The sequence below is a fragment of the Mirounga angustirostris genome, unplaced genomic scaffold (genome assembly GCF_029215605.1).
Source record: "Mirounga angustirostris isolate CCGP_5_RB_7025 unplaced genomic scaffold, mMirAng1.0.hap1 SCAF_5, whole genome shotgun sequence".
In the NCBI taxonomy this organism is placed as follows: domain Eukaryota; kingdom Metazoa; phylum Chordata; class Mammalia; order Carnivora; family Phocidae; genus Mirounga; species Mirounga angustirostris.
This window is the reverse complement of record NW_026991713.1, coordinates 20,009,780-20,261,098: the sequence shown is the minus strand read 5'-3', so window position 1 is coordinate 20,261,098 and position 251,319 is coordinate 20,009,780. Positions and strand designations below refer to the sequence as shown.

Genomic DNA, 251,319 nt, shown 5'->3' with positions numbered 1-251,319 from the left:
TCTCAGATTTTATTTTTTGTGAGCTGGCATTATTTGTATAACATTTTCATGGGGAACTAAAGAAGAAAATAGAAGCTAAATACAAGCAATTCAATCCTTTAAACAAATATGTGGCTTGGAATTAAGTCCCAGCTGTGTAAAATTTACTATCTTTGCACTTATGACTCTCTTGGACAGAGACAGCATTTCCTCCTGTTCTCACTGCCTGGCACTCAAACTCATCAGGAAACAGCATCTCCTAATCCCACCTGCTTTACAACCAGCTGTACTCTCTCACCTACCTTAGTCCTCTTAGCATGTTTATACTCATCTGTTGGCCTTCATGGTGGTACAGTATTGCAGTTGTTTTGATCAAGGCTCTTAATGCAGGAGTTATCTCATGATTTCCATGAGTCCAAAAGCAGCAAATGGAAAGCCATTCTACGTGCCTGCTTCATTTTCCCCCTCTCTTTCTCCAGATGTGTTCTCTGCATTGCCACAGGTGCATGGTAAAAAAATGCCCTTAATTCAGTGGACCACAGAAACCCATTAGCAACTTTAAATTCTAATTCTCAATCACTGGGTGCTCCCTTTGGCAGCACATATACTAAATTTCAATCACTGGGAGAAGAAATCCATTTGGTGCAGCTTTGGTCACATGTCCCCAGACCTCTAATCCAATCATCCCTGGCCAGAAGGGCAGGGTTCTCATTGTGGGCTGCACGGATTCACCCTGAGGGTAGGGAAGGGGGACTAGTTCTCCACGTAAGAGGATGGTAAGCTCTGCAAGGTGTCTCCTCAATTAAATGTCTGTCATTTTATTATCTCCTGTGGGTGGAACATAAGCTCCTTGGGAAAAGGGACTGTGCTTGCCCATCTTTGTAAACCTCCAGAACCTAGCACTGTTTGTTGCCTAAAAAATATGCTAAACCTACTGCATTGATCCTACTTTACAATGCTTGTTGGCATCCAGAATCTCCCCCCAAATTTCTAAAAGTGAAATTTGGAAATCTGAGAGTAAAATCTTATTGGATCCTGAATCTAGATTTACTCATATACTTATCTATGGGTGGTTTCTTCTTGTTTTTGAAAGGAAAAGTAAAGGAAAGTGTACTACCAACATAATTCTCTGCTGTCTGCCTATTTTTTACCTTGAAATCACAATCAGTTACTGGGGGACTCTAAGAATATCCTTCTGAATTGGCAAAGGAAGATAAGAGCACACGAGTCTTCCTCTACATGGTACTTTCTTATCCTCCCACCTAGGAACATTGAGTGAAGTTGGAAATTTCAGGTCAGTACAATTGCCATTTTGTCACATGGCTTGAGTTGGGAAAGATGTATATGAATCAGTACTTAGCATCTATACATTCACACACATCTTTTGTTTCTTTCTTATCTGGGTCTCACTCTAACCAACTCAGTGTTATCAATTCTGAGTTGTAGTACTAGGTACTTTTATTAAGTAATGGGATCAACCAACCCAATAAATTTAGTAGGAGAAGTTTTATCTGATGTTCTGGTATGCTTCCTGCTAAATAATAAGGGCTACGAAACTCATCATATTTCTCCTTCTCGCAAAACTGCCATAGCAGCTTAGTAAGGCCAACTTTTGTACTATCATAGCCCAGACCCTTAGCCTATACAGCCCGGACCCTTAGCCTAGTACAAATATTTCCCTCCTTTTGCTACTTAATTTTTGTTGTTTACCCCAAGTTTCAACCTTTCCTGCATATTTATCTTTTATTGCAAATAATTGCAAATCTTCTTTTGGATACAGAAAGTTATACACAAAGAAGGAAAACCATGTACTAGAATATATTCTTTGTGCATACACCAGTACCTCCTAAATCACCACTAATGTGGCATCAAAGGAGTAAAAAAAAGGTGTCAGCACATAGGACAGAGAGAAGGCAAGATGAGATGATCGCCAATAAAAAGTCTGCCACAGTTTGGGAAGAATGAATGTAGATAGACAAGTGGAAAGTGACATAGGTTTCAGCTTTCCTCACTTGTGAAATACCTTAAGGAAAGGAAGCTGACAAAGCAATTTGTACAATAATACCCCTGAGAAAAGTCAGAAATCAGAGAGGCCATATACTTCTAAAGGTAGAGTAGGAGGTGGAATGAAAAACCAGCAGACTCATATAAGGAGTGCTTTGGGACTGGCAGTCAGGTAAGTGTCTCTCTTTTTTTCTGGTGGAAAACTACAGATACCTTCTGGAGAGGTTAAAGTAAAAAAAAAAACTCTGGCTAAGGATACCTGTCACAGCTAAGCACTAGAGTGAGGCATTTTCCTAGAAGACAGGGATTAGAGAAAGTTTGTCTACTGAATGGCGAGACACCCTCGCTATCCTTTTCCTGCTAGGCTCCCAGCATGAGGACTTCCAAATTTGTATACTTTCTCAGGCAGGACTGGAGAGGATTTCTTTCTGAAGAAACCAAGCAGCCCAAGAGAATGCTGGCATTTAGGGGTTCTATAAAAAAGCAGGGCCCCCACCTGACCATTCTAAAGTGAGGCCCTTCCATTAATGAGACCAGCCTCCACACATACTTTCCTGCTGGCTTCTATTGCCTCTCTCCTTAATATGAATGGATAGTCAGGGATCAGTATCCATTAGAGAAATACCTTTTGCATGAAAGACAGAGACAAAAACAAACTAGAAAAGAAACATTACAGGGCGCCTGGGTGGCTCAGTCAGGTTAAGTGTCTGCCTTCGGCTTACATCATGATCCCAGAGTCCTGGGAGGGAGCCCCGAATCAGGCTCCCTGCTCAGCAGGGAGTCTGCTTCTCTCTCTCCTTCTGCCCCTCTCCCCTGCTCCTGCTCTCTCTCTCTCAAATAAATAAAATCTTTAAAATAAAAAAAGAAACCTTAAAAAAACAGAGTCAATGCACGAAGCAAAGGGAAACCCTAGAAATCTAGAGTTACTATTTTCTGAGAAAACAAGGAAAATTCTGTATGTTGTGAAATGCAAAGAGTTTGCTATTAATTTCACAGAGGATAAGAAGGTGCTCTTGGAAATCAAAAAATATAGAAGCAGAAATTAACAATTAGTGAAAGGTCAGAAAATAAAATTGAAGAAACCTTCTATAAAGCAGGACAAAAGTACAGAGCGACGAAAAATAGCTAAAAGAAAAGAAATTTAGAAGTTCAATCTTGGGAGTCTAAAACATGACTAAAGGAATTCTAGAGAGAGAATAGAGGAAGGGAAATTATCAAAGGAAAATTCAAGAAAATTTCCCCAAATCTTAAGAACATGATTTTTTCTATTTAAATTCAATTAATTAACATATAATGTATTATTGGTTTCAGAGGTAGAGGTCAGTGATTCATCAGTCTTATATAATACCCAGTGCTCATTACATCACATGCCCTCCTTAATGTCCATCACCCAGTTACCCCATCCCCCCACCCCCCTCCCCTCTAGTAACCCTCAGTTTGTTTCCTATGATTAAGAGTCTCTTACTGGTTTGTCTCCCTCTCTGATGTCATCTTGTTTATTTTTTCCTCTCTTCCCCTATGATCCTCTGTTTTATTTCTTAAATTCCACATATGAGTGAGATCATATGATAATTGTCTTTCTCTGATCGAAATATTTCACTTAGCATAATACTTTCTATTTCCATCCATGTTGTTGCAAATGGCAAGATTTCATTTTTTTGATGGCTGAGTAGTATTCCATTGTGTATATATACCACATCTTCTTTATCCATTCATCTGTCGATGGACATCTGGGTTCTTTCCACAGTTTGGCTATTGGGGACATTGCTGCTATAAACATTGGAGTACAGGTGCCCCTTTGGATCACTACATTTGTATTTTTGGTGTAAACACCTAGTAGTGGAATTGCTGGGTCATAGGGTAACTCTATTTTTAACTTCTTGAGGAATCTCCATACTGTTTTCCAGAGTGGCTGCACCAGCTTGCATTCCCACCAACAGTGTAAGAGGGTTCCCCTTTCTCTGCATCCTCACCAACAACTGTCATTTCCTGACTTGTTAATTTTAGCCATTCTGACTGGTGTGAGGTGGTATCTCATTGTGGTTTGGATTTGTATTTCCCTGATGCAGAGTGATGTGTCTGCCAGCCATTTGTAGGTCTTCTTTGGAGAAATGTCTGTTCATGTCTTCTGCCCATTTCTTGACTAGATTATTTGTTTCTTGGGTGTTGAGTTTGATAAGTTCTTGATAGATCTTGGACACTAGCCCTATAACTGATATGTCATTGCAAATACCTTCTCCCATTCTGTCAGTTGTCTTTTGGTTTTGTCAATTGTTTCCTTTGCTGTGCAGAAGCTTTTTATCTTGATAAAGTCCCAATAGTTCATTTTTGCCTTTGTTTCCCTTGCCTTTAGAGACCTGTCTTGCAAGAAGTTACTGTGGCTGAGGTCAAAGAGGTTGCTGCTTGTGTTCTCCTCTAGGATTTTGATGGATTCCTGTCTCACATTTAGATCTTTCCTCCATTTTGAGTTTATCTTTGTGTATGTTGTAAGGAAATGGTCCAGTTTCATTCTTCTGCATGTGGCTGTCCAATTTTCCCAACACCATTTGTTGAAGAGACTGTCTTTTTTCCATTGGATATTCTTTCCTGCTTTGTCAAAACTTAGTTGACCATAGAGTTGGGGGTCCATTTCTGGGTTCTCTGTTCTGTTCTATTGATCTATATGTCTGTTTTTGTGCCAGTACCATACTGTCTTGATGATGACAGCTTTGTAATAGAGCTGGAAGTCCGGAATTGTGTTGCCCCCAGCTTTGCTTTTCTTTTTCAACATTCCTCTGGCTATTCAGGGTCTTTTCTGGTTCCATACAAACTTTAGGATTATTTGTTCCAGTTCTGTGACAAAAGTTGATGGTATTTTGATAGGATTGTACTGAATGTGTAGATTGCTCTAGGTAGCATAGACATTTTAACAACATTTGTTCTTCTAATTCATGAGCATGGATTGTTTTTCCATTTCTTTGTGTCTTCCTCAATTTCTTTCATGAGTGTTCAATGGTAGATTCTTCAGATTGAAAGTGCTCACCAAGTGCATAGAGAGCAAATTTAAAAAGACCCAGATTAAGGAGCTCCTGGGTGGCTAAGTGGGTTAAGCGACCGACTCTTGATTTCGGCTCAGGTCATGATCTCAGGCTCCTGGGATCGAGCCCCAATTGGGCTCCATGCTCGGTGCAGAGTTGGCTTGCAATTCTCTCTCTCCCTCTTCCTCTGTTCCTCTCCCCACTCATATGTGCATGCTCTCTCTAAAATAAATAGATAAAATCTTTTAAAAGAAAAGACCCACATCAAGACTCAAATTCTGAAACGTCAGAACCCCATACATAAACAATCCTAAATGCTTCCAGAAATTAAAAAAAAAAAAAAGGAAGAAATCACATACAAAGATCAGAAATCAGAATGGCATCAGACTTCTCAATAGCAACACTGCAAACCAGAGGACAATAAAGTACCTTCAAAATTCTTTAGAAAATTATTTCCAACCTAAAATTCTAACCCAATAAAACTATCAAGTAAATATGAGAGGTGAAGAAAGATGTTTTCAAATACGCAATGTCCTCAAAATCGTATTCTCTACACACCATTTCTTATAAAGCTTCTGGAGAATGTGCTCTACGAAAACAGGGATAAAATGCAGAAAGAGGAAGACAGGAAGATCCAGGGAGACTAGGAAGCTCCATGTAGAACATATCCTAAAACAAACAAACAAAAAAAAGAACAATGAAATATATAGATTGCCTTGCAGTTTGACCTTTATGAGAGAGGAGTTTTAAAAATTCTTTCAAAAAGTGGGATGATAAAGTGATGCCAGGTACATGGAAAACTAAGCAAAATACAGTTGACTCTCGAAAAATGTAGGAGTTAGGGGCACTGACCTTAACTGCATGGTGGAAATCCACAGATAACTTTTGACTCCCTGAATAATAGCATACTATTGACAGGAAGCCTTACCAATAATATTAACAGCCAATTAACACATATTTTGTATGGTATATGCATTATATGCTGTATTTTTACAATAGAGTAAATTAGAGAAAAGAAAATGTTATTAAGAAAACCATAAGGAAGAGAAAATACATTTACAGTACTGTTTTGTATTTATTGAAAAAATAGCATATAAGTGGACATGCACAATTCAAAGCCATGTTGTTCAAGGGTCAACTGTATTTCCTGCTAAGTATGTTAGGTTGTATAGCTACCAAATTGGTAAAAACTAAAGTCAGATAATACCAAGTGTTGGTGAGAACATGGAGCAGTGGGAGCATGCATATAATGTTGATACAAATACTTTGGAAAATGATTGGTAATATAAGGATGAAGATATTCATGCACTGTGACCCCAAATTTTCACTTCCTGTTCTATACCAAATGAAATTTACATATCTGTGTACCAAGGAGTATGCACAAGAATGTCTACATCTATAAGACTTACTTAAAACTGAAAACAACCCAAAAGTATATCCACAGTAACATGGATTAATAGTTTGTGGTATCCTCACACAATCAAAATGGATGTGTGCAACGATATGGTAGAATTTTATAGAGTTAACTAAAAGAAGTCAGACACAAAAGAACATGCACTGTATGACTCTATTTATATAAAATTCCCAAACAGACCAAACTATACTGTGTTGTTTCACAATGATTGTAAATAGTGGTAAAACCATAAGGAAAAAGAAGGAAGCTGTAATCATAAAAGGTAGAATAGTGTTATCTCTGGGGAAAGGTAGCGAGTTGCCATCAGGAAGAGATACATAGAGAGCTTTCAGGGTGCTAGCAATGTTTTATCTCTTGATTTGAGTATTGGTCAATGATTGTTCACTTTATAATTATTCATTAAACTGTATGCAAATATTTTACAATTTAAAAGAAAACTAGCTTTTAAACAGCATGACAGATTGAACACATATTTACCCTTTGTTCCCTCTCAAACCTCACTGACATGACTGCCATGGAGCAAAAATAGTATTAAACCATAAAAGATAAACAGAGTGAAAGACAAAAGAAGAATAAAATTTTGGAAGCCAAAAAGCAGATGAGTAAGTAGAAACTTACTTAGAAAACCAGAGGAAGCTCAAATTCAAGCCAACAGTGTAGGAAGCCTGGAAGCAAGCTTAGCTGTGCCTCAGAAGCCCCAAAAGATCAGGAATTGGAGGTAGCAATAATTCCTGAAGGGGAGAGGGTGCTGGGGAGGGGCAGCTGAAAATAGAATTGGTTAAAAATCTATATATGAGGAAATTTTATCCCTACCCTGGGCAGCTGGGCAATAGCCCCTCCACCACCCCAGCAGAAGACTTAATTTCACTTCCAGAAGAGATTAAACCAGAGAGACTCTAGACAGAGGACACTGGATACAACTGTAGCCTAGCTGTTATACTGAAAACTGGGGGACTAAGGGAATATCTATATACTCAATAAAAGAAGACCCTCTGCATCCTTCTCCCAGTCATCTCTTTCCCAAACTCTTCCTCAAGAATGTAAATCTCCACTCAATATGTCTCAGTACATCAGGTCATCACTGTGGACTGTTTGCCCTCTAGAGTTGCTACATAGTTGTTGCCCTGGGATCTCAGTTTATCATACTCCAGGGATTTTCCCAGTCTTTTTCCAGTTGATCTCTTATTACCTAATCTCATTTGTCTTCTTTGGTATACTCCTTTGTCTTGGCTGCACACACCATCCAGTAGCTTCCTGAATGACACTTTAGTCAAATATATACATACATATATACATATATATATTTATTAAAATATATTAAAATATATTTTTATTTTTGTTTCCTACCACTATCACTACCTGCCATTATTCTATTCAGTCCTGCTGTCCTGGATAGAACTGTGTTTGCAGTGAGGGTGGAGGGAATGTTACAAGAACTAATACCTTCATTTCAGCTTATGAGTCATTCTTCACATTCAGGAAGATGGATTTGGACTTCCTGGGCTAGGAAGTCACTGGGCACATTTGGCATAGCACCCATGTGTCATCCTTGCAGCCTAGAAAATGATGTGGATTGCTTTAAGTTTCTCCCTTTAAAATAGTTCCAAATATATGGAAATATTCATTTTGTGCATCATTTTCATTCATGTCTTTACTCTTTTTTTTTTTTTTTCCCATCACCGGGCTAAACCATCCCCCCAACCCCCTCCCCTCTAGAAACCTCAGTTTGTTTCTCAGAGTCCATAGTCTCTCATGGTTCATCTCCCCTTCCGATTCCCCCCACCTTCATTTTTTCCTTCCTACTATCTTTATTCTTCCTTTTTTTTTTTTTTAAGATTTTATTTATTTATTTGACAGAGAGAGAGACAGCGAGAGAGGGAACACAAGCAGGGGGAGTGGGAGAGGGAGAAGCAGGCTTCCCACAAAGCAGGGAGCCCGATGTGGGGCTCGATCCCAGGACCCTGGGATCATGACCTGAGCTGAAGGCAGACGCTTAATGACTGAGCCACCCAGGCGCCCCTATCTTTATTCTTTATTGCTCTTTTTTTCTTAAACATTTAATTACATAAACACTGGGTAGCATATAGATGCTTTGTGAGCACAGTCTTATGATAGTTATTTACCTATGATAGAACTGGGTGTATTTTAATGGGGTTGGCTTTGTTTTTAGCATAACTGAGAGTTAATTTAGGGGTTTTTAGAGAAAAATTTTTTTCCAGTTGAATTAATGCTAGTTACAATTTCGGCCTATGAGAAAATGAGCTATATTTCCCCCCACAAGGGCCTTTATTCAGAAACAAATTATCCTCATTAGTTGGAGAATATTGTACATTACTCATTCATTTATGTATTCTATGTCTACCCCACTAGAATGTTAGTTCTGTGGAACAGGGATTGTGTTATTTACAACAGTACACTGATGCATGTACACAGTCAATAATAAACATATGATTTCACTCACATGTGGAATTTAAGAAATGAAACAGATGGACATAGGGGGGGAAAAAAGAGAGAGAGCCAAACCATAAAACAGACTCTTAACTATAGAGAACACACTCAAGATTGCCGGAGGAGAGGTGTGCGGGGGCGGGGGGGGGGAAGATTGTTAAATGGGTTATGGGGATTAAAGACCACACTTGTGATGAGCACTGGGGGTTGTATATAAGTGTTGAATTACTAAACCCTACACCTGAAATTAATATTACACTATATGTTAACTGGAACTTAAATAAAAACTTGAAACAAACACACAAAATATAAACAGGAATGAACATATAAGATTCACTAAAATTTTAAGTGAGAAAAGGCTTATTTTTTGGTTTTGAAAAAGAGAAACATGATTAATTATTATAGTTATGTTAAAGACATGAAAATAATGATGTTAGAAGAACATAAAAGTGACAATAGTTATTGGAAAGTTGTGATTATGGGTAATTTTCTTTTTTGCTAAACTTTCCATTTTCTGAAATGTTACACTGGTTTTTTTTTATTTATTTTTTATTCTTATGTTAATCCCCATACATTACATCATTAGTTTTAGATGAAGTGTTCCATGATTCATTGTTTGTGCATAACACCCAGTGCTCCATGCAGAATGTGCCCTCCTCAATACCCACCACCAGGCTAACCCATTCTCCCACCCCCCTCCCCTCTAGAACCCTCAGTTTGTTTTTCAGAGTCCATCGTCTCTCATGGTTCGTCTACCCCTCCGATTTCCCCCACTTCATTCTTCCCCTCCCGCTACCTTCTTCTTCTTTTTTTTTTTCTTAACATATATTGCATTATTTGTTTCAGAGATACAGATCTGAGATTCAACAGTCTTGCAAATTCACAGCGCTTACCAGAGCATATACCCTCCCCCGTGTCTATCACCCAGTCACCCCATCCCTCCCATCCCACCCCCCACTCCAGCAACCCTCAGTTTGTTTCCTGCAATTAAGAATTCCTCATATCAGTGAGATCATATGATACATGTCTTTCTCTGTTTGACTTATTTCACTCAACATAATACCCTCCAGTTCCATCCACGTCGTTGCAAATGGCAAGATCTCATTCCTTTTGATGGCTGCATAATATTCCATTGTATATATATACCACATCTTCTTTATCCATTCATCTGTCGATGGACATCTTGGCTCTTTCCACAGTTTGGTTATTGTGGACATTGCTGCTATAAACATCGTGGTGCACGTACCCTTTCGGATCCCTACTTTTGTATCTTTGGGGTAAATATCCAGTAGTGCAATTGCTGGGTCGTACAGTAGCTCTATTTTCAACTTACTGAGGATCCTCCATACTGTTTTCCAGAGTGGCTGCACCAGCTTGCATTCCCACCAACAGTGTAGGAGGGTTCCCCTTTCTCTGCATCCCCGCCACCATCTGTCGTTTCCTGACTTGTTAATTTTAGCCATTCTGACTGGTGTGAGGTGGTATCTCATTGTGGTTTTGATTTGGATTTCCGTGATGCCAAGAGATATTGAGCACTTTTTCATGTGTCTGTTGGCCATTTGGATGTCTTCTTTGGAAAAATGTCTGTTCATGTCTTCTGCCCATTTCTTGATTGGATTCTTTGTTCTTTGGGTGTTGAGTTTGATGAGTTCTTTATAGATTTTGGATACTAGCCCTTTATCTGAAATGTCATTTGCAAATATCTTCTCCCATTCTGTCGGTTGTCTTTTTGGTTTTGTAAACTGTTTCCTTTGCTGTGCAAAAGCTTTTTATCTTGATGAAGTCCCAATAGTTCATTTTTGCCCTTGCTTCCCTTGCCTTTGGCAATGTTTCTAGGAAGAAGTTGCTTTGGCTGAGGTCAAAGAGGTTGCTGCCTGTGTTCTCCTTTAGGATTTTGATGGACTCCTGTCTCACATTGAGGTCTTTCAACCATTTGGAGTCTATTTTTGTGTGTGGTGTAAGAAAAGGTCCAGTTTCATTCTTCTGCATGCGGCTATCCATTTTTCCCAACACCATTTGTTGAAGAGACTGTCTTTGTTCCATTGGACATTCTTTCCTGCTTTGTCAAAGATGAGTTGACCATAGAGTTGAGGGTCCATTTCTGGGCTCTCTATTCTGTTCCATTGATCTATGTGTCTGTTTTTGTGCCAGGACCATGCTGTCTTGATGATGACAGCTTTGTAATAGAGCTGGAAGTCCGGAATTGTGATGCCGCCGGCTTTGCTTTTCTTTTTCAACATTCCTCTGGCTATTCGCGGTCTTTTCTGGTTCCATACAAATTTTAGGATTATTTGTTCCATTTTGTTGAAAAAAGTGGATGGTATTTTGATGGGGATTGCACTGAATGTGTAGATTGCTCTAGGTAGCATTGACATCTTCACAATATTTGTTCTTCCAATCCATGAGCATGGAACGTTTTTCCATTTCTTTGTGTCTTCCTCAATTTCTTTCATGAGTATTTTATAGTTTTCTGAGTACAGATCCTTTGTCTCTTTGGTTAGATTTATTCTTAGGTATCTTATGGTTTTGGGTGCAATTGTAAATGGGATCGACTCCTTAATTTCTCTTCTGTCTTGTTGTTGGTGTATAGGAATGCCACTGACTTCTGTGCATTGATTTTATATCCTGCCACTTTACTGAATTCCTGTATGAGTTCTAGCAGTTTTGGGGTGGAGTCTTTGGGGTTTTCCACATAAAGTATCATATCATCTGCAAAGAGTGAGAGTTTGACTTCTTCTTTGCCAATTTGGATGCCTTTTATTTCTTTTTGTTGTCTGATTGCTGTGGCTGGAACTACCAATACTATGTTGAAGAGCAGTGGTGATAGTGGACATCCCTACCGCATTCCTGACCTTAGGGGGAAAGCTCTCAGTTTTTCCCCATTGAGAATGGTATTTGCTGTCAGTTTTTCATAGATGGCTTTTATGATATTGAGGTATGTACCCTCTATGCCTATACTCTGAAGAGTTTTGATCAAGAAAGGATGCTGTACTTTGTCAAATGCTTTTTCTGCATCTATTGAGAGGATCATATGATTATTGTTCTTTCTTTTGTTAATGTATTGTATCACATTGATTGATTTGCGGATATTGAACCAACCTTGCAGCCCAGGGATAAATCCCACTTGGTCGTGGTGAATAATCCTTTTAATGTACTGTTGGATCCTATTGGCTAGTATTTTGGTGAGAATTTTTGCATCCATGTTCATCAGGAATATTGGTCTGTAATTCTCCTTTTTGATGGGGTCTTTGTCTGGTTTTGGGATCAAGGTAATGCTGGCCTCATAAAATGAGTTTGGAAGTTTTCCTTCCATTTCCATTTTTTGGAACAGTTTCAGAAGAATAGGTATTAATTCTTCTTTAAATGTTTGGTAGAATTCCCCTGGGAAGCCATCTGGCCCTGGGCTTTTGTTTTTTGGGAGATTTTTGATGACTGCTTCAATTTCCTTAGTGGTTATAGGTCTGTTCAGGTTTTCTATTTCCTCCTGGTTCAGTTTTGGTAGTTGATATGTCTCTAGGAATGCATCCATTTCTTCCAGGTTATCTAATTTGCTGGCATAGAGTTGCTCATAATATGTTCTTATAATTGTTTGTATTTCTTTGGTGTTGGTTGTGATCTCTCCTCTTTCATTCATGATTTTGTTGATTTGGGTCATTTCTCTTTTCTTTTTGATAAGTCTGGTCAGGGGTTTATCGATCTTGTTAATTCTTTCAAAGAACCAGCTCCTAGTTTCGTTGATCTGTTCTACTGTTCTTTTAGCTTCTATTTCATTGATTTCTGCTCTGATCTTTATTATTTCTCTTCTCCTGCTGGGTTTAGGCTTTATTTGCTGTTCTTTCTCCAGCTCCTTTAGGTGTAGGGTTAGGTTGTGTACTTGAGACCTTTCTTGTTTCTTGATAAAGGCTTGTATTGCTATATACTTTCCTCTTAGGACTGCCTTTGCTGCATCCCAAAGATTTTGAATAGTTGTGTTTTCATTTTCATTGGTTTCCATGTATTTTTTTAGTTCTTCTTTAATTTCCTGGTTGACCCATTCATTCTTTAGTAGGATGCTCTTTAGCCTCCATGTATTTGAGTTCTTTCTGACTTTCCTCTTGTGATTGAGTTCTAGTTTCAAAGCATTGTGGTCTGAAAATATGCAGGGAATGATCCCAATCTTTTGGTACCGGTTGAGACCTGATTTATGACCTAGGATGTGATCTATTCTGGAGAATGTTCCATGGGCACTAGAGAAGAATGTGTATTCCATTGCTTTGGGATGGAATGTTCTGAATATGTCTGTGAAGTCCATTTGGTCCAGTGTGTCATTTAAAGTCTTTATTTCCTTGTTGATCTTTTGCTTAGACGATCTGTCCATCTCAGTGAGGGGGGTGTTAAAGTCCCCCACTATTATTGTATTGTTGTTGATGTGTTTCTTTACTTTTGTTATTAATTGGCTTATATAATTGGCTGCTCCCATGTTAGGGGCATAGATATTTACAATTGTTAGATCTTCTTGTTGGATAGATCCTTTAAGTAGGATATAGTGTCCTTCCTCATCTCTTATTACAGTCTTTGGTTTAAAATCTAATTGGTCTGATATAAGGATTGCCACCCCAGCTTTCTTTTGGTATCCATTAGCATGGTATATGGTTTTCCATCCCCTCACTTTCAATCTGGGGGTGTCTTTGGTTCTAAAGTGAATCTACTGCAGACAGCATGTTGATGGGTCTTGTTTTTTAATCCAGTCTGATAGCCTGTGTCTTTTGATTGGGGCATTTAGCCCATTTACATTCAGGGTAACTATTGAAAGATAGGAATTTAGTGCCACTGTATTGCCTGTAAGGTGACTGTTACCGTATATTGTCTGTGTTCCTTTCTGGTCTATCTTGCTTTTAGGGTCTCTCTTTGCTTAGAGGACCCCTTTCAAGATTTCCTGTAGGGCTGGTTTTGTGTTTGCAAATTCCTTTAGTTTTTGTTTGTCCTGGAAGCTTTTGATCTCTCCTTCTATTTTCAATGACAGCCTAGCTGGATAGAGTATTCTTGGCTGCATATTCTTCTCATTTACTGCTCTGAATATATCCTGCCAGTCCTTTCTGGCCTGCCAGGTCTCTGTGGATAGGTCTGTTGCCAATCTAATGTTTCTACCATTGTAGGTTACATATCTCTTGTCCCGAGCTGCTTTCAGGATTTTCTCTTTGTCTATGAGACTCATAAGTTTTACTATTAGATGTCGGGGTATTGACCTATTTTTATTGATTTTGAGAGGGGTTCTCTGTGCTTCCTGGATTTTGATGCCTGTTTCCTTCCCCAAATTAGGGAAGTTCTCTGCTATAATTTGCTCCATTATACCTTCTGCCCCTCTCTCTCTTTCTTCTTCTTCTGGGATCCCAATTATTCTAATGTTGTTTCGTCTTATGGTATCGCTTATCTCTCGAATTCTGTCCTCGTGATCCAGTAGTTGTTTATCTTTCTTTTTCTCAGCTTCTTTATTTTCCATCATTTGGTCTTCTATATTACTGATTCTCTCTTCTGCCTCATTTATCCTAGCAGTTAGCGCCCCCATTTTTGATTGCACCTCATTAATAGTCTTTTTGATTTCTATTTGGTTAGATTTTAGTTCTTTTACTTCTCCAGAAAGGGTTTCTCTAATAACTTCCATATTTTTTTTCAAGCCCAGCTAGTACCTTTAAAGTGATGATTCTGAACTCTAGATTGACATCATACTAATGTCCATATTGAGTAGGTCCCTGGCAGTTGGTACTACCTCTTGTTCTTTTTGTTGAGGTGATTTTTTCCGTCTTGTCATTTTGTGCAGAGCAGAATAGATTAATGAGAGAACAAAATGCTAGCAGAGTAACAATGTCCCCAGAAAATATACTCTAAACAAATCAGAAAAGACCTGAAGCAGTGGAAAAAGAAATGGAAAGAGAGAAAAAAGAAAAAGATAAAAACAAACAAAACAAAACAAAACAAAACAACAACAAAAAAACCAGAATGTGATCAAATATGATCTGGCTGGTATATAGATCAGTGCCACACATTAGATTTGGGGTATATTTTGGTCTTTTAGAAGAAAGTGCCTCCCAAAATTTTAAAGAAAGAAAAACTTATATATGTACAAAAATAAGGGTTGATATGATGAAGGGATGGGATATGACAGTAAAGATGGAAATTATAAAAAATTTTATAAAAGGAATTGATAAGAAGTTGTTTGAAAAAAGAAAGAAGAGGATTAAAAAAGAAAAAAGAAAAAAAAAGGGAGAGAATGTGATCAGGCAGGGGAATAGAAAACACCATATACTAGAGATTTAGGGTATATTTTAATCTGTTAGAAGAAACTATCTCAATATTTTAAAGAGAGAACAACTTATATATATATGCCAAAAATACAGGTAACTACTATGAAGGGATACAATATGACTCTAAAAATGAAAAATAAAAATGTTTTTTTAAAAAAGGGATTGATAAGATGTTGGTTGAAAAAGGGAAAAAGAAAAATTCAAAAAAAAAAGATAGTTAAAAAAAATTAACTTTGAAAGACTAAAGAATCATGGGGAAAAGCCATGAATTCTAGGTGCATTATTCCCCTAGTGCTGGAGTTCTGCCGTTCTCATTGATCGGTAAACTTGGTCTTGGCTGGCTGTTCTCGCTGATCTTCTGAGGAGGGGCCTGTTGCCGTGGTTCCCAAATGTCTTTGCCGGAGGTGGAATTGCCCCGCCCTTGCCCCCTCCTGGCTAAGTAATCTGCTCGGGTTTGCTCTCCGGAGCTTTTGTTCCCTGCAAGCTTTCCATACAGCTTTGGAGGCAGAGAGTGAAAATGGCGGCCTCCCAATCTCTGCCCCGGAGGAGCCAAGAACTCGGGGCCCCGCTCCTCAGTGAGCCCCCAGAGAAAAGCCGTCAGTCACTCCCATCTCCCCGGTCTCCGGCCGCACTCCGTCTCACCCGGCCTGTGACCGCGCGTTTCTATCTCTGGCACCCGACCCCGGGTGGAGTCTCCAAACCCAGCAGATTCCTGCAGTGCACTCCTGCGCGGCTCCTCCCGGGGGAGGAAGGTGAGTCTCCCCGGATCTGCCACTTGTTGGGTCCCTGCTGGAGGAGCAGTGGCCCGACTGTGCCGCGGATCACGGTTTATGACAACCCCGAGCTGAGAGCCCTACTCCTACTCCTCTGCCATCTTTCTCCGCCCCCGTTACATTGTTTTATTAAAAAAAAAATAATATCGGAAGTAAAACAATGCTGAACTGGAAGTCCAGAAATCTGGATTCCAGTACTGACTGTGCTGTGTGATATTAGGTAAGTCTCTGAATCTCTCTATGCCTCTGTTTCCTCTTTGGGAAATGGAAAGTCTTAGGATTTCCCAGCTTCAAAATTCTGATTGTCCTTTCTGCCAACAATAGCTACTCCTACTTCTTCCCTCTGTAGCGTCTACTCTTGACTCTGGGCCAAAGTGGAGAAATGTTTTAGAATGTCAGTAGGCCAATCTAAATAGGCAGGATTGTTTCTATTGCTAATAGTACTTATGATAGATTCTGTTATACTTGCAGTGACTGCTCCAGTTTCTGACAGTGGTGGTGTGACCTGTTCTCTCAATTCCATTTGCCCAAAGTTCCAGGAACTACCTCAGGAAGCTCTGAGTCCAGCTGGTGGTTGGCAGAAGGAATTAGCACATTCCATGGCATCAAGCGCCTGCTTTTCTGGTTTGGGTGGGGTGATGGGTTGGCCTTGGGTTAGCATCAACTTCTCTGCTTTCATTACATATGATTTGCTTCCCTGGAAACAAAGAGAATCTCAGGTAGCTTCCATTGCATATCAGATGTGGGGATCCTCAGAGCTAGAAGGCGAACCTCAGAAACTCTCTATGTTACAGGCTATATTTCACTTTAAATAGAATTGTTTTAAGTGCACATGTGGTCACTCCATGCTTCTTAAGATGAATTAGTTAAGCAGAGTGATACTCAGAGAATTGTCATCTGGTGAGCAAGTTCTTGTCATGCCATGAGGCAGTGATATAGGACCCAGTAGACTATCAGTTGCAAAATCTCCAATGATTAGAAATAATTTCTTTAGTTCATTTGCATTTATACTTGTGACATATACAAGTCCCAATTTCACGATGGAGTGAAGGCACACCTTTGTGCCAATATATTGACCATTTCCCTAAAGTCTTTCAGATGAATGTACAGGTGTTACTGTATCATGATGACTAGGATTATAAAGTATGTCAGTCTGCTTGCGTAAAATCAGGAAATAACCCAGTTTTAAGCACAGGATTTTTTTTTTTAAAAGATTTTATTTATTTATTTGAGAGAGAGAGACTGACAGAGAGAGCACATGAGAGGGGGGAGGGTCGGGAGGGTCAGAGGGAGAAGCAGACTCCCTGCGGAGCAGGGAGCCCGATGTGGGACTCGATCCAGGGACTCCAGGATCATGACCTGAGCCGAAGGCAGTCGCTTAACCAACTGAGCCACCCAGGCGCCCAAGCACAGGATGTTTCTTAAGACAACGTGAGACATCTGTGATTAGAAGAATCATTTTTAGGATTAAATGAGCTAATACATGTAAAGCACTTAAAGCAGTTCCTGGCATATAATAAGTGCTCAATAAAAGTTAGCTTTGGCTGTTTTTTTTTTAAATGTATATATGTATATATTTAGTTAGTTAATTTTATGTTCAAATACATTTGTGGCCCCTTTTCCCTCTAGGAGGGAAGAAGGTTGTTGAGGGTAGAGATTCTCTCCCACCCCCAATCATTGTATAAAAATTAGAACACACAGATAAGGAAAAAGAAGACCTATTATACTCATAGTCTAACCCACATTTTTATGATGGCTATTCTTCAATATTTTGTATAAACAGAGGAAAGTATTTGTAAATGTCATCATCAACACATAGCATATATTGAGTATCTACACCTTTATCTTTTCTATAAGCTGTGCCAAAACATCTACTTAACTTCTTTCATTTGTACCATTCTTCAAATAAAGTAATTTGGTACCCCCGCCCCCAAAAAGAAACAGATAAAAAAGAAATGCATCACACAATCCTTGACTTCAAGGATCTTATATTCTCAGTGTGGAGATAGGACTTAAGAAGAAAGTAAAGGAGTGCCTGGGTGGCTCAGTCAGTTAAGCGTCTGCCTTTGGCTCAGGTCATGATCCTGGAGTCCTGGGATTGAGCCCCACATCCATCAGGCTCCCTGCTTGGCAGAGAGCCTGCTTCTCCCTCTCCCCCTCTTCCTTGCTCATGCTCTCTTTCTCTCTCAAAATAAATAAAGTCTTTTAAAAAAAAAGAAGTAAAAAAATCTATAATAGCAGAAAATTGTCTATAGGGATCATTGTCTTCTCAGCAACAGAACCAGCACAGAACAATCTACTATAGCAAATGGGCCCAGAGCCTCAGTGATGAGGAGAAGGGCCAATAGCAGAGAACAAACACTCCAAATTTCCTTTCTTGTAAAGGTAGAAGAGAAGGAATGTTTCCCCACATTGTGAGAGTTCTGCTCACTGGCACTGTGAGTATCCCCTCTGTCCTTTCTTCTTCAAAAGGGCAGCCACCTGGACCAGGTGGTGTGCTGGAACTTTCACTGGTCAAGTGTTGTTTTATGCCAAAGGATAATTGGTTCCTGGGGGAAACTTGGCTTAGTACAGTTATATGAAATGCTCCCAGCCCAGCCCTGGCTGCTTTTCAAATTCTAGCAGTTGGAGAACTTTGCTAGCCAAGTGGAAAGCACCTGCACCCCAATCTAAACCCAAGTGTAAACCTAGTAGATGAAGAGCTTTCTCTTGTCTCCCCAAATTTGAATCTTGACTAAAGAATTCTGAAAGTTGTCAAAGTCTCATTAAACTGAATCTATTGTCAATTTTATTTATTTCCCATGGCACCCTATGTGCTTAATCTGGCAAAAGCCTTCCCCCTCAAGTGCCATCACAAGCCCCTTCATCTCCTTGAAAAGAGCAAAGTAAGGAAGGAGGTTTGAATTTCCCAACTCATTCTCAGATCAGAAAAGGGCTCAACAGGCCTCAAAACTTCATTCCCATGCTTATTTCTAGGAAAACTGAGTTGGATGATCCTAGAAACATTAGCTTTGTTAGGCTGGTGCTTTGCAATCCTCCAAAAGGCAATGCTCTTCATCCCCAGTGTGTAACGGGAAAGGATTGAACAAGGGAGCAAGGTGGGGGAAGCCAGGCTGTATCTAGAATCTCCTAAGGCAGATCTCATACCATTATTGAAAGGTAGGAAGTCCCACCCTTATGAACAGGTTATGTTCCTAAAATCTATTTTTTGTATTTTTTTAAATTGAAGTATAGTTGACACACAATGTTACATTAGTTTCAGGTGTACAACATAGTGATTCAACAAGTCAATATATTATGCTATGTTCATAAGTGTTGCTGCCATCTCTCACCATACAACCCTATTATAATACAAAATTGACTATATTCCCCATGATCCACCTTTTATTGCCATGACTTATTCATTCCATAACTGGAAGCTTGTATCTGTCACTCCCCTTCACCCATTTTGCCCATCCCCCTCCCCCTGGCAGCCATCAATTTGTTCTCTATTTATGGGTCTATTTCTGCTTTTTATTGATTTTTTAGATTCCACATATAAATGATAGCTATGGCATTTGTTCTTCTCTGACTTATTTCACTTAGAATAATACCCTCTAGGTCCATCCACCTTGTCACAAATGGTAAGAATTTAGTCTTTTTTATGGCTGAGTAATATTCCTACCTATCTATCTACTCTCTCTATATTTATATATCTCTCTAAATATATTATCTATCCAGATATCAACCTGGATATCTATATCATATCTATCTAATCTAATCTAATCTAATCTAATCTAATCTATTGATGGACCTAAGTCTTATTTATTTACAAAATGTGTTTGGAACTAAGAATATATTTCACGCCCTTCCCTGAAACAGTCCCCTCCTTTTGTTTTATTATTTTTTAAATTTGATATGTTTTGTTGGGGGGGGGGTCCCTGATTTTATTAAAATTTTATGTTAATTAAGCTAATACATGTATATGATAAAAAGTCAAATGGGACTATAAGGCTTATAACCAAAATACCCACCTCCCATTAAGTCCTCATTCCTGAAAAACCACTTTATATTCTTTTAGCTGTTTCTTCTAGTATTGACCCCCAGGTTTCTAAGTAGCTATGTACTATAGCTATTTCTTGATGTTTTAAGGCTTAGGTATTTTCTATTACCTCCCTACGAGAGAAATCAGGTCCCTCTTTTCTTCATCTTCACATACATATACACACACTTTCTGTTGCCAATTTTCCCAGTAGAGATGTATCATAATTTTTTGTTAGAGAAAAATTCAGCATGTATTTTTTATGGCTATATAATTATTCATAGCCAAGTCACATAGTGTATTAAAAAGAAACTGACTTTCTTATGTAACCTTTTGCTTTTCCTAGAATTAATAATTGTTTCTTTTTTTTATTTGCTTATTTTCTTTGAACCTCTTAACAATTCTTTTATCTTTACTGTCCCAATTACTCTCTGTCCTCAGGCAAGATTTAGACTTGCAAGACTCAGATTTGCAAAAGCAGTAACAATCTTCAACTTTTTCCCAACCTTTAGGCATCTCACTTTGTACTCAGTGAGATACAATTTTTGAGAAAAATAATTGGCTAAACAAAGAAAGGCTAAGTTTTTAAAAGATACTTCCTACTGACAGAATGAGAAAAGACTTCTTATTGCCTTTTCTACTTTCTGGCAAAATTCTTCTATTGATTGTTGTCCACAGAAAAGTAAATTTTCACTTTTAAAAATAAAACTATAACTACTAAGAGCACAAAGAAATGTAATCAAAGGAAATTCATGTTGAGTATAGAAGGCATATTGTGTCAGGAAAATACTGACTCTATAAAAGGCATTATTAAAATACTTGAAAGGATAAAAAATTCCTGAAGGCATGCCTCATACATCACAGCCCCAGCCCTCTCATTTCTGTAAGTCCTCTGTGTGTTGATGGTGTTTTACTGCTTGGGTTATGTAATAACAAGCTGCTATTACTAGATAATGGTTAAACAAGGAATGAGGCACTAGGGCACTCCCTTACAGATTCTTGTACCTCTCAACCACTAAGTCAGAGGAAACAAAGTTGAAACCAGGAACTGGTCAAGGTTAAGGCAAATCTTCAATGGGGAATTCCCCATTTCATTTGTTGTCATGGTAATACAATTTTCCTATCTATTTTATTCATTATTCCCTATGATATGTGGATAAAACCAGTTGGTCTACCCAAACTCATTATACATTAAATATGTATGGCTTTTTACATGTCAATCATACCTCCATAAAGTGGTTTAAAAAAAAACCAGTCAATCTGACTCATTAAATAAGCTTAGGTTGACTTTAGAGAGGTTACAAGGAACTGTTTATTAATTTAAGAGACTGGTCATGGTGTAATAACAACATATACTAATGAAATCTACATACTTTTTGTGATTCGTTACCTCCTGATGTGTACTTTTCTTGGCTATAATGTTATAAAGTCTGATAATAAGATAAGGTGATTCCTTTTTATTAAAAAAATCTTATAATTTAGATGCATAATCTAGTTCTGTAATGCCACCATTATACAAAACAGTTTTAAAAATCCTTTTCTTTGAATTATCTTCAACACCTTGGTAGGGATCACAGATAAATTACAAGATGCCCAGTTAAATTTGAATTTAGTATAAGCATGGAACATACTTACATTAAAAAGTATGTGTTATTTATCTGAAATTCAAATTTAAATGGGCATCCTGTATTTTTATTAGCTAACTCTGGCAAGCCTACATCAAGGGCATTTCCATGTAAACAACTTACATGATGACAGTCTTCCATGAAAGGTGATTGTGATTTCAGACACAGTCTAAAGTCTTTCAAAGTAAGCGAAGCCAAGAGGGTTAATGCCAGTTTTGGTTTAAAATAACATTAAAAAGTAAGTAGACAGGTTTTCTGATAGGCCTTGTAAACTGGCCGTCTCTGCTCACAGTGTTCCAAAATGGCTTTAATCAATAGCAGGCTTTGAAAAAGTAGTTAGCCTTCCAAAATAATCAAGAAAGCCAGGCTCTGAGCAGAAACTAACAAAACAGAGCCACAAATTTGTGTAAGGTATCAAATGTTAGTGTCAGATTGAAGATTTTCATTCAACTGCTGAATCTTTTATATATTTGGTTCTATATTTGACTTAGTTTTATTACTTGCATGTAACTCTATAAAGTCTTTTGCTATACTTTGGGAAGAAGTATATAAGAAGATTTCTCTAGAGAAATTCAAATGAGTTTATTCCCTGGTAAATTAACTTTCTCCATGAAAAAAATGTAATCATCTTTTTTCCTGAAAAAGCTCAGGGTTTACTGAAATAAGGAGATATTTGAACAGACCTCAACAGAATAGTGAAGGCTGTTGGCAAGCAAAACAAAACAAAATTACTGACCCCTTCCTCTATATAGCTTTTCCTGCTTCTTTTTTTTCTAACATATTTTTTATTTTGAAGCATAATTTATAATTTTATATTAATTTCAAGTGTGCAATATAATTATTAACAATTCTATACATATGATAATTTGCATTTCCAGAATGATTATTGATGTTGAGCATATGGTTTCACTCATATGTGGAACAGATGTTGAGCATCTTTTTATGTTTCTATTGGTTATCTTTACTTCTTTGGAAAAATGTCTATTCAGGTCTTCTGGCCATTTTTAATCAGATTATTTTGGTGGGGGGGGCACTGACTTGTATAAGTTCTTTACATATTTTGGATATTAACCCCTTACTAGATATATCATTTGAAAATATCTTCTCCCACTCAGTAGGTTGCCTTTTTGTTTTGTTGATGGTTTCCTTCACTGCACAAAAGCTTTTTTATTTTGGTTTAGTCCCAATAGTTTATTTTTGCTTTTGTTTCCCTTGCCTGAAGGGAGACATATCTATAAATATGTTTCCATGGCCAATGTCAAAAAAATACTGCCTATGTTTTCTTCTAGGAATTTTATGGTTTCAGGTCTCATATTTAGGTCCTTAATCCATTTTGATTTTATTTTTGTGTATGGCATAAGAAAATGGTCCAGTTTAATTCCTTTGCATGTAGTTGTCCAGTTTTACCAGCACAATTTGTGGAAGAGACCATCTTTTCCCCATAATTGCAATCATTTTTGATACTTTCCTGTCACTCCTGGTGGGTAGTAAACCTCCAATTCTGTGTCATACTCACTCTTATTTGGCAAACTTCTTGTCAGTGTGTCTTCCCATGGTAGCTACTCCATAAAGAGTTGATGCATTGCAGGCATTTTATCATCTTATTGTTATTGTTATTATTGCTGCTATTATTTTCATAACAACACTGTGATACTGACATGGCGGGAATTATTCCCCAACATTTGCAGAAGAGGTTACTGTGGCTCAGAGAGAGTGAATGATTCACTACCAAAAAGCATCTGACAAAAGCTCATTGTAGTAAATGGGTGCTTTTTTCTTTAGGCCAAGCTGTCATAAAGTTAAGTAAACAACATTTTGAGTTTTCTTTCCAATTTGAGAACTAAAAAAGATAACCTTCCAAAAAATAAGGTGAAAATAATATTTTACTGAAATGTAACATCCCAAAACACATTTGTTGGCTAAATTAGGCTCTACCCTCAAACAAAAAATTCAAGGGCCTTTCAAAAGTAACTGAAATATCAACCTAAACTGATGTCTATTATTAATGAGAAGTCACCTAAATTTGTGGTTCCTAAAATATCACTGAGATATGATAAAACATTGCTGCAATTAAGTGTGAAAAGTTTCTTAAATAGAACATAAAACCCACTAAGCACAAAAGGAAAACATTGATAATTTAGATTGTGTTAAAATTGAGAATTTTGTTCAACAAAAGACCTGGTTAAGAATGAAAAAGCAACCATAAAGTTGGGGAAGATATTTGCAATAACTATATTTGATAAATGACTTATATCCAGAATATATAAAGAACTACAAATTATTAAAGAAGAAGACAATGGGACAATAGCCATAAGACTTACTTAAAAAAAGAAGATATCCAAATAGCTAATAAGCATATTAAAAAGTGTTCATCTTCATTAGTCATCAGGGAATTGGAAATTAAAACCATAATGTGATATTACATCTAACCCACCAGAATGGCTAAAATGAAAAAGATGAAAAATACTAAGACTTGGCAAAGATTTGCAGCAACCAGAATCCACATACACCAATATTGGGCATGTAAATTGATACAACCTCTCAGAAAACTGTTTGGCACTAATGTTAATGTATGCAATTCTACTATTTATATACCTAACAAAAATTCATACATGTGTTCACCAAAAGACATGCACTAGCATGTTTGTAGCAGTACTCTAAATAGTAGCCCCAAAATGGAAATTTCCCAAGTGCCCATCAATAGTAAAATGGATAAATAAATTGTAATATAGTCACACAATGGAATTCTATACAGATATAGGAATAATTTAGAACTATAATAGCAATATGGATGAATCTTAGAAAAAATGTTGGGCAAAGAAGCCAAACACAAAAGAGAGCATATACTATTGTTCCTTTTGTATAAAATATTAAAATAGGCAAAACTAATCAATGTTGTTAGAAGGGGACAGTGGTTCTTTTTTTTTAAGATTTATTTATTTATTTGAGAGACAGAGAGGGTACACATGAGCAGATGGGTTGGGGGGATAGAGAGGGAGGGAGAGGAAGAGGGAAAGAATCCCAAGCAGACTCCAAGTGGAGTGAAGCCTGACATGGGGCTCCATGTGGGGAGCTCCACGTGGGGCTCTATCACATGACCCATGAGATCATGACCTGAGCCAAAACCAGAAGTCGGTTGCTCAACCAACTGGGCCACCCAGGCAGTGGTTATTCTTGACAGGGGAAGGGGAATGTGAATAATGACTGAAAAAGAGCATGCAGCAGGGCTTTTGTGGTGATGGTAATATTTCTAGATGGGGTGTTGGTTATAAGGGTACACTCAGTTTATGAAAATTCACACATCTGTACTCTTATGATATGTGCATGTTATAATGCATGTTATAGTTTAGTAAAAAGTTTTTTTAAAAAATCACTGAAACTATAGAACTCTAATATTCCATATTTATCAGAATTTCTCTTAGAAATGTTTGCATGTATTTGGAAGCAATATTTTCATAACATGCTGGGTTGAAGGTAGTATGGTAAAAATATCTGCTCTTTTGCCTGCCCTATATACCTTCTTGCTCTTCTAGAAATGAAATTTCAATTTTCCTTTGGATAACTATCTATTATTATATGATGAGGCCTTCAGATGCAATGTCTCTTCCCCACACTTCTCCACTACAGGCATACACATGCAACTCAAGCCACCTACTTAGAGTACCCTATCCATCTAGTCACAGTGATTGGTCCAATATTGGCATATATCCCCAAAAGAGTCAATTATAGTCCTCTTTAGTAGGTTTGAGGTTGAGTGTCCTTAGTATACCCTTTGACACTCAGGTATATAAGCCAACAAGTCTCATTTTTACATGGTTTCTGTTGCTGGCAGCCCAAAGAGTTCTGACCAGTACAAGAGGTAATGTCTCTGAAGGATATGTTCAGTTCACAAAGTTGATTGTCAAATTATCCTGTAAGAAGGGTGATTCTAGTTAACACTGGAAGTTTTGGCTAGGTATAGGCAAACTTCCCTGCTCAGTACTTCATTAATCTATTGCTGTGTAACAAATTACCACAAATGTAGTGGCTTAAAACAGCATATGTCTATTATCTCTCTGTTTCTGTGAGTCAGGAATCTAGGCATGACTCTGCTTCATGATTTCACACAAGGCTGCAGTCAAGTGTCAGCCAGGGTTGGGATCTCCTCTGAAAGCTTGACTAGAGAATTGAATACAAATTTAAATAATATCAGTTTGAAGGGGCACCAATATATTAGCTTGCCTGAACCCTCTGTTTGCCCTGGTATGTATTCACAGCTGGCATAAGTATTCATTAAGAATGAATTGATGTAAAATAAGCATTTGACAAAATACAGCATCTTTTCATGATTAAAACTCTCCACAGTGTAGGAATAGAGGGAACATAACTCAGTATCATAAAAGTTATCCACTAAAAGCCCACAGCGAATATCGTTCTCAATGAAGAAAAACTGCAAACCTTTTCCCTAAGGTCAGGAACACAACAGACATGCCCACTCTCACCACTATTGTTCAACACAGTACTAGAAGTCCTAGCCTCAGCAATCAGACAACAAAAAGAAATCAAAGGCATTCAAATTGGCAAAGAAGTAGTCAAACTCGCACTCTTCGCAGATGACATGATACTCTACGTGGAAAACCTGAAAGACTCACCCCAAAATTGCTAGAACTCATATAGGAATTCAACAATGTGGCAGGATACAAAATTAATGCACAGAAATCAGTTGCATTTCTATACACTAACAATGAGACTGAAGAAAGAGAAATTAAGGAATCAATCCCATTTACAATTGCACCAAAAACCGTAAGATACCTAGGAATAAACCTAACCAAAGAGGTAAAGGATCTATACTCTAAAAACTATAGAACACTTATGAAAGAAATTGAGGAAGACACAAGGAGATAGAAAAACATTCCATGCTCATGGATTGGAGGAATAAATATTGTTAAAATGTCTATGCTACTCAGAGCAATCTACACATTCAGTGCAATCCCTATCAAAATACCATCAACTTTTGTCACAGAGCTAGAACAAATAATCCTAAAATTTGTATGGAACCAGAAAAGACCCTAAACAGCCAGAGGAATGTTGAAAAAGAAAAGCAAAGCTGGGGGCATCACAATTCCAGACTTCCAGCTCTATTACAAAGCTGTCATCATCAAGACAGTATGGTACTGGCACAAAAACAGACACATAGATCAATGGAACAGAATAGAGAGCCCAGAAACGGATCCTCAACTCCATGGTCAACTAAGTTTTGACAAAGCAGGAAAGAATATCCAATGGAAAAAAGACAGTCTCTTCAACAAATGGTGTTGGGAAAATTGAACAGCCACATGCAGAAGAATGAAAATAGACCATTTTCTTACAACATACAGAAAGATAAACTCAAAATGGATGAAAGACCTAAATGAGAGACAAGAATACATCAAAATCCTAGAGGAGCACACAAGCAGCAACCTCTTTGACCTTGGCCACAGCAACTTCTTGCTAGACAGGTCTCCAAAGGCAAGGGAAACAAGCAAAAATGAACTACTGGGACTTCATCAAGATAAAAAGCTTCTGCACAGCAAAGGAAACAGTCAACAAAACTAAAAGACAACTGACAGAATGGGAGAAGGTATTTGCAATGACATATCAGTTATAGGGCTAGTGTCCAAGATCTATCAAGAACTTACCAAAATCAACAACCAAGAAACAAATAATCCAGTCAAGAAATGGGCAGAAGACATGAACAGGCATTTCTCCAAAGAAGACATACAAATGGCCAACAGACACATGAGAAAATGCTCCACATCACTCAGCATCAGGGAAATACAAATCAAAACCACCATGAGATACCACCTCACACCAGTCAGAATGGCTAAAATTAACAACAGAGGAAACAACAAATCTTGATGAGGATGTGGAGAAAGGGGAACCCTCTTACACTGTTAGTGGGAATGCAAGCTGGTATAGTCACTCTGGAAAACAGTACAGAGATTCCTCAAGAAGTTAAAAATAGAGCTACCCTATGACTCAGCAACTGCACTACTAGGTATTTACCCCAAAGATACAGAGGTAGTGAAATGAAGGGGCACCTGCACCCCAAATTTCATAGCAGCAATGTCCACAATAGCCAAACTGTGGAAGGAGCTGAGATATCCATTGACAGATGAATGGATAAAGAAGATGTGGTATGTATATATATAGACAATGGAATATTACTCAGCCATCAGAAAGGATGAATACCTATCAATTACATCAACATGGATGGAGGGTATTATGCTAAGTGAAATAGGTCAATCAGAGAAAGACAATTATCATATTGTTTCACTCAGGTGAAATATAAGAAACAATGCAGAGTATCATAAGGGAAGAAAGAGAACACTGAATGGGAAGATATCAGAGAGGGAGATAAACCATGAGAAACTCTTGACTCTGGGAAACAAACTGAGGGTTGCTGAAAGGGAGGTTGGTGGGGGGATGGGGTAACTGGTGATGGGCATTAAGGAGGGCACGTGATGTGATGAGCACTAGGTGTTATATGCAAGTGATGAATTACTGCACACTCTATCTGAAACTAATGATATACTATATTTTGGCTAATTGAATTTAAATTAAAAAAGAATGAATGGCCTAGGGGGTCTAGAAGGTCAAGGAGCTTGGAAATGATGCATAGAAAATTAATTCAAATCTCTAAACCAAAGTGGAAAACTTGGTTTTGATACCTTGTAATTATACATCTGTAATGATACCTCTGTACTTCTGAAACCTTGAGAAATCAAAGACATATAATAAACCGTAGAGCAAAATTTTGCTCTAAGATACTGACAGTCAAGTACTCCCTGAACTTTATTTTTTTCCATTAAGCACTTTAAATTGACTTTACACTTGTCATCTATTTGGATTCCCCTGTAAGTTCTTAAGACATACATCAGAGAAGGCAAGATAAATTGGTTAAAATCACAGATACACCACAAACTTAAAACGTGGAAAGAAAGTTATATACAATGTGTGTGTGATTTTTTATATTTTATACAGTACATTATATACCATATGATAAACAGAACACATAATGTTTCCCTTTAGCTTATAAATTCTACCTTTACCTCCATTTTTTCTCCAGTTCAAATGTTACCCTTTTGAGGTTACGTGAAGGAACAGAGAAAGAAGACTTCTGTATCTACAGTTGAGTGGTTTACAGCAAAGGAATTAATGTCAGTCAAACACAGGGATAAGAAAATAAAACCCTATTGGTTTATGACCAAAATAGCATGTCTAGTCAGGTTAATGCTGACACACATTTCCAAATTCACAGGCAATTCCCAGTTTATAAATAGGCAATGTTCCAAAAACTCATTTGTAAGCATTCATTAAATGACAACTACTATTATCATCAGAGGCACACATGACCTATGATAAATATGAAACAACTCTGAAGATATAGTTAGTAGCAGTTTTCTCTGTCATAGAGAAAGTATGTGTATGTGCTGGAAGGTCTGAATCAACAGCATGAAGACCCTGGCACTAGGTTCTAGGCACTGGACTCTTTAATAGTGTGACTTACCTGAACTCCCAGTACCAGAATCTCTGTGGAAGTCTGTGTTTTGAGTCCTATCTCTCCTCCATCTAATGAAAACCTATTAAGACCAGAAGCTGAAGAAATAGTCATAGCAGGGCGAGAGGAAGAAGAGCAAAGCACTGCAAAAATCCAGGGACCCCATTCGCATCATAGCCCAAGTGAATGCTACCCTTGAGGAAGATGCTGAGTTCTCACACAGTTAGAAATACATGAAAACTGAGTCAAGTCACTCTTTGCAGACCTGTCATGAGCATCTGCTGTCATGCCTGCCCAGCATCACTTTTTCACTGTTTGGGCAACAGCTCAGTTTCCATGGGTATCTACTCTCCCATGCTCTCAATTGATGCAGTGCAGGTAAGCTGACCACAACACCCCAGGGGTGCACAAATGAGTGACTCAGGCCTAACAGATAAGAGTGATTGTTTTGTGATTAAAAACAGTGATTGGTTGATGGACAGGTATGTGGGTAATGACCCAATTTGGATCAGTGAAGAGTCAGCCCTGGGACTTTTGCCAGAACAATTACAAAAGAGACATTTACTTTTGGGCTTGTAAAATTGTGGGATATAGAGCCAGTCTGGGAATTAAGCTCTCCTGGGACAGGGCTATAGCAACATTTGAATAGCAAATGTGTTGTACCAAAACTATTGCTAGTAATCAATGAATGTCCTAGGTACTGCAACTTTCTCCTCACTTGGAGTAGTTTCCAGTGTCTTTTGGATTTCCAAAAGGGTGAGGATGGCCTTCATCTCACCTGTTGTTGAGTTTGATCTTACTGTCCCTATATCTACCCTTTACTACCCAAAGTCCTCTTTAATATTTTCTCCAGATGGCCAGTTATAGTCATACTTTAGAATTCCTGACAACCTGTCTTGATATGCCAGTGTTCAAAGAATGCATATATAGACCAAACTTAATGTAGCAAAATACCATTACGTAAGAAAGAAATTTCCAACAAAACTCCCTAAAATGGAATGGGATACCTCACAAAGTTCCATGTCACTGGAGGTATTCTGTATCACTAAGACTCAGCAAGGTGAACAAATCCAAAGCAAAGCAAGGCAAAGCCAAACAATAACCTAACTGAAAAGGTCATGCTCCTTCCACCATGCCAAGCTACATTATTTCTCCAGTCTCTCTATTATAGATAGATTTGCAATGTGTTTTGGCTTTCCTATGTCTCTCACTGCCCTACAATGATCAGGGGTGTGCATTTTCAAGATGGGTACCTAGTATGTGACCACAGAACAATGTGGAATAAATTACACACAGGCAGACTGATCTAAGGTCATGCCTAGTTCAAAACATAGTATCATAGAATCTCAGTTTCTTCATTGGTAAAACCAGTATAATACAGAATCTGATTCCATTTTTTGAAGTTTGACTACTGAGAGATTTTAAGCCTCACCCTTCTTCCCTACATCTGGGAAGACTGGTAAGAATGCCAAGATGCTCCCTCTTTTGATGTTGATGGGAAGTTCAAAATTCCCTAAACCCTCACCCTAGCCCAATCCCCCAACTATCAAAACAAAACAAAACAAAATGAAACAAAACACCTGAGCCAGTCCCATTTCCATGCTCTCTCTCAAGCCATCTCCTTGGGAGCCACCCTGCTTTCCCCAGAAAGCGTCGTTATGTAATAAACTTTTTCATACCCTCTTGGTATATATGTGCCATTATCAGTCTTGACATGCAAACCCAATTTGGGGTTGGGGTCCCTCTTGTTTCTGAGGAGTGGTCACAACATTGGGAATAATACTAAGTACCTTCAAGGATTATTGTGAGAATAAGAATGCAATAAAGTACAGTGCTTTACAATCACATAGTAGGTGCTCACGTTGTGAAAAAGTTGAAATGAGTTATTATAAAGCAATTTATAACAGTGTCTAGGACATATAAGTGCTTTCTAAGTGTTTGATAAAGAGCTTTTATTATTTCTGCTAGTGTGTAATCAATGCTTTAATTTTTGCACATAAAAGGAAATCCATAATTGGTATCTAAAATTGCATCTAGAAAGTATTTACTTAGAATATGATACACTCCTAATGCACTTATAAGCCCATTTAAGAAAAACAAAATTTCTGATTTCTAGATGTCATTTTTATGAGCTCAGGTATAGATAGATAACATACTGATAAGAATGCGCATTTATGTTCTTTCATAATAATAAACTGGAGAATATGTAGGGTGGCTGGCATTGCCAGCACCAGAAGAGTTTTAGTTCATTCAGGAATGGAGACCTCCCACTGGGATTCTGATGATGGTAAAACAATGGAGTTGGAATAAGATTCAACTCAACCCACCTGGGGAAAAATTCATGACAGAGATTCACACACACACACACCCCCCTAACAGACTGACCACTCTATGAACTTAAGAGGAGAAGGGATCTAATAGTAATTTTTTTTAAAGCCCCCAAGATTTCCAGAGGTAATAGAACTGAGGGCAGCCTCAGAAGAAGCCATGATAGAGACCAACCATGGCAATTTGGGCATGTTTCCAATTTGTATTCTCTCTCAAGCAAGTTAAATGTACATTTAATACACTCCACTATTAGCATATGGTTGCTGCTAATCTGTAGTCCTTCATCGAGTAAATTTCTGCAGCCTCTGACTTGAAGTATCTATGAGCTGCATGGAGAAATGAGATCTGTAATGCATCAAGGAGAACTAGGACCTATTTGGAGAATGCACTGACAGCTATAGATAATAGCCTGGCAGACCTCTAGGAAGAACCTTAAGTCCAGAAACATCATCAGGTCTGACAGCCAATGTTCGGGACAGGTCAATCTAACCATTATGGCCCTCCTCCCAAGTGATGGTAGATGCTTCTTTGAAAGAAGACACCCTCCAGAAACAATAACTGATGCTAGAACTATGATAGGCCATTGGTCCCTTATCCCCATTGACCCTTAAAAAGGTTCTTTCTTTCCTTATAAGAGGTAAAGGGAAGACAAGACATTGCGGTCAGCGTGCTTTTAACTGGAAAATCTCTTATCAGGCACATTAAATTGAAATGCTAAGTAAATGTTAATTCTCTCACCCCACTTTTCCCCTTCCACATGCTCATCCTTAATGCAAAGTGAAAAAGCCCCATGAATTCCTTTTAAATAAAATGAAAAAGAATGCGCTGTAGGAGCCCCTCAGCCCTGCTAATAATGCAAGTGACTTAACAACGTGTACAAAAGATTTAACTAGAATAGAGTCCGAATTTTCAAAGTAAATAATTTGTAGCCTCATTATCTCAGCTTTAGACTAGCTGGAGGAAAATTTTTGGAAAGCAGGACAGAGGCCACCCTAGGAGAGGCTAACAGGGCAAATTCCAGGAACTGTGTGTCCCCACACCAAGCCCCATCTTGATGTCACCACACCCTGCCAATGCTGGCAGTGTGGACTACTGTACAGATGCATATTCAGGAAGAGCTGGCATGGGGGACCTCAATACGCACCCCGTATTATTCATTCTTGCAAAGTGACGGCGTTCTAAGTTACAGAGCATGGTCATACTCCCAGGATTCCTGCTTTATTTTATTTTTTTTTAAGATTTTATTTATTTGACAGAGAGAGAGTTAGCGAGAGCAGGAACACAAGCAGGGGAGTGGGAGAGGGAGAAGCAGGCTTCCCGCTGAGCAGGGAGCCCGATGTGGGACTCGATTCCAGGACCCTGGGATCATGACCTGAGCCAAAGGCAGACGCTTAACGACTGAGCCACCCAGGCGCCCTGAGGATTCCTGCTTTAGATAAAAGAACCTCTACAACCCCAGCCACAAAGTTTTTTTAGATTTGTATGTTTGGGTTGTGCTTTTTTTTTTTTTTTAAAGGAAATGGAAAATGGGTATTGTGTTTTGTTGTTGCTCAAAGGCTAGCATAGTACCTGATATATCTAGGCATCCAGGATATTACATGTTGTTTACTCAAACATGAACTAAACATGTCACTTAGAAAACTGCCAGTCCTATTAGGACTCTAAAAGGATGATAATAGCTAACACTTACATAGTTTCTATTATATGCCAGACCCTGTTCTAAGTGCTTGAAGTTACTACATTTTTTCTTTTTTTACTTTTTTCTTACCCTTGCAATAGCCCTATGAGGTAGGTATAATAATTAATAGGAACAACTATTATTATACTCACTCTACAGATGGGAATATAGAGACTCATAACAATTAACTAACTTGCCCCAGATTGCCAACTTATAGTTGGAGCAGCTGACTGAATTTAGCCCAGACAGTTTGGTTCTGGAGTCAGTGCCCCTAACCACTAAGCAATACTGCCTCACAAGAATAGTAGAAGCAATGTTTCCACTTACACTGGACCCTTCTTACAAAGAGATGCCTGAACCTATGTATAGCCATGTGTGTTTTAATAAATATACATCTACATCCTGTGGAAGAAGCACAATCTGAAATCCCGAACTCTCTTCTATCTAGTGAGGATCCAGAACTTAAATATATACAGCCCCTTTCAATTGGATTAGGAAGAAAAACCTCACAATTCAAACAAAGCAACAGTTTGCAAAAAAACACCTTTATATAACAACCCAGACATAAAAATTAATGAGCCAGGTTTGCTTTGAGATCCTACTATGAAAAAAAAATCATATTTAAGTTATGGAAGACCCAAGACTGCTTTCCTGAGTACAGTCATTAACTCAAACAGGTCAGGTCTGATGCTGGAACACATAGAAAGAAGTCCAGGCCATTATTATTTCTGGAAGTTCCCAACTCTATAAAATAAAGAAATGCAAACACATGGCTACTTGATATGCAGGTCTTCTTAAATATTTACAAGTTAATAATTTAACAAGTTAATTTTTATTGTTTTTTTTTTTTTTTTTTTTTTTTAGAGGGAGAGGGGGAAAGAGAGAAAGCATGAGCAGTGGGGAGGGGCAGAGGGGGAGAGAGAGAGAGAATCCCAAGCAGGCTCCACTCCCAGCACAGAGCCCAATGTGGGGATCTCACAACCCTGAGATCATGACCTGAGCCAAAATCAAGAGTTGGATGCTTAATACAGAAGAATGAAACTTGACCATTCACTTACACCATACACAAAGATAAACTTTAAATGGATGAAAGACCTCAATGTGAGGCAGGAATCCATCAAAGTCCCAAAGAAAACATAGGTAGTAACCTCTTTGATATCGGCTACAGCAACTTCTTTCAAGACACATCTCCAAAGGCAAGGGAAACAAAAGCGAAAATGAACTTTTGGGACTTCATCAAGATAAAAAGCTTCTGCACAGCAAAGGAAACAGTCAACAAAACAAAGAGGCAACCCACGGAATGCAAGAAGATATTTGCAAATGACACTACAGATAAAGGGCTGATATCCAAGATCTATAAAGAACTCAAATTCAATGCCCAAAAAACAGATAATCAAGTCAAAAAATGGGCAGAAGACATGAACAGACACTTCTACAAAGAAGACATACAAATGCTAACAGACACATGAGAAAATGTTCATCATTAGCCATCAGGGAAATTCAAATCAAAACCACAATGAGATACCACATTACACCAGTTAGAATGGCAAAAATTGACAAGGCAAGAAACAACAAATGTTGGAGAGGTTGTGGAGAAAGGGGAACCCTCTTACACTGTTGGTGGGAATGCAAGTTGGTACAGCCACTTTGGAAAACTGTGGAGGTTCCTCAAAAAGTTAAAAATAGAGCTAACCTATGACCCAGCAATTGCACTACTGGGTATTTACCCCAAAGATAGAGATGCAGTGAAATGAAGGGCCATATGCACCCCAATGTTCATAGCAGCAATGTCCACAATAGCCAAACTGTGGAAAGAGCCAAGATGCCCTTCAACAGATGAATGGATAAAGAAGATGTGGTCCATATACACAATGGAATATTACTTGGCCATCAGAAAGGATGAATATCCAACTTTTGCATCAACATGGACGGAACTGGAGGAGATTATGCTAAGTGAAATAAGTCAAGCAGAGAAAGTCAATTATTATATGGTTTCACTTATTTGTGGAACATAAGGAATAGCATGGAGGACATTAGGAGAAGGAAGGGAAAAATGAAGGGGGGATAATCAGAGGGGGAGACAACCATGAGAGACTATGGACTCTGAGAAACAAACTGAGGGTTTTAGAGGGGAGGGGGGTGGGGGGATGAGTTAGCCCAGTGATGGACTACTAAGGAGGGCATGTATTGCATGGAGCACTGCGTATTATATGCAAACAATGAATCATGGAACACTACATCAAAAACTAATGATATAGGGGCGCCTGGGTGGCTCAGTTGGTTAAGCGACTGCCTTCGGCTCAGGTCATGATCCTGGAGTCCCAGGATCGAGTCCCGCATCGGGCTCCCTGCTCGGCAGGGAATCTGCTTCTCCCTCTGACCCTCCTCCCTCTCATGCTCTCTGTCTCTCATTCTCTCTCTCTCAAATAAATAAATAAATAAAATCTTAAAAAAAAAACTAATGATATAATGTATGGTGACTAACATAACATAATAAAATAAAATTTTTAAAAAAGTGAACCACCAATTTATATTTAAAATGCAAAAAAAAAAAAAATCCACTAATGATGTACTGTATGGTAACTAACATAACATAATAAAAAATAACATAATAAAAATAAGAGTTGGATGCTTAACCAACTGAACCACCCAGGCACCCCTAACAAGTTAATTTTTAAACAAAACATAAATGGTGTACAAACTGTGCTATCTAAAGGGCAACTAAAGTATTTATAAAAACATTACTTCAAAATATACCTGATGATGAGACACAAGTTTAAAGTTGCTGATAAGGGGCGCCTGGGTGTCTCAGTAATCAAGCATCTGCCTTTGGCTCAGGTCATGATCCCAGGGTCCTAGGATCAAGTTCCGCATCGGGCTCCCTGCTCAGCAGGGGGCCTGCTTCCAGCTTCTCCCTCTCCAGCTCCTCAGTGCTTGTGCTCCCTCTCTCTCTGTCAAATAAATAAATAAATAAAATCTATAAAGTTGCTGATAAATGTACTCTTGGTGAATGTGGGTAAAATTTCCTTTGGAGATGTGATTTTGAGACCCTTCCTGAATGTCCTGAGCCAAATGGCCTTCCTAGTGCCCTGTGGTAGACCTTGGTGGAATCTAAACATGTCCCTTCCTACCCTCCCTCCCTCCCCTCTTTTTTCCCTCCTTCCTTCCTTCCTTCAGTTTATTTAACATTTCAAATAGATTAATATCATTTTACATTCACCTAAGATTCTAAGAGTCTAAAAACGATTACAGTTAAAATTTTCTGTTCCATCTCTGCCCCCTCATCTTTTTTTTTTTTTTAAGATTTATTTATTTGAAAGAGAGAGAGAGAGAGCACACAGAGGGAGAGGGAGAAGCCGACTCCCCGCTGAGTAGGGAGCTGGACACAGGGACCCTGGGATTATGACCTGAGACAAAGGCAGACGCTTAACCCACTGAACCACCCAGGCACCCCTGCCCTCTCATCTAACTAGTTCCTACCTTCCCCCCATAAATGGCCACTCATATACTAGCTCCTTGTATCGCATTCCAGGGACTGTTTTTCTTTATATACAAGTGAATACCACTACGTATTTCCCCTCCTCCCTCCCCTCCTACATTCATAACATACTATAGATGCCCCTCTGTACCTTTCTTTCTTCACTTAACAACATAACATGTCTTTGAGATTCCTCCATATCAGAACACAGAAGCTTCCTTACTCTTTGCACAGCTGCCAGTATTTCATTGTATGCTTGTTGTAAAATATATTTGGCCAATGCCCTATTGATGAATATTTCGGTTCTATCCCACTATTTTCTTATTTCATACAATGCACAAACATGTCTGTCTATCTTCTTACTTAGTTCATCTACTTCCTAACCATGCCTGTTTTCTTGCTGGATTCTCTCTACTCTTACTTTAAATATTGGTGAAATATTGGTCTTCCACAGGATTTCCTTTTCTTCTAACACTATAATTTCTCTTTAGGAAATCCCAACTACCTTCCTATATCAACTTTCATATTTTAATACATGTTTAAGGTTCTAAATTTATATCTGCAGCCCCTCCATCCTTCCTGAGCATTCCACATCCAACCATCTAAAGGACACCCCAAGCCCAAAATGACTAAGTACAAAGATACCACCTTACTCCACAACCTCATTTCCTCCTGTATTAATACCTCCATTGACTGACTTTATTTGGTAGCCCACTTGATGAAACTGGTCATTCAAACAGGCATCAAATACTTTATTCTGCATCCTAATGGTTCTCAAATCCACCCCTCTCCTCTTCATCTCTGTATTTTTGCCTTAGTTCAGTCACTGGTCATCTTCCACCCAACTTTCATCTTCTAACTGGCTTCTATCTCTAAACTAGGTGTTGCAAACTGAAATGCCAACAGGCAACAGACAGATAACTTAACTGAATAAAACAGGTCAGGTATAAATATTTTGGTGTGATGGCATCCTGGAGAACACATGCTTCACCTAGAACACTTCCAGGTCTTTAAGTGAAGAACGTGGGTTGCTAGATTTAGCAAATACAAATTCAAGTCTCCAATGCAATATTTGGGACATACTTACACTACAAAATTAGCCACTGTTTAGCTGAAATTCAAATTCAGTTGTGTGTCCTGTATTTTATCCAATAACCCTATCCAGACCCTTCTTAAGAGATAAGAGGGAGAGGACAAAAGAGATGACTGATGTATGCTAACAGACAGTGGGGTTGAAAAGTCAGGCTGTTGGCACAAGAAGGTCTAGTTCATCCCAGGAGATAGAAAAGTCAAAGAAGGCAGGAACTAATAAAAGTGAATTTTGTGTAGTGGATACCGATTGGATTGCTCATCTATTGTGTTTTGAATTGTGTTCCCCAAAAAGATATGTTCAAGTCCTAAGCCCCAGTACGTGTGTTTGTGACCTTATTTGCAACTAGGGTCTCTGAGAATATAAGTTAAAATGACATCATACTGGATTAGGGTGGGCCCTAATACAATGACTGGTATCCTTATAAAAAGAGGGAAATTTGAACACAGAGACAGAGAGGGCAACACCACGTAAAAACGTAGGCAGAGATTGGAGTGAGGTAGTTACAAACCAAACAATGCCAAGCTTTGCTAGTCACCACAGAAGCTAGGAAGAGGTAAGGAAGAATTCTTCCCTAAGGCCTTCAGAGAGAGCATGACACCTTGATCTTGGACTTCTAGTCTCTAGGACTGCAAGAGAGTAAATTTCTGTTGTTTTAAGCCACCCAGTTTGTAGTAATTTGCTATAGCAGTCCTAAGAAATTACGCCCTTTCCCTCCATAACCCACTTGCAGCAGCAATGCTGGTATGTGTCTGGTCTGAAGCAGGGACAAGAGGAATAAAACCAGTGACCACAGCTGAGCTAGTGTCCCTTCCTCTGGTTTGGTACTATGAGATTTTGGTCATTCTCTGGTAACTGGACCTCAACTATGTAAACTTGGGAACCTATCTATCTGTCCTGCTATAAGGTCTGGAAACTCAAAGCCAGTCCCTCTGCAGAGATAGAACCAGCCTTGATAATAAGTGAGCCACTGGTTCTAGTCTGTCCCTGTGGCACAGCCCAGATCTTTGCCTTTGGGTTTCTTTTTTTTTTTTATGGAAATATTTTTTTATTATGTTATGTTAATCCCCAAACCAGACAAAGACCCCATCAAAAAGGAGAATTACAGACCAATATCCTTGATGAACATGGATGCAAAAATTCTCACCAAAATACTAGCCAATAGGATACAACAGTACATTAAAAGGATTATTCACCCCAACCAAGTGGGATTTATTCCTGGGCTGCAAGGTTGGTTCAACATCTGCAAATCAATCAATGTGATACAATACATTAATAAAAGAAAGAACAAGAACCATATGATCCTCTCAATAGGTGCAGAAAAAGCATTTGACAAAGTACAGCATCCTTTCTTGATCAAAACTCTTCAGAGTATAGGGATAGAGGGTATGTACCTCAATATCATAAAAGCCATCTATGAAAAACCCACAGCGAATATCATTCTCAATGGGGAAAAACTGAGAGCATTCCCCCTAAGGTCAGGAATGCGGCAGGGATGTCCACTATCACCACTGTTCTTCAACATAGTATTAGAAGTCCTAGCCACAGCAATCAGACAACAAAAAGAAAGAAAAGGCATCCGAATCTGCAAAGAAGTCAAACTCTCACTCTTTGCAGATGATATGATGCCTTTGGGTTTCTAAGACCATCTGCCCTTATAACAAATTCCCACTTTTCACTTAAACTAGCTTGAACTAGATTCACTTATGGTCTCTCTGTTACCTGCTACCAGAAGACCCATCCCATAGTTTATAATTACCTCTGCAACAAATGGAAAAGAGGCATTCAGTACTAGTTTGCTAGTAACAAAATGCCATAAACTGAGTGAGACTAGAAGTCCCAAACCAAGGTGTTGGCAAGGATGGTTTCTTCTGAGGGCCTTGAGGGAAGGAAGGATCTATTCCAGGCCTCTCTCCTTGGCCTGTAGACGGCCACTTTCATGTTCATTTGGCATTCTCTCCATGTGTCTGTCTCCAAATTTCCAAGATTTTTATAAGGACATCAGTCATATTGGATTAGAGTATCCCCAATGACCTCATTTTAGCTTGATCACCTCTGTAAAGACCCTTTCTCCAAATAAGGTCAGGTTCTGAGGTACTGAGGGTTAGGACTTCGACATATACATTTTTTGTGGGAATATAATTCAACCCATAACAGTAGGAAGCCCATCTGAGACTACAAGTCCTGACATTTGCAAAAACTTACTAAGTTACTTTATAAGCACTGGTCAAACAAAGGGCAGGTTATTCTTGGCAGTGGCCCCACCTTGTTTTCAAAATATGGCTCAGATTCAGAGTCAAAGAAAACTGTGCCAACTCTAATTTCACTAAAGACTTAAGCACAGAAACTTGGTTTAATCCTCTTTGCTTCTCTCACCATCCACTGAAACTTCAGTGCTCTCAAACTATCCCCTCAGACCTAAGAGGTTGCATTTCCAAATTCACAAAGTTTTACTTGCTTTGGTCATCTTTGGTTTTTAAACTTTTACATTCAAAGAGCGATGTCAATGAAAGAGATGTTCAGACAGGACTTTGCTAATTACTTTCAGGGACAAGGGTAGAAGGGGGTCCCTAGTCCAGGATCTACTTTGCATGGGTTGAAACAACAAAACTTGTAGTCTCAGGTTTTTTTGTGTGTATTCATTTTAAATTTTCTTGCAGATGAGTATATTTCTAAGAAGTTTCTATTACTCAAGAAATGCCGTATTTATAGAGTGATAGCTAAATGAAGAGGGCTTCCAAATATCTTAGCAGGCTAAGCTTCAAAATCTGGTTCTTAAATTTTAGGTTCAGAACCCTACCTGGGCAAAACTCATGCTCACCAAGCTGATAAAAAACTGATGTATAAACCAGAATGTCAAGGTATTTACCCATGTTTGGGTATAGACCTTTTAAGGAAGAGCATACTCATGTTTGCTATTCAGGAAAGCCCCTTTATTGGAAGCATGTGGACTCAAGCAGCACCAGGTGTGAACTATGATGGACACAGGCATGTGCCATCCCATTTCCCTCCCCTTGCACTCCCTCAGTTGCAGAGGCTATAATGGTTAATAGCTCACACAATCCTTAGCTGAAGACAGCCTCTGCATTCAAGATCATGCTCCTTCTCAGTGCAGTCTGCATGTTTTGACTGAAAAGCCTTGGTGAGAGGGCCTGGTCTCTTGCTCCAATTCATGACAACTCAGGACAATTTCTGCTCCAAAGGGATTAGCCTAGGCCTCTGTTGTGTCAGCCTCATCTCCCAACTTCTTCCTCTGCCACATTCTTGCTTTGTTCATTACTCCAGAGGTATTGATCCTGACAGCTCTCCTCAATAAATTTCCTGCACATAAAACCCCATTTCAGAGTCTGCTTCCCAGGGAATCTGATCTGCAAATACGCATAACTGGAGATGCCTGTGCTATCATTTTTTACCAAAGATACGAAGGGCAATAAATACAATTGTCATACAGCAACTATTTATTTGGCAGGGCCGAGACTAGATAAAAAGGAATAAAAAGATGAATGTGTCTACCAGTAGATACTCTAACATATTTACATAGCCACAGGGTAGAGATGTATTATGGAAACTCCAGTAGGATCAAGGAACGTTTCCTGGAGATGATGCCCGATCTGACTTTGGAGGGATAAGTAAGAGTTCACCAAGGGAAGGAAGATAAGAAAATATTCCAGGTAGAGGGAAGCATTTGCAGCGTGGTCAGGGTGATCATAATTACTAAATTTACCAAAACATGGAGTTGGCCAGAAGGTTTTATACCACCAAATTTAGCTCACTCAGTAAACCAGTCACAATTACAAACAGAAGTGGTTGGTGGCTGGGTGGGTAGAGTGGCACAATAGTATTCTCAGTGCTTAGATCTTAAATTTTAGAGTTTAAAGGAGAACAGAGTGGAGAAAGAGGGTAGTAGTATTACCATCCAATACACGACCTCTTCACTGTGTTCTCTGTTTGAACACTAGAGGGAAGGATGTCTTTCTATCATGCATGCAAAGAGATTTTCCCCTGAGCCACCTCTCAGTCCATACCACATCCTCAGCTATCGGGCAATCCCTTCCCTCTGAATGCCTTCTCTCCTCTTTCCTCCAAGTCCTCATCATTCTTCTTGGCCCTCCGTCCTCCCCTAAGGCCTTGTTTATTCTTTCTAGAGTATGGCTCAGGTGACTAGTTAATTGGGGTCACCAATATTTTCCTTGGTGGAGCCAGTGGCCGTCTTTGGATGCGGGAGAGAAGAGGCTTCAAGTGCTGTGCTTAGGTCAAGGGGATGAAGAAAACAGCTCTTTTATTCCCAACCTCTGAGTGAAACATTCACAAGACAATCCAATCACCTGCTCATATTGGCCATTTCCCATAATATAAATCAAATGCTCTGGTAGGCAAACGGACTGAATTTTTCTTCCTCTTTGTAACAAAGATGCTTTCTCTCTTCCCTTTTTTAAATCTTAGTTTGGTATGGGAAAGAACCCTCAAAGAGGAATAGACAGGCACCTCATCCCAGGAACGGACATCCTGATACATAAAATGACACTCAGAGACCCCAGCAAATAAGTGATGAACCAGCGTTCAAACCCTTGTCTCTTTGGCTCCAAAGCCCATGGATGTTTCACAGTGTTCTGTGGAATGAGGGCAGGATAGGGATCTAACATGTATGGAGCATTTTCTATTTGCCAGTTCAGTCTGAGGTGTTTTATATTGGTCATCTCATCTAATTCTCCCAACAATGCTATGAAGGTGATATAAACTCAAGAGCCATTCTTGTCAAACAATACCACCAAAATGCCCTCAACATGCAGAGGAGAGCCAGCTCTAATCCTGTGTGATCCAGGGGTGTAGCTGTGAGCGGATGCTGCAAATAAGAGGGGGGTGGAAGGGATGGGGTGGCTGGGTGATGGACACTGGGGAGGGTATGTGCTATGGTGAGTGCTGTGAATTGTGTAAGACTGATGAATCACAGACCTGTACCCCTGAAACAAATAATACATTGTTAACTTAAAAAAAAGAAATATTGGTGTGGCCTCATTTCCTATATAATTTCATTAAAAATTTAGGCTTCAACTCCATAAAATGTTTAATTTTAAAAAGCTGTGTCCTTGCTGTACCTTTGAAACAAAAAAAGAAAAAAAAGAAGATAGCAGGAAGGGAAAAATGAAGGGGGGAAAATCGGAGGGGGAGATGAACCATGAGAGACGATGGACTCTGAGAAACAAACTGAGGGTTCTAGAAGGGAGGGGGGTGGGAGGATAGGTTAGCCTGGTGATGGGTATTAAAGAGGGCACGTATTGAATGGAGCACTGGGTGTTATACGCAAACAATGAATCATGGAACACTACATCAAAAACTAATGATGTAATGTATGGTGATTAACATAACATAATAAAAAAAAAGTTATGTCCTTGCCCCTTAAATTCTCAAGTGAAATCGACATTTCATAAAAATCTCCCTGTTCATGTTGTGGCTCCCTTCACCTTGCTTCTAATGCATCGCTAAGTGAAAATCTTCAGCAATAAGTTTATCTTACCATACTTTATGTCAGCAAATAGTAGGATGTAATTTGCATGGGAAAAGAAACTTTGCCTGTCTTGTTTACCACAGTATTCCCAGCACATAAAGCAGTGTGTGGAACATAGTAGGGGCTCACAGCACTTGCTGGAATGACGGTAAGAGGCAATCCCTGGAGTGTAGGCTTTTGTAAATAGTTGGATCATTTTCTTAATCCCTATCTTCATGAGAAACTGAGGAACAATCTATAAAACTGCATAATGTACAAACATTATATGTATGGTAATGGAAGATAGTCAGGATTAGTCTAAAACGTGCCCAAACTAGGGAAATAGCTCCTCTTCTAACAAGACTTATTTTTGATTCTTTTTTCCCTTTCAGTGAGAAGAATATTGTGGACACAAGAGATATCAGAGACAAGTAGTGCCATTCTACCTTGCTCCATTAAGTTATAGACCGATGTTAGTACTGCTTCCATCTCTCAGTCAGGGGTAAGATTCCTCAACCATCCAAGCAGTAGACTGGTTGCCTGTTGGAGTCAATCCAGTAATTTTTTTCTAACAAGATGGATCATAAAGGTATTTTGACCCCTCTTATTATCTTCTCTAGGGCAGAAGTTATGGGTTTATAACAACAACTGTTATGATCTGAATGTTTGTATCCCCCTCCAAATTTATATGTTGAAGCCTTAACCCCCAATATAATGGTATTAGAAGGTGGGCCTCTGGAGGTAATTAGGATGAGGTCATGAGGGTAAAGCCCCCAGTGCGATTAAGTCCTTATAAGAAGAAGAAACCAGAGCTCTCTGTTGCCACCATGTAAGGACACACCTAGAAGGTGGCCATCTGCAAACCAGGAACAGAGTTCTTACCAGGAACCAAATCTGCCGGCATCCCTAGCTCAGATTTCAATTCTCCAGAAGTGTAAGAAAATACGTGTGTGCCGGCATCCCTAGCTCAGATTTCAATTCTCCAGAAGTGTGAGAAAATACGTGTGTGCCGGCATCCCTAGCTCAGATTTCAATTCTCCAGAAGTGTAAGAAAATACGTGTGTGCTGTTTACACTGCCCAGTTTATGGTATTTCGTTACAGCAGCCCAAGCTAAGACAGTATCCAATCATAAGTTTCTTTTTGCCTTGCTTTATTTTTTTTTTAAAGATTTTATTTATTTATTTGAGAGAGAGAGAATGAGAGACAGAGAGCATGAGAGGGGGGAGGGTCAGAGGGAGAAGCAGACTCCCTGCCGAGCAGGGAGCCCGATGCGGGACTCAATCCAGGGACTCCAGGATCATGACCTGAGCTGAAGGCAGTCGCCTAACCAACTGAGCCACCCAGGTGCCCTTGCCTTGCTTTAAATACAAGATAAGTTTCTTACTAGTTAAAAGAAAACAAGCATGACTTCTAAATAAAGGGGCTTTAAGATGGGGTTTGTAGATGTTACTTGTTTCCTTTCCTTATAGTAGCTACACAGCCTTTCTCTGGGAAAGAGGCCCCAAAATTTTGGTGTAACTTTTTTTTTTTTAAAGATTTTATTTATTTATTTGACAGAGAGATAGAGAGCACAAGTAGGCAGAGAAGCAGGCAGAGGGAGAGGGAGAAGCAGACTCCCCACTGAGCAGGGAGCCCAATGCGGGGCTCGATCCCAGGACCCCGGGATCATGACCCAAGCCGAAGGCAGCCGCTTAACCGACTGAGCCACCCAGGCACCCCCTTGGTGTAACTTTCTTAACAACAATAGACAATTGTCATAGTGTGTTAATCTCAACTGCTTCCCCTGATAAGGAAAAACTGTTAACCTGGCCTTGTCATGAGAGAGATTTTCCCAAAGATCTCCCAGAATAATGATCTATTGTATTGAGAAAAGCAGGTTATAAAATTGCATGTATTCTGTAGTTATATCTTTAGTAACATACATATTTATATTATGGGAGGCTAACCCAAGGGTGTTAATAGAAGTTATAGCTATATATTGGAATTGTGTGTAATTTTTAATTTTTTCCTTTTTGCTTAACTATTCTAAATTCTTGTGCCACAAAAATGTACTGTTTTTGCAATACAAAGAAAATGTTTCAGCTACTAAAATAATACAAGATTCAGAAAAGCTACCTAAACAGTTTTTGAGAGGACTAAAATTGCACTTAGATTCTACGGCTTTTGGAAGGAGGTAAAGAAACTAACATTTATGGAGTACTTGTTATGTTTCAGCATTCCTGCAAGATGAGTGGTATCATTCCCATTTTACAGATGAGGAAATGTGAGGTTCAAGAAGGTTACATAAATAATTTAAATCACATACTGGTACAAAGCAAAACCAGAATTAAACCAGATTCATCTAATCCAATGGCCATACCCTCTCCACTTGACCAGACAGTTTCCAGCACTGCATGGTAGAAAGCACCAGAGACCTGGTTTTACTCATCACCACTCACAGCACTTGTATACAACAGGCTGTTGATAATGGCTGCACCCAAGTTGCATCTGAGTCAAGTTCCTTTCTTACAGCTCAGGGCAGGAGTACCATGCGAGGCTCACAGGTATCCACTCACCCCTTCACTCACCCTGAGTAAAGACAAATGGCTGTGAGAACCTTATTACAACTGCAGTGTAAAGTGCTGCATCTTTTAAGACTAAATGTGGCTTTCATTCTCTCTGCTTGTGGTCAAAGGCCATTATTAGGGTGACTTAGAGCCCTTTGATAATTCTGAGATATACATGCTCTTAAGGGAAGTGTCTCTACATCATGCTTGACTGACAATTGGCCTCTTTGTTTAACAACTGGCAAAACATCACAGTGTTGCTTCAACTGCCCTTTGTTCCCCAACCTGTTGGATGTTTTGTTAAGCATTAATATGACTTTGATTTCCCATCACACCAAGAAAATTTGGGCAATTTATTATCTCTCCTTGCCGTCACATCACTTCTGTGAAGAGCATAATTGCTAACCATTGTTTTCCTATCGTCAAAATGAACATAGTAGTACAGTGAACGTTGCACTTCATGGAATAAGTTTAGCAAAGTGGCAAGTGATTGGCAAAAACCAATGTTATAAATGGAAGAAAGGCAAACTATGAACAGAATGTGGTTGAGTGAGGACACTCTTGGAATGGAGGATAATCATGTAGGATGTGTGGTGATGGAGGAAAAGTATCTGTGTTACAAGGAGGACTATTTATGAAGCTCTCATAATGGGCCCGACCCTGGGCTAAGCGCTTTACATGTGTTATGTGATTTACTCCCACTAGCAGGAGCTGATCCAAGTTGTGTGAGGCTCTGAAGTTCATACACTTTGGGCGGGGGGGGGGGGGGGGGGGCTTTTCAATTGTAAAATTAAAAATACAACATGCCTAAAGACTCCCTAGAAGGGTCCCATACAAGTGAGGTACCTTGATGCTTAAACTTTCTTAGCTTCACGGTAAACCCATAAACCCTCTCAAATATGTACTATCCATTCTACGTATGAGGAAGCTCAATGAGGTTAAACATAACCCTGTCTCCCAAGTAGCAGAGCAAGTATTCTAACCAGGCTTCCAAAATCCTTACCCAAAGCCACCAAATCAACAATTCATGAGGACAAACCCCTGAAATGGCAGTACAACACCATGATGTGGTTCTGAGTTTCCTAGCAGGGCCAGCCCCTGTCAGAACCTGTAGGGCTTGGAGTTGCGGAAACTTGCCTTGTCTCTGCAGGGATTTGCATCTATTAGATTCACAGAATCTGTAAAGCCACTGCTGAGGGAGAGGGAAAGACAGGTTTTAATGACTCTGCTCACTGTGTCCACAATCCAAACAGCATGGGAGGAAAAAAAAAATCTTTTTAAGACATACATATTTAGGAACACCTGGGTGGTTCAGTCAGTCAGTTAAGAGCCTGCCTTCAGCTCAGGTCATGATCCCAGGGTCCTGGGATCAAGTTCCCCCATCAGGCTCCTTGCTCAGTGGGGAGGCTGCTTCTCCCTCTGCCTCTCCCCCTTGCTTGTTCTCTCTCTCTCTCAAATAAATAAAATAAAATCTAAAAAAAGAAAGAAAATTCTTAATCCATAGTCCTGGATAAGAAGCTACCAGTGTTCAAAGCTGGATCTAATGATGTGCTGGTGAACCATCTCAAGGGGCCAAGGGAGCCCCAATTTGTATGTAGCGTTTTCCAATTTCCATGGTGTCAACACTCCTATCATGACTGGTTTCAAGTTGCCTGTGGTTGATTGGCTCGCAAAATTCCTGAATATTCAGCAATCAGCTTTTGCAAGCAGGTATAAGCCATTCCAGCACACTGGAATGTGCTGGAGGTTTGACTTGGCTGTGATGATCATGGCCTCCAGGCATTTGGATATTATAAAGATCTTTCTGAACACTTAGAGGCAAGGGGTGCCTGGGTAGCTCTGTCGGTTAAGCATCCAACTCTTGGTTTTGGCTCAGGGCATGATCTCAGGGTCGTGATATGGAGCCCCACGTCTGGCTCCGTGCTCACCATGGAGTCTGCTTGTCCCTCTCCCTCTGCTCCTCCCACCCCCCCCCCGGAATAAATAAAATAATAATTTCAAAATATCTCAGAGGCAAATATTCTTGGCTGAAATCTTGTCTAGTTGGCACTGTGGACAGAGGACTTGAGATTGCTAAAACTCAAGAATGTTAGGGAAATGAGTTAGGAGTTCTTTTTTTTTAAATTTTATTTTATTATGTTATGTTAATCACCATACTTTACATCATTAGTTTTTGATGTAGTGTTCCCTGATTCACTGATTGCGTATAACACCCAGTGCTCCATGCAGAACATGCCTTCTTTAATACCCATCACCAGGCTAACACATTCCCCCACCCCCCTCCCCTCTAGAACCCTCAGTTTGTTTCTCAGAGTCCATCATCTCTCATGGTTCATCTCCGCCTCCGATTCCCCCCTTCATTTTTCCCTTCTTACTATCTTATTTTTTTTTAACATATAATGTATTGTTTCAGAGGTACAGGTTTGTGATTCATCAGTCTTACACAATTCACAGTGCACTCCATAGCACATACCCTCCCCAATGTCTATCACCCAGCCATCCCATCCCTCCAATCCTCTACCACTCCAGCAACCCTGTTTGTTTCCTGAGATTAAAAATTCCTCATATCAGTGAGATCATATGATACATGTCTTTCTCTGACTTATTTCGCTCAGCATAATACCCTCTAGTTCCATCCACATCGTTGCAAATGGCAAGATCTCGTTTTTTTGAGGCTGCATAATATTCCATTGTGTGTGTGTGTGTGTGTGTGTGTATACACCACATCTTCTTTATCCATTCATCTGTTGATGGACATCTTGGCTCTTTCCATAATTTGCCTATTGTAGACATCGCTGCTATAAACATTGGGGTGCATGTACCCCTTCGGATCACTACATTTGTATCTTTGGGGTAAATACCCAGTAGTGCAATTGCTGGGTCATACGGTAGCTCTATTTTCAACTTTTTGAAGAACCTCCATTCTGTTTTCCAGAGTGGCTGCACCAGCTTGCATTCCCACCAACAGTGTAGGAGGGTTCCCCTTTCTCTGCATCCCCGCCAACATCTGTCATTTCCTGACTTGTTAATTTTAGCCATTCTGACTGGTGTGAGGTGGTATCTCATTGAGGTTTTGATTTGGATTTCCCTGATGCCGAGCGATATTGAGCACTTTCTCATGTGTCTGTTGGCCATTTGGATGTCTTCTTTGGAAAAATATCTGTTCATACCTTCTGCCCATTTCTTGATTGGATCATTTGTTCTTTGGGTGTTGAGTTTGATAAGTTCTTTATAGATTTTGGATACTAGCCCTTTATCTAATATGTCATTTGCAAATATCTTCTCCCATTCTGTCGGTTGTCTTTTGGTTTTGTAAACTGTTTCCTTTGCTGTGCAAAAGCTTTTTATCTTGATGAAGTCCCAATAGTTCATTTTTGCCCTTGCTTCCCTTGCCTTTGGTGAGGTTTCTAGGAAGAAGTTGCTGTGGCTGAAGTCGAAGAGGTTGCTGCCTGTGTTCTCCTCTAGGATTTTGATGGACTCCTGTCTCACATTTAGGTCTTTCATCCATTTTGGTATATTTTGTGTGTGGTGTAAGGAAATAGTCCAGTTTCATTCTTCTTCATGTGGCTGTCCAATTTTCCCAATACTATTTGTTGAAGAGACTGTCTTTTGTCCATTGGACATTCTTTCCTGCTTTGTCAAAGATGAGTTTACCATAGAGTTGAGGGTCCATTTCTGGGCCCTCTATTCTGTTCCATTGATCTATGTGTCTGTTTTTGTGCCAGTACCATACTGTCTTGATGACCACAGCTTTGTTATAGAGTTTGAAGTCTGGAATTGTGATGCCACCAGCTTTGCTTTTCTCTTTCAACATTCCTCTGGCTATTCGGGGTCTTTTCTGGTTCCATACAAATTTTAGGATTATTTGTTCTAGCTCTGTGACAAAAGTTGATGGTATTTTGATAGGGATTGCTTTAAATGTGTAGATTGCTCTAGGTAGCATTAACATCTTCACAATATTTGTTTTTCCAATCCATGAGCATGGAATGTTTTTCCATTTCTTTGTGTCTTCCTCAATTTCTTTCATGAGTATTCTTTAGTTTCTGAGTACAGATTCTTTGCCTCTTTGGTTAGATTTATTCCTAGGTATCTTATGGTTTTGGGTGCAGTTGTAAATGGAATTGATTTCTTAATTTCTCTTTCTTCTCTCTTGTTGTTGGTGTATAGGAATGCCACTGATTTCTGTGCATTGATTTTATATCCTGCCACTTTACTGAATTCCTGTATGAGTTCCAGCAGTTTTGGGGTGGAGTCTTTTGGGTTTTCCACATAAAGTATCATATCATCTGCAAACAGTGAGAGTTTGACTTCTTCTTTGCCAATTCGGATGGCTTTTATTTCTTTTTGTTGTCTAATTGTTGTGGCTAGGATTTCTAGTACTATGTTGAATAGCAGTGGTGATAATGGACATCCCTGCCGTGTTCCTGACCTTAGGGGGAAAGCTCTCAGTTTTTCCCCATTGAGAATGATATTTGCTGTTGGTTTTTCATAGATGGCTTTTATGATATTGAGATATATACCCTCTATCCCTACAGTCTGAAGAGTTTTAATCAAGAAAGGATGCTGTACTTTGTCAAATGCTTTTTCTGCATCTGTTGAGAGGATCATATGGTTCTTGTTCTTTCTTTTATTAATGTATTGTATAACATTGATTGATTTGCAGATGTTGAACCAACCCTGCAGCCCAGGAATAAATCCACTTGGTCGTGATGAATAATGCTTTTAATGTACTGTTGTATTCTATTGGCTAGTATTTTGGTGAGAATTTTTGCATCCATGTTCATCAACGATATTGGTCTGTAATTCTCCTTTTTGATGGGGTCTTTGCCTGGTTTTGGGATCAAGGTAATGCTGGCCTCATAAAATGAGCTTGGAAGTTTTCCTTCCATTTCTATTTTTTGGAATGGATTCAGAAGAATAGGTATTAATTCTTCTTTAAGTGTTCAGTAGAATTTCCCTGGGAAGCCATCTGGCCCTGGGCTCTTGTTTGTCTGGAGATTTTTGATTACTGCTTCAATTGCCTTAGTGAGTATGGGTCTGTTCAGATTTTCTATTTCTTCCTGGTTCAGTTTTGGTAGTTGATACATCTCTAGGAATGCATCCATTTCTTCCAGATTATCTAATTTGCTGGCATAGAGTTGCTCATAATATGTTCTTATAATTGTTTGTATTTCCTTGGTGTTGGCTGTGATCTTTCCTTTTTCATTCATGATTTTATTTATTTGGGTCATTTCTCTTTTCTTTTTGATAAGTCTGGCCAGGGGTTTATCAATCTTGTTAATTCTTTCAAAGAACCAGCTCCTTGTTTTGTTGATCTGTTCTACTGTTCTTCTGGTTTCTATTTCATTGATTTCTGTTCTGATCTTTATTATTTCTCTTCTCCTGCTGGGTTTAGGCTTTATTTGCTATTCTTTCTGCAGCTCCTTTAGGTGTAGGATTAGGTTGTGTATTTGAGACCTTTCTTGTTTCTTGAGAAAGGCTTGTATTGCTATATACTTTCCTCTTAGGACTGCCTTTGCTGCATCCCAAAGATTTTGAATAGTTGTGTTTTCCTTTTCATTTGTTTCCATGAATTTTTAAAATTCTTCTTTAATTTCCTGGTTGACCCATTCATTCTTCAGTAGGATGCTCTCTAGCCTCCATGTATCTGAGTTCTTGCCGACTTTCCTCTTATGATTGAGTTCTAGTTTCAAAGCATTGTGGTCCGAAAATATGCAGGGAATGATCCCAATCTTTTGGTACCAGTTGAGACCTGATTTGTGACCTAGGATGTGATTTATTCTGGAGAATGTTCCATGTGCACTAGAGAAGAATGTGTATTCCGTTGCTTTGGGATGGAATGTTCTGAATATATCTGTGAAGTCCATTTGGTCCAATGTGTCATTTAAAGTCTTTATTTCCTTGTTGATCTTTTGCTTAGATGATCTGTCCATTTCACTGAGGGGGGTGTTAAAGTCCCCCACTATTACTGTATTGTTGTTGATGTGTTTCTTTGCTTTTGTTATTAATTGGCTTATAATAATTGGCTGCTCCCATGTTAGGGCATAGATATTTACAATTGTTAGATCTTCTTGTTGAATAGACACTTTAAGTAGGATATAGTGTCCTTCCTCATCTCTTATTATAGTCTTTGGTTTAAAATCTAATTTGTCTGATGTAAGTATTGCCACCCCAGCTTTCTTTTGATATCTTTTAGCATGGTAAATGGTTTCCCACCCCCTCACTTTCAATCTGGAGGTGTCTTTGGGTCTAAAGTGAATCTACTGCAGACAGCATGTTGATGGGTCTTGTTTTTTAATCCAGTCTGATAGCCTGTGTCTTTTGATTGGGGCATTTAGCCCATTTACATTCAGGGTAACTATTGAAAGATAGGAATTTAGTGCCATTGTACTGCCTGTAAGGTGACTGTTACTGTATATTGTCTGTGTTCCTTTCTGGTCTGTTACTTTTAGGCTCTCTCTTTGCTTAGAGGACCCCTTTCCATATATCTTGTAGGGCTGGTTTTGTGTTTGCAAATTCTTTTAGTTTTTGTTTGTCCTGGAAGTTATCTCTCCTTCTATTTTCAATGACAGCCTAGCTGAATATAGTATTACTGGGTGCATATTTTTCTCGTTTAGTGCTCTGAATATATCATGCCAGTCCTTTCTGGCCTGCCAGGTCTCTGTGGGTAGGTCTCTTGCCAATCTAATGTTTCTACCATTGTAGGTTACATATCTCTTCTCCCGAGCTGCTTTCAGGATTTTCTCTTTGTCTCTGAGACTTGTAAGTTTTAATATTAGATGTTGGGGTTTTGACCTATTTTTATTGATTTTGAGGGGGATTCTCTGTGCCTCCTGGATTTTGATGCCTGTTTCCTTCCCTAAATTAGGGAAGATCTCTGCTATAATTTGCTCCAATATACCTTCTGCCCCTCTCTCTCTTTCTTCTTCTTCTTCTGGGATCCCAATTATTCTAATATTGTTTCATCTTACAGTATCACTTATCTCTCGAATCTTGCCCTAGTAATCCAGTAGTTGTTTATCTCTCTTTTTCTCAGCTTCTTTATTTTCCATCATTTGGTCTTCCATATCACTAATTCTTCTGCCTCATTTATCCTAGCAGTTAGCGCCTCCATTTTTTATTGCACCTCATTAATAGTCTTTTTGATTTCTATTTGGTTAGATTTTAGTTCTTTTATTTCTCCAGAAAGGGTTTCTCTAATATCATCCATGCTTTCTTCAAGCCCAGCTAGTATCTTTATAATCGTCATTCTCTTCTTTAGTTCCGACATCTTACTAATGTCCGTATTGATTAGGTTCCTGGCAGTCGGTACTGCCTTTTTTTTTTTTGAGGTGAGTTTTTCCGTCTTGTCATTTTGTCCAGAGGAGAACAGACGAGTGAGAGAACGAAATGCTAACAGGGTAAAAATGACTGCAGAAAAATACATACTAAACAAATCAGAAGAGACCTGAAACTGGGGGGAAAGAAAGAAAAAAGAAAAGAAAAGAAGAGAAAAAGAATATGATCAAATATGGTCAGGCTGGTGAATAGATCAGTGCCACATATTAGATTTGGGGCATATTTTGGTCTGGTAGAAGAAAGTGCCTCCCAAAATTTTAAAGAAAGAAAAGCTTATATATGTACAAAAATAAGGGTAAGTATGAGGAAGGGATGAAATATGACTGTAAAGATCAAAATTATAAAAGATTTTATAAAAGGAATTGATAAGAAGTTGGTTGAAAAAAGAGAGAAGCGAAATTAAAAAAAAAAAAGAGAGAGAATGTGATCAGGCGGGAGACTAGAACAAAGCCGTACACTGGAGATTAAGGGTATATTTTGGTCTGTTAGAAGAAACTGTATCCCAAAATTTTAAAGAGAGAACAACTTTATACATCAAAAATAAGGTTAACTATAATGAACGGATAAAATATGACTCTAAAAATGAAAAATAAAAGAGACTTAAAAAAAAAAAGGATTGATAAGATGTTGGTTGAAAAAGGGAAAAAGAAAAATTCAAAAAAAAAATAGAAAAAGAAAAAAAAGAAAATTAAAAAAAATTAACTTTGAAAGACTAAAGAATCATGGGGGAAAAAAGCCATGAATTCTATGTATTGTATTCCCCTAGTGCAGGCGTTCTGCCATTCTCATTGATAGGTAAACTTAGTCTTGGCTGGCTGTTCTTGCTGATCTTCTGGGGGAGGGGCCTGTTGCCCTGGTTCCCAAATGTCTTTGCTGGAGGCTGAATTACCCCGCCCTTGCCGGCCTGGGGTAAGTAATCTGCTCGGGTTTGCTCTCAGGAGCTTTTGGTCCCTGCAAGCTTTCCGTACAGCTTTGGAGGATGAGAGTGAAAATGGTGGCCTCCCAATCTCCACCCCGGAGGAGCTGAGACTCGGGGCCCCACTCCTCAGTGAGCCCCAGAGAAAAGCAGTCAATCACTCCCGTCTCCCCGGTCTCCGGCCGCACTCTGTGCTCACCCGGCCTGTGACCGAGCGTTTCTGTCTCTGGCTCACGACCCCGTGTGGAGTTTCCAAACCCAGCAGATCCCTGCAGTGAGCTCCCGCGCCGCTCCTCCCCGGGGACGAAGGGGAATCTCCCCGGATCTGCCGCTTGTTGTGTCCCTGATGGAAGAGCAGTGGCCTGATGGTGCCTCAGATCACGGTTTATGGCAACCCCGAGCTGAGAGCCCACTCCTTGGCCCTGTCTCTGCAGCCAGCTTCCCCGCTCCAATACCTGGGAGCTCTGCCACACTCAGGCACCCCCAGTCTTTCTGTGACCCTGAGGGCTCTGAGACCACACTGTCCCAGTGAGGGTTCCACCCCCCGCTTAGCCACTGGAGCGATGTCCCTCAGCAGAGCCGACTTCTAAAAGTTCCAATTTTGTGCTCCGCTGTTCTATCACTTGCTGGTAGTGGCTGATGGAGGCCTCCTCCCCCGCTGTCTATCCTCCCAAATATCGCCTTGGATTCACTTCTCCGCACGTCCTACCTTCCAGAAAGTGGTCACTTTTCTGTTCAGAGAGTTGCTGCTCTTCTTTTCTTCAATCTCCTGTTGAGTTCGTAGGTGTTCAAAATAGTTTGATACCTATGTAACTGAATTCCTGGGACCAGATGAAATTTAGGTCTCCTACTCCTCCACCATCTTGCTCCTCCTCTGAGTTAGGGGTTCTTCACAGTCCACAGGGACCCATTTATAAAATCTTTCTGCCACATGTACTCAACTACTGATATGAGTATGAACCCTCAGCCCCTTTCCCTCCCTAGCCACCAGGCCGGTTGACCTCCCTCAAGCCTCTGCCCTCCCTCCACCCCATGAGTAACTAAAACAGCCAAGGATAGGACCACTGGTAAAGGCAAAAGTGACCAATCCAACCTCCTATTTTACAGATAGGAAACTGAGGCCCAAGGAGAAGAAAAGTGACCAGAGTCATACAGAATTTTAAATACTTTTAATGGGACTAAAAGCCAAGTCTTCTGCCTGTCTGCAGTTCTTTCTAACACCTTGCTGTTGAAGCAATTAAACCTTATAATAAACATTTCATGATAATATCTTTGAACCACAGCATATCTTCTAGATTAATTTTGTGGCAACATCAGGAAAGTGATAATTTGGCTGTTTTGGGGCCCTGACTCATTTCCTCTGCCTCTGCCTTTTTTTAGTTTTCTAGAACTGAAAATGCTCTTCACTGTACAGGTAAGCTCAGGGTTACCCAATTCAGAGGCCAAAAGAAAGCAGAGTCTGAGAAGGGGCTTGCATGGAGGTAGTTTATTTGGGGCTATAATCTGGGGAAGCAGGGAAGTACCATAAAGGTATGTTATTAAGATCTGGGCAACTGGGATTTGACCTCACTGGGACCCTAGGAGGAACCTTAAAGAATGCCTTTCAGAATGGACTTTCAGTGCAAAAAACCCCAGGAAAGTCCTGGGACAACCAGGATGAGTTGGTCACCCTATTAGAATTGTTTGTCCAAGAGCCAGGAGAGGGGAACATTTATTCCCTAGCTCCCATCCTTCACTGGTTAAGATGCCCTGTGACATAGATGCCAACTGCCTTGCACTTGCATGTTTGCATATGTGGAAGCCAAAACACATTTCTGCAGGTGTCCAAAGAGGAGTAAGAACAGCCCCAGGGCAGAATAAGATGCAGTTCCTCTGAGGTTTGGGACTATAGGTTCACACCTCTGGTAGGTGGATGCTACAGCACTGGCTGGAGTAAACCTAGGCCGAGAGGATGTGAGGCAGTGTACAGGGGTGTCCAATGCAAGGCATGAAAGTGATGCAAATAGCCTTAGTCCTGAGCTGGCAGGAGTATCAAGTGACCCTCTGGGACCTGGAATACAGTGACTACTAAAGTTGCTCTGCAGCTTACCAGGCTGACCTTTCATGAATCTACCCATGACAAGATGTTGATCTTTACAGGGCTGGCCTTCCTTCCTTCCTTCCCTCCTTCCCTTTCTCCCTTCCTTCCTTCTTTCCTTACTTTCTCTTTTCCTCCTTCAATAAATACTTAGTAAGTACCTATATCCAGGGACTACCAGGTACTAAAGATACAAAAATAACTAAACAATCCTTGCCCTCAAGAAGCATGTAGAGGAAGAACCACCAATCATAAAACAGGTATTTACAATACAACACAACTCTGGTAGAGAAATGGGCAAGAGATGGGGCACCTGGGTGGCTCAGTTGGTTGAGAATCTGACTCTTGGTTTCGACTCAGGTCATGATCTCAGGGTTGTGGGATGGAGCCCCACGTCAGGCTCCATGGTCAGCGTGGAATCTGCTTGTCCCTTTCCCTCCCCCTCTGCCCCTCTCCCACCCTCACTCCCTCCCTCCCTCTCTCTCTCTAAAATAAATGAATAAATAAAATCTTAAAAAAAAAGAAAAGGGCAAGAGGAAAAAGGGAGAAGAAAAGCTTGACACAGGAAGTAACATCTAAGAATTATAATAATAGCAGATAACTTTGACAGGATGCTGACTCTGTGCCAGACAATGCTCTAAAGTCTTTCCAGTACCAACACATTTCATCCTTACAACTGCCCTAGGAAGGAGGTACAACAATTATCCTCAATTTAGAAATGACAAAGCTGGGGTGCCTGGGTGGCTCAGTTGGTTAAGTGTCTGCCTTTGGCTCAGGTCATGATCCCAGGGTCCTCGGATCGAGCTCCATGTTGGGCTCTCTGCTCAGCGGCAAGCCTGCTTCTCCCTCTCCCTCTGCCTGCCACTCTGCCTACTTGTGCTCTCTATCAAAGAAATAAAATCTTTTAAAAAAATTTTTAAAAATAAAAAAGAAATGATAAAGCTGAACTATTGATAAATTAAGTAAGATTTCCAAGGTTTAAGGCACAATGGCACATAATGATAGCTATTCATCAAAACCCATTTTCTTGTCTTCAAGGGCACTCAGATAGATTACTCTGCCCATCCTCCTTTGCAGTGAGGTGTAGCCATGTAACCGAATTCTAACTAAAAGACGTACCATTTCCAGGCCTGACCCATAAAACCTCCTATCTATATTCTCCACATGCTTTCTCCCTTCTGGATGTCTAGAAAGAGTGACTTTGGAAAGCACATGTTGAAAATGGTCCAGTCTCCATCAGTCTGGATCCCTAAGTAGAGGTGCACTTGCCCCACTGATTATTCACCTGCCCAGCACTGTTATTTGAACAAGAAATGAATTTTATAATTACATAAGAAATTATGTATCTTTGGGTATTTTTATTAACAGCAACAATTCCACCTATTTTATGAGTCTCTTTATTAATGCAGCTAGTCTACTGTAATATTGGCACATATGAGAAAGTGGCAGAAAATTAGGTTGAAAAGGTAAATGAAGGGTGTCATGTACCACATAAAAACATCTTACCCTTTCCCCCGCCCCAGAATTACAGAGTAATTCTTTTAAGATGGAGCAGAAGAAAATAAAAGGGTAGATATAGATCCAACTGGGAAGAGAGGATAGGTGACAGAAGTCATACCTAATGTACTCTTTTCTCCTGAGCAGTAAGAAGCAGAGTCATCTTCCCGAGGGCATGCTGGCTGTGCAGGCATGGGGGTGGGTTGTGAGGGAACAGGCTGGGAGCTTGAGAAAGGTGGCAAGGGTTAATAAGGTGAGACACAGCAGTTAAGAGAGCAGACTTTGGAGAGAGGGAGGCAAGATGGTAGAAGAGTTGGGAACCTCATTTCATCTGGTCCTTTGAATTTAGCTAGATGACTATCAAATCATTCTGAACACCTATGAATTCAACCTGAGATATAAGAAAAGAATTGCTGGAATTCTACAAATAGAAAAGCAACCACTTTTTGCAAGGTAGGAAGTGTACAGAAGTGAATCAGAGGGGATATATTGGAAGATAAATGGTGGGAGGAGGGAGTCTCCATAATGTGGCTACCAGAAAGTCATACAGCCCCAGGGTGCAAAATCAGGACTTTTAGAAACATTTAGAAGTCTGTTCCAATGAGAGACGTCCCTGCCTGAAAGGTGCTTAGATGGTGAAATGGAGCAGAATCCTAGGTGGGAGAATGTGGTCTCAGGATCCCTGGAGTCACAGAAAGAATGGGGGTGCCTGAGCTGGCAGAGTTCCCAAGCATTGGAGCGGGGAAACTGGGTACAGTCAGCGAACCCAGGAATCAGCTCTCAGCTGGGTTTGCCATAAACCATGAACTGGGGCAGGATCTGGTGACGGCTCTCCGTGTGGGGGTCCTGCAAGCATCAGGCCTGTGGTGATCCTCTTCCCTCCCCCAGGAGGATTGGTGCCTGTCTGCACCACAGGAGTCTTCAAAGTATGGTGCACACAAAAGTGAAGACTGCTTTCCCCTGAGGGTTTACTGAAGAGAAGGGGCCTTGATCTATCAGCTCTGTGGCTGGAGATCGGGGCATGGCCATTTTTATTTTCATCCTCTAAACTGGCACAGAAAGCCTTCAGGGAACTAAAGCCACACAGAAAAACCTGAAGCAGCTTACACTGAGCCTGGCCCCCTGGTAAGGGGTGGTGCAACTCCACCCAGGCAGACACCTGAGAATCAGCACAGCAGGCCCCTCCCCCAGAAGGCCAGTTGGAACAACAGGTGATCACCAAGTTCACCAAGCACACAAAACTACAAAACTCCAGTGCTAGAGGAAAACAGTATATAGAATTTGAGTTTTTTTTCTCATGATTCTTTTGTCTTTCAGCTTAAAATTTTCCTTTTCTTTTTTTACTTTTCAACTAGTTTCTTATTTTACCAACTCTTTGTTTTTAAGGCTTTTTTTAGCTTTCATCTTTACATTTACATTTTATAGATACACTCTTCATTTCTGGCTTCCTTTCACTGTATTCAGTTTTATTTTTATATTTATATAAGTTTTGCTTTCTTTACAATTTTGGGATTTAGTGTCTTTTAACAAATAGACCAAAATACACTCAGGACCAAGTGTATCACCCTGTTTTGTCCACCTGGGAAATTATATTCTCTCTTTTTTTCCACTTTTTTTTCTTTTTTGGTTCCTGACCCCTTTGGATTTGTCTAGAGTGTATTTCACTTGGGCTGTGGTTGATAACTTTGATTTTATTCTCTTGTTCATGCATTCTTCTCTGGGAAAAATGACTAGGAGGAGGAATTCACAACAAAGGAAAGAACCAGAGGTAATACTGTCTGCCACAGATCTAACTGATATGGATACAAGTAAAATGTCAGAGCTAGAATTCAGGATAATGATTATAAAGTTACTAGCTCAGCTTGAAAAAAAGCATAAAAGACACTAGAGAATCTCTTAGTGCAGAAATAAAATCTAATCAGGCCAAAATTAAAAATGCTTTAACTGAGATGCAATCTAAATTGGATGTTGTAATAGCTAGGGTAAATGAGGCAGAAGAGTCAGTGACATAGAAGACAAGATGACGGAAAGGAAGGAAGCTGAGGAAAAGAGAGAAAAACAACTAATGGACCATGAAGGGAAGCTTCAAGAAATCAGCGATACCATAAAGCAAAATAATATTAGAATTATTGGGGTCCCAGATGGAGAAGAAAGAGAGAGAGGAACAGAAGGTATATTTGAGCAAATCATAACTGAGACTTCCCTAATCTGGGGAGAAAGTATTCAAGTCCTAGAGGTGGAGAACCCCCCTCAATATCAATAAACATGATCAACACCCCAACATATAATAGTGAAGCTTGCAATTTCAGAGATAAAGAGAAAAATCCTGAAAGCAGCTTGAGGCAAGAGCTCCTTAACCTATAATGGTAGAAACATTAGACTGGCAGCAGACCTATCCACAGAGACCTGTCAGGCCAGAAAGGGCTGACATGATATATTCAGGGTACTAAATGAGAAAAACATGCAGCCAAGAATACTTTATCCACCAAGGCTGTCATTCAGAATAAAAGGAGAGATAAAGAGCTGCCAGGACAAACAGAAACTAAAAGAATATGTGACCACTAAACCAGTCCTGCAAGAAATATTAAAGGGGATCCTTTAAGTGAAGAGAGAGCCAAAAGTAACAGAACAGAAAGAAACAGAGACAATCTACAAAAATAGGGACTTTACAGGTAATACAATGGCAATAAATTCATATCTTCAATAGTTACTCTGAAAGTAAATGGGCTAAATGCTCCAATAAAAAGACAGGGTATCAGATTGGATAAAAAAAAAAGCAAGACCCATTGATATGCTATCTACAAGAGACTCATTTTAGATCTAAAGACACACCAGATTGAAAGTGAGGGGGTGGAGAATCATTTATCATGCTAGTGGATATCAAAAGAAAGCTGGGATAGCAATCATCATATCAGACAAATTAGATTTTTAAACCAAAGACTGTAGTAAGGGATGAAGAGGGAAACTATATACTTAAAGAGTCTATCCAACAAGAAGATCTAATAATTATAAATATCTATGCTCCTAACTTGGAAGCAGCCAATTTTATAAACCAATTAATAACAAAATTAAAGAAACACATTGATAATCATACAATAATAGTAGGGGACTTCAACACCCCACTCACAGCAATGGACAGATTATCTAAGCAGAATATCAACAAGTAAACAAGGTCTTTGACACACTAGACCAGATGGACTTCACAGATATATACAGAGCATTCTATCCTAAAGCAACAGAATACACATTCTTCTCGAGTGCACATGAAACATTCTCCAGAATCAATCACGTCCAAATCATTTCTCGACTGGTACCAAAAGATCGGGATTATTCCCTGATATTTTCAGACCACAATACTTTGAAACTTGAACTTAATCACAGGAGGAAATCTGGAAGGGACTCAAACACTTGAAGGTTAAAGAGCATCCTACTAAAGAATGAATGGATCAACCAGGAAATTAAAGAAGAATTTAAAAAATTCATGGAAACAAATGAAAATAAAAATGAAAACACAACTATTCAAAACCTTTGGGATACAGCAAAGGCAGTCCTAAGAGAGAAGTACATAGCAATACGAGCCTTTCTCAAAAAATTAGAAAAGTCTCAAATACAGAAGCTAACCGTACACCTAAAGGAGCTGGAGAAAGAACAGCAAATAAAGCCTAAACCAAGAAAGTGAAGAGAAATAATAAATATTAGAGCAGAAATCAATGAACTAGAAACCAAAAGAATAGTAGAACAGATCAATGAAACTAGGAGCTGGTTCTCTGAAAGAATTAATAAGATCAATAAACCCCTGGCCAGACTTAGCAAAAAGAAAAGAGAAAGGACCCAAATTAATAAAATCATGAATGAAAGAGGAGAGATCATACCAACACCAAGGAAATACAAACAATTTTAAGAATATATTATGAGTGGGGCACCTGGGTGGCTCAGTCGGTTAAGCATCTGCCTTTGGCTCAGGTCATGATCCCAACGTCCTGGGATTGAGCCCTACATCTGGTTCCCCGCTCAGCGGGGAGCCTACTTCTCCCTCTCCCTCTGCCTGCCACTCCCCCTACTTGTATGCTCTCTCTCTTTCTCTCTCTCTCTGCCAAATAAATAAATAAAATCTTTTTTTAAAAAAAGAACATATTATGAGCAACTCTATGCCAACAAATTAGGCAATCTGGAAGAAATGGATGCATTCCTGGAAATTTATAAACTACCAAAACTGAAACAGGAAGAAATAGAACACCTGAACAGACCCATAACCAGCAAGGAAATTGAGGCAGTAATCAAAAATCTCCCAACAAACAAGAGTCCAGGGCTGGATGGCTTCCCAGGGGAAATCTACCAAACATTTAAAGAAGAAATCATACCTATTCTTCTGAAGCTGTTTCAAAAAATAGAAAAGGAAGGAAAACGTCCAAATTTGTTCTATGAGACCAGCATTACCTTGATCCCAAAACCAGACAAAGACCCCACCAAAAAGGAGAATTACAGACCAATATCCCTGATAAACACGGATGCCAAAATTCTCACCAAGATACTAGACAATAGGATCCAATAATACATTAAAAGGATTATTCACTATGACCAAGTGGGATTTATTCCTGGGCTGCAAGCGTGGTTCAACATTCGTAAATCAATCAACGTGATACATCACATTAATAGAAGAACAAGAACCACGTGATCCTCTCAATTGATGAAGAAAAAAAATTTGACAAAATACAGCATCTCTTCTTGATTAAAACTCTCCACAGAGTAGGGATGCATGGAACATACCTCAAAATCATAAAATCCATCTACAAATCCATAAAAGCCCACAGTGAATATCATTCTCAATGGGGAAAAACTGAGAGCTTTTCCCCTAAGCTCAGGAACATGACAGGTATGCCCACTTTCACCACTGTTGTTCAACATAGTACTAGAAGTCCTAGCCTCAGCAATCAGACAACAAAAAGAAATCAAAGGCATTCAAATTGGCAAAGAAGTAGTGAAACTCTCACTCTTTGCAGATGACATGATATTCTTCTTTTTATGCATTCTGTAATTTTATTTTTTAATTTCTTAAATTTTATTATGTTATGTTAGTCACCATACAATACCTCATTGGTTTTTGATGTGGTGGTCCATGATCCATTGTTTTCACATAACACCCAGTGCTCCATGCAGTATGTGCCCTCCTTAATACCCATCACGGGGCTAACCCATCTCCCCACCCCCCTACCCTCTAAAACCCCGTTTGTTTCTCAGAGTCCATAGTCTCTCCCTCCGATTTCCCTCCCTTCATTTTTCCCTTCCTTCTCCTAATGTCCTCCAAGATCTATAAAGAACTTCTCAAACTCAACACCTAAAAAATAATCAAGTCAAAAAGTGGGCAGAAGATATGAAAAGACACTTCTCTGAAGAAGACATACAAATGGCTAACAGACACATGAAAAAATGTTCATCATCATTAGCCATCAGGGAAATTCAAATGCAGATGACATGATAGTCTAGGTGAAAAACCCAAAAGACTCTACCCCAAAATTGCTAGAACTCATACAGGAATTCAGCAGTGTGGCAGGATACAAAATAAATGCACAGAAATCAGCTGCATTTCTATACACTAACAATGAGACTGAAGAAAGAGAAATTAAGGAATCAATCCCATTTACAATTGCACCAAAAACCGTAAGATTTCTAGGAAAAAACTTAACCAAAGAGGTAAAGGATCTGTACTCTAAAAACTACAGAACACTTATGAAAGAAATTGAGGAAGACACAAAGAAATGGAAAAACAGGGGCGCCTGGGTGGCTCAGTTGGTTAAACGACTGCCTTTGGCTCAGGTCATGATCCTGGAGTCCCGGGATCGAGTCCCGCATCGGGCTCCCTATTCGGCAGGGAGTCTGCTCTTCCCTCTGACCCTCCTCCCTCTCATGCTCTCTGTCTCTCATTCTCTCTCTCTCAATAAATAAATAAAATCTTTAAAAAAAAACAAAAAGAAATGGAAAAACATTCCATGCTCATGAATTGGAAGAACAAATATTGTGAAAATGTCTTTGCTACCCAGAGCAATCTACACATTCAATGCAATCCCTATCAAAATACCATCAACTTTTGTCACAGAGCTAGAACAAATAATCCTAAAATTTGTATGGAACCAGAAAAGACCCCAAATAGCCAGAGGAATGTTGAAAAAGAAAAGCAAAGCTGGTGGCATCACAATTCCGGACTTCAAGCTCTCTTACAAAGCGTAATCATCAAGACAGTATGGTACTGGCACAAAAACAGACACATAGATCACTGGAACAGAATAGAGAGCCCAGAAATGGACCCTTAGCTCTATGATCAACTACGCTTTGACAAAGCAGGAAAGAATATCCAATGGAAAAAGGACAGTCTCTTCAACAAATGGTGTTGGGAAAATTGGACAGCCACACGCAGAAGAATGAAACTACACCATTTTCTTAAATCATACACAAAGATAAACTCAAAATGGATGAAAGACCTAAATGTGAGACAGGAGTCCATCAAAATCCTAGAGGAGAACACAGGCAGTAACCTCTTCGACCTTGGCCACAGCAACTTCTTGCTAGACAGGTCTCCAAAGGCAAGGGAAACAAAAGCAAAAATGAACTATTGGGACTTCATCAAGATAAAAAGCTTCTGGGGGCACCTGGGTGGCTCAGTCATTAAGCGTCTGCCTTCAGCTCAGGTCATGATCCCAGGGTCCTGGGATCGAGCACCGCATCGGGCTCCCTGCTCAGCGGGAAGCCTGCTTCTCCCTCTCCCTTTGCCCCTCCCCTGCTTGTGCTCTCTCTCTTGCTGTGTCTGTCAAATAAATAAATAAAATCTTAAAAAAAAAAACTTCTGCACAGCAAAGGAAACAGTCAATAAAACTAAAAGGCACCTATGGAATAGAAGATATTTGCAAATGACATATCAGATAAAGGGCTAGTATCCAAGATCTTATCAACCTCAACACCCAAGAAACAAATAATCCAGTCAAGAAATGGGCAGAAGACATGAACAGGCATTTCTCCAAAGAAGACATACAAATGGCCAACAGACACATGAGAAAATGCTCCACATCACTCAGCATCAGGGAAATACAAATCAAAACCATCATGAGATACCACCTCACACCAGTCAGAATGGCTAAAATTAAAAACAGAGGAAACAACAAATGTTGGCGAGGATGTAGAGAAAGGGGAACCCTCTTACACTGTTAGTGGGAATGCAAGCTGGTATAGTCACTCTGGAAACAGTATGGAGGTTCCTCAAGAAGTTAAAAATAGAGCTACCCTATGATCCAGCAATTGCACTACTAGGTATTTACCCCAAAGATACAAATATAGTGATCTGAAGGGGCACCTGCACCCCAATGTTCATAGCAGCAATGTTCACAATAGCCAAACTGTGAAAAGAGCTGAGATGTCCATCGACAGATGAATAGATAAAGAAGATGTGGTATACATATATATATATGATGGAATATTACTCAGCTATCAGAAAGGATGAATACTTACCATTTAAATTGACATGGATGGAAATGGAGGGTATTATGCTGAGCATAATAAATCAATCAGAGGACAATTATATTGTTTCACTCATAGGTGGAATATAACAAACAGCCCAGAGGATCATAGGGGAAGGGAGAGAAAACTGAATGGGAAGTCATCAGAGAGGGAGAAAAACCATGAGAGACTCTTAACTCTAGAAAACAAACTGAGGATTGCTTGAGGGGAGGTGGATGGGGGGATGGGGTAACTGGTGATGGGCATTAAGGAGGGCATGTGATGTGATAAGCATTGGGTGTTACATGCAACTGATGAATTATTGAACTCTACATCTGAAACTAATAAGTACTATATGTTGACTAATTGAATTTAATTTTTGAAAAAAGAGAGAGCAGATTTTGGAGCTTGTATCAGTCATGATGCTGTAAGGAAAAGAGATACCACTCTAGGTACCTATTTCAAGTAGAAGGGTACTTAATACAGGAAATAGGTGCTTGCGGAACTGGCAGAAAGGCTTCCAAAGCTAAATTCAGGGAGATCCCCACTAGCTTTCAGCTTTATTGCCTCAGAGCCAGAGAGTTACTGCCACCGAATTCAGAAGCCTGCAGGAAACCATTGACAACTTCAGATACCTTCACAGTCCCAAGGCAGGTGAAATGGCAAGGAAAATATAGTGACTAAAAAAAAAATTCAGATTTGGGAAGTCCATTTGGGTGTTTTTAAAATCTAACTACAAAATCTTGGAAACTTTTTCCCTCAAGACATGTGATATATGTCCCTTCCCCTAGAAATAGAGTAGGCTCATGATGGCTTCAGCCAGCAGAATATAATGGAAATGAAGCCATCTAAGATTAGTGCATGAAAGTGCATAAAAGGCATTGAAGATTCCTGTCTTGCTTATGGAGAAGAGTCATTCTAGGAGCTCTGAGCTGCCATGTAAGAAGTCTGATTACTCCAGGCCACCATGCTGTATACAAGCACAAGCCACAGGGAGAGGTTTATGAGAGGAGACAGGAAGGTAAGAGAAGGCAATGAGACCATGGAAACAGAGGAAGAGAAGGAGATGTGATGATAAAAGTAGAGGTTGGAGTGATATGGGCCATGAGCCAAGGAATGCTAGCAGCCTCAAAAAGCTGGAAAAAACAAAGAAGTAGATTGTCCCCTAGAGCCTCCAGAAAGAACACAGCCTGGCTGACCATTTTATTTTATTTTATTTTTTTAGATTTTTAAAAAATTATTTATTTATTTTTAGAGAGAGAGAGAATGCATGGGCAAGTGAGGAAGGGAGCGGAGGGGAGGGGCAGCAGGAAAGGGAGGGAGAGAATCTTAAGCAGGCTCCACACTCAGTGCAGAGCCTGATGCAGGGCTTGATCTCACGATCCTGAGATCATGACCTGAGCCGGAATCAAGAGTTTGATGCTTAATCGACTGAGCAAGCCAGGCACCCCTGGCTGACCCATTTTAGACTTCAGGCCTCCAGAACATGCATTGCTTTAAGGTATTATGTTTGTGGTAATATGTTGCACCAATAGCAAACTAATACAATGCCCGACTCTGAGGACACCCTCAGTAAATATCTGTTAGTAAAGAAACAGATGAACTAGGCTATAAGCATCTCTTCTCATAAGAAACATGGAACTGTACTCCCACATAATTTTTAAAAAGTTATTTACTGCCTGAAATCCAAATATTAGGAGTTATGATATTTTCAGTTCCCCTAAACTCCTAAAGCCAGACTAAATGTAGGCCTGAACAAGTCAAATAGAAAAGTGCTGTGTTTTAAGAAACAATGATAGGTAAAATTTATTGAACACTTACTATGTGATTTATTTACCTTCTTTCATTTAACCCCCACAACAGCCCTATGAGGTACGTACTACTAACATCATACCCAGAGGCAAATAATTGGTCCAAGGTCTTGTAGCTCATTAAGTGATGAAACAAGGATTAGAACTAGGCTGGCTGACTCCAAAATTCGAGTATGTAGTCTTCACTCTGTACTGCCTTGGTGTGGGAAGAGAACAGCACAAGATGATGGAGAGCCTGCTGTACTGGAAGTCACCGGATAAGGGCCCAGGCTTGTCTCTGTGTGATTCTGGGCGAGAAGGTGATGTGATAACAGAAACGGAAGTCAGAGTGATGGCCCTAATTTGGGGTCAGGTTTCTTCTTCTGAAAAATGTGGAGGTGGGCCAGATGACCTTTAAAGTCTCTTTCAGAATAAGAGGACTTGGAGTTTTCAAAGAGATTTCAGAAGTTAAAGAAAAATCACTCATGATAAATGAGTGAAATAAGGACAGGGTAGCATCATACCCTGCTTGATACACTGAAGGAATCTGTTTCCCTTGGTGAGCATCTGGTTAAGTTGCAGTGTCCATCTGCTTATGTTACCTCCTTATCACCATGGTTTTAAAAGGAAACAAAGATGAGTGTGGCAGACTGATTACAAAAACAGCTCTAATTCTCCACTCCTCCCTGTAGCTATGCCATATACAATGGAAATTTGCAACTCTTCTCATTAAGAGATGGAAACTATTTCCCCACCCCTTGAATATGGGCTGCTTTTGTGACTTGTTTTGCCCAGCAGAATACAGTGGAAATGATGGTGTCAGAGTCCTGAGCCTGGGCCTTGCACTCTTCCAGGCTCACTCAGGCCTCTAGCTGGCCACAAGGAAAGCCCAGGCTAGCCTGCTAGATGATGAGAGACCACAACAAAGCAGAACAAAGTCATCCAAGTCAAAGCCATGCTAGACTAGTCAGCTCCCGACCAAGCTATCAGCAGACCAGAGATGCTTGACAAGCTCAGCCAAGATCAGCCAAGACCAACCCAGAACAGCAGAACACCCAGCCAAATGTAGACTTGTTGCATGCCCCTATGGCTATTTTGTTGTTGTCATTGTTGTTGTTTTCCTGAAGCTTTATGTGGCAATAGACAACTGACATGGTTAACTTTCAGGCAAAGCAGAAAATACGGTAAATGAACTATGCCTGTATTAATCAGAATAATTCATCATGAAAATTAATCTAGGTTGCAAGTGACAGAAATCTGACCCAGACTTGCTTAAGCATACAAGGAATTTTTTGGATTATGTTATGAAAAAGTGCAAGGGTAGACACAGCTAGATCTAGATGCACCAATTTTGTCATTGGGAACTTGATTCCCTCCATCTTTCAGTTCTACCTTTGTCTGTCTTAGTTTCATACTCATGCATGCTTATCCCACATTGGATAAGATGGCCACCCACAGCTTTCAGCTTAAACTCTGTTGTATTCATCATTAAGTAGAAATAGGACTGCTGTTTCCCAATAATTCAAGTAAATGACTAGGATCACATGCCTACCCCTGTTTTTTCAAGGAGATACCCTGGGTCTAGAGCTATAAAGTGTCAGCTATTAATCATCTGGAGGATGCATGTGGCAACCAGTCCTTTGAATGTCGGGTAAGAAAGTGTGGCACAATAAATCAAAGATGTGTCACCTTGGCTGAGTCACTTACTGTTTCTGAGATTATTTTGTTTCTTCATTTACAATAAGATAGAAATTAGATCTACCCTGCTTACCTCATAGGGCTTGCCACAGGATCCGAGATGATGGGTTCTAACTTCTTTGAAAACTCCAAGTCCTTTATTAACACTAATCATCGCTATCCAGATGATCTGATTTGTGTGCTAGCAGGGAAGTTTTCCATTCCACACTCCTTGAGTAAGGAATCATTAGGAAAGAAAATCTGCTGCTGAAATAAAATAATGGATTCCCCAACCAAATCCAGGTCAAAAGTCATCAGGATTATTTTGTGATCTGAAACACCCACCACCACCTTGATACCTAGCACGAAGTTAAGCTGATTGTAATGGAAACTATTACATTTAGGATCAGGACATCTGGATTCTAGTTCCCAGTTCTGCAGTTAACTTACTGTGTCATCTTGGTTGAGTCATTGTATTTCTCTGGGGTGCTCCAGTCTGTAAAATGAGGAATGCTTGCAGTACCGTGACTGCATGGCTCTTCAGACAGAGGGTTCTGATCACTTCTAGGTAGAGTATTACCCATCACTTCAGTTAAATCCCCACAGAATCTCTGGAAAATACATCTTTCCAGATGGCATTTTATCATAAATATAGTATTTGATTAAAAGAATACATCCAAAGGTATGTGTTGACACCACAATGATCACATGTACTTAAGCACAGATCATCTTATAAACCCTCCAGAAGAGGATGGCAGTCTTCCTTTCTTCTAACCTACAAGGCATCTGGCAATGTCCTCTTCCATGGACTCTCTTCCACTGTCCTTGCCTTGAGACTCTCAGGTCTTTCTAAGAGGGTGTTTCAGCAATTTCCTACTATAGTGTATAGGTCCTATGCAATCTGCTCCCCCACACCAACCCTGACTTCCTCTCCTCCTTATTCACTGTATACCAGACAAGCTGGGCTCCTGGCTAGTCCTGGACCAGACCAGAGCTTAATCCTGCCTCAGGGCCTTTGCACTTGCTGTCCTTCTGCCTGGAATTATCATCACCCAAATAGCCCCATGGCTCCCTCCCCCACTCCCTTCCTTCAGATTTCTGCTTCCCTAATCACCTTATATAACATAATGAACCCTCCCCACTTTGCTCTGGTGCTCCCTGAATTAGGTACCAGCTAAGCAGTAATAACCAAGAGATCCAAAAATGAAGTGGCTCATATTAGATATATATTTATTTCCTTCTCATGCAACAGTCAAGAATTGAACAATCTAAAGCTGGGGGCTCTGCCATCTTCCACACTTGGCTTCCAAGGAGGGTTCAGTCCATGCCATTTACCAACCAGTGGGAAGGAGAAAGAAAGATTCAAACGTAAGTGGCTTTAGTCTTCAGCACATGACCTGCAAGTTACATGAAACACCTCCCCTTATAATCCATTGGCCTGACCTTGGACACAATATACCCAGGTATAAAATGGAGGGGAGAAAATGTATGACCATATTACCAGCTAAAACTTGAGACAGGGATTCTTCTTCTAAAAGATGAAAAAGAGAACAAATTCTGTGGAACAATTAAGAGTTTTTGCCACACTCTCTCTCCACCTACTATATCTCCATAGCCCTTATTGCAATCTAATGATATGTAGATTTACATGTTTATTTTTTATCTCCCCACACTAGAATATGAGCCCCATAAGGTTAGAGAATTTTTTTACTGCTGTATCTTCAACCCTTAGATCAGTGCCTAACACACAGTAGGCACTCATAAAGACTTACTGAGTGAGTAAATGAATTTTTTTTCTGGCGTTCGGAGGCACTCATTTCTCTTTCTAATTCACTTTGGATCTCACAGATCCAAATTTTCTTGATTTCTAGTATTGAGATTCTGGTCCAAATTCCTCTCGGCACTCCCAGGATTTAAGAGTAGGGTGTTGTCTTTCTAAACCCCATCTCAGGTAGCCATATTGTTCTCCAAAGGACTTTAGGTTTAGAAGGAGAAGAAGTTAAGAGGAAGTGCGATTTTTAGAAAATTAATTGGCTTTATTCTTGTAGCAGGGTTTTTTTTTTTTTTTTTTTAGGGATGGGGAGGGGCAGAGGGAGAGAGAGAACCCCAAGCAGGCTCCATGCCCATGGATCTCACAACCCTGAGATCATGACCTAAGCTGAAATCAAGAGTCGGACACTTAACTGATTGAGCCACCAGATGCCCTTATTCTTGGAGCAGTTTTAAGTTTAGGAAAAACTGAACACAGAATTCCCATATACACACTTTCCATCTCCATACAACTTCTCCCATTATGAATATCTTACATTAGTATGGTATATTTGTTGCAATGAATGACTCAATATTGATACACCATTATTAAATGAAGTCTAAGTATACCTGAGGGTTCACTGTTTGTGTTGTATAGTTCTATGGGTATGTAGTCACCATTACATTATCATACAGAATAGTTTCATTGCCCTAAAAATCCTGTGTTTCATTGGTTTCGTCTCTCCCTCTCTGTCTTTCCCCAAGTCCTTGGCAACCACTGATTTTTTTACTGTCTTTGTAAATTTTGCATTTTCCAGAACATCACATAGTTGGGAATCATACAGTATGTTGCCTTTTCAAATTGGCTTCTTTCACTTAGCAATACACATTTACATTCCTCCATGTTTTTTCATAACCTGATGGCTCATTTCTTTTTACTGATGAGTAATATCATATTATATGGATGTACCATGGTTTGTTTATCCATTCACCTAATGAAGGACATCTTAATTCTTCCCAGTTTTGGCAATTATGAATAAAGCTGCTATAAACATTCATATGCTGATTTTTGTGCAGACATAAGTTTTCAATTCATTAGCTTACCTAAGCGAGTGATTGCTGGACCATATGATAAGCCTTTGTTTAGCTTTGTAAGATAGATAGATAATAGGTAACACAGAGGGCACCTGGCTGGCTGAGTCAGTAGAGCATGTGACTCTTGATCTTGGGGTTGTGAGTTCGAGCCCCATATTGGGTATAGAGATTACTTTAAATATATACATACATACATACATACATACATATCTCCAAAATGGCTGTCCCATTTTGCATTCCCGCCAGCAATGAATGAGAGTTCCTATTGCTCCAGACCCTCACCAGCACTTGGTGTTGTCACTATTTTGGAATTTAGCCATTCTATAGGTATGTAGGAGTGTCTCACTGTTATTTTATTTTGCAATTCTTTAATGACATATAACATTGAGCATCTTTCATATGTTTATTTGCCATCTGTGTATCTCCTTTAGTGAGGTGTCTGTTCAGTTCTTTTGCCCATTTCTTTTTAAGATTTTATTTATTTATTTGACAGAGAGAGAGAGCAAGAGCAGGAACACAAGCAGGAGTGGGAGAGGGAGAAGCAGGCCCCCCGCCGAGCAGGGAGCCCGATGGGGGGCTCGATCCCAGGACACTGGGATCATGAACTGAGCCGAAGGCAGACACTTAATGACTGAGCCACCCAGGCACCCCTCTTTTGCCCATTTTTTAATTGAGTTTTTTATTGTTGAATTTTAAAAGTTCTTTGCATATTTTGGGGACATGTCTTTATTCAGATATGTGTTTTACAAATATTTTTTCCCATTCTGTGGCTTGTCTTTTCATCCTCTTCAGATGAATGTTTAAGTGTATCTTTTAAAGTATTCTATCATGGATCAAAGAGTGGTATATGAAAAACTAAAAAGTGTCCTTTCCTCTGCCTTCTCTTACTAATATTGAAAACTTACCATTTTGTATATGTAAGAAGTTCTGGAAGCAACTCAATTAATTCTTTGACTTCACATAATGTAACATCTAAGTTATGAAAATGTACACTACTTCTTTTGACACAGGGTTAATTTTACAAAGTCACACAGTGGAGTAAACCTCCCAAGATTAGAACCCAAGTTTTCTGACTCCTGGCCTGATATTCTTTCCAATTCATCAAACTGACTCCTATCATCAAGATTTAATATTTGATTTTTGATTCTTACTCCTTACATAAATATTTGTGTTTAGAGGAAAGTTTAAGTTTCCAGCCTTGTTTATCAGCAACACAAAAATTTTACGTTAGTTGTGTAAATATTATTTTGGTTACAAGTGACAGAACCCAGTTAAAATGGGCGTAGTCATGAAAGGGGAATTAATGAAGTAAGGTAACCAAAAAACCCAAGGACTGGATGGATCCAGTGGCTCAAAGTAGTTAATCCCAATCTCTTGATCTCTCTCCCTTTCCCTTCCCTCCCTATTTTTCTCTCAGCTCTATTTTCCTTTGCATAAACTTCATTTTCAGGCCAACTTCTCCTTGTAGTGATAACAATGGTCACCAATAGCTTCAAGCTCCTATTATCTTGGCACATTAAAAAAAAAAAAAAAAAAGGAAGCATCTCTTTCCCTAAAGCTCTACCCAAAGTTCCAGACAGGGCTCTTAGCCCAGTTTGGGACACATGCTGTTCTCCGAACCAATTAGTTAGCCAAAGAAATACAGTCTCAGACACAGGCCCTCCCTGGTACCTAACCTGAACCTCAGACACCGAGAGTGAGGTATGTGCCAATGTTCTAGATGCTTTAACATACATTAAATCAGTGATTGCCGAATTTAAGCCCGCATCAGAATCATCTGGCAGGCTTGTGAAAACACTCATTACCAGGGGCCCCACCTCCAGAGTTTCTGATTCAGTAGGTTTGCAGTGGGGCCTGAGAACTTGCATTTCTAACAAGTTTCCATATGGTGCTGATGCTGCTGGTAGGGGGACCACACTTGGAAAACTTACTAGGTTACTGATTCTTCATAACAACCCCATGAGGGGCACTTGAATTGCCTCAGTAAACTGAGACCCACACAGTAGTGGCAGAGCAAGGGATCCTGGGAGACCTGGCAGTGGAGTCCAAGGTCACCCCACCTCTCATTCAAAGAAGAAACTATGATGTAAAACAACCAAGACAAAAACCAATTTGATGCAATGGCATAACCCGAGGGGAGAGTAGGAAAATGGAAAAGGAGAAATATATCCAAATTATGAGACTCCTCATCCTTCCTAAAGAAGACATCAGTAATCTAGTTAAGGATAGAAATAAAGAGTAGAAATCATGAAAATAAGTATGTAAAAATATGTAGATGCTTAAATTGTTCAAAACACAGGTTAATTTAGGTTAACCTCTCATATCTTTTTTAAAAGATTTTTATTTATTTATTTGAGAGAGAGAGAGAACAAGTCATGGGGAGGGGAGAAGGGAGAGGGAGAAGCACACTCCCCACTGAGCAGGGAGCCTGACATGGGACCTGATCCCAGGACCCCAGGATAACCACCCGAGCTGAAGGCAGATGCTTAACCAACTGAGCCTCCTCTTATAGCTTTTAAAAGAAAATAAGGAATTTAATATTCATGACAGAAATGCAAGTGGTGAGTGGAAATGAGGAAGAAACAAGCTGAACATAGAAGGCAATGGTGTGTACACATGAGTGTACGCGTGCATCTATATGCACGTGCATGTGTATGTGCACGTGTTTGTGTGTGTGTTTCAGAGGATGGGGGAGGGTATAACAGATATTTTCACACCAACTGAGAACCACACCAACGCCCCTGTAAATAGCTGAGCCACTCACTGTATTCAACAAGAAAAGCAGCAGAAGCTACCTATTTGCAAGAGGTATGTTTAAAACCGAAGATAATAGCCTTCCACTTGGAAGAGTCTAATGCAGAGGCTGCAAACTGAAATGCCTACAGGGCCAGGTGGACACCTTAAACCAGTGTATGGGCCAGGGAAGGACAGCAGGGAGTGGTAGGGACAGGGCAAGGGGGCTGCCACTATTCAATTCCAGCTGACTGTTGCTTTTCCTTTTTTTTTTTTTAGAGAGAGAGAGAGAGCAGAGTGTGGCAGGGGGTAGAGGGGAGGTTGGGTGTGGCAGGGGGAGGTTGGGGCAGAGGGAGAGAGGGAATCTTAAGTAGGCTCCATGCTCAGCGGGGATCCCAATGCAGGGCTCCATCTCAGACCCAGAGATCATGACCTGAGGTGAAATCAAGAGTTGGACACGCTTAAGTGACAGCCACCCAGGTGCCTCGACTGTTGCTTTTCCGAATGTGGGTGAGTTCCGCGGTTTTTTTTTTAAGAGAAGCTGGAAATCTGGATTTCACCCAAAATCCCTAGGTTTTTGACAAATTAAAATATTTTAAGAATATTGTAAACAGGGGCACCTGGGTGGCTCAGTTGGTTAAGCGTCTGCCTTTGGCTCAGGTCATGATCCCAGGGTCCTGGGATTGAGCCCCACATCGAGCTCCCTGCTCAGCAGAGTCTGCTTCTCCCTCTCCCTCTGCCCAACTGCCCCCCCCACCCCCTGCTTGTGCTTTCTTTCTCTCTGAAATAAATAAATAAAATATTTTTTAAAAAAGAATACTGTAAACAAAACATACTACTGGGCTACACTGGGCTTGTGAAACCCATCAATCTGTAATTTCTGGTCTGATGTCTCTGATGCCTATGTTTTAAACAAGAGAAAGAATAGAAGCTCAGTGCTCCCATGCTAAAATGTGGTCACATAACTGAGAAAGATAACTATTAAAATAATAATAACTAATGTCTAAATAGCTCTGTTAGGTTATAGGAGACTTTGACCTGCTTTACAAGAAAGGATCTCCTTACCGACCAGGAAGTAAAAAGGCAGATTGGACTACTATGCTTTTTTTAAAGACAAGGAAATGGAGGCTAAGTGGTTAAGTCACTAGTCAGTTATCAACTAAACACGGAAAATCCCAACTGTTCTTCTGGATCTAACCTCCATGCTCTTGATGCCTCCTGACTTCCACACAACTGTGAATAGTACATAGTTCTCTCAAGAACAGAATGACTTCCGGATCAGCTTGCCCTGCTACTTACAAGTCACTAAAAGATCCTCCTTGGTCCACTCTTTCTTCTCTTTCACTTCACTCGCCTCTGTTCATTTGAGACCTCACCTCCTTAGTCCCTTGTTGGGTTGAGATCATCTCTGATTTGACATATTGCACCCCTTGAGCCCCTTTCTAGACAAGACCATGACACCAGGCAGACCCGCCCCCTCCCAGACCATCACATATAATACCTTAGGTAATCTTTCAGCAGCCTTGTATGACTGTTGTCCCCACTTTATAGATCAGGAAACTGAGGCTCTCCCCACCTCTCAGTTTCACCTTGTCCCTTATGTTTTCCATTAGCCCAAGGATGACAGGGATAATGCCAATGCCCAGTGCTACTTTGACAGGGTGTGGCTTAGACTGAGGAATTAAAAATACCAAATTTAGGGTGCCTGGGTGGCTCAGTTGGTTAAGCGACTGCCTTCGGCTCAGGTCATGATCCTGGAGTCCCTGGATCGAGTCCCGCATCGGGCTCCCTATTCGGCAGGGAGTCTGCTTCTCCCTCTGACCCTCCCCCTTCTCATGTGCTTGCTCTCTCTCATTCTCTCTCTCTCAAATAAATAAATAAAATCTTAAAAAAAAAAAATACCAAATTTACACTCAACCATTTTGAACCTTTTCATATACTGTTCCCTTCATTTTATACTTTTCCCTTTACCTAGATAACATCATTCATGTCTGTGTTCCTCCTTTGCCTGGCTAACTTCTATTCATCTCCTGGGTCTCAGCTTAGATGTCACCTGTACCCAGAAGCCTTCTCTGGACTCCACTTCCATAAATTCATGTAATCATATAGTCCCATGGGCTTGAAATTGCTGTGTGCTAGGCAATAAGGAGACAAAGATGAAAAGGTAAAACTTCCAAGAATTCACGATCAAGCTTAAGAAGGAAGGAAGGAAGGAAGGGAGGAAGGAAGGAACTGTAAGTTTCCTGACTGGAATAAATGGATCAGGCAGAACAACAGTGGGGAAAAACAGAGGATGGCATGAGGTATTCAAGGTCTTGGCACAGAGGAAAAAAGCTGGGGGCAAGGAGATATTCATAAGTAAACAGAGGTGCTTTTCCATGGCTGCTTCAGATATTCCATAGAACCTCAGAAACTTAGCTTTGGGAGAGACCTTAAAAATCACATGGTATAACCCACATCCAATGAGGGAGTTATATTATGCTTGAGGTTTTCCGGGTTAAATAAAGTATTATATGTTTTATTACTTCAACAGACATTCACTAAACAATTCTTAAGTTTAAGAGATACGCTGGTGATGCAGAGTTGAAAAAGTACATGGTTTCTGCCCTGAAAGAACTTGTTACGTAGCTAGAATAAATGTTTACTTATTTATCCATTCAGCAAATATTTATTCTATTTGCTATGTGCCAACACAATAACTTGAAAGATTGGTATTACTATCATCTCCATTTAATAAATCAGAAAGCTAAGTCTCATATAAGTAATTAATCAAAGGTTGCACAGTCATGGTATCTGACACCGTCCTAAGTGCCACTCATCCATTAGCTTATTTATTCTGCACAACAGCCCCCTATGAAATAGTTGCTTTTGTTAGCTCCATTTTACATTTAAGAAAATCATGCTCAGAGAGGGTAAGTAACTTCCCCAAGGTCACACCACTAATAAATGGCAGAGCTAGGACATAAACCCAGGCAATCTTTTTCCAGCATCCATGCTCTTAACCATCATGTTATATAAATAGGTTGTTCAACCAGAGTTGTCAATACAGGCATACCTCAGAGATATTGCAGGTTCGCTTCCAGACCATCACAATAATACAAATATTGCAATAAAGTGATTCAAATGAATGAAAAAAAGATCTTGCCATTTGCAATGACATGAATGGAACTAGAGAGTATGATGCTAAGTGAAACAAGTCAGAGAAAGACGAATACCATGTGAATTCACTCATATGTGGAATTTAAGAAACAAAACAAATGAGCAAAGGGGAAAAAATAGAGAGAGGCCAACCAAGAAACAGACTCTTAACTATAGAGAACAAACTGATGGTTACCAGAGGGGAGGTGGGTGGTGGGATGGGTGAAACAGGTGATGGGGATTAAGGGTGCTGTATGGAAGTGTTGAATCACTATTTTGTGTACCTGAAACTAATATTAGACTGTATGTTAACTAACTGTAATTTAAATAAAAACCTTAAAAAATACTTTACTGAAAAAAGATGCTAACCATCATCTAAGCTTTCAGCAAGTCATAATCTCTGATGACAGATAACTCTAACAAATATAATAGTAATGAAACAGTTTGAAAAATTGCAAGAATTACCAAAATGTGACACAGAGGCAGGAAGTGAGCAAATGCTGTTGAGAAAATGGCACCGATAGACTTGTTTGACACAGAGTTGCCACAAACCTTCAATCTCTAAAAAAGAGTATCTGTGAAGGGCAATAAAGTGAAGCACAATGAAGTGAGGTATGCTTGTATATGAGGATCATATAATGGGTAACCATGCAATACGTAACTTGCAAGTGTCAGTTCTTTTAGTGTCCTTGATTTTCATTTTTCTCTCCATTCCTTATTGTCCCATTAACTCTATTACCAAAAATAAATAACAGAGAAAGGAAAGGACACAATTATCTGGGGGGTGATTTTAGCAATAGTTTGGGAATATTGCTTAGAGTGGGGGCTCTTACCTTCAGATGACTGCAGACTTCTAATTTTCTGAAATCATCTATGCACTTTAGTGTGAACGACTTTATTTGCTCTTTTCTGAGGAGAAGATCTACAGCTTTCACAGAGATCTGTGATGCATTAAGGTGAAGAACCACCTAAAGAAAAAAAAAACAGCTTACTGGAAGCCAGCCAACTATTGGGCACTTCTATATTTTATTATTAAAAAAATCCATGAATGCTATGGAGCCATTAAAAATACTTACAACCCCGTGATGACATAGAAAATACTGATGTCATAATGCCAATAATAATACGAAAGTGTTATACCTACTTCACTTCTTCACCCAATTTCCTCCACAATCCATGCATATTTTGCTTCCTTTCTTCAACACTGGACTGTACTTATCAAGGTCACCAGTGACCTTCACCTTGTCAGATCCAGCAGCTCCTTTCCTAGCCTCAGCTTCCAGTATAGTTGACCACGGGTTCTTCTTCCATGCCAAGACTAGTCTGTATCTACCTCACTGGCTCTCTATCCCATTCTCCTTCCAGTCCACTGCTAAATGTTGGAGCACTCCAAGGTCCAACTGGGTCTTCTCTTCTTCATCCTCCTTTTCATCACTCTCTCCCTAAATGATCTCAACCAGTTCCATGGCTTTAAATACCCAACATGGCTCAGCAGTGAAGAGTATTTAAGGCATTTAAGTCACACCTCCAGCCCTGACCTCTACACTGTGCTCTGGGCAGGAATGTATTCAGTTGTCTACTTAACATCTCTCCTCGTGTAAGATGTAAGAATCACACTAAATACTTCCAAACCCAATTATATTAATATTATTATTGTCTGTCTTGTTCAGCTCACAGAACAGGGCATGGCCCATAGTAGATTCTCAAGAAATACTTGTTGAGTGAGTAAGTGAAAAAAATATACATACAACCGTTTGTACAATTATGTTTCACAACATAAGAGTGGTAGGAAAAACACCGAAATATTAACTGACCGCACATGAAATTATAAGATTTTTTCCCCTAAAATTCCTTTTCTACTTTTCAATTTTATTTGGACAGGGAGTGGTTAAGAGTATCAGACTTTGACGCTCGGAGACTTCTGCTAGACTGCCACTTACCAGCTGCACATCCCTGCTTTCTTCGCACGCCAAAGGGGTTTAAAAACACGCTCCTTAATTATGTTCACGTAGCGTTCGCAATGAGTTTTACTATGAAATTATTGATGTAAAGAGCTTTGCAGGGTGCATAGCTGAAGGGTAATGACTGTTTGCTGACAATGCTGACTGGCATGTTTTCTTTTATAATAAAAAGACACATTCTTCCTAGAAATTTTTCCTGAAACGAGAACAAGAACTCCACGCCCGCGCCTACGGCGGCTCTCCGCTCCCCCGCCGGGTTTCCAGGAGGCTGCGCCTGCTCTGTCGCTTCTTCCGCCCTCGTGATCCGCCCAGTCCCCTCCCCGCCTTCAACATGGCGGCGCCCAGGGGCACAAGCCGCACGTGATGAAGTCCGAGCACCGGGGAATCGGAGAGAGCAAGCAAGTGTGCGAGCCAGTTTCTCTCCGTACCGTCTGTTGCATCCCTTCGACCTCCCAACTAGGTCCTCGCGGCCCCCTGCCTCTCTGCAGCCATGAAGACAAAGCCCGTTTCCCACAAGACCGAAAACACGTACCGGGTGAGCAAAGGAACTTGGGCCCAGAACAGGGGTGTGGGTCCCTGCTGCCTCAGCCTTGCTACTAGGTCTGAGCGGGACTCCCGGGGCTGCAGTGTTCTGGGCCGAGCGTGAGTCCGTTATTTGGCAAAGGAGGGAGATTTTCCGGGTGTAGTAAACATGAGGTGGGGAAAGACGTCTGGATAGCCGACTTCGCCCGTGGTTTGTGGGGCCTGACTTGCCTGGGAGTTCCCTTGACGCAGAGTGAAATTCATGATCATAGATTAACTGCTTAGGAGATGTTCTCCACTGCTCTTTCATCCATAAAGATCAAATTGGGCGAGCCGGCGGGAGGAGGTGAGTGATTTCCAGCTGATGGCTGTGACATCACTTTTTGTTTGTTCCCTGAGAATTCCTTTGTTACTGTACAACCGTTTGTCTGTATGTGTTTAAAACACTATTGTTGCAACGACTTAACCAGATCCCTGTGCTTGTAGCGGGTCATGAAACCTAACACATCTGGCGAGGCCACATCGCCAACTTTGACCTGGTCCACCACAATCTAGCATGGAAATTTTATTTGAAATGACACAACTGAACTTCTGCAAATACGTTCATGGAAGTATTTAATTATTTTCATAAAGTAGTGCAGGGCCTTTAAGACTATGTCTTTGAGTTTGTTTTTACACTTTTGTGATTTATCAGTGATGTCTACTTCTAGTTACAAAACACAATTATATATTTTATGATTGATTGAAAATACAAGTCTGAAATTGCAAGCAAAGCATACCGGTATTTGTAATGATAGTACAGGAGGAAGCTTATTGAAACTTTAAACTTTCTGTTTTCACAAGGAAATTGTCAACATGTGATTATTATACAGCATTCAAAACAGGGATTCAAGATGTGATAAGTATTAAATGGTGATTGTATATTAAATATCCCCCAACAGTTCCTTACATTTGCTGAACGACTGGGGAATGTGAATATTGATATTATTCACCGGATTGATAGAACTGCAAGCTATGATGAGGTAAGAGAACATTATATTAGCCAATCTTCAAGTATTCATAGTTGATTTTTTAGTCTCTCCTCTTAGTAGAAGTGAATTGTTTTTTAGGCCATTCCTTTATGAACATGAAATGCATTAGACCTGTGTGATCTTATACAGTAGCTACACACAACAAATTAAATGTAAATTAAAGCAAAATAAAAATTGAAGGGCTCAATAGCCGTATGTGGCTAGTTGCTACAATATTGGACAAGTGCAGATATGGAACATTTCCATCATTGTAGAAAGTTCTGTTGGGTGATGCTGTGTTAGACAGTTAACGAGACACTTAGGTGGCTTCTGTGATTCTAGCCTCTCTCTTTCCCATGTGCATTCTGAGCTCTGCTGCAGATTCATATGCCTGAAGCTGCAATTTTAAAGAGACTTTGAGCACATCACTTCCCTGGGGCTTAGTTTCCTCCTTTATAAAAAAAAAGGGGGCTAAACCACATAATTTTTTCCAGTTCTAAACATGCTCTAACTCAGTCACACCTCTACTTAAAAATCTCGTTTTGCTACGTGAAGTCATTATTTCTCTGTTAGCCTTTTAAGGTCCTGTATATCATGCCTTTAACTTAGGGATTCAACTTCAGTTCTTACAGTTCTTCACTTGGCTCTAGTCAGACTCTGCTCACTGTCTCTTTGGCTGCCTTATCTCCAGTTTGTGAATGTAGTGTGTTGACTGAGGTGATCTGGATAAGCGCATAAGCCTTTGGCAACTCATACTGAAGGAGCCTAACCTAAATTCCTTGTGGGTATAGGGTGGGGTGTTGAAAAGGTAATGTAGACAAGATGAAAGCTGAATTGAGTCTTGTTATTTATATAGGTTTTAGCATGGCAAAGAAGACAGAAAATGCTGGTTCAGGCTGAGAGAGAAGCCTGTATAAACAGAGGCTAGAAAATGCATGTCACATTCCAGAAACTGCAAAACATCTCACTGTGGTTATAATTGTATAGGTGATGTTTATGTGTGTTGATGATGACTGGGGTAGTGGAGGGACATAGCAGGTGAGAAATAAAGCTGAAGAAATAGTCAAGGAGCATAGAGGACTTCATATGTCAAGCTAGGTTTGCATTTTATCCTGAAGCTATGGGATGTCATTCTAGGATTGTAAGGATTGTAGGGCAGTGAGTGCCTTGATCAGGTCTAAGTTTTAGATCTTTCTGGCTTTAATGTGGAAGAACGAGCAGGATTGGAGTCAGGATAACCAGGTGTGAGGATATGGTAGTCATCTAAGTAGCAGTCAAGAGGGAGAGAAGGAAAGGATTCCAGAGATACTAAAAAAGTAGAATGGATAGGTCTTGTGACCTGCTGGTTATGAAAGGAGGAAGGGGATTAAGGTTTTTGGTTCTAACAACTGGGTGGTTGAGAACGTAACTTACCAAGATAGATTTATAGGAAGAGAAGCACAGGGTTGGTTCCATTTGGGGCTTGTTAAATTTGATATACCTATGGCCATCCAAATGATGGATCTGGAGAAGTACAGGTAACTTTGGAGGTGGAATTACAGATTTAGCATTCAGTATATGGTTTGTGGGCCACAGGAGAGATAGATGGGTAAGAGATAGAATGTTGAGTTAGTAGAGAAGAGAGCTAGGATAGGATCTTGGGCTGGATGGTCCACAGTGGTCTCAATCACATTTGACTGGGGCATGTTAGTCTTGGTTGTCCTCGTCTTCTCTTACTCTCCAATAGGCTTCTTTTCATGATGGCAGGTTCTTTTCGAGAGAGAAGAAAGCAGAAGCTACAAAGCCTCTTAAAGCCTAACTTTGCCGATTGCAAGATCATTTCCGTTACACATTATGGTCAAAGGAAGTCAGAAAGCGAGGCCAGATTCAAGGAGTGAGGAAGTAGACTCCATCCCTTTGTGGTAGGGGCTGTGAATCACAATGCAAAGGGAAAGTGACATATTTTGAGATTGTAGAAGATTTGGCATGCTGTTTGTGTGTATACTAGTTTATATTCTCTCTCCATACATACACACACACACGCAGTAATAATTTATTGATTTTACTTTTCCAAAGTACAAAGTGATATATACTGTGATAATAAAGAACATGATAACATATTGGTGATCTTAGAAAAACCTGTTATCTCACCCCTCCCATTCCTTATTGTCAAAGAAACTAATATTGACAATGTGGTATATATGTATCCTGTACTTTTCTCTCATATAATATGTGCAAATGTGTGTACTTATAAAAAATTGGTTCCTCCTATGTACTTCACTATATTTCTTGCTTTTATCACTGTGGGGGTTTATCATCAACATCCTTCTAATTCAATATGGATGTAACTATTTTTAATAGCCATATAATATACCTTAGTATGTGTGGGCCATAGGTTACATTAAACATTTTCCTGTTGTTGGATATTTAGGGTGTTTGATGTTTTTCCCCCACTACAGTAGAGCTGAATAAACATCTTTATACTGGTATGTTTGTAAGTTTTATAAGAAATATCTCTAAAATGGGAATTGATGGGTCAGAGGACATACCTGGCTTTTTTTTTTTTTCCAATCTTAATAATTGCCAGAGTACTTCCCCACAAGGTTATAATTCATATTTCTAAAAGCAAAATGAAAGAACTGTTAAAAGTCAGCACATTTTTTTCCTGGGCCTAAAATTGTAGAAAACAGAAAAAAAATTTTCTCCTTAGTGTGACTATTACATAGGTTTTAGAGAATTATTTGCTGCAACCAAATCAATAAAATATTGTTTTTGTAAATCATGTGCCTATATTGTACAGCTGATTGCTTTTTAAGTGTGTTAGTTAATGCCCTTTAAAAGAAATGTTTTTAAACTCTTGACTCTTATCATTGTCTCAAGGTATATCATTATTATTTACTTTGATCATAGTTTTTGAATTGCCTAATTAATGGACTGCTTTAATCTTGGCAGGAAGTTGAAACCTACTTTTTTGAGGGTCTGCTGAAATGGAGAGAATTGAACCTTACAGAACACTTTGGTATATTCCATTTTGTTCCTATTTTATTCTCCCATCATTTGCACTTTATGTGTTTAAAACAACTAAATAGTGGTATGGTAGAAAAGCAGAACCTATTCTCGCTCTCTCTTTTTTTTTTTACCCAGGCAAATTTTACAAAGAAGTTATTGACAAATGCCAGTCCTTCAATCAGTTGGTCTATCATCAAAATGAGATAGTTCAGAGTCTGAAGACTCACCTGCAAATCAAGAACAGTTTTGCCTATCAGCCCCTTTTGGAGTAAGTAGTATGTTGAGAGAAAGCTCAATAACGCTTCCCTGAATTTTAAGAAAGGTTGTGTTTTGGGGCGCCTGGGTGGCTCAGTCTGTTAAGCTTCTGCCTTCAGCTCAGGATCCTGGGATCGAGCCCCACGTCAGGCTCCCTGCTCAGCCAGGAGTCTGCTTCTCTCTCTGCTCCTGCCCACACTTGTGCTCTCTCCCTTTCTCTCTCTCAAATAAATAAATAAAATCTTTTAAAAAAAAGAGAAAGGTGGTTTTAAAGGGCACTGGGATGTCTCAATCAGTTAAGCGACTGCCTTTGGTGCAGGTCATGATCCCGGGGTCCTGGGATTGAGCCCTGTGTTGGGCTCCCTGCTCAGTGGGGTGTCTGCTTTTCCCTCTCCCCTGTCCCTCCCCTGCTTGTGCTCGCTCTCTCCCATGCTCTCTTTCTCTTTCTTAAATAAATAAATTATCTTTAAAAAAAAACTAATAAAGGTTGTGTTTTATGGTTACATTTGCCTTGTATCTGGTATTTGAATTTAAAAACAAGAATTTACCTTTTCTGTTAGATCAGAACATTAGTGCTTTGCCAAAAAGCAGAATCTTTGCAGTATCCTTTTTTTGCTTTTGTTTTATACATTTAAGAAAACCCTATTTTTCTTTCACACTACAGGAATGACTGAGCATAACTTGTGATGAAATGCACCTTCTTGCTCCAGCCTGATTTCTTTGCTAAACTCTTAAAATGTGAAAAATGTTATATATCTCTTAAGACTTGATTTGAAAGGTTTAATTAATCCTGTGATCACAGGCAATCTGCTGTCATTTGTGAAATAGATTTGCAGTGTTTGTTTTTTGATATATATGTCTCAATCAGTTACTTCTACTTATTTTTAATCCAGTTTGGTTGTACAGTTGGCACGAGATCTGCAGACGGACTTCTATCCACATTTTCAGGAATTTTTCCTGACTATCACCTCAATCCTGGAGACTCAGGACACAGAGTTACTAGAATGGGCTTTCACCTCACTGTCCTATCTTTACAAGTACCTGTGGAGACTAATGGTGAAGGACATGTCCAATATATACAGGTGACCCTTTTCTCTCTCTAATACGGGTTTGGTTTAGGGGTTTTATCGTTTTTAAATATTATTTTACCTTACTTACAATTCAGTGCTGTTTAGTAAATTTATAAAGTTGTGCAAATTATCACCATAATTAGTTTAAGAACATTTCCATCATCCCCAAAAGATTTCTCAAGTCTGTCTACAGTCAGTCCTGCTGCCCACTTGCATCAGTTTTGAGAGCAAAAGCAATATACACGTGTTAAATATTCAAGATTGCCTCTGTGAAAATAACTGTATGCTTGTGCTTGAGGCTCCTAAATAGGACAGTCCTCCTCAGTAATGAAATTTTTTAGCGTTTAAGTTTCAAGTTTTTGTTTTTTGGTCAAGTGCAGTCTTCATCAATACTGACAGCCAGGATTTCTCACTCCCACCCCGTATTTAGTTAAAATATGCACAATACCCATCATGTATACCTGCTGACATGGCTGCCTAACTTGACATGTTTTTTTGATTGTTTTTTCCTTGGGTTCTGTCTGACTCCACACTGCCTTTCCAACTCAGTCTCTAATTATACGAAATTGGTTCTCCAGCCAAAGTGGTCCATAGTCTAGTCTATTAGTCTGTATTGACCTGATCTTCTCTTATCTCCAGCTCCTAAAATCCTGCCTCTGGCCATCAAAGCCAAGCTTGGTTTTCATAACCTCCACAGGTATTTCTGGGCACCTTAGCCAAAAAGCTTTTTATTCTGAACCCCTCTGGCATTTTATACACTTACATCACACAACTTATGTTATAATTGTTTGTTCACAGTGTAATGATGTGTTTTACAAACCTGTGAACACTTCAAGAATCCAGTCTTAAATGTCTGCATTTACCCAGCCCCTTAATATTAATTAAGCCCAAAGAGATACTCAGGAACATTGTGAGCAAATGTGGACAGGGAAAAAGGATGAATTCCATAGTTCCTTTGTGTTTAAGAGAAAGATTATTTATAATCAATTTCAGTCAGGGACTTGATCAAATTTTCCCCTTGGTTTACTGATTATTTCTACATACTTTAATTGCCACAGGAATATGAAGATTAATGCCCTCCTCCCAAATACAGGTGTGGGTGTGGGATAGAACTGTCGATTTTGTTTTTGTACCACCCCCCTTCACCCTACCCTTCATTGAACCACTCTGCCCTCTACCCTACTTTGAACAAAGAATGAGAAAGAAATATTTTTCCAGTCTTTACTAGTTCTCTGTGAAACTTGGTAAAATGTATTAGAAACCAAGATTACTTCATTCAAAACCAGCAACATCTTAGGGCAATGTACAGTAGTCCCCCCTTATGTGTGGGGTTTATGTTCCAAGACCCCCAGTAAATACCTGAAAGCATAGATAGTATTGAACTCTATATGTGCTATATTTTTTCCTATGCGTACATACCTGTAATAAAGTATCATTCATAAATGCACAGTAAGAGATTAACAGCAATAACTGGTATTAGAACAACCTTTAGTAACAAAAGTTGTGTGAATGTGATCTCTCTTCAAAAATACCTTACTGTACCGTACTCACGCTTTTTCTTGTGATGATGTGAGATGATAAAATGCCTACATGATGAGATGAAGTGAGGGGAACGACAACGTACGTGTTGTCTCATAATGCTGGGCTCCTGTCGATCTTCTGACCGTAGTCAGTAGGAGGAGCATCTGATTCCAGACTGCAGTTGACCATGGCTCATGGAGAGTGAAACCACAGATAAGGGAGGGAGGGACTACTGTATAGCTTATTTGGGATCATGACCTCTGTTGTTACTTTTATATCTCCTAAGTCGGGCTTTCCAGTTCTAAATATATTTGCTCTCAGTGTGACATCTTCAACAGCCTGGCTATTTCCACTTAAGTATTACTGAAATCAGAGTCAATACATTCCCACTCAAAGTAACTCTTCATCCATTCATGTGTTCAGTAAACATGTACTCTCTGCTAGGCCCTGTTTGGTTGCCCATTTTCCAACAGTGATTCCATTTTTCTTCTCATCAGCTGAGGCTTGGTGTCTTAGAGGCATTTTTGACCCAATTGTCTTTAAGGACTCCAAATCCTCTTGATTCTGTTATTCAGGTACTCAATTCAGTGAGTGTTTATTGAGCCCTGCCTATGTGTACGACACTTGAGATACAATTGCAAATAAAACAGATAAAAATCCCTCTCTGTGCAAAGTTTACAGTTTAGCAGGAGAACATCTTAGGTGCATGCCTGGCGTGTGCGAGGAACAGCAAGGAGCCATGGTTGTGGGGCAGTGTGTATAAGCGGAGAGTAATTAGATGGTGCTACATTGTACTAGTAGGGTCCAGATCATATAAGGGCCTTGTGGGCACTGTAAGGTCTTTGCTTCCGCTGCAAGGACTCTTGAAATGCCTCTTGGGTCCATCTTTCAGCATTTCCCTCTACCATAAGCCTCTTTCATGCCCTTGTTTGCCCATGCTCACATGACTTGAGCAGCTTTCTAGTTGGACTGCCAGCTCTTCTTTTATTTCATCCTGTATACTGTTACTAAATTACTCTCTCCGAAATATTCATTTCTCATTCAGCCAATATTTATTAGTACCTGCTGTGGGCAAGAAAGTGCTAGATATCAGGAGGATATGGTAAAAATAGGAGACCATGCTTAAACCATGTCACCCGTTTACACAGTGTGATTGTACAAGTAATTATTTAGTTATAGCTACGTGTCTATGACCTTGAGAAGGTTGCTTGGCCTTTCTGTCTCAGGCTTATTATCTGTGGAACCGGGATAACAGTACCTATACTCCATGGGGTTGTGTTGGTTAGAGGAAGTAACACAGTGAGTGCTTACACAGATGTAAGCTAAAGTCTAAATTCCTCTGTTTGGTGTTCAGAGCTACCTGTTTACCTGGGCAGCTTTATCTGCAGCAGCCATCCCCAACCCCAACACCCTTTTTCTCTCAGATGGACTAGCTTCCTTGTCCTTTGACTGTGATCGTTTCTGCCCACCCTGTGTTTGCTCTTGTTTTTATCTCTAGTCAAATGCACTCCAGTACCCACCTGAATTCTTCTCATCATTCAGGAATCCCTACAAGTTTCAGCTAATCATGGAGTCTTTTCTATAAGACCTGCACCACCAACCCTAGGATTTTTCTTTTCTGTTACCTTCATCTTCTGTCTTGGTAATTGAACAAGATTTAAACCATTTGCTTTATACTTGCCAAGTATTCCTTGCATACCTAGTACAGTGTGGGGCATATAGTTGACTTGGAGTGTATATTTATTAAAATGTGATTAAACATGTCTTGTTTTCTCATTTATAGCATGTATAGTACACTCCTGGCTCATAAAAAACTACATATAAGAAATTTTGCTGCTGAAAGTTTTACTTTTTTGATGAGAAAGGTTAGTCTGATATCTTACATGTTTATTGTTCATTAATCCTCAAGAATCTGATGAACAGAAACATATTTTTTATAATGTGTGTGTGTGTGTATATATGTATATATATGAAGAAACCTTCTACTATTTTGAATTTATCTCATCATTAGGTTGTCTTTGCTCACTAATGTGAAATAATTTGAGTCACTCTTTTATTGTCACTTAGGTTCTCGGTTGCTTTCAGTGTATGTATATCAGAAGTGCCCTCTAATTCAAGTCAGTAAATATATGAATGGTGAGAGTAATAGAAACTTTTATGACAATTTCACAGAAGAAACTGATATCATAATGTTGCTTGTATTTCCATAGTAAATTTTGGAGGGTTTTTTAATGAAACAGAAACGCTGGTATTAATTTCTTTTCTACTCATAAGTATATGATTTACTTTAAAAGATAGAATGTTGCCTTGTGTAGTTTTTCTTGGCACAGACCTTTATGTTATTTCACTGAATCAGTGTTGTGTGTGAAATTAGAAGTGGTATGCTATTATAGTAGTTTGAAATCACTCTAAGTGTCTCTTCCTTTTAGAATTTTATCCTAATTACATTTAACTATGAACCTGTGGAACAGTAAATAACATGTCTTCATTTGGATTTGTTGTGTTGTAAATACAATTTTCCATTTGCACTTTGTGTTTTAGGTTTCTGATAAAAATGCACTTTTCAATATAATGTTTCTTGATCTTGATGAACATCCGGAAAAGGTAGAAGGAGTTGGACAGTTGCTCTTTGAAATGTGCAAAGGAGTTAGAAACATGTTTCATTCCTGTACAGGGAAGGTAAATGACCAGGAGGATATTTTGAGTCTGTGTGAAAGAGATTAAAAGAAAAATAAATTAAGATTTATGTAAATGGGGGCGCCTGGGTGGCTCAGTTGGTTAAGCGACTGCCTTCGGCTCAGGTCATGATCCTGGAGTCCCTGGATCAAGTCCCGCATCGGGCTCCCTGCTCGGCAGGGAGCCTGCTTCTGCCTCTGACCCTCCCCCCTCTCATGTGCTCTCTGTCTCTCATTCTCTCTGTCTCAAATAAATAAATAAAATCTTTAAAAAAAAAAAAAAAGATTTATGTAAATGGTATGGAGAGAGGATAGTCTGGAATAAATAAAAAGCACTAAGGGGGGGAGCATTAGGGCTTTAATAACAATGCTTACCTAGGCTCTAGGTGATTAGGTATGTTTACTTATAAAATCATTGCTATTTTCTTTATCCTGGATCCTAGAAGGTAACATAAATTGATTAATGAGCGAGGAGTGAGCAGTTGGATGGTAAAATTCTCCATCCTAGTTTGGGGAAATTCCTTTTGAGACATGTTAACCATCAAAGCTGCCATATCTTTGATTATTCCAGATCAGATTTTAATATAGCTTAATCAGAGTGGGGAATAATCAGTGGGAAATAACAGTGTAATACTTAAAAATAAGAGTGTACATGTCCATTTTAATGATTATTGGGTTCCCACAGGCAGTGAAGCTAATTTTACAAAAACTAGGACCAGTTACTGAAACAGAAACTCAACTACCATGGATTTTAGTTGGAGAAACAGTCAAAAACATGGTCAAATCCACTGCATCCTACATCTGCAAGGAACATTTTGGTACATTTTTTGAATGTTTGCAAGTGAGTTCTAATTTTTATGGATTTGTGTGTAATAAGGAGCCCAAGAGTTGATTGTTCTTACTCTTAGTTTAGCAGACCACCGCTGGAGACTATTTTATAATTGTTGTCTTTATACTTTTACACACATAATTAGGATTTCCCTCCCCTTTCTTCCCCCTCTCTATCCCCTGTACTTTTTTGATATTTTGAGATGTAGTAGACCATGTGGTTAAGAATACAGCCTTTGGAGCCAGACTGCCTCTCTTCAAATCTTGGCTTTGTCACTGACTTGGGAAAGTTACTTAAATCTCTGTTCCCTGTTTTTTTTTATCTGGTGGGACTATGAGACAGTAATATTCTCTACCTCATGGTTGCTATGAGGATTGTGAGTAAATACTTATAAAGCACTGTATAAACGTGCACTCAAAAATATTAGCTGTTTTTATCCTTAGTGATTCCTGGTAAATGTGTCTTTCTTTCAAAATAAAAGTGTGAAAATTTGAACTGCTTCACCCAATACTTTTCATTATTGGATTAACAGATGAGTTTGATATTTTATAGTTATTCTTTCTGTTAAATTCCCCATTGGCAGGAATCACTCTTAGATCTACATACAAAAGTAACCACAACTAACTGTGGGGAAAGTTCTGAACAGATAAAAAGGTTGTTAGAAACATATCTGATACTTGTGAAACATGGGAACGGATCAAAGATAATCAAACCTGTCGATGTTTGTAAGGTGAGTTCCCAGCTTCACTTGCTTAGAGTCTGTTCATTAAAAGCTATTGCTAAGTGTGCATTGTTTTTTCTTTTATTTTACAGGTGTTATCTCAAACATTACAAATAGCCAGTCTTTCTACAGCTTGCCGGGAGACCCTCTTGGCTGTAATTTCTGCTTTGATCCTGGGTGAAAATGTTTCCTTGCCAGAGACTCTTATCAAAGAAACCATACAAAAGGTAATTTACTTCAACAGATATTAATTGAGTAGTTAATAAGATATTTAGCATTGAGTAAGCCTCCTGGGGAATACAAATGAAGTGTGGCAAAGGCTCAGCCTTCAGGGAATTTATAATCTTGTCAAGGAGATGTGAATTGCATGCTATAATAGAAAGAGGCAAAACAGTGTGATAAAGTAAATGAAAAATACTCAACAAACATGTATAGCTTACCATGTACTGGGTATGGACTAGGTATTCCAGGGTGGACATTCTGATACCTGTGGTTTTTGATTGTTAGGGAGGTGGGGCCCTGGAAGTGAGTTATTATAATCTGTTGAATTAATCTATTGATGTCATATTAAAACATAATGATTCATTCTGCCTGGGGTTGAGGGACAGAGAATGCTTTCCAAAGGACTTATATTTGGGATAGTCCTTGAAGTTTAAGTATCATTTGCCAGTCAGTGAAGGGGTTAAAAATTCCTGGAGAGGGAACAGCAGAAGATGCATCAAAAAGTCCAGAAATGGAAAAAAAAGAAAAGTCCAAAAATGTATGCCACTGGGTACAAGGACACATGAGGAGGTTTGGTGTATATCAGCGACGCTCTGTTTGGCTTTGTGAAGTTAGGTTGGGTTTTATCCTGCAAGTAGTGAAAAGCCCTGGAGAAATTTTAAGCAGGGTAATGATTTGATAGATTTGCATTTTAATAAGTTTAGAAGATGGCTTGTAGGGAAGTGGGATTGAAAATAAAAGACCAATTAGGTTCCTCCTAGACTCATGCAGTGCAGCAGTATATAGTATGGAAAAAGGTATAAAATAGTGCTGCTTTCCCTTTCATAATTCTCTGTCTCTGGGAAAGAACTGGGCAGCTCTTAGGCAGAGCCCTGCATCAGCACTAGAAACCCAGTGCCCCTAACATTTGTAAGTAAGTTCTTTCAGCTGAAGGGCAAGCATTTTACAGAAAACTGGTTGAAGTGTGCCTGCCACTCCCTTACTCCAGCTACTTTCCCAGGGAGAAGGGTTCAGTGCCAGTGTCTCACACCTGGATGTGTCCCTCCGCACAGTGGTCAATTCAGCAGTCGTTATTTTTGCCTCTATTAACTTGTATCAAGCGTCCCACCACTTCTTGCTTACAAGTTAGAGAACTTTGAAGGCTTAAGATGTTTTTTATTTTCAGGAATGGACAAAGTACTCTCTGTATACTTAATGTTTTTTACCTGTGGTCCACAGATTTTTGAGAGCAGATTTGAAAGACGTTTAATTTTGGATTTTTCTGAAGTTATGTTTGTTATGAAGCAGTTTGAGCAGGTGAGCAATTAAAGTTTTGGATTTGTTTTGTTATCAATCTGTCAAGATAAAATAATCAAACTTAAAATCCTATGATTTTTCTTTGAGAGGAATAGAATAAGTATTTGACGTTTTAGTCTATGATTTTTAAAGGAATTACATTTCAGTTTTAGTTTACAAGTAAAACTTTATTCCATATGCTAGGGCATTGAAATGACATTAGATAATCAACTAGTTTTTAAATAATCCTTTAGGAAGTTATAGAACCATGTAGTAAAATTGAAAAAAGACTTTAAGGAACTTTTATGTGAGCTGGAAGCGTAGAAAATAGTTTCTGAAACATTTGGATTGCAGGATGGTTAGTAATGCACTTCATTGCTACTAAGTAAATACCTGATGTAATAAGGTAGAAATCTTTCCCATTAAATCCTGCGTTTATTTTATCCCTATCCCCTCCCTTCTGTCCAACATTTGCCACTCCTTGTAACTGATCTCCCATAGCATACTTCATGGAAGCCTGTCTCTGTGTCTGTTCTCTGATTTCCCCTTTAATCATTAATATATTCTCATTTGCTTCGAGAAAAACCTTTTTCATTCATATCCTAGCCCTTTTCCTTCCTGTCTAATGAGAGCCCTTTACCTTGCTCTGGTTTTCTTAGCAACTGCATCTTTTCCTTCTCCCCTGTTAACCTTTGTGGTCTTTTTATAAACATCTTATTTTTATCAGAGTACTCTTTGTATGTAGTTTTAAAAGTCAAGCAGGACTAGAAGTTAGCCACTTGATTTCCACTCCCATCTTCCTCGCCGAGAACAACCACATCTCTTGGATTTTATCTATTTTTTTCTGTTACTTTATATTTTCTAATCATTCAAATACACTGCTTTTCCTTGATTCGTTAGTTTTAGTACTCTTCTGTAGATTTCCTCCTATGGTGGATGGGTTCTGGTTCTTTTTTACCTCTCATCTTCTCACTGGAGTTACATCATAAATTTTGGTTGGATTCCTGTTCACCATATAATTGATCCTTCTAAACGAGTATTTTATATTTACGTTTCCTTTTTCATATACCTTTTCATTTTTCCTGAAGTTATAGATTGCCTCATTCTTTAAAAACTGGAAATTATTTTCCTTGAATACCTGGTCAGTGAGTCTGTCTGCCAACAGCCTTTCACATGTTAGAAAATTTAGCAGCGCAATTTTTTTTTTTCTTTCCTCCCCTAGAGCAGTGCAAGTCTAAATGAGTTGCTTTCTCAGCCCACCGCACAGATGTTGTAATAGGACTTCCTTTTGCTTTTCTCCTATTTCCTGGGTCCCACACCTTTCCCTTGTTTTAGTTTACTCTCTTATTTTGATGGTACACTTTTTCCAGAGGTGCTAGAGAAAGGACAAATGGAAGTAAAATTTTGAGATTTAGTACCTTGGAAAATGTATTCATATTGCTAGCAAGATAAGTGTAGAACTATAGATTTTGTCATTTTCCCTCAGTTTTTTAGGCATTGCTCCATGGTCTTCTAGTTTTCATTGTCTCTGTGGAGAAGAGGTCTCATGCCTTTATGATTTCTGATCCTGTGTTTATGATCTATTTTTCCCTGTGTGGAAGTGTTAGAATCTTCTCTTCCTTAGGTGTTATGAAATGTATATCTGTTAATAAATGTGATTTCCTTTCTTATTTTTAGCTTTTCCTACCAAGCTTTCTCTTGTATATTGAAAATTGCTTCTTGATTGATGAGGCTGCTGTCAAAGATGAAGCTCTGGCCATTTTGGCCAAGCTCATTCTAAACAAAGCAGCACCTCCCACTGCTGGCTCGATGGCAATTGAGAAGTACCCCCTGGTCTTTTCACAACAGACGGTGGGGTAAGTTCTAAGTTTTTATTCCCTGTAATGTTGGTAAGATTATCCACTTTATAATACATAAGAATGCTGTAAAAAAATGAAGATCTCTGTATATTAACTGGGGAGATGTCCATGATATATTGTTCTGTGAAAAAATGAAGTTGTAGAATAGTTGTTTAGTATGATCCCATTTTGCAACGTTAAAACAGAAAGTGTAAGTAAGCATAGGAAAAGACATGGAAGGATACGTAAACAGGTTAACCTAGTTAATGTCAGGAGGATGGTATGTGAAAGAAAGAGGTGACTGACTTTTTTTTAATCTTTTATTTTAAAATAATTGTACATTCACATGCAGTTGAAAGAAATAGTACAGAGAGGTTCTGTGTACTCTTCACCCAGCTTCCCCTAGTGGTAACATCTTGCATAAGTTAACTGCGATATCACAACCATAAAATTGACATTTTTCAGATTTCATCAGTTTTACATGCACTCATCTCTGGGTGTGTGTGTATCTGGCTGTATGGTTCTATGCAGTTTTATCACATGTGGTAGATTCATAACCACCACCAGAGTCAAGATACAGAGCTGTTCCATCACCACAAAGATCTCTTGTGCTTCCTTTTAATAGCCACAGTCACTGTGATGCTCTGCTCTCCATTCTTAACCCCTGGCAATCATTAATCTGTTCTCTGTTTTTATGATTGTATCATTTTAAGAATATTATATAAATGGAATTAGAGAATACACCTTTTGAGATCAGCTTTCAGTCATGCAGTTCCCTTGAGACGCATCCAAGTTGTGTGTGTCAAGAGTCCATCCCTTTGTTGAACATCTTTTCGTGTGCTTGTTGTGGAGTCGCAGCCCATGGCATGGATGTAGTGTCGTCCATGTAATGATTCACTCGTTGAAAGATGTTTAGGTCACTTCTAGTTTTGAGCTAGTATGATGAATAAAGCTGTTACGAACATTCATGTACATAACTTTTTGTTGCTCTGAGATAAATGCCCGAAAGTGGAATTGTTGAGTTATATCCTAAGTACATCTCTCGTTTGATGAGAAACTGCCAGCAGTTTTCCAGAGTAGTTGTGCCATTTAATATCCCCACCAGCAGTCTGAATGACCAAGTTTCTCCGCATCCTCTCCAGCATTTGGTATCATCACTGATTTTTATTTTTTGTCAAATCTAGTAGGATGTAGTGAGATCTCATTGTGGTTTTAAATTGCATCTCCTTAGTGGCTAATGGTGTTGACCATCTTTTCCTGGGTTTATTTGCTATTTGTATATCCTCTTTAGTGAAATATCTATTTGTTTCCTTGGCCCATTTTGTAACTAGATTGTTTCTTTACTGTTGAGTTTTGAGAACACGTTATCTATTCTAGACAAAGATATTTTTTGTCAGATAAATGGGTCTGCAAATATATTCATTTAGTTGATAGCTTGTCTTTGTTCACTTAAGATTTTTCACAGAGCACTGTTTTAGATTTTGATGAGGTTCAATTGACCAACTTTTCTTTTATGGATAATGCTTTTGATGTCAAGTCTAAGAACTCTTTGCCTAGCTGTAGGTCCTAGATATTTTCTCCTACTTCTCTAAAAGTGTCATAGTTTTATGTTTTACATTTAAGTCCATGGTCCATTTTGAGTTAATTTTTATATAAGGTGTGAGGTTTAGGTCAAGTTTCTTTTTTTGCCTGTGGATGCCCACTGTTCTGGCAACATTTGTTGAAAAGGCTATTCTTCCTCATTGAACTACTTCTGTACCTTTGTCAAATCAGTTGGGCATATATGTGTGGTTCTATTTCTGGGTTCTCTATTCTCTTCCATCGATCCATGTATCTATCCTCCTCTAATAGAGACTGTCTAAAAATAAGTCTTGAAATCTTGAAAAAAAATTTCTCCCATTTTATTGTTCCTTTTTGGATTGTTTCAGCTATTCCTGGTCCTTTGCTGTTCTATATAAATTTTAGAAGAATCTTGTCTATGTTTACAAAAAAACCATGGTAGGATTTTGTTTGGAATTGCCTTTAATCTGTAGATCAATTTGGGGAGAGTTGACATTTCCCTAAGGATACACAAACTTTTAACTTGATGTCAGGAGGATGGGAAGGGGAAGAAAGAAGTGACTGTTAACTTTTAGATTATATACCTTTGCATTGTTTGAATTGTTAAGAGAGCCATGGATTACTTTCTTAATTTCATTAAAAATAATGCATACCCTGGGGCGCCTGGGTGGCTCAGTCAGTTAAGTGTCTGCCTCCAGCTCAGGTCATGATCTCAGGGTCCAAGGATGGAGCCCTGCTTCGGGCTTCCTATTCAGTGGGAGATAGCTTCTCCCTCTCCTTCTGCCTGCCACTCTGCCTATGCTCTCTTTCTATCTCTCTGTCAAATAAATAAATAAAATCTTAAAAAAAAATAATTAATACTCTTTAGAATTGAAAAACAGGGTTTATAGAAATATGTGAGGATTCTGATTATCATTTTTCCAGTAGTTGTGGATGTGTTTTTAGAAATTATTGATTAGGAAACCAGTTCCCTTATCATTCCTATGTGTTTATACTTAAGTTTCTTATTTCTCTGGGATTTGTTAGACTTGCTGCATTTGGGGTTTGCTTTGGGGCAGTAGGAATAGATGGACATTCCTTGAGTTTTTGCTGAGTACTCCGCTTTGAAGCATCACATCATCCCTTGAGATGGGTGTCATTGTCCCCACAGTCACACAGCAGAGTTAGTTTTTGATTCTGGATCAGCTTGAGATTCTGGAGGAGCTCGTCTTCTTCACATGTTGCTCTTCTGCTGACCTTAAAAGTAGCTTTTTCTATCAAAACATGCTAATAGAATCTGTTGGTTTTCCAGTTTACTGAGCTCTGATTCCTGAGGAATGAATAATTAGTAACTCCTGTAGAATTATTCCCTTGGAACTTTCCTCTTGATTGCAACACCAAACCAACTCCCAACAGGTATATTCCTTGTATGTAACTAAAACTGTAGGTTCTAAGCAGTGGGAATGAAGCTGCTTTGTTGGCCTGTGTGAGGCCATCTCAAGCATCTCAAATCCTCCTTGAGATATGTCCTGATAAGAATAAATAAATAAATTGAGGCATATTAGCTTAAGGTAGGTACCACACCTTCTGTGCTCTTTCCCTGAGAAAACATCCCTCTGCAGCTCCCACAGAGATAGGATATATGTGAATGGTCACCTTTGTCTGAATATTCTTAGTAATACTCCATCCACCTGTCTTACAGATTTGTTGTGAGACTAGAAAGAGATAATAGATGTGAAAAGATTCTTTAGAAGATACATTTATTCTATCAGTTGACAAATGCTAATTGTATCAGGCACTGTTCTAGGCATTGGTATATAATAATAAAAACAAGGTTCCTTCTTTTTGGGGAGATGACATTCTTGGAGTGGAGGGATGTGACAGATAACAAATAAACAAGATCATTTTAATGATAAAAAGAAAACTAAAACTAGGGTGTTGAGAGGGAGAATGAATGGAGAGGCAGTGTGACTCCTCTCCGGGGAGGGGACCTTTGGGCTGATTGTAATGATGGGAAGCATCCAGCTTTGCAAAGATCTAGTTGAAAAGCTTTCCATGTGGAGGGAAGACTTAGTATAAAGGCTCTGGGATAGGAATAAGTTCAGTATGTTTGAGGAACCAAAAGAAAGCCTGTGTGTGTACAGAGCAGGGAGCAAGGAAGAAGGTGGAATGAGAGGACATGAGAGGCAGGCCAGCATCAGATCACATGGGGCCTTATAAGGTTAGATAAGGAGTGTGGATTTTATTGGAGGAGCTCATTGGCAGGTGTGATGAAGTAGGCAAGCAATGACCTGCCTTTTTTTTTTTTAAAGCATCTCAGTGTTTTCTTGTAAGATTTTTGTAGATTGTTGAGTCTTTACTACTAGAAAGACTATATATCAAGGTATAGTGTCTTTCAGAAATTGTCAGTGAAATTAACTAAACTATCTGTTATAATTTCCAAACATTCAGTATCTTGATAAGTATGAAACAAAAAAGAATAGAACTTTTTAGTTAATTTTCATGATAATAGGGACACAGGACTAAAAACCTGATCTTCCACTTCTATTATGTAACAAGTTAACCAAACTGGACATGGGGGATAAATTATTAAAACAAATCATTTTACTTACTGTTTCTATGACTTTTCTTTCAATTAGATTTCTGAGGTGTAGTTCATTGGCAAAAGGGAAAAGAGGCAAACAAGAAAAGTGCCAAAGTAACAGATACCTAAAGCCAAATGTCATGTCAGAAAATGTCATCGAGTAAACATTTATGAGATTAAAGAAGCAGAGGCAGTTCTAAAACATAATCACTTTAGTGACATTTGTCAAATTCACCACTATGTGCAACATCATTCTATGTTTGTAAAGTAGTAAAATTTGTGTCAAAAAGGAAAGGGGGAATATAGGAAGGAAGTCCGTTCATTATAATAAATTACCTCTCCAGTTTTTAAAAATATGTCCATCAGCAGAATGGACAGAAAAGAAGGAATCTGAATGAATCAGAAAATTCAGAAATAATGCATAAAACTAGAAGAGACTTGCTTTAAGTTATGAAGCAAATTAAAATAGAAAATAGAAAAAAGTAGAACCAAAGGCATCGAAAAAGCCTCTTACCGAAAATCAGTAAACGACTCACATTTTTTTGTTATTTATATTCAACCACCACCACCAGTTCCCTCCTCCCCACAAATCTACCACGTGTGGAAAGGAACCAGTTTTATTTTAAACTTCAGAGGTCAAGAGGGATTATGTTCTCTCCTCTTTTAAACATTTGTTTTTCTTCTCTTCCTTCAGATCCTATTTAAGGCAGAAGAAGACCAGATCCAAGGAAGGAAAAGAACAGACCCCAGTATTGGACCACCTCTTATCTATAATTCAGTTACCCCCAAATAAAGATGCTACTTACCTTTCACATTCTTGGGCAGCCCTTGTCGTGTTACCTCATATTAGGTGAGAAAATAAACTGGTTAATTGTGAAAGAGATACTTAGCATGCTGATTTAAGCGTTTATTAGCCCTTCCTTGCTATTCCCTGAAAAGGCCACTGAATGCTGGTTTGAACTTTTCCCTTTGTCTCCCGGCTTCTTGGACAGACCTCCTGAGAAAGATAAGGTGATACCACTAGTCACATGCTTCATAGAGTCACTCTTCGTGAATGTTGACAGAGGCAGCTTTGGAAAAGGTCAGTTACAATCCCCATTTGTTTTCTTCTGTCTTCTCTGGCACGGCCAAAGTGACTGTAAACACATGGAATCCTAGAGAATAGTGCTAACATTGTGCTCTGACACCACCCCCTCTATGGTAATTACAGAAAAAATAGGGTAAGATGGACATGTGGCACTTGTGTGTCACAGCGTGGCACCCAGGTGAGGGCAGCTTGAGCACAGGCTGAATCTGAGGACGAAGTGTCAGAGGGGGCCATGGTGTCTGAGACCCCTTGTTTTCAAGTCCAGCTTGCGTCTTGTTCTCCGTCTCCCACGCACACTCTGTATATGCCTTATATCCAGACACTGTCATTGGCTTTACCCTGAGCAAGATACTAGCCTGCCCTGCTCAAAACACCCTTTCCTGTTGTATACTTGAACACCTCCTCTCACTAGCCTGAGAACAGCAGTTTGAAAGTAGGTATTTTGTTTCATTTTAGTACAGTGTTTCCTTTCTAACATTGTGTATAGTAGTTGTTCGTTCATTTAGATATTACTGCGCTAGGTTCCCTGTTAGATACTAAGCAGACACATTAGAGAATAAAGTAGACTCATCACAGTTCAAGTGCTCAGTAGCCGTATGTGGCCGGTGGCTACCATACTGGACTGCAGCTGCATATCAGCCCAAGTACAGAACATTTCTGTCACGGCAGAAAGTTGTATTGGACAGCACTTTTCTAGTACCAAGAGCAGGGGTTGGCAAAATTTTTATGTAAAGCACCAGATAATAAATATTTTAGGTTTTCATATTCAGTCTTTGTGGCATATTCTTTATTGTTTGTTTGTTGTTTCAAACAACCCTTTTAAAATATAAAAAGCATTCTTTGCTTGCAGGCCGTATAAAAAACAGGCTACCTACAAATCTGACTTGTGAACCAAAGTTTGCCAGCCTCTGGTCTAAGATTAAATGAATATCTAATTTATTTTATTTTATTTTTTTAAAGATTTTATTTATTTATTTGACAGAGAGAGACACAGTGAGAGAGGGAACACAAGCAGGGGGAGAGGGAGAGGGAGAAGCAGACTTCCCGCAGAGCAGGGAGCCCGATGTGGGGCTCGATCCCAGAACCCTGGGATCATGACCTGAGCCGAAGGCAGACGCTTAACGACCGAGCCACCCAGGTGCCCCAAATGAATATCTAATTTAAAAAAATAATTGATTAGCTTTTGAAAAGTATAAGTGCATCTCCTTAAAAATTCTAATTTGGATAATGCCAGTGAGTGGGACCACCAGTTTTTCTTCTCATCTTAACTGATGAAACATACATTTTACTCTCTATTTTTTAATATATTTTTCTCTTAAGAGACCTGAAATACAAGACTTGGGAACCTTCTCTTTTCAGTTCCTTCCTGTTACATTCTGACATTTGATAGATGATAAGGATGCACAAATTCACTTTAAGAACTTCTATAAATAGCAAATATTAGATAAAGGAGATGTCTGGTAGTTATTGTGTCAAAGGAATAAGTTATGTAGTTTCTCCTGTTTTTCTGCCCTTAGGAAACTTATTTGTTCTTTGTCAAGCTGTAAATACTCTGCTAAGTTTGGAAGAATCTTCTGAACTTCTTCATTTGGTTCCTGTGGAACGTGTGAAGAATTTAGTATTGTGAGTAAATATACCTCCCATTTATCTTAATCACAAATAAAATATAAAAGCTTTTTTTTTTTGAAATCTTGGGCATAATGAAAGTCCTTGTTTTGATCTACTTTATACCTAAGTTGTATTCGTATTAGAAATGTATTACTGATTTGAATCCTTAACATAAGTACAGTTTTTACACAGTCTTTAAATGCAGATTCTTCATCTTTGTGGAAAGGTATTTTACCATGTGTGTAAACTAGTGTTGTAGGTTGTTTCCAACCCTAACATTGCACTCTGTTGACCTTCTAGAACTTCCTGAGTTGTTCCAACATACATATTTCTACTACATTCATTCTGTCTCAGCTTGACACGATCACCATTTCAGAACACTTTCCTGTGGTCCTTTTACTACATACCAACACAACCCAGTTTTTCCTTTTGTTTTTGTAAGTTGATGTCAGCCAGCTCCCGACTTTGGTATAGCACTGGGCTGTTACCAGAAAGCCGTTTTCTACTCAGCTCAGCCCCTTTCTAAAGGTCACACCTTTTGAAAACCTGGTAAAGTAGTTGATGACTTTTTCTGTAGTCTAATCCATTTTATTTTATTTTAAAGATTTTATTTATTCATTTGAGACAGAGAGATACAGAAAGAGCATGAGCAGGGGGAGAGGCAGAAGGAGAGGGAGAAGCAGACTCCCCGCTGAGCAGGAACCGGAGATCATGACCTGAGCCAAAGGCAAACCCTTAACCACCTGAGCCACCCAGGCGCGCCTAGAGTCTAATCCATTTTAGTCCCATTTCTTTTTAAAACAGATTTATTCATTTCCTTCATTCAGTAAATACTCATTTGCTTTTCTCACATACCAGGCCCTTTTTTAGGCACTGGGAGACACAGTCAGTGAATGAAACACAGAAAAACCCTGCCTTCATGGAGCTACCATTCTAGCAAGAAGAAACGCTGAGCAAAATAAATAAGTAAAATGTATAGCATGTTAGACAGTGGTAAGAACATTAAAGCAGAGTCGGGATAGGGAGAGTCTGGAGGTTGGGGACAACAGTTTCAAATAGGGAAAGCCTTACCAAGAATGAGAGAGACATTTGAGCAGAAGCACAGAAGCAGCAAGGGAGTAAATCATGAGGGATGTGGGATCTGGGGCTCTCTGCGTTCCTGACCTGGGGAGACTTGAGTGTCACTGCTGTAGCGGGTGCCCGGCAAGGAGCTGTTGTGCAACTTTTTTCTTGATCGCAGCACCAAGCCCACCTCCAACAGGCATATTTCTTGCATGGAACCAAAACTGGGGGTTCCAAGCAGTGGGAATGAAGCTGCTTTGTTGGCCTGTGTGAGGCCATCTCGGCCATCTCAGATCCTCCTTGAGATATGTCCTGATAAGAATGAATAAATAAATGGAGACACATTAGCTTAAGGTAGGTGCCATAGCTTCTGTGCTCTTTCCCTGAGAAAAGATCCCTCTGCAGCCCCCACAGAGATAGGATGTATGTGAGTGCTTCCACCTAGCTGTCTGTCGTCCTCGAGCAAATTACTCACTGTTGCAAGGCCTCAGATTCTTTATCTCTAAAATGACGCTAAATGTCCACATAAAACTTTTACCTGGTCCCTCTTACAGTTTCTTCACCAGTTGTGGTTTTCTGTAGTTTCAATTGCAGTCCACATACTCGACTGTGTGGTGCAGGCTGGGTCCAATACATATCTCGTTGCAGAACATTTCCTTTGGAGCCGTCGGTGTTGCTGTTAGCCGATCTCTATTATCAGAGACTATCCTTATGTGGCTGCAAAGGGCCACTTTCTGAGGAAGCTTTAATGGAATTATTTCCCAAGTTACAAGCAAACATTTCAACCGGTGTATCCAAGGTAATGGTGTTTTGTGATGTGTCCTCAGTCTCTCATCTTTTGATTCTGTATGTATTGCCAGTGGTTGTCAGAGCTCCTTCATCAGAAGATGCTTCTGTGGGATGATTTCTGTTTAAAGCAGTGATTCCTAAACACTGACCTACAAATTGACTGCAGCAGGATTAATTGGGGAGCTTAATAAAAATACAAATTCTGGGTTCTCACAGGCTAGAATTCTGACTCAGTAGGGCTGAAACTGAAAAAATCTGCATAGTTTTTTAAAGCCCCCGAGGTGATTCTGCTGTTTGGTCAGGTATACAGAAATATCTAAATACATTACATACGAATAAAAATCACTAATTGCAACAGAATTGTATACTTAAACAGATTCTTTGCACTTATTTACAGAGATGCTTGTAGTGTCATAGTTGAAAGAAAAACATGGTTCTATGGGCAACTTTATCTTCTAGTCTTATCTGGTCATTAAATTATTCCATATACTATTTGAATAAGGTGTTGGTTGGTGTCTAATATGAAATAAGGGATAGAATAACATGTATCTCTCTGATAGTGGTATATTCTTAATTTTATAACACTTAGATCTCACTGGCTGTAAATCAGTTTTGTTTTTTTTTTTAAAGATTTTATTTATTTGACAGAGAGAGAGACGGCAAGAGAGGGAACACAAGCAGGGGGAGTGGGAGAGGGAGAAGCAGGCTTCCAGCCGAGCAGGGAGCCTGATGCGGGGCTTGATCCCAGAACACTGGGATCATGACCTGAGCCGAAGGCAGATGCTTAACGACTGAGCCACCCAGGCGCCCCTGTAAATCAGTTTCTTATGTGTAAACTTTGGAACTTGAAACATGCCTTTTCCTTTTCTAGATTCGGCTTTTGACAATAAGGATCCTAAACCATTTTGAGCTTCGACTTCCAGAATTGATGGAGGTATTTTAACTGTTAATTTGGATAACTTTTTAAAAACATAATTCATTTTTTAATTTCCAAAAAGACACTTTTGCAGAAAATTCAAACACTGTTGTGTAAATATCTATCTTAAAAACTGAAATTTTTGTTGTAATTCTTACTCCTGCCCACACTGAAAATTCACAGGTAATTGGTGAATATTCTTTCAGGTTTTTTGTATCCACATGTATAGTTTGAACAAATGGCATCATGGAGGTTTTGCCACATCAGCACCTCGAGGCTTACCTCATTTCTTCAGAAGTTTAAACAGTATACCACAGTTTAAAATATCTTACATAACCAGTTCTCTGTTGATGGATGCTTAGGTGGGTTGTTCGTAATTTTTCAGCTTTTCCAGTAAAAGGGTAGTGAACATCCTTATGCTGATACCTTTGAATAGGGAAATATTCCCATAATGCAAAGTACTACTTCTAAAAGTAGAATTGTAGAGTGGTATATATACACATTTTTATTTCAACAAATGTGGCCAGTCGATTTCAGTCATTTTGAGAATTCGTTTCCTGTTTTTTACTTGTCATTTCTGTGCTAAACATTAATCTTAAATTATCTACCAAAAAGTAAATACTATGAGGAAAAATGAATCATTTACCCAAAAAAGTGTTGCTTATTTAATTTAAAACATTAACATTAGCCCAGTTTTTCTTTTTTAGATCTTTGGCCACATTTCATGGTCTTTTTGGGAAATTAAAATACTGACCTGCCTCCTTTGTTTTCTCCATTCACTCAGGATGATGGGCTCTCAGAGCGTCAGTCTGCCTTTGCTATATTACGCCAGGCAGAACTTGTCCCAGCAACTGTGAGCGATTACAGAGAGAAGCTTCTTCATTTGAGAAAACTAAGACATGATGTGGTACAGGCTGCAGTCCCTGATGGGCCGTTACAGGAGGTATAAAACAGTGTCCCTGTTTTTTAAACTTAATTTATGCTTTATGATCTGTTTTGCTGGCTTTTGAAAAGAGAAACATATCAAGTAGTTAAAAAAAAATTTTTTTTTTTTTTTAAGATTTTATTTATTTATTTGACAAAGAGAGACACAGTGAGAGAGGGAACACAAGCAGAAGGAGTGGGAGAGGGAGAAGCAGGCCTCCCGTGGAGCAGGGAGCCCGATGTGGGGCTCGATCCCAGGACCCTGGGATCATGACCTGAGCCGAAGGCAGACGCTTAACAACTGAGCCACCCAGGCGCCCCCCCCCAAAATTTTTTTTAAACTAGATAAATCTCCAGTTTTCTTAGATGCTTTGAATTAAATGGCTCTGCCAGCTTTTTCTAAGTGGAAATAATTTACTCTCCTCTGTTCTCCTGAATAGGTGCATGATATGTGAAGGTAGGTAGGAAGTGGCAACAGGAGTACTCAGTGTCAAATTTAAAACTTAATATTCTTCCTCAGTTGTGTTCATGACCTCAGGATGTCAGGCCTCTACCTTTGGTATTGGGGATTTTTCATCCATGACCTTTGAAGATGGATCACAGATCCCTTTGGCAGGAAGGCCGAGTAGAGGCATTCCCTTTAGATCAGAGTGGTTCCACTCTTAACCTGTTTTATATATTACTGTTCTGTATTGTTTCATTTTAGAAAAGGGCTCTGCTGTGAAAATAGTAACAAACACCTCACCTCCAAATATTATTAGAACTACCATTCTATATGATGCCTCCCTAGCACATGGGGATGTGAGTAATAATGATGGTTGTTCTCAAGGCGACCAAGAAAACTTCAGACCCTCTGAACTGAATACTTTTGATGCCTAGTTTTGAAAACTCAGCCACTGCTTGCAAAGCCCCAGCTGCCATTCACAGTGTACTGTCTTGGGTTCCTCGGTATCTGTGCTTTACTGCTTACTCCTCAGGTTTTGTCCTACATGGTAACAGTAAGAGCAGTATTTGGTAGGTGGGAATTTAATCATGAGTCAGGTCTGTTGATTCAAATGCTGTACCCTTTGTGAACATCTAGAGTGAGTTTGAGTACATTTGCTTTAATGATTCTTTTCTGTTAAATAGCGAGTGACGTTTTGGGGAGAGTTGGAAAATTATTATACACTGAATTTTGGATTGGTACCTACAACTTGTTCCTTAAAGCACACGCTTCTTTCCAACCTCTGGTTGTCTGAGTTAGGATATTTGTATTTTTGGGTGTTCTATTGTAGTTTTATTACCAATTTACTAAACTCGCCTCCTATCATCGCAGGTGCCGCTTCGTTATTTATTAGGCATGTTATATGTTAACTTCAGTGCCCTCTGGGATCCTGTCATTGAACTCATAAGGTAAGCATGGGTTAAACGGATGAAGCCGTTATGTTTTTAACTATTACTGCGGAGTGATCAGGCCATTATTCTACTCCTTCTAGGCATGACTTAAATGAATGGGTGTGTATAGTATCTGTAACTCCAGTCCTTTGTGGGACAAAGTAAAGAAAAAGGAAACATCAATTATTTTCTCTAATGCCAAGTTTTTCAACAGTTTGAATGTTCTGTGTATGTTTCTTTGTGCAGTGAAATGACTTTGGAGGACTTTCTCTTTTTACGTATTGTTGTTTTTTTTTACAGTGACAAGATATTATATAATAACTGCAAAATTTTATTTTATATATATTGAGTCAGTGAGCCACACTTTAGTTTAAATTTTTATTTATATTTATATATTTATTAATGTATATTTATATTTGTATTATATATTACATGTTTTTATATACCTAATATATTTTATGTATCTATTTGTATATAGAAAAGAAAATATATATTATAAATATATTCATATTTTTGTATAAATTAATATTTATACTTTATATATTTTATTAATATTTTATGTATGTTGAGTCAGTGAGCCACACTTTAGTTTAAAAATAAGGACTTTTTAAAACCCTAGTTGTCTAAGGCAAAATTCCCTTAGCTCTAAAAAGGACCTTAATAATCATATAGAAAATACATATATTGTGTCTCATATGTAGTCTGTCCTTTTGCAGACATTTGTCTTCAGATGGTCTACTCTGGCTTTTTGTCAGATTAGAAATATATCATGTGTGACTTCTCAGAACCCTAACCATTGGTTTTTATCTGACAGAAGTAGAACAAACAAATCTCTTTCCAATTGGAACCAATTTGTCTGCCTTTTACTGCCCTTTAGAACCATCAAACCATTATGCTGAAAATCAAGGCCTTCCTAACATCAACTTCATAATTTTGTTTATTGCGCTTAAGGAAGAATCTGATATATGTGTTACCAATAGCCCACTATTAAAAATGTTGGTTTCTCAGTTACTGAATGCCTTTAATGGTTCTCCATGGCTGGTAGGCTGTCTCCTGTTGGGTACATTTATCTGTCTGAAAACTGGTTTATTTGTCATGTATAGTCAACAACATATATAGTTCATGTCTTATATAATGGTTATCCACCTTTGCCTAACAATCTGTATTTTGCCCACGGACATTCCTGTGGTCAGAGGCAGTGATGCCTAGGAACTGGAGACTGATCTTTGCTAAGAAGCACTTTAATCTGGGCTGACACAGGCCTCAGAATGCATGAAAAGTAGCCAGGAAAAAGGGAGGCAGGAGTCTAGCCTGTGTCACTATGGAGACTGTCTTCAGGTTGCTGCTCAGTAGAGCTGTTGGCTGAGACCTGCTTAAGAGTCTCTACTGGCCCGTCATCTGTTTAGGAACACAAACACATACTCCACACACACACACTTAATCACAACCAGCTATAGCAATAAAAAGGGTGTTGGGCTGTGGCATTATTAATTAAAGATGATAGATGATATCCAATCTCCAAATGTAAAAAAAAAAAAAAAAAGGCTCTTAGTCCTCACCTGGCCAGGTGCCCTGTGCTGTTCAGGAAAGGCCAGACCTGCTCCTTCAAACTCCATAGTCTGTGACCCCCAAGAGCTAGGGCAAGGCCTTCTCATGCTCCCATCTGGGTGCTGGTGAATGTTGACCCCCTCCTTGGAGTCCATGTGGTCACGCACAGGCCTAGGGGTGATCAGTAAAATATTAGGAACAGAAAAAAAAAATCATATTCTTGGAAAATTAATGACAGAAAGAATATAAACATTTTGAGACTATTGTTGCTAAGATACCAGATTATATAAACATGATTCATCTCTTCAAATTCTGAAAGGTATGTTTCATGTAGTTTTTATTTTGCCTTTTTGTTAACAAGAGTATATTTTAATTTGGTGGAAGAAAAATCAACACTTAACGTTTGCTTTCAACAAACAGTTTTCTCTTAAGTCCTCTCCTTTCTTTACTGTGCCATATTGCCTCATACCTGATGCATGTTCCCATTATTGTGCCTTTAAAAATAGTCTTCTTATAGGCATCTGCTTAGGTTTTTAAAAATATCCTTTAGTATTTTGTGATTATAAAAATAATTCCTCTTCAAAAAGTTAAAAAAAGAATACCATATGGTTCAGTAATTCCACTGCTGGGAATTTACCAAAGAAAACAAAAACGCTAGTTCAAAAAGATATATGTTTATTGCAGCATTATTTACAATAGCCAAGATATGGAAGCAACCTAAGTGTCCATTAGTAAACGAATGGATAAGAAAGATGTGGTGTATGTATACTATGGAATATTACACAGCCATAGAAAAGGGTGAGGTCATGCCATTTGAGATAACGTGGGTGGACCTAGAGAGTATTTGCTATATATGTATATATATACATATATACAGTATTTGTCAAATCACTAAGTTGTACACCTGAAACTAATATTGTATGTCAACTATACTCAAATTAATTAATTAATAATAATAATTCCAGCTCAGTGCAGGCATTTTGAAAAATATAAAGAAGTACAAATGTTGTTTAAGCCCTATATTCAGGGATAACCTAATTAAATTTTAGTTATATCCTTTCACTTTTTTTTTCCTATGTGAGATCTTTTAAAAGGATTATACCACATATTTTGTTTTGTGATCTTTTCTCTTAGTTCTCATGCACACGAAATGGAAAATAAGCAATTTTGGAAAGTCTACTATGAACATCTAGAAAAAGCAGCTGTACACGCTGGTATGTAAGGGAAGTGAAGGGGAGACTGGAAAGAAAAGATGTTGTGTATTTAATTTTTTACTGCTTTAGTGCACATGAATGGGGAAACAAATGAAAAATGAATTATCTTGATAACCTTTGGATATAATTTATTGTTTCCTCATATATTGAGAAAGAAACGCCCTCACTTGAGGAAACACATAGGACAAATGCCAACATTTCTCTAGTGGTTCTGACGACTTTTCACCTTGCAGAGAAAGAGCTGCAAAATGATGTCAGAGACAAGGAGTCCATTGGAGATGAAAGTTGGGAGCAAACTCAGGAAGGAGATGTTGGAGCTCTTTATCATGAACAGTTAGCATTGAAAACTGACTGTCAGGAAAGACTGGACCACACCAACTTTCGTTTTTTGCTCTGGCGAGCTCTGGCAAAATTCCCGGAGAGGGTAGAGCCACGGTCCAGGGAGCTCTCCCCACTTTTCTTGAGATTTATCAAGTAAGTATTCTTTTCTAGGAACGTCCCTGGTGGGGTGTGAAGAAGAGAAGATGCAAAGTTCTTAAGCTCCCAAGTAGCCTGAGTGTTTTTATATGTCAGTATGTCTGTATAGCACTGGCTCTCTCAGAAAACAACTAGTTTTTGTCACCACTTAATTTTACACAAGTCAAAATCTCACCAGCCTATAAATGATGTTAATAAAAATTCCAGGTTAAATTAAAAAAATCTAAAAATAAAAATTCCAGGTTACAAAATAAGAAAGGCCATATTGAATTCAATCAATGTACAAAGCCCTTGTTTCTTGCCCTGTTGTTTGTTGTTTTATTTCCTGCCTGGGGCATTATTTTCCAGTAACGCAAGCCCAGCCACTCTGTTATGAGCCTCCTGATGTTTCCCAGGATGCTGAGGGAATATACTCTCAAAGAATAACAAGAACTTTCTGAAGCATCGTTTTGTTGTGACTAAGTAGGCTGTGTGAGAGTTGGGTTACTTTAAAACTCTGAAGATAAGGGATATGATGTACAGAACAGTACTAATCATTCAATAAAAAGTATGTTTTCCAGTAATACTTCATTATATGGGAAATTGCCATCGGTATAGGTGAAGCAGGCTACAAACCACAACATGCTTGGTTTGTTCACAGAACAGCCAGGAAGTGTCAGTGGCCGGAGCAGTGACCCTAGGAGAAAGTAGTTGGAAATGAGGGCAAAAACTTAACAGGGGACCAAATTGTGTAGGGCCTTTAAGTGATAGTAAAGGACTTTGGTTTTTTTCTCTTAGTGAAATGGAAAGCCATTAGAAGGTTTAAACAGAGGGATGGCATGACTTAAATTTCTTGAGGGTTTTTCTAACTATCATGTTGAGAATAGACTGTAGGTTGGCCAGAACAGAGAGACCAGTTTCAGAGATTATGAAAGTCCAGGCAAGAAATGATGGTGACTTGACCAAGGTACTAGTATTATCTTGTACAGAGTACAACTGATGAAAGGTGGTTGAATTCTGGATATTCTTGGATTTGAATTCAGTAAAAAATATTTTTGAAGGATTACAACCAGATCAGCCTATGGGGTTTGGTCAGCCAACAGATCAGACGTATGGGTGTTTGGGGGGCAGAGGGGCCCAGGAGGGTGAAGGGGAGGAATTGGGGATGTCTCTAAAGTTTTGATCTGAGCGAATGGAAGAAGAGAGTCACCATTTACTGAGATTGGGAGGATTGAAGAGGTTTGCAGATTTGTGGGGAAGATCCGGAGTTCATTTTTAGACGTGTTCAGTTTGGGATACCGAATAGACATCTAAGTAGGAGTGTTAAGTAGGCAATTGAATTTGGAGTTTAAAGCTCAAGGGAAAGGTTTGGCCTAAAGGTTATAAATTTGAGGATCATCAGTATACAGATGATTTTTTTAAATTAAGTGACCAGGAATGAGGCCACACCTAAAGTGCAAATGTAGAGAGAGAACACTTCCAAGGACTGATACTGCTATTTATAGAGGTTGGAGATAAGGAACCAGCAAAGGAAGCCAGGAAAGAGTGACAGAGGAAGAACCAAGACCTCGTAGTATCCCAGGAGCCAAGTGAAGAAAGTATTTCAAAAAGGAAGTAATCAGTTGGCTCAAACGTATCTGAGGCATCAGTCAGATGAAGCATAAGGCTTGACCATTGGCTTTAGAAGTGACCTTAACAAGAGTTGTTTTGGTTAACCTAATAGGGATGAAAGCCTGATTAAAATGAGCTTAAAAGGAAATGAAGAAAAATGAAAACGAGTATGGACAGTTCTTATAAAAAAGAAGCAGACAGGTGGAGGGAGATGTGGGAGCAGAGAGAGCTGCTGTTGCTAGGTAGCTATGAAAGATTTAACAGCATATATTTGTATAACGCTGGTTTGAATGAAGGGGGGGAAGATTTGTAATGCAAGAGCAGGAATAAAATGGCTGGAGTCATGTTTTTGAACAGTTAAGAGAAGATAGGATCCAATGCATAAGTAGAAAAGTTTACGTGAATAATTCATTCTGGCAAAGGTTATAAGCGAAAATTCAGGCAGGTCACTAGATACCATGGTGGAAGAGTAATGATTTTTTCACCTGATTCTTCAGGCTTTAATTTACTTATAGAATGAAAACAGTGATATTTAGCTTCGTTGCTTTGTTTTGAAGATCATATAATGTTTATCACTTGTTTTGTGGAGTGCAAAAAGCTATACACTTGCAAGCTAGGACTAATGGTGTTAATAGGAAATAAATTTCTTACCATGTTAAGTTTCCAAATTTTTCCCTAAAGAAAGAAGTAGATTACAAATGGATTACTAGAGATGGAGAGAGGAACCGGTGAAGAGAAGTGGTTTCTGAATTTAAAAAGACTTAGAGACTAAAGATACACAATTTTTTTAAATATTTAAAATTAGTTGGCAATGATTACCTATAGCAAGTACTTTTATATAGGTGATCCAAACTAATGGAATACTCAAATGTCACCTTTAATTCCAACTTTGAAATATATTATGGGCTTTTTATTTTATTTTATCTTATTTTATTCTTTAGTTTTTGACTAGAAATTTGTATTTCAAAACCTGTTTCAAACCAGTCAGTATTAGAATTAATTTGTGAATCCCTTATAACCATTCTTTTTTTTTTTTTTAATAGATTTTATTTATTTGAGACAGAGAGAATGAGAGACAGAGAGCATGAGAGGGAGGAGGGTCAGAGGGAGAAGCAGACTCCCTGCCGAGCAGGGAGCCCGATGCGGGACTCGATCCCAGGACTCCAGGATCATGACCTGAGCTGAAGGCAGTCGCCCAACCAACTGAGCCACCCAGGCGCCCCCTTATAACCATTTTTTGAGCGAACCAAACCAGAAGCAGGAATCACTAATGATGACAACAGTGTCCCGATAATAGGTGACATCTAATGAGTACTTGCCATGTACTAGGAGCGCTCTTCTAAGCGCTCTGTGTGAGTTCTCTCACTTAACGTATGGAGAAAAGGTTTAAACAAATATGTCCTATATGGCTAACTGAGTGTTGAGAATATACTAGGGTGTCATGAAGTGGATGATGGTATGGTGTATAAGTGACACAGCAGCTTGGCTCATTTTAATCCTCACTCATCCGTTTTTAATGTGTTAAGTGCTAGATCCTGCTGGGTGACAATACAAAGTCGAATATGGTGTATCATCTCAACTCTCCAGGTGTCGTCTAATGTGTATTAACCTGGAGTTTCTTCTGTGTGTTGATTGGGTGCTGTCTTCACACATGTTACTTTATCAGTATATTTTTAAGTGCAGACTTTAAAGTCTGTCTGATCAGTTTCCTTACATCCATAGCCCAGTGCCATGCACAAGACAGACAACAAATGAATAACTGTTGGATGAGTAAATTAAAGTGACACAAAACCAGTGCACTATATGACAGCCTTCAAGATGATATTTGTTACTTAAAACAATGGGCCACAGGGGCGCCTGGGTGGCTCAGTTGTTAAGCGTCCGCCTTCGGCTCAGGTCATGATCCCAGGGTCCTGGGATTGAGCCCCACATCGGGCTCCCTTCTCAGTGGGAAGCCTGCTTCTCCCTCTCCCACTTCCCCTGCTTGTGTTCCCTCTCTTGCTGTCTCTTTCTGTCAAATAAATAAATAAAATCTTCGAAAAAACAAAAACAAAAACAATGGGCCACAATTAAAGGGATGGAATTTAATAAAAATAAATGTGAATACCAATGTGAATACCACAAGCTTAGTTTAAAGAGACAGAAGGGAAAGACTTACTGATTTTCATTGCCTGGACATTCAGTTTGAGTCAGTGTCATGTTGTGACTGCCCCCTAAAGCAACAGAGTTGACCATTCCATCTGTCTTACCAGACCACGTCCAGAGGACTGAATTTCATTGCGGCAACTGTATTTGCAAAAGGACATTGGCAGAGTAGAATGTGTCTGGTGGAAAGTGACCAGCATGCTCTTAATGCTATGCTTTAATTAATTATTTAATATAATCCAACCCTACACTGTCTTCCCCAGTTATGGTTCCAGAAACAGGGTGACTGATTCCAACTCCGTCCAAAAGGGACTTTTCAAATATTTTCAACAGTGCGATTTTAAAAGTGTAACTGCAGTTAGTGGTAGTTTGTCAGATAGGGTACTTAAGCGGGGCTGAATAAAAAAGAATAATGTGAGGAGGCTTGGCTGAGGTGCCGCTGAAGACTGCTCAGTGCGTGACTCTGAACCATGGCCGTGCATCCGTCTGTCATAAACAGAATGAGGACATTTCGGCTTCATCTCTTTCCACTGTAGCAATGAGTATTACCCGGCAGACCTTCAAGTCGCTCCAACCCAGGATCTGCGAAGGAAAGCCAAAGGGGAGGCAGCAGAGGAAGTAGAAGAGGAACCTGCTGCTGGAGATGCCGAAGAGCTGGAGGAAGAAGCGGTGCCCATGGATGAACCCTCACAGAAGAAAAAGACAAGAAGAGCTGCAGCAAAGTAAGTTCAGCGTTGCTGAAAGATCACAGATCCAGGGTTCTAGGAGAAATGGGATGAGACCTCTGATGGCCTGAGTGTGACAGAGCCTTGGACAAGATGAACCACCCAGATGATTACTTACATAAGTGCTGTATATCCCCCGGGGATTTTCTTAACTTCCTGTCTTCAGAGTTTTTTGGTTGCTTGTTATTACTAATTTTTTCTTAGTTAGCCTCAGACTGTTAGAGTTGGAGGGACTTTGGGGTCATCTAATCATGTCTTTTTTACAGATAGAGTATTGGGCCTGGAGTGGTTGAATGCTCTTTGACCTTTCCCCTTCACTTTGATGGCACCGGGTGTTATGTTTCTTTGCTAGGGGACCACGTAATGGAACATCTCTTCTCTTGTAAATAAACTGCGTCAGCACTTTTACTTTGCCTTTTGACTTCTTGCCTGGTTGCCTTTTTTTCCCCATGCTTTTACATTCTCTTTACTGTCCTGTGGGTTGTTCATTTACCTAACTTGTTAAGAAATCTTAGAAAAAGTAGAAGTGATCAGGCTTTCAGAAGTTCCTGCAGCTTACTTGAAGACTGTCTGAATTGGGGCAGCAAGGATCCAGTGTATTGGTGCTTCCATGTTATTTTAAAACTTCAGATCTCAATCTGATACGCCCCTTTGTTGAGTCTTCCCACGAACCATTTATTGGTTCATTCAGCAACTGTATTGATTGCCTTCTAAGTGTTGGGCTGCAGGGGCTCCTGGGTGGCTCAGATGGTTAAGCGTCTGCCTTTGGCTCAGGTCATGATCCCAGGGTCCTGGGATCGAGCCCCACATCGGGCTCCTGGCTCAGCGAGGAGTCTGCTTCTCCCTCTCCCTCTGCCTCTCTCCCTGCTCATGCTTTCTCTCTCTCTCTCTCTCTAGCTCTGTGTCTCAAATGAACGAGTGTTGGGCTGCAAAGATGAAGGGTACTTAGCCTCCACTACGCAGGAAGCAGTCTGATGCCTGGTCAAATTTTTTTATAGAAGTATTTTTAAAGGAGTTCAAGGATAAGACAAATAAACAACAAAAAAAAACCCAACGTGTTACAGGAACATACTAAAAAATGACTTAATTCTACCACAAAGAGAAGACTGCTACAGAGGGCCCCACTGAAGCTGAAAGATGAAAGTCGGCCAGGCAGCTGAGGCAGGGAAGGACTCTGCAGCTGATGGAAATAGTGTGTAAGGCAGAGGGGCAAGAAAGAGCATGGCCGCGCGTCCTGGAACTGTAGTTCTTTCTCTGTTTCTACCTGACAGATCTCTGAGCGTTCTGTCCCCTGCTATCCCTCTCAGACAAAGATCACGGTTTTCTTCTTCATGTACTCAGCAAATAGCTAGCAAAAGATTAGTCCTTGTCTTCGGTGAATAAATGAATAAACTATCCAGTCATGCCTCATCTTTCTCACACCTGGACCTTTTCTGTGTCCTTCCCTCTTTCTGCTGTGCCCTTGCCTCATTTCTGCCAACTGAAATTCTACTCATACTTCCAGGAACAGTTCCTGTACTACTTCTTCACTGAAGCTTTTCCTGTCTTCTAAACTGAAAGTTCTCTTAACTCGGCTTCAGACTTTCAGAAGAGCCATCCATGCTTCTATCATGGTGCCTCTCCTTGCCTTGGATATTAATTTTTTATAGATCTGCTATGTAAATCAGAATGTCTTTAAGGATAAGGTCCACGTCTGTAGCCAAACTTAGAATATTGCTAACATACACCATTGAAAATGTGAGTAAATTGGTAATCACATTCCTAGTGCCACCTCAATACATTCATAATCCCAGATTTATAATCCATCATGGAATATGCTTCTCGCTGGCAATTATTTATTGAAAACATGTAAATTGGCTCCTGTTCTTTTTGGCTCTTTTTTTTTTTTAAATAGGCTCCACGCTGGGCATGGAGCCCAGCTTGGGGCTTGAACTCACAACCCTGAGATCAAGGTCTAAGCTGAGATCATGGGTCAGATGCTTAACCGACTGAACCACCCAGGTGCCCCTCTCTCTGGCTCTTTAAGGCTACCTGGCTCATAAAAATATAATAAATATTGGGGGGGAAGGAATGGATGTTTCAAAAGAAAGTCTTAAAAGTTTATTTGTAAAACTGCAAGGACTCAGTGTTAAGTATGTAGGGACATCCTATCAGTCAGAGCTCTCCAGAGAAGCGGACCAAGAGGATGAAGGAGTGTGTGTATGTGTGTGTGTGTGTATATAAACAGATTTATTTTAAGGAACTGGCTCACGTGATTATGGGAGCCAGCAGGTCCAGAATTTGTAGGACAAGACAGCAGGCCGGAAAGTTAGGCAGGATTTGATGCTGCAGTCTTGAGTCCAGAATTCACAGACTAGGATTTCTATGTCATGGTCCTGTGGCAGAATTCTTTATTCTCTGGGAAACACCAGTTTTTTCTCTTCAGACCTCATGGATGAGGCCGATCCACATTATTGAGGGTAATCCCCTTTATTTAAAGTCAACTGATTGTAAATGTGAATATCTACAAAATACTTTAATTGCAACACATAGATTAGTATTTCATTACATGTAATTTAATGTTATAATTAAATATTGTAATTTAGACAGATTGACACATAAGACTAACCATCACAGGCATTTAAGCTAAATATAAGCAGAAGTGCTACCTTAATTTCTCTATCATATGTAGGAAGGTCATAACTTCCAGATTATTTTCTCTCTATTAACCAGTAAGACTTTTACAGTTTTGCATTTTTTTTGCCCAGGAGCAGAGAGGCATATTGTTTACTAAATTCTTAGGAGCAGAGGCCCCATAACTCTTGTTTTTTCGTTCAATCCTTGCACAAAGTCCAGATCTTGTCTTTGTCAAGATGAGGAAAATCAGACTCGGAAGCGTTCAGTCACTTTCCCCAAAGTCAGTACCACACACGCAGCTTGGTTTCTGTCTCTCTTCACTTGTCCCTGCTTTTGTTCTTGAAATAGGCAAATAAAATCTCTCCAAATTGTAACCACTTATTCATTCAGGGTTTTTTTTTTAAAGCCCTAATACATCTTATGAGTTATACACAGAGAGAAAACAGTTTGTTTGCCAAGTATTTTTAAAGCTCCCTGGAGCCTATGGATTAAGTCAAGCGAGTAATTGTAGTGGAAGCTCTCTTCTTGACCTCTTGCAGTGGATGATGTCATTGGCTTGGAGTCACATCTCCATATTTAACTTCTGACGACAGGGTATTCTTTCTTCTTCCTTCTTGGTAAGCAAGAGCTATGGTTATCCAAATATGGACCTCTCTTTCCTGACATCAGTGTTTATGTTGTATGAAAGTGAGGAAGAGGGCGCCTGGGTGGCTCAGTCGTTAAGCGTCTGCCTTCGGCTCAGGTCATGATCCCAGGGTCCTGGGATCGAGTCCCACATCGGGCTCCCTGCTCGGCGGGAAACCTGCTTCTCCCCCTCCCACTCCCCCTGCTTGTGTTCCTGTTCTCGCTATCTCTCTCTCTGTCAAATAAATAAATAAAATCTTTAAAAAAAAAAAAAAAAGAAAGTGAGGAAGAATGTATTTTACCACCTTTCTGTCTACTGCATAGAAACCAGACAAGGAATCATTCCAAAAATTATCTGTGTTCAGCTTTGCAAATATATCACTGTTCTGATTACTTTCTTTCTGTGTCTGGTTTAATTTAAACCATTCTGTGTACATCCTGAATGATTTTCTGGGGTGGGGAAGCCTGGACTTTAGGGGAAGGCCTGCCTGAGATACAGAATTTCTGGAGAATAATTTCTGAAATGCAAATAACTAAAACTTGTTTGTGTAATTAACAGTGAAGCTATAGTCAAGGTGTTTGACATACTTGTCAGAAAGACTAAAATTGGTGGGTACTGTGATCGTAAGAAAATCTCTGGGGATGGAATGCCTGGGTGGCTAAGTCGGTTAAGTATCTGCCTTCAGTTCAGGTCATGATCTCAGGGTCCTGGGATCGAGCCCTGCATTGAGTTCCCTGCTCAGCAGAGTCTGTTTCTCCCTCCCCCTCTGCCCCTCCTCCCCCGCTCATGCTCTCTCTCTCATGCTCTCTCTCTCTCAAATAAATAAATAAAATTTTCAAAAAAAAGAAAAAACCTCTGGGGGTGCCTGGGTGGCTCAGTTGCTTGAGTGTCCAACTCTTCATTTCAGCTCAGGTCATGATCTCAGGCTTGTGAGATCGAGCCCTGCACTGGGCTCCACACTGGGTGTCACGCCTGCTTGGGATTCTCTCTCTCCCTCTCCCTGTGCCCCCCACCCACCCACATGCATGTGCTCGCTGTCTCTAAAAAGAAAAAAAGAAAATCTCTGTTCTTTAATTCTGTAATACCTTATGGTTTTTGTTTTTTGTTTTTTTTAGGCAGTTAATTGCTCATTTGCAAGTTTTCTCTAAGTTTTCAAATCCACGAGCCTTATATCTAGAATCTAAATTATATGAGCTGTATCTTCAGGTAAGTAAAATAAATTCTTGCCACTGCACTTCTTTGTGAGTTTTCTCTGTTCATCAAAATAACTTTTAGGTTTTTAATAATTGTTGATGAATAGGGCCCATGTCTACATTTTAAGTACAGTTTTAAAAATTTAATAATTACTTTCTGTGTCCTGAGAAATAGATTTAAACTGTACTAATATTGTTAATTTTAAAGACATTTTGAGTGACTAAACATTGATCAGCTGTATTAACAGTGGGGGTTGTGCCAAAAAAAAGGTAACTACTTTTTACTTCTAGGTAAGTTAGCCTTACAGAGTGCTGGGATTTCAGGATCTATTACACTGAGTGAAAGCTGGATAGTTGGAATAAGAATCTCTCAGTCACAATATATGATCTTCAGTTACAGAAAAGATTGCAGAAAAAATTTGATGTCAGAAGCAGAGTAAGCACTGGACGTCATTCTAAGCCATCTGGGGATACAAAATTTCCTTTTTTCATTTGGATGTTTTTTAGGTGGAACTTCTATGATTTCAGCAGAATTTATCCTCATTCTGCCCCGTAATTCAGATACAGTTTGTTTATAAAGCAAGAGCTCAAAACTGCAGGAAGCAAAATTCTTAACTAACTGATCTGAGAGGCTCTGTGCCAGGTCTTCTTTCCTGGAATCTTATGATTGCCATTACTTTCACAGTGTTGGGAGCTTTCGCTCATCATGGGACCAGCCCCGCTGGTATAAACCCAAATTTATGAAGGGATTTGGCCTTGACCAAAAGACTAACAGACCCGAGGGTCTGGCATGTGGGATTCAGGGGTCAGAGTTTTGTTTCCACTTTGTTCATTGCACGTATTCTATTTGTGCTATACCTCCAGGAAGATATAAGGCTGTTGTCAGCAACCAGGTTTAACCCACATCTAAAAATTTAGATTGTAAGAAATCTAATGTAGCAAATTAACACAAGTAAATTACTATCCCATGGTGTGTGTATATGTAACTTCATTAACTTATTTTATAAAATATTATTCTTAGTTGTTGCTACATCAAGATCAAATGGTGCAAAAAATAACCCTGGATTGTATAATGACATATAGACATCCACATATCCTCCCTTACAGGTAAGTTATTTGAAACTAAAGAAATGCGCTTTCTTTGGCTGGTTTTTAACTTTCTACATGAGAGCCTCTTCTAAAATAAATTTATGAAGGCCTGGAAATTTCCCTTTTCTTCTATAATCATAATGCTATTTTCAGGTAAGAAAGGAAAATTGGAAGTATATTTGTGTATTAAGAATACTTCTCCATAGATAATAAGGTAGGAAAGAGACAACTAATTGATAAGTATATGTTGGGAAGGTTATATCATTTCTTGTTGCTTCAGTAATGTCAAAATCTTAGTGGTTACTTAGGGAATCATAATGATCACTCTCTATAAGAACTGAAGAAAGCTTTTATATTAATCTCTTTTAAACAGCTGAATTGTTGACTAAGTCTTAATTCCTCATAATCACTTTTACCTTTTAAAATTTGAAAACCTGTCATTTTGTGAAAATTTTCCTTTATCGATGTCAACCACAATGTAGATATTCTTAGTTCCTAGTTCAGTCATACAAATTACTGTACTATATTGCACTTCTTTAAAGTACCATTGATTTTTAAGTGATGATTTGTGCTATATTCCATTTTTAAAGGGAAAACTTACAAAGATTGCTTGAAGACAGAAGCTTTAAGGAAGAGATAGTGCATTTTAGCATTTCTGAAGATAATACAGTAGTGAAAACAGCCCACCGAGCAGATCTGTTTCCTATTCTGATGAGGTATTTACACTGTTTAAAATTGATTTTTTTAAAAGTTGATCACAAAAACAATTATGAATATACTATTACGATTCTTTCAGTGATTATAATGGAGTATTTCATTTTTTATTTTATTTTGATCTTTTTTCTTAATTGAACCTTTTGGGGAAATCAAATTGTTATAGAGACTTATTTTAAAATATTTTGTCCCTGGGGCACCTGGGTGGCTCAGTTGTTAAGCGTCTGCCTTCGGCTCAAGTCATGATCCCAAGGTCCTGGGATCGAGTCCCGCATCGGGCTCCCTGCTCTGCGGGAAGCCTGCTTCTTCCTCTCCCACTCCCCTTGCTTGAGTTCCTTCTTTCGCTGTGTCTCTCTCTGTCAAATAAATAAATAAAATCTAAAAAAAAAAAAATTTTGTCCCTAACATAAGGAAAGATCTTGCCAGGGAGTTATTTTAATAATAATGTTAAAATTGAATCCTCTATTCCTCTAAGTTTTATTATTGAGAAATAGTACAAATAATTCATTGGGTATATAACTATGAGATATAAAAGCTATTGATTCTTTTTTTTTTTTTAAGATTTTATTTATTTATCAGAGAGAGAGAGAGAGAGAGACAGAGTCAGGCAGAGGGAGAAGCAGGCTCCTTGCTGAGCAAGGAGCCCGCTGTGGGACTCGATCCCAGGACCCTGGGATCATGACCTGAGGCGAAGGCAGAGGCTTAACCGACTGAGCCACCCAGGCGTCCCAAAGCTATTGATTCTTGTTGTTGATTATTTAACCATCCACATTACAAACCTTTCTTATTAGTTTTAATTGTTTTTATTGGATTTTCTTAGTTGAAAAAGTAGTAGTCAATAAGAGTCATCAAAGTGTTAGTCTCCTGGGGCGCCTGGGTGGCTCAGTCGTTAAGCGTCTGCCTTCGGCTCAGGTCATGATCCCAGGGTTCTGGGATCGAGCCCCGCGTCGGGCTCCCTGCTCTGTGGGGAGTCTGCTTCTCCCTCTCCCACTCCCCCTGCTTGTGTTCCCTCTCTCGCTGTCTCTCTCTCTGTCAAATAAATAAATAAAATCTTTAAAAAAAGAAGTGTTAGTCTCCTGTTTTAAAAAAACCCTTTGAGGGAGCGCCTGGGTGGCTCAGTCAGTTAAGCTTCTGCCTTCGGCTCGGGTCATCATCCCAGGATCCTGGGATCGAGTCCCAAGTCGGACTCCCTGCTCAGTGGGGAGCCTGCTTCTCCCTCTCTCTCTGCCCCTCCCCCATGCTCTTTCTCCCTCTCTCTCTCAAGTAAATAAAATCTTTAAAAAAAAAAAAGGAGGGGCGCCTGGGTGGCTGTCGTTAAGCGTCTGCCTTCGGCTCAGGTCATGATCCCAGGGTCCTGGGATCGAGCCCCGCCTCGGGCTCCCTGTTTGGCGGGAAGCCTGCTTCTCCTTCTCCCTCTCCCACTCCCGCTGCTTGTGTTCCCTCTCTCGCTGTGTCTCTCTCTGTCAAATAAATCAATAAAATCTTTAAAAAAAAAAATTAAAAAATAAAAAAAAAAGGAAAGGAAAAAAACCCTTGAGGTTCCATTTTACTGGGAATAAAGTAGAAAGTCCTTATTCCTCCTGCAAGGGCCTGGTATGACCTAGCTGCACACTGCCTGTCCAACCCACCACCCATTCACCGCCCCGCGCAGAGCCCACTTCCATGTCAGTGGACCTGCTCTTCCCTGTGCTTTGAACACATGACCACTAGCTCTTCTTTTTCACTTAGTCTCCTCTCAAATGTCATATTGTCAGGATGCCTTCCTTGATCGCCTTATGTAAAATCACACCTTCCTCTCATCACCTGGTAGTCTCCTACCTTGCTTTATTTTTCCTCACAATCGTCTGACATAGCCTCCTACTTATCACTCTTCTCCCCTGCCAGAAGGTAAACTTCATGGCCTGTAGAAAATGTTAGTCAAATTAATTTTGCGTTCTTTTATGATTAAAAAAAGCCCTCTTTTTTTTCTGTTTTTTAATTTACGTATTACCTACACAGCATAGAAGAATTAACAGTGGTGGTAGTGTTTGTGATTATCCCTGTCTTGCTAGTGGATTTAACAGTAATGCTTGTAGAGCAGCCCTTTTTAAAATTTGGTCTGCTCCTTCTTGGCAGGGGCTGTCACTGAGATGCTTTCGGGGGGTCCCCGAGGTTAGAACTTTTTTAATACTACTACTAAGACATTACCTTTTAGCACCGTGCCCACCGTGTTGACAACACAAAAAACAACGGTGGGTAAAACTGTGGGTGCCTTAGCACTAACCAGGACAGTGGCTCCGAACTGTACGGGGCATTCTTCATTGTCGCACACCTGGAGTTTAAAAAAAGAAAAAAAGCTAGTTTCGTTTAATGTTCTTGGTAAGTCTTAAGCCTCGAGTACTTGTCTTCTTATTGTTTTATATGGTGAAGTGGGAAGTGCGTGTAAAGCACTCCACCTGAATCCAAGTTCTCTCATGGAGTGGCGTGTTTTCCAAATAATGGATGCAAGTTACAGAATCATTCATGGCTAAAGATCCATTCAAAGTGCAAGATAGACAGATGGACTTTAATGTATCAGAGATCACAAAGCCTATTAATAAGGCTTCAGATTCTACATTGCAACTAGCCTTTAACTTGTTGAGGTTTGCTGTCGTATCAAAGTGGGATATCCACAAGGATCTCAAAAGAATTACCTGAAGGCTTACAAAATACTTTTTCCTTTCTCCAGCTCCATATCTGTTTAAGGCTGGATTTTCTTCAACTATAATATACTGCAAATGATTGAATGCAGAAGCAGATGGGAAAATCCAGTTATCTTCTAATAAGCAAAACAATAAATGTGAAAAAAAGAAAGTAAAACATGCCTCTAGACTCACTAATTTTTGGTGGGGGAGAGATTTGGAAAATAAAATTATTTTTCATTAAAATTGTTATTTACATTAACTCATTTTAATTTCTGCCAAGATAAATATCAATAGATAAAACTCACATGCACAAAAGCTCTTTGGGGACCTCAAAAATGTTTAAGAATATAAAGGGGTCCTAATATCGAAAAGTTTAAAAACCACTGTGTTTCAGTTTCGAATGTAAAAGCACTAACATTTATTATAAATTAACATTTGCCATACTAAGAAAGTAAGTCCTATCACTAGATTGTTTAGTATTTTATCAGTAATGGATATTGAATTTTATTAGAATGCCTGTTAAGCATGTATTAAAATGATTATATTAACTTTTCCTATGAGCCGTTGATCTATATCAATCCAATAGGCTTTGCTAGTGATTCTTTCTTGCATTCCTGGGATAAATCCTTATTTGGCTTTAATATTGTTTTAATGCAGCACTGGATACTATATTTAGAAATGGGTTTTATGTTTATAAGCAAGATTGGTATATAATTTTATAATTTTATTTTTGTTCCTCAACCCATCTCAACCTTCATAAATGAGAAAGGACTGTTCCTTCTTTCTCTTAGCTATGAAACTTTATAGCATGGGAATTAGTTTTCCTTGAAATTCATCTGAAGAACTGTATGGGTTCCATGTTTACTCATGATTACTGTTCTATCCAGGTTTTCTTCTTAAGTTCCTTTTGCTTATTTGTTTTGTTCTGTTTCCTTTTCCAGAGAATTACCCATTTAATTGAAGTCTTTCCAGTTTCCTTATTTTAGTTAGAGTTGTATTCACTTACTTGCTTTTAATCTATGTATTCTCATTTTCATTTTCATTTGGCTTGCGTATTTTACTGTTTTCTTCCTCCTACAAAGAGCCACCTTTCGGCTTTTATCGTTATTATTTCTTTGTTCCTGCTTCCCTCAGCCTTGTTTTTTTTGTTTTGTTTTGTTTTGTTGTTGTTATTTTTTGTTTTGTTCTAAATTTTCTATGTTAAATATCTAATTTCTATTTTCATCCTTCCTTGTTTTATAATATAACCTTTTAAGTCTGTTGAATTGCTATTCTAGCCTCTTAGGAAAACAAAATGACTGGTATGTTTTAGGATTAATGTGCAAACAAAATAATATTCTTTTGACTTATTAGAATTTTGTATGGCCGAATGAAGAATAAGACTGGCAGTAAAACTCAGGGGAAAGCCGCTTCAGGCACCCGCATGTCCATTGTCCTGAGGTTCCTCGCTGGGACCCAACCGGAGGAGATCCAGATATTCTTAGACCTGTTGTTTGAACCTGTGAAGCACTTCAAGAACGGTAGCTCTCAACTTCCTGCTACTCTGAATTTGTATTGTCTGCTGTAGACTTCAGATGTCTCAGGCTAGGTTTCCCATGCTCTTAGACATCTTTCTAATGGGATTGTTCCTTCCAATCTCATTGGTGGCCTTTAAGGTTTGATTGAATTAGGTGGAGCTCACAGTTGATCCTGGCGATTATCATCATCCATGGGTCAGTAAGCCCCTGAGTAGAAAATGTGTATTTTGGGGGGTGCCTGGGTGGCTCAGTTGGTGGAGCATATGACTCTTGAGCTTGAGGTTGTAAGTTTGAGGCCCACATTAAGTGTAGAGATTACTTAAAAAAAATAAAATAAGAAAGAAAAGAAAAGTATGTTTTTGCTGTTGTTGTGCATTTAGGCCATTTGAAAAATGGTACTTACCCAGATACAATGAATAGGTTTCTCCTTAGAAACTTAGGGCATGCTGAGAAATTAATTTTAATTGTCTTAGTATTTATTCATTCACTGAGTCATTCATCTATTGAGTAAAGACTTGTTGAATACCTCCTGTGCCCTGGATACTTTTGAAAATAGAAAAGTAAATATTTATGCTCTCAACGTCACCATCTAAACTAAGTGGATATAATAGGTATATCCAGTGAGCTGAAATGCTCTATGGTCTGTTCTCTGGTATGTAATGTTGGTAATTAATAATAATAATAGCTAACATTTACTCCATGCCAGACGTTATGATGGACCCTTTTACATACAGTTCAGTTGATCCTTAAAACAACCACCTGAGGTATCATTACTTGACTATTCCCATTTTACCAATGAGGAAACTGAGGCCTAGAGAGTTTACTATTTTGCTTATGACCACTCAGCTAGAAAATAGTAGATCTTTCTGATGGTAGAATCTCTGCTCTCACCCCATAATCGCTTTGCTTTAGGCAACACAGGTATTTATTTGCATGGTAATGTGTTGTATGAAATTTTGTATTGTTTCTATGATAATGGATTCACCTGTTAAAATGTTTTCATTCAGTGTAATATTGCCCTGCAAAGGAAGTTGGCTCTGATGAAGGAAGACAAAGGCTTTTGTTTAGTGAAACAGCTTCCACTGTAAGAGGATAGCTATAAATGATACTCTTTTTGGATGGACCATTTAGGTGTATGAATTAGCAAGTTCATGATTTCATACCAGTTGGTTTGAAGTAAAGCTCATGCAATAACAATTCAAGTCTTTTAAGTAAATTATGAAATCAATTTGGTGCCTGTTTATAAAAGACTGTTCTTTTATTTATTCACCAGGGGTGGCAAGAGAAAACATTTGATCCTCAGCATTCAAGAAGCTTCTAGTGTAGCAGGCAGGACACTTTCTATGAAACTGCTCAAGTCAACATAGACAGTGAAAGCTGAGAGTGAGAAAAATGTATGGGAAGTTGTTAGGTGGAACAAAAGACTATTGCTATTTCAGGTTTTGGGGAATAGTATAAGTAGGATGAGAATGGGGCTTAGAGACTTAATTCTGGCACAAGTTTCTCCTTTATTCTCAGTTTCCTCATCTATAGTGTCATAATAGTAAAACCTATCATGCCTAGTTCATTGAATATTTGGTAAGAGAATCAGGAGAAAATACATTAGGAAAGTACATTATCATCTGTAAATCATTGGAACAGTAGAAAATATTCTATAATTGAGGGAATTGACAAAAGGAAGCTGTAATTAGAGAGTAATATTTCCTTTTACATGATATCTCTGTTTCACTAGGAGAATGTCATTCTGCAGTCATTCAAGCAGTAGAAGATTTGGATCTGTCTAAAGTTCTTCCTTTAGGTCGTCAGCATGGTATCTTAAATAGCCTTGATATAGTATTGAAGAACATCGGTCATCTGATCAGTGCATACTTACCAAAGATTTTGCAGATATTGCTGTGCATGACAGCAACTGCATCACACATCCTTGACCAGCGAGAAAAGGTGAGAGACATTCACTGTAGTTGCTTTCTTCTTGGGCTAAAGCATTTTACTTGGGAAATTGGTTGGGACCTGAATATCTAACAGTCTTCACTGTCTTAAATATTTATATGTAGTTGGAGGATGCAAATTACAGGTGACCCTTGAATAACATGGGTTTAAACTGTGTGGGTCCACTTACAAATGGGATTTTTTTCTCGATAAATACAGTGTAGCACCATAAAGTACTTTCTCTTCCTAATGATTTTCTTAATAACCTTTTCTCTAGCTGACCTTATTATAAAGTAAGAGTACATTATATAATACATAAAACATACAAAGTACGTGTTATTTGACTGTTTATGGTATCAGTAAGGCTTCCAGTCAACAGTAAGCTATTAGTAGTTAAGATTTTGGGAAGTCAAAAGTTATACAGGGATTTTTGACTGTGCAGGGGATCAATGCCCCTGACCCCTGTGTTGTTCAAGGGTCAGCTGTATGTCACTTGTATATTTTAAAGAGGTTTTAAATAATAGGGTGTGAGTTAGTTCTATATACATCTCAAACTAAAATCAGGGTTAGTTGAGCTGATTTCAAGAGCCTCGAGGTATAGGACATCTTCCAACTCTATCAAGAATGGTTGGAGAATGAAGAGAATACGGTTAGCATCATCCTTGTTATTTTGAGATAAGAGTTGCCCAGAGGTCTTTTACAAGTAAATTCTTGCCTACTATGAGTGCAATGTTTTGAATAAGGATAAGTAGCAAGACCCAGCATTGAGCTAACTGCCAGAGGCTTTACAAGATGGTGCTCAGTAAATATTTTCTGAATTAAAGACTATATATTTATGTTCTGTTGAAACAAGTATGTGGGCGTGAGTACACTCTTTGGAAAGCTTAGGGAAACTTAATGTCTTTATGGACTTAATGTCTTTATGGACTAGAGAACAGTCCCACTAAAGGCTTCTTAGTGGGACTTGAAGTGAAGATCTAGACTCAGATTTTTGCTGTTGATTCTCAGTAAATGATAAATGGCCACAGTTTTAATTGGGCTAAAATCTGTTTCCTTTGATTTGTGGATATGCCTGGTGAACTGCCTCTCAGATATGGTCATGATAACTAAAAATGGACAGCCAGAATTTTATGCTGTTTTTTGGGCTACACATGGATATAAGTCTGCTTTAGTGATAAAATAATATTCTCTGATTACCAAGCTCCAGGGATTTAGAACACGCCTTCTATTTTGTTAGACACCATTTTCTTTATTCTTTCATTCATTCCTTCAACAAATATTAATTGAGCCCCTGCTATGTGACAGGCACTGTTGTAAGCACCAGAGATGGAGCAGTGAACAAGGCAAACAAAAATTGCTGTCCATTTATTGATTCAGTAAATACTTATTTCACATCTACCAGATATCATTCTAGGTAGGGAATGAGACAGATAAGGACTCAGTATCATGGGAGAAAAAGAATAAATAAATAAATACACAAATAGTTAGAATAACGTCAGTTGGTGGTGAGACCTGAGAGGGAAGTAAATGAGAACCTCTGCAGATGTCTGTGTAGCTTTCTCCTCTCCAGTACTCTGCCTGTTCATTCTTCCCAAGCCACACTACTCTGTCTCCTCATCTTGGGAGGATGACTGGCCTGTGCCTGGACTCTTCCTTCTCCCACTAATCCCTGAAACTCCAAGCAGGAATCTGGGGGACGTATAGGACTCACCTCATCTGTTTACCCTCTCAGGGCTTACTGCCCTTTGCTGCCCACTGTCTAGTATCTGAAAATCATTGTCTCACAGATTCTCTTCAGTTTTTTAGTTGCTTGAGAAGGAAGGCCAAATCGAGTCCCTGTTGATCCATCTTGAACAGACGTGGAAGAACCATGAGAAAGGAACAGGCAGAGAACAGTCCTCTGACTAACACAAGGCTAGGAACAGCTCATGCTCCCAAACGCCAGAGCAGAAACTTCATAATACCCAAGGCACCAGGAAGAGTCCTAGGCAGGGGAGTGCCTCAGTAGTAGTGGAACCAGATTAGCTCTGGAATAAAGACTGCCCTAGCAACACCTAACAAAGCTTACAAAGCTCATGCTTTTCCCAAGTAAATTAATTACATCTGAGAACAAGACTCAAAAGCTTTCAAATGATTTAAATGAAAACAAAATTCAGTGTCTGACATCCAGTCAAGTTTTACCAGGCATGCCAAGAAGGATGAAAATTTTACTCATAATAAGGAAAAAAACCAATCAATAGAAGCAGATGCAGCAGTGGCACAGATGATAGAATTAGCCAAAAACTTAAAACAGCTATTAGGAATACACTCCATATATTCACAAAAGTAGAGGAAAACATGAGCATGTTGAGGAGAGACATGAAGACATGAGGAATTTAAAATAAATTGAGGGGACATGATAAGAAGTGACCACACTGTTAGGATGGCCAGTGTCCTAAGGAGGTAATATTTGAACTCCTCTATCTACCCAGCTGTGGGAAGAACATTTCAGGCAGAGAAAATGGCTAGTAGTGCAAAGTCCCTGAGGTAGAGCAGTTTTGACATATTCTAAGAACAGACAGAAGGGCAAGATGGCTAGAGCACAAGGAGGGAGAAGAATCATAAGGTCGAGAGGTAGGTAGGGCCTCATGGGCTCTGAGATGGATGCACTCTGAAGTGTACTGGGAAAACTGGAGAAGTTTGAAGCCAGGGAGTGAGTGATAAGGTCTGTTTGATGTTTTTAAAATTTCACTCTGATTACTTTGTGAAAAAGAGGCTTATGGAGGGCCAACAGTGGAAGCTGAAGACAGGTCTTGGAAAATTCTTTATGTTATATGAGAGCTTCATGGCCATAGGGAGAATTCTGTGAGAATTTTCATTTATGCCTTATAGTGAGTGATAGTGACTTTATCTATACTTGTATATATTAAATCATGAAAGGTTAGAGATTTTATAAACTCTGTAAAAGTTCTGACTTTTTGGTTAACTTAGAAGTTACTCAGTAATGCAGCCTTACTCCTGAGTCAATAATCAGTAACTCAAAAGATCATTTATGCAATTTCATAGATCATTAGTGAGGTGCTAAGCTTTTTGATAGTTTGGAGTTTTTTAAAAAATTCTTGGACAAGTTCAAAGAATTCCTTGAGGTACTATAGTGAATTACTGCACAATAATACTGCTTAAGTAAGTTAAACTTCTACATTTGTGTATTTGAGCTAAGTTATACATTTACAAGGCATTGACTGAAGTGTATATCATGAGGTTTATTTTAGTTTGATTTTATTATTTTGGAACATTTAAACAACAGGGTGACTTTTAAATGTACATGAAATTCAGTCAAATGGACTATTCCTCTAGGAACTAAAGTCTACAATTTTCTTCATGATGTTGTGACCATAAAACTTGATGTTCATTATATTAGAGTTTTGTGTTGTCTTCATAAATTTCAGGGTGGTTTTTGGATTTTGATGTAGGTCACTAAGGTCACATGTAAAAATAAGTTGCTGCTTACATATCCAGAGACCACAGTATATTAATCAAATGGAAAAACAATTAGGGGTTGCACTTTAGCTCATTTGTTTGGTTTTTACAACATTCCTTTAAGATCCACTAGAAATTCTGCCTCTTCCATGAAGCTTTTCCCTTTTCAAATTTATAATTCCTCCCATATTGGATATCTTTGGCATTTTCAGTCTATCATGTAATTTAATACATTTTCCTTCAGTGAGATTTTAAACTGAGGTCAGACCTATGGCTGTCATGCCATTGGACTCATTGGTGGCGGCTCAATAAATTATTCTGCTCTGAACCTGAAGAAACTGGCCACGTATTTGTGATTTTGTAACCCGCAGGGAAGGAGATGCCAGTAGAAGTAGCAGAGTCTGTTATGAAAGAAGTTTGCTGTTAATTCAGACATCCACCCACTCCAGCCTTTATGCTCTAAACAGACAAATTTTTATTTTTTTCCAAATTGCATTTTTCTTTGAGCTATATATTTTGAGATCTTCTCATGCCTTGATTCAGTTGCCTCATTCTCTTATACTATGTGAGGTATTCTACTATATAGAGACACCATAAATTCTTTAACTAGTGTCCTAGACTAATTTTAATAAGAATAATTGAAAACTCGGGCGCCTAGGTGGCTCAGTTGGTTAAGCGACTGCCTTCAGCTCAGTCCCAGGATCGAGTCCCACATCGGGCTCCCTGCTCAGCGGGGAGTCTGCTTCTCCCTCTGACCCTCCCCCCTCTCATGTGCTCTCTCTCTCATTCTCTCTCTCAAATAAATAAATAAAATCTTAAAAAAATATATATTAAAAAAAAGAATAATTGAAAACTCCTGGTTTTAGGAAAAGTAAAAAATAATAGTACAAGTTATGAAAACAAAAGAGAAAGTAACTTTCATTTGAAATAAAGGTTTGATTTTTTCCCCCTAATCTAAGGCATTGTGATGGCAAAGGAAAAAAAAAGTTTGTTTTATTTAGAATGTTCTGTTCATAGGAAGAAATCAGGATTTCATTTGAGACAATTACTTGGATAAAGAAATACAACAATGTAGGACACAAAACAGCTGTTCCACTTGTGATTCCCCCCCCCCATAAGGACACTTCAAAATGAATTTACTGGGCAGTGATAATGGAGCACATCTCACCATTTGATTTTTTAAGTCTTCTGCTTTCCCGTCTTGTTCGATTCGAAAAGCAGTATGATATGATGAGTTGAATTTCCATGTGAATCAGAGCCACAGTCAACAGACTTAATAACAGGATTTCCAGTTTGATTCTTAGCCATCTGAGGAATAGTGCCTCCTTGAGGAATCAAGGATAAAAATGAAATACATTTTTTTTTTAACCGAAGATCTTTGTTTTACAGATACACCTCAGGTTTATTAACCCACTGAAAAATTTAAGACGTCTTGGAATCAAAATGGTAACTGACATCTTTCTGGATTGGGAGTCTTACCAATTCAGAACTGAAGAAATTGATGCTGTATTTCATGGTGCAGTTTGGCCCCAGGTAAACTTCATTACTACATTCTGCTTGGATACCATATGCTACTTCCTTTGTTATTACTTTAACCAGCACAGTCTATGAATCCATGTCCTGGTCTTTTACATCGAGTCTTCCTTTGGTTCTGGAAGTTTAAGAACACTTCTTTGCCTCCACTGTCACCTAAAGCTCAAGAGCTGGTTTCTGTAATACCGTGACATTTATACTTAAGGTTATTTTGAATATGATTGTGTCTCTTAAGCAAATGGAATCTAACTGTTGTAGCACCTCAGTGATGTGTCTCTGGATTTTGACAAGCATAAGAGAAAATACACAGATATTCTCATTACATATTTCCTTGTTTGTAACCATTTTGTAATGACACCTGGTATAACTATAGCTAAAAAGACTATAGAGGAGACTTGATTTTAGGAATTCTAGCTGCTTGAGCTCTGTCGTTTCTAACCAGTTGAAACCTAAAGTACCTCATTCCTTTTAAGTGTCTAGCACTTCCTTTCTCCATCTTTGCCATCTTTCCTGTGTAGATATTATTTAGGATTCCTTTATTTTTTCTTCAGTCTGTCCTTTAAATGTTAATCTCTGTCCCTTGGCTCTTTATCCTCTGGTGTGGTTTCTATACTTGTTCTGCTTTTTAGTTGTCCCTCCCGTACACACACACAATTCTGTATGTGTTTTTATTTTGTATTCTGTTTTTATTTTGTGTCCTAGATCAGAAGGCTTGGATCTGAGAGTCAGTATTCTCCTACTCCTCTGCTGAAACTAATTAGTATCTGGAGCAGAAATGCAAGGTATGACCATTTTTCTCCCATCTTTAAAAAGGACAGTGTTGCCCGGCTAGCTCAGTCGGTAGAGCATGAGACTTTTTTTTTTTTTTTCCAAAGATTTTATTTATTTATTTGAGAGAGACAATGAGATAGAGAGAGCATGAGGGGGGGAGGGTCAGAGGGAGAAGCAGACTCCCTGCCGAGCAGGGAGCCCGATGCGGGACTCGATCCTGGGACTCCAGGATCATGACCTGAGCCGAAGGCAGTCGCTTAACCAACTGAGCCACCCAGGCGCCCGAGCATGAGACTCTTAAAAAGGACAGTGTAACCAGTCTAGTCAAAATGAGTCAAGGTTACTAATAATATAATTTATGGTGAAAGACCACAGGTGCTGTTAAAGAGAATAAGGTAGCTGAATTTCAAAGTCCACAGTTCTAAAGAAAAATACAAGTTGCTGAACAGTGTAATCCAAGAAAAATACCTGTGCATGGATATAAATATAAAATGAAGTAGAAAATGTCTAGAAGGATACATGAGAAACAATGTTACTGTAGCATGTGGCGGTTTGGGTACCCCAGAGCAGGGAAGAGGTACTTTTTATGATATCCTTGGAGTGTTCACTTATAAAAAGTAGGTAAAATAACATTTTGCAATGTAAGTTAAAATTGTAGAGTATGTATTCTAGCAAAACTTAAACATTTTTGCTAGTTCTACAGTTTCATTAATACTTAAAAATCAGAAGTATTGGAATTGATAGGGATGTTCTTCTAATCTGTAGTAATTTTTTCAGTAGTTTGATTTGGCCTGGGAAAGGGAAAAACAGAATGTGAAACATGGCAGATACAGGTTTCCCCTGCTGTCTGAAAGTAGAGGGGGTTCCTGTGAAACCTTTCATAAGCTGAGATGGCATAAAGCAAAGAAGTAATTCCTATTAATTTATATGGAAGAATGTTTTAGTGTTTCTAGATCCAAAAAATAACTTCTCTTAGGCTTTTCCGATACCTTTAGGTCACATCTTGCTAAGGGATGCACAAAATAAATCGAGATAAAGCGCAGATGCTCCCAGACAACGGTTCACAGCTCTGGCGGCTGGATGCTGAGCTGCTGAGTGTAGTTTCCCGGGAAGGAGCCTGACGGGGCCATTGTCGCTGCTCAAGAGGTGCATGCTGCCCCTGTAACGGCTCGCTGCAAAACAAATGGTGAAGGCTCTTTTCGCTTATTACCACCTTCTTTCATAAAAGCAAAGTGAACTTTCGAAAAGCCGGGGATACCTGTAGTTATGCCAACTATAAATATTCCTATTTTTTGCATGCTTGCTTAAAAATAAAAGCTGATTTGTCATTGGCATTCTATGTCTTTTTCCCAGTTACCACTTAAAATCAGGGAAATTTCGTAGGCTTTTTTAGATTTTCTAGATGTCCTCCATTCTTGTAAAACTATCTAAATATACATAGAGTTCTCATGGTCATAAATCAACATGCTTTTGAGGACGTTATGAGCTGTTTATAAGACCTTTATCTACAGATGGTTCAGAGATGCTTGTGTCAAAGACCAAATGCATATTTACTGAGGAGTGTAGAAACCTATGTTGTTTATTTCAGTGATGGAAACAGACTTAAGTTTGCCCTGATCTGTTTTGAAGAATGAAAGGTAGAATTAAAAAAAAAAAAAAAAAAAAATTTATTTTTTTTTTACTACTGATTCAGTAAATGTCAAGATTTTAATATCTTGGCATCAGTTTTTACAAAATTGGTATCATATTGTATAACCAACTTTTGATTTTATTTTTTTTCTTGCACCATTATATCATGAACATTTCCCCGTCATTAAATAGTCATCAAAAACAAACCAAAGGGCGCCTGGGTGGCTCAGTTGGTTAAGCGACTGCCTTCGGCTCAGGTCATGATCCTGGAGTCCCTGGATCGAGTCCCACATTGGGCTCCCTGCTCAGCAGGGAGTCTGCTTCTCCCTCTGACCCTCCTCCCTCTCATGCTCTCTGTCTCTCATTGTCTCTCTCGCAAATAAATAAATAAAAAATCTTAAAAAAAAAAAAATTATAAAAAAAAAAAAAACCAAATAAACCAAAGACCTTGACATTGTCTTCCTCGGGAAAACCTGTTTAAAATATTTTTACTGGCAATAAGGCCTCTTTTCATTTATTTCCCAACTTGAGAAAGCTGTTTCATATCTTGTCTTATAACTGGACATTTATAAGCAGCACTTCATAGGCATACTTGAGAAATGTTTTATAGCTGTATAATTCACATGTCCTATGAAGGACTCTTCATCCAAGAAGACTTGGCAATAGTGACTCCCTGTTATATTAGTTGGGTTCTTACTTAAGGTACAGAACCCCATCATTGGATGCCACTCCATCATATGTTCTGCAGTTTCTTTCTCATTATGGGTTGGAGAAAAATAGAAGCCACAGCGCAGTAGAGGATGTAGGCTGCAGAACTAATTTTCTATGTAACTCTTACCTGAAAGAAATCTTTAGAAGTATTGCCTTCCCTTGAAATCTCCATAACAACAGATATGCATGTATATTGTTGTGTGTGGAAGAATTAAAGAATGCATATTTCAGAACCACTTGATGGGAATGTGTCTCTTCAGTAAAAGAAAATTCTATTTTGAAGTATGGTTACCCTTTATATAGTGTCAGACATTCAAACAGGTTTTCATCTACAGAGAAGTCTAGCATTTTACTTTGTATTTGGACAGATGCAAGTAGAGCTGAACTATAGCCAGTATTTTCAAGCTCACAACTAAGGTTAAATTGTCTCAGAAATTAAGTGAACTCAGGACAACAAAAACTTGCTCACTAACTAGAGTGATCATATCATCCCGACTATATTCCTGAGGGTGAAAAGAGATGCTATAAATAATTAAGCCAGGATAACCAAGATAAACTGGGACTGTCCCTGGCCACTCTTTCTGATAGTTGCTCTGGTTCTGACTGCCATGACCCCCGCGTGGCTCCATTTCTTCTTCCCCTGAGCTTCCCACTCCCGGAAGGGCCTGTGATTACATGCTGCCTTTAGTGCACTCATCTCTTAATAGCTGACCTACCTAAAGCTCCCTGAGGGCAGAGACCATTTCTCAATTATTACTGTACCTTCCTCCACAGGGGGTTTGTATCCCTCTTAATCCATGGTTAGTCAGTATTCATTACGTTTTGAAAGAGTGACTGAAATTTCTGACAGAGCTGTACACTTAAGCATGGAGCATGTCCAGGATACCCTGGCTTCGAGTTCTACTGCTGTTCAAGAAACACAGTTTGGTCACTTGAAGTTGCACTGAATTTGAATGGGTTCTTGCCAGGAGCTTGGCAGCAACTGAAAGCAGTCCTCTCACCTTTTGTGCTTGAAAAAATGTTAAGACAACATACAACATGGTGGTTAAGAGAACAGTCTCCAAAGCCACACAAACCTAGCTTCAAATCCTAGCACTACTGCATGTTCTTTGACAAAGTTGGCCTCTCCTCTCTGAGCCTCCATTTTACCACCTGTAGCATAAAAATAATAGCAGTACCTACCTCATTGATCATAGAGATGGTAATGTGTAATACCATCTGCACTTTCTGTGTATACGCATCCAGTTCCTGGCAAGCTCAAAAGTGTTTCTGTGGGGCGCCTGAGTGGCTCAGTTGGTTAGGCGACTGCCTTTGGCTCAGGTCATGATCCTGGAGTCCCGGCATCGAGTCCCACATCAGGCTCCCTGCTCAGCAGGGGGTCTGCTTCTCCCTCTGACCCTCCCCCGTCTCATGTACTCGCTCTCTCTCATTCTCTCTCTCTCAAATAAATAAATAAAATCTTTAAAAAAAAAAAAGTGTTTCTGTGGGTTCAAAATCTGGAAGGTTAAGAAGGTCATCAGCTTGGTACCTGCCCATGCCATGCCCAATATCTGTTGGACAAAGATGTATGAAAACAACCACTTAGAACTTTTCCTCAGTTTGTTAGTACTAAGTAAATTAAAAGTGCTTGAGCTCTTTTTCAAAGGATGATAAATTAGTAAAACTATCTGAATTTTTTCGGTTTTACCTTCCTGCTGATTGTTAAGAGGACTACATCCCTGACATAAAACAATTGTTGGTTTGCCACTGGCTGGAAAGCCTTTGTGCTCTCTACCCTTCTTGGTGTGTTTCCTCTGGGTGGGATGCTTCTATCATTTGTGTGAGTCTTTCATCTTTCACACTTGGGGATGGATTCACCCACCTCTCCCAAAAAATGATCATGATCTCTGAATGTTGCATATCCTGATACAGCAAATATTTCTTTGGTCTGTACTCCTGATTCCCATGTTGTAGTGCATTGGTTTTTATGTGAGTGTATCATCGTTCACATTCTAGAAGGCTTATAATTGAAAAATAGCCTGTCTTCAATACACTTCTTTTAGAAAAGGCTTAGACTGTGGTTCAGATCTCAGCTTTACTAATTAACTCAGGCTTTAGACACGTCTTAGTTTTTTTTTATCTGTAATGTGGGGACAATGTTACCACATTCTAGAGATGTTATGAGGATTAAATGAGAGATATACATAAAGTGCCTAAATAACATAATCTTTTGAGGTGCCTGGAATTACCCATCAAATTTTAGATTTTAAAGTAATTTCCCTTTTGATGTTCATACACATATATATTTGAACTCAATATGAAAATTCATATGGAGCATGTTTTCAGAAATAAATATATTGAGAAATAAGATGACAATTTCAATGTTTTTCCTTGCAGATATTTTCCTTTCCTGGCTAAACAGAAACCTGGATACCCAGAGTGTGATATTCTGACCAACGTTTTTGCAATTCTCTCAGCAAAGAATCTCTCTGAAGCCACAGCCTCTATTGTGATGGATATAGCCGATGACCTTCTTAACCTTCCAGATTTTGAACCCACAGAAACACTTTTGAGCTTGCCAGTAACTGGATGCGTATACACAGAAAGTGCAGATGGTATGTTTGCTATACAAAGCAAATGATTCTTAGATTTCTGAACTAGCATTTGTGTCCTCAGAAAGGAAGAAGTCAATACAAGTTGATTCTTTTAATTACTTATATTATTAAAAGACTTTCTTTTCTCTATAAATTGAATTTTCTTTCCAGTGGTAGAAATTCATAATTATGCTCCAGAGAGCTCAACTATCCATCAGGAAATTATTAAATGACTTCCACTGCCAGTCTTTGAATTCTTTCTGTCAAATTATCCTAACAGTTCTTTTACTACCAAAAATGGCTTACATAAAGCCCCAGGGGTCTCTGATATAAATTTTTAATTTAGCTAATAATACAGCTATTGTGACTAAGAAAAAAGTGATTTAATCTTTAGAGTTGAAATTTATTAAATTTTTATGAAAATTGAGTGCTCTCCTTGTCTGTCATTATGAAGATAGTGTATGATTATCCTTTAAGAAAATAGTTAATTAAAATAAAAACATTTATCACTTTTTGTTTTTTTCAGAGTCTATCACGATGGGAGGACAATTAATTCTACCTCATGTTCCTGCAATTCTCCAGTATCTCAGCAAAACCACAATAAGTGCAGAAAAGGTGAAAAAGAAGAAGAATAGGGCACAAGTCAGTAAGGAACTTGGCATTCTGTCAAAGTAAGTGATATATTGGTCCTTAAAAGATAACAATACTATCCGTGGTTTTATTTTTTGCTAAATTATATCTAGTTTTTCAATTATTTTAAAGATTTTATTTATTTATTTGAGAGAGAGAGAATGAGAGACAGAGAGCATGAGAGGGAGGAGGGTCAGAGGGAGAAGCAGACTCCCTGCCGAGCAGGGAGCCTGATGCGGGACTCGATGTCGGGACTCCAGGATCATGACCTGAGCCGAAGGCAGTCGCTTAACCAACTGAGCCACCCAGGTGCCCTCAATTATTTTAATGTGGTAATAAGCTGAAAAGATTTTCAGTAGTTTTAAACGCCCTCCATTTTTAAGTTAATGTAGAATTCTGTTTCTCTGCTGGAATATTCATTAGAAAACTTTTATGGCATCTGCCTTCATTTTATTATGAGAGAACAGTCTTCAAAATTCCAAACTTGACTAATAGATTTATATATTTTGTTCAGTTATAATTTTGAGTTACATGAGATCATATATTTTTCGTATTTTTTTAGTTTAATTGATAAAAAAATAATTCATTTAAAAGAGCAGGTGTGTTTGTTTTGTTTATTTGTTTTTTAAGGTGCAGATCTTGCAAGGATTTTTAAAGATTCTTTTTGTCAATAGACCTAGTAATATATAATTGAGATTTCTGTAGCAGGGTTGATAAACCAGAGTGTAAAAAATGTTTCCATTTTAAACTCTTAAATTGTTACAGGACTTAGCTGTACTTTATTCTGTGACCTCAACAACAACAAAAAATGATATATTAGAATCTTTCAGGAACTTCTTTGAAGTGTTTCATTTATACTATTGTATTTCTAAGTTACGCAGAATGGGAAACCACACAAAATACACTCATTAAGTTTTATCACAGGCTGTGTGGTAGTGCAAAGTGGATGAGAGATTAGGCACCAGAAAGACCAGGGTTTGAAAGGTCTGCTCTACCATTTCTTAGCTTTGTGATGTCAGCTTCTCTGAGTCTCAGTTTTCTTTGGGCAAAATGGGGCTAAAAATAATTCCTACATTGCAGGCTATTGTGGGAGTTAAATTGAAATACTGTACATAAAGCCTTAAACAAGTCTTGGCACTAAAAAATGTTATTTTCTTTGTAAAATAAGGAATTACTAATTGTCACAAAAATAATAAAAAAAAAATTTTTTTTAATTACTAATTGTTAGATTATAGGATTGGAGTTTACTATAACCCACCTACAAAATCAGATGTTATAAGAGAAATAGAATAGTAGCCATGAGCCTGAAGTTGGGGAGAAATAAAAGTGGACACTGCTATAAATAAGTCAGTTAAACTTTTCCTACATGAACACATAAAAGCCACCTGTGTCTGTAACATGTTTTTCTACAAAAAGTTTAACTTTTTAGAGTACTCTTGTTTACCTTCCTTACATATCAGTATTTCCCCTTCTCTAGGATCAGCAAGTTCATGAGAGACAAAGAACAAAGTTCTCTACTCATTACACTTCTTCTTCCTTTCCTCCACCGTGGCAATATTGCTCAGGTACAAATTCACAGGACATTGGCTTTGTCTTTGAAGTGGCACTTCATTATTAAGGTTTATCCATGAGCGGTAATTTCATTGGTTTGATTCTGTGATGTATTTGCAAAAAGACTTTATACAGAAATATAAAATTAAAAATAGAGAAGAAACATTGGGACAGAGGTAGGAATGAGGGTGAGCAAGAAGGTAGAAGCACCATCATCAGTCCTAAAAGTCATTTTCCATTCTTTAGCTTCCAGTCCATTTCAGGATTTTTTTTTCCTTTCTCACTTTGATCAATAACAAATCTGGAACCCAAGAAATGTATTGTGTAATCTTAAATATGGATCACAGTTGCAGTCTATATTAATATTACATACAGCTAAGAGTTTCTAAAATGATTTTCAAATCTTAGTTCAGTCTCAAGTCAGAGTCTTCCCATGGCTCAAACTCAACAAGACCTTAGTAGCTATACTGAACATCTCTTACCACATAGTAATTCAGTATAGAAGACCACAGATCTGTAGACAACCAGAAGTGTGTATTTTTCTTCAACAAGCTCATTTTTCTTGGCCCTTTTTGAACTAGACATAGAAGAAATTATGCTCCAAAACCATGTGTCTTTTTCTATTAGAATTAAAGGAAGAAACTGTTAATGGATATTATTGTGGATTTTATGTTAAGTTAAAATGCTGAGAACTTTTAAAGGCCTGTGAAATAACTTTTCTAATTACTACTTCTGCTTCTTATTGATAATTATTTGTTTTTTGTGCTGTAATATTAAAGCCAAGTTGACCAGTTTTCTAAATTACTGAAATGTGATTTCTCTTAATATTTCTTCTTAAGGATACAGAGGTTGATATTTTGGTGACAGTGCAAAACCTGTTGAAACATTGTCTGGAGCCTACAAGCTTCCTCAAGCCTCTAGCAAAACTCTTTTCGGTTATTAAGAATAAGTTGTCAAGACAATTGCTTTGTACAGTTTTCCAGGTCTGTAATACTCATTTCTACCCCCAAACCACCCTTTTTTAAAAAGATAACTATGACATGTAACACATCTTAACAGCTTTCTTGGTGTCAACATGATGTTTCATATAAATTTGAGTGGAAAGGGGGAGTTGAAGGGAGGAGGGCAGAAAAGTTAAGGTTTTATTCAATAATAATATACTGTTTTCATTCCTTCTAGACTCTTTCTGATTTTGAGAGTGGATTAAAATATATTACTGATGTTGTCAAGGTAAGAGAGAAAGTCTTATATTTCTCTTTTGCTTCAAAAGTATTATCATTTTTGTTTATTTAAGATTTATATACCTTCATCTCTGTTTTCAGTGTTTCACAGTGTTTCAATGTTTTCATTTCTTGTAGCTTAACGCCTTTGATCAAAGACATCTTGATGATATCAACTTTGATGTTCGCTTCTCAACATTCCAGACCATCACCTCTTACATTAAAGAGATGCAAACTGTGGATGTTAACTACCTAGTTCCAGTTATGCATAATTGTTTCTATAATATGGAGGTAGGTTTTTATAGCAAAAATTTATGGATTGTTTTTCATTGTTTTGATAATACAACTACATGACCTGATTTCTTAATTTGTATTTTGAGCAAGACAAAGATTTTTGTGTAAAATTTCTTTTAGCTGCAGACTGTTTTTTTTGGTGAAGACCATATTGTTATTGTCCTGATTTAAAAGACAAATATTTTGAATAAAATAATACATGTGGAAGCACTTTGAAAAATCCATAAGCTGTGTATTAGAATAGGAAAATTTATAGAGACAGGAAGTAAATTAGTAGTTAACTAGGGCTGCCAGGTGAGGGAGGAATGGGAACCGGGGGAAGGACTTCTGATTGATACAGGGTTTTATTTTGGGGGTGATGAAAATGTTCTGAAGTTAGATAGTGGTAGTGGTTGCACAACCTTGTGAATATACTAAAAACCATTGAATTGTACACTTTAAAAGGGTGAATTTTATAGTATTTCAATTATATCTTTTTTGTTGAAGTTTTGTCACTATATTTTGTCACTATATTATATATATGTAATATATAATATATATATTATATTACTTTTATTGATACAGAAATATAAAGGGTTTGGACTGTATTAAGTACCATGTTGCTGAACTGAATTAAAACCCAAAACTGGGGAGAATGAAACCCTTGATTTATAGTTAACCATGTAATGGCATCAGTAATCTCTTTGTGGCGTTTTATAATTATTCATCTGATATTAATGATTATGTAATATATGAAAAAGTAATCTCCCCATTTGGGGCTAATTCTTCATATTTTATGTCAAATTCTAGCACAAAGAATCACTGCCTGGTTGGCTGAATTGACAATACTTCTTTCTCCACGTCACTACCTACCTTGTTCAAACCAGGAACTGGAGCACAACTAACCAGAATTATACCATCCAAATCTGTCATTTTCAGTTACACATTACACTGAATATTGAAAACTGGCTTTAGTGAACCTTTCATTCTGTTTGAGAAATAAAACTAATCAAAAAGTCTATTTCACCGTATTTTCCAAATCAGAGTGTCACTTCTCAATAAGCATGGTTTTTCAAAGTTATTTACTACAGGCATACCTCATTTTATCATGCTTTGCAGATACTGTGTTTTTTGGGGTTTGGTTTATTTTTTTTTCTTTTTTTTTTAACAAAGGTTTGTGGCAACCCTGCTTTGAACAAGTCTTATCAGTGCCATTTTTCCAACAGCATTTGCTTATTTTATATCTCTGTGTCACGTTGTGTTGATTCTCACAGTATTTCAAACTTTTTCATTATGATTATATTTGTCACGATGATCTGTGATCAGTGATTATGATGCACTGAAATCACAGATCATGGTAAGTGTTTTTTAATTAAGGTATGTACCTTGTTTTTTTAGACATAATGCTTTTACACACTTAATAGACTACAGTATAGTGTAAACATAACTTTTACATGCACTGGGAGACCAAAAAATTCATTTATTTATTTCACTTTATTATGATTTTCACTTTGCTGTCATGGTCTGGAACCAAACTCACAATATCCCTGAGGTATACCTGCATATTCCTCACAGCCCTACATTTGGTTCTTCTTTAGGTATGATGTACTTGGGGGCCATTTCTTAGGAGGGATCTTCACGTAGAGGAGTGGTAACATTTTGTAAACTCTTCCATTGGGAAATAATATTCCATATTATAGTTATGACACAGAATAATTTGTTTTATTTTGTTTCTTCTCCTGTTTCCAGTTAGGAGACATGTCTTTAAGTGATAATGCCAGCATGTGCCTGATGAGTATCATCAAAAAACTAGCTGCCCTGAACGTCACAGAGAAAGAATATAGGGAAATCATTCATCGTTCACTCCTGGAGAAGTTGAGGAAAGGATTGAAGAGCCAGACAGAGGTATTGGGGTTTGCAGTTGTATCTTTGTCTTTTACGTGCTACTGTTGTGGGTTTTGGTTTTTTTATTTTTCCCTACTTAGGCTGTTGTTGAAAAGCAGTCAGGCTTAGTACATTTAATTAAAATACTTGATTGCATAAATACTCACCAAACTCTTAAAAGGACAGTAGGAATAGAAAGGAGAGTGATCACTTCTGATCTTACAGTTTGTGTTTACAGTAGGAATGTTTTACTTTAAAAAAAAAATTAAAAAATAATTATACAGGCTTTTTTGTGTGTCTCTTTATATTATCTAGAAAGCAGATTCTTAAAAAAATATTTTTTTTTCCTCAACTTGGCATTTGCAGAATATACAACAGGATTATACCACAGTGCTTTCCTGTTTAATTCAAACCTTTCCAGATCAACCAGAATTTAAAGACTTGGTACAGCTTACTGATTGCCATGATCCAGAAATGGACTTCTTTGAGAATATGAAGCACATTCAGGTAGAAGACACATCTGTGTTGTTGTTGGTTTTTTTTCTGCCTATAAAATAAGGATTTCAAACTGTTCTATCTCATTTAAAAAGATATATTAATTTTCCAAAATGTTTTGAGCCTCTCATTCCTTGGTCTTCATGATCATCAGTCAAATTAGCACAGGAAATGATCGTTTTCCTGGGGTCTTTTCATGGTATCATAAACCACAATAATAGTGTCACACTTCTCTGCCATTTCCTAAGAAGTACATAAATGTTTTAGGATCCATTGTTAAACAAATGCTATGGATTATAGCTCTGGAAACAAATCAAGGCACAGGTGTTTGTTCATGTAACACATGGACTGTATTTCACTCCTTTAATCTTTTCGTGGAAAAGGAATATGATACTGAAATGGAGCTGGTTGTAGGTGAGTGTATTCAGTAACTAATTCTTATTTTATCTAACTCATAGATCCACAGAAGAGCAAGAGCCTTGAAGAAACTGGCAAAACAACTAATGGAAGGCAAAGTTGTGCTCTCTTCTAAAGCTCTTCAGAATTACATCATGCCTTATGCCATGACTCCAATTTTTGATGAGAAAATGCTCAAGGTAGGACATTAGATCTTGAAACCATTAAACCTCTACCCATGCCATGACACTTTTCCAAAGTGCCTGTGGGGTTGGTAACATCCATATTGATGTTGTCACAATAATTAGAGACTTAAAATAGTTCTCATGCCCTTAGAATGGTACTTGGCACATAGTAAATGCTCTATAAATGGTAGCTGTAATTTTTATTTTCACTATTATTAGCCCGCAAAGGCCAACCACAAAATATTTCCCCTCTTAGAAATAAATGATCACATTACTAACATATGTATACTTTTATTTTTGTATCATAGGACTTAATTCTGGTAAATGCCATTAATCAGCAGAATCATTGTTTTCCCAAATGGCTCATAAGAAATGAAGTTAAATAATAGCTACCTTTTCATTAGCATTGTACCAGATACAGGAACTATTCTAAGTACTTTATATAATCTTACTTCATCATCACCACAGCTTAACCCTATAGGGACTGTTGTCACTATTTTACAGGAAAGTAAACTGGGAATAAGTGAGGTATTTAACTTTCTTAGAGACATACAGAATGAGAATCAGTATTTGAACTTAGGACTGTCTTCACTATTATACTACATAGTGCCAAAAACAGTGCCTGGCACATTGTAAGGCCTTGATAGATTATTGTTTAGAATAATGAAAGACAGTACCCAGAAATTTAAGTCTAATTGAGGTGATATCAGGAGTTGTGACTTGAATTTATGCTGTGTTGATCACATGGTGTTGTGCAAAGTTAGGTTTCCCCTATTGTTTCAAAATTTTTTGAAGAATTACCTAAGTAAATAAAAGAATACTCCCCAAAATTCCAGTTTAAAGAGTCAGTAAGCACAACCAACTTATACTTTGATGGCAGTAAAATAGGAAAGAGGTATAGATGGAAAAAATAAGTTATATTTAGTTTTGGTTGATGTTAACATGGTATATCCTTTTAGTTTTATTTTTAACCATATTGTGACTTTATATTTACAGTTGGTTTCTGGTAGAGAGCATATAACTGGGTCCTGGCGGTTTTATCAAATCTGACAATCTCTGCCTTTTAATTGGTTTTAGGCCATTTACATTTAATATCATTATTAATATGTTAGGTTTAAATTGTTGATGTTGTTATTTATTTTCCATTTGTCCCTCTTTTTTCTTTCCTTGTATTGGATTACTTGGATTTTTTAAATGATTTTATTTTGTCTCTGTTGGCTTACTAGTTATCATGGAGCTTTTTTTTTTTTTTGTAGATTTTACCTCTGTATCAGTTTTAAACCACACCATACATTGTTGTTATTTTTGCTTTAAACAGTCAATTATTGGGGCACCTAGGAAGCTCAGTCAGTTAAGCGCCTGCCTTCAGCTCAGGTCATGATCCCAGGGTCCTGGGATCGAGTCCCACATCTCCCTCCTTGCTCAGTGGGGAGCCTGCCTCTCCCTCTGCCCTTCCCCCTGCTTGTGCTTTCTCTCTCTTTCTATATCTCAAATAAATAAATAAAAATCTTTAAAAAAAAATAAACAATTATCTTTTAAAGAAATCTTCCAAAGTAAGGAAAGATCTTTTATATTTGCTTACATATTTATAATTTCTGGTCACTTCTAATTAATTACAATTTTCTAGTCATTCCTTTGGGTAGATCCAGACATATTCCTGTATCATTTTACTCCTTATAGGAAGGAAGACCTCCTTCAGATTTTTTGTAGCACAACTGGTGATGAATTCTTTCAGTTCTTATTTGTCTTTTCTCATTTTTGCTTTTATAAGTAATGTTTCTAGGTGTGGAATTCTAGATTAACAGGTTTTTCTTTCTGGTCTTTAAAGATAATTGCTCTTTTGTCTTCTGGTTTATATCATTTCCAAAAAGAAGTCATTCCTATCTTTATTACTCTGAGTGTAATGTATCTTTTTTTTTTTTTTTCTGACTGCCTTGAAGATTTTCTCTATCACTGGTTTTAAGCCATTTGATTACAGTGTGCCTTAGTGTAGTTTCCTTCATGTTTCTTATGTTTGGGGTTTGTTGAGCTTCTTGGATCTATTGAGTTGTAGTGTTTTTCAAATTTGTAAATTTTTGGCCATTATTTCTTCAAGGATACTTTTGGGTCCCCTTCTTGCTTTTGGAGACCCCAGTATATATTAGGCCGCTCAAAGTTGTTTCAAACACACTGAGACTCTCTTTTTTTTTTTTTTCATTACTTTTTTTTTTCTGGGTTTCATTTTGTTTCATTTTTGTATTACTGTGTCTTCAAGTTTACTACTTTTCTTCTTCAGAGTCTCATCTGCTTTTAATCCCATCCAGTGTGTCTTCCCTCCCAGAACTGTCTTTTGCATTTCTAGACGTTCAGTTTGGGCCTTTTTTATATCTCACTTCTCTCTCCTTAACATGTTCTTGCTTTCCTCTCCCTTCTTGACCTTATAGAATGTAATTTTATCATTCGTCTTACTGCCTTTGTCTACTATAAGTCTATCATCTGTGTCATTTTGGGGTCTCTTTCAACTGGTTGATTTTTCTTCTTGTGAGAGGTATTTTTCTGCTTCTTTGTATGCCTGTGCAGCTTACCTCTCTGTATAGCTGTCTCCTGTCTGGTGCTTTGCCCTGTGGACTCTAGCTGCCATAGCCTCAACTCTGTCTCCTTACATCAGGGAGACCACTGGGCCCTTTTTGGGTTTCTCCTCCTGTGCTGTGACACTGTGAATTAGGGCAATTATATGACACACTTCATTTGTTGCCATAGTCTCAGGGAGCACTGAACTGTACTGTTTGATGTCCAAAGTCTGAAAACTGCTATTTCATATATTTTTGTCTACTTGTCTAGTTTAAGGTATGAGGGTAAATCCAATCCCTGTTCTCTATAATGGCATGAAAGAGATGTCTCCAACGCAGTGTACAGTTGAATGCTAAACTGTGTGTTAAAGTTAACTTTAGTGTTTGTCAACTTTTATATATGAATTTACTTCATTCACAGTCTGTAGGCTTGAACCCATCAGAGAGGTCTGAGTGGAAAAAAAGCCCAAAGTGTATTAATACCATTTAATTAAAGTACAGTTTCGTTCCTTTAATTGACAGTGTCTTTTCTTAAAGCTAGGTGGGGGGGGGAATGGAGTATAGCTTGGTCATTCCTTCCTTTCTGTAATTGCTGATCACCTACTGTCTAAGCTTTTTAATGTATGAAATTAGCTCTGTATTTTGTTAGTAAATGTAATTCTATGTTGATGCTCTTGATTTGTTTTACAGCATGAAAATATAACCATTGCTGCCACAGAAGTTATTGGAGCTATTTGCAGACATCTCTCTTGGTCAGCATATATCTATTACTTGAAACATTTCATTCATGTTTTACAGACAGGACAGATCAATCAAAAGTTGGGTGTCAGGTATGTATGGTCAAACTTCTTTGTTCTTAAAATGTCAGTTTTGGATTATTTCTTGAAGTAGTCTCGCTCATCTCAGTTTACTTTTACCTTGTATTGAGGTTATGTTAATGTTTGTTAACATCAAAAATAACTAAAACTAGTAAAAATAATATTAATGTTTGTAAGTCTTTAAATGTTTACTTTTAATCATCAAATGATGTTGTGAATCAAGCAAACATTTCTGTGTACCTTCTTTTTTTAACAGTTTGCTAGTAATAGTGTTAGAAGCATTCCACTTTGACCATAAAACTCTTGAAGAACAAGTGAGAAAAATCCAGAATGATGAAAGTAAGTTTTTGAAACTTTCTTAAACTAAATTTCCATTCCATTCTTGGATAATTGATGATGATGAATTAAAGATGGCAAAATTCAGCTTACCACCCTTTTCTGCTCGTAGAGCAGTGACCAGTGAATAAGTCAGGAGGAAGTTAAAGCAGATGGTTTGAGTATTTGTGTAAAAACTTATTTAACAATAGAGAAGGCCAATCTAAATTATATGGGTAAAAAATCTGAACTGTAGATTATTTATATAGAAATCCAATTTTACCACCTGCATGTATGGAAAGAACATAAAGCAATGAATGCAAAGAAAGTATAAGGAAATAATTAAAAAGTAGAGCAACAATTGATGAAATATAAAGTAGATACAATAAGAAAGGATCATCAAAGGTAAAAATAATTTTATGGGGTGCCTGGGTGGCTCAGTTGTTAAGCATCTGCCTTCGGTTCAGGTCATGTTCCCAAGGTCCTGGGATTGAGCCCCGCATCGGGCTCCTTGCTCTGCGGGGAGCCTGCTTTTCCCTCTCCCACTCCCCCTGCTTGTGTTCTCTCTCTTGCTGTGTCTCTCGCTGTCAAATAAATAAATAAAATCTTTAAAAAAAAAAAAAAAAGGTAAAAATAATTTTAGATATTTGAAAAGATTATAAATTGGCAAAGCTCTGTCAAAATTGGTCAGTAAAAATAGAAGGCATAATAAACATTATGAATTTTAAAAGGTCACAATTAAATGAAAAAGGTAAAATAATGTTATGATCTTTGTTGTTATAAATTTGAATACTTGAGTAAGACATACAAATTCTTAGAAAAATAAAATACAAAAGCTGGCTTTAGAAGAAATAGAAAATCTGGGTGTATCTCTAACCACTAAAGAAATTGACTATAGTTTAAAAACCTTCTCTTGATGAAAATACCAGGTTCACACTGTTTTATAGGCAAGTTCTACAAATATTTAAGGAATTTCAACCTTATGCTTGCCATTTCAGATGATTGATAGAGGGAGCTTCCACTAACTCATGAAGTTGGTATACTTGGTTAATGGAATTTAACATATTAGCATGCAAAAAACATGTGGTCATCTAAAGAGACACAAGGGAAACATTTGATTAGATTCAGTATCTATTGATATCAAATAAGGAATAATTAGAAATTTCCTTAACCTATTAAAAGAAAAGAATGAACACTTAAATGGGCCAATAGGCTAATTGTTTTTGCTAAAGACATTGAAATATTCTGGCCCTCAGTTTGCACTACTCCAACATTCCTTCCTATTCAAAATTTTCTAATTCTTTGATTCACAGTAAAATCACTGTAGAGCCACACTAATAGCAAAGACTGGCTTGAATTTGTAGGAACTATGTATGTTTTAAACTATTAATGTACTACAGCCCCTCAACAGTTTATCTTCAGGCAGTGGAATCTGCATTTTGCAATTTTGCATAAACAGAAACATTAAAAATTAAGATACTTAATTTGCTTAACTGTCTCGTTTCTTCTTAGATATGACTGAAGTTTGAAACATTTATTGAGCACCTTCTATGACCTGGGCCTTTATATAGACATTATCTTATTTGTTCTCATAAGAATCTTACAAGAACCTTAGTTGTTAGTTACCCCATTATTTTTGATATGAGAAATTACAGTTCAGAAGTGTAAAGTAACTTTCCCAAAGCTACATGGCCAGTAAACAAAATAAAGACTACTGGCTACCATTTTTGAAAGTCAGTGAAGTGTCAGAAACATATTTTGGGTGCATTATAGACTTTATCTCATTTAATCCTCACAATAGCCTTGCAAAGTAGGTGCCATCTCCAGCTTACCGATAAAGAATCCAGAGCCTACTCTGGTCACATGGCTTATGAGCAGAGCCAAGCCTGGACTTTCCCCACAGTACTGTACTGCCTGATTTTCTTTTATAAACTGGACCCTATAGTAAGGGACATTTCCACATGACAACTGTTGGCTGCCATTATGATTCATTTCATGCTCATGAGTATAGATTTTTGTTTTTGGAAACCTCCAACCACAGTACTTTAGAAGCTTTCTTTTGGTTAAGACCCTCCTCCCGGCCTAGCCTCCTAGTATATTCCCAAAGTACCCTGTACTTGCTCTCCCACCCTCATAATTGTGAGTTTACTTGTCTCTATTCGTCATTAGGCTCCAAACTGTAAGACAGCAAAAAACCATAACCCTCTCATTTAGTGCTGTTTCCTCAGCACTTACCTTGCCTACCCATAGTGATGACTAGTTTTTATTGGATGTTGGTGGGAAAGACTATGTAATACAACTGTGTTGTTTCCTTATTTGATTTAAGGTGACTTTTGTTGTTTACTAAACATAGACACAACAGAAGTGATTGAGTTGCCAGAGCATGAAACCATGGAATTAGAGCAAATGGATGAGGAAGAGAAGGAAAACAAATGTAAGAGTTTGTCAGACAATAGCCAAGAATTGGGAAATCCTGATCCAGCTGATTGTGAAGGGACATCAGCTAGAGAACCTGAGTGTATCATGGACTCCATCTCTTTCCTTCCTCGGAATAAGGAAGAATTGGAGAGAACAATTAAAAATATCCAAGGAACCATAACTGGGGATATCCTTCCCCGACTACATAAATGCCTGGCATCTACGGTAATCATTCTGTTTGGGGTGCAGGATGTCTGTGTGAACCCGGGTGTTTGTGCGGCCCTGTCAGACTGAGGCTCCTAACTATCATTGATTGACTTCAGCTTTTGGATTTTCTTTTACCTCAACATTTCACAGTTTTACCTCCCTTCATTTGTCTCATCATCTTTAGGTTCATCTGCTGCAGCTAATGTTTCTTCATTATGGTTTTCATATGATAGACATATGCTTTCTATCTCCAAAGCAGTTAATTAGATGACTCTTATTTCCAAAAAAGAAAAAGTTTTAAAAAATTAGAGTATGTTTTCCTTTTCAACATCTTGGCCACTTCTCTGCTGTTCAAAATTCATCTTCTTCCTGGTTAACAGGGATAATATTTAGCAGTGGATTCTCATGAAGTCAGAGCCTTTCCTTCTCAGTGTAAAACATTGATTGGCAAACTGTGGTCCATGGGCGGGATCTAGCCTGCAGCCTGTTGTTGTAAATGAAGTTTTATTGGAACACAGTCACACTCATTGTTTTACATACTGTCTAATTCAGCTTTTATGTTACCACAGCAGAGTTGAGTAGCTTCAAGAGAGATCATAAAGCCAAAAACACTTACTATCTGACCCTCTACAGAAGTTTGCCAGCCCCTGGTGTAAAATATTACTTGATCATTTGGTATATTTGTAAATATAACTTCTTATTTGAGGCACTCTATTTCTTATATACCAACAGTGTCACTCAAAGTCTTGAAAATCCCAATTGATAGAGATTTCTTACGATTTTTATTTATTTCACAGCAGTCTTAATCTACATCAGTGAAAATTTGGCTTTATTTTTTTCTGGTTTCTCCTTTGGAAAAAACCTTATTCCTACTAGTTTTATGATTTTTAGAAGATTATTCTCAAATTGCATAATTATTTTCATTTTAAGACAGTAAATTTGGAAATGGTCATAAGATGTATCAAAAGAGCTTACCTTTCAAATGCAAGGTTGCAATGTTTGTAGGTCCCTGATCCATTTATTTTTGTTTTAATTTAACCTAAATTTTTCTTAACAGACTAAAAGGGAAGAAGAACACAAGCTCATAAAATCCAAGGTTGTGAATGATGAGGAAGTAGTTCGAGTTCCTTTAGCTTTTGCCATGGTTAAACTAATGCAGTCCCTTCCACAAGAAGTTATGGAAGCTAATCTGCCAAGGTATATTGTGTAACAAATTAGAAAAGTTCAGTGAAACTCAAAAATCAGTTCTTTCTTCCTGACTCTTGAATCTCTTTTGTGAGGAAGAGAAGTACTGTCACAATATGCTGTGATTTCGAATCTTAACTGGGAAATTTGGGTTACTGGATAATTAACAGACAAAAGGATGTTTGTATTTTTATTTGCTTCTGTATTTTGATTAGTCCTTTTCAACTTTTCATTTTCTAGTATTTTGTTGAAAGTGTGTGCCCTCCTCAAGAACAGAGCACAGGAAATCAGAGACATTGCACGCAGCACTCTAACAAAAATAATAGAAGATCTAGGTGTGCACTACCTACAGTATATTTTAAAAGAGTTACAGACTACCCTTGTCCGTGGATATCAGGTAAATTGCATTATGTGCCTTATATTCACGGAGGTCAGATTGAAATTCAAATATTTGCAATTTGAACTCTATAAGTGAAGATGCTGTGGGTTTGTCTACAGTAAAGTTGATCCACTGCAGTAGCAATCAAGAATATTCACAGGTCTCTAATCAACATTTTAAAAATCTACTTAAAAAAAAAAAACAAAAAAGCTCTTATATTTGATTTTTATAAAGTCACTTACAGGCCTGGGTTATATAACCTGTCTTTTTTTCCCAAATCATTTGATACCAAGTTTTGTATTTTCTGAGTTTTTAAAAATATTCTTGTTGAATGCATGTTGAATGTATTACCAGAAATGTGAATAATAAAGAACATACACATTTGTTTTAAGAGTTGAACCATATGATAGAAGTAATAAAATAGGAACCCCAGATGGATTACAAAGCTCTTTAAGTAGTGACATGACTGGCTAGCTCCTAACTACTCCACAAGTGTGGATCTTGGATAAGCACCATCAGCAATACTTGGGAGCTTGTTAGAAATGCACAATCAAGGAGGAAAAGATTGAGGAGGAGTAGGGGACCCTACTCCAACCAGTCCCCGGAATTGATCTTGGTATCTACCAGACCACTCTGAACATCCACGAAATCAGCCTGAGATGTAAGAAGATAGATCTGGAACTCTAAAAACAGAATATTGCAGGTGGTTGGTTTCGAGGTATGAAGCAGGGAGCCGTGATTCTGCGGGCAGATATTGGAAGATAAATGGAAGGGAGAGGGAGCTGCCATAAGCGCTGGCGCCAGGAAGGTGAAATAACAAAGGAGTGCAAAAGCCTCCGCACTGGGGACGGGGTACAGACTCACAGACTGGTAGCAATGAGGAAAGGACTTTAGGGCAGTCCCCCAGACAGAAACCCAGAGCGGCAGGGCTGCGCATGTGCAAACTGGTGGCAGCTGGTGGTTGTAGAAGCACAAAGGGCAGACATGGGTCCTGACCTAGAGGTGAGGACTAGGAGGCCTGCTGAAGGGCGCACAACCCAGGATGCTGCAGTTTATAGCAGCACAGACAGAAACGGAGCTAGTGTGGCCTGGAGAGCTCACTGATAAACAGACTGTGATCTCTCCACTCTGAGGCAGAGGGTTGGAAATGATCTCTTCTGCTCTGCCTCTTGGAAGAGATGCAGAAAACCGCCAGGGAAAGCCGTCAGAGAACAAAAGCCCCAAAAAAACGGTTTTCACTGAGCCCATCCCCTCCCCCCCAACAGCGGGCAGGGCAACTCTGCCCAAACAGTGCAGCAGGCCTCTCCCCCAGAAGACAGGCTGGGAGAACAAGAGGCTTGCAACCCTAAGGTCCCTATAAAACAGGTGCATCTTGCTTGGGTTGTGGTCAATAATTTGGACTCTGTACATTCCCTCAACCACCCCTCAACAAAATGACTAGGAGGAGGAACCCCCAAAATAGGAAAGACTCAGAGACTGTGACTTCTGTCACAGATTTACAAATGGATACAGATATAACCAAGGTGTCAGAAATGGAATTCAGGGTAGCATTTGTGAAGACAATAGCTAGAATGGAGAAATTGATTAAAGGCAACAGAGTCTCTAAGGGCAGAAATGAAAGCTGAACTGGCAGAACTTAAAAATGCTATCAATGAGATCCAATCCAATCTAGATGATGTAACAGCTAGGGTACGCGAGGCAGAAGAACGAATTAGTGATCTAGAAGACCAGTTGATAGAAAAGAAGGATAAAGAGGAGGTAAGGGAAAAACAACTCAAAATCCATGAAAAAAGGATCAGAAATAAGTGACACCATGAAACGTTCCAATGTCAGAATTATTGGGATCCCTGAGGGGGTGGAGAGAGAGAGAGGACTAGAAGATATATCTGAGCAAATTGTAGCTGAGAACTTCCCTAATCTGGGGAATGAAACAAACATTTGTGTCCTAGAGGCAGAGAGGACCACTCCTAAGATCAAGGAAAATAGGCCAACGCCCCAGCATGTAATAGTAAAACTCACAAATCTTTAGAACCAAGAAAACACATCTTAAGGGCAGTTAAGGGGAAGAGATTCCTTACATACAGAGGGAGGAACATCAGAATAACATCAGACCTATCCACAGAGACCTGGCAAGCCAGAAAGGCCTGGGAAGACATATTCAGGATACTAAACGAGAACATGCAGCCAAGAATACATTATCCAGCAAGGCTGTCATTTAGAATGGATGGAGAGATGCAGAGCTTCCAAGAACAGCAGAAACTGAAAGAATATGAGACCACTAAGTCAGCCCTGCAAGAAATATTAAGGGGGGTTCTATAAAAGGAGAAAGACCCCAAGAGTAATATAGAACAGAAATTTAGAGACAGTCTATAGAAACAAGGACTTCACAGGCAACATGATGACAATAAATTCATATCTTTCAATAATCACGCTCAATGTGAACGACTTAAATGCTCCCATAAAACAGCAACCCATCCATATGCTGTCTACAAGAGACTCATTTTGAACCTAAGATACATCCAGACTGAAAGTGAAGGGATAGAGATCCATCTTCCATGCCAACAGACCTCAAAAGAAAGCTGGGGTAGCAATTCTTATATCAGACAAATTAGATTTTAAGCTAAAGACTGTAGTTAGAGACACAGGACACTATAACATTCTTAAAGGGTCTATCCAACAAGATCTAACCATTGTAAATATCTATGCCCCCAACATGGGAGCAGCCATCTACATAAGCCAACTGTTAACCAAAATAAAGAGTCATATTGATAATAATATGTTAATTGTAGGAGACCTCAATACTCCACTCTCAGCAATGGACAGATCATCTAAGCAGAAAATCAACAAGGAAACAAGAGCATTGAATGATACATTGGACCAGGTGGACTTCATAGATAATACAGAACATTCCACCCTAAAACAACAGAATACTCATTCTTCTCGAGTGTGCATGGAACTTTCTCCAGAATAGACCACATACTGGGTCACAAATCAGGTCTCAACTGATACCAAAAGATTGAGATTATTCCCTGCATATTCTCAGACCACAATGCTTTAAAATTGGAACTCAATCACAAGAAAAAATTTGGCAGAAATTCAAACACTTGGAAGCTAAAGACCAGTCTGCTCAAGAATGTTTGGGTCAACCAGGAAATCAAAGAACTTAAACAATTCATGGAAACCAATGAGAACAAAAACACATCGGTCCAAAACCTATGGGATACTGCAAAGACGGTCCTAAGGGGGAAATACATAGCCATCCAAGCCCCACTCAAAAAAATAGAAAAATCCCGAATTCACCAACTAACTTTACACCTTAAAGAACTAGAGAAAAAGCAACAAACAATGCCTAAGCCATGCATTAGAAGAGAAATAATTAAGGTTAGAGCAGAGATTAATGAATTACAAACCAGAAACACAGTAGATCAGATCAACGAGACCAGAAGCTGGTTCTTTGAAAGAACTAATAAGATCGATAAACCACTGGCCAGACTTATCCAAAAGAAAAGAGAAAGGACCCAAATTAATAAAATTATGCATGAAAGGGGAGAGATCATGACTAACACCAAGGAAATAGTTATTAGAAATTAGAAAAAAGTTATTAGAAATTATTATCAACAACTATATGCCAATAAATTGAGCAACCTGGAAGAAATGGATGTCTTCCTGGAAACCTATAAACTGCCAAGACTGAAACAGGAAGAAATTGACAACCTGAATAGGCCAATAACCAGTAATGAGATTGAAGCAGTGATCAAAAACCTCTCAAAAAACTAAAGAGTCCATGGCTGATGGATTCCCTGGGGAATTCTACCAAACATTCAAAGAAGAAATAATACCTATTCTCCTGAAGGTGTTTCAAAAAATAAAAACAGAAGGAAAGCTTCCAGACTCATTCTATGAAGCCAGCATTACCTTAATCCCCAAACCAGGCAAAGACCCCATCAAAAAGGAGAATTTCAGTGATATCCCTGATGGATATGGATTCCGAAATTCTCAACAAAATCCTAGCTAATAGGATCCAACAATACATTAAAAGGATCATCCACCACGACCAAGTGGGATTTATCCCCGGGATGCAACATTTGCAAATCAATCAATGTGATAGAACACATTAATAAGAGGAGAGAGAAGAACCATATGGTCCTCTCAATTGATGCAGAAAAAGCATTTGACAAAATACAGCATCCTTTCCTGATTAAAACTCTTCAGAGTATAGGGATAGAGGGAACATTCCTCAAGTTCATAAAATCCATCTATGAAAAACCCACAGCGAATATCATCCTCAATGGGGAAAAGATGAGAGCCTTTCCCTTAAGATCAGGAACATGTCAAGGATGCCCACTCTCGCCACTATTGTTCAACATAGTACTAGAAGTCCTGGCAAGAGCAATCAGGCAACAAAAAGAAATAAAAGGTATTCAGATTGGCAAAGAAGAAGTCAAACTCTCTCTTTGCAGATGACATGATACTTTATGTGGAAAACCCAAAAGACTCCACCCCCAAATTACTAGAACTCATACAGCAATTTCAGTAATGTGGCAGGATACAAAATCAATGCACAGAAATCAGTTGCTTTCTTATACACTAAGAATGCAACTGTAGAAAGAGAAATTAGAGAAACGATTCCATTTATAATAGCACCAAAAACCGTAAGATACCTCGGAATAAACCTAACCAAAGAGGTAAAGGATCTATACTCTAGGAACTACAGAACACTCATGAAAGAAATTGAAGACACAAAAAGATGGAAATATATTCCATGCTCATGGATCAGAAGAATAAACATTGTTAAAATTTCTATGCTACCCAGAGCAATGTATACCTTCAACGCCATCCCGATCAAAGTTCCTATGACATTTTTCAAAGTACTGGAACAAACAATCCTAAAAATTTGTATGGAATCAGAAAAGACCCCAAATCACCAAGGAAATGTTAAAAAAGACAAAGCTGGGGGCATCACGTTGCCCGATTTCAAGCTATATTACAAAGCAGTGATCACCAAGACAGCATGGTATTGGCACAAAAACAGACATATAGACCAATGTCTATATTCTCTGTTAGAGAGAGCCCAGATATGGACCCTCAACTCTATGGTCAAATAATTTTTGACATAGCAGGAAAAAATAAGCAATGGAGTCTCTTCAATAAATGGTGCTGGGAAAATTAGACAGCTATATACAGAAGAATGAAACTCGACCATTCTCTAACACCATACACAAAGATAAACTCAAAATGGTTGAAAGACCTCAATGTGAGACAGGAATCCATCAAAATCCTAGAGAGGAACATAGCAGTAACTTCTTTGACATCGGCCACAGCAACTTCTTTCGAGATACATCTCCAAAGGCTAGTGAAACAAAAGCAAAAATGAACTTTTGGGACTTCATCAAGATAAAAAGCTTCTGCACAGCAAAGGAAACAGTTAACAAAACAAAGAGGCAACCCAAAGAATGGGAGAAGATATTTGCAAATGACACTACAGACGAAGATCTATAAAGAACTTCTCAAACTCAACACCCAAGAAACAAATAATCAAGTCAAAAAATGGGCAGAAGACATGAACAGACACTTCTCTGAAGAAGACATATAAATGGCTAACAGACACATGAAAAAATGTTCATCATCATTAGCCATCAGAGAAATTCAAAACCACATTTGAGATACCACCTTATATCAGTTAGAATGGCAAAAATTGACAAGGCAAGAAACAACAAATGTTGGAGAGGTTGTGGAGAAAGGGGAACCTTTTTATACTGTTGGTGGGAATGCAAGTTGGTACAGCCACTTTGGAAAACAGTGTGGAGGTTCCTCAAAAAATTAAAAATAGAGCTACCCTATGACCCAGCAATTGCACTATTGGGTATTTACCCCAAAGACACGGATGTAGTGAAAAGAAGGGCCATATGCACCCCAATGTTCATAGCACCAATGTCCACAATAGCCAAACTGTGGAAAGAGCCAAGATGCCCTTCAACGGATGAATGGATAAAGATGTGGTCCATATATACAATGGAATATTTACTCAGCCATCAGAAAGGATGAATACCCAAATTTTCACTTAGATTATGTCAAGTGAAATAAGTCAAGCAGAGAAAGTCAATTATCATATGGTTTCACTTATTTGTGGAACATAAGGAAGGACTAAATTAGGAGAAGGAAGGGAAAAATGAAGGGGGGGAATCGGAAGGGGAGACGAACCATGAGAGACTATGGACTCTGAGTAACAAACTGAGGGTTTTAGAGGGGAAGGGGGTGGGGGATGGGTTAGCCGGGTGATGGGTATTAAAGAGGGCATGTACTGCATGGAGCACTGGGTGTTATATGAAAACAATGAATTGTGGATCATTACATCAAGAACCAATGATGTAGGGCGCCTGGGTGGTTCAGTTGGTTGAACGACTGCCTTCGGCTCAGGTCATGATCCTGGAGTCCCGGGATCGAGTCCCACATCGGGCTCCCTGCTCGGCAGGAAGTCTGCTTCTCCCTCTGACCCTCTCCTCTCTCATGTGCTCTCTCTCTCTCTCTCACTCTCTCAAATAAATGAATAAATAAAATCTTAAAAAGAAAAAAACAAAAAGAACCAATGATGTATGGTGACTAACATAACATAATGAAATAAAATTAAATTAAAAAAGAAATGCCCAATTTAGGGCCCTACACCTAACCTATACTATCTGCATTTCAGTAAGATCCCTGAGTGATATCAAGTTTGAGAAAAACTGTAGCTTATTTTTTTCAAGTATCCAGTCAAGACTTCTGGTAGTTAGCTTTACTTTCTGTATCTGAATTTGCTCAAAGGTAAGCTTCCTATTCTATAGGTTATAAATCTAACATATTAAAATATCAGTATTCTGGGGCGCCTGGGTGGCTCAGTTGGTTAAGCAACTGCCTTCGGCTCAGGTCATGATCCCGGAGTCCCAGGATTGAGTCCCGCATCAGGCTCCCTGCTCAGCAGGGAGTCTCCTTCTCCCTCTGACCCTCCTCCGTCTCATGCTCTCTGTCTCTCATTCTCTCTTTCGCAAATAAATAAAATCTTAAAAAAAAAAAAATTAAAATATCAGTATTCATTTTAACTGTCTCTCTTTGAATAGTTTTTTGATGGTTGCTCTAGAAATTACCATATACATACTTACTTTTAATATTCTACTTAGAATCAGTATTTTATGACTTCAAGTGGAATATAGAAACCTTACCCCCATATGGATCCCTTCATCCTTTATTTTATAGTTGTTTGTCTATTATATCTCCATATATTGAAAACTTCATCAGGCAGTGGTACAGTTTTTGCTTGTAAATGTCAAACATATTTTAAAGAACTCAAGAAGAAAAAAATAGTCTGTTAGTTTGCCCAGATATTTATCATTTTTGCTGCCCTTCTTTAATTTCTGAATTTTCAAGTTTCTGGTAATTGTTTCCCTTCAGCCTAAGAACTTCTGTCAGCAATCTTGTAGGGCAAGTATGGTGGCAGCAAATGCTCTTAGTTTTCTGTTATCATTAATAGTACTTTTCTTTCAGCACTTTAAAAATGTTGAATCACTTCCTTCTGGCCTTTCTGATGAATAATCCAGTTATTCAAATCATTTTCCCCCTCTAAGTAATGCATCTTTTTCTCCTCTGGCTGCTTTAGACTTTTTCTTTGCTTTATTTTTCAGTAGTTTGATTATGATGTAATTGAGTTTGCTTTTTGTGGTTGGGGGGGGTTATGGGGGGGTAGCGTATTTGAGATTTGCTCCCCAAATTTGGGGAGTTTTGAGCCATTATTTCTCCAAATAATTTTTCTGCACTGTACTCTGTCCTCTCCTGGAACTCCAGTGAAATGAATATTAGACTTTCTGTTTTTGTCCCACTGGTTCCTGAGGCTCTCTTCATGTTTTTTATTTTTTCAGTTCTTCCTTTCTGTAGTTTGGATGTGAATAGTTTTTATTGATCTGTCTTCGAGTTCACTTACTCCTTCCTTTTTCATCTCCATCCTGCTGCTGGGCTCATCCAATGAATTTCTTACTTTGGTTGTTGGGTTTTTCAGTTCTAAAATTTCCATTTAATTCTTTGTATCTTCAGTTTCTTTGCCAGCACTGTAGTTTTCCGTTTGTTTCAGTCCTCCACGTAGAAAGCTGGGGCTTTATTGCTCCCATTTTGCTGTCACTTCCCACGGCTGTGCCCACAGGAGGGGCCTAGTGGTGGCGAAACAGAAAGAGAAGAGTAGCTAGCATTGGCCTACCCTCTCAGCATGCAGTTCCACTAAAGCAGAGGAAGGTCCCCTCCCACAGAGTTGTGGCTCCTGCCAATTCCCATTTCTAGGCCATTGCTACCACCATCACCACAGGATTGTAGGGGGCTGGGGTGTGGGAGAACAGAAAATAGAAAGAAAGAAAACCAGGGATTTCCTCCTCACTTAGAGCATTATATGTTCCTGTTCCTACTAGGCAAGCCATGGGGCTTCTCCTAGAGTTCCCTTCGTCCTGGCATCCACTTGCATGTTAGCTGGGGGATACTGAACAGAAAACAGTGGTAAACTCCCTGGAAGTTTGGTGGTATTTGCATTCTGGTGTTCTTCCCCAGTAGCTGTTCCGTGCATCCTTTCCAGGTGTTAACAGCTGCTTTCAGTGGGAGAGACAGAGTAGAGTGTGCTTTCTTCATCTTACCTGGGATCAGAGCCCCTGTCAGTATTCATTTTTATTCTGTTCTTCCAACCAGCATTTATTCCATGGCTGCTTTATGTGACGTGCGGTGTTAGGCCTGGGCATAGAAGGATAAATACAGTATATCTCTGTCTTTTGGATTCATCTATATTTTAATGGAGCACCTGAGATACTTAAATGAGTAACCCTTTTTTCTTTAACCACCTGTTCTTTAAGTCCATTCCATGATTTGTTAAAATAATTAAAATAGGGATGAGAGAACAACTAGTTTGGCTTTTAGTGTTAACTGTATAGACACTATTCAAAATTGTACTCCTCAAATGTCATTCTTCATCCCCCCCCAAAAGGGCTTTTAAGTATAAAGCCCACAGCAAACATTTTAAGTATATAAAAGTACATAAAGATCTCCAGCAGATATATATGAAATTATGCCTTTAGAATCCATTCGAGGAGTGCCTGGCCATCTCAGTCAGTAGAGCATGCAACTCTTGATCTTGGGGTTGAGTTTGAGCCCCACACTGGGTGTAGAGATTACTTAAAAAATAAAATCCAATCTATATATTGATAACCAATTATGTTTCCTTAGCCTGTGATCATTATCTGATGTTCACTGTGATAATTTCATAGCATTAGAAGCAGCATAAAGAATGCAAAAAGCTTGAGAGGCAACACAGTATAGTGATACAGAGCAGGGGCTCTGGCACCGCTCCATATGGTTTCAAATCCTGACTCTACCACTGCTACCCATGCAAACTGTGGCAAGTTACTTGATCTCTTTGTGCCTCAGCCTCCTCATCTGAAAAGTGCTGATAATATAGCACCTACGCCATAGATACAGTGGGTGAGGATTAAATGATTTAATACATGTATGTGGTATTAATACTAATAGCCCATAGTAAGCTCTTAGGAATGTTAGCTATGGTTAATATTAAGGGCAAAAATTTGTCTGTTTCCTTCAGAACAGCTTTGATTGCACTCAACATTGGCAAGCCCCTTAATTCACAGGTTGGTTTTTAAAATTCAAGGCTCTTGTGCCTTTCTTTATAAATCTGGCCTGGTTTAGTCATAGTCAGTAATAGATCCCAAGCATGAAAATGTGTTTCTGAGCATCTTGCTCAAAATGATCATTTGGTTAGTCTTTTACACGGTGATATTTGTCAAAGCTTCTCCCTATAGTAATGCCAGATACTACTTTTGAGTGCTCTCTGCAGTACTTCCTAGATCTTATTTTTTTCCTAATGTGGTATTCTTCACCATTCATATTCTTACTGTGCATTTCATTTTAGGTCCATGTGCTGACTTTCACTGTTTACATGTTGCTGCAAGGCCTCACGAACAAGCTACAAGTTGGGGATTTGGACTCTTGTTTAGATATAATGATGGAGGTAAGATTTAGAAAAAGGAAGTTTCACTGTTTTTTTTTAACTGGGCAAAGGACACAGGAAATCAATTCACAAATTAAGGAATAATTATAGCCTATAGAAATGAAAATAATGTACTGTCTTATCTCTTAGATTAGCAGAGATTTAAAAAGCTGATCAAATGACGTGAGATGGGCACCTGCCACTGCCAGTAGGTCGTGAGTTTTGGTGTAACCTTTCTGGAAAGAAAGCTGATGTTGTGTATCAAGAACTTTAAAATAAGCAAAAATTTCAACTACTTCCAAGAATCTGTTTTAAAGGAATAATCAGAGATACATTTAGTCTGCGGTTTATATAAAAGTTATAAAGTGTTACCTAGAACAATGAAAAGTAGAATAATGAAAAATTAATAATCAGTTTTTAAAATTGGATAATGTGATAACTTGGGGGGTGGGATTAAGTGCTACACAGTCCTTGTTTATAAAAAAATGTAGACACTTAAACATTTTGAATTAAACACATCAGTTTTGGTAATTAAGTTGCAAATATCATATCATATGAGTTTTTTAAAGAGAAATTAAGCTGCTCTTTGGTAATATCAAAGAAGTAGTACCTGTCTGTATATTCCGTAATTATATATGTAAATCTATATAGTATTCTTCTTCTGTTTCCCCTTAGAAAAAACCTTTAGGTGTTTCTGTATTTGCTTGTCTTTCAGTAATTGGTCCCTGAACTACCTTGAAAAAGTGAAATCTAATAGGAATTCTTACCATCTAATTTCAGTCCTATCTGACTTGCTTTCCCCTGATCTGGATGTATCAGAGACTACTTACGTTGACGTATCTTGCTGATTGCATATAATTGCCATTTGGCTTTTTTCTCTCAAAGATTTTTAACCATGAGTTGTTTGGTGCCATTGCTGAAGAGAAGGAAGTGAAGCAGATCCTCTCCAAAGTCATGGAGGCACGAAGAAGCAAAAGTTACGATTCTTATGAAATCCTGGGCAAGTTTGTAGGAAAAGATCAGGTTACAAAACTTATCCTTCCATTAAAAGAGGTAAGGACTTGAGTGCAATACAGGAGATCCCCATGTTACGGTATCATGAGTTCTTGAGAGCCATGCGGGATAAGCCTTAATGCTGCACCTGACCACCAGGATTTCCTTTGGAGCTAAGGGCACTGTACTATGTAGCCACCAGCTGGCAGCCCTAGTTGGGCATTCTAAAGCAAGAACCAGTCCTGGATGTAAACCATGTGCTGCAGAAGCAAAAAATTTGAAATGCAGGTGAATTTTATAGCTGGGTCAAGTGAGCAGCTAAGAACGTAGCTTTTGTGGAGTCAGATTGCTACTCCCAGATTGCCAAGCGGGAGAAAAGTGGCATTTATTGAACATGTATTATGTTCTAAGCATTGTGTTTCATTATCACTTCTAATCCGCACAGCCACTCTGAGATCAATGGTACTTCCATCTAACAGATAAGAAAATGCAGGTTCAGAAAAGTCATGGTTAAAGAGGAAAGTAAGGATTTAGCTGTAGATCTTTCTGTTCCAAAGCTCACATTCTCTGCACTGTTTTCACCTTTCTTTTCTTTTTTTTTTATTTTTATGTTATGTTAATCACCATACATTACATCATTAGTTTTTGATGTAGTGTTCCATGATTCATTGTTTGTGTATAACACCCAGTGCTCCATGCAGAACGTGCCCTCCTCAATACCCATCACCAGGCTAACCCATCCTCCCACCCCTCTCTCGTCTAGAACCCTCAGTTTGTTTCTCAGAGTCCATAGCCTCTCATAGTTCATCTCCCCCTCTGATTTCCCCCCTTCATTCTTCCCCTCCTGCTATCTTCTTCTTCTTCTTCTTCTTTTTAACATATAATGTATTATTTGTTTCAGAGGTACAGGTCTGTGATTCAACAGTCTTAGACAATTCACAGTGCTCACCATAGCATATACCCTCCCCAATGTCTATCACCCAGCCACCCCATCCCTCCCACCCCCCACCACTCCAGCAACCCTCAGTTTGTTTCCTGAGATTAAGAATTCCTCATATCAGTGAGATCATATGATACATGTCTTTCTCTGATTGACTTATTTCGCTCACCATAACACCCCCCAGTTCCATCCATGTCGTTGCAAGATTTCATTCCTTTTGATGGCTGCATAATATTCCATTGTATATATATACCGCATCTTCTTTATCCATTCATCTGTCAGTGGACATCTTGGCTCTTTCCACAGTTTGGCTCTTGTGGACATTGCTGCTATAAACATCGGGGTGCATGTACCCCTTCAGATCCCTACATTTGTATCTTTGGGGTTCTGCACTGTTTTCTTTTCTTTTTTTTTTTTTTTTTAAGATTTTATTTACTTATTTGAGACAGAGAGAATGAAAGAGAGAGAGCACATGAGAGGGGGGAGGGGTCAGAGGGAGAAGCAGGCTCCCTGCCGAGCAGGGAGCCCGATGCGGGACTCGATCCAGGGACTCCAGGATCATGACCTGAGCCGAAAGCAGTCACTTAACCAACTAAGCCACCCAGGCGCCCCTCTGCACTGTTTTCATTCTGCCTCCTATTGGGTAGGGACTGTGGTTTACTTACCCTTATAATGTTCTCTGTGCCTACTGCAGGAGTGAACATTCAATAAATGTTAATAATTCCTTTTATTACAATTTTATGTACTAAAACCAGCACTATTTAATGACATGAATTAACCATAATTCCAAATGTTTTGGTGTTAGATTAACTCTGTAATTGTTCCTACCATGCATTAATCTTATCTAAGAATGTTAAGTATGTTTTGATGATGAAAAAAAGTCAACAGAGCATGTGAATTTTCCATGTATATTATCAAGTTCCTCCAAGGTAATGAAAGTTATTAATACCATGTCCTATGCAAGGGAAGGGAATAACTTTATAGTGCTGAGGTTTGTGTTGGGGTTGGTGGTCTTGGATTCCCATTAAGTTCCTCTGATTTGGCCCAATGACTAATATCAAACCCTGAGGCTTGGCCATCACAGCACTTTATTAGCATGGCTTCAGATGAGTAGTGACTGCATTTTGTTGATGTCTGTGTGTGTGTGCTTTCCTCTAATGCGCTTAGAGGGTTGACATCTTCCAAGTGTCACCAACAGAGTGAATTCTCACCAACAGAGAGCACAAGAGGGAGTACAAGATATCCAGAAGTGCACTTCCTGCTGATAGTGGTTGTCTCTGGAATTGAGGTTATGTGTAGATAATACTTCATATGTTCTGTTTGAAATTTTATTAAGAATGTTTCTTTTTTAATTAGAAAACAAAACCAAACATATATTAAAAAGCAAATATATATTTTAAAAACTACCATTACAACAAATGAAAATGCAGTTCTGTGTTACCTCAGCATGATATTTATGTTTGCCTTTAGATCTTACAAAATACCACAAGTTTAAAACTGGCCCGGAAAGTTCATGAAACCTTGCGCCGAATCATAGCAGGATTAATTGTAAATCAGGAAATGACTGCAGAATCCATTCTATTGCTCAGTTATGGTTTGGTCAGTGAAAATCTCCCCCTGTTAACAGAAAAAGAAAAGTAAGTTTGAAAGAAAAAAACAAAAAACAAAAAACCTATCCTTAGGTGCTTGCTTCTGATAAGCCATTCAGTTCTTACTCGTAAGTGGATTAATTTAATAATTTACCTTAGTAGTGTGTATATATATGTATATGTATTTGCCTGAGTTATAAGATGGTACTACTTAGTGGTGTTTGAGCTAACGTCCTTCCAAGTGATAAATTTCACCTTGAGATTATTTTTCCAATAAATGCATGAGTTAGCAGCCAGGTATTTTGGCATTTCTCTGAGACCGTTTTTGTTTTATTTATTGAATCAAAGTTAGGGTAGATTTTAAATATATACTGATTAAACAGATATTTAGACCTTAAAAGGTTTTAAAATACCTTCCTTTGGGATTTTGCTTCTGGGTTCTAAAAGAAACTCCTTGGCATATGTTTTCAAAATTCAGATGGAGTGTCTCCTTACTATTCATCTTAACTGTGTGTTCATCAATCTCATATCTCTTTCTGGGGTTGTGTACAACCTTGATGAACAACCTAAGAATCTCTTGTTTCTCACGGTTAAAGGAGAGAAAATGCCCACAGTGAGCAGCACATTACTTAGCGCTGGGCTCCAGTCACCAGGCAGGGCCACAATAACTGCTTGGAATGCAGCGTACAGTGTTCTCCCTGTTTCTCCTTCGTGATTGACAGAAATCCAGGAGCCCCTGCACTAGATCCACGTCTCCCACCCGAGAGCTGTCTTCTGCTCCCCCCAACTCCAGTTCGAGGTGGGCAGAAAGCTGTTGTGAGCAGGAAAACCAACATGCACATATTTATTGAGTCCGGGCTTCGGGTAAGAATTAACCTTAAAATGCAATTTGCTACCCACAGTGAGTGTGCCTATTTTAATCCTCTGCTAGATTTCCAGTACTGCTCATTTCCACTGTAAATGCCTTACTGTAAGTAAATTATGGGATTTTTTTTTAAAGGTGAATTGGTCCATTTACCATTTCTCTCTTCCAATACTTATTTTGATAATATAACTATCTCAGAATTAATGATTCTGACCTCTAACATTATTATTATGGGTTCACTATTGTTTTGTATGGACTTCTCTAAATTTATTTTGAATTTTTTTAAAAAAGATGTGAGCTTCTAAAAACAAAAATTTGATCATTTATTTCCTTTTAAAACCCTTCATTGGCTCCCTTTTTTCCTGAGAGCCCAGTCCTTCATCTGGGCTATGAGGCCTAGCTTCCTTTTGTACCACTGCAACACACATCCCAGCCCCCAGGCTTCTGTTCTTTAGTCCCCACACTCTTCCCACTCCAGGACCTCACCACATGCTCCTCCCTTTGCCTGGGTCCCCACAGAAGTCTCAAAGCACACTGCATTTACAATTAATTATTTGCTAGTCTGTCTTCCTGGCTAAGATCCATCATGCAGGACCATGTTCATCTTGATCACTGCTGTGTCCTATGTGCAGAGCCAGCACCTGAATCACAGTAAATGCTGAGTAATCACTTGGTAAATGAACTTAGCATCTCACCTCCACCCTGAGCTCCCACTTTCTTCACTTACAAGAGTCTCCCAGGCCCTTTCCCATTCCTTCAAAATTTTGTCACATTAGGACAGAAGCATCTTAACATTTCATGCTTGTCTCTTAAAATCACTTCACCTTTACCTAACTCATTTGGTCTTGTGGGCAACTGGTGTAAAATATCGTTTTGAATCTTTTAGCTGCTACATCTGAGTCTGAAGACTTCCAAGATCAAGTCTTCAAGTGAACCTATTCTGGAAATGTTGGATCCTTTTGTCTCTCTCCTTATAGACTGCCTGGTTTCCATGGATGTGAAGGTGAGTTCTGTTCCTTCACAAGAGCCATGTTGTACAAAATATCCAGAACTTCAAGGCTTGTGCTTCACAAGATGATTGAGTTTTTAAGTGGATTTATGATATTATAAACTACCTCTGTTCCCTGCATTACATTGCTTTCCAATGTAATAATCCCATGTGTTTGGATAGCCTTTAATAGTTTTACAAGCCCTGGGACGTACGTTACTTATTTCATTTGATCCTCACAACAGTGTTATGAGGGTGAGTAGTGGGGTCCCCGTGTCAGCACTAATCCTCTTCATCAACCTTGATACTACTATCCCCCACTGGTATGAATCCTCATAATGACCCATGAGGCACTGTATTATTAATGCTTCTGTTTTATGGATGAGAAAACTAGGCCTTGGGCTAAGTGACTTGGCCCAGATCACAGATCTAGTATATGAGCCTCAGTCTGTCGGACTCCAGAGCCTACACTTCTCCCATTTTCTGATTGCCTTTCTTACAGTGAAAGTGCCAGGAGGTTAAGTAACATCTCTGTAGTCAAATAGGTAACAAACTACAGAGCTGGGATATGATCCCTGGCCTTTGTGACTCCCAAGGCCTTTCCTTTGTCTTCACCTAATTCAGTCCAAAAAGACCATTACAGCAGCCAGAATAGCATGGGTCTGTTAGGTAGAGCTGAACTAGGTGATCTCAACAATCTCTAAGGTTTAGCCCAGAGATTCATAGATTCTCATGTAATTGCTTGGTCCCAGCATATGTTTTTCATATCTTTTGCACAGCACTTAACTATATTAAATTCTATAGTGTATTGTTCCCATGCTTAATTTCTGAGCCAGCTGTCTGTTCCTTAAATAGAGGAAGGGTGTGGGGCGCCTGTCTCAGTTGGTAGAGCATGCAACTCTTGAACTGAGGGTCGTGAGTTCAAGCCCCACACTGGGCATGGAGCCTACTTAATAAAATTAAAAATTAAAAAAAGAATGAAAATAGGGGGACCATGTTCTCTTTATCTTTGTATTTCTAATATATGGAATACCTTATACACATATGCTTAGAATGGATAAAGTACCATTCTAGAAAATAGAAGTCATTTATAATGTATTTTTCCACACACAAAACAAAGGTGCTAAAATTGGCCAACCCATCCAATCATTTATTCATACAGGTTAAGAATACAGTGATCACTTTTTCTTACTTGCTTGCAATATATCTTTACTTGCCATGGAGAAACAGTAAGTTCTACCATAGAGAATAGGAAACCTTCCTATCTTCTTAGGCTTTTGGTATAGTGCTTCCAGACTGGGCTGGGCAGAGTATTTCACTCTTTCAACTTGATTGCTGTTAGAGTCTACCCAGCCTTGGGTGCTGGGTTATTACATTTGGTCACTACACAAGTTGATCGGTTTTATTTTTGTTTTTCAGGTGATCACAGGTGCTTTACAATGCCTGATCTGGGTCTTGAGGTTCCCTCTGCCTTCCATAGAAACAAAAGCAGAACAGCTGACCAAACACCTCTTCCTTTTGCTGAAGGACTATGCAAAACTTGGAGCTGCCAGGGGCCAGAACTTCCACCTGGTGGTAAATTGTTTCAAGGTGAGGTGTTTTCAGTTGTGCTTAAAATAGCCAGGACCAGAATTAACATCAAAAGTATAGTTTTCTCCATCGTCCTTTGTAGTCTTGGCCAGAATTTTTTCCAGATTAATTTGCTAAGGCCAGAGGATTGGTATCCTGTGTAAAAAAAAGCATTAATGTTGTATGAAGTCCATACCATTTCAGTGGATCTTCATTTGTAGGATGTCCTGGTTATTAACCTCACTATTGTAATTTGCAGTGTGTGACCATACTTGTGAAGAAAGTGAAGTCTTACCAGATAACCGAGAAGCAGCTTCAAGTTCTACTAGCATATGCTGAGGAAGACATTTATGATACTTCAAGACAGGCTACTGCATTTGGTCTTCTGAAGGTACAGTGTCACCAGAATGTTGGATTTGAGTCTCGGGTTAGATACTTAGAATAATGTGGAACATAGTGTTTTGACTAGCTGTAGATTTCCAAAATTAATTATAAACATTGTTATGATTTTGGTGGATTAATTGTTAATATATTTACTTACTAAGATGTTTGAATGTGAACTCTCTATTAACACTTCCAGAGACTTCTATAAAAATATAGGAAAATAAATATAGGTTAAAAAATACCATGCCTGTATTTATTGTATTGGACATTGGAGTTTTTTTCCTTTTTTTTAAAAAATTGTAAAATCTATATAAAACCTAAAATTCACCATTTTAAATATTTTTAAGTGTATGTTCTTTTTCTTTTGGAGATTACGTCCATTATTTTTGAAATTGCCTATGACTGCTTTAACATCAGGTCAGCTTACACCCATCTGCAGTAGAACATGAAATTAGATGTCTTTTCCTTTTCTATCTTAGGCCATTTTATCAAGAAAGTTGTTGGTCCCGGAAATTGATGATGTCATGCGGAAAGTATCCAAGTTGGCAATTTCTGCACAAAGCGAACCTGTCAGAGTCCAGTGCAGACAGGTTTGTAGAGAGACCTTATTCCCATAGCAAGGATTGGGTCCTGTCTTCTCAGTTTGGTTTTTAGATAGAGACATGTCAACATTGGCTGAATTCTGAAGATGATTTTGTGTCACATTGTTGTTGCTTTATTTTAATACTCAGGAACCCATTTACTTGCCAAGTCTGAGGAGCAACTCTGCTTTGTCTTAAGGGCATTTTCAGTTAACATAGAGCACTTTGAGTGATAGCCCATAACATGTGGAATGTTTCACATGGGTGAAGACATTTTCCTTCTGCAGCATAGTAACCTGCACCAAAGGTTTCCATCCATTGGTCCAGTCATCGACTGACTGTGCATATCACTGGGTGCCAGATGCTGATGGAAAGGCAGTCAACAAAATTTTTACAGTCCCTATCAATGAAATTTTTACAGTAGACAGGCACAAAGCAAAAATTCCAGTTCTTTAATTACAGACCATCGTAAGTGCCAGGAGGGGGAAAGCGCTGTCCTATTTAATCTTTTACAAGACACACCATTATTTATATACCTCAAAGAAAGAAAAAAAATCTATGACACGGTAAGATGCCATCAATTTTAAGACATAGCCCAATTTCAGAGATGTTAAAATGTGAAAAACTGTGCCTCTTAGAATTGAGAAAATATGGAAAAGCATATGATCAGGTTGAGGACCACCCTGGTGTTAGAATCAGGGAGGACTTTCCTGAGGATTGGCTTATAAGCCAAAATGTGAAGGAAGAATAAGGATTAGCTTTCCAGGTGAAGGAGGTAGCCAAAGCCTGAGGAAGGTAAACCTTGAGGTCGTTAGGGGCCTCGCATTTTGGAGGGGCTAAATGAAGATGGGGAAGGAGCCAGTTCAGGCAAGACCTTATGGTCTTGTTAAAGATTTTAGGGCTTTACTCTAATAGCAGAAAGCTATTGAAATCAAGGGAGGAGAGTGACGTGAGAAGATCTGTATTTATACATTTGTTCATCCGTGATTATATGAGTGCATATCACATCCAGGATAGAAGGGTTTGAACTGGAGATATGAACTTGGGGTTGAAGGAAGCTGTGGGCTGCTGAGGAGGCCCTGTTGAAAAGGGAGGAAGCAGGTCTTTAGAAAAAGTCTCCTTGAGTATTGTTAGGAAGAGGGAGGGGAGGGCCAGCTATTATTTATTAAGCACTAGCTGTGTGCCCAGAACTTTACATACTGATTTCTATTTGAGTTACCCTTCAGAAGAAATACCCCCATTTTATGGCTGGGAAGAAAATAGGCCTTAAGAAGTATAATGATGTGCCTTAGCTTTTGCAGTTTATTAGTAAAAGAGGCTGACTAGTATAATCGCTTGAAAACAGAGCTTTTGGATGCAGATAGACGAGGCATGGAATTCTGGCATTGTCATCTGAGCAAGTTAACTTACCTCTCTGTGCCAATGTCATTCTCTTCATCTGTAAAATGGGGTTAATATCCCCTACCTTCCAAGGGACTGATGAGAGTTAACTGAAAAACACTTAGTACAGTGTTTGGCATATAGAAGATGTTTAATAAATAGTTACTATTATCAGTATTAATATTATCACCATTGTCATTCTTATTCAGGGGGGAAATACAGGGTTGAACCACAGTCCATACTGAGTCCACCACAGCATACCAACTATGGAAGAGAGGTGCTTCCTACATGTGAGCTTAGATTTGGAGCCCAAAACAACCATGCCAGTGGTAGGCCAGGACTTGAGTATTAATCAGGCATATGGGGCAGGACCTGAATAAGTGAGGTCAGAGGAGAAAGGAAAGTGCATTGTTGACTCAGAAGGCAGGCTTCACCTGATTGATTACTCTTTTGAAAGGTCTTTATAACTTACCAGTGTGTGTCAGAAAGCAGGTTAGGAAGCAGGAATCCTGGAGAGACAGGACCCAAATAATCATCTGTATTACTTCTGTTCCTAGGTTTTTCTGAAATATATTCTTGACTATCCCCTGGGTGACAAATTGAGACCAAACTTGGAATTCATGCTTGCTCAACTGAAGTAAGTTTAAGCCATAAACTACACAGGGGTAGAGGGTTAGTATCCTCTCTCATTTTAATGTGGCAGCTGTCTTAAAAATGACAAAACCTAAACCTAATGGCACCTTCTCTAAGGGTCTTATCATATGAATCATTGACTTGGTTATCAAACAATGTGCATGGCTTCGTGTGACGGTTCTGTACGTTGCTTTTCGAATTCAGTCTGGGCATTGATTTTCATTAGAGTCTACTTAAGGAGAATGGTAAAAAAATCTAACAAAATTACATTTAAAGCTATATGGTAGCATGATATATATATATATATATATATATATAAAAGCATTAAAATTGGGAAAATGGAGGTTTTTCCACTTTTTAAGAAATAGACAAACGCCTTTTTTTTTTTTAAGATTTTATTTATTTGACAGAGAAACACAGCGAGAGAGGGAACACAAGCAGGGGGAGTGGGAGAAGGAGAAACAGACTCCCTGCTGAGTGGGGAGCCCAACGCGGGGCTCGATCCCAGGACCCTGGGATCATGACCTGAGCTGAAGACAGACGCTTAATGACTAAGCCACCCAGGCACCCCGAAACAAACACCTTAAAACAATGTTTAAAATTTTTAAAAACAATTATTGGTAAATTTAAAAGATACTAACAAGTCTATCTAATCTTCTTGCCCTAGTTACGAACATGAGACCGGGAGAGAGTCTGCTCTGGAAATGATCTCCTACCTCTTTGACACATTCCCTCAGGTACCTTGAATCACAAACTGTAGCTGTGTTCCCCTTGACCCCTGGGAGCCACAATCCTCCCATATGGGGACCGTGAGAATTCCAATCTGAGTGTGCTCATAACTGCCTGTTTTCTTTTAGGGACTGCTCCATGAGAACTGCGGAATGTTCTTTATTCCTCTTTGTCTAATGATGGTGAATGATGCCTCTGCCATGTGTAAAAAGATGGCATCCATGACAATCAAATCTTTACTCAGTAAAATCAACCTTGAGAAAAAAGATTGGCTCTTTGAAATGGTTACCACCTGGTTTGGAGCAAAAAAGGTTAGGGTTGCTTTTAGTCATATTTCAATGAAAAGTCTTGTTTTTGGTGTTCACTTTAAGTAAGAATACATATGTAGTCCCACTGCATGACTGTCAGCCAATTACACTACTACATGAATGTATCACTTACGTGCTTAACCAGTCCCCATTGAGTATTTTTGTTTTCAGTTTTGCTTATTCAGCTAATGAAATGTAATTTTTGTCAATGATTGTATCTCATTGCTGACTCTACCACCATCATCAGTGGCCCCTGTTTGTGGAATATAAACAACATATGTCATAATACTGGCTTTAAGTATTAAAGTCAGAATGGGGAATGGGGGTACTGTATGAATATTTCAATTTTTTAATTAAAATTTTTTAAGTATAATTGACATACAATGTTACTAGCTTCAAGTATACAACACTGATTTGACAATTCTGTATATTATTTGGTACACACCATGATTTTTTTTTTTAATTTAAAATGGAAAAAGTATTAATCAATGGATAATGATGAGTTCCATTTTTTTTTTAAATGTTATTCTTGGGCATGAAGATTTCTCCATATTTTTCATGTTAGCCACCAGAGGTCCATATTATGTTGACTTCTGGCATCATAAAGAAATATTGAGGATAGAGTAATGCCCACCTTCATTTTATGATTTTGGAAATGGCCTCCCAAAAGTTGTGTTAACACTGTCTTCTGGTGGTTTATTTTTGGTAGAGCTTAAATAGACAACTGGCTGCTCTCATCTGTGGCTTGTTTGTGGAAAGTGAAGGAGTCTCTTTTGAGAGAAGACTTGGAACTATTCTTCCTGTGATTGAAAAGGAAATTGATCCTGAAAACTTTAAAGATGTAAGTAATTTGCCAGAGAGTAAAACTTTTGCTAATTTTTGTAGTTTTACTTAAGGTGGCTTAGCTAATAGATTAAATACTATTCGTGTTCAAAAAAATGTTTATTAATGAAAGGAAGAATTTAGTGTAGTTGGAAAAAAAAAAGAATTGTGTGGTTGGATCTTTTTTTTTTTAATGAGGTTTTAAAGTAAGTTATCTTCCATAGTATATGAAGATCAAAATTTCTCCAGCAGGTGATTTCACCAGCCCACCACCACCTACTCTGGACATTCAGCAACATCTGGAGACATTCTTTTGTTTGTCACAAGTGGAGGGTGGAGGGTGCTGCTAGCACCTAGTGGGCAGAGGCCAGGAATGCTGTAGTTCATTCCACAGTGCACAGGGCAGCTCCCCACAACAGAGAATTAATCTGACCCCAAATGTCAGCTGAGATGAGAAACCCTGGTACAAATTTACATGCTGGAGTAAAAACATCCATCAGAGACTTTGAAATTGTCTTAATTGATTTACATCCATCCTGTTTTTAGATCATGGAAGAGACTGAAGAAAAAGCTGCAGATCGCCTTCTGTTTAGTTTTCTTACACTGATTAGTAAACTCATCAAGGAATGTAATATTATTCAGTTTACCAAGCCCTCTGAGACGTTGAATAAAATCTGGAGTAAGTGTTTCCTTTTTATTTAAATCTAAAAACAAACACATTAGTTGTAATAGAATTACTGAAAACAGATTTGGGAAATTAGAATATGAACACTTAGAAAGTATATAATGTCAGGGAAAAAGTCCATGAAAAAAAGATTTAAAAGGCCCTTTCAAATTGATTACAGTGAAAACATTTCTTTCTAAGAAAAGTACTATATATTTATGATTTCACAAGTAATACATTTCATTATCTTGTTTGTACCTAAATAAGAATATTATTATACCATAACACACTCAGATGATTTTTTAAAATAGCTATAAATAGTCCACCATGCAAATGTGCCATGATTTAGTAAACCATTTAATTTCTATGGGACATTTATTATATATCACTCTTTAAATGAAAAATAAGATCCTAGAATTTTTAATTTAACATACTCAATTTCGATTAGTCTGTAGGAAATAGACATTGAAGTGAAAGCTTTAAGTACAGTTACTAAGTTACTATATGGCCCACTCTGGTATGACTTCACTGAGGCATGGCCAGATTGTTACAAAATAGAATACACAGAGAACAAAAGTAAAACCCTGTTAATAAAATAAAGCATCACAGACTAAAACTCAGATATGACATGGTTCATCCAGAATTTTAATCCTGTTCCCTAAAACCCACAAGGCTTTTCAGAGTGGCCAGGTAACATAGGAGTATAAGCTTTGGGGCCAGATGAAGCTGGGGCCCAGGCCTGGTTTTGCCTATTACAGTTTGGCACTTCAGCTAGCCTGTCTGAAACCTTTCCTCATCTGTAAAATGGAACTGACCATTCTAATGTCACAGAACTCTTGTGAGGTCTAAACAAGATAATACATGGAACACACTTAGCCCTGTGCCTGGCACACAGAAAGCCTCAAGAAATGGTAACTTTCCACTGATTTCAAGAATTATTAGAAATAAATGTGTGCCTGTATATAGTACTTATGTTACTTAATTTAGAAATTGTTAAGTGTTACAGCCACCTTATCTCCCTTGAACCTAAAATTAATTCTAATGGAACCGGTCTGTTTCTAGACTTACTCCTACCTCTTTTGTCATTCACCATGTTAGGAGTTGGTTTTCTAGTTGTTTCCAGTGTTTCACCACCTCACTTCTCCCTAGCTCCTTGAGAGTTTCCAGGAAGCGGGGACTATTTTGTCCCTTTTTGGTTCCTAAATCCAAGCACATAATAGATAATGAATGCATACCCTAATCATATTTACCACCAAAGAGTCAGGAAAGTTGAGACATCTGAAAATGCATTTTGGTTCCCTTAGGTTATGTGCACTGTCACCTGAGACATCCACACAGCTGGGTGTGGCTCACTGCAGCCCAGATTTTTGGATTACTCTTTGCCTCTTGCCAACCAGAGGAACTTATTAGAAGACAGAAGGCCAAAAAAACTAAAAAGAAACTCTCAGTACCTGTAGCAATAAGGTTCCTAACAAATGACCTTGAACAAAAGGTAAGGTTTCCCTAAAACCTTTTTCTTTGTGATCTTCATTCTGCTTCATGTAACTATCTTGGGGTTGGCCCTAGGGAGAAACTCTTAACAGCTGACTTTGTTGCACATGTGATTCTATAGTAGTGGGAACTAGAGAAGGGTCAACCTCAAGGCCAGGGTTTTCCAAAATAATTTATATCAGTCTAGTCAGACTTTTGCTTATTTAGCAAATTCATCCTCTATTATTTGTTCAAATTCTTTTTTTTTTTTTTACCACCCTCAAATTCTTTATCAACATTGGAAAATACTTTTTAAAATGATATCAATACTGTCGGTCCTGCCTCCTAAATGAGATCATGTTCATGAAAATATTAGAGATCATGTTATATCCATCTCTGATTTCCTAGGGCCTAAAACAATGCATGACTCATAGTGGGAACTCCATAAATACCGAATGAGAAGAAGATGGAAGGGAAGGGAAGAAGGAAAATATTGGAATGTTGTCAAGTTTTCTACTAATAATCTGAGGGATTATATCGCCCCAGAGCTTGAAAGTATCCCATTTTTGGGGGCTGAAGTGCTTGGGGCAGGTAGGAGGCATGACAATTTCTGGTCATGAGCCTTCCCTCTCCAGACCTATACAAGTCATTCAGAGCAAAATCTAGCACCTCCGTTGTTCTATTACAGCTAGTTACTTGGAGTTTTTAAAAACAGTGAGAAACATCCTGCATTGTGTCTGCCAATGTCCATTTTCTTTCCACAGATGAAAAGTATCTCCCTAGCCTCTTGCCATCAATTGCATTCCAAATTCTTAGATCAGTCCCTAGGAGAGCAGGTAAGTATTGTCATCCTTCTGGTTTAATAGAAGGGATCTAGTCCGCCAAGTCTAAGAGTAGGCTTACATTTGGTATTTGTGTTTGTTTTCCTATTTTAATGCTTGGGGAATTAAATATAGACCTACACGGAAATATATGTTCAGTTCTAATCAGCTCTGGGATCCATCTTGGGGATGGATCCATTAAAAATTCCAATTTAAAATTCCCAATAAAGATGATGCAGTGGGAGGCTATTTATCTTTTCATGTTTAATTTTAAGATCTATTCCACATTGTGACCAAAGCTTTGAAGGGCATTAGTTGGTTGGCTGGATTGATTGTGATTGTTCTGCAATAAACTGTATTACTGAATTCCCTTCCCTTACTCCTGGAAGCTGAAGAGAAAGTTAATAATGGTCATGTTACAGTGTGGTCTGAGAATTGTCCGTCCTTAACAGAAGGCAGATAAATCACTAAAAAGTTTTATGGATTTCCATATTATAAAATGTAACTATAAGTAAAATGTAAATAGGGAAGCATTTATAAATATGCAGCCAATGTAAATTACTTTAGAATAGGGTCTATTGTTTATTTATCATCTCCTTTGGTAAAGCCGTTGGGTTGGTAGATGATGACACAGATGTCTTATCTGGATATGAGCAAGGCACTGGATCATGACTCTTGTCATTATGGACAAGATAGAGCAGCAATGTAGATTAAGTTATGGGACAACTGGAAACTGAATGCTGTATCCAAAGAGTGATCTCAAGTAGCATGCCATAAACCCTGATACTTCCATCCCTTTTTCATGAAAATATAGCATGCTTCATTATATGGCAGGGCCAGAGAAAGAATGGAAAGCTATTTGGTGGATAGCAAAGTGAGACCAGAGAAATCCTGCCAGGGTAGTAGCAGGTAGGGTCTCACATAATATCAATCTGAACAGAGGTTGACAGATACAACCATAGAAACTTGGGACAGGAAGGGATTTACTAGTACTGACCCAGGATGAAAGAAATTATAGAATTTAGTTCACTGTAATCTTAGGGTGAAGTGGCTGCCACAAGGGGAAAAGGCCTCCAAAACTGGGACTATCTTCAGGAAGGCCAACGTTCTAGAAGAAGGAAATTAGAATCTTGGCATGAATTCTTGATGGCCAGGCTAACCTTGGACAGTGTGTACAGTTCTGAGTCCTTCATTTGGGGGAAACTTTTGGCACACAGCACCTCTAATAGAGCATCCAGGAAGGTAAAGAAACCCAAAACCAACTTAGCGTCCTCCTTCACATAATTAGTGTGAAACATCTATGTCTGAGATTTCATGGATGTCAGAGTTAGGGACTCAATATATGGGTCCATTATTGTAAGTCTAAAATTGGTCCCTGGGCTGTTTAACTGGATGAGATGGGATTTAAGGAGAAAGAGCTCAGTGCTTTAGAACTTAGGCTTGAATTCTAAAGACTTAAATCCTGGCTGACCACTTTCTTTGTCTTTGTGTGAGTCAATAATTCTGAGCCTTGCTTTTCTCTCCTGATAATAGTACCTAACAGTGATATTTTAGAGTTGAATTAGAATTACTGGGTATAAAGTCATTGCTCAATAAATGGAAACTTATTTGTATGAAGAGATTTAATGGAGGAGGAATGAAAGCTCTCTTTAAAACGTAAATGGATAGTCTGGAATGAAATCATTTCCTTAGTATTCTTTGTGACCTTGGAGGGTAGAACTAGGCCAAGTAGATGAGTTACATGAAAATGGGTTTGGATACACTATAAAGTAGAACTGAAGATTATCAAAATATGGAACAGTCATCAGTTTAATAGTACAATACCCAGTGATGGGTTTTTTTTTCTCCTAATTGTAGAATACCTATTTTTCACTAAGCTGTATTTATTTCAAACTCAAAGTCCCAATTCCCCCCTTTCTCTCCCCCCCTCCTTTAAGGTTGTTAAGAATTTGTTATTTGTAGCCAAAGTCTTATATTTACTGGAACCTGAATCTGAGGATAAGCAAGGTAAGATAAAAGAAGACATGGAAGAACAAGAAGCTTTAGGAGATGGTGTGGCCAGAGGGGAAGTAAAAGAACACAAGTCCTGTGCAGATGTGAAGATGGACTCTGACAAAGAAGAGAACGAGGAGGCAAAGGAAGAACACAGCAAGCCAGCCACACTGCTGTGGCTGATCCAGAAGTTGTCCCGGATCGCAAAACTGGAGGCTGCCTATTCACCTAGAAACCCCTTAAAGGTGCGATGAATGTATAGAATGAAAGTAGTCACTTAAAAATATACATGAAAAAAGCATTGTAGTGGTATTAGTAATCCTCCCAAGTCTCTAGAACTTTTTAACCCAAAACTGCAGCAGTAATATCTGCCCCAAAAGAGACCTTGTTTTCTAAGTTAACTGTTTGTAGGGCTGCAAGAGAAACACTTCAAACGAACAATGAATGATCTATACTTTCAGAGATCGTGCATCTTTAAGTTTCTCGGAGCTGTAGCATTGGATCTTGGAATAGACAAGGTGAAGCCGTATCTCCCAGTGATCATAGCTCCTTTGTTCCGAGAAATGAACAGCACCTACTCGGACCAGGGTAACTGCACCTGTCTTCTGAATCTTCACTTCTTTCCTGAATGCTTCCTTCTTCCTTTCTGTCCTCCCTCCCTCCCTGCCAGAGTTTAAGAAAACTTGCTAGGGATCAAAACAATTAGTAGCAAACAAATAAGGCATATTTGTTATACTTGACTGCCTTCTATGTGCTTTCTTGTGTCGAAGAATGAATGTTTCTCTCCTAAAAGATGTTTTACTCCTAAGCATAGGTTAAATATGCAAAGAAATCCATAACTTGAGGTGGTTCTAAACCTCATGGTGCTATGGACAATAATGAATAAAATGTCCTGATACTCTCTTATTGTTAATTATAAGGCTAAAGTTTGAAATATTTTTTTTAAAAGATTTTATTTCTTTGAGAGAGAGCACAAGCAGGGAGGAGGGGCAGAGGGAGAAGCAGACTCCCTGCTGAGCAAGGAGCCCAATTTGGGGCTCCATCCCAGGACCCTGAGATCATGACCTGAGTCGAAAGCAGACACTTAATGCAGAAGCTTAACTGACTGAGCCACTCAGGTGCCCCAAAAGTGTGAAATACTTTTAAAATATTTTTACTTTGCCTATTTTTCATTTTTCTTGCCTGGGCATTTGGTACATTGCCCTCACTGATCTTAAGCAGTCTCTTTTGATAATAGGAAAAGAAGGAATTGGGAGTTGGAAAGAGAGGAGGTAAAGTGGATATTAAGTTTTAAAATAAAATAAAACGAAGTGAATGTCAAAGCAGGAACTATTCTTAGTCTTACAACCTTGAGAAAGTTTCCTTCCTCTCAGAGGAAAAGCAATGGTCAAGGCCAGGTCTGCTTTGGTTCTCATCACCCAGCATTTGTTGAGACCCTAATATTTGCCAGGCACTGGGGGTTCAGTGGTAGAAAAGACACTACTATTCCCCATCTTCAAGAAATTTGAAACCCAGTACAGCTCCTGAAATTGAATACAAAAACCTGTGGGTTATTTGCATTTGGGAGACAGAAGGCAGGGAAGGGTGGGGAAGCAAAGACTTTTGTCAGCTTCTCAGTCTTTATCCCCCCTTGAAAAAAGGTTATGGCCAGAGCTAAACATCTATGACCCATGAACTAGAGAGGGCCTAGAGACACACATACCTTTCTCCTGTCTGCACAGAGTTGAGCAGGTTAATAAAGTAACCCCAGATGTTTGTCGGGTTCTCAAATTAGTGTCTTCTGAGTGGGCTTCTGGCGCCTGGGTGGCTCAGTCGGTTGAGCGACTGCCTTCGGCTCAGGTCATGATCCCAGGGTCCTGGGATCGAGTACCGCATCGGGCTCCCTGCTCTGCGGGGAGCCTGCTTCTCCCTCTCCCACTCACCCTGCTTGTGTTCCCTCTCTCGCTGTGTCTCTCTGTCAAATAAATAAAATCTTTAAAAAAAAAAAAAAAAGAAAGTGGGCTTCTTGGTGCATCCCAGAGGAGTGGTGGCTGGGAGTGTCATGCCCAACACTTCCGTTCCCCCATCTCAGAAACATAAAGGCTGGATTTAGATCACTGTTTAATGTTCAAGTAATAAAAGTGATAATGTTGTAGGAGTTTATATTTTGCATGTTGTTGATTTTATAGATGTTCAAATGTGTCCTTTCCTACATGACTATCTCTGATTATTTCTCTGTGTATGACTAGATCCTATGCTGAAGAATCTATCCCAGGAAATCATGGAATTACTCAAAAAGCTGGTTGGACTTGAGAGCTTCTCCTTAGCCTTTGCCTCAGTACAGAAACAGGCTAATGAGAAAAGGGCACTCCGGAAAAAGAGAAAGGCTTTAGAGGTACGTTTGCTGTTTGAAAATATGGTGTGTTCATTAGACTTAAAATTTTTTTTTTTTTTTAAGATTTTTTTATTTATTTGAGACAGAGAGAATGAGAGAGAGAGAGCACGAGAGGGGGGAGGGTCAGAGGCAGAAGCAGGCTCCCTGCTGAGCAGGGAGCCCGATGCGGGACTCGATCCTGGGACTCCAGGATCATGACCTGAGCCGAAGGCAGTCGCTTAACCAACTGAGCCACCCAGGCACCCTAGACTTAATATTTTTTTTTTTAATATTTTATTTTATTTTATTTTTTTATTATTATTATTTTTTAAAGATTTTATTTATTTATTCATGAGAGACAGAGAGAGAGAGAGAGAGAGAGGCAGAGGGAGAAGCAGGCTCCCCGCAGAGCAGGGAGCCCGATGCGGGACTCGATCCCAGGACGCTGGGATCATGACCTGAGCCGAAGGCAGACGCCCAACCATCTGAGCCACCCAGGCGCCCTAGACTTAATATTTTTAATCAGGGGTGTGTACATGCGTGTGTGTCACACTTACTCAGGGAGGAAAGAGGAACTGGCTGTGTTTGAGAAGTGGCGACTTTACAGCTGGGGCTCCAGATTCTCTTTAATGGGAATGTGTTGCATGTGTGATATTTAAAGGTGAACAGAATGGCCCATTTCTGCATTTGATTTTTATTGGTTTAAGATTTACTTTAAAAGTTATATAAAATTTCTATTTTTTTTTCAAGTTCGTAACTAATCCTGATATTGCTGCCAAGAAAAAGCTGAAGAAACACAAAAATAAAAGTGAAGCGAAGAAGAGAAAGATAGAGTTCCTACGTCCAGGCTATAAGACCAAGAGACAAAAGAGCCACAGCCTGAAAGATTTAGCAATGGTGGAGTAATATGCTCCCTCTGCTGATAAAGTATCTCAATTTACCCCAAAGCATGAACTTCTCAGTGTATCTGCTGGTCTGAAATCACAGCAGGTTTTATTATTTAAGTTAAACTGGCAAAGATTGTATGTTACACAGTTTAATATAATCATGCTCATATTTTTTAAATTAAAACATTTTCATAATACTGTATCTTCACAGTCTAAAAAATGTGACACTAGTGATAATTTTTTTTAAGACACATTTTAAAATAGCAAGACAATGTAGAAGTTAGGAATAAAACAAGTGATGTGCAATACTTTTATGGAGAAAATATAAAACTTTATCAAAAGTCATTAAAAGAAATCTCCACAAATGGAGAAATAACCATGTTCATGAACAGCAAGTTTAGTATCATAAGATACTGAAGTTCTTCCCAAATTGGATTCCATTGGTTAAAGGCATATCTGTGTAAAATCCCAAGAATTCTTCGTATTATCCTAACAAGCTGATTCTAAAATTTATATGGAAGATAAGCTGAAAAGGGTGAGTAGTTTTCCCTGTCAGATACCAAAAGTAAGTCACAAGAAGTGCTATCCATAGTGAACATGTAATAAATTCTACATGAAAATTAAAAATTTCTACTTGTGCAGACACAACCGGGATATGGTATGTAGCATATATGGATAATGAATGTAGTAGTACCCAGGTTACATAATGAATAATTATGAATCAACAAAGACAATCCAATAGAAAAAGTGTCAGAAGGGAGAAACAGTCATTGCAGAGAAGAAAAAGAAATGGCCCTTAAACATGAATACTTACCTGATGTGGCTATACTGGTTCCTAAACATTCAAGTACTTACGTACTAGTTGGTAAGCAGTCACTGCCTTGAGACACACAAGTGCCTTGGCTATGTGAGTCCCTAGAATCCCTATCTCCCCACACCAAAAATTACAGGATTAACACCTGGACGAGTAGGGGTCCTCCTACATCAGCTGTGTCTGGTTATTTAAATACTTTGAATCACTCCTATATTCAACCTCAATAATTACAAAAATGCAAATTAACATCAGAATGAAATTCCATTTTGAACCCTTTAGGTTGATATGGTTGACAATGCCAAGTGTTGGTTGGCAAGCGTGGTGAAGCAAAGGGAACTCTTATAAACCACTTTGGAAAACAATGTGGTGTTACCTTGTTCACCTATACGGTATCTTTGTCTCAATCTATACCTGATGTGGAAGCAACATTCTTTAGTGTTCAATATATTTGGGGGGGGGTGGGGAAGAATCCATCCTATGTGCCAGATACTTTGCTAACATTTTATTTAGTCCTCATAGTATTCCCGAGAGCCGCTAAATTGGTTCTTATTTAACTGATAAAGAAACTGAGACTTGGGCACCTGGGTCGCTCAGTCGTTAAGCATCTGCCTTCGGCTCAGGTCATGATCCCAGGGTCCTGGGATTGAGTCCCACATCAGGCTCCCTGCTCGGCAGGAAGCCTGCTTCTCCCTCTCCCACTCTCCTTGTTTGTGTTCCCTCACTATCTGTCTCTCTGTTAAAAAATAAATAAAATCTTAAAAGAAAAAAGAAATAGACTCAGGTTAGGTAATTTACCTAAGGGTAACACAGGTTGCAGGTGGCATAATCAGGATTCACACCCAGGATTGAAAGCCTATGCTTTTCGTAATTTCTAATTATGGAGTCAGAATATAGCATATGGCATAGAAATCAAATGTTCAAACATTCTTGAACTTCAGCATCTGTGTTTTGATGTAGTTTGTCTCAAACAGGAGTTCTCACACTTCCAAGGGGTTTGTAATGTGCCAAAAGCATAAACATGGGGCATCACAGAAGGCTGACTGCAATTAATTCTAAGTGATTTAAAGTGCATGTACAGCTTTTATAAAAATTCTTAAAATAAAAAATCAGAAGTTAACACTAAGGCAAAAATCAGAAAGAACAAATATCTCAGGGATATTGCACACAATTTAGTCAATACTTATTGAGTGCCTACTGTATGGCAAAGTGCACCACACTAGATGCAGGGAGACTAACAATAAGGTATGGTCCCTACCCTCAAGGAGCTTACATTTCTACAACTTAAAGTGCATCTCAAGTATTCTGGTAACAAAATTCCATCACTCTTTTTAAATGTTAACACATGACACAGCACAATTACCAACCAGAGTTATAAAACAGAGTATTAGAGCTAAAAGAAGCCTTTGATATGATCTGTCCCAAGTTTCTTGTTTTATGGAAAACAAACAAACTGAAGGAATGGCCATTTGTGCCTAGAACTCATGTGTTCAGATTTTAAGTTTGGTGCTTTTCCCATTTTCAGGGTTCTGCAAAATAATATTCAGTAGATTTTTATAAGTAACATTCAAACTCCTATAACTTACCTGTATAGTTGTTTCCTACTAGACAAGGACCTCATAATTTATACCATATTAAAATTAGTGTATGCTCTATTTACCCATTCTAGCCTTTGTGATAAAACAGATCACAATCATTCAAGTGCTAGTGTTTGCTACTAAAGGTGTGTTCAGTATTCAAGATGGCAAGAGTTATGTGCTGCCCAGCATCTGCCTGCCAGGGCCTCTCTCCGCCCACACTTCTCACAGTGTTCCTAAAGTGCTGGGGTGGGGGGTGGGGGGCACCTAGCTACTTAGGTACAAACACTGCCACTGACCAGAAGGAAACCCAAGTAGAAGATGAAGCAGTACTATTTTCCTAGCTGGCAAACATATAACCTATCTATTTCAACCATGCATATAACTCTAAGATGCCATAATGTGCCAGGCACCACACAGGATTCCAAGGATATATATGAAAAAGTCTGTCCATCAGGAGCGATTTGGAAAGTATGAAACAATGTTAATTACATTCTCAGTAATATCAGATGCAGCACTGAGAACACTTGGGCCTGGAAGAAGGTCTCCAAAAAAGACTTCAGAGACCAAATTAAGAATGGTAGTGGGGAATGGGTAAAAAGATTAAAGTCCCCCCCATAAAAAGGGGGTGCCTGGGTGGCACAGTTGTTAAGCGTCTGCCTTCAGCTCAGGTCATGGTCCCAGGGTCCTGGGATTGAGCCCCACATCGGGCTCCCTGCTCAGCGGGAAGCCTGCTTCTCCCTCTCCCACTCCCCCTGCTTGTGCTCCCTCTCTCGCTCTCTGTCAAATAAGTAAATAAAATCTTTAAAAAAAAAAAAAAGATTAAAGTCCCACAGGTAAAAAGAGAAAGCCACATTCATTTGACCTAAATGACCAAAAGTATGAAGGAAAGAGGCTATAGACCTCTGGAAAGGCATTGGCAGGAATAGGGAATGGACCACTAGTGTTCACAAGAACACCAATGGGCATCAAGTTTTTTTTGTTTTGTTTTGTTTAAAGATTTTTATTTATTTATTTGACAGAGAGAGACACAGCGAGAGAGGGAACACAAGCAGGGGGAGCGGGAGAGAGAGAAGCAGGCTTCCTGCGGAGCAGGGAACCTGATGCAGGGCTTGATCCCAGGTCGCTGGGGTCACGACCTGAGACGAAAGGCAGATGCTCAACGACTGAGCCACCCAGGTGCCCCGGGCATCAAGTTTTTTAAATGCTGGCTGTCCAACTTAAAGATTCCCCCAAGTTTAAGTAAATACAAGGGACCATATTCTGTCACCATTATAGACAATCCTGTGGTAGACTGGGTGGGTAGTCTGAAAAGTTCCTCTGAACATAATTGTTTTTGATACCCCAGCAGTAAGTCTACTTTTTAAAACCAAGAATGCTCCATTTCTCCCTGTACAACCAGTAATTGTTTTGACTTTTCACCAAATTTACATGTCCAATTACAGAGAAAAGAAATGAAAGACAGTAAAGACATCTCTTACAATGCTTCTTAATACAGATTTTTTAAAATTTCCTTTAATACATTGTGGATTCCATCAAATATAACCATTTAGGATTGTTTTTACTACCTCTACTAGTATAGACAAATGTATAGAAATTATTTTGAATGTACCGTGTCTACTTCAATTAGCATAATTTTATTTAAGCAATTAAGGTTGTCTGTGTTACCAGTGTTGACATTTTCAGGAATTTATGGTATACTTTATGGGATGAGCTTGACAATGAAATCTCACTTTCAGCCCTGTTCTGACCTCACTAGCAGGTGGCCCTCAGCAAGCCAACTTATCAGAACCTTGGGTCCATGTCCATAAAATAAAGACATTACAACCTGTCCTACCTACATCACAGGGTTCCTGTATATATGAAAAATTTTTTGGCTACTATAAAGTACTATAAAATGACAATTACAGACGTCAGTGAGGTTAACCACCAAAATAATTTTTCAGCTTCATGCCTATACCCAGAAGCTTTTAAACAAAACAGCTTAAATAAAGTGGTCATTAAACAAATGAAGACTGTATTACCCACACTGTGTTCCTACTCTACTAAGTCTAATCTTTGGAAGAACTTAATTCATTTTAGGGGAAAAAAATCTGAGTTAAGATATTTATTAGTGTATACAAACAAGCGGCAACCACTAATTCAAAAATAGGAGGGTTTTTCCTCAGTAAGAGTACATTCTTTAATAGGACTCTATTTGAATAAGAATTCCTTACAAATAGAATATATACTTAAGAAAGCAAGGAAAGATTTTACATTACACAGAACAGACATTCAGTTGGTTCAATCATGGGTGAACTACCCTTCCAACCAAATACTTATTTTTTATATTTATTACAAATATTGCAGTCAGTTCAGTATATGCCAATAATCACACAGTTTTAACATTTAGTAGCATGAAGCACACTTAACTGTTTCCAAAGGGATATGTGATGGAGTCTTCATTGCACAGGGGTAGAAGTGATTGAATTACTGTCTGCTCTTTAACGTTTCAACTAACCTGTGAAGAGAAAATGACAGTTTCATAACATTAACTTCAAACTTTCAGGTATACAGCATGATCATTTATGATAAGTTTTATACGGAAAGTGGATTCCAAAGCACTTTAAATGACGAAGGCTAAGACAGTTACACTGCAGAATGATGTTATGAACCCAATTTCCATGAAAGCCTTTTAGCTTTCACTTTTGTCTATGCTCTGAATGATCAAAAAGACCAAATATCTTCTTTCCGGGCTGTAACTACTGCAGCATGGCTAGATGTGGATAACTCAGAGGTGAAAACTAGTCTCAGTCCTCATGGAGCTTAAAATCTAATGAGTAGATGCACTAATCAATTACAGGATAGTGTAACTACTATATCACTGGTCTGTGACAAGGACATCCAACTATGTGTGTGGTAAGGCAGTGGGCATGGAGACATGCAAGGGAAGGTTCTTGAGAAGAAGAGTGTCTTAACCTAAGTCCTGAAGGATAAGGAATGGAGGATGTGGTGAGGAAGGGAGAAGTTAAAAAAAAGGCAGAAGACTGGGTTATCTAACTATAATCAGGTAGGTGTGATTGAAATAATAACTGATGTATATGGAAGACCAGTGGAAGAAAAGGCTGGAAGAACTTAATATGATAAGCTGCTAAGTAATCTGAATTTCATCCTTAAGACTAAGAGGAAATCACACATGTGTGCAAACAGCTGCACACACGAACAAATGCACAAATGACTTCTGGAAATATACTTAACCATTCCATTGCCTCATCAAGGCCAGTGCCTTTGGTTGCTGAAGTTTTGAATATTTGCCATTTTCGGTCCTTCAACACAGGTAACCCAAGTGAATTTGCCATCTCTGAGGGAGTCATGGCCTGTTCCATGTCCTGCTTATTTGCAAACACCACTAAAATGGCTTTTCTCAGTTCTTCTTCCTAAATAAAATAGAAGGTATTTAATTTTCTCTCATGAATTTGCTTCCTTGAGTTTAGAAAGAAATGCCAACAAATACATTATTTTAAGAGTATATTCCCTAATTATGAATCTATAATGTTCATTATAAATCATTTGAAATTATAGAAAAGTATGTAGAAAAGAAGCTTCGTCCATAATCCTACCTCCCAAACATGATCACTCTTAACATTCTGGGTATTTTCTACTGCTTTGTAATTCAGATACGTATAGTTTATTAATAAATACATTTATACATTTGAGATCACATTTACATACAGTTCTATACCCTGCTCTAAAAAATAAACATTAAATCATGGATATTTTCCCAATCAAAATTTTCAAAAAAAATTTAATGGTTAAATATATCTATACTATGAATGCATACACTATAAACTATATAACTACTGTTCTCCAGTATTAGACTCTTACTAGATTCTTTTTACTTGACTATTACAGAAACTCAAGGGACACAGTCATTACACAGAAATCTTTGTGTGAATCTCTATTTCCTTAATAAATTCTCCAAAAGTAGAATCAAAGTATGAACTTTTTTTGGGTTATTGTTATATATATATTAATAAACCGCTTTCCAGAAAGGTTATAACACTTTAGACCCCATCAACAGTGTATGACAGTACTGTTCTTCAATGCAGCCTTGGAAGAATTAGAAATTACTTATTTTTCCAAACACAGCATCTCATTACTTATTTATTATCAGAGTATTAGAAATGCAAATGCTATCAGCAATACAGTTTTCTCGTGTGCACTGTAAGTTCATGCCTTTTGCTCAGTTTTCTATTTATTTGCAAAGGGTCTTGATATGATTAAGAACACTAATCTTTAGTCACTGGTTGTAAAACTATGTCCTGGTTCCCTGTTTTATGCTAATTTGTATTTGCAGGGTTGTTTGTATTAATATAATTAAATCTATCTTTTCTTTTGTAATTCCTTCCAATCCTTTGATTTAGAAAGACCTTCCCTATCCAGAAATGTTAACCATAGTCACTTACATATTCTTGGATTTGTATTTTTTACATTTTCTATTTTTTACATTTCTATTTTTTACATTTAATTCTTTACTCCAGGAAGAATTTATTTTTGTGTACAAAAATGGGATCACTTACAGTGGTTTTGTCTGTAAGTTTGAATGTAATAGATAACAGACCTGATCATATGCTACATGTACTTTACATCATATATTTATTGACTGGATCAATTAAAAATTACTTCCTAAAGAATGAATACAATTTTTAGTTCTCATACAATTATACAAGTCAAATCCTAATATCAAAAATAACAATCCAGCACAACTCAAGAACTGTAAACTGAAGCTAATAACGCATTTCTTTTACGCAGTACTTTTTATGATAAAAATCCATACCATTTGAATTACATCTAACTAAAGGTTTTATTTTAAAAAACCCATTACACTGATGGGTTAAACAGTACCTTAAAATTCCTTATACTTAAATTTGGTCTAAGAAGCTCTTATGATAAATATGATGCTATATGCTGTGAAAAAAATTAAGCAAAAGTTTAAAACTATTAGGTCTGCAATTTGTAACTCAGAAGCCATTAAGTCAGTAGTCAAGAAATCAGAAGTTCAAAGTATTCCAAAAATGTTTCTACCTAGGTAATCAAATGGCCTAGAAAACTTGTATTTAAGCATTCAGTGATTGGCTAATTCAGAATCATAGTTCTCATAGGAAAAGGGAACGTACTCATCTAATTTTCTCAAGCAAAGGTAATTTCATTATTAAATTAACCATAAGTACATTCGAAAAGCTTATTTAACAACTGGAGATTTTTTAAACTTTTGATTAATGCATCCTCTGAATTTAGTTAGCCAATAAATTATCTTCAGTGACTACAATGTTTTAAGTTGTTGTACACTGTTCCACACATCAGGAATATTAGGGTAAACTCACATTTTAGGGTGGGAGACATATATAAGCAAACAAATATATTTTAAAATAACAAAGAAACAGTAAGTGGTACAAAAAATAAGGTAGAATAAGGTGTTAGAAAATAACTGAGGCTGCTCTCTGAGGCAGAAACAGGAGATAAAACATGCCAAGAAGGTAGCCATGCAAAGATCTGGAGGAAGAGCATTACAAGCAGAAAGATGAGGAGGTGCAAAAAGCCCTAAGCCAAGTGATCAGTGTACAAGCTTAGTGTATCCAAAGAACAGAAAGGTCAGTATGGCTAAAGGACTAAACACAGGGAAGAATAAAGAATGAAAAAGCTGGAAGAGATAAATAAACAAGGGCCAGAGGTGTGCCAGAAACCCAGAAATTCTAAAACAAACAAATAGGCTTTCTTATTATTTATACCCTTATCTGCTTCCATAAACTAACTTATACAACTAGAAACAGATTTTATAAAAAAGCACTTCACAGGAGTAACTTAAAATAGTTTTCAGTTTAGAAATAGTTCAGCTCTGAGCTTCCTAGAAATCAAGAAATCTAGTTTAAAGGAAGTTACATGGCTGGATTTGATTTTTTTTTTTTTTTTGGTCTTTTTGTCTCCTTCTTCTTCCCAACAGAATTTCTGGAAGAGGAAATAATTTGTATAAAAGAAAATTATACTAACGACAAGGGGGGGGGAAAAATCCCTGCTTTCCTTTTAATTATTCCTACATGTGGTAACAATGAAAACTAGCAAGCAAACGTAAAAGATTTCCCCACATTCGAATAAAGTTTTCTTACCTCCAACATGGCAACTAACTCTGATTTGGAAATGCCGATTCGGTCTCGGTCACAACTGTCTACTACATAAATGACTGCATCTGTGTTTGAATAGTAACATCTCCAGTATGGCCTAAAGAAAATTCAGAAAGGGAGAATATATTATTATTTGAAAGAAAAACAACCTGCTATGTTAATTTATATGCTAGGACTTGGCAATGATGGGGAGTGGGGGGTTTACATGCCAATCTTGCCACCCCCCCATGTTAGAATCAATGCCATGATTCACTGTTTCTGATGGTATGTATGTATCATATCCTTCAGATGTGATGGGGGTGGAATGATAAATATTAAATCACAGGATCAAGAAGTTTCAAAATGAGTTCAGACTTTAGGCTAAGAAAGTACTTTATAATCAATCTAAAAAATCACTAACTGTACTGAGATAAAGTTATACACGGACCTTACTATTAACATCTAATAAATCTCTAACTCTAAATCTCCTTAAGGAATGGGTTCTTAAAAAACTTTTAATATGATTTTATATAGCAGACATTAAATTGACTACTGAAGACTTCATGAAGTAGAAATGGCTGAAATTAAAGAGGGACTCAAAAGCAGTTCAAAAAATAAAACAAGTTAAAAGGCAGCAGGATGTTTGGAAGAATGTACTACTTATGTTTTAAGTAGGTACCATAGTGAGCAACACTGACAGTCACCAAACATCCACAGTTGCCATGCCAAGCACAGAATGCTGGGCAGGAGACCTAAGTTCTAGAGGGCATCTATGTTCACATTAGCCCTAAATGGTGGATTGAAAGTTATTTTTATAAATCCAAAACAGTCTGTTTCACAAAGTGGCAAGAACTAAATGGAAGACCCTTTTCAGTTAAAAACTACTGAAGTAGATCTTGAGATTTTCATGAAAAAATTTGTCATTAAGGTGATATCTGAAGAACTGGCTTCCTTAAATTTTATTTTAGTTCAACTGAGCAAATAAGCAGTTTTACCTCATTTTAAATTAAGTGGCTTCCATTTAAATTACAAAAGAAAACATACTTGGTTTATTGCTCTTAACCTTAAAAGGGCCAATAAATGTTCAATACTACAAAGTAATCTGGTCTCTGTACCATACCTGATACTTGTCTGTCCTCCTAAATCCCAGACTTGGAATTTAAGGTTCTTGTATGTTACCGTCTCAACATTAAATCCAATAGCTAGAAGAGAAATCAGAATCAGTAGTATACGTAGACTAATGCGTTCTACCTTCAAAGTATGCAATCCAATTTTAGCAATTAATGAAATTACTACTGAATTACATTATTGGTTAAAATATTATTCCATTTAAACACACACCATCCATTAGCAAGTTCAGCACCACTTTCAGGTTATATAAGAATCCCCAATTACCTCTGCAAATACAGAATTTTTAGCTCAACAGAAATCCTACTATGTTAAACTCCCTGTATAATACAATCCTGGCATACAAGTGTTTAGAAGGTTATGTTTAGAAAGAACAGCCGTAGATATATTACCAAAAATGGAATTTTGATAGGCAGCAAGTAAACAGGGAACAAAACCAAGATAGCCCAAATTCTAAACTTTAGTGGGTAAGGATTCAGTAACAGCTATATACCACTTTATGGAAACTGGGTTCTCTAAGTGTGGCAACCTCACAGACCCTCTGCAGACTTCCTCAAGAGCTTATTTGTAATAAGGTCATGGCTGGATGATCAAAGGGGAGATGTCCCATCTCTTTTCCCTGACATCCTTTTTAGGTGGAGCTCTAGCATCACACAGCTGAGGCAGGATACTATTTTCATTGAAAAGAATCTAAGGAAGGATACAGAGGATGCTGAAAAAACTGATTACTAAGATTTTAGAAGCTTAAAAAAAAGTAAAAAAATGACATAGCTATAACTGGACAATTAATTTTTGTTTTAAATTTAAGTCTATATTGGTAAATGATGCTAATGAATGTATGGTAAGCATTCCCTATCACAACTAAAAAATAGCTATAATAAACCTGAGTGAAAAACTAAAAAGCAAGTTCATGATGTCTCCCTTAGAATTAAGTAGGAGTGTAATCACCATCTTACCTCGATTACAAACACTGTTTATATGCACAGGACAAGAGTATGCTGTAAAGTGTATTCACTGAAATGCAATCCACTGGGCTATGTGCACTGCAGGGGCCAAGACTTAACCATAATAGAGATGGGTGATTTTGAGAAGCAAAAACCAAGGGAACTGAAATTTTTTGAAGGTGGCACAAAGAAATAACAGAAGCCACAGGGTTTAAAAAGTTCTTCTTTCATAAAACCTAGACTTTTTTTTTTTAATCTGGAAATTTAAATACTACTAAATATAGAAATACCTTGCATGACAGTGATTTTAGAGGCATAATTTAATACTCTTGAGCAAACGCTACAAACTCTTAAACTTAGTTTAAATATATTAATCTTCTCTAAGTAAATTCACGTCAACAAATTTAAAAAGTATAAATAACAGTATTCTCATGTAGTCAAACAGGACTGTTTAAGAATATCCTTCTAAAATATCAACAACTTATTTAAAGTTGAGGTATTTCTTCTCTGGATACTTTTAGGTACCAGATTAATTCAAGAGTCAGTCTCTTCCCCTCAGTTCTTTACAAGCAATCAATAGAATTACTTAAGAGAAACAAATCTTAATTAAAATAGTAACAAATACAGGGGAAAAAAGCACATCAGATGCAATAATACCACTTAACACCTATATAATTCTTTAAAAAGGTTTACAAAGTATTTTATGTACTTCATGTATTTCCCCCTTAAAGACAGTGGGTATTATCTTCATTTTATCAATAAAGATACTGGCTCTCAATGAGATTAAGCGGCTTAACTCTAGCCAACTTTAAAAATAGCAAAACCCAGCTATGCACAGGGGTTTACAAACTGCCTCTAAATTTATAAAAAATGTTATCAATATTATGTCCACACTAGAAGTTTACAAACCTTATTATATTAAAATTACATTATATGAATTACTTAATCAGAAATAAAGTTACATTAGATGGAAAACAAAACCCCCTACAATTAGTTTACCATACCAACACTTACTAGGAATAGTAGTAACGACTTCTCCAACCTGTAATCTGTATAAAATTGTAGTTTTTCCTGCTCCATCTAATCCCAAAATTAAAATCCTCATTTCCCGGGTTCCAAACAGACTGGAAAAAATACTTGAGAAAAAGCCACCTGAAAAAATAATAAAAGAAAAAAATTCATTCAATATCATTTTGTGAACTAAGTCCACAAAACATTTAATCTTGCCTTTTGAAAGCTATACCAAATTAAATATTACTGTAATATTCTCCTCAGTTCTTAGGTGCGTAACTTTGCTCCCAATGATATATATTAACCAACATCAAACAAGTAATTACTGAGTGTCACCAAGTCCTAGATACTGTGTCAGGAAGGCACAAGAAGATATATTCCAGAATAAGAGAAACAAGAACCACTGTCCTCATGGAGCTCACTTTTTTTTTAATAAAATTTTTTTTTTAAGATTTTATTTCTTTGAGAGAAAAAGAGAGAGCGAGAGCACAAGCAGGGGGAGCAGCAGAGGGAGAGGGAAAGGAGCCTGATGCAGAGCGATGCAGGGCTCGATCCCAGGAACCTTAGATCATAACCTGAGCCAAAGGCAGCTGCTTAACCTCCTGAGCCACTCAGGCACGCCCTGGAGCTCACTTTCTAATCATGAGAATATAGATACCTTAGTATGATCTCACAACCCCTAAACACCAAGGGACAAATCAGAATGACAGTGGGACAATGAGGTTCTCACATGTGAAAAGCAATTATTATCACTGACAAGAGCACCATCATAACTACCTTCAATCACTGAGATTTCTCTGTAAGCAATATAACTTGCAAAATAAATTGAGACACAGAAGCCCAAAATAACAAAACCTATTTTTGAGAGAAAACTCATTTAAAAAAATAATAAAGCTACATTCACTGTACCATGAAATATTTCCAGAAAGTTTCTTGTACATAAGGTAATGTGTAATATAAAAGCACTTGTGAACAGAGTGGTGATTATCAGAATCACCACTGGTGACTGAATGATAGAATGGTGGTTATCAGATGCTTGGGGAGTGGAGGAAATGGGAGAGATGTCAGTCAAGGGTACTAACTTTCCTTATAAAATGAGTAAGTTCTGGAGACCCAGTGAACAGCATGGTAACTACAGCAAACCAATGTATTGTACACTTGAAATTTGCTAAGAGAGTAGATCTGAAAGTGTTCTTACCAAACACACAAAAAAGCTAATGTAAAGTGACAGAGGTATTATGGGGTCTTTGGTTTTGGGTGACAGGGGTATTAATTAGCTTGATTGTGGTAATCATTTCACAATGTATATCAAAACATCACATTGTACCCCTTAAATATATGCAGTTTTGTCATTCATACCTCAAGAAACCTGGAAAAAAATTAAAATTAAAAAATTATCCTTTGTCTCAGCAGGGCCTCCTGGTAACAGATTAAGGCGTTGATTCATTTGGATTGCATTTAAATAAGAAATCCCTAAGAGTAGGGGAGGTGGTGATTTAGTCTTTATTACTCTTTTTACAACAAAAGAAAGGGTTTTGTTTTTGTTTTTGTTTTAAGAGAGAGAGAGCGTGGCAAAAGCATGGTGGGAGACAGAGGGAGAGGGAGAGAGAATTCCAAGCAGGCTCCACACCCAGCACAGAGCCAACACAGGGCTGGATCTCTCCACCCTGAGATCATGACCTGAGCCGAAATCAAGAGCGGGAGGCTCAACCAACTGAGCTCACCCAGGCACCACAGAAGCTTTTTTAAAATACATTTTTTCTTTAATGATTACCAGAAAAAAACACTTTTTTTCTGTCCCACCAAAAGCCATTAGAGAAGGTTAAAAGAAAGTTACATTAACAATAAAAAAAAAAAACAGTTGACAACTGAAGTGATGTCACATGCAATACATGGTTATCTGACAAAGAAATGGCACAATTAAGAGCCACAAATTTGGAAAAACGAAGACACCATGGGCCAGAGAACCTTGGGAAAGTGTAACAGAAGGTGTGTAACTTGACAAAATCCTTTCTACCTTTTACACCTTAAAAACAACAAAAAAAACCGGGGCACCTGGCTGGCTCAGTCTGTAGAGGATGCTACTCTTAATCTCGCAGCTGTAAATCTGAGCCCCACCTTGAGTGTAGAGATTACTTAAAAATAAAATCTTTAGGTGCGCCTGGGTGGCTCAGATGGTTAAGCGTCTGCCTTCAGCTCAGGTCATGATCCCAGGGTCCTGGGATCCAGCCCCACATCGGGCTCCTGGCTCAGCTGGGAGTCTGCTTCTCCCTCTCTCTCTGCCTCTCCCACTGCTCATGCTCTCTCTCTCTCTCTCTCTCTCTGTATCTCTGTGTCTCAGGTGAATAAATAAAATCTTTGAAAAAAATAAAAAATAAAAATAAATAAAATCTTTAAGAAAAAAAAAAAAACCTAAAGGGAGGTATGGAAAAAGACAGGAAAGCATTTATGATCCAGGGCAAGAAGTAAATCCCCCGGAAAATGGTAGAGGAATTAAAATAATCCAAAGAATTTGCATTATTTGGACAGTTGTAAACCAGTTTAAAAATCTGCACCTTCATTTGGATTCCAGCGGGGAGGGAAGCTAGCTTGTGCTTGTGATGACAACGTAGTGCCCTCAATTAGCACTCCAAATATCGATATTAAAATTTCACTCACTGACCAGTAATGACCAGTACCCTCCCCATTTCCTTCTCCACCTTACTCTATCATCTGCATGAAAAGCTACAGATAAGCAGGCAAATGCCAAGTTGGCTATAAAACACTGTGAGCAACAATTCCTTTTTGGATTTTTTAAATTGACGCAATCCCAGGGGCCAGGAGGAGAGAATCAAGCTTCCACCGTGGGGTCAGATCTCATCTTTCACGCAAGAAACCTCAGCGCACCTGCGACTGACAAATTGCCAAGCTTCTCAAGGCCAACTCTGCCCCCCAAGTCGAGCTGGGTCTGAGGAGGTGAGGGAAAAGTTCATGGTCAGGGGAAAGGGCTCAGGGCCGGGTTCCCAGGCCGCAGCGCTCTCCGGGCCCGCGCTACCCCCACCCCCTGACCCTTCTGGGGTGAAAGGAACAAGAGTGAGGGCAGGAGCAAAAGCTCGAGGCAGGGTCCACCCCCACAGGTGAACAGCCAAGGTAAGTTAAGTCCTCAGCGACCCGCGCCTGAAAAGCTGGCTACTCTGGGCTTCCCAGGCGGGGCCCTCTCCTCCTCCTGACCCAAGCCGTCGGCCGCAGCCCCTCCAGCGCGCCCGGGAGCCCTTCTCGGATCCCTCACCCATGATGAGCCGCCTGTCCGCCCTTATCGGTGGTGAGAGACAGGCCCCCGGCCTTGGCAGCGACTCCTATTCGAGCCTCGGCGCCGCCACCTCTGCTCGCCTTGGCCTATGGCTCCGGCTCCCAGGCGGATCCCTTGGAAGTCCGGTCAGCCACCAACTTCCACGTCGAACTCCCGGCGTGGGCGGGAGCGACGGACCGCGGCGACTATGCGCCAGGAACGGCGACCTGAGCGTCCGCGTCGTCACTTTCGACGAAACTTCCCGGCCCGCTGGGTGGAAGCCAGAGGATAAAAATATTCAAGGACCCCAAATCTCTCTTGCTTCTGTTTTCTTGTACCGAAAGGGTTTCCAAAATAGAGAAATTCGAATTTTCATTTTAAATTCTGACACGCAACAGTGGCGAATCTGCCAACCAAGAATTCGAGTCGGGCCTCGATGCTGTAGCCCAGCTGGACGCCGGCTCAGGGTGCAGCGTCGTGGAAGTTGCAGGTCCTAAAGCGCCGTGCGGGGGCGACGCACCTTTCCCTGGGTGCTTTCTCCCGCACGGAAATAGAACTACGTAATAATAGGAACAGCCCCGCGCGGCCAATGCTAATCAGCCTTACACCTGAGGCCGCTAACTGGAGGTTTTTGGAGTCGCGATAGCCTGTAGGGTCAGCGTTAGAGCCCTTCACCCCTTTCTTCCACCTAACTGACCACCTTTCTGGGATAGGCAGTACGGAGGAACTGGTTCAGCTCACAAGGACTGAGGACCTGTTCCCTCAAGGGGCGTCGAGGGTATTGCCGGTCTTGACAGGAAATTGTATTGGAAGGAAGGAAGAGATACTTGGAGGATGGGAAGAAGGGATTCTCCTAGACTCTCATCTTTCTAAGGTTGAGCGTGCGTGTCTTAAAAATTCGTAAAGGTACATAGACAAGTAAACCTATCCCTAGCCCCCAATCCCACAGTTCTTCATAGAAGTCACCTTTGTAAACTCTTAGGCCTCCTTCCAAATATAATTTTTGCCTATTATGTTTTTATTTAGAGATTTTCATCCGTTCAACAGAGTTTATGGACTGTTCTGTTTTTTCCTTCAATTTTCAGACCTTTCCAGCTGCCTAAGCATTGAACCAGATTTGCCTTTTGCTCTCGCCTCCCTTCCCCACTTCTAAATCATAAATTCACAGGAATTTTCCTCACAAGGAAAAGTTTGGTTTTATTTGTTTTTTATTTTATTTTATTTATCTATTTATTTATTTATTTATGGAGAGAGTTGAGTGACTCTTTAAACACCTGGGCCTTTACGTTGTCCCAGCTGTTGGACTTAAGTGGGCTGAGATTCCACTGACCTTTTTCACCTGTTCTTCACCCACCTGCAGTCCATATCTTCACCAAGATTAGCTGCTGCCACTTGTCATATCTTGACCATTGCCACTTCAAATTTTGTCCATGTCAGATTTATGTTTCCAGTATAATGCACATAGTTGTCTGAAAATACAAATTCCCTTTATGGGAGAACTAAAAGGAGAGATAGCTGTAAAGTTTATATTTGCACCGCATATTCTGAACCAAATAAACAAATGAAACCTATGTGAGGACGCTGTGTAAACTGAAGTGCTATATGCAGATTAAAAAGCATTGTTAATACTGTTAGGTGGCATTTCAGCCTTTCATAATGTGTATTAAGCACCTAGTTACAAGTCACTATGGAAACAGTGTAATAAAAACTCTTTAGGCGATTTGATCAAAAACTTTATTTTTCTTTAAAGATGTATATTCATGGGGGGCAGGGAGCAGAGGAAGAGACTCCTCACACTCGCTAAGGGCAGGGCTGGATCTCAGGGCCCATGAGATCATGACCTGAGCCAAACCGAGTTAGACGCTTAACGACTGAGCCATCCAGGTGCCCTGAAACACTTTATTTTTAAATTTTACCCATTTAACTCTTTGCTTTGTCTGTTAAGATTTGATCTCATTTCCTGGTTGCATCAAAAATTCTTCTCCATTCAGAAACCTTTGATCTAAGGAAAAATCCCCAAATATTAAAATATTACCTTTAAATTTTTTTCTAATGTAGATTTAGGACAACTAAAATAACTTTCCTGACCACTTATTGTGTTCAAGGCCTTATGCTATGCCTATTAAATTGTCTAAAACCCTACTCTCAAGGGTGCACTCATTAACCCAAGGGTGTTTAAGACAGAAAATTTAAATTGTTTCATAAAATGCTGAGACATAAAAGCAAAGCCATAAACTGCTTAGAGAAACTTAGTTAATCTTTATTAGTGGTAACATCGCACCTCTACTTTCTCCTCCCTTCTCTCAATCTCAATTCCTAAGACTAGAGCAGTTCCTACTTTAATGGGAACATAGTTTTCAATGTGTAAAGGAAAATTTAAGGTTGTGAAAAGTAAGATAACAAAAATTCCACTTCCTGTATCTTTTCTGGTATTAAAGACAGTCATTACCTAGGAAAGATACTTATCTTTAATATCATTTTTCAAAATGTAGTCATTCTTATTAATATTGGCCTGGTATTACAGTTCCTGCTTACTAAAAAGAAATACTTGAGGAAACAGAATTATAGTGGCAGGCTAGAATTAAAACTAAATATTTAGATTGTAAGTCTGTGGAATTTTATTATTCAGACAAGCACATAGAATTGACCTCACCTTTCAAGTCTTTGCTCAAATGTCATTCTATTTAAAATTGCAACCTACCCAACATCCTCCTTGTCCTGTTTTTTTTTAGAACTTGCCACTAAACATAATGTGCTTATTTACTATACCTATTATATATTGTCTGTGAATGGCAATATTTTTGTGGGTTTTTTTCACTGTTTTGTTCTTGTACTTGGGCACTAAAATATTTGTTGAGAGAATTTGTTGAATTATAAAATAAGTTGTTAAGGCGAATGCTATAAGCGTTAGTTAACTTAAACATATATTGTGCAATATAATTAAACGTGTTTCCTAAAATAGATACATCCGAACCACCTGTCATAGTTTGATAGAGGCCGAACTATCATTTTCGAGGAGGTTGTCTTATTTGAGGAGAGGCCACCAGGTGGTGGTATTGCTTCAAACTAATTCTCCATAGACTGAGATCAATTGGTCCAATTAAAAGCTGAGTTGATTGGGCGCCTGGGTGGTTCAGATGGTTGAGCATCTGCCTTCGGCTCAGGTCATGATCCTGGAGTCCCTGGATCGAGTCCCGCATCGGGCTCCCTGCTCCTTGGGAGCCTGCTTCTCCCTCTGCCTTTCTCTCTCTCTCTCTCTCTCTCTCTCTCTCTCTCTCTCTCTCTCTCTCTCTGTCTCTCATGAATAAATAAATAAAATCTTTAAAAAAAAAAAAAGCTGAGTGGATAATTTAATCCTTTTCAAATCTCATGGTCCAATAATAATTTACTAAATTTTAAAATGTGAATGTTTTAATTCAGTCCAAGCAAGTAAAAGAAGTTCAAAAGTCCTTTGACTATAAAGTCACAATAAGATCAAATAAGTTCAGAATTTTAAAGCTAAAAGGAACCTCAATTCCTGCCACCTCAATTATAGATGAAGTAGAAACAAGCTAAGAAACAGAGCCAGGACAGCAACCCTGATCATTTAACTTCCAGACCTGGAGTAACTAGGTTATGATGCTTTCTGTAACTGAGCCATAATCTATACATTTGGTAAATTGATTTTCAAACACATGACCATGACTCAAGAATCTGTAGTTTCCAAAGTTGGAAACTTAACATTTCTGTATGTTTCATTACCTCGTGGAAGTTACATTCTTTTGCTCAGATTATATTCCATGAAGCAGAAACCTATGAAATATAATAAATATAAATATATAATAAATATAAGCTTCAGAAGGGCTCATCATACTATGTATAATTGTAAACTAAGGAGCATTTTGAAATCATAACTAGGCATGTGATTTTCACAAAGCAAGATGTCTATTTATATTTCAAATGTTTCCTTTCAATGACATGTATTTTGCCAACAGAGAAGAAGTTCTCTTTAAAGGTTTTTGTGTGTGGTTTTTTTTTTTTTCTTGGAGCGCCTGGGTGGCTTAGCCGGTTAAGCGCCCAACTCTTGATTTCAGCTCAGGTCATGATCTCAGGGTCATGAAATGGAGCCCCATGTTGGGTTCTGTGCTCAGCGGGGAGTCTGCTTGAAGATTCTCTCCTTCACTCTCCCTTGCCCCTCCTGCCCCCACCCCTGTGCTCTCTCAAAATAAATAAATCTTTTTTAAAAAGTAAATAAAAATAAAGGTCTTTTTTTCTTATTGAGTTGTAATTCACATACAATAAAATTCCCAATTTTAAGTGTACAATTAAGTGACTTCTAGTATATTCACAAGGTTTGCAATGATCACCCAAATTTCAGAACATTTTCTTCACCCCAAACAAAAACTCTGTACCCATTAAGCAATAATTCCCCAGCTGATCCCTCCCCTAGTGTCTTGTAACCTCTAATCTATTTTCTATCACTATGAATTTGCCTATTCTAGATATTTCAGATAAGTGGGACCACACAATATTTGTCCAATTTTTGTCTGGCTTATTTTACTTAGCATAATGTTTTCAGGATTCATTCATTTACAGCATTTATCAAACACTTCATTCCTTTCTATGGCTGAATAATATTCTATTAAATGGATATACCATGTTTTGTTTATTAAACAGTTGATGGACATTTGGGTTGTCCTCGCTTTTGTCTATTTGAATAATGATGCTATGAACATTTGTGTACAAGTTTTTGTAGGAATAAGTGTTTTCAGTTTTGTGGGGTATATACCTACAAATGGAATTGCTAAATTATATGGTAACTCTTATGTTTAACTTTTTTTTTCTATGTTTAACTTTTTGAGGAACTACCAAACTGTTTTCCAGCTGCAATGTTTGCTAAAACTATTTCGCACCATTTTACATTTGCCCCAACAAAGTTTGAGGGATCTTATTTTTCACATCCTCACCTACACTTATTTTCCACTTTTTAAAATCTGGCCATCACAGCAGGTGTAGAGTGGTATCTCATTGTGGTTTTCATTTTAATATTCCTGATAAATAATAATTCCTGATAACTAACAACCTTTTCATGTGCTTATTGGCTATATGTATATTTTCTTTGGAGAAATGTCTATTCAAATCTATTGCCTATTTTTTCATTATTTATCTTTTTATTGTTGAGTGTAAAAGTTTTCTATACGTATTCTGGATACCAAATCTATATCAAATATATGATTACAAATACTTTTCCAGGGGCACCTGGGTGGCTCAGTCAGTTAAGCAGCTGCCTTCAACTCAGGTCATGATCCCAGGGTCCTGGGATCGAGCTCACCATCGGGCTCTCTGTTCAGCGGGGAGCCTGCTTCTCCCTCTCTCTCTGCCCCTGCTTGTGTTCCTGCTCTCACTGTCTCTCTCTCCGTCGAATAAATAAATAAAATCTTTTAAAAAAAACAAAACAAAACAAATACTTTTCCAATTCTGTGAGTTGTCTTTCACTTTGTTGATAGAGTCCTTTGATGCACAGCTTTTTTTTTTTTTTAAAGATTTTTATTTTATTTATTTGACAGAGAGAGATACAGCGAGAGAGGGAACACAAGCAGGGGGAGTGGGAGAGGGAGAAGCAGGCTTCCCGCAGAGCAGGGAGCCCAGTGCGGGGCTCCATCCTAGGACCCTGGGATCATGACCTGAGCTGAAGGCAGATGCTTAACAACTGAGCCACCCAGGAGCCTGCACAGCTTTTAATTTTGATGAAGTCCATTTTACCTATTTTTTCTTTTGTAGCATGTGCTTTTGGTGTCATATCTAAGAAATTATTGCCTAATCCAAGCTCATGAAGATTTACACCTATATTTTCTTCTAAAAGTAGAGTAAAACAAACAAAACCCCCCAAATCTGGTTCACTCTCCCAGCTTCCCTATTTCTCTGCTCAGTGATCCAAATGCTATCTTGCCTTACCACCTCTGGTTAATGCAAACTTGCTCCTTTCTCTGGCCCTCCCATCAGCCTCACAGTGACCAAACCCTATTCATTCTTCCTTTACTTCCTACTCTTAGGCAGTAGCCACTTAACTGATTCATCTGTTTCTCCCCACTCTCAAATACCCCTGAACACCACCATTTTGCTTCTAATGAAAGTCTAGCATGTACTAGGTACCAAATAAATGTTAACTGAATAAAGCTCATGTTAATTTCTCTATCATAAGCCTTTAAAACTCATTTTCCAAAGATGTTTATAATTGTTGGTTACTTACTTTTCCAGAAGACTGTGAGGATTTTAAGGGCAGGGCCTTTCTTATTCTTCTCTGCATCCCCACTGCTACTACATTGGAGTTGAGTAAATGGTTGTTAAATACATGAATGGATGAGGCCTGAGCTTCTTAACTTGGCGATCAAATACTTCCACAGTCAGGTCCAACTTACTAGCTACCCCTCTCTAGTTTAGGCAAACATTGTGAATTGGGGGGAAACTCAGTGTTTCCAGGACTCTCTAGATTTTGGTTCTGAAGTGAAGTTTACTGCTATTAACAGGGAAGCCACCCACTGCTCTGTGGTTCAGATTCTTCTGCAAAAGGAAGGATTGGACTAGATTAGAGCTTTTCAGCCTTTAATGTATTTATACAAAGCACCCACAGACCCTGAACATGTAGGATCGGATTCTGATCCTGTGTTTCTTCAAGGTCCCGGGGATGTTAATGCTACTGGTCCACAGACCACCCTTCAAGGAATTATAAAACTGTCCTCTATAACCTTTTTATGTCTTCTGGACATGCCTTCTGTGTGACTGACACTATAACATTTTGTATATTGCTTCTCCTCTCTGGGTGCTTTCTCCATTTATTTCCTCCTGTATGAATCCAACACATCTTTTCAGGCACTTACTCCTGAGCAAAGCTTTCTCTGACTGCTCTAGTGCCCCTACTCCATCTTTTTTCACTCTATTAAAGTATCTATTGTTGGTGCTTGTTGTTCGACCCATCATCTACAGATAATTATTGGTTATTGTGTATATGCAAGTACCCAGTTAGTTTTCTTTACTATAAGGCTTAATACAATGCCTCACATATAGGAAGTACTCAACAAATCATTGTTGAATGAATGAATGAATGAATGAATGAATGGACTCATCTCAGCATTACCACTCCAGAGAGAAATCAGATGTTTTACTGTACTCTATTGTTCTCTAGAATATGAAGGAAAGATCCAATATGGAATTTCCCCAGTCCACTTATATGAGGCAGTTCAATCTAAACAATGTGATCTTTTCAAAAATAAGTGATATCAAAATACCTAAAATGAGTTTATATTAAAATTCAAATTTCTCTCTGCAGTTTCTGAAACAATGAAAATTGCTACCACTGTTTCTGTCCCAATTTCTAAACACCAAATACACATAATATGTTACGTGTGAGAACTTGGCATTATATAGAATAAGAGATTGGTCCTATAGAATAAAAATTAGTATTGTATCATGATTTCAATAGCTTGGTTAAACAAACTGTCTTACACCCAATACCATGTTGCATATCAAACAATGAAGTGAACTCTGGTGAAAAACAAAGTCTTTATTATTGATATAGAGAAGTTGTTTTAAATTTTAAAGTTAAAATAAGGAAGTTCTTTGACTATTGCCTAACTCACTATTGTGGGAAAAAAGTTAGAAGCATTTCAGAACATAGTACCCTATTTTGCATTTCCATTAAAGTTTTTTTTTTAACTTGCAGTATTTGTTTTATAAGATAGACTTTAACTCAAATATCAATTTATTGTTTTTGACAAGAGAAAAGAGCTATATTGTATATTATCAAATTCTTGACCAGATAGATGTTCTGGTTGTAAGTTATCAAACTAAAAATTTCTTGGTAGACTGTGAAGTTCCAGCTCCACAAATGTAAAGCACTTTAATCATGATTATGCATAAAGTATAACATTTCTGCAAAATGCTGAAAAATATGAGCTAAATGAGTACACCTAGTAGAAGTACTGTATCACTTGAATGGAGATATTAATCACAATGAATCTCCTTGTTAGTAGGTTTTAGTGATCTAAATCAGTTTGTTTTATTTAAACTTCAAATGATTTCCATCCTTAATTTAGTTTACCCACCTCTGATGGAAACTTCTCACAAAAAAAATAATGAAGTGAAAAGTCTCAGCAGACTTTTAAAAAAAATTTAATTGTCTTTATTTTATTTACTTCTCTAGCTCTGATAAAATATTTATGGAAAGAGGTTATTTTTAGTTCAGACTTTGCAAAGCTCTGTCACCTCCCGATCTGAGTTCAACAGAATGGAGCAACACAGGATATACAATTGATGGAGACCACTAGGACTAAGAAGGGGCTTTTGTTATTCTTAAAAATTGTCATCTCTCTTGAGGTACCTGGCTGGCTCAGTTGGTAGAGCATGCAACTCTTGATCTCAGGGTTGTGGGTTCGAGCCCCATGTTGGGTGTAGAGATTACTTAAAATGAAATTTTGGGGGGGGAATGTCATCTCTATAGAATCTGGAAGAACACTGGAGATCACTGGGGCCAGTCTCCTCATTTTATAAGTGGGGATATTGCAGCCCCGTGGTTACCCAGCTTGTAGTTAGATTCAGGCTTGAACTCTTCTCCTTCTCTTCAATCCATGGCCCTTTCCACCTTTTTAAATGAGACGTGGAAAAACTATGAATGGTGAAAGCATCAAGAAACACACATAGATGAAAGGTAGCCTAGTCTCTTCTAGGCTGGCTGGGGAGTCCTGCCATTTTACCCACACCCCACTCAGCTCTCAATGGTTGGCCATCCTTGAGAGACTCAAACTTTAACCACTGGCTGGAAATGACTTGATGGCAATTACACAAATGGAACTTCTCTAAATGTGTCTTATTATCTATATTTGTCACTGGATGTCCACATTTTTCAAAAAGGGAAACAAATATTGACTTTCCCCATGAATTTTTCCCATTTTTGTCCTTCATTTTCATCATATGCACTTTCTAATACCATCTATCAAATGCTTACTTTGGGTCAGTCAGTGTCAACTACTTTACTTCATTCCATCTTCATAAACAACCCTATAAAATGCATACTGTTATTCTCCCACATTTTTTAAAAGATTTTATTTATTTATTTGAGAGAGAGAGCATGAGCAGGGCAAGGGGCAGAGGGAGAAGCAGACTCCCCACTGAGCAGGGAGCCAGACGTGGGGCTAGATCCTAGGACCCCGGGATCATGATCTGAGCGGAAGGCAGACACTTAACTGACTGAGCCACCCCCGCATCCCTTCCACATTTTAAAGAAAAAAAACCTGAAGGTTAGATGGGTTAAGTAGTTTACCCAAGGTGCAGAGCTAGTATGTGGTAGCGCTAAGGTTGGATCCAAGTATGAGAACCAGACTTTTTAAGCAGAATTGCTAGGTTCTGCTACTGGGAAAGAAACCAACCTACCCAAAATGAGAAATCTCCTTTTATTTAGAAATAGATATGTATATGAAAATATTTACATATTATTTTCATTTTTAAAGATTTTATTTATTTGAGAGAGAGACAGAGATCATGAGCAGGGGGGGAAGGGTAGAGGGAGAAGAAGACTCCCTGATGAGCAGGGAGCCCAATGTGGGACTCGATCCCAGGACCCTGGGATCATGACCTGAGCCGAAGGCAGATGCTTAACCAACTCAGCCAACCAGACACCCTACATATTATTTTCTAAGTGATGTGTTCTTTTCCTTTTATTTGGGATAGATAGTAATAATCAATATGAGGAAGTTCAGACAAATTTATCAGTCATTTTCAATTTTAATTTTATTTTTTGCAGTGCATAGTTTTTTAAAAGTTACATATGTTTATATATCAAAAATAAAAATAAGTTCAAGCAGTACAAAAGGATAAAGGATGAAAAGTCTCTCTCCTACACTGACTTCCATACCCAGGGTCACCTTCTCAGAATTAATCACTATAAATAGTTTCGTGTATCCTTCAAAATGTATTCTATGCATATATACATACATAGGCAATCTCAGTTTATTGTGCTTCACTTTCCTGCACTTGGCAGATATTTCTGTTTTTTACTAATCAAAGGTGTGTGGCAACCCTGCATAGTGCAACACCATTTTTCCAACAGCATTTGTTCACTTCATGTTTCTGTGTCACATTTTGGTATTTCTCATAATACTTCACACTTTTTCATTATTGTTATATTTGTTTTTTGGGGTTTTTTTTAATTTTTTTTTTTAAGATTTTTTATTTATTTATTTGAGACAGAGAGAATGAGAGAGAGCGAGCACACGAGAGGGGGGAGGGTCAGAGGGAGAAGCAGACTCCCCACTGAGCAGGGAGCCCGATGTGGGACTCGATCCAGGGACTCCAGGGTCATGACCTGAGCAGAAGGCAGTTGCTTAACCAACTGAGCCACCCAGGCGCCCCTATTGTTATATTTGTTATGGTGATCTGTGATCTATGATGTTGCTATTGTAATGTTGGGGGGCCCCATGAACAGCATCCTTACAAGACAGGAAACTTAATTGATAAATGTGTGTGTTCTGGGTGCCTGGGTGGCTCAGTTGGTTAAGCGACTGCCTTCGGCTCAGGTCATGATCCTGGAGTTCCGGGATCGAGTCCCACATCGGGCTCCCTGCTCAGTGGGGGGTCTGCTTCTCCCTCTGACCCTCTTTCCTCTCGTGCTCTCTGTCTCTCATTCTCTCTCTCTCAAATAAATAAATAAAATCTTTAAAAAAAAATAAATGTGGGGCGCCTGGGTGGCTCAGTCGGTTGAGCGACTGCCTTCGGCTCAGGTCATGATCCCAGGGTCCTGGGATCGAGTCCCACATCGGGCTCCCTGCTCTGCAGGAAGCCTGCTTCTCCCTCTCCCACTCCCCCGGCTTGTGTTCCTGCTCTCGCTATGTCTCTCTCTGTCAAATAAATAAATAAAATTTTTAAAAAGTAAATAAATAAAAAATAAAAATAAAAAAAATAAATGTGTGTGTTCTGACGGCTCCATCAACCAGCTGTTCCCACATGTCTCTTCCTCTCCTTGGGCCTTCCTAGTCCCTGAGACAACAATATTGAAATTAAGCCAGTTAATAACCCTACAATGGTCTCTATGTATTCAAGTGAAAGGAAGAGTCGTATGTGTCTCACTTGAAATCAAAAACTAGAAATGATTAAGCTTAATGAGAATGGCATGTCAAAAGCCAAGATAGGCCAAAAGCGAGGCCTCTAGTACCAAATAGTAAGCAAGTTGTGAATACAACAGAAAAGTTCATAAAGGAAATGAAAAGTGCTACTCCAGTGAACACACAAATGATAAGAAAGTGGAACAGCCTTATTGTTAATATGGAGAAAGTTTTAGTGATCTGGATCAATCAAGCCAGCCACAACATTCCCTTAAGCTAAAGCCTACTGCAGAGCAAGGCCCTAACTCTCTCCAATTCTATGAAGGTTCACAGAGGTGAGGAAGCTGTAGAAGAAAATTTGAAGCTAGAAGAGGTTAGTTCATGAGGTTTAAGGAAAGAAGTCATCTCCATAACATAAAATTGCAAGGTGAACAGCATGTGCTGACATAGACGCTGCAGCAAGTTATCCGGAAGATCTAGCTAAGACAATTAATGAAGGTGACTACACTAAACAACAGATTTTCAATGTAGACAAAACAGTTTTCTATTGAAAGAAGATGCCATCTAGGACTTTCATAGCTAGAGAGAAGAAATCAATGCCTGGCTTCAATGTTTCAAACAGGCTGACTCTCTTGGTAGGGGCTAACGCAGCTAACTTTAGGTTGAAGTCAATACTCATTTACTATTCCGAAAATCCAAGAGCCCTTAACAGTTATGCTAGATCTACTATGTCTGTGCTCTATCAATGGAACAACAAAGTCTGGATGATAGCACATCTGTTTACAGCATGGTTTTCTGAGCATGGTTTTCCAAGTTTTTTTTTTTTAAGATTTTATTTATTTATTTGTCAGAGAGAGAGAGCAAGCACAAGCAGGGAGGACAGCAGGCAGAGTGAGAGGAAGAAGTGGACTTCCGGCTGAGCAGGGAGCCTGATGTGGGACTCAATCCTGGGACCCTGGGATCATGACCCAAGCCGAAGGCAGATATTTAACTGATTGAGCCAGCCAGGTGTCCCAGTTTTCTGAATATTTTAAGCCCACTATTGAGACCTACTGCTCAGAAAAAAGGATTCCTTTCAAAATAGTACTGCTCATTGACAATGCACCTGGTCACCCAAGATCACTGATGGAGACAGACAATAAGATTAATGTTTTCATGCCTGTTAACACAACATCCATTCTGCAGCCCATAGATCAGGGAATAATTTAGACTTTCAAGCCTTATTATTTAAGAAATAAATTTTGCAAGGCTATAGTTACCATAGTGATTCCTCTGATGGATCAGGGCAAAGTAAAGAATTCACCATTCTAGATGCCATTAAGAACATTTGGAATTCATGAGAAGAGGTCAGAATATCAGCATTAACTGAAGTTTGGAAGAAATTGATTCCAACCCTCATGGATGACTTTGAGGAGTTCAAGACTTCAGTGGAGGAAGTAACTGCAGATGGAGTAGAAATAACAAGAGAACTAGAATTAGAAGTGGAGCCTAAAGATGTGACTGAATTGCAATCTCATGGTAAAACTTTAATGGATGAGGAGTTGTCTCTTATGGATGAGCAAAGAAAGTGGTTTCTTGAAGTGTAATCTGTTCCTGGTGAAGATGCTGTGAAGATTGTTGACATTACAACAAAGGATTTAGAACATTACATAAACTTAGTTGATAAAGCAATGGCAGGGTTTGAGAGGATTGACTCCAGTTTTGTAAGAAGTTCTACAGTGGGTAAAATGCTATCAAACAGCATCACATGCTACAGAGAAATCATTTGCAAATGAGAGAGTCAATCATTATGACAAATTTCATTGTCATCTTATTTTAAGAAACTGCCACAGCCACCCTGTCTTTCTACAACCACTAGCCTGATCAGTCAGCAGTCATCAATATTAAGGCAAGACCTCCACCAATAAAAAGATTATGACTTGCTGAAACTCAGATGATAGGATTTTTTAGCAATAAAATATTTATTGATAAAGATGTACAGTTGACCCTTGAACAACATGATTTTGAACTACACAGGTCCATTTACATGTGGGTTGTTTCGATAAATACATACAGTACTGTAAACATATTTTCTCTTCCTTGTGATTATTTATTTGTTTATTTATTTATTTTGAGAGAGAGAGAGAGAGAGAAGGGTAGAGGGAGAGGGAGAGAGAAAATCTTAAGCAGGCTCCATGCCCAGCATGTGAGCCTGACGCATGGCTCAATCTCACAACCCTGAGATCATGACCTGAGCCAAAATCAAGAGTTGACACTTAACCAACTGAGCCACCCAGGAACCCCTCCTTGTGGTTTTCTTAATAACGTTTTCTTTTCTCTAGCTCACTTTATCGTAAGAATACAGTATATAATATATATAACATTCAAAATATGTGTTAACTGACTGTTGTTGTCAGTAAATTTTCTGGTCAATAATAGGTTATTAGGAGTTAAATTTTGGAGGAGCCAAGTTATATGTGGATTTTTGACTGTATGGAGGTTGGTGCCCCTAAACCCTGCCTTGTTTGTGGCAACTATACATTATTTTTTAGGACATAATGCTATTGCACACTTAGTTGACTATAGTATAGTTAAACACAACTTTTATATGGACTGGGAAATCAAAAACTTCATTTTACTTGCTTTATTATGATATTTGCTTTATTGTAGTGGCTGGAACTAAATCTGCAATATCTCCGAAGTATTCTTGTATATGTATGCTTCCCTTAATCTAGATGGTAGCATAATATTCACACTGTTCTGTATCTTTTCACACTTAACAATAATGTATCTTGACAAATGTTCTATATCAATACACATAATTTTACCTTATTCTTTTAAAACCAGTGGTAAAATGTTCTATTGGGGAAAAACAGGGGAAGAAAGTGAAATGAAAAGGTAGAAATTCATTAACATTAATAAACAGTGTTTCTTGGGCTCTATCCTGCATATGTGACTGGAAGATTTCTAGCCCCTCGCCCTGAAAATCCCACAGATATGTCCTCTCAGACTCCACATGATGAGAGATATAGGTGAACCCTTTGGTGCCATCACACAGAGAAGTTCATACCATGATACTCTGCACAACAAAGGACAACATGACATCTCTTCTCCTACCAAGCTCCACTAAAACTTTTGGGTCAGAACGACTTGTCCAGTTCTTGGCTTTGACATGATGCACAAGCCCTTCAAATCTGAGTGATAAACAACATGCAACACTCAAAATTGGCTTTCTTCTCCAGTAATTCCCTTGGAATAAGTCTTCCTATGAAGCTCAGGGGTTTTTCATGCAAATAGATCTCTGGTAGACCCTCTTCAGCTAAAGTCCAAATATTCCCAGTTGGGTCTCACTCCATTTAATGAAACTATATTCATTAGCTCAAGATGAGTCACACATACCACCCCACTCCCACTGCTAAACACACACAATGAAGTGCTCCTGTAGAGTCCTCTTTCCTCACATGAGCCTTTTTGGCATGCATGGCAAAATGGGACTTTAATGGACATCAAAATGGACTTGTTTTGTTTTATTTTGTTTTTTAATTTTTATTTATTTATTTACTTAAATAGGCTCCACACTGGGTTTGGAGCCCAGTGTGGGGCTTGAACTCACGACACTGAGATCAAGACCTGAGCTGAGATCAAGAGTCAGATGCTTAACCAACTGAGCCACCCAGGTGCCCCTGTTTTGTTCTGTTTTTAAAGTTTATATTTTAAGGTAATCTCTAAACCCAATATGGGGCTCAAACTCACAACCCTAAGATCAAGAGACACATGCCAGCCAGGCACCCCCAAGTTGACTTTTATTAATGGACTTCAAAACTGATGTTATTGTTGTCATTTACAACTGAGAAAAGTGAGGATAAGTATCAAAGATGGAAGAAAGTGGGTCTGTGGTGTTCAAGCAGGGAGCTGATACTAACTGATTTTAAAGTCTTCTATTTCTCCAGATTGCCTCTCCAGGGTTGGGGAACCCCTCCATTCACAGCCATTTCAAGCACAACCTGAACTCAAACTCCTTTTAAATTCTCTTTCCTTCTTTTTTCTATGTAATCTATACACCCAATGTGGGGCTTGAACTCACGACCTGAGATCAAGAGTCACATGTTCTATTAACTGAGCCAGCCAAGTGCCCCTCCTTTTAAATTCTAAGTTCATCACAGGCAGGTGTGTGCTCTTGGGCACTACACATGTTTATTTATTTATCCATTCATTGAACAAATATAATTGAGCCCTGGTGATAGGCCAACCACTATGCTTAGTCCTGGGGACTTCCCTGCAAAGGAGGACGTGTTGCATTTAGCATGTAAACAAATAAACAAGCTATGTGTAGATTGCAATAAATGCTATGGAGGAAATGGGTAGGGTAATGTGATCAAATGTAATTAACTGGGGAGAAGGGGCTATTTTAGATAGAAGGGTCAGGGAAGGTCTTGAAGAAGGTGACATTTCAGCTGAAGCCTGAAGGGTGAAAGATGAGAAGGAGCCAGTCATACAAGGACTGGGGAACGGTGTCTGGGCAAAGTGGACAGCAGCTGCTTTATCCTTCCAGTTCACTTCAGTACGGCACACTGTTGAACTCAAAATATACTTCTCAAATGAAAATGAATTAACATTGCTTTGCCAAGTACTAAAATGTATTTTAAGGACAACTATTACCTGGCCAATTGCTATTAAAAATAATACACTAAATAATAGTTTCCATTATTAGTTATTTATTTTTATAAATTTTCTAATGTGTATTATAAGGGATAGCCTCTATTTGATATTGACTGAGGCAGCATAATATATTCCTTCAACAAATATATATCAAGGCCCTACTATATGCCAGATCTTCTGCTGGACTCTGGTGATAAAGTAATAAAGCAAAGAAAGTTTATTTGAAATGAGTACTGGATTGAAATTGGGTTGGGGTCTTCAGTCCCCTCTCCCACCAGAGTAGTTTTCATGTGTTTTATATGTTGACCTTCCAGATGAGAGTTTATTATAGAAATCAGTTCCACTGCTAAAAAAAAAAAGAAAGAAAGAAAAAGAAAAAGATTGGAAAATCACTGGGTCCTCAAAGTCCCTTCTGTAAAACTAGACAAGTATATTATTATGGAGAAATTTTTTTCTTTTTCCTTAAATTCCTTACAAGCTACATGTGGACCTTTTGTTTGAGACAACTCAAGAATCATATGAAATAAAGTGAATTACTATGCTTCAATGAATGAAATATGAAAAAAATCATATTTACGTTCAACACAAATACAACATTTTTCCCTAAGGATATAGAACATTAACCAGAGTTCCTTGTCCTCTCAAAACACAAAAACAAAATCAAAACACCCTTAAATTCAATTGTTTCTGATTTTTAAAATTCTCCTTGTCCTACCAGAATTCTTAAAGAACAGTTTACATGCATTTTAATTGAATTCTTTTCTCCTTTCAAATTTTCTAACAATCTTTTAAGCAATAAGGAAGGAAATACCAAACTGGCAAAATGTGGGATGTGAAAATGGTGCTTTGGGCATGAGAAAACTGCTCCTATTATGTTAGCAAGTTTCGAGTCCTTTACAAAAAGAAGAACTGGCTTATTAATACCAGTTTTGCTTAGTCATGTATTTTTTTTTAAGTTATTTTGCAGTTATGTATTGGCTTTTTCGCTGGCATCAACGTGGGAAACAAAGTCACATGAATTGAAGTTAGTGCTAATTTTTTTCTGTCCTTTTCCTCTTTGACACCTTTCTAGGGTATACAGATGTTATGAAATTTATAGCAAAGACCTCCAGTCATTTCAGGGAAAAAAGATCATACGCCTTTCTTCTCTGGCTTAAAGTGCTTAGACTATATTTCTTTCCTTAGACTATGTGAGACCACTATTCCACATTATTGTGGTGCCTGGCATTAGGTAATGAATTTATTTGGTAATGAACATGCCAGGTATTGATTTTCAGCCCCTGGCAACATTGCCAAGTAAAGTTATTGTTCCTTGATCCTTCATTTGGGTTGTCTCTTCTGCCTTGCAGCAAGGGCCCTCCTAGAGCATACTAACTTCTGCACTCAGACCCAAGTCTCTGGCCAAGTCTCTCAAGTTCTAGATCTTTCTGAGCTCTTTCCCTTGTTTATCCCTTAGTGACTTCCAGTTACTACAAGACATTCACACTCAAGTATCAGGAAAAAAGAAATTATTAGTAAGTGTTCTCCCCAGCTAACACTTTCATTGTCATTCAAACATTTTCTGAAGTCATGAATAATATACAGTTTCAGGTAGCTAGCGGGGAAGATATTTCCCCCTCTCGCAGCTTTCTATGGGTACTTTTCAACTTCTACCCCAGAGAGAGTCATCTTTGCTAAATGGATGTAAACCTCCTGCCTTTCTTACTCAATGAAACTTGCTTACTCATAGTTCACAAAGTTCCCCTGAAGATGATTAATAAGCATTATTCCAAAGTTTCAGCAAAAACATTGAGAGAGGCTGCCTAACAGTATTAGATTTAAATTAGTGGTTTGAAAAGAAGTCATGTTGCCTTTTCTGCTAGCCAGTGTTTCTGCTAAATTAGTTTTTTTCTCACTTAAAAAGTGTTCACACAAGGCACCTGTGTGGCTAAGTCAGTTAAGTCAGGTCCTGGGATTGAGTCCCCTGTTGGGATCTGTGCTCAGTGGGGAGTCTGCTTCTTCCTCTCCCTTTGCCCCTCCCCCCACTCATGTGCAGGCGTGCTCTCCTTTCTCTCTCAAATAAATAAATAAAATATTAAAAAAAAATTCTCACACAAACAAGGGAAAAGGGAAGAATTGACAAAGAAATATAAGATAACAGAGCCGGAAGGGATCTTTAAGATAAGCAAGGCCAATGGACTCGTATTATAGAGGAAACTGAGGCTGCCAAGCCAAGTTACCCAAGCAACCCAGCTAGTGATAGACCACATTTCTCAGTTACAGACTCTCATATCCCTCTGGTCCTCTCCCTTCCTCCAAGCAGAACACTTTGCAACTACTTATGTCATTATTCAATGAATGCCTGTCTCTCCCATTAGACTATTCCTATCATGATTACAGGAACTCTGGTTTCACTTGCCACTTACCAGAACAATCAGGCTTATAGTCAGAGCTCAATAAATATTTGTTGAATATCAGTAAACATAGACTCAACTATCAGTAAAGATAAAATTGAAGGTATATTTAGTCTTTTAAATGATTGTCAAGTCATTGTTCACACATTACGTGGACGTTTCTTAAATTAATCAAGGAAATGTTAGATTCTGTATAGTAAAATATAAACTTTGAAATCTCAGTGGCTTAAGGGAAAAAGGTTTACTTCTTATTCATTTAAATTCTATATGTGATAAGTGACCCATCTCCATTTTGTAGCTACTCTACCTAGAACATACAGCCTCCAAGGTCATGACGGCGGGGTGAGAGAGCAAAATGGGGCCAGCACAGTCTTGTGAGGACCTTAGTCCAGAAGTGGCACATGGCACTTCCACTTGTAGTCCTGTGGCCAGAATTGATCACATGGCCCCACCTCCATGACAAAAGAGGTTGAGAAAGTTTTAAGGGCCCGTGTCCTTTGTAGCATTTCTGACCCCCACTTCCAGGACCCAATTCAAGATCACACATTGCACTTTGTGGTTCTCTTAATCCCCTTATGTCCGGAGGAGTTCCTCAGTCTTTCTTTGTCCGTTATAGCACTGGCATTTTTGAAGAGTGCTGGCCAGTTATTTCATAGACTGTCCCTCAATTCGGGTTTCTCTCAATTAGATTCAGATCATGAACTTTGGGCAAAAATGCTACACGTGTTGTGTTCTCAGTGTCTCATCGGGATGCACATGGTCTCAGTTTTCTCCACTACTGGTGACATTAACAATAGACACTTCAACTGAATAGCTAAATTGAGGTTATTTATCATCACACAAATGGATTTTATAATTCTTATTATTAAAAACCAATCAGGGGCGCCTGGGTGGCTCAGTTGGTTAAGCGACTGCCTTCAGCTCAGGTCATGATCCTGTAGTCCCGGGATCGAGTCCCGCATGGGGCTCTCTGCTCGGCGGGGAGTCTGCTTCTCCCTCTGACCCTCCCCCTCTCATGCTCTCTCTCTCTCTCATTCTCTCTCTCAAATAAATAAATAAAATCTTTAAAAAAATAAAAAAATAAAAAATAAAAACCAATCGGTTGTTTTTCAAAGTCTTACTCTGATGAATCATATAGGTGAGATTAAGTCAGAGTGGCTAGGAGCACAGGCTTTAGCACCTGACATATTGGTTCAAATCTCTGATCCCACTTAGCAATTGTGACCTTGAGCAAATTAACGAATCCCTTAGTTTCTTCCTTTGGAAACTGATCATAATGAGAATGTCAGCTGTTCATTTGCCTGTAATGAGGATTAAAGGAAGCAGTGAATGTAATAAAGCACTTCTTAGTTCTTGACCTAGAACAAAGTAAGGCTCAATAAAAATTAGTGATTGTTATTATTATAATTAACCCCTACAATGGCAATCAGAGACAGCTGTTTTAAGGTAATTATACCACGGTTATTGAAAGGAAAAACCTCAGTTTTCCACCTGTGTGTTTCTTCCCTGGGAGTCTCCTTTACTGCTCAGACAAAACACTTCTGGCCACCAGATGTGTGGAGATTTTTCCCCCACACCGAGTAATTCTTTGTGACACCAACTGAGTGTCCTACAATTTAACTCAATTCTGACACTATTTACCTCGAGATAGTGTCAGATCCCACACCTATGGGTTCAGTCCAGATGCCAATCATAAGCTCAGGTTGTCACCTGTGTTTCTGACCAACCAGTTATACATTGGAGGTCCTAGTGACCCCCTCCTTGGATTTGGTTAATGTGCTAGAGAGGTTCACAGAACTCAGGGAAACACTTAACATTTATGAGTTTATTCAAGGATATGATAAAGGATACAGATGAACAGCCAGATGAAGAAATACACAAGGAGAGGTCTGGGAGTATCCTGAGTATGGGAGCTTCTGTCCCCATGGCATTGGGGTTTGTCACCCTCCTGGTGTGGATATGTTCACCAATCTGGAAGCTCACCAAACCCCATACTATTGGGATTTTTATGGAGGCTTCCTCACATGGACATGATCAAATATTAATTCCATTTCTAGCCCCTCTCCCCTCTCTGGAGAATTGGGGATTGGGGCCAAAGATGCCAAGCTTCTAATCAAGGCTAGGTCTTTCTGGTGACTACCCCTATCCAGAGCCATCCAGGAGCCTACCCAGAGTCACTTCAACAGAACAAAAGATGCATCTACTGCTCTTATCACTTAGGAATTTATAAGTTTCAGGAGCTCTGTGTCAGGAACCAGGGGCAGAGACCAATATATTTTTTCTATTATCTCACAGTTATATAAGAGAATGTCCTTGTTTTTAGGACATGTACATTCAGCTATCTAGACATAAAGGGGCATGATGTCTAAAACTTGCTTTCAAAGGATTTGTAAATATATGTATAAATAAAAAATATAAGCAAATATAGCATGTCATTAACAATTGCCAAATCTGTACTATTCTTAAAATTGTTTAAATTTTGACTTATTTCAAAATAGAAAGTTAAAAAAAAAAAAGAAGCATTTATTCGTGGCTGGTTGGCACCAGGCACTACTCTGGTCACAAAAAAGTAAGTTTTTGGCAAGGATATGTACAGAATGCTACATAATTCACTGTAGAGAATTTACTGTAGGTAAGACTGGTAGAATCCAAACTATAATTGCCTTTCTTGATCATAAAGGCTTTTGATTCACTAGGCTTGCTCTTCAAAGTAAAGTTATGGTTTCCCCCTCCTTGGAGGTTTTGAAGGAGGAAAAAAATGAAGTTTCTGAGTAGGGTGGTTGGAAGGGGACATGAATTTTTGTAACCATTAGTTCCATGGCAATATAAAAACTGAGGAGAAATGGAAATCCCCTTTGAAAGCAAAGGCATTCTGGCAACAGAAATCCAAGGCTCTGGTGGAGTGGTTGAGATGTAGAAAAACCACCCCTTCCATTCAAATTCATTCTTGCTCAAAGTACTGATGCACTAAATCAATCACTCAACAAAAAACACAGATACTGGTGGCTTCCCATCCTCCCCTAAAGCATGGGGGCAGATAAACTATCCAAGAAAAACAAGCAAACAAATGGCAAAGTTTCCCAATCTCCTTTCCCCCAGGTCAGAAGAGTTTCTGAATCACCAAGAATAGTTCTATAGAGGACCTTAAACTGGGAGAGTAAAACTGTATTTAAAAGGGATACAAATAGGTTATAAATCAGAATATTGCAAAGCAGAGATAAGCTGTGAGAAATACTTACTGGAGCATTATTTCCCATTTCCCACAGATTTGTCCTATCTAACCAGCCATTTATCCTGAAAGAGGATAAAAAGCTTTTGAATGTCTTTTTTTCTGCATACATGCTTCTGATTAATACAAGTACAGAATAAATGATTTAACATGGGCAAAGTGCTCAGAACAATGCTAGGCACATGCTACATTCCTAATAACTTATATTTAAAAAGAGATAAAAACTATTAGCTGAACAGAGTTGAGATTGACTCCCACTTAAACCATAGTTATATGGGAATAAGTCAGGCCCCATTGCAATGTCCTGGGGACCTAGCACTTCCTCTGAAGACAATTCTGAATAGCACGTTTTAAAGTGCCTTTCCAAGGTCCCTTCTCTCTGTGGCTTCTCCTGATTCATGCAGACCTTCATCTCATATCCATGCATAACTAAGGTTTCAAAATTCTTTTCCTGTGTCTATTTCTCTTGCACAACTACTCCAGCTGTTTCCTCATATAACTCCCTAAAGACTTTCAGGGCCCAAAGGACAGAAGTCTTGTCCTGTTTTTGTACAGGCTCAATCAATGGGTTAAACTGAATTTTGCTGGATTCCAGGTTTTAAATAGGAGGGTGAGGATTAATTTCCCTCTGCATAGTATCACCATAGGTGATACTCATACCAAGGCGAGGCTTTTCCTCAGGTAGATAGTGCTATGTGACCTTGGGCAAGTTATTTAACCCCTCTGCACCCTATCATAAGTAATGTCAGTGATGTCATCATTAGTGTTCCTGATATTAGGCACAGGAAAAATTGAATTTGGAAATGGCAGAGCTGGGATTTCAACCCAAGGAGTCTGTTTCCAACCTTAAGAGTCTGAGCTCTTAACCATTTCTCTTGATTTCTTAAATTGAGAAAAAGATCCTAGATAACTATTGATCTGGTCTGTAACATTATAATTTTACTTGTTCTAGAATTTCATATAAATTGAATCTTACAGTATGGTGTCTTTTGTATCTGAATTCTTTTACTAAGCAAAATGCTTTTGAAATTCATCCATGTTGAGTGGGTGTGTAAAATAGTTTGTTCCTTTTTCTCCTCAGTAAAATTCCATTGTATGGCCATACCGCAATTTGTTTATTCATTCGAGAGTTGATGGAAATTTGGATTATTTCCAGTTTGGGCATATTATGAATAAAGCTGCTATGATCATTTTCATACAAGTCTTTGTGTAGACATGTTTTCATTCCTCTTGAGCAAATACCTAGGAGTGGAATGACTGGGTCAAAAAGTAGGTGCATGTTCAACATTATAAGAAACAAACAGACTATTTCACAAATGCCTATATCATTTCATATTCCCACCAGCAATGTATGAGAGTTCCAATTGCTTCATATCCTTGCTAACACTTAGTAATTATCAATCTTTTTAATTATACCCATTCTAGCATGTGTGTAGATGTAGCTCATTGTGATTTCTATTTGAATTTCCCCAATGATGAATGATGCTGAGCATCTTTTCATGTGTTTATCATTCATATATTTCTCTTTAGTGAAATGTCTGTTCAAATCTTTTGTCCTCTTTTTAAACTTGAGTTTTAGTCTTATTATTGAGTTTTAAAGGTTTTTTTTTTTAATGTTCTGGATACAAGTCCTTTATCAGAAATAAGTTTTGCATATATATTCTCCCAGTTTGTGGCTTGGCTTTTAATTATCTTCTCAGGATCTCTTGAAGAGCCAAGGTATAAATTTATATGAAGTTCAACTTATCAATTCTTCCCGTTTTAGGTTCTGTGCATTTTGTATCTTATTTTAGAAATCTTTCCAAATATAAGGGCATAAAATCTTTTTCTTATTTTTCACATTGAAGTTTTCGAGTTTTATTTCTTTACTTTAAATCTTCGAGTTATTTTGAGTTAATTTTTATATATGTTATAAGGTAAAAGTTGGGTTTTTTAATCTGTATATCAAATTATTCCAGATTCACTTTAAAAAATTAATCAATCATACATGTGTAAGTCTATTTCTGGACTCTCTATTCTTTTCCACTGATCTACATGTCTATCCTTATGCCAGTATCACACTATGATATCGATTACTGTGACTTTATGGTAAGTCTCCAACATTGTTCTTCTTTTATATAATTGTTTGGCTATTTTACATTCTTTGAACTTCTATATAAATTTTATAGTCAGCTTGTCAATTTCTACAAGTCATGTGCTGCATTTGATTGGCATCATCTAGAATCTGTAATTAAATTTGAGAGGATTTGACTTCACAACAATATTGAGCTTTCCAATCCATGAACATTGTATAACTCTCCACTTACTCAGATCTCTTTAATATCTCTCAACAATGCTTTCAGTGTTCATGCCTTACACCTATTTATCCTTAAGTATTTTGTGCTTTTAAAATGCTATTATAAATGATACTGTTTTTGGGTGCCTGGATGGCTCAGTCGGTTAAGTGTCTGCCTTTGGCTCAGGTCATGATCCCAGGGTCCTGGGATGGAGTCCCGCATCAGGCTCCCTGCTCTGCGGGGAGACTGCTTCTCCCTCTCCTCCCCACTTGTGCTCTCTCTCACTATCTCTGTCTCTCTCTCTCAAATAAATAAATAAAATCTAAAAAAAAATTTAAAAAAACAAATGATACTGTTTTCAAATTTCAACGTCCAATTGTTTGTTGCCAATATATAGAAATACAATCGGTTTTTTTATATTAACCTTATATTCTGCCACCTTGTTAAATTCATTTATTAGTAACAGTAGCATTTTTGTGGATTTTTTAGTATTGTATACATAGCTAATCATATCATCTTTACATAAAGACAATTTTACAGCTTCTTTTCCAGTCTGTATGCTTTTTATTCCTTTCTCTTGCCTTATTACACTGGTTAGGACCTCCAGTACAATATTAAATAGAGCAAATTGAACACACTTGAAATGTACACAGTTGAAGTGGGTACATTTTATTGAATGTAAATTGTATCAGTTAAAGCAATTAAACAAAGAGACTATTAGACTGAGGTGACTCTCAAGCCTGATAGCCTACATAAGCAAACCAAAACCTAGGACATAGTCAATTGTAAATGCACTCATATCCAAGAGGATGAAATTTAAGAACAACCGGGACGCCTGGGTGGCTCAGTCGGTTAAGCGTCTGCCTTCGGCTCGGGTCACAATCCCAGGGTCCTGGGATGGAGTCCCACATAGGGCTCCTTGCTCAGTGGGGAGCCTGCTTCTCTCTCTGCCCTAGTGCTCCCCCTGCTTGTGTGCGCTCTCTCTCTGCCAAATAAATAAATAAAATCTTAAAAAGAAAGAAAGAAAGAAAGAAAGAAAGAAAGAAAGAAAGAAAGAAAGAAAGAAATTTAAGAACAACCAATCACAACAGTAAACTAGGCTTTCTCACATAAAACAACTGCTTAAGCTGTAGCCTGTCAAACAATTTCCCTGCTTTGCTTCTATATCTGCTCTATAGGCGCCTAAGAACATATTCCCTAGCTTCTGTCAGGGGAGTGCTTTTAACCACTTTTGGTTTGGTGCTGCCCAATTCAAATCAATATTTTGTATACTATTTTAGAAATCTAAATTCAAATCAATATTTGCTCATATAAACTCTTGTAAACTTTAATGTGCCTCAGTTTATCTTTTAATGAATCCTAATAACACCGATTTTTTTTTAAAAAAGTAGCCTCTGTGTTCAATGTGGAGCTCATGAGTCACATGCTCTACCTACTGAATGAGCCAGGCACCCCAACACTGAATTTTTTCTTAACTGAACTGAATATATCATAAAAGTCAAACGTTAAAGAGGCCTTTTCTTATGTGATGGGTTTTGAATCACAGATGCAGAAGAGTTGAAAATTGCAATTCCTGATCTTGATCAGAAAAAAAATAATAAAAGGAAAACAATGATGGCTAAAATTAAGAAAGAAATTAATGGGACAATTGACTAGGAAATTTTTTCTTACTATGTTAAGTGTGGAAATGATTGAAAAATATGAAGGAAAAAATATTGAAGGTTTTCAAAATATTTGATAATGGTGGTACAGGAAACACAAAGAATTAGGGTAATTTAACTTCTGATAAACTTTAGAAAATGTTTGAAGTGGGGCGCCTGGGTGGCTCAATCGTTAAGTGTCTGCCTTTGGCTTGGGTCATGATCCCAGGGTCCTGGGATGGAGCCCAACATAGGGCTCCCTGCTCCGCAGGAAGCCTGCTTCTCCCTCTCCTACTCCCCCTGCTTATGTTCCTGCTCTCGCTATCTCTCTCTGTCAAATAAATAAATAAAATATTAAAAAAAAATGTTTGTGTTTGAAGAAACTGTCTGTAATGGGGTTAGAGCAATAAATAAGAAGGAATTATTGAGAATGATAAAAAAAAAACCCTATTCTTTATCAATACAGGTAAATTGTTATCTTTTGGGAAAGGTACTAATTTCTTGGGCTTTTTAAAAAAATATTATTTCTATAATTTAATCTCCAAGTGTATACTTCCATAATATTTACCTAAATATATAGATTAAATTCTGACTTTTATGTTTTTCAAAAATTTATTCATTTATTTGAGAGAGAGAGAGAGTGCACGTACATGTGAGTGGGGGAGGGGCAGAAGGAGAGAATCTTCAAGCAGACTCTCCACCAAGCACTGAGTCTGACCTCAGGCTTGATCTCAGGACTCTGACCCCATGAGATCATGACCTGAGCCAAAACCAAGAGTCAGCCGCTTAACCAACTGAGCCACCCAGGCGCCCCTGACTTTTGGTTTCTAAACCACATTGGCACATGATTTTTTTTTTCCTATTAATATACTGTTAGTCTACAGCATGTAGAAGGAAAATTAAAGTTGGCTTCCTTGAATTGTGCACTAAGAACAATAGCAATCCCACTCAGTGCTCATCACGGTAAGTATACTCCTACTCATCCCCTCTTTTATCCCTAATTGTGAAAAATTTCTTCTGAACGAAGAAGGAAGGTATATATTAAACATGTGTTATATGATAAAATGCCAACCTCTCATTTTTGGAAAGGTTTTATATTTTTTTAACTAGGTAATACATATGATAAAAAAGAAATTCAAAGAGTATCAAACAGTATATAGTGAAAAGCAAGTCTTCCATCTCTGGCACCCAACCGCTAGTGTTCCCCAAGACACTCATTTTTTTAACAGTTTCTTATGTATCCTTCCAGGCTATTCTATGTGTATGTAAGCACACATAATATTTAATATAGCCTTATAAATACAATCAAATTCCTCTATATACACTAGTATCGTGCATCTTTTAATTTTATAATATATCTTAGAATTCCACATTGATATAAAAAAGTACTTTATTGCCATAGCTACATAACATTTCATTGAACAATATGCAACAGAAACCATAAATTGTTCCCAAAGCCTAAAATATTTACTACTTGGTTCTTCACAGAAAAAAATTTGCTAGGTTCTGTTTTTGCTACTAATTTTTCTCAACAGTGAGTGATTGGAGAGCATGATCTAATCACTCACTATTGAGTTAGTAGTTAATAACAAAGAAGTTATACTAAAAGACCTTGAGATACTGTATTTAGAAATTAAAAACATACTTATAAGTAACTCCTGGGTCAAGGAAGAAATCATAATGAAAGTTAACAAATAATTAGAACAGCATGATGGTAAACATATTCTGTATCAGAATTTGTGAGATAGAGCAAAAGTGATGTTTTTAGTCTTACATAGGCTCATAGTGGTTAAAAAACAAAAGCACAAACAAATATTAAAGACAAGTATCCCAAATAAGAGATTAGAAAGGAAATACAGAACAAATCCAAAGAGAATAAAGGAAGGATATATTAAATGTGAGAATGAATCAAAGAAGCAAACAATAAAAGCAACAGTCGAAATTTTTTGAAAAGGTCAACAAAATTATTTTGTTTTGTTTTGTAAAATAGAGAAAGCATGAATGGATGTATTGAGTTCTTATTTGTGGTTTTTGCATTTTTCTGTTCTAAAATTTCTATTTGGTCCTTCATATTTGCCATGCCCCCCAACTCTGCCTTTAACAAAAAATAATAATTGCCATTTATCTGCTGAGACTTTCAATCTTCTGTTTTATCTCCTTAAACACTATAAATACAATTATTTTTAAGCCTGGGCTGACAAGCCCAGTGTCAGAAGCCCTTGTGTGGTTATCTCTAATTTTTTTTGTCATGAACTACTGGTTCTCCTTCAATTTGCCTAATCTATGTGCCTGATGATTCTTTATTGTCTGCTGAACATTGTATTTGAAACAACGTAGAAGTAATTTGAGGCTATGATGTAATCTTCTACTGAAAAGTACCTAAGGACATTAACAACAGGGATTGCCTTAATCCAATTTCAGGGATTGAAATGACAGGTACAAAATCAGGCTAAAATTCCTGGTAGGGCAAATCTACCTTTTGTTTTGATGTACTCCTAGTGTAAAGGCTTGAAGGCTCTCAACTCAAATTGCTAGAGGGGGAATTTAAATGCCGCTCCTCCCCAGAGCAAGCCACGGTGAATGTTTAACAGCATCAGAAAAGACGGAAACAAAACAGGCATCCTAGGCAGGCTCCTAATTTGGTGCAGACTCAAATCCATATCCCCAAAATATCTGATATTTGAAGTACCTAGAAGTGAGTTCTGACTGCAGGAAAGGTCAGATAAAGATCACTTTCTTCAGTGCCTCCAAGCAAGCAATATAATCCTGTAATTAAACAGGACGCTCCCTCCTAAGAAGCCCACGGCCCCATTGCTTCTTTCAGCCCTTGACCTGCTATCTCCCTGGTAGCTTCTTCTGCCTGGACTGTCTTCCCACCGATGTCCATGTGTTTCACTTCCCCAAACTGCCCCACAGTTGATCAAACAAAATTTTTCCAATGATTTATTATAGCACTGTCCTCAAGAGGAATTCAGGTAAATGTATTTCCTTTACCGCTATACATTTATGGTGATAGATTAGGGTTAGATATTGTAGATTGTTATTCCTGGAACCTACCAGCCCAGCCCAAACTTATCTGTCTCTCCATCCCACCGTGAGGATGGTCTCCTAAGAGATTCTCGAGTATTCTACCACACCCAGCATCCATCTCCACAATAGAGATGGTTTTCCCCAGAAGCAGTTTACCTCTCCTTCTGGATACTTCTTGGATAGTTCTAGAATAGGCTTCTTTCTCTGAGGATTAGTAGCATTCCCTCCTGAATGACTCATCCTCTTTTTGGATATTCCGGCTCACCCATTTCTTTCAGGAGGTTTTGAGCTTGTTTTTATTCTTCTTGCTGTTTCATCTAATGGGAACAATATTATGTTTCCTCTGTCCAGGTTCCTGAGAGACTCTCACTTTGAACCTATTTGATGGTGATCCTTGCAAATGCCTGAACATTTAGGCACATTAGCACAAATCAGTACCACAAATCTGACGATTGAATCTCTAACTTCTTTTCCACAGAAACCGTGGGAATTGGCACCATGAATGCAAAAGAAAAATAACTGGGCTTTTTGGTTTCTCATTAAACAAAATAAGAAAACATAGATGCCTTACCAAATATATTTAAAATCAGGTGGGTCTGCTTTTATATTTTTCCAAAGTAGCATGCCAAGAAACACGAATCTAAAGTCCATATGTAAAGTGCAGTGTTATCTGATGGGAAAAGTTATTCCCATTTAGTGTAGGTCTTCAAACAAGAAATTGCACTTAGAATTGATTGGAGGCTGAGGTGAGCAGGACAAAATCGGCTTTCTGAGCAGTCATATTTCTAAATTTCTGTCATAAATGTACACAGATTATATTTGAACCATGAAGGACTTTTAATAGAATAAAAAATGTAATTTTGCAACACTGACTAATGAGTATTTTCATATTCAAAGCAAAATAGCTTCCTTAGAATTTTCTTTTTTGGAACTTACTTTGTTAGATGACTTTCTTATATTGCTTGTTCCCTTTGTATATATGCTTTCATTGTAATAAGATGAACATATATGAAGCCATCTCCTTGTCCTGAAACTAAAACATTTTTAAAGATTTATTTATTGGGCACCTGGGTGGCTCAGTTGGTTAAGCGTTTCCCAGGGTCCTGGGATCGAGTCCCGCATTGGGCTCCCTGCTCAGTGGGGAGTCTACTTCTCCTTCTACCCTTCCCCTGCTCGTGATCTCTCTCTCTCTCTCTCTCTCTCTCTCACTCTCTCTCTCTCTCAAATAAACAAAATCTTAAAGAGATATATAAAGATGTATTTATTTATTTTAGAGACAGAGAGAGCACGAGCAGAAGGGGCAGAGGGAGTGGCAGAGAATCTCCATCAGACTTCACACTGAGCACAGAGCCTGATGAGATCATAATCTGAGCCAAAACCAAGAGTTGGACGCTGAACCTACTGCACCACCCAAATGCCCCCTAGCCCAAAACCCTAAAACATTTTTAATAAATTATGTGCTACTTCCTTGAATCTCCCTGCTTTTCCATTCCCAGGAGTATCCACTGCTCTAAACTTTGTGCTTATTACTCCCTTGGTTTACAAACACCCCCCCCCCACACACACACACCATGGAAAGATGATAGGCTAGATAGATGATAGGTAGCTAGCTAGCTAGATGATAGATAAAAGAAAAAAATAGGAAAGAAAGAAAAGCTGATTAAAATATATTGTTTAGTTGTTTTTGAACTCTAAAAATCTTGCTATATTTTAAGTGGTTTTCTAGGTTTTCCTTTAAAAAAAAAAGATTTTATTTATTTATTTGAGAGAGAGAGAGTGAGAACATGAGCAAGGTGAGGGGCAGAGGGAGAAATAGACTACCTGCTAAGTGGGGAACTCAATGCAGGGCTCTATCCCAGGACTCCAGGATCATGAACCGAGCTGAAGGAGGATGCTTAACCAACTGAGCCACCCAGGCGCCCCCAGGTTTTACTTTTTTCACTGAATATTGTAGTCAAGATTCTTCTTTGTCATTGCATTTAGCTGGAGTTTATTCATTTTCACTCTTCTATATGATTCCATTATGCGAACATACCACAATTTATTCATTCTCTCGCCAATGTGTATATACATGTATCTATGTAGATATCTATCTTTGTGTGTGTGTGTGTATATAAATACCTCTTTCTTTCCCTAGAGATATGAGTTGTTTGCAGATCTTTTCTATTATAGACATGGCTGCTAACACCATCTTTGTACAGATATCCTGGCACTCATGTACCAGTGTATATACTTACAGCCATTCATAGAATGAAAAGAAGTTTTCCTGAGACTGTAATAACATATCGAGATGGATATAATTAAAACAGAAGCAGACTGACACCCTGAATGAAATGCAAACCATAAACCAGGATACCTGAGCGTTGTACCTTATATATTTGCTTGAAGAGGGCAGTCAGCCCAATATGCAAATAAAAAGACATTGATGAAAAACATTAAAATAAAGACAAAATAAAAAAATAAAAGACAATGTTGGTATCTGCCAACATTTTCCAGAGATGATATCTGAAAAGCTGAATTGCAAATGAGGAGACCTGAATTCTAAGTAACACTAACTCACTGAGTGATTTCTGACCTATCCGAGCATCAGTTTCCTCACCAGCAATATGGTAAGAAGACTTGCCTTGCCAGTCTCATGGGCTTTTGTGAGTATAGGTGATGTACGGCCCTCATTTATTCATCTGACCTTCACTGAAATCCCATGTTGGGTTATAGTGTTTTGCCACCTGCTTCAGGAAAGCAAAAGCTATATGAGAACTACTTTTTTCCTCTCTGGAGTTGTCAAAGTACTACAGCAGAGATAATGCTGGAAATGACAGAATATTTTTTTTTAAGATTTTTATTTATTTATTTGACAGAGAGAGACACAGCGAGAGAGGGAACACAAGCAGGGGGAGTGGGAGAGGGAGAAGCAGGCTCCCTGCAGAGCAGGGAGCCCGATGCGGGACTCAATCCCAGGACCCTGGAATCATGACCTCAGCTGAAGGCAGTCGCTTAACCAACTGAGCCACCCAGGCGCCCAATCCTTTTTTTTTTTTTAAGATTTTATTTATTTATTTGTCAGAGAGAGAGAGCGCACAAGCAGGGAGAGAGGCAGGCAGAGGGAGAAGCACGCTCCCCACTGAGCAAGGAACCCAATGCGGGACTCAACCCCAGGACCTTGGGACCATGACCTGAGCCGAAGGCAGATGCTTAAGCAACTGAGCCACCCAGGTGTCCCCCTGAAAACGACAGAATCCTATGGAAGTAGAAGGTTATATGATCACGGTGGTGGTGGTGGTTATTATGAAGAATATGTGAAAGTAATAAAAATTATAAAAGTGAAAAACTGGAGCAAAAAGTACTGAGAATCCCCTGAAGAAGATCTTCGAGCGATTTCTCTCTTTCTCTCTCTTTTTTTAAAAGATTTTATTTATTTACTTGAGGGAAAGAGAGAGAGAGAGAGAAACATAGAGGGAGAGGGAGAAGTAGACCCCTGCTGAGCAAGAAGCCTGATGCAGGGCTCAATCTCAGGGCCCTGGGATCATGACCTGAGCTGAAGGCAGATGCTTAACCAACTGAGCCACCCAGGCACCCTGCAATTCCTCTCTTTTCTAACCATACCAAAGGCACTTGATAGATTTTTAAAAATGAGTATTTCCATTGTTAATTTCAGTTACCTGATAAAAGTTCAATATAAAGACACTATATATTTCGTAATGCATGCCAGCTGGTTCTAGAAACTTAGAGCCAGTTATAGACACATACCTTAGCTGTAACTTGGGGTCTCATTAAGTGTCAGTTTCCCAAACTGCTTTGAGCTCAGAGTATCCCACCCCCCACCTCCACCCCACTTTCCCTACCAGTTTCTTACAAGTTAACCAGTTAACTTCTGTAGCAATGGGTTGCTGCTTCTCCATAACCAAGGACACTGTAGCATTGTTAATGGATTTTGTTAAAACATAGGGTTACCACTTATAAACTGCTAGGAAAAAAAAAAAAAATCCTAACCAAAAGGACCTAGAGATGAAGCAGAACCCATTGTAAGCCTGTCTTCCTGGTGAACTAGAAAGTGAAATAGGCATGACAACCCCAGTAAGAGGAGGGAGGGAGGTCATTCCTCTTCCCTTTCCCAGGCCAGTGAGTAGTTTGAGTTCAGAAGCTTCTGAGGCCAGAAGGGCTGAAGGGAAGAGGGATACTTGCTCTCTAGATTGAAGATAAGGATGTATTAAGAATTCAGCTATGGTTTAGCTCACCTCTTCCTGCCTAAAATGCAGTCAGGTATACCAGTAGGTTGTCAGAGAGTGTCCCTGCACAGGATCAGTCATGGTTTAGAACACAGGATAACTACCATTTACATAGGGGGTGCCTGGGTGGATCAGTCAGTTAAGCGTCTGCCTTCGGCTCAGGTCATGATCTCAGGGTCCTGGGATGGAGCCCTGCATCTGGCTCCCTGCTCAGCGGGGAGTCTGCTTCTCCCTCTCTGCCCCTCCTTCTGCTCATGCGAGCTCTCTCTCTCTCAAATAAATAAATAAAATCTTTTTAAAAAATACTATTTACATCGACATGGATGGAACTGTAGGGTATTATGCTAAGTGAAATAAGTCGATCAGAGAAAGACAACTATCATATTGTTTCATTTATGTGGAATATAAGGAATAGCACAGAAAATCATAGGGACAGGGAGGGAAAAATTGAATGGGAAGAAATCAGAGAGGGAGACAAACCATGAGAGACTCTCAAACTGAGGGTTGCAGAAAGGGAGGTGGGGGGGATGGGGTAACTGGGTGATGGGTATTAACAAGGGCACGTGATGTGATGAGCACTGGGTGTTATAAGCAACTAATGAATCACTGAACATTACATCAAAAACTAATGATGTATTCTATGTTGGCTAATTTAATTAAAAAAAAAAAAAACACAGGATAACAAATTGCCAACCTTGCAGCACCCCACAGAGACCATGAGAATAGATCTGTTGTCTCCCCTTCTCTATGGAGCCTTCACTAGTCTTTTTTTTTTTATTTTTAAATTTTATTTATTTACTTGAGAGAGCGAGCGAGCAGGAGTGGTGGAGAGGCAGAGGAAGAAGCAAACTCCCCGCTGAGTGGGGAGCCTGAGGTGGGGCTCTATCCCAGGACTCTGGGATCATGACCCAAGCAGAAGGCAGACACTTAACTGACTGAGCCACCCAGACGCCTGGTTTTTCACTAGTCTTATGTCAAAGGAGTTTCCTCCATTGGTATGAACACTGATAGGAGCTATTAATTACAGTAAATATATAGAGACTATGGAGAATATTTGTGCAACCTGGTTATTGGAAAGAGGCACCAGATATGGCAAGGGAAGATCTGGGTTTGAGTCCTGACTCTGCTGCTTGCCAGCTGGGCTGCAGGTCCCAAATGTGGTAGAAGATGCACAGTTTTGGTGATGGCACAGCTACCACAGTACATGTTTACTACTATTCCGCACTATCTCAATAAAACCTCTCTAGAGCCATTATCAAATTCTTATTCTCATTCTCATTTTGTCTCAGTTTCACTCCAAAGATAAGGAAGCAAAGTCTGGTTGAATGGTTAAAAGTCTTCGATTGGAGTCAGATAGAACTGGTTTGAAAAACCTTCACCTCTACCACTCACTAGCCATGCGACCTTGAGAAAGGCACTTAGCTTCCCGGAACCTCTGTTGCTTCATCAGTGAAGGGGGATAATTATAAAGCAGTACTTAACACTTGTTGAGCATTTATTAAATGTCAGGACAGTCGAAAGTACGTTACATGGATTCCCTCAGATTTTCAAAACTCTATGTGTAAGTAAAATCATTATCCGTATTTTACAGAGAGGAAACAGAAAGTTTAAGTAAGCTGCCCCAGTTTACAAAGATAGGAGATATGGAATCAGAATCAGAACTCACAGAGAGGACGCCTGGGTGGCTAAGTCGTTTAAGCGTCTGCCTTCGGCTTAGGTCATGATCCCAGGGTCCTGGGATCGAGCCCCACATCGGGCTCCCTGCGCAGCGGGAAGCCTGCTTCTCCCTCTCCCAAGCTCTCTGCTTGTGTTCTGTCTCTCGCTGTGTTTCTCTCTGTCAAATAAATAAAATCTTTAAAAAAAGAGAAGAAAATCATAAGGAAGAGAAAATACATTTATAGCACTGTACTGTATTTATAAAAAAAAAATCTGTATATAGGTGGACCTGCACAGTTCAAACCTGTGTTGTTCAAGGGTCAACTGTGTACTGTGATAAGGTTCTTACATGATACATGAAATGGTATAATGGTAACTCAAAAATTACAGAAGTATATCATATCATAACATAATCAAAATATAAAAAGCTAATGGAGGAAATAAAATGAAATAATAGAAATGCTTGTTTTATCCAAAAGAAAGCAAGAAAGAAAAGAACAAAGGAACAAAAATAAGTAGGACAAATGGAAAACAAATAGGAAGATAGCAGACTTAAATTTCTTTTTTTTTTTTAGATTTATTTATTTATTTTAGAGAAAGAGCAAGCCTGGGGACCAGCACACAGATGGGGACGGGGGGGGGGGGGGGAGGGTGAGGAGAGAGCAGCAGACTCCCCACTGAGCAAGGAGCCTGACACCTGGCTTGATCTCATGATCCTGAAATCTCGACCCTGAGATCACAAAAAGCTGAAATCAAGAGTTGGATGTTTAACCCACTGAACCCAAGAGACATACTTTAAATACAAAGACACAGCAGATTGGACATGTCAAAAGTAAAAAGGATAAGAGAGCTAGTGTGGTTAATATCAAAGGAGACTTCAAGGATTACCAGAAAGGATTACCAAAAAGAAATACAGAAATTTTATGATGATAGAAGACTCAATTTATCAAGAACACATAACAATTCCAAATGAGTATGCATCTAATAATAGAGCTTCAAAATACATGAAGCAAAAATGAACAGAACTAAAGACAAAAATAGACAAATCCACAATTGTTGTTGGACATTACTCCTTGTAATCTCTGTAATCTTCTGTAATCTTTATAACTGATAAAATATGCAGGTCAAAAAGAGTCAGTAAGAATATGGAAAATTTGAACAGTATTACCAGTGAACTAGATCTAACTGACATTTATCAGGCACTGTGTACAATAATTGTAAAATATACATTCTTCCAAATACAAATGGAACCTTCATTAATATAGGTCCTATGTTGGGTCATAAAACAGGTCTCAATAAATTTCAAAGAATCATCTAGTGTAAGTAATTATTGAAATGAGAGGGCTAGTTATTTGTCTTATAATCTGTGATTTTATGAATTCTCCTACTCTGATATAAGAAGTTTTCTAGCACCTTTTTCCAAATCTAGCAATATTATTTGCTTGCTAGGTTTTCAGAAACTTACTAAGTTTTCCTTTCTTTTTTTTTTTTTTTGAAGATTTTATTTATTTATTTGACAGAGAGAGAGAAAGCACAAGCAGGGGGAGCAGCAGGCCGAGGAAGAGGGAGAAGCAGGCCTCCTGCTGAAGACCCTGGGATCGTGACCTGAGCTGAAGGCAGACGCTTAACTGACTGAGCGCCCCAAACACCCAAAGATCTTAGTAAGTTTAAGACTCAGTTCTTTAATCCCTTAAACAGTGGAGTTATTTCTTTATTATTTTTGTTATTTTATTATTATTATTATTTTAAACTTCCTGTATAGTTAACATGTAGTGTTATATTGGTTTCAGGTGTACAATATAGTGATTCAACAATTACATATACTACTCAGTGCTCATCATGATAAGTGTACTCTTAATCCCCTTCACCTATTTCACCCCTTACCTTACCTTACCTCTCCTCTGGTAACCATCAGTTTGTTCTCTAGAGTTAAGAGTCTGTTTTTTGGTCTGTCTCTTTTTTCCTTTGTTCATTTGTTTTGTTTCTTAAATTCCACATATCAGTGAAATCATATGGCATTTATCTTTCTCTGATTATTTCACTTAGTTATACCTTTTATATCCATTCATGTTGGTGCAAATGGCAAGATTTCTTTCTTTTTATGGTTGAGTAATATTCCATTGTATATATGCACCACATTTTTTTTTTTTTTTTTTTTTTGGAAAGAGAGAGTGTACATGTGAGCTGGGGGGCTGGTGGTTGGGCTGAAGGAGAGGGAGAGAGATAATCTTAAGCAGGCTCCACGCCCAGCATGGAGCCCAACAGAAGACGTCACTCTCTCTCTCTCTCAAAAAAAAAAAAAAAAAAAAAAAAAAAATATATATATATATATATATATATATATATATATGAAGCTCTCTATTCTCAGAAAATGCAATCTTCCACCTGAAGCTTGGCACCAGATGATATAGAATCCAGAACATCTGTTGCTTAAGATTTTTTAAAATAATCTCAGTTACCACTGAGGACAATGAACTTCTGCAAAAGAGACTTCATCAGGAATCCTCTCTTTAGAGCCCCGGTTACTCCGCTCACTTCTGGTGTTGAGGGAATCGTTGATGTCTACATCGATAAAGATGTTCTGTGTATGTGTTTGTCTATTGGATATAAATGTCTTAAGAAGAAGTACTTAGGGATGCCTGGGTGGCTCAGTCAGTTGAGAGTCTGCCTTCCACTCAAGTCATGATCCCAGGGTCCTGGGATCGAGTCCCACATCGGGCTTCTTGCTTAGTGGGGAGCCTGCTTCTCCCTTTGCCTGCTTCTCCCCCTTTCTGCCACTCTCCCTAATTGTGTTCTCTCTCTCTCTCCCTGACAGATGGATAAATAAAATCTTAAAAAAAAAGAAAAAGGGGCGCCTGGGTGGCTCAGATGGTTAAGCGTCTGCCTTCGGCTCAGGTCATGATCCCAGGGTCCTGGGATCGAGTCCCGCATCGGGCTCCCTGCTCGGCGGGAAGCCTGCTTCTCCCTCTGCCTCTCATGAATAAATAAATAAAAAATCTTAAAAAAAAAAAAAAAAGAAAAAGTACTTAGACCTTAAATAAGAAGGCTTTGAAAATACAATATAGCAGGAGTTCCTAAACTGGAGTCTGTTGGCCCTACTTGGAGGGTCGCCTGATAATGTGTGCTGATAGCATTTTCCTAGGGACAGAACTCAACAGCTTTCAGTAGATTCTCAAGGAATAGAAGCTTTGACCTCTAAAATGCTAAAAGGACTTGCATCATCTTTTCAAGTTGCTGAAAGCGTTTTTACATCTTAGCCCTATAAAGAACACCAAACTATGTTTCTGTTTTCTCATCTATAATATTGGGTTGTGTCAAAAAACATCAGTGTGCTCATTGCTTTGGCTGAAGAAGTTCTTAAAGATTTTTTTTAAGATTTATTTTATTTATTTATTTTAGGCAGAGGGAGATGGAGAATGTCAAGCAGACTCCACACTGAGTGCATGGGGCTCGATCTCACGATCCTGAGATCATGACCTGAGCCGAACTAAGAGCTTAATGGATTGAACTACCCAGGTGCCCAGATTTTTTTAAAGTACAATCTACCCACCAATGTGGGGCTCGAACTCAACTCTAAGATCAAGAGTCACCTACTCTACAAACTGAGCTTGGCTGAAGAAGTTCTACATAGCAACCCTGGCTGCCACTCAAGGGTCCATTTATTAATATCTTGCAGAATAAAACTCTGGAGACATCAGCTGGGAAAATACTGGCTTAGAAAGTTCACTTATTTTTCCATTCATTTCAAATATGTACCAAGCCTGCACTCCTATAAGTATCTGTTGAGTGTTACAGAGGCTACCATGTGGACTGAGAACCTGGTCAAATGGAACCTAACCTGCAGACACAGGGCTCCAGCATGTTGGTTGAGATTATGTTCGTGAAATTACCCAAATCTAGACCCAGTCCAGCCTATCTCCCACATCTAGACCCAAATCTAGATCCAGCCCAGCCTATCTCTCACTTGCAATTGGACCTTAGGAAAAATCATGAAGCCTTTTTGAGCCTAGGTTTGTATTTCTCATCTGTAAAATGGGGCTAAGCAGGCAAATACTATCACATGCAATTTTTTGATTCTTCTGAAATATTTTTTTTGGTTCTTCTGGCTTGATGTATGGGTTGTTCTGGATCCTCCCTCCTACTTTCTAACTTTGCCTCTCAGCCCCTAAGCTCATTTTGCTTGAGCCCCCCATGGCTTTCTTCCTATGCCTTGACTAAACCACACTCATTTCTATTTAAGGTTCTTTACACCTGTTGCTTCCTCTGCCAGGAACTACTTCCCTGGTTCTTTGCATCTCTGCATTTCTTTTGCTCACTCTTTCTTATTGTTAGATTTCAGCTCACACACACATTCCCTCCTCAGAGAATTTTCGTGACCATTCATCATGACTCCATACTCTCTCCCTATCACCTTTCTCTTATCGTTTTCTTAGTACTCATAATCTAACACTTGAGTAGTTTGCTTTAAAAAAAAAAATTATTTCTCCTCATTAGAACTTGTTCAGGGTTATAGTCCCAGGACACTGGACAGTGTCCAGTAGAGAAAAAAGCTCAGAAATACATACTTGTTAAATAAATGAATGAACGGAACAAAGCGGAGGGCGTAGACATGGAAATGGTACAGATTAAAACCTCATCAACATTAGTGATTACAGTTTTATATGGTCATTACTATAACATCTACATTTCAGAAGAGGGGATGTGTGTTTACATTTGCATAACAAATTGGGTCCAAAAAGTAGATGGTCTAGAACAATAGTCCCGTATCAAAGGTCAGCTCAGATTCCAACAATGCAAAACAGAAAATCTCTCTCCCCACCCAAAAGGTTTACAAAAAATTCTTAGGTGGTTTTCCCCCTGGCGAAATGTGGTATCTTTTAAAATGGTAGAAGTTTGCAGTTAGGTAAGGGTGGTTCAGACACGTGTTTCAGAGGGAAAGTTATTTCTGCTTGGTACATGTGGATACTAGATCAGAAAGACAGGTAAAATGGAATGGGTAACGGGGCAGATGGATGGACTGGGAAGGAAGCATTATAGGTGGAGGGTACACCCCATGATTTCCATCAGAGCCACCAAAATCCATCTCCAGTAGAACTTCTAGCTAAATAAGAGAACTGGATCTCTCTGCAGATCAGCAGCTTCAAGTGTATCCCGGATCACCACGCATGAGCCATTCTTGATCGTTTGGGAAGCTCTGCTGGATTTAGGTATGGAGGGAAGACCATAGCAATGGATTCCATTTCCTGCTCCTAAATGAATGGTGGTAAATAAGGCTAAGGTTGGGATGAGGAGCCTCAAATGCCAGGACAAGAGCCTGCGCCTTTAAGATCTCTAAGTAAGGCGATAAGTAGGAGTGAAGTGGTTTGAGAGGAAAGAGGCCAATTTGGGAAGGCCAGAGTGAAGGTTGTTTACAGTCCAGGCAAGAAAGGCAATATAGGGTCTAGAATCAGGGGGGAAAACAGGAACAAAAAAGGGATGAACGAGAGTTGTGCAGGTCAGAGGTTTCCAGTGTGTCTGTGGGGGGCCAGAGGCTCTGCAATTTAGGCTGGGCCGGGGCATGGGGTTTGTTTGGGTGCTTTTGGCCCACGGGATATAAACTTCAACATGTCTCTTCAAAATAATAGCCCCTGTTGTCTATTGGCTGTATCGTGAAATAGAAATCATGAGTACACTATGTCTTTTAAAAAAAATCCCCTTTTGTAGCACTTCCTTAAAAACAGCTATTTAATGCAACTCTGCCAGTGAGTTCTTGACAGTTCTGTCTTAACGATTCTGATATTAATGAAACATCTTTGTAAAGGGTTGAAGTGTCTTCCTGGTAAGTGTTTAGCCTCTGTTTTTCAAAATACCTTGTGATAATTTTCTCCTTTGCCCTAAAGAATGTTTCTCATATTGATTGTTCAGATACAAGAAATATTAAACAATTGAAGTGATCAATAGCGTTTTTGAGCTTTTTTCTTCCCTTTGGGTTTGCTACTTTTAAGAGTTGTGATTGTTGTGATAATTTTGTGGAGTATTTTAGTTAAAGGCATTTAAGTATTCGATTCAAACTACAACACTCATTTGTTTTGGTGCTATGAGTTGAGGCATAGTTAATTGAAAGTCATTGACATGGCTTTTTAAAAATACATATACTGATGATGATCATTAGGGATCATAGCCCAGGCGTGATTTATGGGTTTTCTTTCTTTTTTTCCCTTAAGTTTTTGCTAAAATGTTCAACATCTCTCACATTGGAAAGTTGTCTTCCAGCTTTTTTGAGATACAAGTTTAAGGTGGAAAATGTGATGATTTGACATACGAATATATTATGAAATTATAACCACAATAAGATTAGTTAACACTTGCATCACCTTACATAGTTACCTACCTTTTTTAGGGATTTTTTTGCTCATATTTTCTTTGAACTGACATGGCATAGTGATTTTGAAGAGCAGAATAGAATTTCAGTGTCTGCTGACATATTATATTGATGTAATTATTATATTGATGGATATGTATAGTAATAGTGTGTTAGATTATATCATCTCTTTGTATTCTACAGTGTTAACGAGTAAACTCACTGTTTGCAGGGTAAATGATAATTTGTGTAAACAGTTGCTTGTGCTAAATAAAATGATAAGCAGTGTTGGACCCCCCACATGCTCTTTCATGTTATGTAGATTTGTTTGTTTTTAGTTCTATAGAACTTACATCTTTTAAAAACCATTTAATGTTTGTTTTGTTTTTATCAGTTTATTTAAAACAAAATCTAACTTACATGGATAAGAAAGTAGACCAGGGTTCTTATCCTAGGATTTTAAAAAGTCAATGGATGGGTTTTATAGGGTAAATTTTATTTGTAATGTAGATTCACATTTCAAGAGAGAAAAAGCCTATCTTTCACCAGATTCTCAGTAGGTTGACACCAGAAAGATTGGGGGGAAAAAAAGAAAATCACCAATATAAATGGAGAACTATGCTAAGGTAAAAAGGATTCTGATTTTCAGAATTTTTATTAAGATTTTATTTTTAAGTAATCTTTACACCCAATGTGGGGTTCAAACTCACAACCCCAAGATCAAGAGTCGCATGCTCTACTGACTCAGCCAGCCAGGCACCCCTTAAATACTTTAATTCTTAAAAGAATTTTGAAATACTTAAGTGTTCTCCTGAGTTACTTTTATATTCTCTTATAAGTTAAGCAGTTTAGGTAATTAACTCTATTTAGCTATTTTAACATTTAAAAAGTTTTGTAATAATAGAAAAGCAAAAAAAAAAGTTTGTAGGCAATTTTATAAGAAGAAAAATGTGTACTCATTAAAGAGACTTCAGATGGTACTTTTGGTTCCTACAAGGTATTTTCAGAAAATACTTTGAGTAAGATCTTTTAATTCAGAGGCAAATTAAATACACTATTAATTTTGTTTATTAATCTTTTTCAGAATTGTCAATATATTAATGAAGCATGGTAAGTTGGCATTTTAATCTTCTTTGGAGGATGAGCATCCTCTTTTTTTTTTTTTAAAGATTTTATTTATTTATTTGACAGAGAGAGACACAGCTTGAGAAAGGGAACACAAGCAGGAGGAGTGGGAGAGGGAGAAGCAGGCTTCCCGCGGAGCAGGGAGCCCGATGCGGGGCTCAATCCCAGGACTCTGGGATCATGACCTGAGCTGAAGGCAGACGTTTAACGACTGAGCCACCCAGGCGCCCCTGAGCATCCTCTTTGAAGGATGAATGTCCTCCATTTTGAAAATAAAATATATGGATTAGATTATAAGGGCATGAAATGGTTTGCAAAACAGTTCAATTTGGGGGCGCCTGGGTGGCTCAGTCTGTTAAGGGTCCGACTCCTGGTTTTAGCTTGGGTCATGGTCTCATGGTGGTGGGACCCAGCCCCGCATCAGGCTCCATGCTCAGTATGGAGTCTGCTTCAGATTCTTCCTCCCTCCCCCTTTGTCCCTCCCTGCTCACACACACTTTCTCTGGGTCTCAAATACATTAAAATCTTAAAAAAAAAAAAAAGTTTAATTTTATATCTTGGGGACATGCTTTTGAAATTAAGAGCATTCCATTTTAAGCAGTGATTCAGATTGTTTCATTAAAGGTATTTCCTTGATCCCTCTTTCCAAATCAGTCTCCTGCTGTACAACTCCTTACTAAAATTTTATGAGAATGTTAAATACTATACCATAGAATGAATACTGTTCTCTAAATATTGTATATTATAGAGCAGTGGATCTCACCCAGGGTTGAGAGAGTGCTGCTGGCAACCAGTGAGTGGGTAGAGACCAGGGATGCTGCTAGATTTTCTACAATGCACAGGACAGCCCTCCGCAGCAAAGACTTACCCAACCTTACGTGTCAATAGTGTCGTGGGTGAGAAACCCTCCTTTATATCAGAAAGATTAAGTTCAATTGATAATTTCATAACTTGAGGGTTCTGCCATTGTTGCAGCAGTCCTGTGTTGAACAAGACAAGCTGGGACAAGACTTTGAGGATGCTTTTGAGGTGTTGAGGCAACATTCAACCGGAGATCTTCAGTACTCCCCAGGTAAAGATATCAGTCCCTTCTTTTAGTGGTAATCAAATGGCTTCTTGGGCACACAGACGTATCAGAACAGAGAAGACCATTTTAATGTAGTGCATCTAGGGTTTATTCTAACAAAGGCAAAAAGCTTCCAGGGTTACCTAGGCTACGTAAATTTAAAGTGTCACATATGAAAATGCAAGAATATAGAGAATGACATTCCACATTGGAATACTAGCACATAAAATTATTTGCTGTTAAGCATACTGGTTGATATTTATCTAATAGATAATTTTAATTGTTCAGAGTGGGCTTTTCGGTTATTCTACTTTATCTCATAGACCTTCCATACAAGAGATATTCTACTCAGAAGAACATTCTTTTCTTTTGAGAGTAAATAAGATATTCCTCACCCATTGCCCTATAGACTGTGAAAGATAGTGCAGGTGAAATACAGGTATCTTGCCTATTGAGTTTACACAGGGTGTTTTGGGAAGTTCCAAGAGAAAAGAAATCATGGGATCTCTGCTTGCAAGGAACATGTGCTCCAGTAAGGGAAATGGGATATGTAAAAGATAACCAGTATAATGCAATAAATGTAGGGAAATGCAAAGTGATAGAGAACACATGATGAAGCAACCACATATATAAGCATATATGCATATATAAACATCATACACATTGCACACACACGCATGCAATTGTAAACTTCGACTTTTGGAGTTTCTTTTTCTGTTTTTAAATTAGATTACAAAAATTACCTGGCTTTCATCAACCACTGCTCTCATGTCAGAGGACATTCCAACTGCTATGGTATGCTGCCTACAGAGGAACCTGTCTATAATTGGAGAACAGTGATAGTGAGTACATGTACCAATAGACCAATCTCCCAGTAACAGGCAAATTCCCTATTCACACCTGCCTTCCACTTGGTGTAAGCTTGCTGGAACCCAGCTTAGAGGCAGCGGTGACTGTGAGAATACTCACAGACATCAGTGCTGTGAATTTGACAGTCAACATGGGTGATCCTCAGCAAGGCTGTCAAGAAGGAAACTGCCCTCCATCATTGCTCTCCATCCAGCATCAGAGGGTTTGAATGACTTCTAGAAAGATGTGTTTTTAGGGTTCTCACATTACTGCTTCTTGTCCACCTGGAAAATTGCAAAAAAGTATGGTTCCCCTATAAGCCATAGGGCAGAGTCCAAACTTCCCCTGCACTGGCTTTACCTACAATCTTGTATTAACCTGCTGTTTCCCTTCCCAAGCTCAGAGCTAGCTACACATCTTGGACCAACTCATGGATATTGTTATAGCTCCCTGCAAACAAAGTGTCCCCACCATCTATCTCTCCATTCATGTGTTCTTTTGTATTATTTTCTTTTGCTTTTTTTAAAGATTTATTTCTTTATTTGGGAGAGAGAGAGTGAGTGAGTTGGGCAAGGGGCAGAGGGAGAGGGAGAGAGAAACTCAAGCAGACTCTGCACTCAGCACAGAGCCTGATGCAGGGCTCGATCCCATGATCCTGAGATCATGGCCTGAGCCAAAACCAAGAGTAAGATGCTTAATGGACTGCACCACCCAGGCGCCCTTGTATTGTATTTCTTAATGCCATGTGGTGTGGTGTAAATATGAAATGTTTTTTTTTTTCTTTTTTTTTTTTTTAGTCATTACCTTCAACCATGCTATGTCAAATGTCCTTTCCCTGACCCTCTAAATTGTTCTGTTAAGGCCTCTCCACAGGACATTTCTTTGAACAGGGAATTTGGGTTCCAGCTTAACCTCTTCTACCTTACTTAGGGTTGCCAGGTAAAATACAGCATGTGGATATTTTTATTTGCTAAATTTGGCAACCCTGCTTCCCCTTTCAACTCCTACTCCCCAGTATATATCACAGCCTCTTGTGGCTGGGGGGGACTCCTTGCCTGCTGGGAAGTCTCTTAGGGGGTATGGTAAGGTGGCTCAAGTCCATCTTTGTCGATTAACCCATGGAGACCTACATATCCTTGCCATATGTAATGGTAACAGCTCAGGCTGCTTCCTCCCATCTCTTGGCTCTGCCCTCCCTTGGCTGCCATCTTTCTCTTGCCTCCTCTTGCCCAGATGGGCATCCAACAGAGGAATGGAAGCCCATCTTCTTCCCCTTTTTGCTGGCACTTCAATTTTGTACTCATAATTCTTTAAAATTTTCTTCCTGGCATTTTTAGGGAGAAGGAAGGAAGCAACCCCCTCTTCTTTCTTACAGGGAAGGGATGATATGAAAGTCTTCACAAAGCCAAAGAGTACCTTCCATCCCTTGATCCTCTCTCTATGTGGGTTTGAGGCTAGTTCTGCCCTGGGAGATATCTGGCTACAGTTGAGGATTATGCTTTTTAGAATTTAGGAGATGCTTAGCACTCTTTTTGTCCTCAGCTTTTGACTTTAGCCATCAACTGGGGGCCACATGGAAAGTCCCACTTAACATCCTCCTGCATTATTTATATAGAACAGTGCTGCGGACCTCTATTTTGAAGGAAATACTCATCAATCTCTGCCAAATATCCCTGAAAACCAACTGGTACAACCTGCTGTTCTCCATCAAAAGGGAGGAAAAGGTATGTGGATCCATCACTCTCTTTACAGGTAAAAGAACCAAATCTTCTTCAAATCAACTTTAAAGGGATTTCATATCTGAGTTTAGAACTGCATTTGCAAAATATTATAGTATTGTGATTAAGAATAATTTACCTCTGACAGACTGAACCACTCCAAGTCATTCATCTTGGGTGAGCCTTCCTATTGCTTCATAAAAATGTGAAGCTGCAAAGTGTCAATTCACTCAAATAAATCTGTATTCAAGAATAATGTGTCTATATTTGGGGTATAGAAAGGGGAACTTTTCCATAAGTTGTTTTAGCAGTCTTAACCCTAATCATGAAGGCCTTAGTATAGAAGTTGTCTTCTCCATTAAGTTTCCTGCAAATGAAGTTTCATAATAATTTCAATATTTCGTAAATTTGAAAACTTGATTTCATAAATTGAAGATGGTGGTGATCTCACCTAACAGTGGACAAAGTGATAAAGCAGGATAGTAGCCTCTGATGGCTGTGTTGTGGGCCACACACGGGCACATGTACTGTTGGAGGGAATGTAAATTGGTACAAAGTTTTGTAAGGCAATTTGGCAATAACTACCAAAGACTTAAATTTATCTTTTGACTCTTAGGGACTATATAACTGAGTGTGAACTCTGGATTAATTGTGAGAGCCTGGGAAGATCACTTAACTTTTTGTACCACAGTGTCCTCATTCAAAGAACAAATAATGATAATTGTACAAACATTGTATTGCTGTAAAAATTAAATGAAAAAGTCCATGTAAAGCATTACTCTCATAGCCTGGCACTGGATAATTTCTCAAGAGACCATAGAGGGGTGTGTGTGTGTACTATACACATTAGGATGTTCCTTGCAATGTTGTTTCTTGAAGGAAAAGAATGGAACTTACCTACTGCATCTGTCTGTGTATAAGGTACAGAGATGTGTAAGATGCATCATAATTTTACAATGAAATTTTTTTCATATCATAATTTCTAAATTATTTTCAATGAATATTTTTTTGAAAACTAGCTTTGTTCCTATATCTGCATCCTAGAATACTGTATCCTAGAACAAAATTCTAAATATTCAGCAATAATCTAATCCAGCAAAGAATAGTGCATAAAATCACACACGTAAAATAAATCTGTATCACTGAATATTGGTATTGAATATTGAACTGTTATTAGTAGTAATTTAATATAAGGAGAATAACACTTCTACCTCAGTCCAGTGTTTAGCTTGTCATTATTACTATTATTTTTTTAACTAACTATAAACTCCAGGATGTAAAGTCTATCTTTTCAATGATGTTTTATGTTGTAAAGCTTTGCCAGTATGGGCCATATCACCCACCATTTTCTGTTTTTAAAGTTTCATCTTCCACCTGAAACAGGGATACATTTGAAACAGAATGAAATTTCAAAATTATTTGGGGATTCATTATCCAGAGAAAAATAGTACATGCATAAAACAGAACACATAGCTGTTAAAAGGCAAGAAGGTATATCTTAATGCGTTGATAAAGAAAGAACTCTAGGGTGCCTGCGTGGCTCAGTCAATTAAGTGGCTGCCTTCAGCTCTGATCACAATCCTGGGGTCGTGGGATCGAGTCCCGCATTGGACTCCTGTTTGGCGAGGAGCCTGCTTCCCCCTCTCCCTCTGCCTGCCGCTCCCCCTGCTTGTGCTCTCTCTCTCTGTCAAATAAATAAAAATCTTAAACAAAAAAAAAAACAAAAAAAACCCCCTCTAAAATAAATTGTTTTAATCCTTTTTAATTCCATGATTTAAAAGTAATAATGTACATTATTTAAAGTCGAAGTGTTCCTTCTTCCCAAGTTAGGTCCCGGAAGTAACAGTTGTTACTTCAACAGCTGGGTATTTTACCCATCTATAGCTAATTTCTGTATTGTTCTCTGATTTAAGATATATTACTTACTGAAAAAAACTGCAAAATAATATGATACCACTGGTATTTTTATTTATTTTTATTTTTTTAAAGATTTTATTTATTTGACAGAGAGCACAAGCAGAGGGAGAGAGAGGGAGAAGCAGGCTCCGTGCTAAGCAAGGAGCCTGATGTGGGACTCGATCCCAGGGCCCTGGGATCATTACCTGGACCGAAGGCAGACGCTTAACTGACTGAGCCACCCAGGCATCCCACCACTGGTATTTTTAAAGGATGTGTGTATGTTTATATGCAAATTTTTAAAATTTAAAAAAAATATGTAGTAGAGGGCACCTGGGTGGCTCAGTTGGGTAAGCGACTGCCTTCGGCTCAGGTCATGATCCTGGAGTCCCTGGATCGAGTCCCACATCGGGCTCCCTGCTCGGCGGGGAGCCTGCTTCTCCCTCTGACCCTCCCCCCTCTCATGTGCTTGCTCTCTCTCATTCTCTCTCTCTCAAATAAATAAAATCTTTAAAAAAAAAATATGTAGTAGAATAGACTGGAATTTTACTTTCACTTTATGCTTTTGTTTGAATCTTTTACTCTGAGCACATCATACTTTTTTTTTTTTAAGATTTTATTTATTTATTTGGCAGACAGCGAGAGAAGGAACACAAACAAGGGGAGTGGGAGAGGGAGAAGCAGGCTTCCTGAGGGGCAGGGAGCCCAATGTGTGGCTCGATCCCAGGACCCTGGGATCATGACCTGAGCCGAAGGCAGATGCTTAACAACTAAGCCACCCAGGAGCCCCACATCATATTTTAATAAAAATTGAAATATTTTTTTCAAAACTGAAAACAAATTTTAAAAGGTGAGGATCCATTATCATTGATTTGACCACTGGATAAGAGACAAAGTTTAAGGCTGTGACTTTTAATTGATGATGTGTTTTTTGGTAAGTCCCTTTCATTTCTCAATTTGTAATTTTGAGATAATATAACCACAAAAAGATAATCTTAAAAACTTTTGAGGTTTTAGGATGAATGATGACTGATGCAAGAGTATTACTCCCCAGAGACTGTTCAAAGCAGTTTGGGAAACCACTATTCCACTCTCTCTATGGGAAAAGGGAATTTGGCCATGAATGTGTTAGCTACTGATAGATCTGGTAAGGCATCATATTTACAGGCCAATTCAGAAGTCACAAAATGGGCTGTCCCCTTTGTTCTTTGTTAGGGCCAAAGACATCCAATCAACTTAACAAAAATCACAACAAATCCTCTTGAAGTTTTCTGTCTAGACATTCTGAAATATAGGGCTGTATTCCTAAAGAGATAAACTCTGGTGGTACCATTTTATTTCACAGCAATGAAAAATAACCACAATGCCCATTGTCATTGCTCATAAATGATGTCAAAATGTCATGAAGGTGGCAATGAAGGTGGCATTTCCACTCCAGTTTTTTCTGTTCTTTATTTTTTGCATAACTATGTAGACCATTTTTTTTTACCTAAGTCTTTGTTATTAATTTTACTCATATTTATATTTGAATATTATTTTGCATTTTATAAAATACTTTCACATTCCTTACCTCATTTGACTTGACTATTTGAATAAAGCCCTTTCAAATGATTTGTTTTTTGAAAATGGCTTTTGAGGCTTCTCTTTATTTAAAACCACTAAACTTTGCAGTTCATTTTGCTCAGTTTTGTTGTTCTAACATACGACATAGAACTAGTAGTTCAAGATTTAATGGTGAAGAAAGACCACCTGACAGATGGCAGACTTGGATAAAAAGGCACCAGGCTTTCCTTTCCAGTGAAGGACAGTACAAAAATTTTTACAACATCCCCAACAAAGCAAGGTCCAACTGAAACTTCAGTTAGGCCAAACAGACCTCTGACTTTCAAGTCCCAGTGCAGCTTTGAATTTAGTAGGCACTCAACAAACCCTTCTTGAGGCTGTTTCCTTGTGCATAGCCATGGTGGAGTATGACATTGTTTTTCTCAATTTTAGGCAGGAAGAAGCTCCGACTGTTCGAATACCTTCATGAATCCCTGTGTAATCCTGAGATGGCATCTTGTATTCAGTGGGTAGATAAAACCAAAGGCATCTTTCAGTTTGTGTCAAAAAACAAAGAAAAACTTGCCCAACTTTGGGGGAAAAGAAAAGGCAACCGGAAGACCATGACTTACCAGAAAATGGCCAGAGCACTGAGGAATTATGGAAGAACTGGGGAAATCACCAAAATCCGAAGAAAGCTAACTTACCAATTCAGTGAAGCCATTCTCCAAAGACTCTCTCCATCTTATTTCTTAGAAAAAGAGATCTTCTACTCACCGTATGTTCAACCTGAGCAAGGCTTTCTCAGCTTCAGTAACTGGAATGCAAATTATAATTGTCCATATGCTGATTATCATGAGCTAAGCCACCCTGATTGCTAAATATTCTCTTACATTTCATGATTCCCTGGCATCAGAAATCCCTACCAATTTCAAGATTTTTCTCTTAAAGCAAATGCTGGAGAGGGAAAAACAATTAACTTCATTGTTTCTAATCTTTTATTAAATAGATTATAATCTGTACAGACTTGGTGAAAAAAGCTGCCAGTGAACGACTTGTAAATGATCGAGCCCCATTTGAAAGTACAGACGAAATGTCCTTGCTCTTACTATTGTTTATGCAACACTTTCAGGTAAACAATGCTAGTAGAGATTATTTGACCTATATTGATTAAAAAATTGTTTTCCTGTCATACACTAAGGCAAAAAAAAATACCACTCTAACATATCTGATGGCTTTAGTGACAACAAAATTGCATATGGTAGTCTTCACGCTAAAATACATTCATGATTTTAAAAAAACTATTTTCTTTGCACTTCAGACCTCATGGTCTGTAACCCTGTGGCGCTAAAGAAATGATCTAAGGAAAAAACGACCTACCTTAACGATAAGAGAACTCCAAAGCTTATACTTCACAAAGCATTTCCTGGCGTTTCTCCCCTGGGGTAGATCCAGGAGCTAACGTTTCTTGCTACCTGCTACTCAGCCACAAGAAGGTGCTCTTGCCTTGTTACCACTCTCTGGCCCAACTTCGAAACAAGACTTCCTCTTCCCCTGAACTAGCCCAGCTAAGACCAGGCTGGAACAATTGGAGAAAAAGAAAAGAAAAAGATTTTGATAAAGGATAGAGACTAGCAAATAAATCCAGAGAGGAACCAGGACTTGAAAGCTATGGTTTGTTCTCAACATTCCATCAGGAATGAAGAAGGAAACCCTGTTTCTTAACTTCCTGCTGGCAGGTTCATACATATCCCATCTGTATTATCATGACACAGGAGAGCTTCCTAGACTACATGGGCTATCTTCAGTCCAGGCCAAGAGCTTCCTGGAGCCTACCCTATTTGATACGTACCATTGCCCTTTTTGTGTCCTCCTGGTGTCCTTCATCCCTCAGGGATTCTTAAAAACATGGCAGACTAAGTGAAGGTAATGTTATTGGCCATCTGCAAATGTAGTCTGGCCTTCTGGTATAAACAATGCATCCTCCCCAAAATCAATGTTGAAACTTAATCCCCAGTGTGATGGTATTTGGAGGCAGTTTCTTTGGGAGGAAGAGGTCTCCCAAATGGGCTTCGTGCCTTGTAAAAGAGACCCAGAGAGCTTCCTTACCCCTTCTGCTTGAGGACACAAGACGGCCTCCTATGAACCAGGAAAGCAGGCTCTTACCATTGAATGTGCTGGCGCCTTGATCTTGGACTTCCCAGCTTCCTGAACTGTGAGAAATTTCTGTTTGAGACACCCAGTTTACAGTATTCTGCTACAGCCACCCAAAAGGAGCAAGACAGTTCCAATCAGTGCTCACCTTAAAAGTAGGACCCAGCATTTATGTTCATTTTCCTACAAAGAAATATGTTCTGTAAATGAACAACATAAATTTTACCAGACTTTGCAAAGAGGAAATGAAGAGGTTTTACTACACAGATCATTCAGCCAACAATAAAATTTCATTAACATGTTACTTCTCTCCACAGTCCCTTTTAAACCCAATGGCAGCCTGAGGGGTTCATCTTGACAATTCTCCCAAAAGCCCCCAGTCAGCCCCCAATCTGTTTCGTACTGTTCTACAGAGTAGTTTTGTCTTGGGCAGAAATCTGGGCTCTGAGTTTTACTCAAAGTGGGCTGACCAAAGGCCATTTTCACGAGCATGTCAGTCCTTAAAGACCAAAACCTCCATATATTGTGTGCCATGTGCCCTACTTCAAACAGGGTGTTACTCCTTGCCACCACCAAAGGACAGGGAAGAGAGACTTGTTAGACTCTATCATGGCCCTTCATTTCCTAGTATATGGTATCCCAACCTCTATCTTGTCACTGTCACATGGCTGAATGACTCAAACTCTTCTCCAGTGAGGTGGTGTCCAGTGCTAAGTGAAACAGACATGGTTTCTTCTGTTAGGAAATTTCAATTCTGTCAATATAGATTTGTAAGTTTTATTAGTATTTAACCAAAGTTTACCTAATGCTTTACCGAAGAGCAATTTATTGGTTGATTGGGCACACATATATTGTGAAGTATGTAAAGTGCATCAATGTGGCAGCATTAATTATATCTAACCTGTACAGACTGATACATAACACCCGCTTAACCATCATCTAGATGAGGATACTCAGCATCTCATAAGGTTCTCTCTTTCCCAATGCCCACCTTCTTGAACGTATAAATGGAATCATACAGTTTGTATTCTTTCGCATCTGCTTTTGTTTCCCTCAATACAATATGAAGTTCATCAGTGTTGCTGGATATAAGAGGAATTTATTCTTATTGCTTTTCAGCTCCTGATTTTTAAAAGACAGTGCCTGAAATCTCTTCTTCAATCTCCAGACTTTATAAATATAAAATGGACCCAGAATATTCTCATTTCACATGGATAGTGTTCCTTTATTACCAACATTATTGATGCCTGTCCTCCACAGAGTTGGAGTGATGTACACATTCATATAACCACAATTTATATTTAGATATTTTGGTTAATATATTTTTATCCAGCTCATGTAATCTGGATGGAATTTGAGTTTGTATTTTGATCATACAAATTCTGATATTAATGTAAAATAGGCTTAAAGCAATTTACTCCTTTCTCATGGATTGATGAAAGTTAAATGAAAACATTTTTAACAACTAAAACGAACCATATTTCTTCAAGTTTCCTGCCCCCCATTTCAAAGCTGAAGATACTCTGTTTGCCTTTGCAATATGGTGAAAAATTAGCTTGAATTTAATAGATGGCTGCCTCTTTAAGCCTGGATGGATTTTAAGAGCAGTGGATAGTTACTAGAAAGAAAAGGGTCTGAAGGTAGGGATTGTGTGGGTTTGTCAGGCAAGCACAGTGAGGCATCCCATAAATGTGTGAAATAGACTACCTCAAGGATTGTCTGTCAGGAACAGCCCTGACTTAGCTTGGCCATGAACTAGTTAAAGAACTAAATGTGGAAGAAGAATCTAGAGCATCTAGGTTTTTTTGTTTTGTTTTGTTTTGTTTTTTGGTAGTGGGCCCCAGAATCAGAAATCCAAATGAAGAGAGCACATGAATATTTCAGTGGTGATCTGATGAGTCAACAGTCAGTGTCAAAGAAGTAGATGTGGTTCAAATATGAGAAATTTGCAAGTTGTGCAGGAATAAACCTTTGTACAATGTTTGGATCTGCTCTCAGATAGTTTAATTCCTGACAGCTGTGGAAGCTAGTGAAGATTCTCCTTGATAAGCACACTCACCCAGGATTTGTAGTGGAGGATTAATCAACAAAAGGCCAGTGAATTCATATGCAGCTTAAGTGAACAATTTCCTGTAATGAAAAATTTATGATATAGGTGAACAAATAAAATTTTATTTAATAATCATGCTTTACATAAGCAATGAGATTATAGCAAGTTACATGACAAAAGATCACATTTACAAGTTTCAGATAAGTCAGACTGATAGCTCTTGGAACACTTCGTTTCTTACTAACTCTTAGTAAAAGCAGGGAAGTTCATTGGGATGCTCTGGGCTGCAAGTAACAAAAGACCCTGACTCAAACTGGTTTAAATGATAAGAAAATTTACTATTTCACAGATCAAGAAGTCCAAAGGAAGAGTACACTACTACCATGATACATTATTGTTCTGGCTTCGTTATCTGGTGAGTCTTTTGTTACACTTCTTGCCATTGGCCTTTTCCCCAGGTTTGCTAGGAGTAAAATGACTACTGCAGTTCCAACTCTTATCAGCACAGCAGTGTCCAAAAGAAAGAGCCACTTCTTCCAGTGTCCTCTTTTCAGTCAGGGAAATTTTCCAGAACCCCCCAGAACATCTCATGTCCTATTGTCCATACCTGGGATCCCTGCTCAGGCCTAAATCATTCACTGACAAGGGGAAAGAGACCACTGTGACTGGCTCAGACCAAATGGAATTCAATCCTGGAGGAGGAAAAGGGTCATGATCCCTTGGGTCAGAGAAGAGAGAGATGAATACCTGAATGAAACTAGTGTTTTGCCTGAAAGGAGAGAGTAATGGATGTTGAGTGGAAAACCAACAATGTTTGCTATAGTCCACCACTTTGAGTGCCCAATATCTCTACATACTTAAAAGGTGTTCATGCCTTTATTGAAATTATTCACGTATTCCCTAAGAGGAAGTAACTTATCAGGTTACTACATCCAAGTCCAGAATTGCTGGATAATGTAGTTTTAATACTATTATTATTTAGACATGGTAAGAGTGCAATCAAAGAAATCATTTATTGCACTCACAATTCCAAGAAAGAGAGTACACATCATGCCAAGATGGCTACATGGAGAAGCACTTGGGTCACGCATGAGGCAGATGGAAAGGGAAACTGGGCAAGAGGTTTTATTGTGGTTTCTGCAAGAAGAAATGGGTGAGGCAGGTGAACAGGTTTAGGATTGGCTAGTTTAAATAATTTAGTGGGGCAAAAAGGCTTCCCCTAGTTGCCTGGTACCTGGCCCTGGGGTGTTTAGGATGGGTATATAGTGGCCCAGAGCATGAGAACCCCACAAGGGAAGTGGTTGGGGTGTAGACTCTGGATTGATTGACTTGTATTTAAAAATCACACCCTAGGGAGGATTCCTCCTGGAGGGGGATGGAGAAGGTGACAAGGGAGGCAGTTGGCTAAGGCAAGGTAACTCAGGCATATTACTGGGTTGTCCAGAACCAGGTGTGTCTGGCATATGCATGCAGGGCAGACGTTAAAGCATCAAGTTTACAGAAGCTAGAAACATAATTCATACAAATGTTCATTTGTCTCCTCTGATCCATAACTGTGTTTGCTCTTCATGGTTCAGCAATAAACTACAATATAAAGTCTGATTGGAAAAGGGCAAGAGCAGAAAACCACTCCCAGTCACTTCCCCATAACGCATATCTTATCCAAACTACACAGGGATGGTGAGATTCCCGCCCGGGAGAGGAGTAAATTCCCGTCAGTCAATGAGGCTGACCCTATTTACATTCTCTTCAGGGAATGCCCTTCATCATGTCTTTCATGATCCCTGGTTCTGCCTCTTGGAATAATCTCCCAGTTTATTTTTTTATAGTCATATCTGAAATAGGCATTTGAAAGATTTATTTCCTCAGTACTGAGTAGCAGTATGTTAATTCAAGTTCAGAAGTCTGAGACTGCTAATTCCACATTTTAGCATTTGCTACTGACAACACCCTACTTCCTGGTAATGAATTTTGAACTCTTGGTTGTAGCTAACTGAAATCAGCTTTGAAGGTTTACCTCACTGATGTATTTATTCACTGGGATGTTTTAAAAAATATTCCTTACAGAATTTCTGAGGAAGCTGGAGAATAAGCAGCCAGACGTAAAGCCCTAAACCACATCAAAGTTCTGGCCAAGTTAGGACATCACATAACACTGCCAGTGTTACCGATTACTAGATGCCTCAACTTAACGTCATCTCAATATCACTGAAAAGAGCTACCATAGCATCACCATTGCCCCCAGAAACTATCTTGCTGCAACTGCCATTGCATTCACAGATGGTTGTCTACCATCCCTGCTTCTATAAATCACTAGATCCCCGTTCGAATTTTGGGAAGGGAACTTCTAGTTGGCTCATGCTTGGTCATATGCCCATACTTGACTGCAAA

At 38.6% G+C, this 251,319-nt stretch overlaps 3 protein-coding genes across 4 annotated transcripts; 2 read left to right on the top strand and 1 right to left on the bottom strand.

The window, feature by feature from the left end:
• Positions 1 to 79,466: 79,466 nt before the first annotated feature.
• Positions 79,467 to 181,354, top strand: UTP20 (UTP20 small subunit processome component). 2 transcript variants are annotated; one of them, XM_064590741.1, is made up of 62 exons: positions 79,467 to 79,678; positions 80,607 to 80,687; positions 83,607 to 83,673; positions 83,799 to 83,931; positions 84,812 to 85,000; positions 88,293 to 88,374; positions 89,051 to 89,188; positions 89,870 to 90,025; positions 90,597 to 90,743; positions 90,827 to 90,961; positions 92,175 to 92,252; positions 93,909 to 94,087; positions 98,887 to 99,042; positions 99,185 to 99,273; positions 100,797 to 100,902; positions 102,598 to 102,748; positions 103,610 to 103,672; positions 104,439 to 104,597; positions 105,894 to 105,970; positions 108,635 to 108,714; positions 108,948 to 109,188; positions 113,463 to 113,648; positions 118,008 to 118,098; positions 119,107 to 119,192; positions 119,765 to 119,890; positions 123,905 to 124,071; positions 125,801 to 126,009; positions 130,846 to 130,989; positions 131,692 to 131,771; positions 136,477 to 136,694; positions 137,200 to 137,344; positions 138,781 to 138,868; positions 139,694 to 139,837; positions 140,034 to 140,084; positions 140,213 to 140,365; positions 142,097 to 142,252; positions 142,598 to 142,738; positions 143,185 to 143,322; positions 146,547 to 146,686; positions 146,931 to 147,013; positions 149,343 to 149,632; positions 150,672 to 150,811; positions 151,040 to 151,196; positions 161,107 to 161,205; positions 162,070 to 162,237; positions 164,588 to 164,754; positions 165,429 to 165,570; positions 166,458 to 166,574; positions 167,979 to 168,149; positions 168,388 to 168,519; positions 168,992 to 169,102; positions 171,031 to 171,110; positions 171,774 to 171,843; positions 171,964 to 172,146; positions 172,853 to 172,984; positions 173,512 to 173,644; positions 174,934 to 175,121; positions 175,864 to 175,935; positions 177,858 to 178,157; positions 178,374 to 178,500; positions 180,141 to 180,286; positions 181,016 to 181,354. In XM_064590741.1, the coding sequence occupies exons 1-62, from the start codon at positions 79,634 to 79,636 to the stop codon at positions 181,169 to 181,171; spliced, it is 8,379 nt and encodes a 2,792-aa protein (XP_064446811.1). In that variant the 5' UTR covers positions 79,467 to 79,633; the 3' UTR covers positions 181,172 to 181,354. The 2 variants fall into 2 exon arrangements, with proteins under 2 accessions (XP_064446811.1, XP_064446810.1); XM_064590740.1 differs by having other exon boundaries at positions 79,469 to 79,678; positions 149,316 to 149,632.
• On the bottom strand, positions 181,016 to 196,231 carry ARL1 (ADP ribosylation factor like GTPase 1). Its single transcript, XM_045872758.3, has 6 exons — positions 196,029 to 196,231; positions 192,764 to 192,901; positions 190,798 to 190,879; positions 189,684 to 189,795; positions 186,778 to 186,956; positions 181,016 to 186,040 (listed from the first exon to the last, which is right to left on the bottom strand). The coding sequence occupies exons 1-6, from the start codon at positions 196,030 to 196,032 to the stop codon at positions 186,010 to 186,012; spliced, it is 546 nt and encodes a 181-aa protein (XP_045728714.1). The 5' UTR covers positions 196,033 to 196,231; the 3' UTR covers positions 181,016 to 186,009.
• Positions 196,232 to 237,610: 41,379 nt separating this feature from the next.
• SPIC (Spi-C transcription factor) lies at positions 237,611 to 245,743 on the top strand. The gene is made up of 5 exons (XM_045867116.3): positions 237,611 to 237,638; positions 238,629 to 238,725; positions 239,449 to 239,561; positions 241,184 to 241,292; positions 245,178 to 245,743. Exons 1-5 carry the CDS (start codon positions 237,636 to 237,638, stop codon positions 245,603 to 245,605), a joined length of 750 nt encoding a protein of 249 aa, XP_045723072.1. The 5' UTR covers positions 237,611 to 237,635; the 3' UTR covers positions 245,606 to 245,743.
• The last annotated feature ends 5,576 nt before the right edge of the window (positions 245,744 to 251,319 follow it).

Coding starts and splice junctions, on each gene's coding strand:
- SPIC (XM_045867116.3), top strand. Junction 238,726..239,448: donor AGATCTTCAGTACTCCCCAG/GTAAAGATATCA, acceptor TTTTTAAATTAG/ATTACAAAAATTACCTGGCT. Junction 239,562..241,183: donor ATAATTGGAGAACAGTGATA/GTGAGTACATGT, acceptor TTATTTATATAG/AACAGTGCTGCGGACCTCTA.
- UTP20 (XM_064590740.1), top strand. CDS start 79,634: ATGAAGACAAAGCCCGTTTCCCACAAGACCGAAAACACGTACCGG. Junction 165,571..166,457: donor TTATTGAGTCCGGGCTTCGG/GTAAGAATTAAC, acceptor TGAATCTTTTAG/CTGCTACATCTGAGTCTGAA. Junction 178,158..178,373: donor CACCTAGAAACCCCTTAAAG/GTGCGATGAATG, acceptor CTATACTTTCAG/AGATCGTGCATCTTTAAGTT.
- ARL1 (XM_045872758.3), bottom strand. Junction 189,796..190,797: donor GGAGGACAGACAAGTATCAG/GTATGGTACAGA, acceptor AATTTTCTTTAG/GCCATACTGGAGATGTTACT. Junction 186,041..186,777: donor CTTGATGAGGCAATGGAATG/GTTAAGTATATT, acceptor TTCTCTTCACAG/GTTAGTTGAAACGTTAAAGA.